This window comes from Dipodomys merriami, unplaced genomic scaffold (assembly GCF_024711535.1).
Source record: "Dipodomys merriami isolate MVZ:Mamm:240054 unplaced genomic scaffold, mDipMer1.0.p SCAF_970, whole genome shotgun sequence".
Taxonomy (NCBI): domain Eukaryota; kingdom Metazoa; phylum Chordata; class Mammalia; order Rodentia; family Heteromyidae; genus Dipodomys; species Dipodomys merriami.
The window spans coordinates 31,280-308,803 of NW_027206591.1; the positions used below are offsets into that span (position 1 = coordinate 31,280).

Here is a 277,524-nt window from a genome sequence, read left to right on the forward strand (position 1 = left end):
AAATTAATAATGGTGTTAAAAAAAATAAGTCTGTAGAAATGTTTCTGAACCTTTTTTTTTTTGGCAGTATTAGGGTGTAAATGGGGATTTTATGCCTGCTAAGCAGTAAAGGCTCTACCACTTGACCATGTTCCCAGCTCTACGCTGATAAGTTCTTTTAATATTAACATGTTGTCGCTTTGGAAGGATACCGGTTCTGTATGTTCTGATTGATAGGGTTTTTATTGTTGTATTTTTTCTTTTTAAGTTCAAGGCCCCATGCTCAAGTGGTTTGTTGGTCTAGTACTTTATCACATGAGCCTGTCAGGGTAAGAGGGTGTGTGCCCTCCTTGGATTTGAACTCAGGGCCTGGGCTCTGTCCCTGAGCTTATTTTGCTCTGCTACTGAGCCACAGCTCCACTCTTTTTGATGTCTAATTGGAGATGAGTCTCACAGACTTTCTTGCCCAGGCTGGCTTTGAACTGCAATTCTCAGATTTTAGCCTCCCGAGGAGCTTAGGGTTACAGGAGTGAGCCACTGGTGCTTGGTGGTAGCTTGTATTTCTAAAGCAAAATTTCATTGTAAACTTTATCACTAATATCTGAGAATGTATATCTGAACTACTTAAAGATCCGACTATGAACACATCTGCACCAAAGTTGTAATCTTTCTAGAGCTATTGTTGACACGCCCCTCTTTCCGAATTGGGACTTACACCTGTATTTGTAGATTCTCAGTCACAGTCTGCCACTCAAATTGGGATCCACAGGAATCTATGGATGATAGCAGTGAGTCCTCAGCGTGGCTCGGGACCTTGTGTTTCCAGTACATGAAGCCTCCTGTTAGGAGACAGGCCAGTCTAGCGCCTACCGCTTCCTTGACCTGACCTCTGCTGTGTGATTTGTGCCCTTGCAGGTGGGAACATTCTCGGTGGCCAGTGAAGAAGTACTGAAGAACCGAGCCATAAAGAAAGCCAGGCGTAGAAATGTTGGGTTTGAAGTGAGTGCTGCTTTATACTTTGCTCCTAAAAACTAATGTGGCTTCTGAGTTGCGGACTATTGTGTGCCTCTTAGAGCAGTCGGTACGCGACAGATGCTTTCCCCCCCAGATGTGTACTCCTGGCCAGGCACAAGTGGTTCATACCTGCAATTCTGGCTATTTAGGAGGCTGATACCTGAGGATCAAGGTTCAAAGCCAGCCCAGGCAAACTGTCCGTAAGATTTTTTTTTTTTTTTTGGTCAGTTGTGGGGCCTGAACTCTGGGCCTGGGCGCTGTCCCTCAGCTCTTCAGCTCAAGGCGAGCGCTCTACCACTTGAGCCACAGCGCCACTTCTGGCTTTTTCTGCTTATGTGGTGCTGAGGAATCGAACCCAGGGCCTCATGCGTGCAAGGCAAGCGCTCTACCACGGAGCCCCATCCATAAGATTTTTATCTCCAGTTAACCACTAAAAAGCTGGAAGTGGAGGAGCGGCTCAAGTGGTAGCGAGCTGGACTTGAACGAAAAGGCCAAGCAAGAGCCTGAGGCCCTGAGGTCAAGCCCCAGTCCCAGTGCCAAAACTAAAACACTCGTATAGATGGAGGAAATGGAAAAAAATGGTGGTGGGATCTGCCCCTTTAAGGGTCCCCCCAGTGCAGGGGAGGTGAATTTATGCTGGGGAACCGGTTTCAGAGGAAGAGGGAGGCTTGCAGAGCAGAGGGCAGGAAAACTGTGGGATGTGGTAAGAAGGCACGCAGAGCAGAGCTGTGTTGGCAGCAGTGGGTGTGGCAGTCTCAGCCGGCTTCTCTCTCGTGTGGTGGTACAGTATAGAAGATGCTTCCTTCCTGTGCTCAGGTGGATGGATTGGCACTCTAATTGCATCTGTGCTCAGTATTCAGAAGTCACACTCCCCCCAACACACACACGAACTCCTCTTGGTTTGTGCCTTCTCCCTCATTCTCTGGACCTAGAGTGGTTTTGTCCCTGGACCTCTGCTGAGGCCTGTTGCAGAATAAAGACTGCTTTCCTTTCCTTTGCAGTGTTCAGGTTCTTTTCTTTTTCTTTTTGGTGGAGCTGTGGTTTGAACCTGGCTTCACATTTCGCTGGGCGGGTGGCGGTTCTATCGCTGAGCCATGCCTCCAGCCCGCAGTGGCTGAATTTTGTCTGATTTAGTTGTGTTTTTGTGTGCCACTGAGTCTTGAACTCAGGGTCTTTCACTCTCAAGTTCTTTTGCTCACTGGGCTTTTTCATTCAAGGCTGGCATTCTACCATTTGAGCCACATCTCCAGTTTTGGCTTTTTGCTAGTTAATCTGGAAACAGGCGTCTCATGGTTTGGTCTCTCCAGGCGGCTTCGCACCACTGGCACCAGCACTGGTGGTTCACACCTGTGGTGCTCACTGTTGGCAGCTGGGATCTGAGGATCGCAGTTCACAGGCATGTTTAGTTCATCTGGCCGGTACTTTTGAAGGCTGCTTCAGGCGTTTGGGGAAAGTGCATGGCATTTAGTTGTTGAGAATGTTTTGAATTACTTTGAGGTTGTGTGATAGGTAGCTGAGTTTATCACAGTAATCCTTGTTTTTATGCATATATAGTGCTTTTGAGCGGTACTAGGGTTTGAACTTAGGACTTAAAACACTTGCCAGGCAAACCCTCTACCCTAACTCCCCCCAGCCCTCCTTACCACAGCTGTAGGGCGCATTTCAGCATAGAAGATCGCCTTGGCTATCTGAGTGAGGGTCTGGACCAGGCCTTCCTCGGGAGCGGGGCGTCGCCGCTGCTGTCTCTGCCCACGCAGTGTGCCAGGCTGGCAGTGCTGATCCGGTCTGGGGCCTGGGTGCTGTTGGGATGGGGCACAGTTGTCACTCGCCCTGCTTTATGCCAGCAGCGTGTCTGCCCGCCTAACATGTGCTCTTTCTTCCTTTCAGTCCGATAGTGGAGGGGCCTTTAAAGGTTTTAAAGGTTTGGTTGTGCCTTCAGGAGGAGGAGGGTTTTCTGCATTTGGCTGCGCTGGAGGGAAGCCTCTGGAAGGATTGTCCAATGGAAACAGCTCGCCCGGTGCCCCTTCCTTGGGCAGCGTCAGGGCGGCGGCAGAACCCAAGGCGGCCTTTGGTGAGTTGGCGTGCCCCAGGCTATAGGTGACTGGCTAGAGATGTGCTTAGCCCGGGCTATGGGAGCGAAGGGCTGGGTCCTGGGGAGCGAGGCCACATGCAGAGCGCAGACCCCGCTTGCTTCTGCTTCCTGCGTCTCGAAGGCAGCTCGGGGCAGGCGTGGAGGAAGTACCTGGTAGTCGCTCTGTCCATTCTCTCCACACACATCGGAGCTTTCTGTGTGCCTTGCTGCTGGCACCAGCGGGCGCTCCCACACGTGGGCCTGGCCAGAGCCCCCAGACCAGCCGGGAGCGCAGGCGTCCATCTGGGCCTTCGTTTTGAGTGAGATGGTCCTCGCGAGCTCCTGGGATTTTTTGTAGGCAACGATCCTGGGGGCGGGGCTAAGACAGGACCTGCCCCGGGTCGCCGCGGGCCTGCAGCGAAGGGGCCTGCAGCGGGGCCTGGTCTCCGCCGAGCCAGGGGTGCAGTGCGCTTGAGTTCGGGTCACTCCCAACTCCAGTGTGACTGAGCTTGGTGTGAAAAGCCACAGACAGCGCCAGGCCTGAGATAAAGCACCAGTGTGCCCTCCCCCCCAATAAAAGACGCGCTGTAAAGCAGCGTCTAAATAAATTGTCCAAACTTTAATTCCCTCCAGGTTCTTTTGCTGTAAATGGCCCTGTAAAAATGGATAAAAACGTTTCCGACCCCAAGGCTAATGGCAGAGGTGCGCAGCCCTCCTCCTCCTCCTCGTCCTTCTCCTCCTCCTCCTCCAGCTCCACCAAAGCTGGCACCGGGAGTGCCTACCGAGAGCAGCTGGCGTGCCTCAACCGCTCGGTGCGGGACTGGATCGTGAAGCACGTGGACACGAACCCCCTCTGCGATCTGACGCCCATCTTCAAGGACTACGAGAAGTACCTGGCGGCCATCGAGGAGCAGCGCGAGAGCAGCAGCAGCAGCAGCGGCTCGGGGAGCGACGCGGCGGGGGGGTCGCTGCACGCCCCGCCCCCTCCCTCGTTTGGGTCAGCGACACTACAGCAAGAGGGCACGTTTCTGCTGCGCAGCAGTCAGACTGAGCCCACGTCAGAAAAGAAGAGCGAGGCTGCGTCGGAAAAGAAAGTCGAGCTGGGACAAGGAGCAACAAGTGCCTCATTCAACTTCGGCAAGAAAGTCGATAGCTCGGTTCTGGGCTCCCTAAGCTCTGGGTCCCTCACTGGATTTTCATTTCCCCCTGGAAACTCCGGTTTTTTTAGTAAAGATACTACTCAGAGCAAATCGGTTTCTTCGCCATTTCCTGCTAAAACCTCCGAGAGCCCAGCGGAAGGCGTTAGCAATGAATGCAAAGGTAAACGAGCGAGGCTTGTCCTTGGAAGTTCCCCGTTGGTTTTGGCTGCTGTCGGGACTCCGTGGAGGGCCTCTCGCTCTCACGGGGCTTTTTCCTCTGGGTTGTGCTCTACTACTTGCACCACAGCTCCGCTGCCAGCTTTATTGTGATTAGTTGGAGAGCCTCATGGATTGGTGATTTGTCCGCCGCTATGGTCAGATCTCAGCCTCCTGAGTAGGATTACAGGTGTTTGCCACCATTGCCCAATCCTCATAGGTTTTACGTGTAAGTTTTGTTTGTTTGTTTGTTTGTTTTTGCCTGTCATGGGGCCTGAACTCTGGGTCTGGGCGCTGTCCCTCAGCTCAAGGCTAGCGCTCTACCACTGGAGCCACAGCGCCACTTCTGGCTTTTTCTGTTTATGTGGTGCTGAGGAATCGAACCCAGGGCCTCATGCATGCAAGGCAAGTGCTCTACCACTGAGCCACCTTCCCAACCCCACGTGTAAGTTTTGTAGTGGGGAAAGCACAGGCTTTGAGGGCAGATCTGGATTTACATTGTGTGTTCCACTGCTCAGAGTGGTAGAGGAAGCCTGTTCTCTAGGGTGGTTACAAGAATTAAGAATAGAAAATGAAGCTGGGCACTGGTGGTTGATGCCTGTAATCTGAACTACTCAGGAGGATTCATAGCCAGCTGGAGCCGAAAAGAAAAGCTTTAGAGACTCCTTCTCTAATTATCCAGCGAAAAGCTGGGCTGGAGGTGTGGCTGAAAAGCTAAGCAACACTGTATGAAGATAACTCGGCCAAACCCACTGAATGGTGTTTGTAAAGAGGGAGGAAGGGCTAAGAGTTTGCTGGAGGAGGTGAAGTTGTTCAGAGTACAGTGTGCGCGTCCATGGCTAGCTCTCACTGATGCCACTTGCGTGCAGGTACTGTAAACTAAGAAGAGCCAAGCACGTGAGCAGCCCACTGCAGTATCAGCACAGAACATGGGAAGTGAGGCTGGCGAGACCAGTCAGTGGCCAGCGCTCGGCTTACTGCGGGGCGGGCGGGGCTCAGGTCAGCCCCTTCCCCACATGCGCAGAAAAGCAGTCAGCTCATACTTTAGAGCTTTGATTTAAAAAGCTCGGCATCAGCATGAATTCCCCCAAGTTGGTTTATATTTTGGAGATCTGACTAGATAAATGACCGCGCTCTACTAGAAGACTAGCTTGTCCAGTGCTGCCACAGGTCTGCACGCAGCTTCCCTTGGGAAGGGTCTTGCTTCCATGCCCTGTTCTGTGTGATCAGTGCCTCAGGCCAGCAGAAGGCCAGGCCTTAACCCCCAGCCTCTGTTCCCTGTTCTTGGCTCTCAGGCGCCCGCTCGTGGGCCTGTGAGGCGCGGGCCAGGCTCAGCCGCTTGTCTCTGCGGTGCTGCTGTCTGTCCAGTGGCGCTCCTGCACGCTGGCTTGGCCTCTTCCCTACACGAGCCCCACGCAGGCTTGGCAGCGGCTGCAGGATCACAGCGATGCTTAATCCAACGGAGCCTGCCGTGCAGCCCGGCGCAGCTCCCCACAGCGCTCCGCTCCACTGTGGAGATTGTCATCAACGGTGGCTCTTGCCTGTAATCCTCACTACTCAGGAAACTGAGATGAGTGTCTCAGTTCAAAGTCGGCTTAGGCAGGAAAGCCCATGAGACTCTGATCTCCAGCGAACCACCAGAAAACCAGAAGTGGTGCTGTGGCTCAAGTGGTAGAGCACTTGCCTTGAGCAGCGCCCAGGCCCTGAGTTCAAGCAAAACAAAACTCCCAGGGGATGCTAGGCCTCCGCGCCCCATCCTCCAACAGTTTAGATCAGTGGCGGAAGCCCCTCGGGAGGACCCGGGGTATCCTCTGCCGCAGAGGCGAGCCTGCGCCTGGCAGCTTAGCTCACCGCCGGCCGGCCTACACCGCGAGCCCTGGCTTGAGCGGTTCCCATTGCCCCTGGCACTGCTGGCTCTGGGGTCCCTAGCGCTGTGGGATTGGGGGTCACGGAGCCTTCAGAGATGGAGGGCGAGAAGGCCTCGGAGGTGTCCGATGGATGGCGTTCCGCAGTCCGAAGCCCCAGGGCCGCCTCCCTCCCTGAGGAGACCGGATTCCGCGTCCGGCGTCTGTCCCGCTCTGGGCAGCGCGCGGGCCGGCTTCTGCTCTTGGCACGTGTCGGTGTGGCTCACCAGCTTGTCGTTCTGTACCAGGTGGGGACGAGGAGGAGAGTGACGAGCCCCCCAAGGTGGTGGTGATTGAGGTGAAGGAAGAAGATGCTTTCTACTCCAAAAAGTAAGTGGGCGCACTTTCTGTGACTTCAGCTGTCTCTCGGCTTTGAAAATGCTTCAGACATGGACGTTTCCAGAACCCCCTTCTCACCGTCTTCTCCGTGCCCCCCAACCCTTCTTCCCCCACAAAGAAAGTCACCGTGTTCCTGCTGGTGGGTTGTGTTCACGTCTGCTCCTACGGGACGCACCCGACCCTTGGCTGATGCGGCTCCTCCAGTGGCGGGAGCTGTTGGTTTTGGTTTGGGGGTCTTTTTTGAAAATCTTGGTGACTCTGCCCCTTGAGTCATGTCCCTGCTCTGTTTTGTTTGAAAGGGTCTCTCATTTTTGCCTGGGGCCGGCCTTGACCACAGTCCTCAGAATCCTCCTACCTATAGCCTCCCTTGTAGGCGGGATCCAAAGTATACCACCAGTCAGCTTGTTGGTTGAGATGGGGTCTCGCTAACTTTCTAAGCTGGCCCAAACGTAGCCCTTCAGATCTCCACCTCTAGAGGAGCTAGAGTTTATAGACATGTGTGTTGGCTAATTTAAAATATGAGAGTTGCCTCTTCAAGAAAACAGCTGGAAGGGAGATTAGATCTTCCTAACTAAATGAGATCACTTTGTATATACGGACTTAGTATGTATGCATACTTCCTGTTTGGAAGCTTTCCAGGCTATGTTTTCTAATAAAAACTTTGGAAGCACGGGTCAACAGTTTTTCCTTTAACAAGTCACATCCTGTAACATTTATTTTGAGAGCTTTGAAGAGACCAACAGTTACTTTAATTTCAGTTGCCTGGCTGACCAGGACTGTTTTGGTTTGTCTTGTTTTCTGTCCAGAGGGAGAGTGATGGTAGGGAGTGTTTTGACTGCTGGCGACTCCGGCACTCTATTCCTGGAGTCTCATTGCTTGGGCCCTGCCTGAGAGTATTTTCTCACTCATTGTTTTGGGAAGTCAGAGACGGAAGGGTCTGGGCTGGGAAGGTGGCTTAGTGGTAGAGTGCTTGCCTCACATGCCTGAAGCCCTGGGTTTGATTCCTCAGCACCACATAAATAGAAAAAGCTGTGGCTCAAGTGGTAGAGTGCTAGCCTTGAGCAAAAGAAGCTCAGGGACAGTGCCCATGCCCTGAATTCAAGCCCTAGGACTGGCAAAAAAGAGAAACGTTGGAGGATCCCTGAAGAGAACTTGCACAGTGGAACATGCGTGTGGCAGGGATTCACAAGGCAGCATGGGCCTGCTGCTGTCCTCAGGCCTGGCCTGGGCACTCACATGAGCGCTGTGTAGCTTTTATTACTCTATACCCATAAAGACTGGTTTTCTGCTCTGATTTAATACAGACTTGGCCACGCAAGTGGACATAACGGCTGTTAGAAGACTGACTTGTTCTTGAATTGGGGTCGTGCTTCTTTTTCCACACAGGTGTAAACTATTTTACAAGAAAGACAATGAATTTAAAGAGAAAGGTGTGGGCACCTTGCATCTAAAGCCTACAGCAAATCAAAAAACGCAGCTACTAGTGCGGGCCGACACCAATCTAGGTGGGTACCTTGGTTGTTCCATGGTTGACGTTGTTACTGAGCGGCCGTGGAGGGTTGCGGTAGGCAGTGCGCACGTGGGCGGCACCCCTTCCTTCGCTCCCCCGTGTGGATGGCTGCCTTTGTGTCAGGAGGTGCCGGACGGACGGAGCCTTTGCCTCCCTGGTGTCAGTCCTCGAGAGGGCGGAGGATGGCAGGGAGCACGCGCCGCAGGCGGAGGAGCAGGCGGTGCTGCCGGCCTCCACCAGGCCTTACAGGAAAACCCACAAAGGCATCATTTTTCTTTCCTGTGGCCCGACGGATTGGTAATAGACGCATTTGTAATAGCTGTTATTACAAATGTGGCTCTTACCCAGCAGCCCTTGCTGGGCTCATGCCAGGCGTGGGTTTATGGGGTGTCCTGGAGCTTGAAATCAGGGCCTGGGTTGCTGCTCCTTAGCTTTTTTGTTCTCACTAGTGCTCTGCCGCTTGGGCCACAGCTCTGCTTCCAGCTTTTTGGTGGTTCATTGGAGATAAGAGTCTCTTAGACTTTTCTGCCCGGGCTGGCTTTGAACTGCGATCCTCAGATCTCAGCTTCTTGAGTAGCTGGGGTGACAGGCGTGAGCCACCGGCGCCCCGCTGGCTTCCAGTTTTGCATGCAAGGTGCATCCAAGAGTAGAAGCCGCTCCAACCTGTCCTCACGCCTTTCTCCAGCTGTGCTTCGGGATTCGATGTGCATCTCTTGTGTTGTCTTACTGCAGGCAACATACTGCTCAACGTCCTGGTCCCACCCGGCATGCCATGCTCCCGGACAGGGAAGAACAACGTGCTGATCGTCTGCGTCCCCAACCCTCCGCTTGACGAGAAGAATGCCTCTGCCCCCGTCCCCATCTTGATTCGGGTAAAAACAAGCGAGGACGCCGACGAATTGCACAAAATCCTACTGGAGAAGAAGGACGCATGAGCACCAAGTGTGCCGAGAGCCGCGCCGCGCCGCACCGCTCCGCTCCGCTCCGCTGCCTCCCCGCCACCCTGCCACCCCAGCCTAGCTTTCCTTCCTACTTTGACATTCTAAGGACTTCTAGACAACTTCAAAACTTTTGTGAGGAAGATTAAGGCCAATAAAACCTTTCAAAGTTAAGTGTCAAACAACTATTCTCCCTTCTTAAGAACCAATTGCAAAATACTTTGGGAATTTTGGGGAGATTTTTTTTTAATGTTCACTTATTGATTAAACTAAGCATAAGTGATTTCTTAATGGACTGCGATCAGGGTACCAATTAACTCCTTCCGATAATCCGGTGAGGCCTCCGTGGCAGCCTTCTGCCCACATCCCTTGCCCCTCCAAACGGACCGTGCCAGGCGCTGTGTCCGTGCTGTCCGCTGCTTCGGTCTGCTGCTGTCCACTGCGCTGTGGTCTCTGCACTGCGGAGCTGGTCACCTGCCGCGGGCAGACGCTGCCCTTCACCCTGCGATCAACCCTGCTTTACCAGAATCCAGGCACGGCTGCTTCGTTGTAAAAAGGGTGGATAGTGAAGGAGGTCAGAGTGTTCTAGGGTGGTGGTTTTTTTGTTGTTGTTTTGTGAGGTGTTGTCACTTCAGCCCTGAGACAGTCTGGAAGGGAAGGACGCCAGGAATGGGTTTTTAAAAGCACAAATTTGGTATCTTATTATTTCTAGACCATGAAAAAAACCCTTCTGAAGGAGAGTCAGTGTGAAACCACGTTAAACAGGAAGTGGGGCGCACAGACATTGTACCAGGGGCCCCGTGGACGTACACAGGAGCCACTGAATTCACCAGCAGACCGAGGACGATGGGAAGGAAGATTGTGGGATTCTGCCTTTAGCTTAGCAGTCTGGTACGCATTTGCTATCTGACTGACACTTTACTTTAAAAGTGAGATACTCAGGAGCCCGTTTGGACAAAAGCCATGTGAAGCACAGTGGCTGGCTGGCAGCACTGCGTCTGCAGACGGTACAGAGCTGAGACTAGGTGTGTGTCCCCGTTGGTGGCCAGGCCAGGCCAGGCCGGCTCCAGATCTTTCAAGCCTGGCCGGGGCCCAGGGGTTCATAACCTGCCTGCACGCTTGCCTCTCTGCCATGTCACGTGATCTGACGGGAGAGCCAGCAGAGTGGCGGGAAGGGGTGGTGGCTTTTTGGAACTGCAGTCTCTTGATGTGGGCTGTGTGGAGTGTTAGGATGGCACCTGGTTACCTTCAGATGGAAGGTCATGGGACGTGGCCATCATGGGATTGTTAGGTTGCTTGTGCTGGTTCTGAGCCCAGTGTGAGAGTTGGGCAGTGTGTGGCTTTGGTCAGTAGGACGTGGTCCAGGTCTTAGCTCTGGTGTTTTGCATTTACATTGTAGAACTGAGAGTGCTTATGACTCGGTTAGTAGATTTACAGTAAGGAAGTGGTTGATAGGATAAAAATAGCACTGGCCCAGTCCTATTCACATTAGATTCATCTAACTTTTTTGTGTGTGCTAATACTGGGACTTGAACTCAGGACCTGAGCACTGACCTTTAGCATTTTTGCGCTCTACCATTTGAGCCTCGGCTCCATTTCCAGCAGGGTTTTGTTTTTTGTTTTTTTGTATTGTTTTTGGTCATTAGAGATAGATGTCTCTCAGATTTTCCTGCCCAGGCTGGCTTTGAACCATGATCCTCAGATCTCAGCCTCCTGTGCCTGGCCTGTAACTTTCTCAAAGAGGAAGGGAACACAGAACATTACAGCTCAGCCACATATGCGTGTGTCACGCTTGCTACCCTGCGTATGCAGTATTTACAGAAAATAAATGGGAAGGTTATGATTTGGATTTCTCCCCTTGCCTCCCCCCCCCCCCCCCCCAAGGTTGTTTTTAAATGGCTGGATATGTGGTTTCCCTTCTTCCTGACATTCCCTGCAAATGTTTGCTGCTAAGATTATCACTGTTGAGGTGAAAATTACAGGGGAAAATGTGATCTGTATACCATAATTGACAATGTGACATTTCCTTGATCTCTGATGCTTTAGGAACTTGTTGCTCTCTGCCCATATAAAAGAGTCTGACTGTGTGCATTTTGTTGTATCTCGTTACTTGGGGAAGGCGCCAGGGCACCGTCTGTGTTCCCCATCTTTGTGAGCAGTGAATTGACTCTCATAGTGATGCTAGTTTTAATACAATGGTAGAAATTTTTAAATGTCTAATGTGAAGTGAAGTTTTACTCTTGGTGTAAAGGTCTCGGAGTTGTAACACGGAGTTTTGTTCTGTTGGGTTGTGTTCTGAGTGGAGCTCCATCCTCACAATACTAAGTGTCCCTGTGGCCTTTCTTTCCAGAAGCAGGCATCAGCGTTTCTGTTTGCACATTCCCAGGAAGCAAAAAAAATGAGTTCTGCTGTCTTCCTTTTTAGCATCACACACTGGAAACATGTCCAGGGTTTTTAAAGGACTTTAGATTGTGTTTTACCTAGAGATGCTAGTCAGACCATCCATGGATTGCTTTTCTTCAGGACGGTTATTCTGTTCTACAATCTCAATTCTAAATCATATTTTTATATGCTGCATGCCAAAAAATAATTTAACAAACTACCTGTTGTAGGTGGAGAGAAACAATTCACCTACTGCTCTTAGAGCTGAGAGACATATTCACTGAGCGCCTTCTCCATGTGGTTAAAGGTAACAGGTTTGTTCTGAGCATGTCAGGCAAATAGTTCTGGAGTCAAACACTAGCCTGATGCCCTTAGAAACCCACTCTGGACCTTAATCTCCTCATTCTGAAAGTGGGAATTGTAACAACAGACCAGTGGCACAGAGCTTGTGTACGGTCAGAAGCTCCTCCAAAATGGGCAGGTTTCCGAGCCTGCGCGCTGAGCACAAGGCCCCTAGCGGCATGCTTTGGCCAGGTGCTGTGGTGGTCGGCACCAGGCACTGTCCATTCCATGCAGATGCAATTGTAAGGGAAGCATACAACTTCTCCACAAGCAAATGGATTAATTGTTGGCTTTTTAAATAGGAAATCGCTTTCTAAAACTAAAACAACTTGAATTGTCCACCAATAAAATCTCAGTTTGTGTTAGTTTTTGAACGATCCTATTGAGAAGTGTAACAATCCGTCAATGTGAATAAATGGGAAGTAAAGAAATCAGAGTCCGATGTTTCTCTGTGATTCACTGGGCATTGACACAAGCCTGGCAGTGTCCAGAAACTTCCTGAAATGACAGGTTGGCTTGGAGGCAAGCAAGCGAGAGGCTCCTAAGCGTCGTGGTGCCTGGAGTCAGGCTGAGGTTGAGATCAGATTGGCCACTGCACACAGCACGGTGTTGGGGCTTCAGGGAGTGGCTACGTCCTCCAGTAGACTTGGACCCATGAATGGGCTGCATGAGATTCCATTTCCCTTGCAGAAGCTGTGACTGGGGTTTGTGTTCAAGTGTCTATCTCTAGCTAAGAACATTTTAAAACAGCCTCAAAATGATGCTTTGGAATTACACAATTTAGAACATTTGCTTGAGTTTATAATTTTACATTTTTGATCCAGAAAACCTTCTCAGGCAATAACATTGTTCTAATACAATGAATAGAATTTTGGGTCTTTGTGTGTCACTGGGGTTGAACTTGGCTCTTCGCTTGGCCTGCTTTGCTTGGCTGGTGGTCTGCCACTTGAGCCACACCTCCAGTCTTGTTTTCCCAGTCATTCTGACGAAGTCTCATGGACTTTTCTACCTAGGCTGGCCTCAAACCATAACCCCCCGGAACTCGGCCTCCTGAGGGACCAGGATTACATGCGTGAGCCACTAGCCCGGAAATGCCCATTCTTTTTGAGGTTTCCTATTTCAGCATTTATCTAATATACATATTTTCTGGTTTTAAAAAAACTGCCACAAAGACCAGGTGCCGGTGGCTCGGGCCTGCAATCCTAGCTACACAGGAGGCTGAGTTCTGAGGATCGCGGCCAGCCTGGACAGGAAAGGCCATGAGACTTTCTCCAATTAACTGCCAAAAAGTCAGAAATGGTGGCTCAGAGTGCTAGAGTGCTAGTAGCCTTGAGCACAAAATCTTAGGGACAGTGCCAGGCCCTGAGTTCAAGCCCCAGGATGGTTAAAAAGACAAAAAATTAGGAAGATTAGGTCAGCCATCGGAATGTTTTCCGCTGTGCTGTGCTGAGCTGAGCAGGGGCTACCTGGAAAGCCCAGTGGCACCTGTGGTCCATCTTGGCGCAGCACAGTGAGCCCGGCCCTGCCCTGCTGCTCCCAAACTTGAGCCTCAGCTGCTTAGGTTGGGGTGAGAGTCACATAGCAGAGGCCATCCTTGGTTCAGTGGCTTTCAGTACCCCCACAGCCGCACCAGCATCACCCCTGGCTGCATCCCAAAAGACTGCCCCAGCCACCGGGCTGGCACGGGCCGTCCCACAGGGGCAGACCCAGTAAGCAGCCTCGGCTCCCAACCCCGTCTCGCTTCCTGGGGAGAAATCCAGCCTTGGGCCAGATGCCAAGCCTGTGCCTGGCTCCCGGGCACACCGCCTGGCTCTGCGGCGTCCTGGCGCTGTGTGGGCTCTCTCCATAATAGAACCACTCTGGTGTGGAACTGGCTAGTCCTTGGAGCAAAACTGCATTCAAACATAATCAACGTTCACTAAAAATCATGATTACTTCAAACTGAGCAACCTAATTGTTTTATTAAAGGAAGATTCCAAAGTGAAAGCCTTGCATCACACAGAGGAAAGAAACATCTGGCTAGGGCGGCTTCCGTGGAGGCTGCCGGGAGGCGGAGCCCCTCCTCCACCAGCCCGTTCCCGCGCTTCCACATCACGCAGTTACAGCGGGGCTCCAGGCAACATGGATGTATGCAATGGGCGGGGTCGGTCACATTTCCCTCCCATGAGCACCGGCTCTAGGCGGGTGACAAGAACTCTGAGAAGCCACATGGGTAAGAAGCCAAGACCTGAGAGTAACAGGAATGAGGCCTCCAAGGCAGGCTCCTCCCTGAACACACTGCAGGCCACAGTTTTAAAAGGTCTTAACAAGAGGTCAGGCGGGACACCAAGATGATCTTGAGACCTGGCTGCATCAGTTACCGCTCTCTCTAACTCCCTGCTGGTGGCCTTTCGTCCCCTGGTGGCATGAGGAGTCCGTGTGGCCACATGGTGGCCTTCTGGCTCTCCCCAGCCTGAGCAGACCGACAGCTCTGGCGCGCGCCTTCAGCAGCCTACAGAGCGGCAGGAGCGGCAGGAGCGGCAGGGCGGGCACTCGGGGCCCTCCGGCTACGCCAGACACAGCACAGGTCACATCATCAGCCGCCAACATTTTTTGGTGTCAAAACAGTACTTCGTGTAAACGTTTCAAAAGAAAACTTCATTAAAATTCAATCATTTTACTACTGTTTTGCTTTAATGTCTGCAATGAAGCTGAAATGGGTAGAATAGGAAAAAAAAAAAACTAGGTACAGACTAGGAGGAAACCAGAAGGGAAAATAAGCTGAGCATCCAGTATCAAAGCGAATTTCCAAAGCAGCGAAATCAAAACGCATCGAGAATAGCTGAGCACCAATGCGACCTCATGATGGTTTGTTGTAGACGTGGAAGATGGCATCCGTTGGTGGTACATCATTGTATGGGACTGCCACTGGCAATCAGCACACTAATATATTCAATGTACACCATCATGGTGTTTGTGCCAATGTATTTTCACAGAATTCCCAAGGTAGGCCTCAACGTTGTCTGTAGATCTTTACCTTCCACACAGGGTGTCTGGAAACCACAAGGGCTCACTACTTGTACTGAAACCTGTGGATTAGGAAGAGAGGCCCAGAGAAGGCAAGACTGAGGCAGCGGGAGGCGGCACTGGAGGACTTGGCCTGCGATCTGTCTGTTGGCTGACTCCCCCCGCTCCCCCCCCCATCCGAAACTGTAAACACAGAGCTGCACACCCAGGCTTCCTTCGCTCCTGGGGCTCTTCCTGCTGCAACTCTAAACCAGCCAGCCCCGGCCACAGGGCGCCCAGCGCCGGGGCTTCTCCAGCAGATGCTGCACACGGCGCGTGGTGGCTGTCAGGAGCCTTCTCCACAGAGGGCCAGGTCAGGTCGTGTCTGTACCAAACCAGGTAGTAGAAAGAAAGGAAGGGGTCTCCCAGTCCTCTCCCTGCAGGGCATGGAGCCACCTGGCCTATGAGCAGCTCTCCCTTTGAGATGAGCGGAGCCTCCAAAGGCTACTTTCATTCAAGATCAGGCCCTAGCTCGTCCTTATTGTGTTAGAAGGCCAGGTTTACCAGAAGCTATTTTGCCTTCTTACACAGAGGCAGCCTCAGCAAACAATTACAGCGGTGACAGCCGCTGAATTCCATTGCAGGCTGGCAGGCTTGCTCCGGTCCTGGGAGCCCCTAAAGATGTCTAGGGTGTGTGTGTGTGTGTGCGCACATGCATGCATGCACACCAGTCCTGGGGCTTAAATTGAAGTCCCTGAATATTTTTTTGCTCAAGGCTAACACTACCACTTAAGACACAGCTCCATTCCTAGCTTTTCTGGTGGTTAACTGGAGATGAGTCACAGAATTTTCTGTCTGGGTTAGCTTCAAACCGTAATCCTCAGATCTCAGCCTCCTGAGTAGCTAGGTTTACAGTCATAAGCCACCATTGCCAACACCCCTAAAGATTTTAACCAGCTTTTTTTTTTTTTAACTTTTTTTTTTTTTTTTTTTTTTGTCGAGCATGGGGCTTGAACTCTAGGTCTGAGCACTGTCCCTGAGTTCTTCAGCTTAAGGTTTGCGCTCTACCACTTGAGCCACAGCACCACTTCCAGTTTTTGGAGTGATTTATTGGAGATAAGAGTCTCACGGACTTTCGTGCCAGGGATGGCTCTGAACCACGATCCTCAGATCTCAGCCTCCTGCATAGCTACGATTATAGGCGCGAGCCACCGGTGCCTGGCTTTAACCAGCCATTTAAAACCACCAGGACACTGCCAAATACCTACATCTGGGTTTCAATCACTAGGGTGCACTGTCAGTAGAGGAACTGGAAGGTCTTTGAATGAGAACAAAGCTTTGCCTGCATTTACCTAAGTCTTCTAGCTAGTTGATGACTGGAACGTCTGAAACAGATGCTTGGCGCTGGCTGCAAGCACAGAAACGCACCTTCCTGTTCCCACCTCTGTTAACCAGAAGCTCCGTGAGCCCGTCAGTCCTCCAGGTGTCTACATGCCAGCCAGGGCAGGCCGGACAGGGCCATGGAGGCTCTGCTGCTTCCCATCCTCTGGGCTACTTCCCCATGACCCGGCTGACGGAGCCTCTGCGGGATGAGCCTTTCTGAGCCAACAAGTGTTGAAAGGTCTAAGCGGAAACACTGATAAACTGTGACTTTCTTCTAAAACAAACAAAACAAGAGGACATCAGAACGAACATGGTTTTCCTCTCTGTGTCCCATAAACTGATAGCGACATTTCCTGCTAGGGAATTCATTCCAGTTCTCACGGCAGGCGTGTCTGGGCATGCCTTCTTCGTCACCCTCACCTTGTACAGGAGACAGCTGTGTCCCCAGGAAAGCCAGAGCCGGCCTTCAGGGAGCAAATCTGTGTCAGCACCAGATCTCTGAGTCCTGCTTCAGAAAACCATTTTAGGACAAAGTCTCACTAGACAACCCAGGCTGGCCCCCCTCCCCCTCCCCCTCCCCCTCCCCGCCGCTGTGCTGGGCACACCATGCCCAGCTCTCTATCACTTTTTGGCTGATGTCAGTACTTTGAAAAGCAAACTTAAAAGTGACAGCTCACAGTCTAGTTATCGAGTGCCTGCGAGCAAATCTCACACTCAGGACCAGAAGTGCTACCTGGAGAAGAATTTAAAGACTGAGAAAGGTAGACGCAGCTGAGCGTCTGGCCACGTGTGCGGCAGCGCTGAGTGGTCTGGCCGTGGCAGGGCCTCACGTCCAGCTTGACTGGAGCCACTGCGCCTCGTAGCCCCACTGTTTCCTCAGCGGCAGCATCAGCGCTCCCTGGACGTCTGGGATAGGCCGCCCGTCACAGGCGCCACACATTGTGATCCAATCCCGAGGGATGTCCCTGGGTAGCACATCCTCACATTCCTGCACCTGACCCCACAATCACCCCCATCTTACAGAGAGCCAGCCCTTCCTGGGCCCAGCCAGGAGTGCCCGGCGGAGCCTCGGGGCTGGACCTGGCTCCACAGGCGCCCTGGAGGCTTCTCGTTCCGTGCATGCAGGGGCCACTGCATTGCTGCCAGGCCTGGACCACCCCGCCCTCCCAGGGAGACTGGTCAGGACTATGTTCCTCCTGAGCTCCCAGGCAGTCCAGGGAGGCAAGGTCCGGAAGCCGTTTGGCGCTGGCCACACATGGTGGCGGCACCGCAGAACCAGTGGTGCCCAGAGCGCTCTGCTCGGACACCCTGGGCAGGACCCAACTCTGCGGCCTGCAGTCACTGGCCACAGGACCCTGATGGAGCCGGGAGGTGGCGTGGCCTGAGCAGGACGGGCCCCACCCACCACAAGTGACGCAGCAGGCACACACAGCGGGCCGGGCCGGGAGTGGGGCCTCCGAGGGCCCAATCTAAGCTGGAGATGGCTGTGACCACTCCTTGGCGGTGGTGCACAAAGCCCTGGAGACTTCAGTGAGGTAGGTGGTATCAGCCCCATTTACAGGTGGGCAGACTGAGGCAGAACGAAATGCAATAGCTTGTTTTTAATAACAACATACAAAATCTCGAGAAAGGCCCAAAGCAGTCCCCATTTCTGGAGCAGGCAGAGTGGCCACGGGAGAGCAGGCTCCTGCTCCCTCCTCTGCCCACAAGGGATCTCTGCACACGCTGCCGGAGCCCAGCAATGTAAGGCCCAGCTTCCAGTGGATTCCGGTTGGTAAGAGGGGCCTCGGCTCCTGAGCGCACGCTGCTAGGCCCCGGCCGGGCCGGCGGCCGGCTCAGTGCTTCCGCGCGGCTCAGCGGCGCCTCTGTCTGTGCCTGGCCTGCGCCCCGGCCAGGGGACACAGGCTGGAGGAAGCGGGAGGGAGAGGAAATGCCTGGCCCAGAGCCCTCCAGGGCAGATCCAACCCCAGCACACATCAGCCCCCGCAGCACAGGTCCCATTCTGCCTGCTACCAGATCTCCACTTGCCCTTAGAATGCACACTCTGGCTCGGCCGCCAAGGCCGGAGCAGGGTGTCCTGGGACTGGAGGTGTGTGTTGGCGGTGTTCTTTGGCTGGAAGCAAAAGGCCATTCTGGAAGGATCGGGGCCTGTGTGCTCAGCTCGAGGCTGATCTGGCTGGACCTGCCGTGGGGAGAGGTATTCACAGCCCAGGGCAAAGCCACCAGACTCCCCATGGTGACAAACCATGACAAAAGTGGTAAGTAGGGCGGGAGGTGGGGCCGACTTGGACACACGTCATCAGTACCACGTTACAAACCCCCGACATGGACAGTCTGGCTCACTGAGGGCCCGAGTGGGGCACCGGCCTCTTGGTGTCTCCGACCCTCGTTGGGTGCAGAAGGCTCTTTGCAAATGGGCTGGGGTGCCGGGGGTGGGCACGGGGGGTGCAGAGCCAGCAGGGAGGAGGACGAGGCACTTCAGTTTGGGCTGGTGTTCATGGAGTTGGCCCAGGCCCCAGGAGTCGAGTGGCCCTGCCTGGCTGCGGCGCTGGCGCTGGCTCGTTACAGAAGACCTTGGTGGCGGTGGCAGGTAGGCACTTGGCAGCATTCCCAGGGCCAGGCGGGCCGGGGCTCCGCAGGCTCTGCGCACATTAGGTCATCAGGATGGGTTTCTGCCGTACTTCCAGGATGTCTAGGGCGGCGGGAAGGAGGCAGAACAAAGAAACTCAAGCCGCTGTGCTCGGGTGGCCACCGTACCTGAGCCACCACCGTGCCTGAGCCGCCATGCCAGACCACCATGCCCGAGCCACATGCCTGGGCTGACGCTTGGGGAGGGAGCTGCTGTGGCCTGGACACCTCTGCTAAGACCTCACAGAGCTGCAGACACACACCCCAAGCCGGTCCCCTGCAACCCTACATTCCAAACTTACCCTAACACAGACAGGCGATCGGCTGGGGTCCTGCAAAGCCCAGCTGAGGCCAAGCAGGAGAGACCCCCAGGGGAACAGGAATACACAGGACCCAGCCCTGAGGATGAAGGCCAGGGGCGGCGGCGGGGCCTGGGATGGTGCGGGAGGGAGCAGCGAGGGCCCCAGGCAGGGTCCAGAGCAGACTACTGGTTCGGAGAGCCAAGCCCACAAGGAACCCCACGGCAGCCCCAGCGCTGCCCCGAAGCCGGCCTCATTACCTGTTAAGATCCGATGCAGCGGCAAAGTGACGTAGGTCAAGTGTGCATAGAGAAGGAAATTCCCGTCAGCTCGGCTTAGCTTCAGCCAGGACCCGACCAGCGACCGCCCCGTGCCAGACAGGGACCGAGACCGCAGGTTGGTTGCATTGTGTAGATCGGCTGCAGGGAAGAAGGCCAAGTTGGGGGTGCAGCAGAGAAAAGCTCTCATTCTTGGCCAATACCCCTTTGGTTGTGGCCCAGAGCTCCCTAAGAATGCCCCCCCCACCTCCCCCTCCCCCCCCCCGCCCAGGAAACCAGTGCACCCAGGAACAGCAGCCCCCTTGCCTCCAACCGCTGCACCCCCTCCCCCTGCCACTGCACCCCTCCCCCTGCTCCCCCTGCAGCTGTACCCTCCCCCTGCCGCTGCACCCCTCCCCTGCCGCTGCACCCCTCCCCCTGCCGCTGCACCCCCTCCCCCTGCCACTGCACCCCTCCCCCTGCTGCTGCATCCCTCCCCCTGCCGCTGCACCCCCTCCCCCTGCCGCTGTACTCCTCCCCCTGCCGCTGCACCCCTCCCCCTGCCGCTGCACCCCTCCCCCTGCCGCCTCTGCAGGGCCTCTGCTCCCTGCTTCTCTGTCCAAAGTCAGAGTCTCTTGGTGGGTTTGTGATGCCTGGTACTGGAATTGGGCCCTGGCAGGTCAGAGCAGGGGTTCAGTAGGCCTGGAACCATAGCTGTCACGCAGTCCCATAGCCAGGGGGCCTCCCTGGGAAGGCAGACCCAGGTCAGAGCAGGGGTTCAGTAGGCCTGGAACCACAGCTGTCACGCAGTCCCATAGCCAGGGGGCCTCCCTGGGAAGGCAGACCCAGGTGGCTACCAGCACGTTGCTACCCATCTGGACATGCGGGGGGTGGTTTTATAACAGCCCTGTCTGCAGGGGGCAGCACTCAGACCACATGCCAGCGCTGTGGGGAGGGAGGCCGAGGCCATGCAGGGAGGGTCAGGGCTGCAGCCAGTGTCTCCAGGCCCCACGGCCCCAGCTTCTCCTCAGGACTCCTGGGTGAGGACGGTGACTGCCACCTCTCCCACCAGGGCCTCGCTCAGGGCCTGGCCTGGGCCATTAAGGGAGCCTTCTCTCACATTTGTTCAACACACACACACACACTCAGAGCCAGAGAGGCACCAGGCTGTTCCAAGGACAGCAAGGGTCCATCAGACTCAGCTGGTCCATCCTGGCCAGCCGAGTCCATCAGAGTCTCGAGCCTGTTCCCAAAGTCTACTTTCCACCCAGGTGTTTGAGTGGGCAGCGCTGCCCTGGCTCATGGGACTGAGGACTCCGAACCCATCTGCAGCGGCACTGACCACTGCCAGGACGCTGGGAAGGGCAGATGTGCAGAGGATTTCCGGACCTGTGGGCAGACACCTAGACCACAGGCTGAGGCCAGAGAGGACACGCGGCAGTAAAGCCCACAGAGAACAGGCAGCCCCGGGCCCAGAGATGGGCCAGGCAGCCTGAAGGATGCTCACAACAGAAAGTTCTTGAGAAAGAACTGGCCCAAGACAGTGGCGAAGGCACAGGAGCAGGAAGCCAAACCAGAGCTCCCTGCTGCGTACCAGCTGCAGCCTCAAAAGCAGCCTTTCTTGATGAGGCACCAGAAAACTCCAGAGACCTCTGAACCCTGGGGGCGGGGCAAGGGGCAGGTGCTGTGCCCATGGGAAAAGGGCTCCTCGAGGCAGGACTTCCCTGTCCCAGGTCCCAGATTGGCCTGTGCATGGACTGACTGTCTGAGTGCTGTTGAACGAGTGGCCAAACCAGAAATGAAAGCTGCCAGTCTAGACAGGGGAGAGGGGGCAGGCAAGGGAAAAGAGTCAGGAGAGAGGGGGTAGGGGGAGGAGGATAGGGGAAAAGGGAGCAGGGGAGGGGGGACGGGAGAAAGGGACAGGGGAGAGGGGGGACAGGGGAGGGGGGAAGGGGAGGGGGGCAGGGAAGAGGGGGAGGGGAGGGGACAGGGGAGGGGGCGGAGGGGAGGGGTACAGGGGAGAGGAGGGAAGGGAGAGGGAACAGAGGAGAGGAGGGCAGGGGAGAGGGGGGCAGGGCAGAGGGGACAGGGGAGAGGTGGGCAGGGGAGAGGGGGGCAGGAGAGAGGGTGGCAGGGGAGAGGAGGGCAGGGGAGGGGGGACAGGAGAGAGGGGGCAGGGGAGAGGGGGGCAGGGGAGGGGGCGGCAGGGGAAGGGGCAGGGGAGGGGGCAGGGGAAGGGGGCAGGGGAGAGGAGGCAGGGGAGGGGGGCAGGGGAGAGGAGGGCACGGGAGGGGGACAGGGGAGAGGAGGCAGGGGAGGGGGGCAGAGGGAGGGCAGGGGAGGGGGCAGGGGAGGGGCATAGGGGAGAGGAGGGCACGGGAGGGGGGCAGGGGAGGGGGGCAGGGGAGAGGAGGGCAGGGGAAGGGGGCGGGGGAGGGGGCAGGGGAGAGGGGACGGGGGAGGGGGGCAGAGGGAGGGCAGGGGAGGGGGCGGGGGCAGGCGTCCCTTGGCATCACCTCCACCGTCGTCCTCCCGAAAGAGCTCCTCGCTGTCGTTGGCGGAGTGGGACTTCTTCATCTCGGCCATGCGGCTCCGGGGCAGCTTCCTCTTGAGGGAGGGCGAGAAGAAGGTGGGCCGGCTGCCCCGCTCTGGGGTGGGGGGGGTGCTGAAGGAGGTCACCTGGAACAAGGAGTCCAAGTCAAGAGGCGCCAGAGCGGCTGAGTGTGCCCGCGCTGCCCGGCCAGCGGAGCTCTGGGGGAAGGGGCTCCGGGCACAGGCCGCTCTGGCCCACCTCAGCCCCGGGAACAAGCGGGATCCACAGCCGCAGCACGGCAGAGGCCCGCACGCCATCTTCCGCCTCCCAGGCCGCCCCCCAGGTCTGCACCGCCCGGCCCACAGGCCACTCCCTCCCCTTCCCAGGCCTTTGGTCTTAAGACTATTGGCTCTCGACCTTGGGCAGCTCTTTGGAGCGCCTTTTGCTCTGTTCACTAAACTTTCTCCATCCACTCAGGGTCGGGGGCACAGACAGACACGCAGGGGGCAGGTCCCTGCCCACAAGGAGCTCACAGTCTTCTGGGGCCAAGCGAATTAGCAAGGGACCACCACAGACAGCAGGCTGGCTGCTGAGACGAGACAGGCAAACAGAGCACAGAGGCAGGAAGCAACAGCAGCCTGGGAATAAGGGTGCGCTTCCTGGAGAAGGTGCGGCTTGAGCTGGGTCTTGAAGGACGAGGAGGAGTTCGCCAGGTGAAGAAGGGGGGGAAGGGCGTTCCAGGAAGAGGGAACTTGGCCCATCTCCTCCCTCCTCCCCACGCAAACAAGAATCAGAGCAGCGAGACGAGCTGGGACTGAGACAGCTCGACCTCCACCTCCACCGAGATCCCGCGGCTGCTGGGCTCCAGGCGTCCTCCCACCAGCCAGGGAAGGGTTTAAAAGATCAAAAACACCAAAAACCTCAATGCACAGTCTGCAGTGTCCTGCACTGGGCACCAGCACTTGCTCAGGACAGTGAGCAAGCGACTTCCTCCCCTGGCCCTGGGGCCTCCCTGCCCCCTGGGGCCCAGCCATCTCCCCCAGCCGCGGCCAGGCCAGGCCGAGGCCCCGCGCCTCCTCTCCTCACGAGGGCAGTGCGCGTCCTGAGGAGGTGGGGGCAGAATGGGCTCAGAAATGTGAGGCCTGGCCGGCCCTCGCAGCCAGCTCCCAAACGCTAGCAAGGCTTGCTTTCGTGTGGCTTACACAACAGCATTCACAGACGATGAAGAAATCAGAAAGACAGGCAGAAGAGAGAAGAACACAACAAAACGCTGTCCGGCCTCCTGGAGACTCCCAGGGTTGAAACCTTCCTGCGCACAGGGGACAGCAGCGGATCCCTTGTGCCCACGCCCTCTCCCGTCAGCTGGACGGCACACAGCAACCCCGCACCGTGCGTGACGCCCGCAGTTCACCACGAGAGAATGGAGGCTCAGGACCTGGCAGCTCCCTCGAACTGGGCCCTGGTCACCATGTCTCTCGTAGACAAGGCCTGGAAGGTCCGTTAGCTACTTTTCCAGTGCTTTCCAGGACCTGAGCAGCCCCTTTCTAAGGAGACAAAACAGCCAGCAGGCAGAGAACCTTCCCTTGCCTAGGTCCTGGGCCTGCAACCCAGCCCAGGCCAAGCTTCTGGGCTGGAGGTGGCCTGAGCTGGCTCCCCACGTGGGGTGGAGGGAACAGGGCGGAGCCCGTGCTGAGCTGGGGAGTCTCTGACCAGGGCCGTGTCTGGCTTTTCACATCAGGGGCAGGATGGTACATCCTCCTGTGGGGCTGCTGCCAGCAGATAAAACACCCTGTTTATGAAGCAAGGGGACAGTGCTGAGAATGAGCCTGGTGGCCCCAGGGCCTTTGTACGCTCTGGCCAACCCACGGGATGGCAGGGAAGCTAACGCGTCGTCCTCCCGCTGACTCACCAGGGGGCTTCACACAGCCACGCTGGGGAACGGGTCTGCCCTGCAGGCACCCAGGGCCTGGCTGCAGCCACAGCTCAGGGACGCACCTGCTCCTCTGAACCTCAGTGGCCCCATCCGAGGGGGAGGAGGAGTCCTGCCTCACCCGGAGGCTGTGGGATGAGGGAGACCGGACCCCTCCCCTTGCCCTGTCCTTACCCGCTCGTGCATGGGAGAAGCCGGGCTGGAGTCTTCAGTCCCGCAGGGGGACGTGTCGCCCGTGGAAACTCGGCTGACTGCCATCTCCGCGTGGCCCTTGCCCTGGGGGCCCTTCATGCGCACGAACTCCATGTTGTTGTACTTGTAGAAGCCAAACGACATCTTCTGGGCCATGCGAGCGGCCACACTCACCTGTGGTGGGCAGGACCCGGTCTGAGTGGGGGTGGGGGTGGGCCTTTCCCTTGGGACACAAGCAGCCAGAGCAAGCACCCAAGAGACCTGGGGACCGCGTGCGCCCCAGTGGACCGGGAGTGCTGCCAGTGCCAGGCAGCAGATGGCCGGGACTCACAGTGGGGAGACCACCCTGCCACCGGCGGCCGCCTCCCAGGGAAGCACAGCGCAAGGACCAGGTGCTCACTGGCGTCTCGGGGACAGCCTGGAACTGGGGCCAACACAGGATCAAAGGACATGGGGACGCGTGCCGAGGAGCCGCGGGGACCGGGAGTGGTGGCCGTCACCACGCAGACGCGGGAAGGAAAGAGGGGCTGGGGCTGCTGAGCGGAGCCCCCCACACTCACGCGGTTGTCATACACCTTCTTGAGGGCTTCATAGCGGATGGAGCCCTGGAAGATGACGCCCTGGAACGTGTTGGTTTTGTCACTGGCCACCAGCTCCACACAGACCATCTCTCCTTCCCCCACAGTCATGTCGCTGAACACCTGAGACAGGCACACACACAGGAGACAGGGCCGGCCGGTGTCAGCAGCTACATTAGCTGCAGCCTGGCCTGGCTGCTGGGAGCCACCACTTACAAAAACCCCATTATGAGAACAGAAGACTGACATGGCGATCACATCAAGGGAAGAGGCTTATGCACAGCGAAGCGAAGCGGAGAAGACGGCCTGCAGACGGGGAAAGATCCTCACCAGCCACGTATCTGACAAGGGACTAATAGGCAAACTATACAGGGAGCCTAAGAAGCTAAATCCCCAAAGAATCATTAACCCAATTAATAAATGGACAAAGAAGCAGCTACTGCTCAGGAGTAGTAGTAAAAAATGGCCAATAAAGACACAAAGAAATGCTTAACAACATCCCTGGCCGTAAGGGAAATGAAGATCAAAATAAAACTGGGATTTCATCTTATCTCAGTTACAATGACTATTATCAAGAATACAAACAAAGCTGGGAGCTGGTGGCTCAAGCCTGTAATCCTAGCTACTCAGGAGATCTGAGGATCGCGGTTCAAAGCCAGCCCGGGCAGGAGAGACCGTGAGACTCCTATCTCCAATAAATCACCAGAAAACCGGAAGTGGCGCTGTAGCTCAAGTGGTAGAGCGCTTGCCTTGAGCTGATGAGCTGATGAGCTGAGGGACAGCGCCCAGGCCCAGAGTTCAAGCCCCACTACCGACAAAAAAAAAAAAAGAATACAAACAATCCATACTGCTGGGAGGTGGGGCAAGCTGGGGGAGGGGTCGGGTGAGGAGGAGGGGGAGCCCTATTACACTGTTGGTAGAATGTAAATTAGTACAACCATTATGGGAGCCAATATGGAGATTCATCAAAACACTAAACAGTACTACCCAATGATCTGGCAATACCATTCTTGGCATTCACACAGATTACAAGTCAGGATACTGTAAAGACACCTGCACAACCATGTTGGTTGCTGCCAAGATATGGAAGCAAATCAGATGCTCTACAATCAATAAAATGTGGTGTGTGTGTGTGTGTGTGTGTATAAAATAATTTTTTTGTGTGTTTGTGTGCCCCTTCTGGGGCTTCAACTCAGGGCCTGGACACTGTCCCTGAGCTTCTTTGCTCAAGGCTAGCACTCTCCCAACTACTTGAGCACAGCTCCACTTCCAGCTTTTATGGAAGTTTAGTGGAGATAAGAATCTTCTGGGGCTGGGAAGGTGGCTGAGTGGTAGAGCGCTTGCCTTGCATGCCTGAGGCCCTGGGTTCGATTCCTCAGCACCACATAAACAAAAAGAAAAAAGCCGGAAGTGGCGCTGTGGCTCAAGTGGTAGAGTGCTAGCCTTGAGCTGAAGAGCTGAGGGACAGCGCCCAGGCCCAGAGTTCAGGCCCCATGACCGGACCCCAAAAAAAAAAAAAAAAAAAAAAGAATCTTCTGAACTTTCCTTCCCCACTTCAAACTGTGACCCTTAGATCTCGACCTCCTGAGTAGTCAAGGATTACAAGTGTGAGCCACCAGCACCCTGCGTACACAGTGGAATTTTATTATTCATCCATCAGGATAAATTGTATGATGTTATTTGCAAGAAAATGGATGGACCAAGAAAAAAAATGATGCTAAGTAAAGTAAGCTCAGAGAGACAGAGGGTGCATGCTTTCCCATATGTGGAAGTCAGACCTAAAATATACACAAAGGTGCAAACACATACACAATCATATATACATGTGTGTATAGACACACACACATATGACCAAGCTGAGGACAGTGTGAGGTATGCAGGGGCGGTTTCCACAGAGCAACCTCTGTCAATTAACAGTTGAACAAAATGAATATTAGGAAGCGGAAGCATGTCATGGTATTGGGGGGGAGTGGATGAGCAGAATGAGACACTGTGAACAAACACAGTCACAATGCTCGGTGTGAAAATGGAACTAGGACACAAGAAAGCGGGGGAATAAGGTAGGTGGGAAGGAGAATGGCGGAGGCGCACCATGATCAAGGTGCACTATACACAGAAATGACATTTTAGATTCAAACCCCCTTGTATTACTACTTAAAAAAATTTTTTTAAAGAAAACTCCACTTAGGGGCTAGAGACACAGTGTCAAGCATCTGCCTAGCAAGTCCTTCAGTTCAAACCCTGGTATGAATAAATCAATCAGAAAAAAACACTGGAGTGGGCGTAGTAGCATGTCCTGCCTGTACCTGTCAGGATCTCAAATTTGAGGGCCAGTGTGGGCTACATAATGAGATCTTGTCGCCAAAAGCAAAATACAAGCTAGGTAAATAAGTCAGTAGTGCTTCAAGGCACCATCAGATCTAGAGGAGACTCTAAAGTACATGCTGCTTCTGTATGGACCCTCCCAGGAGGCCTGATTGCCTAGAAGCAAGCTCAAAGACCACCTCCAGGGCCTCGGGAAGGCCATGCGGGGAAGGGGACCGCCAGCTTCTCCCCCTTGCATGAAGCACCATGTTTCCCAAGTCACAGTCCAAGTCTGGAGAACTGAAGCCCCACCCCTATCTGACACCTCAGATTCCATGTCAGCACAGGCCTGAGGCAGCATCTAGAGCAGCCGCAATGGTAAAGCTCCTCCTGCCCCGGGAGCATTTACTGTAGGAGTTTACGATGTGTTTTATCACTCAGGACTCCCTGGGCCATCGATCCTGACAGGAATGTAGGGCAGTCAGTCACCACACTCATTGTATAGGTATGAAATAAGGCTGCCCCAAGCCGAACACTGGGAAGAGGATAAGCCACACTGGCCTTCATCTAGACTCTTCCTTCTCAGCTTCCGGAAAGGGAAGCTAAGGGGAGAGCCGGGCACAAGCAGTTTACCTCCTCGAAGCTGTCAATCATGAAGAAGATGTTAGGGTAACTCATCTTGGACTCTTCCCCTTTGCTGTCCATGGGGTGTTTACTGGGGGATGCAAACACTTGCTGGAAGAAAACAGATTTTTAAGGGCTAAGAGAGGCACCGCCAAGGCAGGCCCAGAGCCCTCCTCAGAAGTCATAGGGCCACCGTGCCCTGAGCCAGCCAGAAGCGGGAGGAGCACTGGGCATCAGTGTGGGTAAGCTGGCTGTGTGCTCCCTGCAGGGGCCAGGGCCCCAGGAGATGAAAGGACCTCTGCAGCACACCCCCACCTGGGGGCGGGGAAGTGAGGAGGAGGAGGAAGACACGTCTCCCAGCACAGATTCAGGGGGCGGAAGGCTGGCAGGCAGGAGGCTGGTGCTCACCTGGGATTTCTTCCGGTGGATGTGGATGTCCCCGCCGTCGGCACGTGTGCACACTGCACAGGTCACCATGTAGTCCAGCTGGAAGAGAGCGCAGGTCAGTGTGCACAGGGGCTGCTGTCCTCTGAACAGGGCAGAGTGGGCCCCTCCCCCCTTGGTCTGTACCTTCTGCAGGATGAGATTCAGGCAGACGCTTTCTTCCCAGTCGATGTCAGGGTCTCCCAGGCCGGGGAGCTTCTTGGAGTCCCGTCGGTACACCTCTACCTCCACTTCCACCTCGGGTTCGGCCTCAGCCTGTGGCACAGGACAGGCACGAGCATGAATGAGGACTCCCTGACTCCCCAATTTGTGACCCAGACCTCCTCTCCTTTCCTCTTGAAACCTCACTTTTCCTGTCTGTACAATGGCTGAGAGCAACTGCCTTTCAAAGCGCTGTGATGATGAAAGGCCACAGACTTCCCAGGTGTGTTTTGGGACAGTGACAGCCGTAGTATCTACTGAGCTCCCAGGGGGGGCATCCAGGTCTGGGCTGTTCATCCTTCTGTCCTTCTGTACTGACAACAACCCTTCAAGCAAAGCCTCGTAAACCTTGCTCTAACAGATGCAAACCAAATTTACTGCAAATCAAAAAGACACCCACATCGAAGATAAACCAGAGCACCCAAGGCGATAACAAGTCAAAAGCAGACCTGGATACAAACCATCCTGGCCAGCAGCCCCCAGCCCTGGGTCACAGTAAGGCCCAACAGGGTCCCCCGCCAATTCCTGCTGGGCCATGCTGGGACCTCTTGTAGGTACAAGCCTATGCAGAGCTAAGCCCCATGAAGAGGCACAGGAGGCTGGATGTCACACGGGGGAGGCTGCCTCCCCACTGCCCACACCGCTGTGGACAGATGGCTGCTTGGCTTGGTTCCACTTTTGTGGTCCTGTCCTCCCCATACTTATCCCCCTGAGGTTCAGAGAATGCAGCCCCAACGAGGCCGTGCTGCTCGTGGCAGGTGCTCGGCAAGCCCCTGCTGGCTCAACGCCTGAAGAAAAGCACGCTGGACAGTGGAAAGAGAACCTCTCCATCAGGAAAGTGTGCCCCCAAAAGACAGATCCAAAAACGTGCCGGGAGCACGCGCATGAGGGAGGGACGTGCAGCAGCCAGATGACCAACCACAGCCCCTGCGTCCAAGACGACAGGGAGGTAAGCAGCAGAGGGACATGAATGACCTACGGCACCACCCACCCAGGGGAGGGAAGTCAGCCTGCCTGGAGGAGGGAGGAGGCCAAGGGCCTCGGGTATGTGGGTCATGCTGAGCTCTGGTGAGCCTGGTGCTCACACTGGAAAGACAAACTTTCAAGCTGGGGTCCTGTGCAGACATTTGTCTGCACATTCTTTTCTGCATGTCTTCTACTCAAGGCAATCTATCAAAAGATAAAACACCACCAGGAAGTTGCAATCTCTGAACTTTAGTGTCCAGTGAGTGGGTTCAGGATAATCTGTACCCAAAATTGCTGTTAGTGTCAACAGGAGTGTCAGTGGCCCCCTGCAGGGGCATTTGGATGTTCTTGTCCTTCCTGGCCAAAGGCAAAATAGGCTGCTGAGAATGGGGAGAAGTTTTGTCCAGAGGTGCATTGAGAAAGCAGCGAGGAGACACAACTGACCAAGGTGCAATGTGTGCCTATCGGGACATGTCAAAATGAAATCCCCTCATAAAAGTAACTAGTGCTGGGCTGGGAAGGTGGCTCAATGGTAGAGTGCTTGCCTCGCAGGCATGAGGCCCTGGGTTCGATTCCTCAGCACCACATAAGCAGAAAAAAGCCAAAGTGGCGCTGTAGTCAAGTGGTAGAGTGCTAACCTTGAGCTGAAGAGCTAAGGAACAGCACCCAGGCACAGAGTTCAGGCCCCACAACCGACAAAAAAAAAAAAAAAAAAAAAAAAAGAAAGAAAGAAATTGTTGCCAATAAGGAATGTCTTTTTAAAAAATGACAGCACAGCCGGGCGCTGGTGGCTCACGCCTGTAATCCTAGCTATTCAGGAGGCTGAGATCTGAGGATCGTGGTTCAAAGCCAGCCCGGGCAGGAGAGACCATGAGACTCCTATCTCCAATAAATCACCAGAAAACTGGAAGTGGCGCTGTAGCTCATGTGGTAGAGCGCTCGCCTTGAGCTGAAGAGCTGAGGGACAGAGCCAAGGCCCAGAGTTTAAGCCCCACGACCGACCAAAAAAAAAAAAAATGACAGCACAAGAATCCAGGGCATCCTTCCCTGGGAGGAGCCGGGCCAGGGTCCCCAGGATGCTGGAGCCAGGTGTGGGGATTCCAGCATCCTATGCCTACCCACACTGCAGGCCTCGGCTCTGCCCATCACCCTCCTCAGCTAGGCAGGAAGCCTAGCTCTGTTGCCATGGTAACTGGGTACCAGCAGGCAGCACTGCTGCTGAGGACTCTCAGCGCACAATCTGCGATCATGGTGGTCCGCACCTTGCCGCCCTGTGAGACTGCTCTGGGCAGGGAGTGCTTCTGGCTCATGCCTCCAGATGTCCCCTGCACGCCGCCCTCCACACTGCAGCCTGACAAACAGGGAAAGGTGTCAGCAAGCATGGGCAGGGCCCTGCTTGGCCCTGGCCTTTGCCATACACCAGCCTGCTGGTCCGCACTGGCAGGCACTACACTGGCACACTCGTCACACATATCAGCAGCCTCCCGCCCCTGGCGGAGCCCCAGTCCATGGCTGCTTTCCCTCTCCCTCTGGTCCCCCAGACACGTGTGATGTGTGTGACCCCTGGCCTCCCCATCATCACAGCCCTGCCGTCTCTAGGGATCAGCAAGCGTCTGCCTGTCCTGACAGGCCCAGGCCTGCGTCACCTCTGTGTCCCCAGTGCTTGGGTTGGACTTTGCACGTGGCTCACGGCGGGTACTCAGCACTCCCATGGGACTTGGGGGTCTCCTACTGACCCCAACACCCCCAAGTCTCCAGGTTGGGACCCTTGCAGTCTGGACCCAGGGCTGTTCCTTCCCCAAGCAGCTCCTATCTTTCACCTGCCCAGTCCTCTCTCCTCCCCGCCTGTCATCTGTGGGGTGCATACGGGCTGTGAGGGGAGAGCTCCCCCTCCACCTCAGGATCTGTCCCTGCCCCCACAGACCAGACATCGGGGCCCAGTCACAAAGCAAACTGGGGGCAGGGGCTGACCTCCCTACGGCATACCCAACAGGGAGGGCACAGTGGTGGGGCAGAGGGACCAAGAACTGGGCTCCCGAGAGCACCGGGAGCAGAGCTAATTCCCAGGAGGGCTGTGGGACCCACAGCAGACTCACAGCTATCTCTGAGCTTCCATTTTCTGTGGCAACTTCCCACACTTGCCCAAGGGCCCCAGTGATAGAGGCCTCTCCCCCCTTCCATGGGCACCTCCTGTACTGCCCACAGACGTGGCTCTGCCAGGCCTCCACACCCTTCTGGTCCCAAGTGCTATCCACTGACCTTCCCCTCCTGCGTCTCTTCCTTCTCTCTAGCCAGTGACTTGAGCTCTCCTGCTAGGCCCTCCTTCTCAGAGGCTTGGCCTGTCTACTTGCCACAGATTCATTCTGCACATGTTCAGGATCATGCCAGGAACTGGGCTCCAGGCTCACGGCATGAGACACAGCTGACAACTCGTGGGGCTGGAATCACAGAGCACTGGACTTAAAGCGAGGCAGGCTGCCAGTCCCAGACCTGCCTCCATGGTTCCACAGAGACTCTAGAACCCGCCGGAGCTTCCAAAACAGAGAAGGAAGCATATGCAGTTTGCTTTCTTCACACTTCCATATAGTGGCTCAAACACCTTCGGTAAGTCACTTCATCTGTTTCCTTACCTGTCTACACCAAGGAGTGTGGGGAATTTGGCACTGTCTGGTCTATGGTAAGCACTGGCTGAAGAAGGCATCATCATATCAAACCAGCTCACCCTGTCCACATCCAAGCCAGGCCCTGGGCTCAGGTCAAAAACATCTATGCCATCATCCATTACTGAGAGGCTGGTCACATGAGATGAATCCTAAGCCTCTCCTTTCTCAGAACTACACTGGTGTGAACAATCACTGCTCGTCAGGATTACAGGGACGCTGCAACGTGTGTGATTACACCTGGTCCCTAGAAGACGGCAAGTGCTCCGTCAGCATGGTAGATGCCTACAGACACGCACAGGAGTGTGGGCAGGAGCAGACCCTGTAGGATGCTGGGGCAGACTCGGGCTGGGGTTGGGGTCACCCACCTTCTTCCCTTCAATGCTGCTCTCGTTGCCGGTGTAGGCTAGCTTCCGGCGCACGTAGAAAAGCATGTCATCCTGCCGGGGAGCCCATTTCTCCATGAAGTAGGTGGAGAACATCCACGTCCAGAAGACGATGCGGTCATCCTTGAAGCACCCTGCAGAAGGGAGCCAGAGAACCCTGAGCAACCGAGGCCATCCTGGCCCCGGCCAGCCACCTTGACCAAGCCCTGCCCGCCCTGCAGCACTTCTGATCAGATATCCCACAGGGCTCGAGGTGCCCTGGCCCTCCTCCCTTAGCATTCCACTTGCACCCTTGAGGCATCCAGAAAGGTGCAGGGCTGCCACCCGGAAACCCAATTTCTCCACCCAGCCGCAGATGGGAGCTGGCCCCGCCCGGCTGCTGAGCCCAGCCCACTACAGCCTGTGAGTGAATCAGCAGCTTCAGAGCAAAAGGAAGATCTAACAGCTGAGAATGAAAATGTGGCTAGCTGGCTGGCAGGGAGCCGAAGGCTGTGCAGGGGTGATCTTCCAGGCAGACGCCACCACTGCAGACATCCTCCCTTTCCACTCCCCCTCCCCCCACACGCACCAAGGCTGCGGCAATTCCCAGGGAGAATCTGACTTAAAGGGACCGCCACCCTTCACCAGCAGGCCTCAAGAGCAGACAAGAACCTGTTGGAGAGACCCATAACCCTTATCTGGAATGCCATGGCTCTGAGAGCACACCAGAAGGATTCCCACTTGGTTCCTGCTTGTTCTGTTACGGTATTTCTACTGGTACTGTTGGTAGATTATATGACCTTTTCCCATGAGCGCATGCTTCAATGGCACAGGGTTCCCTGCAGAGGGAGGAAGGAAGAGGGAGACATACTCAGATGCCCTTCACATCCAGAAACAGCAGGAGCCAGGACTGGAGTGGAGTCTGAATCCTGGAGGGAAGGGCACCAGGAAGCTCTGAGGTCAGACCACAGAGTCCTCACTGCTCCTCTAACCTACCCTCCTCCTGGAATCAGTGGTGAGGACTGGGGAAGAGAAGCCAAGCCCAGAGTCCTTCAGAGCCATGATGGTCCAGACCCACAAGGCTCATTAGGGAGCCCTCCGCACTGCTGCTGTGTGGACGCTCTTCACTGGGCTTGGCCTGCTGGGAATTAGTCACCGGATCCTAGCCTCCCTAGTTCTTTTGCCTGTAGCACAATAACTAAATGAGTGAAGACATGAGAGGTAATGGGGCCAGGTGCCAGTGGCTCACACTTGTCAGCCTAGCTACTCAGAAGACCGAGATCTGAGGATTGTAGTTCAAAGCCAGCCCGGACAGGGGAGGCTATGAGACTTTTTATCTCTAATTAACCACCAAAAATATGGAAATGTAGCTGTGGCTTAAGCAGTAGAACACTAGCCTTCAGCACAAAAGCTCAGGTCCCAAATTCAAGCCCCAGGACCAGCGCGCACACACGTGTGCACACTCACATATGTGCACACACACACACACACTCACAAATAAGGTAACTGGACTCTTGCATGGCCTGAGAAATCACAAATAAACCCTTCTTCCTTCTTTTCCAAGGCTGCCCAGCAAGCACCACTCGGTCACAAGTCCTGGTAGCCAGCCACCTCTCCAGTAGAACTTTCCAGTCTCTGCACTCGCTCTGTTCCCAGGTGGGTTTCTCCAACCCCAGCCCAGTGGACTTCCCACTGGAGCAGCCGCTGAAGCTGAGCCCCTCCCCCACATAGCACCATGGACAGCTCCACGCCCCAGGAATAGGAATCCTCCCTCTAGTCCCGGGTTCCACGGGGCAGCAGAGGTGAGCCCCTTCTTAAATACCTACAATCTGTGAAGTACTGTAAAAGCACTGACCACTGTTCCCTGAGCAAATCCAAGGTTGGGCTCCTGAGGCCCTCTGGTCATATTTTCATCAAGCAGCAACAAGAGCAGGCAAAGTGCCAAAAGGAAAACAAAAGTGAGGGAAAATATTAATCCCACTAGTAACCAAAAATTCTTCCGTAGGACCAAATTTTCATTGTTAAGAGGGAAAATTTGTTCTTTAAAAATTACAGTTTAGCCAGGTGCTGGTGGCTCATGCCTATAATCCTACCTACTTAGGAGGGTAAGATCTGAGAATCATGTTTCAAAGCCAGCCTGAGTAGGAAAATCCATAAGACTCTTATCTCCAAATAACCCAGAAAACTCGAAGTGGAGCTGGGGTTCAAAGTGATGGAGGACTAGCCTTCAGCGAAAGAGCTCAGGGACAGTGCCAGGCCAACAAAATTACAGCTTAGCTGGGCACTGGTGGCTCGCACCTGTAATCCTAGCTACTGAAGAGGCTGAGATCTGAGGATGGCAGTTCAAAACCAGCCCAGGCTTATCTCCAATTGATCACAGAAAAAGCCGGAAGTGGAGCTGCGGCTCAAGTGGTGGAGCATTAGCTAGCACTGAGCAAAAGAAGCTCAGGGTCCATGCCAAGGCTTGAGGTCAAACCTTGGAACCGGATTTTTAAAAAAATACAACTTACCTAGGTGCCTGCGGTTCACACCTGTAATCCCATCTACTCAGTAGGCTGAGATACGTCAGGCTAGGAGGAAAGTCCGTGGGACTCTTATTTCCCATTAACCAGCAAAAGCTAATGCTGTAAAGTATTATCCTGAGCACAAAAGAACAAGGACAGTGTGCAGGCCCCATGTTCAAGCCCCAGGACTGGCAAATACAAACTGCAAAAATTTACAGTCTAAGAAACGTCAGATTCTTAGGAAGAGAAACATGTACTTGCCAGTGACTCCCAACTACTAACCTAAGAGAATAAGCATGTGTCCACACGAACACTAGTACCCATGTAGCACTAACAGACCACAGAAAGGAAGCAGTTACAGGCCGAGGACTAAGCGTCACCTTGAGGTGAGAAGTAGCTGAAAATGGTCATCATTAACCAGAAAAGTGCTGTGCAAGGCAGAAGGGTGAGTCTACAACAGGTGTCCATGAATAATGAGAGCTCAGCAACCAGGACAGAAGCTCTCAGTGGCCAATGAGCTGAAGTGCCAAGTGCTCAGTAGCACTTGGCTGGATGACAGCTCCGGTGCCCCACAGGATTTAAAGCCTTTACTTTTTTTTTTTCTTCTGGTCCTGGGGCTTGAACTCTGGGCCGAGGCGCTGTCACTGAGCTGTCTTCACTCAAGGTGAGTGCTCTATCTACCATTTGAGCCACAGTGCCACTTCTGGCTTTTTTGAGTAGTTTATTGGAGATAAGAATCTCGTGGGCCGGGCGCCGGTGGCTCACGCCTGTCATCCTAGCTACTTAGGAGGCTGAGATCTGACGATCGCAGTTCAAAGCCAGCCCTGGCAGGAAAGTCCGTGAGCCTCTTATCTCCAATAAAAACCACTAGAAAACCAGAAGTGACACATTGGCTTAAGCGGTAGAGTGCTCGCCTTGAGCTGAAGAGTGCAGGGACAGCGACCAGGCCCAGAGGTCAAGCCCCATGACCCAAAAAAAAAAAGTCGCGTGGAGTTTTCTACCTGGTTTGGCTTAGACCTGCAATCCTCAGATCTCAGCCTCCTGAGTAGCTAGAATTACAGGCGTGAGCCACCAGCACCCAACTTACCCTTTTCTTTTTTAAATCCTCAGCGAGGATGGTCTAGGCGGAGTGTGAAATGGTCTCAGTGTAAGGCAACCAAGCCTTGGGACTCATGGCTTCGTGGTAGCCACAGGAGCTGAGACTTGAACCTAGCTCCTCAAACAGCCATGTTCATCCCAAGGTCCATCAGGCATGCACAAGCACGGCCAGGATATTTTTTGTTTGTTTTTTGTCGGTGGTGGGGCTTGTTCTCTGGGTCTGGGCACTGTCCCTCAGCTCTTCAGCTCAAGGCTCTACCACTTGAGCCACAGCGCCACTTTCAGTTTTCTGAGTGGTTTATTGGAGATAAGAGTCTCACGGAGTTTCCTGCCGTTTCCTGCCGGGACTGGCTTTGAACCTTGATCCTCAGATCTCAGCCTCCTGAGTAGCTAGGATTACAGGCATGAGCCACCGATGTAGCTAACAGCTAGGATTCTTACAGCTGATTTTTAATGAGGAAATGGAGGGGATCTGAGGTCACCTGGTGAGTGCCCCCTCTTTCCTTCCGAGCCCCCAGGAATGGCTTTGCCCTTCTTGGTAGCCCAGGGGTGGTTCACAGTGGCCACCTGGGTCCTGAAGGGTCCTCAGGGCTTGTGGGTAACATGCTTTGTGTGGAGGGATGGGCACTCATAATGTGAAAGGCTTTCCACAGACGGGATTCCTCAGACACATACTGGAAAGGAACAAGGCACTAGATGACAAGGCTGGTCACATTCTCTATCATCTGGTCCCTCGGACCAGAGTCTAAGAGCAGACCTGACCCACATTCTGGACTCTTGGGTAAGTAAGATGAAGGCTCTTGGCCCTTTGGTTTCCTCATCACAAAATCAGAATAGCTCCTCCTACAGTTGTTATGGAGAGTCCAGGACCATGCATGAACTAGTAAGTGTTCTTCCATTAAGCTGTGCCCCTCCAGATGCCAACTCAAAAGTTGTAATGGTAAAGAAAAATCATAAGAAAACAAACCCCCAAAGCCAGTGGGCATGGCAGTGCATGCCTTGGAAGTCCCTATGCTGGGAGTTTAAGGCCACCTGGGTGATTAGAGACAGACGCACAGACAGACGGATATGCGTGGGATGTGCAAAGCAGACCCGGAAGGCTGAGAGAAGTGCTGGAGGGGCTGGACTGTTGGGGTCCCTCCAGCTCAGCAGGGCTGACCATGCCACGCAGACGCCTATCTCCTGAGTGGGGAATGATACTCATTTGTCAGCTGCCTCCCGAGGCTGAGAGTTTTAATTCAGTGTTAGTATCATTTGCTCATTGCTAGTGTTATCTTCGGAGACAGAGAAGGGAAGAGAAGGATCTCAGGTTTTCTATTATCAGTCTTCTCATAGCTACTGAATTTTGTACCCTGAGCACCATGTTTACTTATTCAGAAAAAAAACAAAATATTTTTAACAACAATGCAGTTAAAAATGCACTGATCAGGACTGGGGAGAGAGCCTTATTCAAAATTGTACATGGGGGCTGGGAAGGTGGCTCAGTGGTAGAGCACTTGCCTTGCATGCCTGAGGCCCTGGGTTCGATTCCTCAGCACCACATAAGCAAAAAGGAAAAAAAAGCCGGAAGTGGCGCTGTGGCTCAAGTGGTAGAGCTAGCCTTGAGCTGAAGAGCTGAGGGAATGGCGCCTAGGCCCAGAATTCAGGCCTCACGACCAGACCCCCCCCCCAAAAAAAATTGTACATGGATAAACACAAGACAGATTATTGGTGGGTTTTTGTTTGTTTTTTTTTTAATGCCTGGGAATAAAGACTGAAAGGAGGTACCCCAAATGTCCACAGTGGCTGTATCAAGAGCAATGGAGTTAACACAAAAGGCTTCTCATGTCCCAAGCACCACATTAAACTTCCTCCACTTTCTCTGCCTCTCACAGAGCACCGGCAGGCTTGTTGTATGGATGGAGACTGTGTCAGGGAGCAGCTGCAGGGATGTGCTGGCCAGGGCTGGACCATGCCGGGAGCCTGCTTAGTGCTGGCCAGAAGGCTGAGCAGAACCCATCTTGGTTTGGGCCTTCCCAGAGCTTCAGGGAAGCTGGGAGCCGGTGGCTCACACCTGTAATCCTAGCTGTTCAGGAAGCTGAGATCTAAGGATTGCCATTCAAAGCCAGCCAGAGCTTCAGGGAGGCAGGGCTCATTCATCAGTAACATAGAGGCTCAGAGGGCAGGCTGTGGGCCCCACCCAGCTGCTGATGAAGGGACTTTCACTGGGGCTCAGTGGAGACTACAAGTGAAGATGGCAAGGAGGGGGAGGCTAAGAGAAGCAAGACTCGAGTGGGACAGAGCCAGAAGACTCGGCCCAGAGGTGTCCCACCTGGCCCAGGGCTTGTGTGTCTCCTCACACGGCTCGGTCTCTGCTGTAGTCCTGCGGCGGCACTGCCCAGCCCGTGCCCTTCTCAGGGACGCCTGCACCAGGGCCTCCTGAGAGGACACCTGGTCAGCAGCAGGCTCTGCTCAGCTCTGACTACCTCCTCCCAAAGGCAGGCTGGCTCTGCTGGCCTCTTTGGTCCTTTGGAAGCTTCCCCACACGGGGCCAGGGCTGTCTGAATAGGCCTTTCACTACTCCAGGCCTCGGGCACAGCAGACAAAGGAGCGGCCCAGGCTGCCCTGAAGAGCCCCTGGGGGAAAGCAGGACTGGTCAGTTGGGTCCCCATGTGAACGATCTCGAGGGCTTGGCAAGCCAAGAGGGGCATGGGGTTTGGAGGACAGATGAGGCCAAAGTCCAGGCTCCTTTGCCACATGAGCCAGGCTCTCCAGAGAGCTCCCGTGTCTTCCCTATGGTCCTCCATGCTGCACTGGCCTTGTTTGCTCTCCCCTGATGAAATACTCCTTAGTAGCCCCCTCATCTGCTCCACCTTTGCCCACCGCCTCTCCCCAAACTGGCTCCTGCCCCACCGCCTGCCTGAGCCCTTTTGGGGTGCAGCAGGTGCTATCTGCGCCCTCCCGGGGATGTGCGCACAGTCAAAGCCACTTTGCCTTCTTTGGTCTTCATTTTCCTGGTGAGGAAACTGTCTCAGGTCACAGCGGCGCCTCCCTGCCCGTCTACAAGGGTCTTGTCCGTGGACAGGCAGTCCTGATCCCGCAGCCCGTGAACGTAGAACAGGTGAGCACAGGAGCGAGCACAGGACTGCACGCTCAGAAGCTCCACTGTGGCTTTCGGGTGGACCCCTCAGGGCCCGGTCATCTCCCTATTAGCCCACTGGAAGTCAGGGAAATGGAGGCCCTGAATCTATGTTGCCCCGTTCTTGATTGGCACTAGGATTCCCGTTTCCTGGCCTGCTCTGTGCCAGGCACAGAGGTTGTGTCAGGGAGCGACAGCTTCCACCTGGGCGGCCACTGGGTCACAGTGCCCACAACTCAGGACAGGTACCGCAGCCCCCAGGCCGTCTCCAAACTACAGCCGCCTCCCCAAGCCGGGCTTTCAAGCTGAAGCAGTAGCTCGAGGTTCAAGTTCCCCTGCATGAGTTCCTCAGAATTCCTGATTCCCCACTCCCTGCTTTTCCCAGAAAATGGCCTCCACGGTTGGAGGGGCTGCTGCTTGTTCTGACTCACTCTGCAGCCTCCACCGTCCCCGCCAGGAGTCATGAGCTAGCCACGCCAGTGCCCACCCCACCGCCCCACACCAGCCTCCACTCTCCTGCCCCATACAAGTCGCAGAACCCCAGAATCCACCCTCCTCTCCAGCCATGAACCCATGCCAAGGCCAGGAACCAGGCTCATGAGCGTATCCAATCACCTATTTCTCCCCACCTCTCCCCAGCCCTCCCAGCGCCGGGCTCTAGGCTAGGAGCCAGGCACAATGCCAGGCTGACCCGTGACAATGAGCCTATGTCTTGTCCCTGCAGCGCGCAATGCTAGCTCCCGGTGGGCCCCAGGGCTCATCCCATGTGAGCCTTTCCACGCACACACAAAGCCGCACAAAACAAGATTCGGGCACCATCTGCCTGGAAGACCCCCCAAAGGCAAAGAAAGCTGGAGTACATTCTTCCTCATGTATTAGCCCAGAGAAACGGGGCATTTGAGTGTGCAAGTCCTGGAGAATTCATTCCCAAGCCCACTGCTACTGTGGGACTGCAAACAAGAACCTTAGACCCTCTGAGCCTCCTGGCTCCACAGGCCATCCCAGCTGCACAGATGAGATGCAGGGCACAAGGCAGGGCCGTTCCACTCAGGGAAGGAGACAGCAACCTGAGCAACGATGAGAGACCTCCTAGAGCAAAGCCTCAATGCTGCAGCCCTCAGTGACCTCACTCAGCTGCAAGGCTGTGGGGAGGAAGGGGAGAGGAGTACAAGGGGGAAGAGGGGAGGAGGAGGGGAGGAGGAAAGGGAAGAAGAGGGGAAGGGGAGGGGGAGGAGGAAGAATAAGGGGAGGCGGAGGGGGAGGAAGGGGGGGGAGGAGGAGGAGGAGGAGGAGGAGGAGGAGGAGGAGGAGGAGGAGGAGGAGGAAGAGGAGGAGGGCGGCAGCTGCAGCAGCTCTGGCCCCAGCTGACTCACCCCACCAGGAATGCTGCAGGGAGGACTCCCAGAAGCGCAGCCAGAGGGACTCTGGAATGCAGGAGCCTCTCAGCAGGTGGGGCCCTCAAGTGCTCATCCAAGCAGGAATGCCCAAGGTGCCCTGTGGGATGATGGGCAGCCTGGTGAGGTGGGGCTGTGTGGATTGAGCCTCCTCCCTCTGCTTGTCCCGCCTGGCTGGTGTCCCTGGTCGCAGGCACTGCACAGCTGTGGGCCCTGGGCAGTCAGCCTGAGATAACAGGGCTCTTCACAGGGGTGCAGTCACCCACAGGCCAGCCATCTTCCTATGTGAAAAGAATACCAAGAGCCACGAGGAAAGAACCTTCTCCACAGGTTCCCAGGGACAGAGGACCTGAGGCTAGATCTGCCCCTCAACCTCTGCTGGACCAGACAGCAGTGACCTGCTCATTCTGCCCAGAGAGCTGCAGTGACTTCTTTGCAGCAGCACAGAAAAGGAATTTCAGGCCTTTCTCTGTTCTCTTCCTGCTCCGGCCCTGCTCAAGCAAGGGCTCTCTGTAGGAAGGCCCCACCAAAGGCCCCTCTTCCCCAAGACCTCACACGGCCCATTCCCAGGCCTGTCTCCAAAGCCCAGCACCCTCCGTGTCCCACAAACACCTCCCCAGGTCACTCCCGGGGGACTGGGCTCAGGTACCTTCCCCGCTGGGCTGGCTGGGCTGGCACAAAGAACACTAAACTCATTCAAACTCGGCCCAGGATGGGGGGGAGGGGGAGGAGGGGGAGGAGCTCTAGGGAATCACATGGGTGCCCTGGGGAACAAAGGTCAGACAGCAGGAAAAGCTCCAGGGCAGTCCTCTGAACTGTCCTGGCAGCCATACCAGGCCGAGGAACTGCAGGGTGAAGAGGCAGAGGGAGGCTCCAAAATCACATTACCACAACTCAGGCCGCCAGGGATCTGGGGCTGCCTAGAGGCATCAAGAGGTCACTAAAGGTGTGTCAGCAGGGATGGCAGAGTGATGTTTTGTGACCAGGACCTCAGCAGTGATCCTGTGGTGGGTTCTGCAGGCCCAGGGCGCTCTGGGCAGGTTTCATGGTGGTGTGCACAGGACACATACAAGGGCCCTGGAAGGAAGCCACCCGCATGTCTGACCACTCCCGCCCCCCCAGACCTGCGCCCCCTAGGAGCGCCGAGCTCTGAGCGGCAGGCCCGGCTCGGCTCAGCTCTGGTTACAGGACCTGTATCAACAGGCAACAGTGGCTGCACTGTGTAACAACACACACTTGGCACAGGTGGGACATGACTAGGCAGGCACAAAAGGTGTGCGTGGTTGCTGCAAAGGTGCCTAGGGAGCACTGCTCTGGAAAGAACTAGAAGACATTTGCTCCTGGCCTCCTGTCACTGAGTCTCCACCCCAACCTCCAAAGTGGAGATGCCCCGCACTCTGCAGACCAATGAGTGTGGAGGAGAGAGCACTTAGTAAGCGCGGGTGGTCGAGCTGTGCACTACTGGAATCCCAGCACGCCGGAGGCCCAGTCAGGAGGACTTGGAGCCTGAGGACCGGGCTGTCCCCAGAGAGCTGAGCCTTTTCTCTCCTTATATAGATAATCCAAAAACAATACAAAAAAAATATTTTGTATTCTGCTTTCCTCCCCTTCTCCGAAAACATGTCCAAATGCACAGGCCTCAGCCCTGAAAAACAAAACCTCCACCACAGAGCAGAGAATGCAAATGGCCCCTCCTCACCCACCCACATTCTGCAAGTGCACAATGGTCTTTAAGGGCAGCAAAAAAAAAAAGAACCTTAAGTGGGAGGCGTGGGTGCTTTTGTTGCTGTTGTTGCTAGTCATGGGTCTTGAACTCTGGGCCTGTCCCTGCGCTCTTCAGCTCAAAGCTAGCGCTCTACCACTTGAGTCACAGCACCACTTCCTTTTTTTCTGTTTATTGGAAATGAGTCTCATAGCCTTTCCTGCCCAGGCTGGCTTTGAACTGCAATTCTCAGATCTTAGTCTCCTGAGTAGCTAGGGATGACAAGTGTGAGCCACTGGCGCCCAGCAGATGTGGATCTTACTGTCAGGTAAAAGATGTTTAGAACTCCCTGAGAGTCCATTTAGTTTTATTTCTCCCCCAAAATGGGATGACATCTTTCCTCTCCAGGCCTGGACTATACAAAGGGCCCCTCACCAACTGGGTAACCCCCAACCCTCAGAAATCAAGACTCAGTGTCTGCAGTCCCCAGGAATGGTAAGGCTGGGAGCTAGCAAGAGGACTTAGGTGGGTCCAAAAATGAGCAGCAAAAGGGAGGCCCGAGCTCTCACGACAGTAAGGAAAGTGGCACTAGAGGTGGCGCTACCAGCTTCCTGCCCCTCCTGAGCCCTAGCAGCTGGTGACCTGTGGCCCCCAACTGCAAATTGCCCCCAATACACAGGGACATGTCAAGACTATGGATGAAGAATGGCCCATGAGGGTCTGATGCCCAGGTGGTAGGAATGAGTGGACATACTGCTTCTAAGGTTCCCGGTGAGGCTTAGGATGTAGCTCAGTGGAAGAACACTGTCAAGCATGTACTAAGCCAGGTCCCAGCTCACAACATGTCCTCTTCCCCTCCTGTCCCCCAGCCATGTGCTTAGCAAAAAGTTGGTAGGAATGGGGGGACAGACACTCCAGCTTGGGGGGGAGGGAGAGACACAGGCCCAGGGGCAAGCACATGGGGAGGTTTGGAGAGATCACTTTGTGTCAGAACATGCCTGAAGAGTGGCGTAAAACAGCCCTGGCGGCCCAGCCGCTGGGAGCACGAGCTTCTCCATCTCCATCGCACCAGGGCAGCTGACAGCCCCTGGGGAAAAGCAGGCACCACAGCCCCAACGAAGCTGACGCACCCACTTCTGAAACGACAAAAAAGAGGATGGCAAACCCACACAACTCCCCAAGAGTCCAGTCTGTTTTATTTCTCTGTAAAATCTGGGATCAGTTCCTACTTCCCGGAGAGTTTTGAGAATTAAATGAGACAAGGCTTATTTACATGAGACATGGTTGTAAGAGACAAAGCTGCCCGCTTACTCAGACAGGTGGGAGGGGTGGCCAGGAGCAGCTGGGAGTGGCAGCAGTGCTAGCTGTTTGTGGACAAGCAGGTACAGGAGGGAGGGCAGGTGGGTGCACGGGCACTGGTGTGTGTGTGTGTGTGTGTGTGCGTGTGTGTGTGTGTGTGTGTGTGCGTGTGTGTGTGTGTGTGTGCGTGTGTGTGTGTGTGTGTGTGCGTGTGTGTGTGTGTGTGTGTGCGTGTGTGTGCGTGTGTGTGTGTGTGTGTGTGAATACCGAGCTTGAACTCAGGGCATAGCGCACTGTCCCTTGGTTTTTTCACTCAAAGCTAATACCCTGCCACTGGAGCTAGAGCTCCAGGTACTGTTTTTCACTGATCAATTGGAGATAAGATTGTCACATATTTTCCTCCTCAGGCTGGTTTTGAAGCGCGATCCTCAGATCTCAGCCTCCTGAGTAGCTACGATGACAGGTGTGAGCCACCGGCGCCAGTGCGGGTCTCACTTTTTGCCCAACCATGATCCTCCTATTTAAGATTCCTGCCACTGCCTCATCTGTTGAGACAGCGTTTTTGTGTGGATTGGCCTCTAACCTTGATCCTCCTGATCTCTACCTCCTAAGTAGTTAGGATTCCAGAGTGAGCCCCATTAGAACTCAGTCTATTAGCTTTTTTATCTATATTTTTGTTGGTCAGGGGCTTGAACTCAGGACCTGGACACTGTCACTAGCTCTTTTTGCTCATTTTTTTTAAGACTTATTTGGTTTTGTTTTTTTATTGTATGTCATTTCTTTTTTAAATTTAATTTTATTGTCAAGGTGATATACAGAGAGGTTACAGTTACATACATAAGGTAGTAAATACATTTCTTGTGGGTTTTGTTACCCCCTCCCTCATTTTTCTTCCACTTTCCCTTCCCAGCACTCTACCACTTGAGCCACAGTGCCACTTCCGGTTTTCTGGTGGTTTATTGGAGATAAGAGTCTCATGGACTTTCCTGCCTGGGCTGGCTTTGAACCATGATCCTCAGATCTCAGCCTCCTGAGTAGCTAGGATTACAGGCACCTGGCTTATTAGCTTTTTTAATTGGAAAAAAAAAAATCTGCTTCAGATATTGAGGACTTAAAAAAAAAGAAAACAAGTGTTCTCACAAACAAAATGACTAAAGGAAGATATGCTTAGGGGAAGAATCCAAAAGTATAACTCCTCGAAAGTGCTGTTTATCAAAATGAATACCAAGATGTGGAAACATGTTTTGGGGGGAGGAAAAAGGGGTGGCACAGGAATGGAGAGAGGAAGGGTGAGCAAGTGTAGCCATTATATTCACTGTATATTACGTGGGAAATGAACTCTGTGACTTGAGGGTGGGCTGAGAAGGGGAAATGGGGAGATGAAGGTCGGGGTGATCGTGACTAAGGTGCGCTGTACTCATAACCTGACTTATGGAATTGCAACCTCTTTGTACGACGACTTAAGAGTAACAGTAAGTAAACAAATAAGCAAGTGTTCTGGTTGGGTTTTCTCAGTGGTCTCGTGGCATGGCTGACACTCATGAGCCTGACGGGCTGGGCAGTCACAGGCAGCCCCTGGGCAGGCTAAAAGCTGGAGGGGGAAATGACTCACACAAAGCCACAGCTGGGCAGTACATGCTCATCACTAGCTCCGTAGTGCCAAGACAACTGACTGCAGAGACAGCCCTTCAACTAGGACCCCTGCTTCTTTCCAGAGTCCCCAGATGCCCCTGTAAGGCACAGGGCTCTGGACCCCAGGACTGGAGGAGGCCAGAACTCACTACCTCAAAGCAGACTCAGGAACTGAAAGCAGCCCAGCTACCACTCCAAATGGCCCCACTTCCTCTTCTCCATGCTGGCTCCCAACAGCCCTGACTGCGGTGGGGTGGGGGAAACAGGAGTCACAGTGGCCAGTGACCCAAGGAACCCTGAGAGAATGTCCCCAAGGACCACAAAGCCACATGGAACAGCTCAGAATGGCCCTCTGAACTTCAGCCCGCACACACAGCTGTAACTGAGTGTGTAAACACTGGGACAGCTGTAAGAGCAGCAGCCAGGGCTACGCCACCTCTGCCAGAGCTTGTGCTGAGCGATGCCTGCCGTGGCTCATTCACAACCCTTCCCTTCTCAGTGCAATCCCCACAGCCCCAGAGAGGCTGCGTCTTCTCTACAGACAAGACACAGAGGTCTGAAGGCCGCAGCATCGGCCAGGCCCCGCAGCCTTCCTTTACAGACACAACTTGCACTGAATCCCCTGCCCAGTAAATCCACAGAGCTAGCCATGGGCACTCAGCGTTCATCCCAACCCAAAGGGTGGGCCTGACATGGTGGGGATTGGGGGGGGGGAACATGGGAGGCAAGGGTCACTGGCAGACAGCCCCCCTCCTGCCTCTGACAGGCCTGGAATCTCAGGTGTCTCAGCGTGGTGGCCCTAGGAGTGCCATGTTCCTCTGCCCTGTCAATGGCGGTGCTGGAGTCTCCCCACATGGCAGCAGGGCTACAGGAACACTGTAGGTATAGGCGGCTGGCCCGTGGCTGGGGTGCTAAAAGCAGCCAAAGCTGCACCTGCAATGTCAATCAATGACCCAGAGCCCTAAATACTGCCACTCCAGCCTCCACTCCACAGCCCCTCCATGCCCTGCCTCTGCTCCTCCATCCAGGCAGGTCCTGCCCATCCTCACCCCTGCTCAAAGACCAAGCGGCCCACAAACTCCTCCCCTGCGCAGCACTGGTGACTCGGTGACTGGTGACTCGGTGACTGGTGACTCGGTGACTGGTGACTCGGTGACACTGGTGACTGGCGGGCTGGGTGCTGAGCCACCTCTGTCAGGCAGCCACGCACCCGGAGCCGGCAAACTACTGGAATCCAGAGGCCATGTTGGCTGCAGAGCCCAGAAGCAAACAACGTGAGATTCGGAATCCACCCCTTCCACCCTTGCGGAACAATGGTACCCCTCCAAACCTCTGTACGGTTTCCTACACCACAAACGCCCAGGCGCGAACACCTCCGGCAGCACACAGCCAAGGCGGACACAGCAGCACGGCACAGAATGGCCCTTTTAGAACCTCTTCCCGCAAAAAGTCATCTACCAGGCTGAGGGCATAACTCAAATGGTAGAGCATCTGAAACCAAGGGCCTGATTTCAGTCCCTAGTACTACCCCCCCCAAAAAAAATCAGGGTCCCATCCCACGTGGCGTGTCTGGGGTGACACTAGCACTCCAGAGAAGCTGCCAGACACAGCAGGCTTGGCCACCTGCATCACACATGTGGGCACAGAACCACAGCCAGCAACATCAAAGCCCTGTTTGGGGTGGCTAACAGTCACCTGTGCACCTGGCTTCTCTCCTTAGAGACTATCTTCCTACAAAGCAGGGATCAAAGCCAGCCCCATCTGGCACAGAGCAAATGCTCAAAAAATGCTGCTGCTGCAGAGACCACTGGGGAAAGAATGCAAGTCAGGTTTGTATCCACAAGGTGCCTTTCATCACGAGCCACACAGCGAGCTGGTGTGGGAAGGCCAAGAGCTGTGTCCCAGCTCACAGACACTGACTCAAACATGTCCAAAGGCACCCCTGACACCTTCAAAACAACCTCAGAGAGGAGAATCACCCCAGAAAAGACCCAGCCAGCATGGTTCTGAGCAATCTAAGCTTTAATTAAATACCACCACCCAAATCAGGAAGACCTAACTTCACTCAAAATGGCCTGGAGGTGTTTCTTTGTGGTACGGTGAGGCTCTGGGCTCAATCTCTAACATTAAAAAAACAAAAACATTTGGGGCTGGGAAGGTGGCTCAGTGGTAGAGTGCTTGCCTAACATGCATGAAGCCCTGGGTTCGATTTCTCAGTACCACATAAACAGAAAAACCCAGAAGTGGCACTATGGCTCAAGTGGTATAGTGCTAGCCTTGAGCAAAAGAAGCTCAGGGATAGTGCCCAGGCCCTGAGTTCAAGCCCCAGGACTGGCAAAAAAAAAAAAAAAATCCATTCATTCATAAATCAAACAAGCTACAGATATTCAGTGGGGGATGACAAAGTACAATTGAAGGAGGAAAGACAGAACAAACCATAATCCTGACCCACAGGCTGCTTACACGAGCAGGAACAAAGTGCTCTGACAGTTCTGGATCCCGGCTTCCAGCACAAGCCCCTGTGAGCCTTGCCCCTATATGAACATCAGATTTCCCATGTAAAAACGTGGCATGGATGCATCTGCAATCCCAGCTACTCAGGAGGACTGCCATCCAAGGCCAGCTCTAGCACAGAGCGGTCGAGTCCCCATCTCACCAATAAGCTGGACATGGTGGTATGTGCCTGTCATTCCATACACATAGGAAGTCATAAGTCAGAGGATCACAATCTGAGGCCGAACCTGGACAAAAACTTGAGACCCTACCTGAAAAAGCACAAAAAAGGGGAAAAGGGCTAGGTGCCAGAGTACCTGCCTAGCAAGCGTAAGGCCCTAAGTTCAAACCCCATAACCACCACCAAGAAATGGGGTAGGAGTATTGGGGGCACAGCTCATAGTGTACTTGCCTAGCATGCTTGCTATAATGTCAGGTGCTGTTGCACTGCTTGTGGGGGATGGCTCTGCAATCTCTTTAGGAGCAGGGCTGTCTAATAGGAGAGAAGATGCCCACAGACAGGGCCATCAGAAGGCAGTGGGGAACAGAAGGGGCGTATGCTCAGGGAACTGTGGAGGGGCTGCTTGGAGCTGCTAAGCACGCACAGCTGAGGGATCTGTGGCAGATGGTCCCTAGACCCCTCCCCAGTTCAGACACTGCGTGCCAGGGGAGCTGCCAGAATGCACACAGTAGGTGCCCAACTCAAGTTTTCTGAATAAATGAATGAGGGTCCTCCAATTTCAGCTCAGACACCTTTGTAGAGACACCTTATAAAAACACCTTTGCAGAGACCAACAACTGAAACCTATGGGGTGCTCCACTCCCCTACATCTGCTAGCCAGGGAGCATTTAACTGTAGGCAGGCTAGACTGGGGACTGCTACAAAGAAGAGGATTCAGATTAATTTCCTCTCCTCAACCAGCCTTCATTCAGGGTGCGGCCTCCAGAGGGGTCTGTCCTGCCTGCTGCTGTGTGTGTGATCAATTTCTCCTTTGGGACTTGAATGAAGGGGCACTGGTAGAACCTGCCAAGTTGTCCCAGCCTAGGAAATCCCTGCTCACACCGGGAGGGTGACCACAGGGAATGAAGTCACTCACAGTGTTAAGAAGGGAGGGGTCTTTTCGTGGAGAACATGACAAATCAGTCTATGGGGGAGGGAGCACCCCCTGGCTAGAGTCCTTCACAGATTACCTCACACGAGCCAGGCTGGGAGACCCCACCCACCTGCAATCCCAACAATAAGAGTCCCCCCCCCAGACCCCACCGGGCAGAGCAGGCCTCGGACCTCACACCCAGACAGGCGGCACCCCCCGTCCTCGGTGCCAAGCAGGTGCCATCAGGGGGCCGGGAGGCCAACAGGTCCCGGCAGGGCGAGTGCAGAGAGACAAAGGATTCGTTCAGCGAGCGGAGACACGGACTCCACGTGAGCTGGGGTGCGGCCAGGGGTCCCCAGCCCTGCGTGCGGAGATGGGGGGATCTCCCCGAACCTCCCGCCCACACTCCAGGCGGTAGCACAGAGGCCCCAGATGTTCTTGGAGAAGGAAGGCGACTTGCAGAACCACGAAGAGGAAGAAGGGGGCCGGACAACATCCGGAGAGGCGGACACCCCGACTGGCCCGGGAAGCAGGCGCCGAGGGCGCCAACCATCCCACGAGAGACCCCAGACGCGCGGCCGGGGCGCACGGAGGACGGCGCGCCTGGCGAGACGCGGGGACAGCTGGGCACGCAGGGGCACGCACGGCAGGGGCGCGCGGAGGTGGACACGCACAGCGGCGGCTGCGCGGGGGTGGACTCCCGGGACACAGACACGCGGGGACGCGCGGAGGCCCGGCGGCTGGCGCCCGCCGCCGTGCTCGGGACCGGCCTCGCGCCCCGCCGGCCTCCGGACAGGCCTCGCGCCCCGCCGGCCTCGCGCCCCGCCGGCCTCCGGACAGGCCTCGCCCCCCGCCGGCCTCGCGCCCCGCCGGCCTCGCGCCCCGCCGGCCTCGCGCCCCGCCGGCCTCCGGACAGGCCTCGCCCCCCGCCGGCCTCCGGACAGGCCTCGCGCCCCGCCGCCGTGCTCGGGACCGGCCTCGCGCCCCGCCGGCCTCGCGCCCCGCCGGCCTCGCGCCCCGCCGGCCTCGCGCCCCGCCGGCCTCGCCCCCCGCCGGCCTCGCGCCCCGCCGGCCTCGCCCCCCGCCGGCCTCGCGCCCCGCCGGCCTCCGGACCGGCCTCGCCCCCCGCCGGGCCACTCACTCACCCAGGCCGCAGACCTCGCGGCGCAGGTGGACGCGGCTGCGCTCCTCGGCTATGGCGCGCAGCATGTGCTGCAGCGAGCGCTCCTCCGCCTCGGCGCCGCCCGCCGGCTCCGCGGAGGCCGCAGCGGCGGCGGGGAGGCCCGGCAGCGCAGCCCGGAGCCCCGCGGGCGCGGGCGCGGCCGCGGAGGCGCAGGCCCGGCCCGGCGGCCGCGCGGAGGCCATGCCGGGCCCCGGCTCATCGCCCGCGCCTCGCCCGCGGGGGCCCCCGGCGCGCCCCGCCGCCTCGGTCCCGCCGCCGCCCGCCGAGAGCACCAGTGAAGCCACAATCCACCCCGCTGTGCGCTGTCGCCGTCGTCGCCGTCCGCCGAGCCCGGCTGAGGAGAGCGCACTCCGCGCCGCCGCCGCCGCCGCCGCCGCCCGCGCGCTCCCGTCGCCGCCCAGGCCCCGCCCACCGCAGCCAGGCCCCGCCCCCACATCTAAGCCCCGCCCGTTCCTTCTAGGCCCCGCCTCCCGCCCGCCCTGACCCGCCCCTGGAACGCCAGGCCCCGCCCCACGCCCGGCTTCCTCCGCGGCAAGCCCCTGGCTCCGCCTCCTCCCTAACGACCCGCCCCGGCGCCCGCCCACTTCCGGGCGGCCCTTGGACGACCTCCGCGGCGCACCGCGCGAGCCCACGAGCTCCCTGCTGCGCGGGGCGTGGGGCGCCGGGCGGGGCGTGGGACGCCGGGCGGGGCGCGGGACGCCGGGCGGGGCGCGGGGCGCCGGGCGGGGCGCGGGGCGCCGGGCGGGGCGCGGGACGCCGGGCGGGGCGCGGGGCGCCCGGCTGCGGCTGCTCCCTCCAGCGCCCCGCCCCCCGCGGGGCCTCCCGAGCCGGCACCTCAGGCCCCCTCCCCGCCTCTGCCAGGGGCCCGGGGCCGCGAGCGGGGAGGCCGCGCCGCGGGGCTCCGCCGGGTCGGGAGCCGGGCCCGGTCCAGGGTCGGCCGCCCTCAGGCTGCCCCGATCCCCGAAGCCGCCTGCCCCGCCCGGGCGCCTCGCACCCCAGCCCGCGAGCGCCCAAGCTCTGCCCGCGCGAGGCTTGCCTTGTGCACAGGGCCTGTGGAGGCCGTGCACGCCCTCCTCGGGCAGCGTGAGCGTGTGCGGACGCCGTGTCTGCAGGGAGGGAGGTAACGCCAGGTGAGATCAGACAGCCATGTCCTTATTAAAAAAAAGAAGGAGGAGGGGGAGGAGGAAGTGGCCCTGCCCGGCTGGGGACGACAGTCAGAAGCTGCCCTCACCAGACGCCGCCTCTGGGACCTTGACCTCCACTTTCCCAGCTCCCAAAGGTATGAGAAGGACACCAGTCTGTGGCGGCCTTGCTGTGGCAGCCCGAACAGAATAGCAGCCCAAGTGTTCTGCAGAAGGCCTGTCTTCGGCACAGCTGTATTCCCAGAGTCTGCAACATCTAAGTCAGTGCACCTTGAATGGATGGAGAATGGAGGAGGAGAGAGTCCTGCCAGGGAACCTCTGGTAGTCAGCAGGCTGGGACCACAGGGTATTGGCACCTCCCTGGAACAGGAAATAGGCGACCTAGATCTTGCTTCAGACCTTGCCTAGAGTTTTGAGCCACCATCCCCTGCCTCTTAGTGACAGGGCCTGGGTCCACCTCTGTGTTGTCCCCAGGCCTCTGTAAAAAGTTATTCAAGGAGGGAATTGGCGACCATACCACCTCTTCTGGCTTTTTTGGTGGTTCATTAGAGATAAGAATCTCATGGACTTTTCCTGTCTGGGCTGCCTTAAAACTACGATCCTCAGATCTCAGCCTCCTGAGTAGCTAGGATTTCAGGCATGAGCCACGGGTAGGTTCCCAGTTCTCTCCCCATTTCTTTTGAATAGCCAGGGGATCCAGAAACCTGTTAGAAAAAAATTGCCAGTTCCACACAAGAATGCCGCCCCCACCCCATTCATCACCTAGCTCTAGGCCTCAGTCACTGCCTGTACAACGGGGTACAGGACTGGTTGCCCCCCTCCCATCATGTCCAGAGACTCTGATTAGGTCCCAGTTACTATTACTTGTCCTTGGGGGACCATGTATTTCCAGGGTGGGTCAGGTATAAACAGCAACCTGCAATGAGTGAGTGCATGTCACAGTGTCCCGTGGGGCCGGTCCAGGGCTCTCCCTGTCTCCTGGCATGCTGGGCTGCTTAGCCGTGGTAGCTGCTTTCGGCTCAGACTTCGTTCTCTGACGCACATTTCTCCTCCACTCACTTGGAATCACTGTTTCTCACCTCTTTTGCATCTGGAATGTTAAATGCACCAGCTCCAGGTCTAGCTTGCAAGAGCCCCTCCTTCCAACTCCAGGTTTTTGTCACCCAGTCAGAGGCAGAGATGCCACACGCCTCCCTCCAAACCTACTTCCTCCAAATGCGCCTTCCACCTGCCCCCCCCCCCAACACGCACACACAAGTCTTCCCATCCTGAGCTGGTGTCAGGATTGTTACCATTAACACTCTAGACTTTCATTTTTTAAATAGATCCTTGCTAAAATTGCCCAGAAAATGATTACCCTTAAAATTATTCTTAGACCCTGAAATCTTGGTGAGAATAAAGGTTTCACAGATCCTGAAAGAAGTGCCTGATGGGCGGGGGGGGGGGGGGGGGGTTGGTCTCAGGCCTTGAGAACCCCAGGCCCAGGCGCTGACCCTCAGCTCTTTTGCTCAAGGCCAGCTAGCACCCTACCACTTTGAGCCACAGCGCCACTTCCAGTTTTTCTGGTGGGTCATTGGAGAGAAGAGGCTCCCTAGGACCTTTCTGCCCTGTCTGGGTTTGAAATGTGATCCTCAGATCTCAGCTTCCTGAGTCACTAGGATTACAGGTGTGAGCCACCAGCATCTGGTTTTCTTCTTTTCTTTTTCTTTTTGGTGATACTGAGGTTCAAACTCTGGGCCTTATAGCACTGTCCTGGCTGGGCAGGGACACTACCAGCTAAGCCTCACCTCTAGCCCTTTCACTTTTAGTTAGTTTTCAAATAGGTTCTCCTGTGTTAGCCCAGGGCCAGCCTCAGACCTGATTCTCCAGTCTCCTGAATACCTGGGATCACAGCTGTACTCCACCACACGCAGCTTATTGGTTGAAATGAGTCTTGCTCACTTCTTCCCCGGCATGGCCTTGAACTGTGGTCCTCCTGATCTCTGGAATCACAGACATGAACAACCATGGGCCCAGACTAAAGTTTTTTGAGTTTTATGACACGTGTGATTCTCTGGGCTGAGAAGGCAACTTTGAGAGTCTGGAGAGGAAGAAGGCTCTGGCCTGCCCTGTACGCACAGGCTCTCCCTGAAGACAGACGGGGGGGGGGGGGGGGGAGAGGGGTGCTTACACAGCAAGCCCCCAAAATGTGATGCTTTGCCCTACAGATCTGGAGAGCAGGCTCAGAAATAAGGCTCTCTGAGGATTGCGCACTCGAGCACACACCATACTTTGTCCCTCTTTACCTGTGGCAGCCTCTTGGTTTACTCTCATAGACCCTCCTCTGCCTTAAAACCTGACCATGAAAGAAAATACCACTGTTTCCCATTCCCTTCCTGAAATCTGAGCCTTGCTGGAGCAAGAACACAGAGCCAGCACCCCTGTGGGGAATCTGTCACAGAGACTGTACTTCTGGCTCATACCACTGATTACAAAGGATTCTAAAAAATTGCTTCTGAGAGGACTTGTACCATCTGGGCCATTCATCTTCCCTACGCCACCTGCATCACTCCTCTAGCCTAGGAAGACAGCAGCAGGAGCATCCAGCCCTCACTGGCAGTGCGCCATCACCACGCCGGGTGGTGAACACACTGGCATGTTTAACCTGTCTACCCTCAGTCTCCCCACGAGGCCTCTTGATGCCATCCAGAGACTCAATAAACACTGTGAATAAAGAAAGTTTAAAAGCTGGGCGCTGGTGGCTCACACCTGTCATCCTAGCTACTCAGGAGGCTGAGATCTAAGGACCATGGTTCAAAGCCACACCTGGGCAGAAAAGTCTGTGAGGCTCTTATTTTCAGAAAGCCAGAAGTGGAGCTGTGGCCCAAGTGGTAAAGTGCTAGCCTTGAGCAGAACAGCTCAGGGAACATACCCAGGCCCTGAGTTCAAGCCTCAGGACTGGCACACACACACACACACACACACACACACACACACACACACACACACAGACACAGTCGCAAGATCTCAACCAATTAATACCTAGGAAGTATAAACAGGAGGATCACAATCCAGACTGGCCCCAGCAAAAATGCAATACTCTATCAAAAAAAAAAAAAAAAAAAAACAAAACTGAAGGTGGATACATGGATTGAGTGACCTGCCTCGCAAGCATAAGGCCCTGAATTTAACCCTAGTCCATAAATAGCCTTGGATCAACTGAGCGTCCATATCTTTTCCCCAGTGGTGCTGGGGTTTGATGTAGAGCTCTCCGTGTGCTCTACCACTTGAGCGATGCTTCTCGCCCTCTTTTAGATGTTTTTTTTTGTAAGAGTTTCAAGTTTTTGCCCAGGCCAGCCATAGACAAGATATCTAAACACTCCCCTACTTACGGATGTGTCCTGTGTATCCAGGATGCCAGGTGCATGCTACCACACCCAGCTTTTGATAGGTTGATACAGGGTCTCACTAAATTTGTGCCTTAAAGTATAACCTCAATCTCTGCTTCCTGACAAGCTGGGGTTACAGAAGTAAGCCACTGCACCCAGCCCTCAAATTTTTGTTTTTAGTGTGTAAAAGATTTAAGTAAACTGGGCACCAGGAAGGCAAAGGAATGGCAAACATATAGAAAGGAACTCAACATCCGCAGTCAGCAGAATGAGCTGGCATCGTGAGATGCCACTACACCCACGCCAGAATGGCCACACCTCAGAATGAGCACACCAAGTGTGGGTGTGTTAGTCAGCTTTCCTGGGGCTGTGACAAAACAAGAGAAGGAAAGGTTTGGGCAGGACACAGCTGGGCATGCCTGCAGTCCTGGCTACTCAGGAAGCAGAGATGAGGAAGTTGGCGGTCAGGCCAGCCCACGCTAAAGAGTTCACAAAACCCCAACTCCACAGAGAAGGCTGGGCGTGACTGCACATAGTTGTTGCTAGCCCAATGCGCTCCCTTCCATAGCTTCGCACGCTCCTTCCCCCTCCACAGCCTGGCACGCTCCCTTCCTAGGCAGCACCAGGCCCACGCAGTAATCACCAGCAGCAAATCACCAGCCTCCAGCCCCCTGACCTTGGGATGGCACTGCTGTGGGCAGCTGCCGCCCTAGAAGGCACAAGAGCCCCTGAGAGTGACCTTCAGGTCTGGGCAGCTGCAGGGCCCTTCTCTACTACTTGGACAGAGCCATCCATCCTAGTCCACCATGATGAAGCCCCTGGCCCACACCTCTACCCCGGGGTCTCCGCCTCCTAGCCCCTCCTAGACCTCAGACAATAGCCAGCGCCGCTTCTCACTTCTCCCTTGTGGAAGGGGTCTGGCTGCCCCTTTCCCAGCAATAAACCTCTCTTTGTTCTCTGTACCTGGATGTCTGCGTGTTTTCTGGCAAAGTCTAATCAACTCTCACACTTGTCATCCTAACTAGGGTGGGAAGCTGAAATAGGAGGACTGTGGTTCAGCCAGAGCAGCAAACCCAACCAGAAAGAACCAGAGCACGGTGCTCTGAGGGTCCCGGTTGGAAGCCTGCTGGATGAGGGAGTCTGTGATGCTAGTCTCTCCAGTGAACCCCCAAAAGCAGACCTCTTCCGAGCCCCCATCTAGCTTAGCTTTTCAGCCTTGATTCAGAGCCAGGCCCAGGCCTGCAGGGTGTCCTCACCTGAACCCCTGCTCCTTCTGGGTTCCCCGCCACCCTGCTCTCGCCCGTGTCTCTAGCACAGTGCCTCCATCACCCCGGCCAGGGGCGCTCCAGCCACCACCCTCCTCGCTCCCTGCCTCAGTTTCCCCGGCCCAGGCAGGCTTGGGGGCACAAGCTGCCTCCTGGCTGGTTCTCCGCTCTGCTCCCGGACCCGGCCGCCTTCCCCGCGCCGGCCGCCAGGGGGCGCGCGCAGCACCTGCGCTGGGGTCCCCGCCAGCCCGGCCTCTGCACCCCGCCACCCCGCGCCTCTGCCGGTCCCATCAGGCTCCTGTCTGGTCACTGTCCAGCCGCGGCTGGGAATGGGGCCAGGGGCTCCTCTCTCGGTGAACCTGCTGCTACCTCTGGCTCCAGGAACGAGAGATGCCTGCTCTCAGGACACAAACACCCCTTTCTTTTGTTATTTTATCTCATTTATTACTTTTTCTTTCTGTCTGGTACTGGGGCTTGAACTCAGGGCCTGGGCACTATCCTGGGCGTTATCTATCACTCAAGGCGGGCACGCCACCTCTTGAGCCACACCTCTACTTCCAGGTTTTTTGCTGGTTCATTGGAGATAAGAGCCTCAGGGACTTTCCTACCTGAGCTGGCTTAGAACTGTGATCCTCCGATCAGCCTCCTGAGTAGCTGGGATGACAGGGGGAGCCACCGCGCCCCGCAGTGTGTTCCCCTGAAGTGCGTTATGCAGTCTGTGGGGTAGATCTTGGAAGAACCAACCCCTGCGGAGGGGCAGGGGGCACGCCCACCCTGGGGGGGCTGCATCCAGCGGGCGGGTGTGGAGGACCAGAGCTGCTCATGTTACCAGGCAGGTGCGCTACCATTTGCACCACACCTCCAGCCCCCTTTGGGAGGTTTTTTTTTGAGGTCCCATGTGGCTGCCATGGCGGGGAATCCACTCTGGGAAGTTCCCAAGGGCTCAGCAGCCCTCGGGCAGAGGCCACAGGCAGGTTTGGGTGACATTGCAAAACCCTGTCCCAGGGAGGAAAGAGCCTGAGCGCTGACATCCAGCCTCCGTCCAGCAGGACAGCCCCGAGGGACAAGGCGGGGCAGAGAAGACGGGGCAGGAGACAGGCAAACCCTGGGTTTAGTGAAGAAAGGCCTTCAGTTCCTTTTCTTTAAGCCTTACACTCCTCATAAGCCACACTGTTTAGTAAAAATGAAAAAAATCATTTCATGAAAAACCTCTGTCTTTGTCTCTGTCTCTCCTCCCTCCCCCCTTCCCTCCCTCCCTCCCTCCCTCCCTCCCCCTCTATCTCCCTCTCCCTCTCTCTCCCTCTCTCTCCCCTCTCTCCACCCCTCTCTCTCTCCCTCTCTCCCTCTCTCTCCCTCTCTCCCTCTCCCTCTCTCTCTCCCTCTCCCTCTCTCTCTCCCTCTCCCTCTCTCTCCCTCTCTCCTTCCCTCCCTCCCTCCCTCCCCCTCTATCTCCCTCTCCCTCTCTCTCCCTCTCTCTCCCCTCTCTCCACCCCTCTCTCTTTCCCTCTCTCTCTCCCTCTCTCTCCCTCTTCCTCCCTCTCCCTCTCCCTCTCCCTCTCTCCCTCTCCCTCTCCCTCTCTCTCTCTCTCTCCCTCTCTCTCTCTCCCTCTCTTCCTCTCCCTCTTTCTCCCTCTCTCCCTCTCCCTCTCCCTCTCTCCCTCCCTCCCTCCCTCTCTCCTTTCTCTCTCTCTCTCTCTCTCTCTCTCTCTCTCTCTCTCTCTCTCTCTCTCTCTCTCTCTCTCACTCTCTCTGGCCTTGTCCACTTGCCCAAATAATTAGAGAACTCAGGAATGAGCAAAGATAACTTAAAGAATGACACTGATCTTGGGGAAACACACACAAAAGGCAGTGTTGGGAAGGGAGGTGTCTGTGGAGACGAGCGTCCCGAAGGCGTCTGGCAGCGTCCAAGCTTTGCGTGAAGCGCCGTCTAGACACCTGTGTCCTAAGGACCCAAATGTCGTCCGCAGGCCAACCTTGAAATCTGTGGGCCCGACTGATAAAACTGTGTGACAGCATAAGGGACTCAATGTTTAGATGTACCAGAATAAAGATGAACACCCACCCAAGGTCAATGTAAGCCAAACGCATGACCCACTTGTGTGTGTGTGTGTGTGTGTGTGTGTGTGTGTGTGTGACCACCAGGGCTTGAGCTCAAGACCTAGTGTGCTTTTGCTTGGCTTTTTGCACAAGTCTGGTACTCTGCTGCTTGAGCCACACCTCTCCAGGTTCGGGCTTTCGGGTGGTTAATCAGAGACAAGCTTCTCTCAGGCTTGTCTGTCTGGGCTGGCTTTGAACCTTGATCCTCAGATCCCAGCTTCCTGAGTGACTAGGATGACAGGCATGAGCCGTGGGTCCAGGCTCCTTGCACCTCACCTGTCACCCTGGGTGGGTAGCCGCAGGGGGACTGGACTCCGGCGCCTCCTCCTTCTGTGCACATCCCCAGGGACGGCCAGCTCCAGGAGTCCACGGAGTGGCCGGATTTGCGGATTTGCCTGAGTGATGTCCCATGGGAGCCAAGGTTAAATAAATGGCATGGGAGGGGTGGCGGGGGGGGGGGGGGGGGCGGCGGGGGCAGTGGGGGGGGTGGCGGGGGGCAGCAGGGGCGGTGGGAAGGGTGGCAGGGGGCGGCGGGTGCCATGGGGGGGGGGGGCAGGGGCGGTGGGGAGGTGGCGGGGGGGGAGGGCAGGGGGCAGGGGGGGCGGGGGGCGGCGGGGGGGGGGGGGCGGCAGATTAGTGTCCTGGTTTGAATTCTCTCTGGCTCCATCTCCACCTCATCCTTCCTCTTCCCCACGCAATGAGGGACAGGAGACATCTGTAAATCATAGAGTCCTCACCAGAAAACCAAGTAGGTCACAACCTGAACTTTCCATGAAGGTGTGGTAGCACAGGCCTATAATCCCAGACACTCAGCCCTGGGGGTGGGGGAGGGTAGAAGGATTGCAGCCCTGAGCAACATACTACCAAGACATAAAGAATGGAGGGAGAGAGGGAAAGAGGGAGGGAGGAAGGAGAGAGGGAGGGACGCATGTAGGGAGGGAAGGAGGGAGGAAGGAGGGAGGGAGGAATGCACGGAGGGAAGGAGGGAGGGAGGAGGGAGGGAGGCAGGCAGGCAGGATTTAAGCCAGCCCAGCTGGGTCTCACTGGGGGACCAGGTCGCCTCCCCTCTGGTCTGGATCTTTCCACTCAGACCCTGATGGGGCCCGCAGACCCCGTGTGTGGGACATCCCGTGCAGCCCGCTGGGCAGCGGCCTGGACGGAGGAGATTGGTGTCCAGCGTTGAAAGCAGCTGGAGGCTGGAAGCCAGACTCCCAGGACCTGCCACGCTGGCCTCAACACGCCCCCATCCGGTCCACCCACCCCAGAAACGGCCTTCCGTGGATCACAGCTCACAGAGCCAGGCTCAGGGTGACTTGGGGGGGGGCGTCACTGTGGCACCGTAACCCCATTTTTCTCCCTAAGGCAGGGGGTGGCTGTGGATCATCTTCTGCAGTTGCTGCAGGACAGAGGGAGGTAGGGGGGGCGGGGGGCTGGGCTGGTTCCAGGCCAGGCTGGTGGGAGTGACCGGACTCCCCCGTGCCCCCACGGGACGGCCGTGCTGGGCAGGCAGAGGCTGGAGGCGGGACCGGAGGCGCCCAGACTCCCAGACTCCCAGATAAGGACACACGAATGTCTACGCTGGACTTCATTCCAGACACGCACAAACCAGTTTTGTCTTGCTGCCCCTGCCCCTGGGCCCCGCCCCTCTCCCTTCCCAGGCCCCTTGGCCTGGCGTGCCCCTGATCTGGGAGCCCAGTGCCTGGCATGGAAGGTGGCGGCGGGCAGGGCCAGGAGGCATGGGTGAGGTTCAGGTTGTAAGCCCAGTCACCTGCAGCCGCGTCCACGCAAGCGTGAGTGCGAGCCACGGCTCCTGGAAGGCGGCTCTCGTTCAAGCTCAGCTCAGGAGCTGACTGACACTGTCAGGAGTGGGCACAGCACTGAAATCTGACCATGGGCACCGGCTCGCCTCCCTGGGCGCCAGCCCTTCGCAACACTAAGGGAATGAGGTCCTGCTCCTCTGCGGGCCCTCTACTCCACTGGAAGCCCCTGAGTTCCGACTTCCTGGAGCCTCTGGCCACATGGGGGACCCCGTACCTTGATCTCACACCCAACCCCTCAGCAAAGACCTGTTGGTTCAGCCTTCAAAATCCACCCAAAAGCCCAGCGCTGGAGGCTCACGTCTGTAATCCTAGCCACTCAGGAGGCTGAGATCTGAGGATCAGATGAGTGCTCAAAACCAACCCAGGCAGGAAAGGCCATGAGACTCTTTAACTACCAAAAAGCTGGAAGTGGAGCTGTGGCTCAAGTGGTAGAGCGCCAGCCTTGAGGCATAGAGCTCAGGGACAGCGCCCAGGACTTGAGTTCAAGGCTTAGTGCTGATACACACACACACACACACACACACACACACACACACACACACACACACACACACACACAATTCACCATGAGCCTTCATCCCTGCAGTCCGCCCAGGGATGGCCTGCTCCAGACCACGCCATGGCTCTGTCTACAGTGAACTTGACACCTTGGCAGAGACTTCTGTATTCCTTGTATGCCAATTAAAGTATTCCTTTATCCATTCATGACACAGATGAGCACATGCTCTTTGTGGTAGATGGGTGCCTTGGGGGCAGAAGCCGTCCCTGGCATGATGCCACCCCGGCCTGGCAAGAAGAAAGCCCACCCGCAGAGGGGGCCGGGCAGTGCCCCCGTGAGTCAGATCCGGGGCTCAGTGACTTACAGTCCTGTCAGGATGGCTCAACCCACGGCCCTCGGTCGCGGTGGGGACACTGCCCAGAGGGTGTGCTCTGCAGGAAATGTCAGTGTGGGGTGTGTGTGTGAGAGAGTTGGGGCTGTTTACAATGATGTGGGCATCATAGGCAAGGTGTGTGTACCTTGAAGCTGGAGTTGTGGGTTTCTTTTCTCCCCTGCCCTCCCCTCCCCTCTCCTCTGCCCTCCCCTGCCCTCCCCTCCCCTCTCCTCTGCCCTCCCCTGCCCTCCCCTCCCCTCCCCTCTCCCCTGCCCTCCCCTCCCCTCTCCCCTGCCCTCCCCTCCCCTCTCCCCTGCCCTCCCCTCCCCTCTCCTCTCCTGTTTGTTAGTTTCTTTCTTTCTTTCTTTCTTTCTTTCTTTCTTTCTTTCTTTCTTTCTTTCTTTCTTTCTTTCTTTCTCCTTTGTGTCTCTTTCTTTCCTTTTTTTGTGCGTGCTATCACTAAGGCATGAACTCAAGGTCTCTTGCTCTTGCTTAGTTGTTCTGCTCAAGCCTGGTGCCCTACCACTTGAGCCACAGCTCCAGTTCCAGTGTTTTTGCTATTACATGGAGGTAAGAATCTCTTGGATTTATCTGCCCAAGCTGTTTTGAAGCTCGATCCTCAGATCTCAGCCTCCTGAATAGCTAGGATCACAGGGAAGAGCCACGGCGCTGGCACAGGGGCTATGGGCTCCTTGCTTGGCTTTTGTTCTGCCTCTGAGTGTTTTCAGTGATGGGTCTCAAAGCTTCCAGGGCACCTGCGAGCAGCTCCACCGTGAGAGGATTCCTCACCACGTCGCTGACTTCTAAAGAAAGACTTTTTTTAAATAGAAACTTACGGGGTCAGGCCTCTGTGGTGCTTGAAGAAACATTCCAGGGTCAGGAATTTCCCCCAGTCAGAGGAGGCCCGAGAAGGGCTGAACGCAGCTTAACCTTCCAGCCTTTGACTTCCTGCTCTCCGGGCAGTGCAGGCTTGTTCCATGCAGGCCAGGGTTCAGACAGGAGATCTGATGTCTCCAGTCAGGTGGACGGCTCAAAACCTCGGAAGGTAGCCGGGCGCTGGTGGCTCACGCCTGTAATCCTAGCTACTCAGGAGGCTGAGATCTGAGGATCGCGGTTCAAAGCCAGCCCGGGCAGGAGAGACCGTGAGACTCCTATCTCCAATAAACCACCAGAAAACCGGAAGTGGCGCTGTAGCTCAAGTGGTAGAGCGCTCGCCTTGAGCTGAAGAGCTGAGGGACAGCGCCCAGGCCCAGAGTTCAAGCCCCACGGCCGACAAAAAAAAAACAAACCACCTCGGAAGGTGCCTAATCTAAGAGTGAAAACATGTTTTAAAAACCAAAGCCTGTGTGGGATTGATTACAAAGCAGCTTGGCTACGGCAGGAAGCGGCGACGGTAACGAGGGAGCATCCTTTGTTTGAGATGCTGGGGATGGAACCCAGGCCTCCATCTTGCTAGGCCAGTGTTCTGTCAGGAGCCACAGCCCAGCCTGAGGTCCTGACACCGGCCTGCCCCCCCATCCCCCCCCAGTCCTGACACCGGCCTGGCCCCCCCATCCCCCCCCAGTCCTGACACCGGCCTGGCCCGCCCATCCCCCCCCAGTCCTGACACCGGCCTGCCCCCCCATCCCCCCCAGTCCTGACACCGGCCTGGTCCCCCCATCCCCCCCCAGTCCTGACACCGGTGGCCTGGCCCCCAAATCCTCCTCCAGCCCTGACACCGGCCTGGCCCCCCCATCCTCCCCCAGCCCTGACACCAGCCTGGCCCCCCATGCCCCCCCCAGTCCTGACACCGGCCTGCCCCCCCATCCCCCCCAGTCCTGACACCGGCCTGGTCCCCCCATCCCCCCCCAGTCCTGACACCGGTGGCCTGGCCCCCAAATCCTCCTCCAGCCCTGACACCGGCCTGGCCCCCCCATCCTCCCCCAGCCCTGACACCAGCCTGGCCCCCCATGCCCCCCCCAGTCCTGACACCGGCCTGCCCCCCCATCCCCCCCCCAGTCCTGACACCGGCGGCCTGGCCCCCCCATCCTCCTCCAGCCCTGACACCGGCCTGGCCCGCCCATCCCCCCCCAGTCCTGACACCAGCCTGGCCCCCCCATCCCCCCCAGTCCTGACACCGGCCTGGCCCCCCCATCCCCCCCAGTCCTGACACCGGCCTGGCCCCCCCATCCCCCCAGTCCTGACACCGGCCTGCCCCCCCATCCCCCCAGTCCTGACACCGGCCTGGCCCCCCCATCCCCCCCAGTCCTGACACCGGCCTGCACCCCCCCCCCAGCACACCGGCCACATACAGTCATGTCTCCTAGATGTCTGTCTCTTGAGGACATGCCAAGCAGGTCCGCCGGCTTTGAAGGGAGTCCTGTTTAGGAAGCCAAGCTTTTGATTTTTTTGAGCTCTTAAAGTTAACACTTCTCCCCCAGCATTCTCTTCATATTTGGGCAAAAGGAGAGATGGGAGGACTTTTTGTTTGTTTTTCTCATAAGAAATAGCAAAAGCCAGCAGGTTTCTGGACCTAGTCTCTCTCACGAGTGATTCTAGTCTGAGGCTAGAGTCCTGATTGCCCGGCTCACCTCTGATAAGGCTCGGCTTTGCCAACAATCATAAAACCAGAAATGTAAGTTCATTAAAACTCTTGGAGGAAAACCCCACCTCTGCTCAGGAGCTCATATTTTGGGGGCATTTTCTGGGCCCAAGATTAACATCTCATCCTCTACTCTGTACATCAGAGCTGCCCAGGGATCAAACTGGGCCCTGTTTTACAGAGGGGAAACTGAGGACCAGAGAGCCCAGAATTCTCCTTCTGACTTTTTTTTTTTTTTGCTCCAGTCGTGGGGTCTGAACTCTGGGCCTGGGCACTGTCCCTCAGCTCTTCAGCTCAAGGCTAGCGCTCTACCACTTGAGCCACAGCACCACTTCCGGCTTTTTTCTTTTTGCTTATGTGGTGCTGAGGAATCGAACCCAGGGCCTCATACATGCAAGGCAAGTGCTGTACCACTGAGCCACCCTCCCAGCCCTCCTCCTGACTTTTTTTAAGTTTTGGGTTGTAGGGTTTGAACTCAGGCCTGGCACTATCCCTAAGCTTCTTTAGCTCAAGGCTAGCAACTCTACCACTCTGGGCCACAGCTCCACTTCTGGTTTTCTGCAGATAAGGGTCTCTCATTGACTTTTCTTCCAGGGCTGGCTTCGAACATGATCTTCAGAGTAGCTAGGATCCTCCTGAGTAGCTAGGATTACAGGCATGAGCCACTGGCGCCCAGCTCCCAACTTTTTTTTTTTTTTTAATAGTGCTGGCAGAGCCTCTTGAATGCTAACCAAGCGCTCTAGTCCTGAGTTTCACACTTAGCCCCAATAAGTCTTAGAAGTTACATGTGTGCCAGGTGTAGCCGCTTGTGCTACAGTTGTAGCTACTGATGGGGATGAACACTTCCTTTCATTCTGGCTCCTTTGGATTTGTCCTATCAGGTCCTCAGGGCCCTGGGGTCAAGTTTACCTGTGCTCTTTGCAACTGTGTGTGGATGTGGTGGAGAGGAGCAAATATTGGCCCTTTTTGTGGTGAAAGGTGTAAAAAAAGTTATTTTTTCCATATGAAATTAATTAAGTAAAAGCTCCAAATCTCCCTTGTTCTACAGTGAGAACCTGGGTCTCAACACCCCCCGGCCCACCGCACGCCAGTTACTCAGAACTGCTGCCATCCCCACTGCCGCCAGTCAGCTTTGGGGGGGGGTTGGGGTCTGCCCCTAGGGAGTCAGGCAAACACCATCTGTTCCCTGGGGTAGTTATTTTTATTATTATTTCCTGCAAGTGGCTATGTCAGCCATGGCAGATTTGTTGGGTTTCCCTTTTAGTTTTTGCCCATCTTCATTGACTTATTTCTGTCTTACATGTCAAAAGGATTTAAGGTGTGTCTGAAGATGTGCACAGATCCCGATGCTGGGAAGAGCTACTGAGGACCATCTAGGTCAGCGGAGCACTGCGTCACGTGTGTGTGTGTGTGTGTGTGTGTGTGTGTAACTCAGGGTCTCCTGCTGGATGAGCATGTGTGTGTGTAACTCAGGGTCTCCTTCCTGCTGGATGAGCATGTGTGTGTGTGCGTGTGTGCATGTGTGTGTGCATGCATGTGTGTATATAGAACTCAGGGTCTCCTTCCTACCGTATGAGCATGTGTGTGTGCATGTGTGTATGTGTGTGTGCATGTGTGTATAGAACTCAGGGTCTCCTTCCTACCGGATGAGCATGCGTGTGTGCATGTGTGTGCATGGCATGTGTGTGTGTAACTCAGGGTCTCCTTCCTGCTGGATGAGCATGTGTGTGTGTGCGTGTGTGCATGTGTGTGTGCATGCATGTGTGTATATAGAACTCAGGGTCTCCTTCCTACCGGATGAGCATGTGTGTGTGCATGTGTGTATGCGTGTGTGCATTTGTGTGCATGGCATGTGTGTATAGAACTCAGGGTCTCTTTCCTACCGAATGAGCATGTGTGTGCGTGTGTGCATATGTGTGTGTGTGTGTGCATGCATGTGTGTATAGAACTCAGGGTCTCCTTCCTGCTGGATGAGCATGTGTGTGTGTGCGTGTGTACATGTATGTGTGTGTGTGTGTGTGCATGTGTGCGTGTGGGTGGCTGGAACTCAGGGTCTCCATCCGCCCTGGGCCGCGCCCCTCCCCCCCTCCGCCTCCCTCCACTCCTCTCCTCCCCCCTCCGTCCCCCCCTCCGCCTCCCTCCACTCCTCTCCTCCCCCCCCTCCGCCCCCCCTCCGCCTCCCTCCACTCCTCTCCTCCCCCCTCCGTCCCCCCCTCCGCCCCCCCCCTCCGCCTCCCTCCACTCCTCTCCTCCCCCCCTCCGCCTCCCTCCACTCCTCTCCTCCCCCCTCCGCCTCCCTCCACTCCTCTCCTCCCCCCTCCGTCCCCCCCCCCCGCGCCTCCCTCCACTCCTCTCCTCCCCCCTCCGTCCCCCCCCCTCCGCCTCCCTCCACTCCTCTCCTCCCCCCTCCGTCCCCCCCTCCGCCTCCCTCCACTCCTCTCCTCCCCCCTCCGTCCCCCCCCTCCGCCTCCCTCCACTCCTCTCCTCCCCCCTCCGTCCCCCCCCCGCGCCTCCCTCCACTCCTCTCCTCCCCCCTCCGTCCCCCCCGCGCCTCCCTCCACTCCTCTCCTCCCCCCTCCGTCCCCCCCCCGCGCCTCCCTCCACTCCTCCCCTCCACTCCTCTCCTCCCCCCCTCCGCCCCCCCTCCACCTCCCTCCACTCCTCTCCTCCCCCCCCCGCCTCCCTCCACTCCTCTCCTCCCCCCTCCGTCCCCCCCTCCGCCTCCCTCCACTCCTCTCCTCCCCCCCTCCGCACCCCCTCCACCCCCCCTCCGCCCCCCCTCCGCCTCCCTCCACTCCTCTCCTCCCCCCTCCGCCTCCCTCCACTCCTCTCCTCCCCCCTCCGTCCCCCCCTCCGCCTCCCTCCACTCCTCTCCTCCCCCCTCCATCCCCCCCTCCGCCTCCCTCCACTCCTCTCCTCCCCCCTCCGTCCCCCCCTCCGCCTCCCTCCACTCCTCTCCTCCCCCCTCCGTCCCCCCCCTCCGCCTCCCTCCACTCCTCTCCTCCCCCCCTCCGTCCCCCCCCTCCGCCTCCCTCCACTCCTCTCCTCCCCCCTCCGTCCCCCCCCTCCGCCTCCCTCCACTCCTCTCCTCCCCCCCTCCGCCCCCCCCTCCGCCCCCCCTCCACCCCCCCTCCGCCCCCCCTCCGCCTCCCTCCACTCCTCTCCTCCCCCCTCCGTCCCCCCCCTCCGTCCCCCCCCTCCGCCTCCCTCCACTCCTCTCCTCCCCCCTCCGTACCCCCCCTCCGCCTCCCTCCATTCCTCTCCTCCCCCCTCCGTCCCCCCCTCCGCCTCCCTCCACTCCTCTCCTCCCCCCTCCGTCCCCCCCTCCGCCTCCCTCCACTCCTCTCCTCCCCCCCTCCGCCTCCCTCCACTCCTCTCCTCCCCCTCCGTCCCCCCCCTCCGCCTCCCTCCACTCCTCTCCTCCCCCCCTCCGCCTCCCTCCACTCCTCTCCTCCCCCCTCCGTCCCCCCCCTCCGCCTCCCTCCACTCCTCTCCTCCCCCCTCCGTCCCCCCCTCCGCCTCCCTCCACTCCTCTCCTCCCCCCCTCCGTCCCCCCCCTCCGCCTCCCTCCACTCCTCTCCTCCCCCCCTCCGCCTCCCTCCACTCCTCTCCTCCCCCCTCCGTCCCCCCCCTCCGCCTCCCTCCACTCCTCTCCTCCCCCCCTCCGCCTCCCTCCACTCCTCTCCTCCCCCCTCCGTCCCCCCCCTCCGCCTCCCTCCACTCCTCTCCTCCCCCCCTCCGTCCCCCCCCTCCGCCTCCCTCCACTCCTCTCCTCCCCCCTCCGTCCCCCCCCTCCGCCTCCCTCCACTCCTCTCCTCCCCCCTCCGTCCCCCCCCTCCGCCTACCTCCACTCCTCTCCTCCCCCCTCCGTCCCCCCCCTCCGCCCCCCCTCCGCCTCCCTCCACTCCTCTCCTCCCCCCTCCGTCCCCCCGCCTCCCTCCACTCCTCTCCTCCCCCCTCCGCCTCCCTCCACTCCTCTCCTCCCCCCTCCGTCCCCCCCCCCGCGCCTCCCTCCACTCCTCTCCTCCCCCCTCCGTCCCCCCCCTCCGCCTCCCTCCACTCCTCTCCTCCCCCCTCCGTCCCCCCCTCCGCCTCCCTCCACTCCTCTCCTCCCCCCCTCCGTCCCCCCCCTCCGCCTCCCTCCACTCCTCTCCTCCCCCCTCCGTCCCCCCCCTCCGCCTCCCTCCACTCCTCTCCTCCCCCCCTCCGCCCCCCCCTCCGCCCCCCCTCCGCCCCCCCTCCGCCCCCCCTCCGCCTCCCTCCACTCCTCTCCTCCCCCCTCCGTCCCCCCCCTCCGCCTCCCTCCACTCCTCTCCTCCCCCCTCCGTCCCCCCCCTCCGCCTCCCTCCACTCCTCTCCTCCCCCCTCCGTCCCCCCCCTCCGCCCCCCCTCCGCCTCCCTCCACTCCTCTCCTCCCCCCTCCGTCCCCCCGCCTCCCTCCACTCCTCTCCTCCCCCCTCCGCCTCCCTCCACTCCTCTCCTCCCCCCCTCCGCCCCCCCCTCCGCCCCCCCTCCACCCCCCCTCCGCCCCCCCTCCGCCTCCCTCCACTCCTCTCCTCCCCCCTCCGTCCCCCCCCTCCGCCTCCCTCCACTCCTCTCCTCCCCCCTCCGTCCCCCCCCTCCGCCTCCCTCCACTCCTCTCCTCCCCCCTCCGTCCCCCCCCTCCGCCTCCCTCCACTCCTCTCCTCCCCCCTCCGTCCCCCCCCTCCGCCTCCCTCCACTCCTCTCCTCCCCCCTCCGTCCCCCCCCTCCGCCTCCCTCCACTCCTCTCCTCCCCCCTCCGTCCCCCCCTCCGCCTCCCTCCACTCCTCTCCTCCCCCCTCCGTCCCCCCCTCCGCCTCCCTCCACTCCTCCCCCCTCCGTCCTCCCCCTCCGTCCCCCCCCTCCGCCTCCCTCCACTCCTCTCCTCCCCCCTCCGTCCCCCCCCTCCGCCTCCCTCCACTCCTCTCCTCCCCCCCCTGCCTCCCTCCACTCCTCTCCTCCCCCCCTCCGCCCCCCCCTCCGCCCCCCCTCCGCCCCCCCTCCGCCTCCCTCCACTCCTCTCCTCCCCCCTCCGCCTCCCTCCTCTCCTCTCCTCCCCCCCTCCGTCCCCCCCCTCCGCCTCCCTCCACTCCTCTCCTCCCCCCCTCCGTCCCCCCCCTCCGCCTCCCTCCACTCCTCTCCTCCCCCCCTCCGTCCCCCCCCTCTGCCTCCCTCCACTCCTCTCCTCCCCCCCTCCGCCCCCCCTCCGCCTCCCTCCACTCCTCTCCTCCCCCCCTCCGCCTCCCTCCACTCCTCTCCTCCCCCCCTCCGCCCCCCCCTCCGCCTCCCTCCACTCCTCTCCTCCCCCTCCGTCCCCCCCTCCGCCTCCCTCCACTCCTCTCCTCCCCCCTCCGTCCCCCCCTCCGCCTCCCTCCACTCCTCTCCTCCCCCCTCCGTCCCCCCCCTCCGTCCCCCCCCTCCGCCTCCCTCCACTCCTCTCCTCCCCCCTCCGTCCCCCCCTCCGCCTCCCTCCACTCCTCTCCTCCCCCCCCTGCCTCCCTCCACTCCTCTCCTCCCCCCCTCCGCCCCCCCCTCTGCCCCCCCTCCGCCCCCCCTCCGCCTCCCTCCACTCCTCTCCTCCCCCCTCCGCCTCCCTCCACTCCTCTCCTCCCCCCTCCGTCCCCCCCCTCCGCCTCCCTCCACTCCTCTCCTCCCCCCTCCGTCCCCCCCCTCCGCCTCCCTCCACTCCTCTCCTCCCCCCTCCGCCTCCCTCCACTCCTCTCCTCCCCCCTCCGTCCCCCCCCTCCGCCTCCCTCCACTCCTCTCCTCCCCCCCTCCGTCCCCCCCTCCGCCTCCCTCCACTCCTCTCCTCCCCCCCTCCGCCCCCCCCTCCGCCTCCCTCCACTCCTCTCCTCCCCCCCTCCGTCCCCCCCGCGCCTCCCTCCACTCCTCTCCTCCCCCCTCCGCCTCCCTCCACTCCTCTCCTCCCCCCCTCCGTCCCCCCCCTCCGCCTCCCTCCACTCCTCTCCTCCCCCCTCCGTCCCCCCCTCCGCCCCCCCTCCGCCTCCCTCCACTCCTCTCCTCCCCCCTCCGCCTCCCTCCACTCCTCTCCTCCCCCCCTCCGTCCCCCCCCTCCGCCTCCCTCCACTCCTCTCCTCCCCCCTCCGTCCCCCCCTCCGCCCCCCCTCCGCCTCCCTCCACTCCTCTCCTCCCCCCTCCATCCCCCCCTCCGCCTCCCTCCACTCCTCTCCTCCCCCCTCCGTCCCCCTCCGCCTCCCTCCACTCCTCTCCTCCCCCCTCCGTCCCCCCCTCCGCCTCCCTCCACTCCTCTCCTCCCCCCTCCGTCCCCCCCCTCCGCCTCCCTCCACTCCTCTCCTCCCCCCCTCCGCCCCCCCTCCGCCTCCCTCCACTCCTCTCCTCCCCCCTCCGTCCCCCCCTCCGCCCCCCCTCCGCCTCCCTCCACTCCTCTCCTCCCCCCTCCGTCCCCCCCCTCCGCCTCCCTCCACTCCTCTCCTCCCCCCTCCGTCCCCCCCCTCCGTCCCTCCCTCCGCCCCCCCCTCCGCGCTCTGAGGCCTCGTCCACCCCTGCGAGGCCGGCCAGGCCGGGTCACAGCCCCCGGGGCTCCCGGGGGCCCTGCGGCCGGGGGAGCGCCCCCTCCCCGCACCCCGGCCAGCCCGGGGTCGCCGGGCCCCGGCCCCGCCCGCGCTCAGTGGGCACGCCACCGCCCCCTGCTGTTCCGAGTGGGAACGGTCTCCTCAAGCCGCGCTCAGCCCAGAAGGCGCCTGCGCGGTGGGCGCCGAGGCGGGCGCGGGGAGCACGGGGCGGGACCTGCGGCCGGCCACACGGAGCAGGGGGCGGGGCCTGGGCCCGAGTGGCATGCAAATAGCCCGCGAGAAGGCCGACGATTGGCCGGCGCGGGTAAGGGGCGGGGCCCGCCGAGAGCCCCGGGTGGGCAGGTGCCGGGAGCTGGCTCGCCGGCCGGGCCAGACCGCGCTCCCGCCGATGGTCCCGGGAGATGCCGCTGCTCTGGGCCCTGCTGGCGCTCTGCTGCCTGCGGTGTAGTTCCAGTAAGAGGGGGCGGCGGCCAGGGTGCCCAGGCCGAGCCGCCTGGAGCAGGACCCTCCCGGGAGGCCGTGGCATCGCTGGCCACCCGCGCACCGACCCCTGGGGCCGGGGCCCGGAGGCTGTTGTTGCTATGATTATGATTACTTTTCACGTCCTGTGCCGGTCCTGGGGCTCGAACTCAAGGCCTGGGCGCTGCCCCTGAGCTCTTTTGCTCAAGGCTGGTGCTCTACCATTTGAGCCACAGCGCCACTTCCGACTTTTGGGGTGGTTCGTTGGAGCTCCGAGTCTCACGGACGCCCCTGCCCGGCCGGCTCTGCACGCGACCCTCAGCTCTCAGCCTCCCGAGTCGCTAGGATGACGGGCCTGAGCCCCTGCATCTGGCTCAGATGCTGTCATACCAGCCATAGCCAGCATTTATGAGCTTCCTCTGGTGGGAATGGGGTGGCGAGGAGAAGGCCTGTGTCTAACGATGTGTGTGGGGGTGGCCGTGGGCCTGTGTGCGCGTGTGCGTGATAACGTGTGTGTATCGGGGTGCCATGGGTCAGCTCCCCCCCTCCCCTCAGCTGTGAACCTCCAGCCTCAACTGGCCAGTGTGACCTTCGCCACCAACAACCCTACCCTCACCACCGTGGCCTTGGAGAAGCCTCTGTGTGTGTTTGACAGCTTGGAGCCACTCCCCGGGGACTATGAGGTCTACCTCTACGCCATGGCCGACTCAGGTAGGAATGCTTTCTTCTGGAATGGTCTGTGTCCACTGAGAGGAGGCAGGGGGCACGGCGGGTGTGCGCTCACCCTGTAGTGAGCGGAGCACTGCCAACGGGGTGTGTGTGTGTGTGTGTGAAGGGGTGCTGGGGTTCCAGACATCGGGCCTGGCATCTAGGCTAGAGTGGGAAGTAACTGGCAATTGCCAAGCGCTGAGTACTCCGGGGGCCAGGGGCTGGGCACCCAGCAGGAAGCACAGAGTAAGAATGCAAGCTGCGGGTGTGAGGGGCGGGCGTGTGGAGGAATTCTCTAGTGCTCCCAGAGCTGGAGAACAAATCCAGGGCTCTAGAGTCCTCAGGCTCAAGTCCTTCCAGAAGCTTCCAAGATGGTTCAGGATTGGCTGAGGTGAAGCCAAGCATGGGGACCTGCCCCCTCTGGTCCCTCAGCCCTTCACTCGGAGGAAGTGGGGGTTCCAAGGGAAGGAACCCAAGGGCACCCTCTTCTGCCCATTTCCAATCCTTTATTCTTTTGCCTACCTGCGCCCAAATCTGTCGCTTTTTCTGTCATTTCACAGAAAAGTAGTAGGATGAGTTGCCTGGTAGCACCCCACTAGTAAGGAAGAGACCTGGCATGGCTCCAGAGCCCAGAACAGGGCTGAGGCGGAGGGGAGGGCTTGGGGGTGTCTGCTGAGCGACTGTGTGGGCGCCCAGGATCCTGGTCCCCTGCTCTGCCTCCACAGCCAGCTCCGGCAACGCCTCTGTGCAGGACGACACCAAGGTGCCACTGAGCTCCACGTTTCGGCAAACGCGGGGCGGGAGGACAGGCCCCTACAAAGCTGCGGCCTTTGACCTGACCCCGTGCAGTGACCTGCCCAGTCTGGATGCCATCGGGGATGTGACCCAGGCCTCAGAGATCCTCAGTGCCTATCTGGTCAGGGTGGGCGACAATGGGACCTGTCTGTGGGACCCCAACTTCCGGGGTCTGTGCAACCCACCGCTGTCAGCAGCCACGGCCTACAGGTGGGTGCGGCGCGGGTGTGGAGGGGGCCTGGCCTCGGCCTGGGCCCTGGAAGAGCCGGGGGAGGAGACAGCCAGAGAAACTGTCTTCTCGCAGCTTCGGGGCTGGGACCATCCCAGGGCTCAGGCAGGGCTGGTTTCCTAGGCAACAGTGGTACCTGGAGCTTGAGCTCAAAGCAGCCCTGCAGTCAGCATCCTGAGATTCGTGATTTTTGGGTCACACTGCTCCTCATAAAGGATGCGCAACTGGAGAAGTCACACACCCGAACCCTCCAGATCTGTTCTTTCTTCAGAGATAAGGTCTCACTACACAGCCAAGGCTAGCCTAGAGCTCCCTATGTAGCCTACGCTGGCCTCAAAGTTCCTGTCCTAGCTGAGCAGGCTCACGCCTATAGTCCTGGCTATTCAGGAGGCTGAGATCTGAAGATCAAGGTTCAAAGCCAGCCTATCTCAAATTAACCACCAAAAAAGCTGGAGGTGGAGATGGGGCTCAAAATGGTAGAGCCCTAGTCTTGAGCAATAAAAGCTAAAGGACAGACCCTAGTCCTTGAGTTCAAGTCTCAGGACCGACACTCACACAGTACACACACACGCACACACACACACACACGCACACACACACACACGCACGCACACACACAGAGTTCCCATCCTCTTGCCTCAACCCCCTGAGTGCTGGGACCATACCATCATACCTGGTTTATATGTCAGTGTGTGTGTGTGTGTGTGTGTGTGTGTGTGTGTGTGTGTGTGTGGTGTGGAAACCCAAGACCAATGTATGCCCTTCCACTGAATTACTTCCCAACCCCCTAGGGTCTTTTAAAATTTTTAAGTCTTAGTAAACTACAAGTTATAGACATCTCAGTCTTCAAACTAACCTTTTTGTTTTTGTGCTAGTACTAGGTTTTATTAGCTATTACTTAGCATTTTCTTTTTTTTTTTAATTTAATTTTATTTTATTTGAGAACATACTGTACAGAGGGGTTACAATTACATTGGCAGGATAATGCATACATTTCTTACCAAGCATTGCAGCCTCCTCCTTTGTTTACCCTTCACCTCCCTTCCCAGCCTCCCCCCTCCCCCTTACTTAGCATTTTCATTCAAAGCTAGCACTCTACCACTTGAGAGCCAAACCTCCACTTCTGGCTTTTTGGCAGTTAACTAGAGATACGAGTCTCTTGGAGCCCGGTGCTAGTGACTCATGCCTGTAATCCTAGCTACTCAGGAGACTAAGATCTGAGGATTGTGGTTCAAAGTCAGCCTAGGCAAGAAAGTCTGTGAGACTCTGAAGAGCTGAGGGACAGTGTCCAGGCCTTGAGTTCAAGCCCACGACCAGGAAAAAAAAAAAAAAAACGAGTCTCTTGGATCTGTCTACTGAAGCTGGCTTCAAACCATGGTTCTCGTCTCAGCCTCCTAAGATGAGCCATTGGCCCATCCATCATTGCAATCTGTTCTTGCAGGAGGTTTTAGGAGCTGTGGCTGATTTTCCTGTCTCACCTACTGCTTTCCTGTTGAACAACACTTGTTTGTTTGTTTTTTTTTGGTCAGTCATGGGGCCTGAACTCTGGGCCTGGGCGCTGTCCCTCAGCTATTCAGCTCAAGGCTAGAGCTCTACCACTTGAACCACAGTGTTACTTCTGGCTTTTTCTGTTTATGTGGTGCTGAGGAATCGAACCCAGGGCCTCATGCATACAAGGCAAGCGCTCTACCACTGAGCCACCTTCCCAGCCCCTGAACAACACTTGTTTGTAGATTCTTGCCCCTAATTGTAGCTTTGACCCGAGGCCAGTGGGGCTGGTGATGGCTATGGCTCCCTCGCGACCCCAGGGACCAGGCGTGCGTGGAATAGCGGAAGGCAGAGCTGCCAGGACAGCCTGTGAGTCCACACCCAGAGGTGAGACACGTGTGTCCGTAAGATGAGCAGGGGTCTCCCAGAAGGACCACCTAGAACTGCTGCCCAACCGCGAGGGCTTCCCAGAGGAGGTCCAGCCACGCTGGAGAAGGAGCCAGAGGGTAGAATGTGGCCACATCCAGCGTCCTTCTGCTGTCTGGAGGCCACTTAACAGCTGCCTCCTGGAACTCCCCTTTCCTGACCTCTGTGGTCCTTCTGCCCCCTACTGCCTGAGTCAAGGTGGATAGATGGATGCATGAGTATGTGGATGGATGAATGAGTGGATGGGTGGAGGGATGGATGGATGAATGAATGGATGGATGGTTGGATGGATGGTTGGATGGATGAATGGTTGGATGGATGGATGGATGAGTGGATGGATGAATGAGTGGATGGATGAATGGATGGATGGATGAGTGGATGGGTGGATGGATGGATTGGTGGATGGATGAATGAGTAGATGGGTGGATGGATGGATGAATGAATGGATGGATGGTTGGATGGATGGATGGGTGGATGGGAGTCTTGTTCTGTCTTCTTCCAGGTTCAAGTATGTCCTGGTCAACATGTCCACAGGCTTGGTAGAGGACCAGACTCTGTGGTCGGATCCCATCTACACCAACAGGCGTAAGTGATAGCGGTGAGCTCACAGGAGCCCCAGGGGACCCAGGCGGGCCGGGCCAGGCATGGACTAGCTGTTCTTGAGGTTCGGCCACCGGCCCAGGGCGTGCAACGCCTTTTGGAATCGCTTCATTGCCCAGTGCTGGTGGCTCATGCTGCCGTCCCAGCCACTCCGCAGAGCAAGATCCGAGAACTCACAGGCCAAGCCAGCCTAGCAAAAAAGTCCCTCAGACCTTCTATCTAACCACCACAAACCTAGAAGTGGAGCTGTCACTCAAGTGGTAGAATACCAGCCTTGAGCAAATAAAGGCAAGCAAAAGCAAGTGGCCCTGAGTATGGGCATGTGTGTGCGCGCAAGCATACACACACACACACACACACACACACACAGATTCACTTGAATTCTCCGCTCCTGCCTTCCTTCACTGGCCCTGGCTTTGCTTAACTGTTTACAACTTGTAATCATCCATGTCGCAGAAGGCAGGAGCCGGTTTATACCTGAACACTGCCAAAAAGGAAAGAGGCCTGAACACACAGGAGACAGTCCGAGCAAACAAGCCTGAGGGAGAGGAGCTGCGGGTTCACTCCGCGTCTTAGGCAGCCATCTCGGGAGGCGGCGGCAGAGCTGGCTGCGGGGTAACCAGCCCGCCGCCCTCTGCAGCCAGCTCCTGTCTGGGCATCGACACGTGGCCAGGCCGGCGTAGCGGGGGCATGATCGTCATCACGTCCATCCTGGGCTCCCTGCCCTTCTTCCTGCTCGTGGGCTTTGCCGGCGCCATCATCCTCAGCTTCGTGTGAGTGCCGCCCAGCGGGCAGGGCCGGGTACAGGGCTGCGGGGACGGGCGAGCCTGTAGGACAGACTCAGTGTCTGGGTCACTAGGCAGAGCAGGGGTGGGGGCAGGAGCTGGCTCCCCTCGGGGGGTGGATCTGGAGAAAGGAAACTGAGTTGGGGGCCTCGGGCCGTGTCCTTTCCCCGGTTGGTTGGGGCTCAGCTCCCGCCCTGTGGGAAGATGGGCCTTTTGGACCTCGGCTCTTGGGGTGGGGATTCCTCAGTGGCAGAGCGCTTACATCCCACGCAGGAGGCTCTGGGTTTGACGTGACTTGGGACAGGGCGCCCAGCTGGTCCTCGGCTCCTGGTGCTGGAAAGCAGACAGTACACTCCAAACCTCACAGCGGCCACAGTCCCGGGGACAGTACACTCCAAACCTCACAGCGGCCACAGTCCCGGGGACAGTACACTCCAAACCTCACAGTGGCCACGGTCGCAGACAGTACACTCTAAACCTCACAGCAGCCACGGTCCCGGGGACAGTACACTCCAAACCTCACAGCGGCCACGGTCACGGACAGTACACTCTAAACCTCACAGCGGCCACGGTCACGGACAGTACACTCCAAACCTCACAGCGGCCACGGTCACGGACAGTACACTCTAAACCTCACAGCGGCCACGGTCCCGGACAGTACACTCCAAACCTCACAGCGGCCACGGTCCCGGGGACAGTATACTCCAAACCTCACAGCGGCCACGGTCACGGGGAGCTTTCTCCATAGAGCCCTCAGCTCCGTTTTCCAAGTCTTTTAATGCACCTAGTTGCAGTTCATGTAGGGAAACTGAGGCCGGGTGCCCCCAAAGTCACCGTCTAGAGTCGGAGCCCAGAGCTGGGGCCCAAACCTAGGTCTCCTGGCTCCATGGACCAGGAAAGATGGAGTGGAGCGTGGTGAGAAGGGGGATGGGGGGGAGCCCCAAGGGCTGTGAGGGCTGAGGGGGGCTGTGAGGGCTGAGGGGGGGCTGGGAGGGCTGAGGGGGGCTGTGAGGGCTGAGGGGGGGCTGGGAGGGCTGGGGGGGCTGTGAGGGCTGAGCGGGGGCTGTGAGGGCTGAGCGGGGCTGTGAGGGCTGAGGGGGGGCTGGGAGGGCTGGGGGGGCTGTGAGGGCTGAGGGGGGGCTGTGAGGGCTGAGGGGGGCTGTAAGGGCTGAGGGGGGGCTGAGGGGGGCTGAGGGGGGCTGGGAGGGCTGAGGGGGGATGGGAGGGCTGAGGGGGGCTGGGAGGGCTGAGGGGGGCTGGGAGGGCTGAGGGGGGGCTGTGAGGGCTGAGGGGGGCTGGGAGGGCTGAGCGGGGATGGGAGGGCTGAGGGGGGGCTGGGAGGGCTGAGTGGGGGCTGTGAGGGCTGAGGGGGGATGGGAGGGCTGAGCGGGGATGGGAGGGCTGAGGAGGGGCTGGGAGGGCTGAGGGGGGCTGTGAGGGCTGAGCGGGGGCTGAGCGGGGGCTGTGAGGGCTGAGGGGGGATGGGAGGGCTGAGCGGGGGCTGTGAGGGCTGAGGGGGGATGGGAGAGCTGAGCGGGGGCTGGGAGGGCTGAGGGGGGGCTGTGAGGGCTGAGGGGGGGCTGTGAGGGCTGAGGGGGGCTGGGAGGGCTGAGGGGGGCTGGGAGGGCTGAGGGGGGATGGGAGGGCTGAGCGGGGGCTGTGAGGGCTGAGGGGGGGCTGTGAGGGCTGAGGGGGGCTGTGAGGGCTGAGGGGGGATGGGAGGGCTGAGGGGGGCTGGGAGGGCTGAGGGGGGATGGGAGGGCTGAGCGGGGGCTGTGAGGGCTGAGGGGGGATGGGAGGGCTGAGCGGGGGCTGTGAGGGCTGAGGGGGGGCTGTGAGGGCTGAGGGGGGGCTGTGAGGGCTGAGGGGGGGCTGTGAGGGCTGAGGGGGGGCTGTGAGGGCTGAGCGGGGATGGGAGGGCTGAGGAGGGGCTGGGAGGGCTGAGGGGGGCTGTGAGGGCTGAGCGGGGGCTGAGCGGGGGCTGTGAGGGCTGAGGGGGGATGGGAGGGCTGAGCGGGGGCTGTGAGGGCTGAGGGGGGATGGGAGAGCTGAGCGGGGGCTGGGAGGGCTGAGGGGGGGCTGTGAGGGCTGAGGGGGGCCGTGAGGGCTGAGGGGGGCTGGGAGGGCTGAGGGGGGCTGTGAGGGCTGAGGGGGGCTGGGAGGGCTGAGGGGGGCTGTGAGGGCTGAGGGGGGATGGGAGGGCTGAGGGGGGCTGTGAGGGCTGAGGGGGGATGGGAGGGCTGAGCGGGGGCTGGGAGGGCTGAGGGGGGGCTGTGAGGGCTGAGGGGGGGCTGTGAGGGCTGAGGGGGGCTGTGAGGGCTGAGGGGGGCTGGGAGGGCTGAGGGGGGATGGGAGGGCTGAGGGGGGATGGGAGGGCTGAGGGGGGCTGTGAGGGCTGAGGGGGGATGGGAGGGCTGAGGGGGGCTGTGAGGGCTGAGCGGGGGCTGTGAGGGCTGAGCGGGGGCTGTGAGGGCTGAGGGGGGTGGGCGAGGGGGTACAGTTGCTTCTCCAAGCAGGTGAAATGGACTGCGGGGTAGGGAAAGGTGGGGTCAGCTGGGAGCTGGGGAGCGGGTCCTTTACAGGTGACATCATCGCCACGCCCACTGCCTGAGCCTGTGAGCCGTCAGATGGCCGGGACGTGTCCCCCCTCCCTTCCTGCTTGACCCCATCCTCCTAGGTCTCCCCTTCATCTCCCCACCTTCCCTTCCTGCTTGGCTGGACCCCGGCCCTCCCTCGGGACGGGGCTCGCCACCTCCTCCCCCAGGAAGCCCTCCTGGGACTCGGGACTCGGCTTGGCCTGGAGCAGCCTCAGTGGTGAACGCCGCTCCTGCTCTGTCTCCCAGACTGCCTTGGTGCTTTGGGGACCTGTGGCCACGAGCCGGCCACTCCGCTCACACTGAAAACAGAAGCAAGTGTTCACTCGCGTAGTCCCAGAGGTTGACGTGCTTCATTGCCAGGAATGAACGCTCGGTGCGCCCCTGTGATGCGGTGCTGTTGTACCCGCGCTTGCCCTGCTCTGCCCTAACTGTGGCTCTCTCTACCTTTGGCCAGGGACATGGGCGGTTCTGCTGGGGAGACCGCGCACGACTCTCAGATCACCCAGGAGGCCGTCCCCAAGTCCCTGGGGACCTCGGAGCCTTCCTACACATCTGTGAACCGGGGACCACCTCTGGACAGGGCGGAGGTGTACCCTAGCAAGCTCCCAGACTGAAGCCCGCCTGGCCTCGCCTGGCCTCGCCCCTCCCGGCTGGCCTGGCCCGGCAACCCGCCCGGAAGGCGCCGAGCAGGCCGGGTTGGTCCTACTGCAGGAAAACACTTCATAAAACCTTCCCAAGAAAACCAGTTCAGTTGTAATGTGCATCGTGGATGGTGAATAGGAACGAAGGAGCCGTTCGTGTTCTCGGGGAGGGGTGGACGATCTCTGTGGAGACTGTGGAGGTGAAGCCGGGCACCAGTGGCTCACACCTGTAATCCTAGCTACACAGGAGGCTGCTGGCTGAGGATCATAGTTCAAAGCCAACCAGGGCAGACAACTTCCAAAGTCTCATATGTCCAACTAAGTAGCAAGAAGCTAGAAGTGGAGGTAAGGCTGAAGCGGTAGAGCACCTGCCTTGAGTGGAAAAAGCTAAGGAGAACGCCTAGGCCCTAAGTCCTGGCAGGGGTCGGGCCTCGGGATGAGCCTGGGCCCTAAGTCCTGGCAGGGGTCGGGCCTTGGGATGAGCCTGGGCCTAAGTCCTGGCAGGGGTCGGGCCTCGGGATGAGCCTGGGCCTAAGTCCTGGCAGGGGTCGGGCCTCGGGATGAGCCTGGGCCCTAAGTCCTGGCAGGGATCGGGCCTCGGGATGAGCCTGGGCCCTAAGTCCTGGCAGGGGTCGGGCCTCGGGATGAGCCTGGGCCTAAGTCCTGGCAGGGATCGGGCCTCGGGATGAGCCTGGGCCCTCAGGGTGACATCATAGCGAATGGGATCCAGTCCTTACAGAAAAGACCGCAGAGGAAGGCAGAGCCCTCCTGGTCTCTCGTGACCTCTGTGACCTCTGCAGCCTCAGAGTGGCAGGGGTGGGGCGGGGTAGGAAGCGGGGGGGCCCTCATCAGAACCCCCCTGTGCTACACTTCCAGTTTCCAGACCCTGGGAGGTAAATCTGGTTTTCGTTTGTTTTGTATGGGGGTTTAAACTCAGGTCTGGCATTTACTGGGCAGGTCCTCTTCCCGTTGAGCCGTGCCTCTGACACGGTTTGCTTCTAGCCTGGGCCTGCTCTGCCTGTGTCAGACTTCCGGTGGTAGTTAGGAGAGTGGGTGTGCACCCTGGTGCCCAGCTCTCTGTTGAGATTAGGTCTTGGTGAGCTCTAATGCCCAGGCTGGCCTCAAATGACCATCCTCCCAACCTCGGCCTCTCAACTGCTAGGATTACAAGCATGAGCCACCAGTGGCTTTCTTTTCTCCGCGCTGGATGCCTGCAGCTCTTTGTTAGGGCATCCTGACGTGGGCAGAGGGTGCTTTGAAGGGAGGCAGAGCAGGAAAGGCACGAGTAAAGCCGTGGGAAGAGCGGCCTAAAGTCAGGCAGCAGGAGGGAGAGCAGGGGCAGCGCGGGCAGGGGCAGCACGTGTCAGCCAGAGGGGCAGCGTCCCTGGGTGGAGAAGAGGGCGCTGGCCCCCAAAGTCCCCTGGGCAGAGATTCCCCTGGCCTCTGTCTCTGTGTTACCACCCCCACCCCCACCCCGCCCCCGAGGGAGAGGACCGCCGCTCAGCTCCCAGCCTTCCCGGGCTGAGGCTCCAGCTGGGCCTGACCAGCTGCTTGGAGTCCTGTCCTTGGTACAGGCCTGTTTCATGACATGCCTGTGTTTACTTTGTATTTGTGGTGAAGTTCACCTCGCACATAATTGCCATTCTTTTCGTTTGATGGAGACAGAATCATGCCTCGTAGCCCACACTGCCCTGGAAGCTCCCACCTCCCAAGGGTTGGTATTAGGTGTATGCGCACCTGTACCCAGGCTTTTCTATGTCTTCTCCGATTCTAGGGCCTGGGCGTGCAGGACGCAGAGGTGGTGGCAAGGGGTCAGCCTGGGCTGCACGGTGAGATCAGATCTGAAAAAGCAAGCAAGCTGGGGACCAGTGGCTCATGCCTGTCACCCCAGCTACTCAGGAGACTGAGAGCTGAGGACCACTGATGAAAGTCAGCCCAGGCAGGAAAGCCTGTGGGACACTTATCTCTAGTGAACCACCAGAAAACTGGAAGTGGTGCTGTGGCTCAAAGTGGTAGAGCGCTAGCCTTGAGTGAAAAAGCTCAGGGACAGTGTCCAGACCCAGAGTTCAAGCCCCAGGACAATTAAAGAAAAGGACACACACAAAAAAAGACCCCAAACAAAAAACCAGCAAACAAAGAAGCAAATCAGTTATGCTGGGGATTAAGCCTAGGGCTCGAGGATAAGAGGCCAGCACCCTACCACTGGGCTATACACTTAGCCCCAGATTAACATTTTTGTGTGAGTGCGTGCAGATCCTGGGGCTTGAAGTCAGGGCCTGCATAGTCCCTGAGCTTTGGTGCTCCAGACTAGTGCTCTACTACTTTAGCCACACCTCCATTTCTAGCTTTTTGGTGGTTAACTGGAGTCTCATGGACTTCCCTGCCCGGGCTGGATTTGAACCATAATTCTCAGCTTGCTGAGTAGTAGGATTGCAGGTATGAGCCACCAGCTCCAGGATCCCAAATCAACCCTTTTTTTTTTTTTTTTTGTCGGTCGTGGGGCTTGAACTCTGGGCCTGGGCACTGTCCCTCAGCTCTTCAGCTCAAGGCGAGCGCTCTACCATTTGAGCTACAGCGCCACTTCCGGTTTTCTGGTGGTTTATTGGAGATAGGAGTCTCACAGTCTCTCCTGCCCGGGCTGGCTTTTGAACCGCGATCCTCAGATCTCAGCCTCCTGAGTAGCTAGGATTACAGGCGTGAGCCACCAGCGCCCGGCAACCCTTTTATATGGTACAGTTCGATGGCATTTAGTCCATGCAGCATACATGCAAACACCACTCTATCCAGTTCTGAAATGTTCCGACCACCTCATGCCAGTGAGTCCTTGCCCAGCTCTCCTCTCCTGCCCCTAACAACCACATAGATGTACCTGTCTGCAGTTGCGCATACAGGTCAGACAGCACCTGGTCCACTTAGCATCCTGTCCTCTATTCCCCTCACTTCCTTTGTCTTTTCCCTTCCCTCCCTCCCTCCCTCCCTCCCTCCCTCCCTCCCTCCCTCCCTCCCTCCTTACTTGTTTCCTTCCTTCTCCCAGCCAGCCCCAGCCTCATGTTTTCAAGTACAGTCACATTTTATATTGGGATCAGGGCTTCTTTCCTTTTCATAGTAGAGTAATGCCCCATTACATGGATGGACCACATTTTCTCATGTACACCTCCATGTTTTGGCTATTATGAACAGTGCTGCTGTAGACATTTGTGTACACATCTGTCTCTTTAGCTACCGGCCTTCGAGGTGGAGCTTCGAGGTCACAGGGAAATTCTGTTTAATTTCTGAGGGGCCGCCACGCTGCTTCCGCAGTAGCTGCCGCTTTCCGTTGAGCTGTGTTGAGCTCACTTATCCTAGAGCCCAGTGGTTGCTCTGGGGACACCCCAAGCCTGTTCCACGGATTTGTACCCGTGTGTGTGTGTGTGTGTGTGTGTGTGTGTGTGTGTGTGTATGCATCTTTCCAGACTGAAAAACAAGACCCTTAGCAGGGTTGGAAAAGTTCTGAGATACCGATGTTTCACACAGGAACAGGGACATCAGCTGGAAAGGATCGGGCAAGGCAAGGTTTGACTTCTGCAGAAGGGGGTGGTTCTGATAAAACTCTAAATAGCAAGCACAGGAAAACAGGTTACAGTCCTTTCTTTGGGCCGATCAGAACTTAGGTCCACAATCTCGTGTGACTGGCTAGCTTGCCAGGGGTTGAACAGTCCGGGTGACCGACCCAAACCAGGCACCAGGCCAAAGCAGCCGGCGTGACAGAGCAGATTCACGTCCCCACAGCTCACCATCATTTGGGTGCTTGCTGGGCTCCTTTCGGGCTGGCCTGGCTAGTCAAGGCTCCGGGGACCGGCAAGGGCTAGCCGCTCTCAGACCTCGCACACACCCCACAAAGGGACCCAGTTGCTGGAACACCGATGAGCAAACGTGTCAGCACCAGGAGTAAGTGAGCAAAAGCACCATTTCTCCAGCCGTGCACTCAACGGCCCTGGACTCAGGTGGCAAGGGAGTTGAGCCCCCTCTTCCACCCCAGCGAAGGCTGCTGGTCCTGCGACTAACGCGCGCCTCTCGAAAGCCAGGCAGGGCTGATGAAGACCCTGGAGTGAGCGCCTTCACCGACGGCAGCCTCAGTTTCATTTGTAACATGGGGGTCATGAATGGATCCCACCTGCCCTGCGATCAGGAAGGGAAGTGGACCTTTCCCTCCCTCATACCACTCTTTTTTTTTTTTTGTGGGTCGTGGGGCTTGAACTCTGGGCCTGGGCACTGTCCCCCAGCTCTTCAGCTCAAGGCTAGCGCTCTACCACTTGAGCCACAGCGCCACTTCCAGTTTGCTGGTGGTTTTGTGGAGATCAGAGTCTCCCAGACTTTCTTGCCTGGGCTGGCTTTGAACCATGAGCCTCAGACCTCAGCCCCCTGAGTAGCTAGGATGACAGGCGTGAGCCACCAGCGTCTTACCCTCATACCCTGTTGATTGGCCTGTCGGCGCTCAAAGCTGGCACTCTACCTCTTGAACCAGAGCTCCATGTCCAGCTTTGTGTTCATGAAATGTAGTCCCATGATCTTTTCTCCTGGGCTGGTTTTGAATTATGATTCTCAGATCTCAACTTCCCGAGTAGTTATGTTTACAGCAGTGAGCCACCAGCTACTGGCTGGGTCATTATTTCAATTCTGCTTCTGGAGAAGGGGAGCGATCTGATCTGACCCCAGATTCCTCCTGTTCTGGGGTGCAGCCTGGTCACTGTAAGTAATCATCCTTCCATCAGTGCAGGCAATCGACCCCAAGGTGACTCTTAGTTTGTTAGGGGTATTTTCTGCCCTTTGATATAAAGATGTGACTGATGAGCCCTGTCTTTCCTGGAACTCAGCGGGATTGCAAAGTGACTGTGGAGAGAATGGCTTAGAGCAAAGACAAATAGAAAAGGAGGCAGAGCGGTCGGGCTCTTCTCTCGGGCTCTTCTCTGGCTTTTAGATAAGTTGTGGCCCAGGAGGGAGTCTGGGCTTTCCCGCAGAAGCTGTTTATGGACCTGTTACAAACACATTTTCAATAGACTGGAAGTGGGGCGTTTTCAGGGCGAGCCTTTCGGGTTTGGGTCCTTACGAAGATTGCCTGTGAGAAATTGCGACCCGCGGTCCAGCCCCCAGGACTGAGGCCCGTCAGAAGGGAAGTGTTAATTACGGACCCTCTTTCCTCTCAGAGTCTTGTGCCTCCTCCCAGAAGGGTCACCGGCGCTGTCTATTTAACATTTTTCCTTGAAAGGCTGGAGGCCTGGAAGAATGCTCCACTTGAGGTTTGCTTTATGTATCCTCATTCCTTATGGCCGGCGGCTCCTATCACCCGTCAGCTTCTAAAAACAGGGTGTCTAGCTTATTATTCTTGACCTGTGAGAACTCTCTCCATATCTCTAGATTAGCTCTTTGGCAAGTCGTGCTTTGCATTTCTCTTAGGGTAAGCTTTGCTTTTTATCAGCACGGATACTGCCTGCTCCCTGCCCCCCCCCCCCCCGCCATTGGTCAGCTCCTCAGGGGCTGGGCTGGTTTCTTGTGGGGGTTCTCAGTGCCCACACAGAGGCCATTCTGCCCACTTGTTCAGTGCCCTACTGTCCTAGCCCCTCCCTCTTCCAGCCAGCAGTAGGGAGGCTGGATGGGCAGAGCTGACAGCAGAGAGATTTTCCCAAGGTGCTATTCACCCCTCCCCTCTACCTCTACCTCCCCTCTCCACCACTGCCCAGCGCTGGCTTCCCAGCCCTGCCAGCCTGCCAGCCTGCCTAGGGGCAGGGAGGAGTTTCTGCAGGAGCTGGACGCGTGTGGGTGTGCTGCTTTTTCGTGGATATTTACAGCCCTACATTAAATAAGCCGAAGTGCCAGGTTTTGGGGTGCTTTAAAGGCCTGCATTCCTCTGCTGTAGTTTTATGGTCTTTCTCCTCCTCCCCCAATTTACTGGATGGTGAAATTTCTAAAACCAGCCTTTTTGTTGTTGTTGTTGTTGGTTGTGGGGCCTGGGCGCTGTCCCTTAGCTCTTCAGTTCAAGGCTAGTGCTCTACAACTAGAGCCACAGTGTCATTTCTGGTTTTCAGGTGGTTAATAGGAGATAAAGAGTTTCAGGGACTTTCCTGCCCCAGGCTGGCTTTGAACTGTGATCCTCAGATCTCAGCCTCCTGAGTAGCTGGGATTACAGGCAAGAACCAGCACGCTGGGCTTAAAACCAGCTTAAGGTCCCAAAATGCAGAACTTTGAGTTGGGGAGGATGGGGAGGAGAGGGGACAGGTTTATTCAGGTGGACTGGGGGCGGGGGGGGGGGGTAGGTTTATTGGGAGGGCTGTGGGCAGGTTTATTGGGTAGGCTGGGGGGTGGAGGGGGCTGATTTATTGGGTGGGCTGGTGGGGAGGGGGGACAGGCTTATTGGGTGAGCTGGGGGAGGGCAGGGGGCAGGTATTGGGTGGCTGGGGGAGGGCAGGGGCAGGGTTATTGGGGGGCTGGGTTGCGGGGCAGGTGTATTGGGCGCTGAGGGTGCAGGGCAGGGTTACTGGGTGGCTGGGTGCGGGGCAGTTGTATTGGGGGGCTGGGGTGCGGGGCAGGGTTACTGGGGTGCGGGGCAGGGTTACTGGGGTGCGGGGCAGGGTTACTGGGGGGCTGGGTGCGGCAGGTCCCCTCTCCATCGGAGTCGCCCGCGGAAGGCCGGCCGGCCGAGCGAGGAATCAGCGCTGAGCGCGGCTCTGGCGGGGCCGGGCCGACGCGGGGGGGGGGGGGGGCGGCCTGGGGGCGGCGCGGCGGCTGGGGACCGGGCTCGGAGGGGGGGGAGCCGGCGGGGCGCGGCGGCTGGGACCCGGGCTCGGAGGGAGGGGAGCCGGCGGGGCGGGCTCGGAGGGAGGGGAGCCGGCGGGGCGGGGCGGGGCGGGGCGGGGCGGGCTCGGAGGGAGGGGAGCCGGCGGGGCGGGGCGGGCCCGGGCTCGGAGGGAGGGGAGCCGGCGGGGCGGGGCGGGCTCGGAGGGAGGGGAGCCGGCGGGGCGGGGCGGGGCGGGCTCGGAGGGAGGGGAGCCGGCGGGGCGGGGCGGGGCGGGGCGGGGCGGGCCCGGGCTCGGAGGGAGGGGAGCCGGCGGGGCGGGGCGGGGCGGGGCGGGGCGGGCCCGGGCTCGGAGGGAGGGGAGCCGGCGGGGCGGGGCGGGCTCGGAGGGAGGGGAGCCGGCGGGGCGGGGCGGGGCGGGGCGGGCCCGGGCTCGGAGGGAGGGGAGCCGGCGGGGCGGGGCGGGGCGGGCTCGGAGGGAGGGGAGCCGGCGGGGCGGGGCGGGCCCGGGCTCGGAGGGAGGGGAGCCGGCGGGGCGGGGCGGGCTCGGAGGGAGGGGAGCCGGCGGGGCGGGGCGGGCTCGGAGGGAGGGGAGCCGGCGGGGCGGGCTCGGAGGGAGGGGAGCCGGCGGGGCGGGGCGGGCCCGGGCTCGGAGGGAGGGGAGCCGGCGGGGCGGGGCGGGCCCGGGCTCGGAGGGAGGGGAGCCGGCGGGGCGGGGCGGGCCCGGGCTCGGAGGGAGGGGAGCCGGCGGGGCGGGGCGGGCCCGGGCTCGGAGGGAGGGGAGCCGGCGGGGCGGGGCGGGCTCGGAGGGAGGGGAGCCGGCGGGGCGGGCTCGGAGGGAGGGGAGCCGGCGGGGCGGGCTCGGAGGGAGGGGAGCCGGCGGGGCGGGGCGGGCCCGGGCTCGGAGGGAGGGGAGCCGGCGGGGCGGGGCGGGCCCGGGCTCGGAGGGAGGGGAGCCGGCGGGGCGGGGCGGGGCGGGGCGGGGCGGCTGCTTCGCGGTGCTCAGCCCGGGTCTGGACCCGCCCGAGGCCTGAGGCTGGAGGCTGCGCCTGAGTGCGGCCGCGGCGGCTCCCAGCGCCCGCCGCGGGGCCCGCGACTCCGCCAAGCCGCCCCGCACTTCGGCGACCAGAAAACTGGACGGCGAAGCCACTGGAACGCACCGGGTGCGGACCGGAAGTCCGCGCGTCCCACTGCGCACGCGCCCAGGCGCCGCGGGGGCGCGGCCTCAGCGAGGCGGAGCCTCTCCGGGGGCGGGGCCGACGGCGGGGCGGGGCCTTCCGCTGGCCCTCCCCCGGGGCGGGGCCTCGCGCTGCCCGCCCGGCCGTTGGTTCCCGGGCGGAACGTTGGCGCGGCGGTGCGCGCTCGCGGCGGAAGGCTTGGCGGAGGCGCGGCCGGCTGGCGTGGAGCGGCGGCCCGGCGGCCCGGCGGCCCCGCGACTCGGCGTCTTCCGCTCGGCCCGGCTCGTCCGGCCCGGCGCACGGTGCCCTCCCGCCGACGGCCCCGAGGCCCCTGGCCGACGCGCGGCGTTGGCGGCGGCGGGAGCGCGGGCTCCTCCCGCGTGTCGGCGGCGCGGCGGGTGAGGAGCGCGGCGGCCCCGGGCCCCGGGCGGGCCGACCCCGAGGCGCCCGGGGCCTCCTGCCTCCCAGCCCCGGGACCCCACCCTCTCCGGGCGCATCCGAGGCCGCTGACCCAGCCCGGGCCCTCGGACCCCGCGAGCGCATCCGGGTCCCCGGCCCGGCCCGGCCCGGCCCGGCCCGGCCCTCCGCCGCCGTCCCGGGTAGCGGCCCGCCGTGCCGGCGCCTGTTAGCGGCGACCCAGGCAGAGCCGCCCTGCACGGGTCGCCGGAGGACTGGGAGCGCCGGCCCGGGCTCCGGCCCCGCTGTGGGGAGCACCGGCCCGGGCTCCGGCCCCGCTGTGGGGAGCACCGGCCCGGGCTCCGGCCCCGCTGTGGGGAGCGCCAGGCCGGGCTCCGGCCCCGCTGTGGGGAGGGCCAGGCCGGCGGGCTCCGGCCCCGCTGTGGGGAGCGCCGGCCCCGCTGTGGGGAGCGCCGGCCCCGCTGTGGGGAGCGCCGGGCCGGCCCTTTGTATTTGAGCGTGGCCCGGCCTGGCGCCTGGGCGCTGCCCCTCGGCTCTGCCACTCCCCCACGCCTCCACCTTCAGCTTTGGGGCCTCACAGACTTGTCTGCCTGGGCTTGCTCCAGCTGCGCCGCGCTCCCCCGGTAGCCAGGTTCCGGTGTGAGCCACCGGCGCTCTGCGCCAATCCTGGTGAGACTGGTGTGTGATGCCTCCCTGGGCTCGGGCAGATGAGAGCCAAGGGCCGGCCCCCGGGCGGCCGCCTGGCAGGAGTCTCCTTGAAGGTGGAGATTTGTGGGTAAAAGGTGCTCATGTGATCCTGGTGCCCGGTTCAGTTCTGTAAACCTGAAGAACAGGTGTCATGGCTGTGGTTGGGAGGTCAGAAGGCGCCAAATTCAAATAATGACCATTATTTCCTCAGGCTGTTTTTATCCAGAGTCTGTCCACTTGTAAGTTCCCTTCTGCCCTTTTCCCCAGGCGCTCGTGCTGGTCAGCAAATCCACAGATGTGAATGAAAGAAGACATCCTTCGCCTGTGGAAGAGGCCAGGTCAGGCTCCGTAGGCAGCACGGGACGGGTCCAGTGCTTGGCTTTAGTTCTGGACCACAGCCTTTGATTTCAGGGCTGGGTTGGGTAGAGAATTAGCCAAACTGGAGGTCTTACAGGGTGCTAACTGCCTGGGCCTTGAATGCACCAGGGCTGGGTGGGGTCCTTGGGAAGGGGTGAGGAAGAGCTCTGGAGGGCTTCCTGATTCCAGGGTGATCACTCACGGGGAAGTTGAGAAGTTTGTCAAGGTGAGCAGATGGAAGGCAGACTATGGCTAGGCAGAGCAGGGCTGTGGTATCTTGGTATGATGATGGGGGGGGTATGGAAGTGAAAGTGGGGAGAATCAGCCCCTTCCCCCCACAATGTCCTTGGGCCTTTCTTGAAATACTGCTGCTCAGTGGAGGTGGAAGACCGGAGGAGGAAATGGGTTCCCACTTGAGACCAGGATGGCCTGAGGACAGAGCTTGAGGTGTGGGTGGCTCAGAAGAGGATGTGGTAGCCCAGTGGGGTCTCTGAGTGGAGAAGCGGACACCCTGGGGGATGGGAGGCCATGGAAGAGGCAGAGGGCCCCCAGGGGCTGCCAGCTGTAAGCAGGAGGGTCCTGGCCCAGACAGTACGGGTGTGAGGCTGGAAGGACGGCCCACGGGACCTCCACTTGGCTGGGGGTGCGAGGAGCCCATGCCGTTCTCCTGATGCAGGAGAACTTTGGAAGGCTGTTACAGCGCTGTGTGGTGCCATCCAGGACGCCAGCCACAAGTGGCCTGCGGGGCCCTGAGAACGTCACACTAGTGACGGGGACTGAGTGTTTCTGGTGTGCCTAGTGTGAATGAGTTGTTAGAAGTAAGAAGGCCCTACCTCCCCCCAGGAGGTGTACAGTAGCAGTCTTTTGTAAACTCTTCAGTTATATATTTGTTATATGTATAATTCATTTTTATTTACTTTTTAAAAAATTTTATTACTGGTGTTTGAATCAGGAAGTCATGCTTGTTTGGCAGGTGCTCCGCCGCTTGAACGCCCTCTTCGGCTGTAGTTAAGTTTTTTGGTTTTTTTTTTGGTCGGTAGTGGGACTTGAACGCTGTCCCTCAGCTCTTCAGCTCAAGGCGAGCGCTCTACCACTTGAGCTACAGCGCCACTTCCGGTTTTCTGGTGGTTTATTGGAGATAGGAGTCTCACGGTCTCTCCTGCCCGGGCTGGCTTTGAACCGAGATCCTCAGATCTCAGCCTCCTGAGTAGCTAGGATTACAGGCGTGAGCCACCAGCCCGGCTTGTAGTTAAGCTTTTTCTTGTTTTTTTTTTTTTTTTTTGGGTCCGGTCGTGGGGCTTGAACTCTGGGGCTTTTTGCTTATGTGGTGCTGAGGAATCGAACCCAGGGCCTCAGGCATGCAAGGCAAGCGCTCTACCACTGAGCCACCTTCCCAGCCCTGTAGTTAAGTTTTTTAAGTAAGGTCTCAAGGGTTTCTGCCCTAGGGCCAGCCTAGACCTTAGTGCTCTTCCCTGTTTTATTGTCAAGGTGATTAGTGGGTGGTTACGATCCTCCCAGTTTCTGAATAGCTGAGATTGTTGCTGTGAACTGTTGTGCCTGGTCATTTGTTTCTTTTCTTTTCTTTTTTTTTTTTTTACCTTGGGAGGGAACAGACTTAGTGAGTTGCCTGGTAGTAAATGGTGCAGCTAGTACCTGGCCTTGGCTGGGTGCTTTCTGCTGTGTACTACTTCCTTCCCCTGCAGAACCTGAAGCAAAGTCTTCCTGCCACAAGAGTGAAGTGGCTGCATTGTTTCTAGTTGAGTTCTCCTTATCTGTCCCCTGCTGAGGTGAACGCCAGTAGCTGTGTGGTGAGCCAGCACACGGAAGGGCTGTGTGCCGTGGGCTCTTGGCTGCATGCAGGCTTTCCTAATGGCCACATTTTTCTGGGAAGTGAGTGGCGAGTGATCGATGGGGTGAGGAGGCTGAACTCATCCAGCCCAGGCTTTGCCTTGTGTGCTGAGAGGAGGAAATGGGTGTCCCACACTTAAGTGTGGGGTCCCAGTGGGCCAAGCTGCTCCCAGGACAGCACAATCTGGGCCTTGAGCCAGGACAGAGTTTATAGCTTGTCCCTACCTCTTTGGGAGATGTTAGCCATGTCCCTGCCTTTTAGAGTATTGGGTTTGCCTCAGATGAGTGAGTCTTTGGTACTGCCAAAGGTCTTCCAGCTCTAAGTCCTGTCAGAGGTTTACTTCCTTGCATCCTCTGTGGGTCCTTTTGGGCCGGGTGAATGCTGGAGAAGCATTTGGACCATTTTGCTATTGACCAGGCAGTTGTCACTAGGTGACATGTGTGACATGTCACAACAGTGAATGCTCTAGGGAGAGGCCTCTTCCTGGTAAATAGCAAGCATATTTGTTTGCCATCCTGAGCCTCGCTGGTGTTAGAGCAGGTGTCAGACTGTATGTACTGTTGTCCTTGTCAGAGGGCCCAATGTCAGCCTTCCTTTTTCTGGATGTAAAAGCAGTAGCCACTGCATTGGCTTCTGAGGATTAAGTGAGATAATGCATGTAAAGTCCTCAGTTTTCCCTGACAGTGACGTCATGAATGCCACATCTTGAGTGCATCTGTGGCCTCAGCGTTTGTTACTAATGAGATTTGTGGTTTTCTTGCCTTTTTTTTTTTTTTTTTTTTTGCCAGTCTTGGGGCTTGAGCTCTAGGCCTGGGCACTGGTCCTCAGCCCCGTTTGCTTTAGCACTCTACCACTTGAGCTACAGTGCCACTTGCGGCTTTTTTTGGGTGATTTAATTGGGCTGGCTTTGAACTATGATCCTAAGATCTCAGCCTCCTGAGTAGCTAGGATGATGGGTGTGCACCACTGGCGCCCAGCTGCTGTTTTCTTTTCTTTTCTTTTTTTTTTTTTTTTTTTGGTCCGGTCATGGGTCCTGAACTCTGAGCCTGGGTGCTGTCCCTAAGCTCTTCAGCTCAAGGCTAGCGCTCTACCACTTGAGCCACAGCGCCACTTCCGGCTGTTTTTCTTTGCTTATGTGGTGCTGAGGAATCGAACCCAGGGCCTCAGCATGCAAGGCAAGCGCTCTACCACTGAGCCACCTTCCCAGCCCCCCAGCTGCTGTTTTCTTGCTTAGGGCCCATGTGTGCACACAATTCTGCTGGGGACATTAATTTCCAGAAACTGGTGAGCACATTTGATTGTTACAAGCTAGGCACCTTTTCTGTTGTAATTTATTTTAACAGAATAAAAAGGGATCGGACAAGTAGCATGTGTCAGGTGAAGAAAGCAACTTCATCTTGATAACTGGTGCTGGCTGAAATGACTTTTTCCCAGACCTGTGTTTAAGTTAACACAGTGTGGGGCTGTGCTGGGAAGCCTGTGGGACAGGGCCGTGGCTGCTGCGGCTGCTGAGGGTCAGGGAGGGGGTTAGTAGTTGATATTAGTTCTGGAGAGGGGCTTGCAGGCATTAACTAGTCCTGGCGGAAGCCTTATGAGTGTTAGCAATGACCACTAGTTCTAGAAGGTACCGTATTGCTGGCAACTAGTGAGGGAAGGGTCCTAACAGCTGAGAACTAGTCAAGGAGGGGTCTCAGTGGTAACTAGCTGTCCTGGGTACCTCTTACATTGGTAGGGAGTCAGGGGGAAGGGGTTTGCTCTCGGCTTATAAAAACAAGCTCACTTCCCATAATGTATCATTTCGAGTTGGTCTGTTCGGTGAACACTTACTTAGTGCTGAGTACTAAGGAAGCAGAGTGAGGAAATCTTAGTTATTGGCATAGCTACATTTTTTGTTTTTTTTTTGGTTAGTCATGGGGCTTGAACTGAGGGCCTGGGCGCTGTCCATGAGCTCTTTTGCTCAAGGCTGCCACTGGAGCCATAGTTCCATATCCAGTTTTCTGGTGGTTCACTGGAGAGAAGAGTCTCACGGACTTTCCTGCCCGGACTGGCTTTGAACTGCGATCCTCATATCTCAGCCTCCTGAGTAGCTAGGATTTCAGGCGTGTGGTTTCAGAGCTACGCAGAGGCATCTCGGCATGCCATTCACGTTGGGCATTGGATAAAAAGGCCAGGACTGCTTTCAAGGACAGGCGGTGCCTTGAGGTTTAGTTTTGCGTTGGGAACGGCCTGGCCTGCCAGCTGCTGACGCCACGGTCGCCACGGAGACCCATCAGGGCACGTCTGTTGTGTGGAGCCCGCTGGCTTGGAGGAGAGGAGTGTGAGATGGGAGCTGATGCGGAGGCTGGCTTGCCGAGAGTCCTGGAGCAGGCTGTGGAAATCCCCCAGTTGGATCTTGGTTTAAAAGCAAGGGGATACTTGGGGTGCTATCCAGGTTATTGTGAATGTTGGCTCTGCTCTGTGCACTGCTGGAAAGCAGGAAATGAGGTCACGTGGTGTTTAAAAAGAACCGTAGATGGCTAAATATGGGCTGCGGCTGGGCTGCTGCTGCTCTGCAGAGCCCGTCGGGCCATCTGAAGGCTGAGGGGTGTGGCTCCCCGCGGAGTGCGGCCCGCCCAGTTCTACTGTGAGTTGTCTCAGGAGTCTGCCCAGTCTTCCTGCCCTGCCAGCAGTGCACGCTCTGACCTATAAGTGCGATGAGTATAAATGTGTGTGTGTGTGTGTGTGTGTGTGTCCACGCTCACCTGCAGCCCCTTGAACTCATGGCCTGGGTGCTGTCCTTTAGCTTTTTCACTCTACCACTTGAGCAACATCTCTCCTTCCAGCTTTTTGGTGGCTTATTGGAGGTAACGGTCTTATGGACATTCCTACCTGGCCTGGCTTTGAACCATGATCCCATCTCCCTTTCTCCTGAATAGCTAGGATTGCAGGCGTGAGCCGCCAGTGCCCGGCTTCTTGTGGGAACTTCGGAATCATTTGATTTTGGAGTTAGTACATACAGTCCAGGAAAGTTTAATTTGTTCCAGCTTTCTTGTAGATGTGTAAATAAGTGTGGCATTTAGCTTTTGATGATCTATGCAGATATATGGAGAGCCAAAGCAGTTGACGAGAACAGAAAGAGCTGAGACTTGAAAGTCCTGAGCCAAGGTGACAGCACAGGGCATGTGGCTGAAGTCTGGGCTGTTGGATCTGTCGTGTGGACGAGGCAGGGGGTTATGCCTTTTCTGAAGCCATAGGTTTATGGCAGTGTGTGCGTGTGTGTGTGTGTGTGTGGGGGGGGGTTGCATCTTTGGAGAGGACAGCGGGGCTCGTCTTGCTCTTGCTCTGTCCTTGAGGGGCATTACTGAGGGAAGGCAGCCTCGGCCCAGGAAGCCCGGCAGGCTGGCAGGCCCAGGCTGTAGTTGGCAAGGCCGGCCGGTGGTTGGTGAAGTCGGGCATGGAAGGCTCATGGCTGGGGACCCACAGTGGCTCCTGAGATGCAGCCGAGAGGTATGGCGGCATACGGTGGAAAATCCCAGCATTTGTTCCGGCTCAGAAAGTTTCTAGATAAAAAATCCAGAGTGGGCTAGACCTTGTCTACTGGCCGTGGCTGTGGAGGGCGGGAGATGGCGTTGGGGTGACGGCGGCTCGCTCTGGCAGCCTTCCTCCTCGGGCGGGCTTCCTGCACGAGCCTCACTCTCCTGGCCTGAGGATGGGGTTTCTCAGCAGGGGGATGGCCGCTGCCCTGCCCACAGACCCCTCCCACGAGAGTGGCCGCTGCTTTCAGGCTATGGGGGTCCCATTCAGCTCTCTAACCTAGTACAGCCTGTGGCCATAGCCCAGAAAGCGGAGTGTGCCGGTCAGCCAGTGCGGGTTAGAAAGCAGAGTGTGCCGGTCAGCCAGTGCGGGTTAGAAAGCGGAGTGTGCCGGTCAGCCAGTGCGGGTTAGAAAGCGGAGTGTGCCGGTCAGCCAGTGCGGGTTAGAAAGCGGAGTGTGCCGGTCAGCCAGTGTGGTTAGGATGGGGCAGGCCCGAGCCAGCGTCCTGCTGCCACCCGCAGGGACGCACGGGGGCGGGGGGGGGTGCTGCGTGCTGACAGGTCTGCCATGCTCCAGGTCGTTTTGCTTTTCTTAGGAAAGAGCCTCTAGCCCAGGCTGGCCTCGCACTCAGGACCCCCTTCCCCAGCCTCCTGAGTGCTGCGATTACAGGTGTGCTTCTGCTGTTCAAAGTGCTTTAAAGTCTTAAAATACTGTGTGTACTGTGCCGCTTGTCCTGCGCCAGGGACACGGGTAAAAGATCTGTGCTAGAGTTCAACCGTGAGTGCAGCCTTGCACGTCGAGTTACGAGTCATTTTAGTAGCAGAAGGGACTGACTGCTGCATAGTAACACATGGGAACCCTGTGCACTAGACCTTATTTATTTATTTATTTATTTATTTATTTATTTATTTATTTATTTATTTATTTATGTTGGTCGTGGGGCTTGAACTCTGGGCCTGGGCGCTGCCCCTCAGCTCTTCAGCTCAAGGCTTGCATTCTACCACTTGAGCTACAGCGGCACTTCTGACTTTCTGCTTATGTGGTGCTGAGGAATCGAACCCAGAGCCTCATGCATGCAAGGCAAGCGTTCTACCACTGAGCCACCTTCCCAGCCTTACATTAGGTTTTAAATGATATGAAATTTTGGGGCTGGGAAGGTGGCTCAGTGGTAGAGCGCTTGCCTTGCATGCATGAGGCCCTGGGTTCGATTCCCCAGCACCACATAAGCAAAAAGAAAAAAGCCGGAAGTGGAGCTATGGCTCAAGTGGTAGAGCGCTAGCCTTGAGCTGAAGAGCTGAGGGACAGCGCCCAGGCCGAGTTCAGGCCCCATGACCGGACCCAAAAAAAAAAAAAAAAAAAGAATTTAAGTAAAAATTCTAGAGAGACTGTGCAGAAAACACTGCTCAGCAGAGGTAGGCTATAGGCTATGTAAACTTGGCTTTCTGGAAGCTTCTCATTTGCAGTAAGTGGTAGGTGTAGAGTTGGAGGTGGACTGGTGGGTTTGGCACGGACTGTGGAGATGCTTGGCCTGGCCGAACACTTGCTCTCTGAGACATGAGGTTGGATTCCAGCTGGCAGCTGAGGTCTGGCCCTTGCACGGTTGCTGTGGGTGCTGAGAGGTAGCAGGCCTCCTCAGGGAGCCCCCCTTCCTTGGAGCTCTGGCTGGGCGCTGGCTTTCCCTTGCGTGACTCTTGCTGTCCCTCCCTTCCTCCCTCCCTCCCTCCCTCCCTCCCTCCCTCCCTCCCTCCCTCTCTCCCTCCCTCCCTCCTGTGCTGTTGGTGTCTGTGTTTGTGGGCACTTCTCTGAGTGGTGTGTTGAGAGCCATTCCCAGAATGTGCCAGGTGCTGTAGCCAAGGCTGAGGAACATGGTTTGAAGCTGGCCTGGGCAAAAAGTTCTTGGGATCTCATCTCAATAAGTAAGCTGGGTGTGACGGTGGGTGTCTGTGATTCCAGGTATGTGTGAAGCCCTAGGTGGGAAGGTCTCGATCTGAGGCCAGCTTCAGACCCAGTCTGAAAAATAACCAAAGTGAAAAAGGGCTAAAGGCACGGCCGCCTGCGTCAAGCCTGAGGCCCTGAGTTCAAACCCAGTACCTCAAAAAAGGAAAGGAAGGAAGAGGACTTTGTGGAATGCTGTGGACACTGGAGCACCCGGCCGCAGCCACGCAAGTGAGCAGCGAGGTGTGCTCACGTGATGCTCACGTGACGCGCGCTCCTGCCGCTGGTGTCCTTCAGGTGTTGTAAAGTTCCTGGGCACGCAGGATCTTTGCTGCTCTTCCTTAGGGGCCCCGATAAAAGCGTACCCGAGCAATGGAGCTGCTTCTGATCATGCTTCTCTTCTTCAGATTCACAGATGGATTCACTGGAAAAGACGACACACAGAAGTGAGCAGAAGTCAAGGTAGGCAGCGCGTGGGCTCAGGAGGGTGCTGGCCGCCAGCGTGCCTCGGGGGGAAGGCCGCAGGACGGCTCACTGTGCTCCGCCGCAGCGCAGGCTCTGCCCTTCCGGAAAGCCGCGTGTGTGCAGCGACTGTCCTTGTCTCGTGTGCATGCAGGAACGGCGGGCTGGTGGCTGTGGGCCTGGCTTGGCTCGGGTGGGCAGGATTGACAGTGGCAGAAACGCCGCGCTGTCAGAGCCAACCGGCATCACTCGCCATCCCGGTTTGTGCTAGCAGCTGCTGGCAGCCTCGGCTGTGAGAGGGCTGTGTGCACGCACGTGCGTGGCCCTGGGGCCGCACGGTGGGCGAGGAGCGGCCTTCAGAGGACCTGGGTGGGCATGCGCGGCAAACGCCCCGAGGACAGTGCGTGGGCCTCACGTGTAAGCATGCCCCAAGGGCACACCCGGCCCCAGCGAGCACTGTCCTCGGCTCTGCTGTACACAGAAAGTTCTTGAAAAGCCTCATCCGGAAGCAGCCCCAGGAGCTGCTCCTGGTCATCGGGACGGGCGTCAGCGCCGCCGTGGCCCCCGGCATCCCCGCGCTCTGCTCCTGGAGGAGCTGCATTGAGGCCGTCATCGAGGCCGCTGAACAGCTGGAGGTGCTGCACCCTGGGGACGTGGCCGAGTTCCGCCGGAAGGTGATGAAGGACCGGGACCTGCTGGTCGTGGCCCACGACCTCATCCGGAAGATGTCGCCCGTGAGTGGCACACTGGGGCTTCTGGTTCGGGGCCGGCTTGGGGGAGCTGAGCTGAGCTGGGCTGGGCTGGGCTGGGCAGGCTGCGGACTCCTCAGCCGGGCCGCCAGGCGCAGTCCGCGCCTCCCCAGCTGGCTCTTGGTAAATGCAGCTGGCTCTGAAGAGTTGAGGGACTGCGCCCAGGCCCAGAGTTCAAGCCCCACGAGGGGCAAAAAAAATGAACTCTGTGGTCCATGGCTGCACCTTCTGTTGGCTCTTGATTGTGGTGGTCTCCTGCCCCCTACTGGTTGGGTAGTTGTAGTAGAGGCTGGGTGACCACAGGCGCCCCTCCTCCCCCCAGCACGGTAGATAGGAAGAGGGGCAAGCTCTCAGCCCCCGATGGCCCTGCTGGGGTGCTGGGTCACTCACCCAGGGCGGTGGGCGGCCCACGTGCTGGTGGGCACTGACTCTCGCGCTCTCTCCCCAGCGCACAGGAGACGCCAAGCCCAACTTCTTCCAAGACTGCCTGATGGAGGTGTTCGACAGCCTGGAGCAGCACATCCAGCACCCCGCGGTGCTGCACTCCATCCTCAGCCTGATGGACAGGGGCACCATGGTGCTGACCACCAACTACGACAACCTGCTGGAGATCTTCGGGCAGCAGCAGAACAAACCCATGGAGTCGCTGGACTTGAAGGACAAGTCAAAGGTAGAGCGGGGTGGTGGGCGCACCCGGAAGACTTTCCACGTGGGCCTGAGCCCACAGCACGAGGCTGAGCCACACTCAGGGCAAAACCGTGCTTGGTCCTATAAACCAGGTGCTGCTCTCGTTTTCCCATCTGTCCTGGACATGGACTCCTGTAGTCACCGTGGGATCGGCGGATATAAATAATACGCACAGCCTCCCACTCATCCTAGCTATTCAGGAGGCTGAGATCTGAGGATCACAGTTCAAAGCCAGCCTGGGCAGGAAAGTCCCTGAGACTCTTACCTCCAGTTAACAACCAGAAAACTGGAAGTGGTGCTGTGGCTCAAGGTGGTAGAGCGTTTGCCTTGAGAGAAAAAGTTCAGTGACAGGGCTGGGAAGGTAGCTCAGTGGTAGAGCGCTTGCCTTGCATGCCTGAGGCCCTGGGTTCAATTCCTCAGCACCACATAAGCAAAAAGAAAAAAGCCGGAAGTGGTGCTGTGGCTCAAGTGGTAGAGCGCTAGCCTTGAGCTGAAGAGCTGAGGGACAGTGCCCAGGCCCAGAGTTCAGGCCACACGACCAGACCCCCCCCAAAAAAAGTTCAGTGACAGTGCCCAGGCCCTGAGTTCAAGCCCTTTGACTGACAAACATAATAATAAATAATAAGGAAAAGCAAGGCGCCACAGTCTTAGTACTGGGTCTCACAGTGCAGCACAGGCTGGCCTCAAATTTGAGAACTTCCGGTCTTATCCTCCCAAGTGCTAGAATTACAGGCATGTACCACCATGTCTGGTTTTCCTTAAATCTGTAAACTGTTTTTCAGTGTGATGATGATTCTTTTCGTTGTACTACACTAGCGCTTGATCTTAGAGTCTGGGCGCTGTCTGTGAGCTTTTTCTTTTTGCTCAAGGTCTACCACTTGAGCCACAGCTCTACTTCCAGCTTTCTTCGGTAGTTTCTTCTGTAGTTTAGCGGAGATAAGAGTCTCACTGACTTCCCTGCCTGGGCTGACTTTGAACTGTATTCCTCAGATCTCAGCTTACTGTGTAGCTGGGATTACAGGCATGAGCCACTGACGCCTGCAAGTGTGATTCTAAGACTAAGTTATGATTTTTACCTGCTTGTCAGCCTATTTTTACTGTCTTAATGCTGCAGAGAAAACTTGTATGCTTGTCTCTCATTAAGTTCCTGGAGAAGTGTAGGACCTAGATGTGAATATTCCAAGATCCAGGATACATATTACCAGAGAATTACCTATTGCACACCCAGCCAGCTTCGTGGGAAGGCCCACGTCTCTTCTTTTGCTGCCATCGGTGTTATTAAAGAAGTAAAATGTCCATTGTGCACTGGATGGGTGACAATCTTACGCTGTATTTCCAAGGTGGAGCATAGTCTGGTTTTATTGGCTGCTTGTGCATTTGTTCCCATGTGCGTTAGGCGTCACTCCTGCCGCTGGGCAGCTTCTCCCAGTGGCTGTGTGGAGCGAGGCCCTGTGAGGCGTGCCCGCGGTGCCTGTCAGCGCCGCGCGCCTGCTCTGTGTGGAGCCATAGTGGTGAAAGTGTGACTGCTGCTGAGAGGGGCCCCCGGCCGCCGCGGGAACATGCCAGACAGCAGAGCCCGCGGCCACGCTGCACAGGAGCTTCCTTTCTCCAGGGCTGATGGAGATCAGGGCGCATTTCCTAACCCCGGCCGTTGGCCTCTTGGCGTGCTCTTGGCAGGTTCTTCAGTGGGCAAGAGGCCACATCAAGTATGGGGTTCTGCACATCCACGGCCTCTACACTGACCCCTGCGGCATGGTCCTGGATCCCTCGGGGTACAAAGACGTCACTCAGGACCCGGAAGTCATGGTAGGGCTGCTTTGGTTTCATCCTTTGGGGAGCTTGTGGTTGCAGCTGCGTGGCTGCCGTGTCTGTCCCACCCCTGAGCTTCAGCCCTGGCACCGGGCCGCGTGTGTCAGAACCATGTCTGGTTTTCCATGGTGCCGGGGTGGGTCCCAGGCCACAGTCCAGCCCTTCCTGCGTCCAGCGAGTGGGTGCTCCAGGAGAGAGCATCGAAATCCTGCCCTGCTCCCGCCCCTCCTCACCTCTCTACCATCTCCCCTCTGAGCCCCAGCCTTCCCCACTGAGCTGCTCTTCAGCCTGCCAAACTTGGTGATGCTTCCTGCTGCCCTGGCCGTGCGGGTCTCTGTCCTGGCACTGGGCCGCAGTGTCTGAGGCTCGCTCTCCAGATGCGGGGCAGCTGCGTGTTCCCAGTGACCTGGCACAGGCTGGCCTTCACTATGTCTGACCTTGGTCACTGTGCCTCTCCTCGGCTCCCCCCCGACTCCCCAGGCCCTGTCCACCTGGGTTCCACAGGAACAAGAGCCCAGCTGGGGTCCACTGAGACTGGCAGTGGCTTCGGGGCACTGGGCTGCCCCAGGCCGCAGACGCGTGCTCACCTCCGAGGCTGCTTCTAGGGGAAGTGTCCTTCAGGGAGCCTGGGAGGGGACAGGGCGCCACAGCCCCACCGCCGACCTCGCGTCTGTTCTCGGCTTCTCAGGAGGTCCTGCAGGACTTGTACCGCACCAAGTCCTTCCTCTTTGTGGGCTGCGGGGAGACGCTGCGTGACCAGATATTCCAGGCGCTCTTCCTCTACTCGGTGCCAAATAAGGTGGACCTGGAGCACTTCATGCTGGTGCTCAAGGAGCATGAGGACCACTTCTTCAAGCACCAGGCTGACATGCTTTTGCACGGGATTAAAGTAGTGTCGTATGGGGACCATTTTGACCACTTCCCAGGATACATGCAGGACCTGGCCGCCCAGCTCTGCAAACAGCGGAGTCCTGGTGAGGGGTTTGCTTCCCTTTCTACGAGCAGAACATACCATGATGTTCACCAATCTAGTTATTACCTTAAAAGTGTGTCTTCAGCTGGGTGCCAGTGGCTCACACCTGTAATCCTAGCTACTTAGGAGGCTGAGATCTGAGGATCAGTGTTTGAAGCCAGCCCAGGCTTTAGAAAACCCCGAGACTCTTATCTCCAATAACTATTCAGAAAAAGCTGCAAGTGGCACTGTAGCTCAAATGGCAGAATGCTAGCCTTGAGCACAAAAAGGCTCAGGAACAGCACCCAGGCCCCAGGGCTATTAAAAAAAAAAAAAAGCCTTCATAGGCTAGGCTTGGTGACTCAGGTCTATAATCCCAGCTACTAAGAGGTGGTTGTTGGGAGGATTGTGGTTGAAGCCAATCCAGGTTCAAAGTCCTTGGGACCTCATCTCAGTCAGTAGGTTATTGGTACACGCCTGTCTGTGAGTCTGTCCACTACCAAGCTGTAACTAGGAGGATTGCTTTCTGAGCCCAGCCCAAGACTACTGAAAAAGGAATAAAGCAAAACAGGGCTAAAGGTGTGACTCATGTGGGTGATTTCTTAGCAAGCACAGGCCAGTTCAGACCCTAAAACCAGGAAAAAAAAAAAAAAGAGAAAAAGCGTCTGTAATGAAAAAGCATACTATTGGGGTAAGTGGTTTGATAGTTGTACTTTATAACTATACACCTAAGTGTTAGATGCATTGTTCATGTTTCTGGTTATCTTAACCAGAAAACACTGCCAGGCCTTTATTTATTTATTTATTTTTTGGTCATGGAGCTTGAACTCTGGGCCTGGGCACTGTCCCTCAGCTCTTCGGCTCAAGGCTAGCGCTCGACCACTTGAGCCACAGTGCCACTTCTGGTTTTCTGGTGGTTCACTGGAGATAAGAGTCTCATGGACTCTTCTGCCCATGCTGGCTTCAAGCCATGATCCTCAGATCTCAGCCTCCTGAGCAGCTAGGATGACAGGCGTGAGCCGCTGATGCCTGGCCCTCACTGCTGTTGTTTTTTTCCAGATGCTGAGCGAGTGGACAGCACTACATTGCTAGGTGAGGCTGATCTGTTGTGTTTGATGGTTTTCCCTGCATCTTCTATTAACTTTATGTAGCTGTTTGTAAAATAGTGTGTATTAAACACTGCAGGAGAGAGCACCAACAGATCGCTTGAGATGACCCCTGCACAGGGAAGGGGGCAGCCCTCCCCTCCACTTCCGGCACTCATTTCTGTTCTAGAACCAAGATCTACAGGGCGTGGAGCAGGGCTCTGTGTGTCAGGCACCATGCCTGGTGCAGTCAGCTAGGGCTGCTGTCCCTTAATTGGAAGGGTCCAGCTTTCATACAGAGTTTTCTCTCTTTTTTTTTTTTAATACTGTTGTTGGGGCTTGAGCCTGGACCCTGGGTGCTGTCCAAGAGCTTTTCTGCTCTGTAGAGCCACAGTTCTACAGCTGGCTTTTATTTTGCTGCTGTGAAGTTCAAGTCTAAAGTCAGAGATTCAAGGCAACTTTTAGCTGTGAGCCTTTATTTAAAAAATAACCTGTTCTTAAGCCGGGCGCTGGTGGCTCACGCCTGTAATCCTAGCTACTCAGGAGGCTGAGATCTGAGGATCGCGGTTCAAAGCCAGCCTGGGCAGGAAAGACCGCCCGGGCAGGAAAGACTGTGAGACTCCTATCTCCAATAAACCACCAGAAAACTGGAAGTGGCGCTGTGGCTCAAGTGGTAGAGCACTCGCCTTGAGCTGAAGAGCTGAGGGACAGCGCCCAGGCCCAGAGTTCAAGCCCCACAACCGACAAAAAAAAAATAACCTGTTCTTGACACAGTGGTGGAGAGGAGAGGAGCTGGGGAGCGGGCCTGGCCTCCGGGAGCCCGATGGCCGCAGCCCTGCGCATTGCCTATGGCTTCCTGACGCCCCAAACTTCCGGGTTTCCATTGCTGGGTAGGCTGTGCCTTCACCCCGTCGGGAGCCGCCCTCGGGCGTCCTGAGCGCCCCACATTGCCTGCACTCCCAGGCCTCGTTGACTGTGCGTGTGAATGCCGGCAGGTCAGCCCTGACAAGCAGGGAGCACAGAGCCTTCCTGTGGCTGCTGCGAAGGCCGGCCCTGCCTGGCCGTCTTTCCCATTGAACAAAGCGGGGGTCTTCTTCCATGTGGTCCTGACTTTGTGATCCTTTTCTGGTGAAATGGCAAGTTCTCCAATTCCTGGGTTACTTTCCATTATAAATGGGCCTAAACCAGCGGCCACACAGCTCGTGTTCCAGATGAACTGGTGTCACCCTTCGGCTCAGCCTCCCGGAGGGTCTCAGGCCGGGGCCAGATCTGACGTTGTTGCTGAAATGTGCAGCGAACGGCGTCTCGTGGAATCCCCATCCTGGCTGCCTCTGCGCCCGGGGCAGTCCTCAGTCTGCGCGTGGTTACCCAGCAATCCCCGCTTCTCCGGACTCTTCCAGAGGCCTGCAGACCGCTTCAAAGGCTTCTGAGCCACACCACTCCCAGCTCTCTGTGTTAGTCTTCTTTTCAGTACTGTGATAAAATACTGAGAAAAGCAACATAAAGGAAGAAAGATGGATTCTGCCGGGTCCTGGTTCTGTGTCAGTTCTCGGTCACGGGGGGCTGGTGGACTGTCCGGCGCCGAGGCCCCACACAAGTAGGTGCAGAGGAATACAGAGAGAACAGGAGAATGGCGCAGGCCGGGACGGCAGAGCCCTGCGCTGCTGCCCCAGCCGCTCTGCTCCTCCTGTACCTCCTGCTGCTCGGCCTGTCCAGCCTCCACTGTGAGCACACCATAACAAACGCGTCTGTTAATGAGTTTTCACCTTTCAGGTAACGCGTGTCAGGACTGTGCAAAGAGGAAGATGGGAAAGAATGGAATGGAAGTTTCAAAAAAACCCAGATCATCAGATACTGGTACTATGTTGTCTCAGATTTGTCTTGTTGGGGTGTTCCTGACTTATCCCTGCTGCTGGAGGACCCACCCCCCACCCCCTTTTAGAATTTGAGCATGTCCTGGCAGAAAGCACACTCCATGTGCGCACGAGCGTTGTGGGTCAGCTCAGGCCAGCCACAGGGTTGGGGACATTGCCTCACACCAAGGGCGGCCCAGCTGAGGGGTTTCCACACTCTGAGAAGGTGCGCACTGCTGCCGGGCGCCGCCACCATTCACTTGGGCCCTGGCAGCCTCTGCCGCGCAGATCCAGGCAGCAGCCACTGCCGCCTCAGGGGGGGGGGGGGGGGGGGGGGAGGGAGGGGAGGGAGGGGAGGGAGAGGTGTGCGGTTGATGTTGAGCTCCTAAGAAACATTGTGATGCGGTTTCTCAGCATGTTTTCAGCTGAGCTTTGGTGTTTTGCTTCAACAGATGATGCTGGAGGGTCTTGAAATCTTTAGAACCATGAAGAGCCTGCAACGTGAAGCCGCCTTCTGCAGCCACAGTGCCGTGCCACGCGACAGGAACTCCCGCCCCAGCACTCACCTGGGGCCGCAGGGCTGCACGGCGGCTGTTTGCCACGTCAGGCACACCGCGGGGACCAACTCAGCAGGAGGGGACGCCCCTGCGGTCCCCGTTGCTACCCCGTGTGCTCCCCCGTTCTGGGGTGGCGTTTCCCTTGTATAGGGAGAGAGTGAGGACTGGCCAAGCCAAGACAGAGCTGGACCTTTAACCACCTGTCAAAGTGTGAAGTCCGGGCAGTCAGAGGCCTTTTCAAAGTGGATTTGGTGTGCCAGGCCATAATGACTGACGGTGAGGGGGGTACAAGTGGGGCACGAGACCAGGTAGAAGCTCCCCAAATCTCACTACTGGGTGGAAGGCCCGGCCTTTCTGTCCTCTTACAGCGCTGCCCCACCCCTCCGCTGGTGGCTCGCATGGAGAGGTCTGTAGGGACCTGGCACACCATAAACTAGCCCGGCCGGGCGCTCTGTGCCTGGGGCTGCTTTGATTGTGACAGTGGCATCCCGGTGGCAGAGCCGTCTCTGGACACAAGCCTTGCAGGTTGTAAGTTGTGGTTGCGGTCTTTGATGACATTTGCCTGTGACATGCTCATAGCTGGAGGAAAGTGAAGAACAGGAACGTGAGTTTGGGGCATACAGGGACTGGGAGAAGCCAGAGCCGTGTTGATCCTCCTGCTCCTACTACGCATGGAAAAAAAATCTTTTTTGTCACTCCGGTTATAAATAAAATTTTAACGTTAACCTTGTGTGCTCAAATTTCTTTAGATATGGCAAGATTTTGAATAAGCCTTAGGACTTAATGAGAATTTTTTAGCCAGAGTTGCCACCTACTTCTGAGATAAAGTACCACTTTAAAAAGCAAGCATTAATCCAGAGGCTCACACCTGTAATCCTAGCTACTTAGGAGACAGAGATTTGAAAATCAGGGCTCGAAGCCAGACCTAGCAGAAAAGTCCTAAGACTTATTTCCAGTTAGTCAAGTGCCAGACTAGAGCTGTGGCTCAAGTAATGGAGCCCATCAAAAATGTTGAGAGCAAAAGGCTGTGAGTTGGAGCCCCTGGTACTAGCACATGCATGTACACACACAGCAAGCATGAATTACTTTGTGTGTGAATACTGGGGTTTGGACTTGGGCCAAGAGCCTCTTTAGCTTCCACTTAGGCTGCAGTCCATCACTTGTGCCACAGCTCTACTTCCATCTTTTAGTGGTTAAGTGGAGGCAAATGTCTCAGACTTCCCTGCTAGGCTAGCTTCGAACCAGTCCTCTGATGGATGGATATTTGAATCTGAATGCTGTCCCAACAGTAACTGTAGCAGTTACTAGCACAGAAGGTGCCTAGAAATAGACAAGCTGGACACAAAACTGGGTGAGTAAATCAGCCCGGCAAAGAAAAGCTCCCAGTGTCCTGCTAAAGAATCTGTCATGCTATGATGACTGGCCTTTCCTGTTGTGTTTTGTTCTAATGGTCTGATAGTCCCATGATTAGTATAAATTAGAAGGAAACTGAGCACGAGGTCAGTGAAGAGTCTAGCCTTGTTAAGGCTAGATTGTAAGGTGGTTGCATTTTAAGTAGTTGCTAGAGGCATGAGAAGGTCCTTGCCAGGGTTATCTTGGTCCTTCTTCAAGGTGGGTGCTAACCTGTCCTAGGTGGACTCTGGACACTACCCAGCTGTCCCCACCGGCCTGGCTCCGTGATCGTGAGCCATCCTGCACCCAGTTCCCACCACCTCTCCGTTAGCTCCCTTGGTGGAGTATCATCTTGGGGTTTGTGTGGCTATTTTGAGGTGGGTGTGAATGATGCCCACAAACACACTGTCCTTTCCTACATGCATCAGGTCTGGCTGAGAAAGCCGCATTCTTAATAGAAATGAGATCTGGAGACATTTGAAATCAAGCCGGCTATTTTTATTGATATTTTCAGTATTAACATAGTTCCTCTGAAACAGTTTCCCATAAAAAATGGTTTCAACTTACTAACCTTTACCCTATCTAAAAACCACGTCTTTCGGCAGTTAAGCACTTTAATATTTGAGTGTGGGAGATGTGGATTTCATCAGCACCACAAAAATCAACCTTCAACAAGAGGCATTTTCTTTCAAAATACTTCAGTGTGCAAGGCAAGACCAGAGTGGAGATGGAAAAACTTCTGACAAACTTATCCAAAGTGGAACCGAACAGTGGCACAGCGGCAGCACTGTCTGTCACACAGCCTTCCCTGTGGCGAGCCCGGACACGCCTCGCCCACGGGCCACAGCTCTCTGGCTAGAATAGTGATGAAAGGCTTTGTTAGTCTCCACACAGACCTGGGCTTGTAACTGGGTACTAATCACTGACCCCACCTCCACTGGCCGGGGATGGCCACCTCTGGTTCCTAACGGGAATGGGAGTCTCTGGACTCTTGAGCATCCTGCTGTTTTTTGTCTTCTTGGCCTGGGAGGTCACATGGATACCGAGAAAGATCCAGAGTCAGAACTCGGCTGAACATGCAGTCATTGTGCTAAAACAGAAAGAACAGTTTAGGGCTGGGAAGGTGGCTCAGCGGTAGAACGCTTGCCTTGCATGCATGAGGCCCTGGGTTCAATTCCCTCAGCACCACATAAGCAGAAAAAGCCGGGAGTGGCGCTGTGGCTCAAGTGGTAGGGCGCTAACCTTGACCTGAAGAGCTGAGGAACAGCGCCCAGGCCCAGAGATGAGGCCCCATGACTGACAAATAAATTACATGAACTAGTTTTAAAAACGAAAACAGTTGCCAGGTGCCGGTGGCTCGCACCTGTAATCCTAGCTACTCAGGAGGCTGAGATCTGAGGATCTCGGTTCAAAGCCAGACCGGGCAGGACAGTCCGTGAGACTTATCTTCAATAAACCAATAAAACCGGATGTGGCGCTGTGGCTCAAGCGGTAGAGCACTGGCCTCGAGCTGAAGAGTGCAGGGATAGGGCCTAAACCCAGAGTTCAAGCCCCACGACCGACCAAAACAAAAAACAAAAAACAAAAAAAACAGCTGAAGTCCTCTGTAATTTAGGGGAAAGGATTAGTGCACACAAATAAGGCCTGAAATGAGGGAGTCTGGATTTTTGTTAATAAAAAGGACTCTCCTTTTACCTAAAAGGTCATGAAGAGATAGATGTTCCCTGTTTATACCAGGATTTTTCTTTTAAAGGAAAGTTGATTTAAAAGTATGGAACACGTCGGGAATTTGTGTGTCGTCCTTGCGCAGGGCCAGGCCAATCTTCTCTGTATTGTTCCAATGTTCGTGTATGTGCTGCGGAAGCGAGCGCTGCACCAGGATTTTTTAATCTGGTATGAGGACTTCTACCCCATGTAGCCTATTTCTGGATGGTCCTCTAACAGCAATGTAAGTTAAATTTGATCTTAGCTTCAAGGAACATTCAGGAAGTAGCACCTGCGCCTGAAAACCCAGTGTCTGGAAAGCTGCTCTACCTTGGCAGCTCAGGTAAGTATCTGAATAGCTTAAAAAGGTGTTGCATATTCTAAAAGCTACTGTGCCACCTGGAGCTTCTATGGTTTTTCCTGCTTATAATGCATTTGTTTTGCCTAAGACATTAGAAACATCAGATAATCATATTAAGTTTGTTCTGTATAAGTTAATGTATTATTTTATAAAAAGTCATGGTGCTGTAGAGTTAATTTGTCCTTAAAATACATCTTAAATATTTTTCAACTGCAGAAACCCAGCAATATCTGCAGCTCAGGCTGGCAGGTACAGGGCATGCTGGGATGGATGCCTATGGGGTCTGTGCGCGTACCTCAGGATAGATGCCGATGAGAGCGTCCGCTTTGGAATAGAACTCTTCTTTCAGGGAGATGATGATCATCTGAAACTGTTCTTGAGTCTGCTCTTTGATGTAACTTGACACCTGAGAGGAAATGAGCACAGTTCACCAGCAAGCCAAGGGCTCAGTTGGGGGAAAAGTATGGTCTGTAAGTAAACACTACTTCTACTTGAGCGCTCATTTTAGGCGAGAACATTTAACACTTGCTCTTCTGGCCATTTAGTAAACCCCATGAACTTCTAAAATATGAGGTCAGTCAAAATAAAACTACCATGCAAACATTTTATGAGGGTGAAGAAGGGCTTCTGCTTCCTCCTGAGCCTGAAGGTGGGGGACATGGCAACCGTACAGATATCAAGATACAAGGCGTGCTTTTTTTTTTGTCGGTTTGGGGCTTGAACTCTGGGCTTGTGCGTTGTCCCCGCGCTCTTCAGCTCAAGGCCAGTGCTCTACCGCTTGAGTCACAGCGCCACTTCCGGTTTTCTAGTGGTTTATCGGAGATAAGAGTCTCACGGACTTTCCTGCCTGGGCTGGCTTTGAACCGCAATCCTCAGATCTAAGGTGTGAGCCACCAGTGCCCGGCTTAAGGCGTGAAGTTTTGAAGCAGGAAAGGCAGCTTCAGGGGAGAAATGAGTCACCAGATTTCCTGAGGAGAGATTGTTCCAGGCAATCAGGCCGGAGTCCCGTCAGCTGCCTGCATCCATCAAGGTTTAGATGACAAGCATTTGAGGCAGAAAGGTGGGGAGTGGGTCACCACTGCAGAGAGCGACGAGGGAAGAGGAGAGCTACTCTGGAAGGATAGTGCTCTGCTCCAGACACATCAACACTTTCTTTTGTTTCATATTTTCTCTTCTCCACACTTACTACCACAAGGTCTTTGGCAGACTTTGGGTGGCGTTAGGACCTTCTTGGATCTCCTGTCATGCTGGGAGGGGCTGAGGTGCCATCTCAGGCCTTAGCTACCACGTGCGTTGGATGTGAGCCTCGCCGGAGCCGGTGATCTGGGAGGGTAGCTCCAGAGGTGTGCTCGCTGGGCAGCACCCACTAACCGAGCGCTCAAGATCAGGTCATAAGCCAGGTTGCCAATTTGTTCAAGTTCTGAGAAATGTGCCTCAGCAAAAACAGCAGCCATAAGACAGAATCCAGTCATCTCTGGAAGGAGATGGGTCTAGAATGGAACCCATCTCAAAGCGGGGGAAGCTCTTCCGGCTGGAACTCTCCCCTGGCCAGGAGAAGGGCTGCCCAGGGTGTGCGCCACCCTTTGGTCAGGTGTTATGGCTGACACTCATGTCCACGAATCACTCAAGAGCTGAGGAGCCGGTGCAAAGTGTGGGGGAGGTGGCTGTGTGGATCTGTGTCCTGGCCTTCAGTGCTGATACAACTCTCTAAGGTAAGCGGTGCCCCATGCCTGGCATAACTAATACAATAATAAGAGTTAAATGGTGACCTTGGTTCTGCCTTTATCTCGAATAATGAAGACAGGCTTATGCACAGCACAGCGAATGGATGATAAAACGGGGCCATAGAACTTTGAACTCTTAGGGCTGAGAAGGTAGCTCAGTGGTAGAGCGTTTGCCTTGCATGCATGAGGCCCTGGGTTCGATTCCTCAGCACCACATAAGCAGAAAAAAAAAGCCGGAAGTGGCGCTGTGGCGCAAGTGGTAGAGTGCTAGCCTTGAGCTGAAGAGCTGAGGGACAGCGCCCAGGCCCAGAGTTCAGGCCCCACGACCGGACCAAAAAAAAGAACTTTGAACTCTTAATTCCTTTGGAGCTTATTTGGAGAGGTTATCCTTGGACTTTAATAACTTATTTGGCCCATGGAACCACATCAACTGAAGGAAACAACTAAAACATCTTCTTTTTAGATACTTACACTTTTAAAGGTGCTGATTGTGTGTGTGTGTGCATGTGCTCACGCATGTGTACACACATGCACACACCAATCCTGGGATCTGAACTGGAGTTTCGGTGCTATCCTTGAGCTTTTTTGCTCAAGGCTAGGGCTTTACCACGTGAGCCACACCTCCACCTCTCGATTTTGGTGGTTAATTGGAAATTAAAGCATCTCATGAACTTTCCTGCCCAGACTGCCCAGATCCTCAGATCTCAGACTCCCGAAGAACTAAGATTACAGGTATGAGCCAGCCACTGGCACCTGGCCAAAGGTACTGATTTTAATGAGCTATTAGTGGTGTGCCTATGACCCCATATATTTGGGGTAAACTACTTTTTGACCAGGACATGAACCTAGACGTTCAGTCACGTTACTGAAAATTAAAGTGGAGAAAAACTCACTTTGCCAATGTTAGTATTGTCCAGGGCTGCATCCACTTCATCTAGAACAAAGAATGGGGCAGGCCGGTAACTAGAAAAAAATTAGAATCAAGTTAGCAATGTTCTTGTTTTACACAATACTTGTCATTGTCAGGAAGACGAGCAATAGAATAAGACATCTTTTTGGGAAGTGCAGCTGTGGCTTACGTGGTAGAGTGTCAACCTTGAAGGAAAAAGCTAAGGAAGAGTGCAAAGCCCGGAGAGTTCAAGCCCAGGCCTGGCATGGATACACACACAGAGACACGCTTTTGGAAAGCTGCTTAGGTAACTGGTTACCTCTCAGCTTCTAAATCCTGGACTCCTTCCTAGTCCACAGCGGCGCCCAGCCCCATGAGCCAGGGCTGGCCTTCCCGGGCCTGCACCTCTGCTCTGTTACTTGAAGGAAACCTGCTTAGTCTCAACCTTCTGAGTCTCTTCTGCCAACTTTTCATCGAACTCTGAAATGCCAGTATCTCGGGGCTCAAAGCCTCCTCCCCGCATCTAACTAGCTGCCTTGGTAAGGATGTAGTTCAGTGGGAGTGAGAGCAAGCATGTACCATCCCCAGCCCTGCAAAAGGAAAGAAGACCAGCCCTTTTATTTTTAGGGAGAACATGGCATGGTAGTGCCCGCATGTAACCCCAGGTAGAGGCAAAAGGATCACGAGGCTTGGCTCTGAGTTCTTGTCTCACACCCTGCCCGCCTCCACTGCTTCTGTCAGTCGTGCCAATCGCCTGCCAGTGTCCTACTGCTTTCCCAGCGATGCCCCACCTGCCTGCGCCTGCGCCTGCGGCCTCAAGCGCTCCCTGTGCGGAACCCTCAGCTGCCCCCTCCCCAGCCCTCTTCTTGTCATTCTAGTGTTGGGGCCACGCATGGGCTCATCCCCAGGTCTTCCAGCCCTACTCCCTGTCCGCCAGCTACCACAGTGGCCACCCTCACCGTATTACAATGGCCTCCCAAACCCGTGTGTGCCACCACCTCATCAGGCTCTCTAGGCCTTTGTACATGCTGTCCTCAGATCTAGAACATTCTTCCCTTAGCTGTCCACATGATTTGCTCCTTTAATTACTTCATTTCTTTGCTTAAATGTCACCTTCACAACAGACTCCCATGTTGACTTTTTTTTTTTTTTTGGCCAGGGCTTGAACTCAGGGCCTGGGCACAGTCTCTGAGCTGCTTTTGCTCAAGGCTAGCTCTCTACCATTTTGAGCCATAGCTCCACTTCTAGCTTCTTGGTGGTTAATTTGAGCTAAGAGCTCACAGACTTTCTTGCCTGGACTGGCTTTGAACCACAATGCTCAGATCTCAGCCTCCTGAAGCTAGGAGTACAAGCTTGAGTCATTGGTGCCCAGCTCCCCACCCCTGAGCTTCGGAAGCGCAAGGCTAGCACTCTACCACTTGAACCACAGAGCTACTTCTGGATTATGTGGTACTGAGAAATCGAAACCAGGGCTTCATGCATGCTAGGTAAGCGCTCTACCACTGAGCCACCTTCCCAGCCTCCTCCACCTTTCTTTTTTTTTTTTTTTTGTTGGTCATGGGGCTTGAACTCTGGGCCTGAGCGCTGTCCCTCAGCTCTTCAGCTCAAGGCCAGCGCTCTACCACTTGAGCTACAGCGCCACTTCCGGTTTTCTGGTGGTTTATTGGAGATAGGAGTCTCATGGTCTCTCCTGCCCGGGCTGGCTTTGAACCGCGATCCTCAGATCTCAGCCTCCTGAGTAGCTAGGATTACAGGCGTGAGCCACCAGCGCCCAGCTCCTCCACCTTTCTTAAATGCTGGTCCTGGGCTTGAACTCAGGGCTCATGTTATCACTTGTGTTTCTTGTTCACAGCTAGCCTCTACCACTTGAAGCATGTCTCCGGTCTGGCATCTTGCTGGTAATTTAGAGACAGAAGTTTTTTGGACTTTTGTGCCTGGGCTGGCTTTGAACCATGATCCTTAGATATCAACCTGTCACAGCACTGGTCCTCAGGAACTATCTGTTGCATACAGGCCTGGACTGCCACCTAGTGGCAGTCTTATTCTACGATGATCCTGGGTTCAGAGACCACCTGGGTTCAGAAACCACCAGATCTCTTGAGCCTCCTGACTATAAAGATCCTCTCTTTGTCTTTCCTGTGGTCAGCAGAATCCCGCTGCCAAACTCCCATGTTCTGATGTTCCTGCCACGGGATGATGTTGACAGACGTCACTCAACTAAAAACACCTGTCACCACTGTCACTGGAAATGAGGTTAAGTACACTTTTTTTTCTTTTTAAAAGAAATACTTAAAACAGGCACTGGTGGCTCACACTGTAATCCTGGCTACTCAGGAGGCTGAGATCTGAGGATTGCAGTTTTTTTTTTTTTTTTTTTGTCGGTCGTGGGGCTTGAACTCTGGGCCTGGGCGCTGTCCCTCAGCTCTTCAGCTCAAGGCGAGTGCTCTACCACTTGAGCTACAGCGCCACTTCCGGTTTTCTGGTGGTTTATTGGAGATAGGAGTCTCGCGGTCTTTCCTGCCCGGGCTGGCTTTGAACCGAGATCCTCAGATCTCAGCCTCCTGAGTAGCTAGGATTACAGGCGTGAGCCACCAGCGCCCGGCTTTTGAGGATTGCAGTTTTAAGCCCCAGACAGAAAAGTCCCTGTGAGACAGTTAACTCCAATTAACCACTCAAAACTGGAAGTGGAGCCTGTGGCTCAAAGTGGTAGAGCTCTAGCCTTGTGCAAAAGACCTAAGGGACATTGCCCAGGCCCTGAGTTGGAGACCCACAACCAGCATATATACAAAAAAAAAAAACTTTTGCATTTGGTATTCTCCTTTTTTTGGGGGGGGGTCCGGTTGTGGGGCGTGAACTCTGGGCCTGGGCACTGTCCCTCAGCTCTTCAGCTCAAGGCTAGCACTCTATCACTTGAGCCACAGTGCCACTTCTGGCTTTTTTTCTTTTTGCTTATGTGGTGCTGAGGAATCGAACCCAGGGCCTCAGGCATGCAAGGCAAGCGTTCTACCACTGAGCCAACTTCTCAGCCCTGCATTTGGTATTCTTTAGTGAATAGAAGATCTCCAAATATGAATGAGGAAAATAATACACAGTTGACTTCCTGGTTTTGTTCTTTGTGGCCATCCTGATGTCCTTTCTGGACAGCTCAAGCATTTCTTTGCGGGCTGGCCTGTAGCTCAGTGGTAGAATGCTTGCCTAGCATATATGAAGCTCTAGGTTCAGTCCCTGGGACAACAAAACCAAATATTTCTTCTTTTTGATTTTCTAGAAAGCATGAAAGTTCCAAGTTATTGCTTAAAAACATTTGTTGAAGTCTGAACTTTCTGATTTGCTGTCTAATTTGATGAGACCAGTTTGATATACACGTTCTATTGTCTGCAGACACAACCCCTGGTTCTCTGCTGGCATAAGGCCAGTCCCCTGTATAAACTGGTTCCCGGTGTAACATCAGTCTCTGGTAGAGAGCTGGTCCCTGACATAACTCTGGTCTCCAATATAAAGCAGGTCTCTGGGCTCACGCTGGTCTTACCTGTGCACAGCGAACAGGAGAGCCAGGGCTGCCACGCACTTCTCCCCGCCTGACAAGTTGTCCATCGGCATAAACCGTTTTCCCGGAGCCACACAGTTGTAGCTGACTCCCTCCAGGTATGGCTCTTCAGGATTCTCTGGGCTAAGAAATGCCTGGAACACAAATGACTTATTTAGCCATTATCAGAAAACTAGCTAACTAGTTAACTGATTGCAACTGCAGGGAGAAGAACATAAATCACAAATATTTGTTGATAAGGATTTCCTCCGTTTTGATGGAAAACTACCAGTACTTGTGAAAAATGTACTTAGTCTATAGGCTTACTCACAGGCTACAGGGCTGGGGCAGGGAGAGAAAGCATTCTGGCATGCTCACGATTTTGGCCTTTGTGCCAGGCTGCCGGCAAGATCTGAACACATGCCGTTACAAAACAGTTGTGGGATCACTGTCTGCTCACCGGACATTTACTCAGCACTTTCCTGGGCCACACACAGATAGACCCTATTTCAGGGAGTTAGGGGCATACTTTAGTCTTACTTGACTGAACATAAGCTAAGTTTTAGAACTTAGTTCTAGTTCCAAAACTATCCTAAAAACCCTATCCCAGGATCACTTCAGTCACAAAAGAACATGAACCAAGAGCAGAGCAGGAATGAAGTGCTGACCCACACCTTTACCCCACAATTATTTGCTGTGCACGTTAGTAACAGAATGGACTGGTGACAGCCAAGAGACCTGGACCCTGTACTTGGACGCTGCTTTAGTTCTTTCCCTCTCCTTTGCTTAAAACTCCAGAGGTGAGTCATCTTCCCAAGGCCCTTTACACAGACTATACCTTTACCACAAAAGAAAAAGTACTGTAGTACCAGACAGCAGAATTTCACCATGAAGAGAACCTGAAAACCAGCTACGCTGACCTACTCATTTATCAGGTGGGGAAACAGGCTCAGGGTGTTCTGCCTTGCTGAGTGCGGCTCCAGAATGGGGATGGGATCAAAGCGGGGCTATGCAACAGCAGCGCCCCTGAGCGAGGTACTCCAGCCTGCAGCGGCAGGCAGCATCCCCACTCCGGAATCCCCACTCCCGCCTGGGATGGGATGCGTTACCTGGGCACTGCTGTTTCTGCAGAGCTTCTTGTAGATCTGGTCAATTGAGATGGAGACGTGCTCAAAGCATTGGCTGAAAAGGTCGAATCTCTTCTTCTTCACCTGCTCAAACTCCTGCCTGCATATTCTGGCTTCCTTTCTGCTGGCCTCAAATGCTAAGACAGAATTTGAGAGGCCACTGAGATACTTAAAGTTTAAAAGAATACAATATTTTGAATTGAAATTTCAGTTACATTGTTTTAAATTTACCTTCAAAACACCTCAGCTGTTACTAATTCTAAGAGCAAATCTCTTATATATCTCTCTTTCTTTCCTTTCTCTCTTTCTCTCTTTCTTTCTTTCTTTCTTTCTTTCTTTCTTTCTTTCTTTCTTTCTTTCTTTCTTCCCTTTTCTTTTCTCTTGTCAGTTGTGGGACTTGAACTCTGGGCCTGGGCGCTGTCCCTCAGCTCTTCAGCTCAAGGCTAGCACTCTACCACTTGAGCCACAATGCCACTTCCGGTTTTCTGAGTGGTTTATTGGAGATAAGAGTCTCACGGACTTTCTTGCATGGGCTGGCTTTGAACTGGGACCCTCAGATCTCAGACTCCTGAGTAGCTAGGATTATAGGCACGAGCCACTAATGCCCAGTGGCAGGACTAATTTCTAAATGATGAACAAATTCTGAATATGCCTATTGCTGTTATTAAAAAATTAAATATCTATTCTAAAATAACCAATAAACCTATTTTTAAAATTCATTCAGAGTATTTTATAAAGGGACAAATTAATAATTCAACATTAAAAGTACACACTTATATAAGACAATAGAGGAAAATATACAATAAAAAAACCCCAGGTCAGGCTCTGGTGGCTCACACCTACAATCCTTGCTACTTGGGAGGTTGAAAATGGGAGAATCTTGGTTCAAGGCAAGTCTGGGCAGTGAAGGTAGTGAGACCCTCTCCTAAGCCTATAGCTGGGTGCACTAAAGAGCACTTGTTATCCCCAAGCTACATGAGAGGCCGAGATTGAGGCAATGGCAGTTCCAGACCAACCCAGGCAGTGAGGTCTGAGATTCCATCTCTACAGAAGAAGCTGGATGCATGTACCTGATCACAACACAGGTGTGTGTGTGACTGGTAGGAAGACCGACCCTGCTCTATACATACATAACTAACTAGACAGTGTGAAACAGGAGTGGAGGCATAGCTCGGGAGAATTATGCCAGCCTGATAAGCTGAGGCCCTGATTTCACATTCTCAGTACCAGACAAGCAAAAAGGAAAGTTACAATCCACTGAGATTGTTGGCACGTGGTACAGAAATCAAAGCCACCACGGATATGATCTTGTTAACAACCATAAATATAAATTCAATTTCACCATCTGTGGACTCTTGAAACTTGTCTCTGACATTCTTTAAGTTCTCCAGGGCTCGCAGGTTTGGGGTTGCTGTCTTCAACAGAATGTCTTCTTTGGCTGCTATTTGCTCCCGAAAGAGCGTCAAGTAGACCTGCACTTCTTTGTCTCTTTGCAGGGCCTATTATTAGCAAAGAACAAGAGTGACTTGCATGTGTGTTGTGTTGGGCTGCTAACCTAAGCTGTATACACAGGGCTGTGGCCATCCACCCCACCAGCTCTTCCTATAGGAGCCCTGGCCCTGGAACTGTAGGTACACTGCATGCCTGTAGCTTCCTACTCAGGTGGGCCTTTCAGGCTGTGGTGCTGTATGTACTGCCTTTGAGACATGGTTTACTTTCTTAGTTTTTAAACTGGCTTGTTCAACAAAAATACTGACCATTTATTATGCATCACTGATGAGTGATGACAAAACTACTCCATCTCTTCCTCTGACAAGCTCATAGCAAAGGCAGAGTTACAAACTGGCATTTGCAACAGGATGAGAAAAACCTCTTCTCTGGGGAAACAGGTACTAGACAGCGGGGGGGAGGGGGGGGGAGGGGGTAATAATTAGCCAGGAACTTGATGGAAGACTAGGACCAACTGAAATGAAATGAAGAGGGAAGGGGAAGTACAGCCATTCCCTCCTGGGAAAGCCTTGACTTGCAGAGAGGGGTCAATTAGTTCATAATAAAAGTGAGATTAGAAGACAATTTTTGGAACAAAGTAACTCTTATGAAGTAAGTGCTTATAGATCTAAAATACACTGGAGCATGATAAATTATATAGGACTCTAGGCATTCATACATAAACAGTGAGACTAAAGGAGGTTACTCTTAGGGAAGGAACCCAAATGCATACTGCCTCTGAACATTTAAAATACTATGTGTTGAAGCAAATCCCAGGAAATGGAAACATGGGTGTTTTTTTTGTTTGTTTGCTTGTTTTTTTTTTCTTTTGGGAGGGGCTAAAGGACTGGTAGAAATGGAGGAAGGAAGGATGAATAAATGCAGGCATGGTCCTCCGTAGACACTGGAAAACTATGTAACTTGTGGGCAGGGATGGGACGGGGAAAGGAAGAGGTGGCACTTCTAAACAAAATACACTCATTACCTGACTTCTGAAACAGTAACCCTACTGCACACACATTAGTAACAATACAATTATATTCTAAAAAACCCATTGTACTAATGTAAATTTCAGATGAATTAAAAAGACAGATGAAAACAAAAGAAAACCACCAACACAAAAATATAAATGTTTACTAGGTCATGGGTGGTGGTAGGCAAAGTACTCTCTAGACACAAACTCAAAGGGAAGGAGCACTGCATAGAAAACTACTGAGAGGATAAAGGCTGTTTTTGAGTACCAAAGAATGCCACAGATGCAGACAGCCCACACAAATCTCACAAAGTATATGAGCAACTGGAAGTGCAAGATGCCCTCCGTATCCACCTTCCTTTCTTCCAGCACAGTCCCTGCCTTGGCCGGTGGCCATTCCCACCTGTGAAGCCGTGCCCTGAGGGTGATCCTGCTCACTCGGAGGAAAGCTGTCTCCGCGTGCCCCTCCGACCAGTGGCTGGGGTTCAGGAACACACACGTGACTCCGCTCAGATCCCGGTGAAAACAGCTGGGATTTTGCAGGAAAACTTTCTGCTCTTATAACAGCAGCACCCCAAGTGCTCTAGTCACTGTCCCTTTAGAAGCAGCCTCAAGAGGAAGCTGAAGAAACATATGGCTATAGCTGACGGAACCAGAGCCGGTGGCTCCATGGAATCGAATGGCAGTCCAGGCCATGCCCTGCCTCTGTGGAGGGTTCGCCCTCTCCCCTTCCAGATTTAGTATCAATATTGCTCTGAGTGAGTCACAAGCAGAACTCTCTGGATTACCTTTAAGTCACTCCGTAGAGAGCTGTAGTCTATTTCCATGGCCGCCTCCCTTTCATAGATGTCAGTTGTCGCCTGGGTACTTTCTGTTCCAGTCCCCAACTGAAACACAGGAAAATCCTTCCTTGTTATCCCAGTGGGGACCTGTACTGGCTTGTCTCCCCTCGTCTTCAGTTTCTTGTCATCTCATTCAGACTGAGAGCTGGCCACGGCAGGGTCGCATGTGCCAGCGGCCCACGGCCACTCTGGGGCACCATGCGAGCCTTCCTACTCCAGCCGGCGTGCTACTCCAGCCGGCACACTGCCTCTCCATGTGTCTGCTCGCCTGTCTTTCCTCGGGCTACCTGGGCCTCACCATCCACAGCTGTGAGCACAAGCTACCAATACTCTGGGTTTGTCCTTTCTGTTTTCTTTAGCATCTTACTTATCCTTTGTTTGCTTGTCTCCTCCTACTAGACTGAGAAGACTTCTGGCTGCTGTTTTTGTTGCCTAGCACAAAGCCTGACATGGAAGGAACAGGATAAACGCAACAAATAAATGATCACTATTTAGTTAATGCTGATTCAAACTGAGACCTGTAAGGGAAAAAAAAAAAAAACCTCTTTTTAGATGTTCCCAACTAATACAAACTCAAGGGAAATCACTGTGAACTAATAAGTATACCTCTTACAAAATACTCATGATTAACTCAAATAGAAGGTTGAACCCGAATATAAATCTGTAACATAGAAGCTCTAAATCTCATGATTCTGTGTGATTTGTACCACACATCTATCTATGGCTGCGTTTGACATGGTGGTGCTTGCCTGACCCAACGCATGGAGGGCTGAGGCCGGATCTGAGTTCCAGCCAGCCTGGTTCACGTGGTGCGACACTGTCAGACGGCAGCAACAACAGCCACCATGGCTTCCACGCAAGGCAGCTGGGGCCTTGCGACTCCAAGGGTGGCTGCACCCCGGTGGGGTGCAGGCTCAGCATCCCCCAGCGCGCCTCTTCTACACGCTGCGGGTTGGTCAGCAGCGGTCTAGCAAAGGCTCCCCACAACGGAAGAGTCTTCTACAGAAATATAGTGGACACAGGTAACTGGCTTGGCCTCAACGTTTGCCAATGGAAGGGAAGTTTCTGGTGTACCTCACAAGTACAGACTGTTAGTCCTGTAGTAATTGTTGCAAGCCAATCATGTCTGCCCATTAGCACACGCTCAGTCCTCTGCGAAGCATGTCCCTGGGCCTCTCCTATTCTGGGCTTCCAGCGCCGCCAGTACCCAGGCACGATTAGATGTGCTCACACACCACAGAGACCTGCCATCTTCTGACAAGGAAGTGCCCCTGGTGAAAGTGCACAGACTCGGGCTGGGAAGGCGGCTCTGTGGTACAGCGCTTGCCTTGCATGCATGAGGCCCTGGGTTCGATTCGCCAGCACCACATAAGCACAAAAAGCCACAAGTGTCACTGTGGCTCAAGTGGTAGAGCGCTCGCCTTGAGCTGAAGAGCTGAGGGACAGCGCCCAGGCCCAGAGTTCAGACCCCATGACCGAACCCCCCCAAAAAAAGAAAAAGAAAAGAAAAAGAAAGTACGCAGACTCTGTGGCTTTCTGAACACAAGCTAGGATACTCCTGGGACCAGGAGGAGCAAGTGTGGCCCTCAGGACAGACTTGCTTCTGTCTGAAGAGAACCATCCTCCCGTTGACCCTTCCCTTATAGGCCGTGTTCTAGGCCTTCCTTGGGCTTTAAGAAGTACGGTGTAGCTGACGACTAGCACAAGCTGGGGCAGAAGCATCAGTGGAAAGCCTGCCAGCATCCCCCACCAGAGTGCCTCACGACTGCCTGAGTCCATCGAGTGCGTCAGAGCCCTGCTGTGTGCATTCTATGTGGGCTTATTACATCAGAGCCCTGCTGTGTGCATTCTATGTGGGCTTATTACGTCAGAGCCCTGCTGTGTGCATTCTATGTGGGCTTATTACATCAGAGCCCTGCTGTGTGCATTCTATGTGGGCTTATTACGTCAGAGCCCTGCTGTGTGCATTCTATGTGGGCTTATTACGTCAGAGCCCTGCTGTGTGCATTCTATGTGGGCTATACAAACGCATAAAGACAACATGGAACCACCACCTCACTGTTAGACAGACCCGAAAGCCGCTGCTCTAGGTAAAGACCTAGGCACAGGCAAATGCTATTTACTTCCCATTCCTCTTCAGTCCCTGGAAGTTGCACACTGCATGCTTCCCAGGTTCATGATTCCATATCAGCATGCAGCCGAAATCCTAATATGAGTATAAATCTCTTACATGTCTTTTCATGGCAAGATAGTCGATCACTTTCTAGCACATGGTCTCAATGCACCAACTGCTGTAAGTTATTTTGGTTGCTTCCAGTTTTAGCAATTATGAATAAAGCTGTTATAAACATTTAAGTGCAGGTTATATATGTGTGTATGTTGGTCCTGAGGCTTGAACTCTGGGCTACTGTGCTCTTCCCTTAGCTTTCTTGTTCAAGAATGTCATTCAGCCCTGGAGCCACACTCTATTTTTATTTATTTATTTTTTGGCTGGCTAATTAGACATAAGAGTCTTGCAAACTTTTCTGCCAGGCCTGGCTTTGAACATGATCCTCAGAGTTCAGTCTCCAGAGTAGATAGGATTATAGGTGTGAACCACCAACACCTAGCTCCCAGTGTAGATTTTTCTGTGGGCATGTTTCTGCGGACACTTTTTGGGACAAATACTAGCCATAAAGGGGCTCTAGAGCCAGAGGAAAGGTAGAAATTCAAATAACACTATATTCAGTTCTGCTCAACGTCATGTGTTTTAAAATCATCTGTTAGATGGGGAGAGAGGGAAGGAAGGGGTGACACTGTCCAAAAGGAAGTGTACTCGTGACCTGACTTAAAAACAATAGTCCTGCTAGGCGCCAGGTGGCTCAGGCCTGTAATCCTAGCACTCAGGAGGCTGAGATCTGAGGATAACACCTCAAAGCTGTGTGACTTTTATCTCCAAATAACCACCAGAAAACCAGAAGTGGTGCTGTGGCTCAAGTGGTAAGAGTGATCACCTTGAGCTGAAGAGCTGAGGGACAGCACCCAGGCCCCATGACCAACAAAAAACAACAACAATAACAATGACAAAAAACAATAATCCCTCTGTATGTTACCTCTATAACTTAATTTAAAAGAAGAAAACTATCGTCTGCTAGAATACCTCCACTTCAATGATGTCATCCAGGGATCCCAACAAGAGAATGATTTCAATGTCTTGAACTTTGCAATCAAGCAGCAAGTTATGCTTCTCTAGTCGTTTCTGTTCCAGAGACGTCTGAATGATTACAATTTCCTTTTGCAATTTGTCTAAATCCCTGTTAAGTACACAGACATGAGATGTGATTTTACATATTATGTATAGGTGCACCAAAGAAGAAATGTGTTAAATTATGAACTTTCATTAAAAAGATTATTTTCAAGTGAAGTATGGGGACATATCTTTAATTCTAGACATATTTTTAATCCTCATAGGTGAGACAGTAGGATTTCAAATTTGAGGCCAGCCTGAGCTACATAGTGAGACCCTATCTAAAAAATATAAGAAAGACTGATTTCCTTGTGCTAGTTTGGGACTTAAGAAATTAACACTCCTGAGAAAGGTATAAAGAATTAACCCAAGGAAATGTGTTTACTTTTTATTTTGTTCCAGTACTAAGTCTGGAACTTGGGAATTTTGCTCAAAGCTGGTACTCTACCACTTGAGCTACAGCTCCACTTCTAGCTTTCTGCTGGCCAATTATAAAAGTCTTCAGCTCTGTCTGCTTAGACTGGTTTCAAAATGAGATTCTTTGCTCTCAACCTTCGAGTCTCTGGGATCACAGATGTAGGCCTCTGGTACCCAGCTCAAGGGAGTATTTCAAAATAACGAGCAGGGCTGGGAAGGTGGCTCAGTAGTAGAGCGCTTGCCTTGCGTGCCTGAGGCCCTGGGTTCGATCCCTCAGCACCACATAAGCAAAAAAAGAAAAAAAAAAAGCCGGAAGTGGCGCTGTGGCTCAGGTGGTAGAACGCTAGCCTTGAGCTGAAGAGCTAAGGGATAGTGCCCAGGCCCAGAGTTCAGGCCCCACGACCGGGCCCAAAAACAAAATAACGAGCATTCTGGCTTCAATCAGGGATGGAAAAACACACTACTTTCAGGGTGTCTTTATTATTATCTTTGTAAATAGCCCCACTGGCTATTCAGAAGCTGCCTCGGCTTTCTTTCTTTCTTTTTTTTTTAAATTTAAATTTATTTTATTTGTGAACATACTGTACAGAGGAGTTACAATTACGTGGGCAGGATAATGCGTACATTTCTTACCAAGCATTGCAGCCTCCTCCTTTGTTTACCCTTCACATCCCTTCCCAGCCTCCCCCCTCCCCGCTGCCTCGGCTTTCTAAGTGATGGGGTCATACCCAGCACCCATTAATTCATTTAAAATCTAATTTTTCAACCTAAGCTTCTCCCTCATATAAGCTCTCTGTTTTAGAACTTCAAACCAAGAGTTTCTTAACCAAAAAAACAAAAAAACAAAACCATCAGGCAAGTCACGGCTTTCATGACAGCATGGAATTTCTTTGCGATCATTACTACTTACTGCTTTAGCTCCTGAGCTGAACATGAGGGGGTGAGTTTGCCAGCTGAGCCAACAGCACCTTTAAACAGGACCCCAAAGAGAGCAAAGAGAGACCAGGAATACAAAGTGAAAGGAGAGAAGGGAGCGAGGGCAAGAAGGAGGAGGTGGATTACAAGGTTTCAAGAATATGAAAAACAGAAGTGGTCCTATTTCAACTAAATATATAGGTTAAAAAAATCAGGAGTCGTGCCCATGGCTCATACTTGTAATCCTAGCTACTCAAGAGGTTGTGGTTTGAAGCCAGCCTCTTCAGGGAAAGGCTGTCTTACATCCAATTAACCACCAGAAACCAGAAGTGGAGCTGAGGTTCAAGTAGTAGAGTGCCAGCCTTGAGTAAAATAAGCCCAGGGACAGCTCCCAGAGTCCCTGAGTTCAAGGCACTCCTCCCCGCCCCCCCAAAAATCAGAAGTAAACATTTTAGTTCCACTTAAAGATCATATACGAAGAACTGAGTCTTTTAAAGCTCTCAAGGTCTTTGGTCAGTAAGGAAAACTATGATACACCAAGAAAAGAAAACCTTTGTTTCGATCACCGTGTTCATGTCAATCACAAGTAGGGGTATGTCATTTTGGTAATGTTAGCCAACTCAAAGCATCATCATTGTGACGGCAAATTCATATGCTCACCAGATGTCCTAAGTGCTGTTGAGTATTAACTCAATCTCCATAATTATTTGGAAATAGACTTTTTATTATCTTTGTTGGAAAGGAAAAGTAAGTTAAATTCCTTGCAATATGGAACTGAAGGCACAATACATAAGGAGCAGAGCTGCTCCCTGCTCCCAGGCTGTACATGCCTTACAGCACAGACCACAGGGACTCTGGACCTCTGGAAGACACCAGTATCAAGAGCATTTTAAGGTAAGAACACAATACGAGTTCATGTTTCCTCCCACCAAAGAAAACTAGGCACACTAAACAACTTGCTTCTCTTGGGTGTCCCCTAAATTAAGAACATTTGGAAGGATTTCTGTGTGACCAAGAGCAACAAAGGGTACCATACTCAACTTCAGATAATAAATTCCAGATCATAATAATAAATTTCAAACTGAGAGTATACATTTATTTAATTTAATTTTATTTTTTTGTCTGTAATGGGGCCTGAACTCTGGGCCCAGGTACTGTCCCTCAGCTCTTCAGCTCAAGGCGAGTGCTCTTATCACTTGAGTCACAGCCCCACTTCTGGCTTTTTCTGCTAATGTGGTGCTAAGGAATCATGCATGCAAGGCAAGCACTCTACCACTGAGGCACCTTCCCAGCCCGAGAGTACACATTTAAAGCATTACAAAGATCTTTCAAACTGTTGAACTTGTAGTTACCTATCAATGGCCAAAATCTTCTTCCGTTCCTCTTCAATCTGAGTTTGAGCTTTCTCAGTGTCAGAGTTCTGAGTGACAAACATGTCCATAAATTGCTGCCGTTTCGCCATAAGGTCATCCACCTCTTGGAGACAGTCATCTTCCATCTAAACACAGAGGATATACATTATAGACTACTCTCTTTTATATGAATGAGGTCAACAGTTCTGGTATTATTGACAAACAAGCCCAGCCATGCTGAGTGAACCCTGCCTTGACCCCTGTTATCATTCTATACTATCTGTGCATTGGCAACCGCTGTCTATCACTGCCTTCCTCTTTATTTTGGATCATGCCAGGCCTTGCTTCATTCCCACGTTCCAGTGAGAAGTACTGTTGACACTACGACCTTCCAGACCGCCTTTTTAACAGCTTTCTTCACTTCCTGGGCTTCTGTACTGCTCCCTCTCCGCCTTTCCCACCAGAATCCCACTGTTGCTCTTACTGTCTGCTTGAGTCTCAACCTTTCTCATACAGTTTCCATTTATTCTCATAAAGGAGCAACTTCTAAATCTGTGGGTCCAGCCTAGACTTCTGCAACAATCCTGAATCATCTGTGGCATCTTCTTGCCCACCCCTCCCTCACGTGACATCCACCACTAACATGCTCCTTTAGGAATTCCAACATGGCTGCTTGATGAGTGTCTAATTTCAACGAAGAGGCACTTTAAGCCACCCATTATGCATTACCTTCTTTAGCTTATCAGTTTCTTCTCTATCTTTCTGGAGTGTTTCTTTTAATGTGTTGATCTTGCTCAGTTTCTTCTTAAGTTGGTTTTGACTATATTCAATCTGAACATTAAGCCGAGTTTTCTGTTTTTCAAATTCCAATCTAGTATAATAAAGTCAAACATCTCAAGTGGTAACCAGAGTGCTTTTTACATACAAAAGTAGAAGGAATACTACCATAAGCCCTATGTGGCCCATTTCCAACTTTTGTAGTGATCACTTCACCAGACATGGGGGTGGAGGGGGGAAGGGGAGTGTCACATGTATAACCTTAGCTACTGAGGAAGCTAAAATCTGAGGATACTGGCTGAGGCAGGAAAGTCCATGACACTAGTCTCCAATAAACTACCAAAAAAGAGCGCGCGCGCGCGCGCGCGCGCACACACACACACACACACACACACACACACACACACACACACACACACACACACACACACACACACACACACACACACACACACACACACACACACACACACACACACACACACACACACACACACACACACACACACACACTAAGGGAATAGGAAATGTGTTCAAGTGGAGAGCAGCCACCTAGCAAGAGCAAGGCCCTTAGTTCAAACCCCAGTACCATCAAAAAAAATTGTGTCAAGCTGGGCACCAGTGGCTCATGCCTGTAATCCTAGCTACTCAGGAGTCTGAGATCTGAGGATCACTGTTCAAAGCCTGCCCGGGCGGGAACATCCATGAGATTCTTATCTCCAATAAACCACTAGAAAACTGGAAGTGGCACTGTGGCTCAAGTGGTAGACCACTAGTCTTGAGCTGAAGAGTTCAGGGACATTGCCCAGGCCCAGAGTTCAACCCCACAACCAACCAAAAAAAAAAAAAAATTTGGTCCATATATACAATTAGGTAGACTAATTGTATTTAGGCATTTAAATGACTACTTCTTTGTATAACACTGTGTTTTCCTTATAAGAGAACTAGAACTCATATTTGTTTTTTGTTACAAGTTTTTAGATTTTTTCTAAGAAAATGCATTTGTACTAGTTATTTCTTAATAAACTTAAGTAAAAATTACCCCTCAGGCACAATTCCTCTAAATTAAGAAATAACAGTTACTTCTATATATGTGCAAACTGTTCATTAATGTCTTCTAGTAAACATACCTTTTTTGGTCAACTTCTTGATGCTGTTTAACATGTATATTCTCAAATTCACGAATATTTGCTACGCCAATTTCTTCACAAAACTTTTGGAATATGTCATCTTCAACCTGTTAAATTATTTTTAAAACAACTGTCTCAATAAGGAATTAATAAATACCTAGATAGTGCCATAGATAGTGCTTAAATATAAGTTTTTTTTTACTCCAAGATTTTCCTGGATTAGGCCAAAAACTAATACAATTCAATATTACTGTATGCAACCACTGCTTTTTCTTCTATTATCTCTATAAACTATGCTAAACTATTTTCAAACTGCATGTTCAGATAAACTAAGTAAGAAAGCTCATTAACTGGGTTTATTAAATGTTTTGGCTCTGTGCAGTTTAACACAAAGCTGGCGGACTATTTACCACAGCTACCACAAAATGTTAATAATTTGCACAAATTCTTCTTTATATATGAGAAAAAAAAATCTCATAGATTAAAAAGGAAAGGTTAGCATAGAGTTAAGAATCAAGCCAGAAACCAAGTATGGTGGTTATCATCTATAATCCCGGCTTCTTGGGGAGATCAAGAGATTGAGGCCAACCTGAGCAAAGTTATCGAACGAAAGGGCTGAGACATAGGTCTACTAGCCTGAGCTAAATCCCTCCGCCCCCCAAAATTTAATTTCAACAAGTTTTACAAACATTATGTGCATTTGTAGGAGAGAGATAGGTATTGTTTAAAAAAAATCCATTTTAAGCCAGGTGCTGGTGGCTCACACCTGTAATCATAGCTACTCAGGAGGCTGATTAAGACTGGTTCAAAGCCAGCCTAAGTAGGAAAGTCCATGAGACTCCTATCTCCAATTAACTACCAAAAAAAAAAAAAAAGCCAAAAGTGAAGCTTCACTAGCCTTGAGCATAAAAGCTTGGGGATGACTTCCAGTTACAGAGCTCAAGCCCTAGGACCAGTACAAAAAATAAATTAAGATTTTAGTTGACTATGCATTAACTATAAGTGAGGCAGGGCAGAGGCAGGAACATGGCCATGAGCAGGGCAAAGCATAGTGTGTGATACCCAACAGTGTAAGGAACTAAATGAGAAAAGGTAAAAGGTTCCTGCTGTGTTTTAAGCAAAGGCCAGATGACCAATCTTTGTTGCCATAGAGCCAAACTGCCTTATAACAGATGTTTATAAAGTAAGTTAACATTGAAAAGTAACCTGAATGATAGGCTTTCCCGTCAAGGGGTGTCAAGGGCAAGAAAGGAAGGAAGAGACTCTAAGTTTTACACAAGCCAAGGATCTTGTTGAGCAGAAGACAGTACACTCTGGTGACCGTGTCTTGAGATGGCCAACGGTGTGTCCCACAAAGGAAATCGTTCTGATAAGGCACTTGAATATTAGGTGCCCTGGATCTGGTCTGGTCTAGAGCCATATATGTTGCTTAGTAATAAGTATGACATTCATCACCTTGTCTATCTTCTCTTGAAAATCTTTGATTTTCTGCTGCTGTTCTGTGATTCCTTGGCTCAGCATAGTGCACTGAGCCTCTATGTTTAGTAATTCGCTTTGTAGTTGAGATTGTTCCTAATAACCAAAGGAAAACACGGTCATATGGCAAGCTTAGTTTTATGCAGTGAGGTCAAAACATGATAGGTGTCTTTACAATCAAGGAGGAAGATGGGTGTCGTATGCAATAGCTGCTGCTCTGTAACTCTAACCTCCACATTTTTTAATTTTTAGGTCTGAGACTAGAACTCAAATTTGGTAACTCTGCTTTCACTCACTGGCTATCATATTACCAACTGAGCCACACCTCCAATCCCAAACCACATTTTATATATGCCGCATTACCCTGGAAAAATTAGCAAGCTGCTTCTTCTTAATCATCTCCAGTTCACTCTGTGAATATTTGAGTCGTGTCTGAGTTCCTTGTATTTGGGTCTGTATTTGTTTCAAATCTATTTCCTTGCGGAGTGCCTTCATCAAATCCTGAAAAAGAAAGAAATGTGAAACATTTACAACAGAAGAGTCCTTTCACTCTTCAAAGTGCTTTCCTACGTAATACATGATATAATATTGATTTTCCGACACAATCCCTCTTCCCATTCTTCTGGGAAGTCTGGGCATGAAAACACATTGAGCACCTGAGTGTGATGACATACAGCTTCCTCAAAAAGTAAACATACTTCCTAGCAGGAAGAAGGGCTCAGGAGACACTGCGTGAGGACATGCTCCCTGCATGTGCGTGCCCATCAGCACCTGGCTGGGGGTGGGGGGAAAGCAGGACACTGTCTTGCTCTGAGAGCCTCCTGTTCTTTTTGCTTCCCTCCTCCATTCCCTTCTCCCTTCACACACCTATTACTCAACCAAAACAAATCAAAACAAAATTTGATTTCACCACAGGTCTAGCCTGTAGTTCTGAGTACGATAGTCTATATCAAGCACAGTTTCATGTTTACTGGTAATCTGGGCCTCTTTCAGCAATTATACAGTCCTGTTCTTGGCCCTAATGTTTCATCTTAATGTCTTCTACATCATTTTGTAAAGAATGATTTAATAGATGGAACCCAGGTTCTTCATTTAAAATGAATAAAAATTGCTGGGTCACTGGTGGCTCAGGCCTGTAATGTTAGCTACTGAGGAGGCTGCGATTGGAGGATCATGGTTTGAAGCCAGCCCAGGCAGGAAAGTCCATGACTCGTCTCCAATTAACCTCCAGAAAATGGGAAGTGCAACTGTGGCTTCAAGTGGCAGAGCGCTAACCTTGAGCGAAAAAGCTCAGAGATAGCGCCCAGGTCTGAGTTCAATCCCATGACTGACAAAATAAAGAAATAATTATGGACAGGTTAGCCTGGACTAGAACCCATTATCTTCCTATCTCTGCATTCTGATTGCCTTTGGGGATTACAGGTGTGTACTACTATGTCCATCAAATATAGAAGCTCTTAAATACAGTTTTAGCTGCAAATTAGTTTTTCTCTTTTCAAATAATTATGCATACTATTTCATTTTTGTCCCTAATATACTTGTCATTTTAAGGCTATGTTGAATAGTAATGGTGATAGAAAACATCTAGTTCCTGATTTTAACAAAAATTATTTTAGTGTTTCATCATTTAAGTAATTATTCCTTTTTTTTTTTTTCTAGGGCTAGGGGTTAAACCCAGCACCTCATGCTAGGCTACAACTCCCAGACCTTTTGGTTTTGTTTTTGAGATAGTCTCACTTACCTTTGCCTAAGTTTGCCTCAGACTTGCAATCCTCCTGTCTCTACTTCCAAAGTAGCTGAGATTATAGATTTCTAATACCACTCCTGGTTAATTTTTCTTTTTTTCAATGCTGGAGACTGAACCCATGGACTTGGTTATGCTAGGCAAGCATTCTTACCACTTGAACTATGTGCTTAGTATGTGTTAGTGTTGAGTAAGAGCTGTTTATTGTATTTGAATAATTTCTATAAAACTATTCTTTTGTCGGTATATTAATTGGGATTATCTACTGCATCTTATGAAATGTCTCTTCTAGATAGTGATTTTTCTTCTGCCTTTAATTCATTAATGTCAAGGACTATACTAAGCAATCAGAATATCAAAACATCTACGCATTTACAGAACAAATTTTATCCAGTTGGATATATTCTTTGACCATGCTGATGAAAGCTCCACACTGACATTTTAAAATTTATTTGTGTACTTACTTTGTACTAGTTCTGGGACTTGAACTCAGTGCTTGAGTACAGTCCTTGAGATTTTCTTTTGCGCTTTTTTTCTCAAGGCTAGTGCCCTACATTTGAGGCACAGCTCCACTTCAGCTTTTTGGTAGTTAATTGGAGATAAAAGTCTCACAGACTTTACTGCCCCAGCTGGTTTCAAACCATTATCCTCAGATTTTAGTCTCCTGAGTAGCTAGGGTTACAGGTGTGAGCCACTGGTACCCTGGCTCTATTTGTTTATTAAGTAGTTGTACAAAAGGGGTTCAATTCCAGAAGTCAACTTTTGAGTACTCTGTGATAGTTTAATTTTGAAACTATGCATTATATTCCTTTGTTTTTGTTCGATCTATCTATCTATCTATCTATCTATCTATCTATCTATCTATCTATCTATCTATCTTTGCACTGTGATCCTCAGGTCTCAGCCCCCTGGATAGCTAGGAGTACAAGTGTGAGCTACTAGCACCTGGCTATAATTTTTTATTTTAAAGTTACATAAGCTTTATAAAAAAAACAAAAACTGGGCTGGGAAGGTGGCTCCCTGGTAGAGTGCTTGTCTTGCATGTATGAGGCCCTGTGTTCGGTTCCTCAGCACCACATAAACAAAAAGAAAAAAACCGGAAGTGGCGTTGTGTCTCAAGTGGTAGAGCGCTAGCCTTGAGCTGAAGAGCTGAGGGATAGTTCCCAGGCCCAGAGTTCAGGCCCCAGGACCGGACTCCCTGCCCCCCCCCCAAAAAAAAAAATCCCAAAAACTTTCCCCTCTTTTTCTATTATCTAAAGTAACTTAAATAACACTATATTATACAGAACTCAGCTGAAAATTCATTGATTTTTTTTAAGTTGTAGTAATCTACACATATCATAAAATATGCAATCAATTGCCACATTTTTTTTTCCTTTTGTAAAACTGAGACTCTAAATCCATTAAAGAACTCTTTATTTCCCTTTCCAAAGGCCCTGGTAGCACCATTTAACTTTCTATCTCTCTGAATTAATTGCACAATTCAATATTTGTCTTTCGTGACTGTTTTATTTCACTTAGCATAGTTTTCTCAAGGTCTAAACCCCAAAAACAAAAACATGAAGAAAACCCTAAACAATTTTAAACTACAACTGTTGTTCTTGCTACCTTGTAAATTTTATGGCACAAATGTACCTTGAGTTCCTGAACCAGCTGGTTCCTTTTATCTTTGAGATTCTTTATCTCTTTCTCATCCCAGCATCTAGCCTTCTGTCGTAAGTCACTTGATCCTCCAGAGATCACCCCAGACTTTAAAAACAGAGTTCCATCAAGGGCTACTGTCTGTAAAATTAAAAAGTGTTTTACCATTGAGAAATATACGTAAGGTATACAAAAATAAGAACCTAACATGACAATTTCTACAGCTGAGAATTTGTAGATGAGAAAAACACTTATTGAGTTTTACTAATGAAAGATCTAGCTTATGAAGAAACATAAATGACCAAACTACAGATACAAATCCCATTTTATTAACACCCAAAGAAACTCTAGGCAAAAAATTGGCATCAATAACAAAGGCTTCAAACAAGTTATATAACAGTTCCAAACAAATGGAATATTGAGAATTAAAAGTCAATGATACATTTGGTATCAAATAGTTGGTATTACAGAATCTCATAAAAAAATCTGACATAGCTGTCAGTGGGATATGATGGAAAGGGCCTTATTAACTGTAGGATACTCAAAATACCACATTCTCCAAATGAATGTTAACACTAATGAGATAAAGAAAAACATTTAAGTGGAGCTGAAGTATAAAACAGCCTAGGGCTTCAACTCATTTAAATATGTCTATGTTTTATACAATAAATGAAATCTATTCTCAACATTTTACAAATCTTTCTAGTTAATTAAAGCAAGGGATCACCTGTGACAGACTAAAATTCTATCAGTGATCTGACAAAAACAAATCCAACAAATATTCTCCTTTCTTCCTCCCTCTTTCCTTTTAATTTTTCTTTTTTTGGGGGGGTCCGGTCATGGGGCCTGAACTCTGGGCCTGGGCTCTGGCCCTCAGCTCTTCAGCTCAAGGCTAGCGCTCTACCACTTGAGCCACAGCACCACTTCCGGCTTTTTTCTTTTTGCTTATGTGGTGCTGAGGAATCGAACCCAGGGCCTCAGGCATGCAAGGCAAGCACTCTTCCACTGAGCCACCTTTCTAGGCCTCCTTTTTAAATTTTTCAACACTGGAGTTTGAATTCAAGGTCCTACACTTGCTAAGTGAGCTTTCTACCACTTGAGGCACTCTGTCAGTTCCTTTTTGTGTTTATTATTTTCAAGATAGGGTCTCCTTTCATGCTCAGAAAATATAAAGGGGCTGGGATCCTATTGTGCTCCCCTTTTTCTCAGGGATGACAGGTGTGAGGGAGTCACAAGAACTTTTATGCCAAGGCTGGCTTCTAACCGCAAGCTTCTAATCTCTGCCTCTCAATTAGCCAAGATTAAACTACTACGGCCTTTTATTTCTTTTATTTCTTCTTTGAAGACATTCTCTACATGCTTCTGTGTACTGAGACATCCTGCCCAAGGGACTGGAGCCAGTAAAATACAGTGCCGGCATACAGGGATGCATGACAAATAATAGATAAACTTGGTCTCACGCTGAGAAATCTGGAAGCAAGAAATTATTTTTAACTGAATACATTTTGGAAATTGCCATAGACTTTACATAATGTGGAGTTTTCTACTGTATGTGCTTTTTATTTTTATTTTGCTAGTCTTACACAAATGCCTAGGTTAGTTCTACTATACCCAATGGCTCAATCTCTAGGCCTTGCACACATATCATTTCATATGATTAAGTTTGCCTATATGCTAAGTCCCCATAGAGTATAACTAGTAAACATGCCCTTCACAGAGCCGGTGAGCATACAATGTCCACACTTTAGATGGTTGCTATTCTGACAAGGAAATATAATACCTAAGAATAGTGTTGACAAGCATTGCTCATATTATGATTAAGGTTGATTTTTTGTGTTTAAGAGCTATTATATTTCTTTGGATAAGAACAAGTTTGTTCATAATCTGTCCAGTTTCTCACCATATTATTATTCTACCTATTGGTTTACAGGAACATTTGCTCTTTACTGTGAGTTGCAAATACTTCCCCCGGTTTGCAATTTGTTTTTATAGGTTTTCGTTGTTTTGCTGTGCAGGACCTCATGCATCCTAGGTAAAACTAACTAAGTTCTAGGTTGGTTTTCCTTATAAAGAGAACATATGAAAACATATATAAATATGAGTGTGTGTATTTATTTAAACAAGAAAGCAGGGGAGGGAAGGGAAGAAGGGAACACCTTGCAAATACTGCTTGGATTTCTCTAAAAAGCCATCCAAATTCTTTCTTACTTTCCGTCTCTCAGGTCCGCCAAATGCAATGTGTCTTGCTTCCTCCACAGTTTCACAGACCAGGCCATTTCCACATACAAACTGAATCACTTTCTTCAGCTGAGGAATGTGAGTCTTTATAACATCAACCATCATTTTGCAGCCTTTAAGTTCTCTTAGTCTTTCATTAATTGGCTTGATCTAAAAGGTTTAAATACTTGGTATATTAGTTATGATAAAAACCAATTGCTGCCAGGTGCTGGTGGCTCACGCCTGTAATCCTAGTTACTCAGGAGGCTGAGATCTGAGGAGTTTCAAAGCCTGTGGGACAGGAAGATCCATGAGATTCTTATCTCCAATTAATTAACAGAAATCCAGAAGTGGAGCTTGGCTTAAAGTGGCAGAGCACTAGCCTTGAGCACAAAAGCCCAGGGACAGTGCCCAAGCCCTGAGGTTCAACCCCCACAACTGATAAAAAGAAAATCCCAAATGCTCAATTGTTTTTTAGTCACAGAACATAGGCATGACAGCCAAGATGAACAGTGTGCATCTATCTGCAACAAGTTTGACAAAAACATGATAAACTATACCCCAGGCTGTCTAAGACACAGAGTATTTTGTTGTTGTTGTTGTTGGTCATGGGGCTTGAACTCTGGGCTTAGGCACTGTCCCTCAGCTCTTCAGCTCAAGGCAAGCGCTCCACCGCGTAAGCCACAGTGCCACTTCCATTTTTCTGGTGGTTTATTGGAGATAAGAGTCTCACGGATGTTCCTGCCATGGCTGGCTTTGAACTGCAATCCTCAGATCTCAGCCTCCTCAGTAGATAGGATTACAGGCGTGAGCCACTGGCGCCTGGCTCAGAGTATTTTTTAAAATACAAAAACTTCATAAAAAAACCAGAGGATACAACCTCCAGATTCAACCCTGTTCCAAGTACATGGGACAGAACAATGCATAAATGCTCCTGTGTTCTCCTGATCATCTCCTATGGCAAAACACAATACCCACCCAGATGTATATATGAAGAACAGTATAACACTACAGAGCCTGAAAACCACTGAAGGCTCAAGTCCTCAGGAAAGCCTTCAGACCTTCAGGCTGACTTTCAGGCCTGGTCTGTTAAGAAAAACAAAAACAAACAAAAAAACCCCTGTGAATCTAGCACTATAGCACAAGCCTTTAATCCTAGCTACTTGGGAGGCAGAGATCAGATCACAGTTTAAGACCAGCCCAAGCACAGAAGTTCACAAGACTATCTCAACCAGTGTTATGTATTTCTTGACCCAGCAATAAGGAGAAACAAATAGGATGATTGTAGCCCAAGTAACCTGGGCATAAAGCAAGACCCTATCTTGAAAATAACCAATGGAAAAAGGGACTGGTAGAGTGGTTCAAATGCTACAGCACCTGCCTACTAAGGCAAGGCTCTGAATTCAAAACTCAGTACTACAAAAAATTATCTACAAGCTGGGCACCAGTGGCTCACACTTGTAATCCTAGCTACTCAGGAGGCTGAGATCTGAGGATGGTGGTTCAAAGCCAGCCCGGGCAGGAAAGTCCATGAGACTCTTAGCTCCAATAAACCACCAGAAAACCAGTAGTGGCGCTGTGGCTCAAGTGGTAGAGTGCTCACCTTGAGCTGAAGAGCTGAGGGACAGTGCCCAGGCCCACAGTTCAAGCCCCATGACCAACCAAAAAAAAATGATCTACAATAAAACTAGCAAAGATGATGTAATATTTGTTAAACCAAACAAAGCAAAAAAATCCCATAAAATGTGCACATACATGTGTACGTAAACTAAGTGCATAGAAAAGCAATCTGAAGTAATTACTATTAAAGAACTGGACACTGAGAAGGGGTACAAGTATTCCTTTTGTATTTAAACATACTGCTGTATAAGATTAAGAAGTGACTTTGAAGCTGGGTGCTGGTGGCCCACACCTGTAGTTCTAGCTACTCAGAAGGCTGAGATCTAAGGACGGAGGTTCAAAGCCAGCCTGGCCAGGAAAGTCTGTGAGACTCTTATCTCTAAGTAAGGCACCGAAAAAAGCTGAAGTGGAGCTGCAACTCAAGTGGTAGAGCTCAGCTGAAATGGAGCTGCAGCTTAAGTGGTAGAGCTCAGAGGCAGCACCCAGGACATGAATCCAAGTTCCAGGACTGCCATACACACACAAAGTAATTTTTAAGTAAGTTTGCCCTGAAAAATCTCATGTGAGGCGTAAGTAAAAGATTTTATAGTCAGGCCAGGCGCTGGTGGCTCACGCTTGTAAATCCTAGCTACTCAGGAGGCTGAGATCTGAGTATCACGGTTCAAAGCCAGCCCGGGCAGGAACATCCGTGAGACTCTTATCTCCAATAAACCACTAGAAAACTGGAAGTGGCGCTGTGGCTCAAGTGGTAGAGCGCCCACCCTGAGCTGAAGAATGAAGGGACAGTGCCCAGGCCCAGAGTTCAAGCCCCACGACCGACCAAAAAGCAACTCAAAAAAAGATTTCACAGTCAGCTAAAGTAAGGCAACAAGTCTTGGTGGGCCCTGCATGGCACAGTGTGGAAGCACAAAGGCAGGACTGGCTTGTGTTTGCCGAGCCGCTCCTCCAGATAGGTGCTGCGCCGTGCTTCTTCCAAACCATCCAATAAGGTGAGGACTTATTCCTTTACTTCACAAAGAACCTAAGGCTAAGATGAAACCCTGACAAATGAAGTGGCACAGCTACTTAGCAGTAGGGCTGATACTCAGTAGCCGAGAGTACCCTTCTTATCATGCCCCCTGCCTGCAGTTCAGAGGTGTGACTGATGAAGGAAAGAGAACATCTGCTTCAGGAGACAATGAAAAGTGTCTGGAGGTTATCATTCATATGACAAAGTTCTTGTGTCAAGAATTTAGGTTCTGGATATACTAAGGGATCTCAAAACAGACCTCAAGCCTTAAAATCTAACCTGTATCAATGAAATCAAAGACATCAGGTAGGATTATAGCAAAATTTGATTATCAAGAAAAGACCTGCTCCAGGAAAGAGCAGCCACTTGTTAATATTCTCCACATGCTAACACATTAACACTAGCCTTAGTTGTAACTTGGCTGTCATCCACACTACATTCCCCTCTCCCATAGCGACCATAGTTTTAAGCAATAAAGATGCACTTAAACAGACAAGAGTTGATCACTACTGAAGACCAAACATAAATTTCTTACATCAAGGTAATCTAGAGCGAGGAATGTCTCAGGTTCTGCTCTTTCCTCCTTCAGAAATCGAATACAATCCCTTGCTACCTTTTCAGAAGTGACAATTATGGCAACCATGTACCGGCCAAAAACCTTAGTCACTGCCAGCTGGTATTTCTTATGAATAGGATGACACAGGTCAAGCAGTCTTCCAAACTTAGCAGGTTTTTCAAAAAAGAGAGGAAAATCAATATATTAGTAAGGAACAAACAATTCACTGCTATGGTAACAAAGCAGCATAGGCAAAACTAATTTTTAAAAATTACATCTATCATTTAATACAAATTCACTCAAATCTACCTAAATTTCATTATTAAATACCCATTATTAAATACTCATTATAAAAAATAGTATTAGTGGTGGAGGATTGGTACAAGTGGTAGAATGTTTGCCTTGCATGTCCCAGGCCCTGAGTTCAAATCTCAGAAAGGTGAAAAAACCTAAAACGGAAAACATTATTAAATGAATTTTAGTAAAGTATTAAAATATGTTATAAAACTAAAGTAACTCATACTTATTATTTTGCTTATTAACTAGACAACATTTATGAATCCCCTGTTGTGTGCAGGAATTGAGTTAGATACTGCTGAAGTAACCTCCTGGAATCTCAGAGAAAGGGATGCAGAGACTCAATGTTCTTCTGCATATCAAAGCACAGCTGGACACTGGCAAAGTGCAGAGTGCTCTGCAGGGCCAGGCTGGTTAGGAAGCGGTTCCCACAAATGCCATTTGCACAGCTCTAAGAGTGGCCAAGAGATCACTGAAGACACCCATTTTCAGAAGATACCTGATTATCGGCATCCTGAATAAACAGCTCCTAGAATTTGTGATCATGAAATTTCCTATCTTTGGGCTCTTCCTTCCATTTGTTGGTTTTACTTCAGGCATATCAGTTTCATGACAGATTTTTAGTTTTTAATATCTATTCTCTTTACTCTCTGTTTAATTATTATTTCAGCCTCTTAAGCCAGTAATTTGTCTTTCAGCTGTTTGATCCTTTCCTTGATATTGCTAATTTATTTGCTATTTTTAATTAAATGTTAATTTTGTGTGTGTGTGAAGAGAGAGGAGGGAGAGAGGGGGGAGGAGGAGAGAGGGACAGAGAGAGAAGAGAGAAAGAAAAGAGAGAGAGAGCACCTCTGGGGGCTTAATTTGGGGTCCTGGGCACTGTCCCAGAGTTGGTTTTGCTCCAGTCTAGCACTCTAACACTTGAGCCACAACTCTACAACACCACTTTTTTGGTGCTTAATTGGAAATAGTCTCATGGCTTTCCTGCTTGGGATGGCAACTAGATTATGTTCTTTGACTCTGAAATCCCCCCTTGCTCTTTGTTATTGTATAATAGCTGCCATAGTGGTTTGCTCCCCCTGGCTTCTATTTGAGGGCTCAGCTCCTTGCAGATGCTTCACTGGTCTGAAATTCCTTCCTCCCACAGGTGATGGAATCTGCATCTCCTGTCCTACACACTGTCCTAACTTAAGCCAGGGGTATGTGAGGGTTAGGTGATGCTTTGCAAGAATATACTTTGCTTGAATATCTAGGCTTTTTTTTTTTTTTGCCAGTTATGGGGCTTAAACTCGGACCTGGGTATTGTCCCTGAGCTTCTTTCTCAAGGCTAGCATTCTGCCACCTGAGCCATAGTGCCACATTTGGCTTTTTCTGTTTATGTGGTACTTAGGAATTGAACCCAGGGCTTCATGCATGCTAGGCATGCGCTCTACCACTGAGCCATATTCCCAACCCTCTCCTGAGTTTTTAACTAGTACTTTATACCAACATTCTCTCTTGCACAGGATCAAATGGCATCTCAACACATTAGGCCTCCTGGAGTCGTCTCTTCCATCAGAGAACATTTGAAGTTTATAGTTCCTGGTTCACTAGTATTTAAATCTAAGACTCTACAATTAGAAAAAGAAAAGGAATGACTAAGTGAGGAAATACTAGATGAAAGGAAATGCTTGGGGCTGGGAAGGAGGCTCAGTGGTAGAGTGCTTGCCTTGCATGCATGAGGCCCTGGTTTCCATTCCTCAGCACCACATAAGCAAAAAGAAAAAAGCCGGAAGTGGTGCTGTGGCTCAAGTGGTAGAGCGCTAGCCTTGAGCTGAAGAGCTGAGGGCCAGCGACCAGGCCCAGAGTTCAGGCCCCATGACCGGACCAAAAAAAAAAAAAAGGAAATGCTAGGTAAGAACCCTCAGAAGCCGGGAGCCTGTGGCTCATGCTTGTAATCCTAGCTACTCAGGAGGCTGAGATCTGAGGATCACAGTTCAAAGCCAGCCCAGACAGGAAAGTCCGTGAAACTCTTATCTCCAATAAACCACTAGAAAACCGGAAGTGGCGCTGTGGCGCTGTGGCTTAAGCAGTAGAGTGCTCGCCTTGAGCTGAAGAGCTGAGGACAGCGCCCAAGCCTAGAGTTCAAACTCCACGACAAAAAAAAAAAAAAAAAAAAAAAAAAAAAGCCCTCAGCAATTGGTTAGGGTTCTGTAGAGTTTAGAACAAGCAATGCTATATTTCAACCTTTTTTCTTTTAATGGACTATTGTCATTTCTGAAGTGTATGGCATTTAGGTTGTTTAACTGTTCAACTAGTTTTCCACAAGTTTTTGTCATTTTGTTAGGAATTAAGGGAATAAGATTCTGTGACCCTGCCTCACCCTCCATCATTATCCAGAAATCAAAGTGACACTAAGAATCAGAAAGCTGGCCAGGAGCCAGAAGACTGCGTTCCAGAGAATCACGTACTTCACGCTGTCACTCTAGCTACTCAGAAGGCTGAGATCCAGAGGATCACAGATCGAAGCCTGGACAGAAAAAGTCTGCAAGACTAAAGCCAGGCTGGAGGTGTGGCTGAAGTGCTAGCTGTGAATAATCAAGGCAAGTTAGCCAAGGCTCTCAGTTCAAACCCTGTTGCAGGCAACAAAACAAAACAAAAACCATCCCAAAGAATCAGAGGTAAAAAAGAACTGTAAAGGAGCTGAAGGTAGGTGTTTGTGAGAGTGTGATACCACAGAGGACAAAGGCAGGTGCTTTCAAACAAGGCAGAGATGAAGAGCTATAAATACTGAAGACAAGCCTTTTGACAGGGAATGCAATGTTGTGAGAAAATACTGCTGTGTAGCAGACACTCCTAGCAACAGGGATGCCAATAACATATGTGTGCAAGGCCAAATTAAAAAACTGAAACCGTGAAAAGCTTGAGGTTTGGGCTGATCTTTCTTGGAGATCTAGATTCCATCACAGATCTTTTGGGGAAACTGGCTGGTATATGTTAACGAGACTGTATCATATCAATGCTTCTCCCTAATAATTACTTACCTACAGACACAAATGGGAGTTGTTTATATAATCCCATAATTACTTACTGTTCTAGTTTAAATATAAATATGAAAAACATAAAATGAAAGACATAAAAAATTCCTAAAATAAGTCTGTTTCCTAATAATGGTAATACTTCTAATTCCAAGTAAGACTGTTTTTCACCAAGGACTGAGCTTAGCCTTTTTTGTTTCAGTCGATTATTCATTGTAGTTACCACAGAATCTGGGTAAAGCCTTTTGAGGTGATCCAGAATTTCTGCTCTCTTCTGCTGACGTCTCCCTTCATGGTTATCAATTCCAGCATTCTCCAAGTCATTTCTAATAAGGTTCAATTCCTCATTAACTTCAGACATTCTTGATTTTGTTTTTTTTATTTCATCCATCAGGATGTCCTCTTGCTGTTTTTTCTCTTCCAAGCACTCCCTACATAATAATAACAACAATAGATCACATAGCAAAAGAGAATCCATAATTTAGAAATTGCTGGGAACAACATAACACATGTCTGGTCTTATAGGAGAATGGAACAGTGCTCAATCTATTTTAAAGGATTGAAAACACAGATATACCCAACACTAAACACAGAAAAAAAGCTTTTGATCATTCTTTGTTGATTCAAAATATACATGTTTCTGGGGATTGCAAGAATAAATCTAGATCAGGGCTGGGAAGGTGGCTCAGTGGTAGAGCACATGCCTTGCATGCTAGAGGCCCTGGGTTCAATTCCTCAGCACCACATAAGCAAAAAGAAAAAAGCCGGAAGTGGCGCTGTGGCTCAAGTGGTAGAGCGCTAGCCTTGAGCTGAAGAGCTGAGGGACAGAGCCCAGGCCCAGAGTTCAGGCCCCGCGACCGGACCCCCCCCCCAAAAAAAGAATAAGTCTAGATCATCTAATCAGAGCAATTAATCATAAGCTTAGTATTTGGGAAATGCCATGAAAAATTCTTAGGAGTAGAATATCTAGGTTATCAGTATCCCAAGGAAATTTAAGTTCCACTGTAGCAAATCTATGTACTCAAAACTTAACTATTCTATTATGTGGTTAAGAATAATGTTCAACAGTCTAAAGGGAAGTAATAAACAACAGAGTGGGCGCATGCATCGGCTGTACAGAAAGCTGCAGGATTCTACCTACATGCATGACTTTGTATACTCCTCCAATTTCTCTATTCGTTTTTTATGATCTTCTATTTGTTCTTTTATTTGCTTCAGATTTCCCTAAAATAAATAATAAAACCTAAAATCAGTCACATCAATTCTAAACCATAAAATTACATGCTTAGAACTTCTTATATCATAAGCTTTTACAAATTTGAAGTATATATTTTTGAGAACAAACTTGAAAAGATAAACTGGCTAAAATCCTCACTCCTCCAATTGTTAAATATGTGACCTCCAGGGTGTGAATATGGGATCTCTGGTAAATTCAAACTCAAAGTAGATTATTTCCAAATACCTATAACAGTTCTTATCTGTATTCCAAGTTAATTTACTTAATCGATATTCATTCAGTGGCTAGCATATGGCAGGAAGGAGAGACATAATAGAGATTCTAGTCCTTAAGCCTGAGTGCTCCTCTGGACATATTAACTGGGATAATCAGACAACTCAGGCGCCAGGAATTCCAGATTTGAGATACAGGCTGATTATGCTACATGTCTGGGAAAATCAACTGTGGACCATCTCTAGAGGTCACAGGACTGTGAGACAGTCATAAGACTGAGTTTGGACATGACTGTCTTCACCCCTCTTTACCCTGTCTTGTTATTGCTTGTCATATTCAAAAGACAAAAGCAATTCAACAACACTTTTGACTTCTAATAGGTGCAATTATGAATTCTGCCCGGTAGAGCAATATCAATTTATGGCAGTTTTTGTGCAATTTGTTAAGAGCCCTTGGATAGATGCAGATTAAGAACATGGAATAATTTAACAAGTTTTTTTTTTTTGTAAGAACATGGAATAATTGTAAATGGAAGTAAGTACTGTTTTCTGGAGGTTGGGGAGGGAGAAAAGGGAAGGCTTGATGGTATAGAAACTATAGAATTTAATGTATAAAGATAAGTGAACTATTTAAAAAAGGAAACTAGCATTCACAAAGACAAAAACGTAGTATGTATTTTCAGAAATCAATGTATGTTTTGATAATGTGGTACAAATTGCACAATTAAATGCTTTTCATCTCTGCTGTCACACCTTTCTTTATTTTCCCTTTTTATAAGATGCCATTGTCTTCTCAGACAACTCTCATATATTATACCTTTTATATTTATTTGGTTTAACCTGACAGAGCAAAAAGAACAAAATGAAATAGAATATGTTGAAGATTCATTTTGCAAACCAAGTTTGAAAGCAAATCCTAGTTTCTCCGCTTAACAGCTTATTCAAATAACACAATCTTCTCATGCTTTGCTTAGATCAGTAAAATATGTTAATTCAACATTATGCACTGAGATCCATAAGTGAACAAAGACAAACAATGCTGGTTTTGTGGCATTTACTCTCTAGAAGGTAAGTAAGCTCCGTGTGATGTGAGATGGTAGATAAGCAAGGAAGGAGAACAGAGAGCAGTGGGGGCAGCTTTAAATCACGGGGGCAGGGCAGCTTCACTGAGAAGAAGGTAACGCTTGAGTGCAACTTGCAGGAAGCAAGGGAGTTAAAAATGAAGAAATACAGCAGAGGAACAGCAGTGCAAAGTCCTTCAGACAGAAACATTTCTGCTGTTCCAAAGATCAGTACAATCAGATCACAGAAAAAAGGAGTTCAGGGGTACATGGGGATTGGAGGGGTGAGCAGGTGAAGTAGCTCATGACAGCCATTTTATAGGCCTTGGCCTAAAGCTTTATGTATACTTTAAAAAGTATGTTAGGGGCTGGGAAGGTGGCTTAGCGGTAGAGTGCTTGCCTAGCAGGCATGAAGCCCTAGGTATGATTCCTCAGTACCACACACACAGAAAAAGCCAGAAGTGATGCTGTGGATCAGGGACAGAGCCCAGGCTCTGAGTTCAAGCCCTAGGATCAGCAAAACAATAAATAAATAATAACTAAAAAGTATCTTAGATAGTGAAGGCATCACTGTGGATACTACATTCAGACTACTAAAAGTCAAGTGTGGAAATAAAGAAACCTGGTAGGCAGCTTGGCACTAATGCCTCACATCTGTAATCCCAGCTACTCAGGAGGCTGAAATCTAAGGACTGTGGTTCAAAGACAGCCTGGCAGACAAACCTGAGAGACTCTTATCTCTAACTAACAATATTAGCACAAAAAGAAAAGAAAAAGAAAAGAGTCACAACGCATTAACAGGGAGTGATTAAGTGGGCTCTAATGGCTCACACCTCTATTTTTAGTTACTCAGGAGGCTGAGATCCAGAGGACTGCAGTTCAAAGCCAGACAAGGTGGAAAAGTACTCAAAACCTCATCTCCAAAATAACCAGCAAAAAGTAAGATTGGACGCTTGGGCATCTGCTCAGAACATTACAAGTCAGGATATGGTAAAAACACTCGAATATCCATGTTAATTGCTGTGCTATTCACAATAGCCAAGCCATAGGATCAGCCTAGATGCCGCAAAACAAATGAGTGGCTCAAGAAAATGTGGTATGTACACACGACGGAATTTGACTCATCCATTAGAAAGAATATCATGTCACTTGCAGGGAAATGGTGGACCTAGAACAAATCATGTTAAGTGAGGTAGTTATAAGACAAAAGTTTTCTCTCATAGGAAGCTAGATCTAAAATACAACTGAACATGGTAGCTTTTTTTGTTTTTTGTTTTTTTTTGGTTGGTCGTGGGGCTTGAACTCTGGGCTTGGGCGCTGTCCTTGTGCTCTTCAGCTCAAGGCGAGCGCTCTACTACTTGAGCCACAAGCACCACTTCCTGAACATGACAACTTACACATGACTCTAGGCATTCGTACACAGTGAGACTAAATAAAGGAGGACACTCTTAGGGGAAGAGCCTGAAGTCATAACTCCTCTAAAAAAAATTTTTTTTTTTGGGTCCGGTCGTGGGGCCTGAACTCTGGGCCTGGGCGCTGTCCTTCAGCTCTTCAGCTCAAGGCTAGCACTCTACCACTTGAGCCACAGCGCCACTTCCGGCTTTTTTCTTTTTGCTTATGTGGTACTGAGGAATCGAACCTAGGGCCTCAGGCATGCAAGGCAAGCACTCTACCACTGAGCCACCTTCCCAGCCCCTCCTCTGAACATTTTAAATATCACTTATCAAAATGAGTTCCAGGAAAATGGAAACATGGCTTTTAGTCATTTTTGCTTTTTTAAAAATCTTTTTATGGGGGTGCAGAAATGGAAGGAGGAAGAATGAACTAATGCAGTCATGGTATTCAGTATACAGCATGTTGAAAATAAGCTATGCAACTTGTGGGCAAGTACAGGAGGAGGAAACTGAAAGAAAGTAAAGTAGTAACAATGTCCAAAAGAACTGCATTCATTACCTGACTTATGAAATGGTAACCTCTGTGTACAACATCTTAACAATAATAGTAAAATTATATTTTTAAAAAGTAGGGCTGGAGGCATGCTAAAGTGGTAGAATGCCTGCCTAGCAAACTTTGTGATCTTCTTCCTTTTTTTCTCTTCCAACTATACAGAAACATCTAAGTGAAAACACTAAACAGCTCAAGAGAGATCCAGAATTTTTTCTAGTGCTGGGATCAAACCCAGGGTCTTAGAACTTTACCACTAAGCTATGTCCCTAAACCCTCAGATTTTGAAAAATTACTTATGCTCAATGTAAATCCTTTTATATTGAAAAATAAAAGGAAATAAAATGTCATTGAGAATAATTCTAAATCAATGCAGCCCATATTACCTCAACTTCTCCATGCCGTCTCTTTTCGAATGCCAGTCTTTCTTTTTCTGTCTTCTGTTCCCACTGTAGTTTTTCCAACTGTTGTGTCATGATAGCTACTTTCTTTCTTACTTGCTCCTTTAGTTCTTTGTAACAATCCAGCTGTATAAACAGCATTGAAACATTGCTAACTTACTTAAGCAGGATAAAATATTCTTTGAATGATATTCTGTACTAACAGATACTTATCAAAATCTTATTTTATACAAATGAGATCATAAGTGCCATCTTCTCCAGGTGAAATACAAGAACATACTATGAAAGTCTTCATATTTTATATTTGTGTCAGTACTAGGGCTTGAACTCAGAGCCCAAGCACTGTCCTTTTTCTTTTTTTTTGCTCAAGAATGGTGCTCCACCACTTGAGCCACAGCTCCACTTCTGAAAGCCTTCCTATTAAAACTCCTTAGATAAAATATGAGATATTCAAAACAGACTCTATAACAGGGCCTCCATTAGAAAATCTTAAGAGGGAAAGGGGAAGCTCCAAGTGGTGGCCCACACCGGTAAAGCCCAGTCCTTGGATGCTGAAGTAAAAGGACTGCCGGTCTGAGGCCAGTCTGGATTCCAGTGAGTTCAGTCAGCCAGGGTACACAGCTAGACCCTAACTCAGAAAAACAAAAAACAACTCAAACTTTAATGAGAGATATTTGAAAACTCTCAGTTATCTATTTTTGGATATCTACTATTGATTATAACTAAAATTTGCACATGTTCTAAGCTGTATATTGACTCCTGTTTCTTCAATACTGTGTTTGAACTCAGGGCCTCACGCCTGCTGGAAAGTACTTCACCACTTCCATCAACACCTCTAACCCTTTATGCTTGGAGCTCCTTTTCAGATAAGGTCTCTCAGGACAGCCTCAGATCACCATCCTTCTACCTGTGCCTCTCACCTAAACTGGGATTACAGAGATGAATCAAATCACCACATCCACATTGAAATTTTGACAGGGCTGGCCTGGAATGGTGATCTTGCTCGCTCCCTCCCAAGCTCTGAGATTACAGATGTTCACTACTATGCTCAAACCCCATCACTCAACATGTTAAATCACTTTAAATAATCAGTTTCTCTACCAATTAAATGACTTTAAAGCCATATATATATGACTTTTAAGTTTTTATAGTATCATGAGAAAAGTTTCACCTTAAAAAATTACTTAAATACCTAAGTTATATTATAATGTTATACCAGGTAATATTGCTTTTAGAACTTGAACTCATAAATTTTAATATGTCACTTACTTATATAAAAATGGTTTAATCTAAACATTAAAGTTAGATTCTGTGTGCACATCAAAACAATCTTAATACCCATAATTTACATTCTGAGGATAATCTCTTAAAGTATCAGAGATACTTCATTTTTTTTTCTAATTAAAAGCTACAAACAGTAGAAAATATTCCCTATCTTCTGCATTTTCACCTGACTAGCTTCCAGCTCAATGTCTTCTTTATGTAAGATTTTTTCTTCAACCTGCTTCTCAAAAAGTTTCCATGTGTTATCTAAATCAATCAGTTCTTTCTCCAGGACTCTTATGTCATCTTCTTGTTTAGAACATTGTTTGTCACCATCCTTTATTGTTTTCTTATATTCTTCCAATTTCTTGAGGTGGTGAGACGTGTTTTCTTTAGCTTTAATAAACTGAGGCCTCTTCACATTTAAAAGTGCGTCAAGAGACCTAGAAAGGAAATAAAGCTTGCTTTAAAGAAAATTATTATTATTATTGTTTTGTTGGTCGTGGGGCTTGAGCTCTAGGTCTGGGCGCTGTCTCTCAGCTCTTCAGCTCAGAGTTAGCACTCTACTTGAGCCACAGCTCCACTTCCCGTTCTCTTGTTGGTTTATTGGAGATGAGAGTTTCACGGACTTTCCTGCCCTGGCTGGCTTTGAACTGCAATCCTCAGATCTCAGCCTCCTGAGTAGCTAGGATTACAGGCATGAGCCACCAGCACTTGGCTTGGGCCTGGCTGAAAATTAATTTCTTTATAAGGGAAGATCTTTTAATCAAATCACATCTCATACTAATTTCTATCTTTTTTCATACTAATTTCTAAAAACTAGCTTTCAGAGGTGGTTAGGCAAGAGTTGGATAGCTGAAGCTTAGGGACATCTTTTTTTCCTGCAACTAAACTTACAAATTTGTCAAAATGGATGATTGTTTAAAGCAAGAAAAATGAATGTAAGCAAATTTAAAAAATTGCAATGGAGGGTAAGGGACAGTAAAGGGACAGTAAACAGAAAGTGAAATATGCTGAAAGACTATTAAAAATATGTGAAAAAACCTCATTAAAGGAGTAGAAGGAAAAAGTGCTGGCTAAGTAATTTTGAAATCCATGACTTTTAAAACAAGAATTATACATAAGCACTGTACTCTGGTTATAAAACTGCTCCCTACAGGGGTGTGGCTTAATGCCCCATATGGTTTCTGGAACTGTTCTCACTGCTGGAACACTTCCCTAAGTAACAGGAGATAAGTAAGAAAGGATAGAGTGCTCCCTGTGGGATGGGTAGCAGTGAGGAGATTTCAGTATAAATTCACGATTATCTGAATACAGTCACAGATCGACATATATAGAAACATAAGAATGCGTACAGTAAAAAGTCTATGTACATATGTTTTCTAATTCTGTCAGCTGAGACAATCTAATGGTGACAACCGAGGATCAGTGAGTAAACCTAGCATGCAGGTGTTGGTTCCTAATGTTCATTCCAATAGAAGGAGCCAATATTCCTTGGAGAGATCCTAGACCTTGGGCAAATTCATAAAACTGGACAGGCTAATGTTAAAACTTGCTCTTATAAGAGCATCTTTTAGTGTCAGAAATTAAGTAGAGGAAAAAAAAAACTTCCACAGTAATGGTGATGTGACAAGGAATATACTAAGCAAAGAACTCATTGGCCCCTGACCCAACCCGTCTAAGCAATAAAAATAAAAAGCGTATAGTAGAGTATAACCCAAATATAAAATACCTCTAATACAGACAACTGAATGAATACAAAACAGAAGACACAAATCCCCTACACAGAATTATAAACACATTATATAGATATTCTGCCCTAATGCCCACTCCTTGTGGCGTTGGTACAATGACTTCCTTCCAAAGGTTATACATTGAAAATGGGCAGGAAACCTGAACAACACTACCTTGATTAAGTGATAAAGGTTATGACAACAATAATATCATTGTTGACACAATGGGACGAGAACGGCATTTTACTTCTGTGGTCTCTTTCCCCAAAACCTGTACCACCAGTGTGATGATGAGTACACCATTAGACAAAACCCAAATGAGACACATTCTACAAAAAAAACCTGGACCAATAGTTCTCAAAGATGCCCAGCTCATCAAACCAAGTCTGAGAAACTGTCTCAGTCCAGAAGGGCCCCACAGAGACAGATCAATGTCATGTGGCATTCTGGGTCAGAAAAGGACAGTAGCAAACACTAAGAAAATATGGACTGAGTGTGGGCTTTGATTAAAAGTGTATCCCTGGGCCCTGGTGACTCATGCCACCTAGCTGCTCAGAAGGCTGAGATCTGAGGAACATGGGTTGAAGCCAGCCTGGGCAGGGAAGTCTATGAGACTCTTATCTCCACTTAAACACCCTAAAAGCTAGAAGCAGAGCTGTGGTTCAAGTGGTAGAGTGGGTGCTAGCCTTGAACAAAGTAAGCTCAGGGATATGCCTTGAGTTTAAGCTCCAGGACCTGGTCACATATATAAGAAGAGATCAATACTCGTTTTTTAATTCTGAGAAATGTAGCAGGAGAAAAGGCATAAGGAATTTCAGAACACTGCACTAGTTTTATAATTTTTCTTTATATCTAAAAAGTATTCCAAAATACAAAGCTTATTTTTAAAAAGTCAATTTTCAGTGTCTCGTGTCAATGCACGTAAGGCCCAGTGTTAACGCTATCTTCACAACTCAGTCCTTCACGTAAGGCCCAGTGTTAACACTATCTTCACAACTCACTTCAGTCCTTCTCGTAAGGCCCTCCGTTAATGCTATCCTCACAACTCACTTCAGTCCTTCAGAGTAAGGCCCAGTGTTAATGCTATCTTCACAACTCACTTCAGTCCTGTCATGTAAGGCCCAGTGTTAATGCTATCTTCACAACTCACTTCAGTCCTTCTCGTAAGGCCCAGTGTTAACACTATCCTCACAACTCACTTCAGTCCTTCAGAGTAAGGCCCAGTGTTAATGCTATCTTCACAACTCACTTCAGTCCTTCTCGTAAGGCCCAGTGTTAACGCTATCTTCACAACTCACTTCAGTCCTTCAGAGTAAGGCCCAGTGTTAACACTATCTTCACAACTCACTTCAGTCCTTCAGAGTAAGGCCCAGTGTTAATGCTATCTTCACAACTCACTTCAGTCCTTCTCGTAAGGCCCAGTGTTAACACTATCCTCACAACTCACTTCAGTCCTTTCTCTGTTTGTTGCAGTTGTCTCGACAGCACTCCATGCTCCTTTTTCTTGGCTTTCATTATGTTTTCATGATGACAAAAGGACTCTTTTGTAACACTCAAGTCCCTATTCACACGCTCTAACTCGGTGCTCAGATAATCAATTTTTTTCCCATTGTAGTACAGTTGGAAAAGCTGCAGCTCTATCTTGTGTGCTTTCAGTTCTTCAAGGAGACTCTGGTAGCGTTCTGCCTATGAAATAGTACAATTCAACACAAGTTAACAAGGTATCCATTTCAGCTGACCTTTACCACATATTGATTACTAATGAGTTTTTGTGTATGTTATTAAAAATGATATTTTCCCCAAAATAGCATTTGGAGGTTTCCAGATAGACCAAAATAAGACAGTAACTAGTAAATGACTTGTACTCACTCAGTGACATAGTGGTTAAAAGGGTGTCACCTGGGGCCTCATCCATTTCTGTCCTGACCAGCGAATTTGGCAATCCACTGACATTGTACAAGCTTTGTCATTTGTAAATTTAAAGAAGACTCTTTTATAAGTATAACACCCCCAACAACTTTAAATTCAATGACTACAGATAAAATACTGGCTATAGCTAATCATTTTATTTGTGCTATGAATAAAGAAATAGCAGGCCAGGTACCAGTGGCTCACACCTATAATCCTAGCTACTCAGGAGACTGAGATCTGAGGATCATGGTTCAAAGCCAGCCCAGGCAGGAAAGTCCGTGAAATTCTAGAAAACGGGAAGTGGCACTGAGGCTCAAGTGGTAGAGCACTAGCCTTGAGCTGAAGAGTTCAGGGACAGCTCCCAGGCCCAGAGTTCAAGCACCACAACTGCCCCCACCCCCCCAAAAAAAAGCTGAAGTAAAGCTATGGCTCAAGTGGCAGAATGCCAGCCCTTGAGCAAAAGAAGCTCAGGGACAGTGCCTGGGCCATGAGTTCAAGCCCCAGGACCATCACAGAAAAAGAAAAAAGAAAAGGCAGAAAGAGCAGAAAGGGCCACACAGGAAGAGGTATTTCAGGTAACCTGCAAGCAGCCATCTGCCAAGGGTGCTCTAAAAAGTCCTGAGGAAGCTGGATTACACTAATTACAGGTTTAAAGTTCTACAACCCCATATGATGTTCTCAGTACTCTGGAAATATTACAGTCTGATCCCCACTGCCCCCACTTCCAATAACAAAACCAGGAACATAGATACAAAGCAACAGTACTATTACCAATAACACATTCTTTTTTTTTCTTCAAATATTTACTGAGTGTCTACTACATGTCAGGCCATGTTCTATGTACTGGAATATGGTAAAGAGTAAGACAGACCCATCCCAACTCTTTTATATTTTCTTTCTTTGTTGGTTGTGGGGCTTGATCTCTAGGCTTGGGTGCTGTCCCTGCGCTCTTCAGCTCAAGGCAAGCGCTCTACTGCTTGAGCCACAGTGCCACTTCTGGTTTTCTAGTGGTTTATTGGAGATAAAGAGTTTCATGGACTTTCCTGCCTGGGCTGGCTTTGAACCCCGATCCCCAGCTCTCAGCCTCCTGAGTAGCTAGGATGACAGGCGTGAGCCACCGCTGCCTGGCTCATCCAAACTCTTTATAAAGTTTATATTCCAGTTACTGGATCAAAGAGAAACCAGTGAATAATAAACATCAAACACCCTTAAATGGAATACAGTATGTGGTAGTACAAGGCAGAAGGTGTTCATTTAGATGGGAGTGTGGATAGCAAATGCCTACCAAGGAAACAGTTGTGAAAACTCAAATGAGTATCAGCTGTGTGAAAATAGAAGTGTTTATGAGAATATAGCAATCTTCTCTAAGTCAGACTTTAGAAGATTATTAAAAATACAAAGCAAAGCAGGATGCTGGTGGTTCACACCTGTAATTCTAAATATATGTGAATATCTTTCTCATTAATTTTAAAGAATGAAAATAAATTAGCATGTTCATATGTAATAGTTTGTTATTTTCACATGGTCCATTAAAACATTTATTCAGGGGAGGGGCTGTGAGGGAATATGGAGGATGAAAGGGGTGATATTGATCAAGATGCACTGTATTCACAGACTGCTTTGCTGAATGACAACTACTTTCCTCAACCACTTAAAGATAATAAATAAAATTAATACAAATATAATTATTTGGTGCTGGTACTGGGGCTTGAACTCAGGGCCTCCCCCTTGCCCTTGGTTTCTTATAGCACTCTACCACTTGAGCCACACCTCCACTTCTGGCTTTTTGCTGGTTAACTCCCAGGCTGTCTTTGAACCATGACCCTCAGGACCTTAGCCTTCTGAGTAGCTAGGATTATAGGCATGAGCCATCAGAATCCAGCTAAAGCACATATATATAGATATCTCTCTCTCGGGCTGGGAAGTTGGCTCAGTGGTAGAGCGCTTGCCTTGCATGCCCGAGGCCCTGGGTTCAATTCCTTAGCATCACATAAGCAAAAAGAAAAAAGCCGGAAGTGGTGCTGTGGCTCAAGTGGTAGAGCGCTAGCCTTGAGCTGAAGAGCTGAGGGACAGCGCCCAGGCCCTGAGTTCAGGCCCCATGACTGGACCCCCCCTCAAAAAAAAATAAATAAAAAAGATCTCTCTCTCTCTCTCTATTTTTTTATTTTTTATTTTTTATTTTTTTTTGCCAGTCCTGGGGCTTGAATTCAGGGCCTGGGTACTGTCCCTGAGCTTCTTTTTGCTCAAGGCTGGCACTCTTACCACTTGAGCCCCAGTGCCACTTCCAGTATTTTCTATTATGTGGTACTGAGGAATTGAACCCAGAGCTTCATGGCAAGCACTCTACCATTAAGCCACATTCCTAGACTACATGTATTTTTTAAAATGTGAATTAAAACTCTAACACAACAAGTATTGGTAATCGCAATCCACATGAACAAAACCTCTCTGGGGTATTTGATAATTTGTATGTATGCCAGTGTTGGGACTTGAACTCCTGCTTAGCTTCCCCTGTCACCCCCTCAAGGATGGCACTCTACCATTTGAGCCACATCTTCACTATGACTTTTTTTGTTGGTTTAATTGGAGATAAAAATATCACATACTAAGCCAGGAGCCAGTGTCACACCTGTAATCCTAGCTACTCAGGAGGCTGAGATCTGAGGATCGAGGTTCAAAGCCAGCCCGGGCAGGAAAGTCTGTGAAACTGTTATCTTCAATAAACCAGTAGAAAACCGGAAGTGGTGCTGTAGCTAAAGTGGCAGAGCGCTCTCCTTGAGCTGAGGGACAGCGCTCAGGCCCAGAGTTCAAGCCTCATGACTGACAAAAAAAAAAATTCACCTACTTTTCTACCCAGGTTGGCTTCACACTGTGCTCCTCAGATCTCAGTTTCCTGAGGAATTTGGATTACAGCTGTGCACCATGCCAGCCCCTGCAACCCTGATTTTTAAATGAATTCAGGATACAAATGCTTGAGTGTATTTGATGTGTAATGCTAGTCATCTGATCTGGGAAGAAAAGCTCAAATGGTAGGAGATAAATCAACAGGCTTATTGTTGTCAGGTGCTGGTAGCCTGGTGTAAGCCTAGCTTACAGGAGACTGAGAGCTGGAGGATCATGGCCCAAAGCAGCAGCGCAGGTAGAACCGTCTGACAGATTACATCTCCAAAGTAACCAGCACAAAAAGCAGGCCTGGAAGTACGGTTTAAGTTGTAATGTGCTAGCTTAGCAATGGCTAGATCTTGAGTTCAAACCCAATTAGCATCCTACCTAAATAAAAGATTATCTTTAAGGAATATCATTTTATTTGTCTTGTTTTTTTTAAAGTGAATCTTTGGTAGCTTGAAGGAAGTATCTAGTAAGTTTAAGAGATGGCTTTTGTGTCTAATACTTACTGGCTACCTCTTTGGGATACTTTACCTCATCTTTCTCTAATTTTGCCTGCTTACGCTCTGCAGCCACACTTTTTTTCTTATTAAAATTAAACTGTGCATCTTCTTCAGCTTTTAGTAACTTCTTTTTCTTTTCTTCATATTCGCCTATAAGTTCTCCTGAAGTGCTGATTTCCTCAAAAAACTGAGTTCTTTCTTTGGGTTTTTTCATGGAAATCAACTCTACAGTTCCCTATTAAAAACAGTAAAGCACAGTAACATGTAAAACACAGTGTGTTGCTCAAAACCATGAATTAAACTGCTACAGTGACTTACCTGAAAAACTAAACAGTTCTGTGCTTTGACTATTATACCTATCTTTTCCAGCTCTGCGACGTAAGCAGAACGACTCACAAGATTATCATTAAAATAAAATTCTGAGCATCCTCCTGAAATTAAAAAATAAAGACTGTTATAGAATATTTTCTTATTGCAATAGCCAGCTATGCAATGATGTGCTTATTAATAAATCTTTAATCAATCAACAAAAGCACCAAGAGCATATTGTATGCCAAAGACTATTTTTGTGGTAGTTTAACAAATGAAAAGTCTCTCATCTCAAAGAGCTTATAAATGAACATGACATATACAAGTAAAATTAAGCATGGGAGAAAGCAATGTGCTAAAGAGTAAACAAACAAGCTGAAGTCAGGTGCTGGTGGCTCACGCCTGTAATCCTAGCTACTCAGGAGGCTGAGATTTAAGGATCTAGGATCAAAGCCAGTCCAGGCAGGGAAGTCCATGAGACTCTTATCTCCAGTTAACTAACAAAAATCCAGAGGTAAAGGTATGGCTTAAGTGGTAGAGCACCAGCCTTGAGTGAAAAAGCCAAGTGCACAAGGCCCCCAGTTTAAGCCTCAGTACTGGCGAGTGTATGCACATGTGCACACACATACACACACAGTTGGAAAGGAGAATGAGAGTGTCTACATGATAAAGGGGAGGCACGATGATTTTAAATAGGGTACTCAAGAGAATTCTTACTGAGATGGATTCTTCTGAGTTAAAAATCTACAGGCTGGGTGCTGTGGTCCAGTGTAGGCCCAACTCCTTGTGAGGCTGAGACAAGTGGGTCACTGGAGCTCAGGGGCTGGAGGGCCAGCCTGAGCCATGCAGGGGACTGCTTCTCAAAACACAAACAAGAACTTCCCCAAAGAAAGAAAATTACCAGTGAATATGTATGGATGGTAACATGGTAAAGTACTTAAGTTACAGATTATGATACAAGTAAGTATATAGTATTTTTCTTTTCTTTCTTTTGGCAGTACTGGGATTTAAACTTAGGGTCTCACATTTGCTTAGCTGGAACTCTACCACCTGACCATGCCTCCAGCCTGGCTCTTTGCTGTTTTTTTTTTTTTTTTGCCGGTCATGGGGCCTGAGCTCTGGGCCTGGGCGCTGTCCCTCAGCTCTTCAGCTCAAGGCTAGCACTCTACCACTTGAGCCACAGCGCCACTTGCAGCTTTTTCTGCTTTTGTGGTGCTGAGGAATCGAACCCAGGGCCTCATGCATGCAAGGCAAGCACTCTACCACTGAGCCAACTTTCCAGCCCTTTGCTGGTTATTTTGAAGATGGTATTTTGTCTGTTCATACCAGCTTCAAGCCACAATCCTCTAGGTCTCATCCTCCTAGGTAGGATTACAAGCATGAGCCTCCAGCATCCCACTAATAAGAAGTATTTCTAAAACTACCCAGGACTGATTTTGGGGAAGTTAATTCAACAGCATTTGTACATTAGAAATGTTCTCTCAGAGCAGAGTGAAAATAAAAACTAAAAACAATAAAGCACACATCTATTTTTAGAAGTCCTATAAAATCTTAGCATAGAATACAAATGTTATTCTCAATTTTGTTTATTCTGGAAACATTGGAAATTCATGAATAAAAATACAATTTAAAGGCTGGGCACTGATAGCTCATGCCTGTAATCCTAGCTACTCAGGAGGCTGAGATCTGAGCATCATGGTTCAAAGCCAGCCCAGGCAGGAAAGTCTGTGAGACTCTTATCTCCAATAAACCACTAGAAAACTGGAAGTGGCACTGTGGTTCAAGCAGTAGAGTGCTCGCCTTGAGATGAAGAGCGCAAGGACAGCGCCCAAGCCCAGAGTTCAAGCTCCACGACCGACAAAAAAAAGAAAGAAAGGAAGAAAGGAAGAAAGAAAGAAAGAAGTACAATTTAAAACATTTCACTCAAATTGTTTCTTGATGGTAGAGAAAAAAACATGTAAACCAGAAATATGTACACAATTAGTTCAACACTGAAAAAAAAAAAGATAACCTCAGGAAGAACTTTCATGACTTCTCTTACAGATGGACTTCCTTTTTCATTCTAACTGAATAACCAGGTACAAAAATGCTATCTGAGCCAGGTGCTGATAGCTCATGCCTCTGTAATCCTAGCTACTCAGGAGGCTGGGATCAGAGGATCATGGTTCAAAGCCAGCTGGTCAGGAAAGTCTGTGATTCTCTCTCCAGCCCAGGAACTGGTGGCTCACATCTATAATTCTAGCCATTTAGAGGAGACTGAGATCTGAGGATCAAAGTTCAAAGCCAGGTCAAGCAGTTAAGTCTGTGAGACTCTTATCTCCAATTAACCCCCAGAAAATGGAAAGTGGAGCTGTGGCTTAAAGTGATAGAGTGCTAGCCCAAGCCCCATGACCAATCAAAAGAGAAAAGAAAAACACTGGCAAGTGGAGCTGTGGTCAAGTAGTAGAATGCTAGCCTTGAGCAAAAAAGCTCAGGGACAGTGCCCCTGCTCTGAGTTCAAGCCACAAGACTGACACACACACAAAAAAAACAACCAAACAAAAAACTTCCTGAACAAACGAGTGTTTTAGTCTTAGTGAATAGACTGGCATTTGCTTCTAAGAATAAACATATCCTCTCACTATGCTGATAAAACAGTAAGTTATCTTCCCCACCCCACAAAAAGTAGGCAATTAAATGACTCATGATAGTAATTACCTTGAATAATCCTTGAGAATTTCTTCTCTTCTCCATCTTCCTCTACATATACAATTTGTACACTTGCAAAGGAAGAAACAGGTTTTCCAATGTGTGCTCCATGAATAAGTTCCTGAATACTTTTCACTCTTAAATTAACTATTTTCTCTCCCATTACAAAACTAAGTGCATCCATTACATTTGATTTTCCTGGTGAGGAAAGGAGAAAAACATTCATAAAAAGCCATGCCTAGGGCCCAAATTCAGGCCACCAGTCATCTAATCATCCTGTTGGTCAGTGTTCAAAATGTGTAGCTAACAAATTCTGGTGGACCACTGGTCTCTTCTCTGCAGTTCTGGCTTGATGCAATAAAGAGGTCTAAATTTAAGAATCAGACACAGGGATCTAACTTCAAGCTCTTCCATTATTCTAGAGCAAATTATATATGAGGACAAATCACTTCTCTACATTTCAGTGATTCCCATTTCCAAGTATGGGATTTGCAAGTATTACCTAGGGAGTTAATGTGGCACCAGACCTTCACATACCAAAAGATACAAGATTAGGCGAAGATTGCCAGAATCTTCATAGTTGGAGTGGGATGGTGTTAGGAAACTCATACAGCAGACCTGGACTGTGTGCAAGCTCAGCTGGCTTTGGGCATTTAGATTTGGAGTTACGTGTCTAGTTTCCTGGTAAGAAGGGTCCAAAAAATAACTTAGGCTGAACATCTAGTTTCATTCCAGGCATGTGGAATCTTGGCATAGGCAAGGCAGTGGGTGTGCTCATCTCCCAGTACAAATCCCAGGCACTGAATCTTTAGTGAGGGTTCTTTAGTAGACAACAGTTGCATATATTACGCTTGGTTTTCTCAGAGTTGGCCCCAAGTACTCTTTCCCTTTGTACCTTGTCATTGTTAATTACCCTGTTTACAATTATGTGCTGAGACCTGCAAATCCTCCCAGCCAATCTCTAAACCAAAGGGTAGCCTCAGGGATTCTCCACTCCCATGGCAGACCTGTTGTTCAATCATGACCCTGTGATTTGCTCTATCAATACAGATATTCTACAAGCAAATTTGAATTTTTAGCATCTGGGAGAAGCAACACAAAGAGAAAGGAAGGCTGTCAGCCACTAGAAATATGGCCTAAAGAGTTAGGATCGTTTTTTAAAGAACCAGAACTGTTTAAAATGGTGCTAATTCATTTGGCTGAGCTGCAGTTAGATATAAGAAATACATTTTGGGTTGTATACTGATAGTCTACACATTGAGAGTCACTATAAGTATATATAGGATAAACACTCATGGAATTAAAGTATTACATTTGATAATGACAAAGCAAAAACAGAAACTTTTTTGTTCAACCTTTATTTAAAATCTACTTAAAAACCACTACTTTCCCAACAAACTCAATTAATGTTGCCCTTCACTAAAAATTTATGTTTTATTAAGACAGACAATAAGCAAAAAAAGGGGCTGGGAAGGTGGCTCAGTGGTAGAGCGCTTGCCTTGCATGCATGAGGCCCTGGGTTTGATTCCTCAGCACCACATAAGCAAAAAGAAAAAAGTCGGAAGTGGCGCGGTGGCTCAAGTGGTAGAGCGCTCGCCTTGAGCTGAAGAGCTGAGGGACAGCGCCCAGGCCCAGAGTTCAGGACCCACGACCAGACACCCCTCTCCCCCCAAAAAAGCAAAAAAAAGGCAACTGCATATGGTAATGAACGTCAAGAAGAGATCAAGTGGGTGATAAAAAGGAGGGTAATTTGGGAAGGAACTTCAGACAGGACTAGAGAACACTGAGTGCTGACTGCGAGGTAGTTAGCGTAACTATCAACTGTTGAAAAAAAAGAGTGAAACAAATCAAGTTCTATGGCCTCTGCTGAAATTAAACAGCAACATCAGAGAAACAATTCTAAGGAGTTATGGGTGTGTGTGTGTGTGTGTGTGTGTGTGTGTGTGTGTGTGTGTGTGTGTGTGTGTGTGTGTGTGTGTGTGTGTGTGTGTGTGTGTGTGTGTGTGTGTGTGTGTGTGTGTGTGTGTGTGTGTGTGTGTGTGTGTGTGTGTGTGTGTGTGTGTGTGTGTGTGTCTCCTGGGGCTTGAATTCAGGGCATAGATGCTGTACCTGAGCTTTTTTGCTCAAGCCATTCTTGAGCCACATCTTCAATTTCATCTCTTTAGTGGCTGATTGGAGGAAAGAGTCTCCTAAAACTTTCCTGTCTAGGCTGGATATGAACCATGATTCTCAGATCTCAGACGCCTGAGTAGCTAGGATTACAGGCACTGAGCCACCAGCACCTGGCAAGTTATATTTTAGGTCACTATCACTTGATAAAGATGGACTAAGTAGTCAAAGATGTAAAAATTGGGTGTGGCTCAAGTGGTAGAGTACCTGACTAGTAAGCATGACACTGAGTTGAAAACCCATTACTGCAAAAAAATAAAAATGATGAAAATTACATTTGTTTTCTAAGTGCCTTTTGATTTCTATACCACAAACTGTACTTCCTTCCTCTACTCTAGGGGTGAAGAACATTCAGCCCCTTGTAACCATTTGGTCTGGCCAGGCCATGGCAATCACAGGTACGACTCAAAATTTATAAGACTTAGAGAATTTTTCATAGCAACCAACAAAATTTTAAGTGAATCATAATATAAAATTTGAGGGACAAACAAGGAAATCCATTAGGGCATGAAGAACACACATATGAGTACATATAAGAACAGACACATATGCTTTTATTGCTTTTATTAGCTGGCTGTAGCCCATCTGCCTATACTGACTCAGAAGACAGTAAGTGCCAGGCAGGCTGGGAGTCTAGATGTTGGGAAGTATAAACACATTGTGGCCAAACTACGACGGTCTGGTGATGAGATGAAGGTGCGTCGGATTCCTCACACGATGACTTTGCTTCCGATGGCTGACCACAATGCTGTCGACTCCTCTGTTGGGACAGAGAACTCCAATTCAACCTCTATCCACAGGTCATGATCAATAATCCTTGAAAAATGAATCCCAGATGAGGAGCAAGGAAATTATAGCACACTGAAAAGAGTTCAGGGGGGCTGGGAAGGTGGTTCAATGGTAGAGCGCTTGCCTTGCATGCATGAGGCCCTGGGTTCGATTCCTCAGCACCACATAAGCAAAAAGAAAAAAGCAAGAAGTGGTGCTGTGGCTCAAGTGGTAGAGCGCTAGCCTTGACTGAAGAGCTGAGGGACAGTGCCCAGGCACAGAGTTCAGGCCCCACAACCGGCCCCCCCCCCAAAAAAAGAAAAGATTTCAGGCTGGGAAGGTAGCTTAGCAGTAAACTGCTTGCCTAGCATGCATGAAGCCCTGGGTTCAATTCTTCAGTAGCACATACACAGAAAACGCTGGAAGTGGCACTGTGGCTCAAGTGATAGAGTTCTATCCTTGAGCAAAAGAGGCTCAGGGATAGTGGAGAGGCCCTGAATTTAAGCCTCAGGACTGGCAAAAAAATTCAGAAGTCGATGATAAACATTCGATATGTTCTAAATCCAAGAAACAATATTTGAAACATAATCAAAGCAAAATAATTGTGATGCTGGTGACACACACTGGATAGTTGCTCAGAATTAAGTGGTATGACATCCTACAAATGACTACAAAGGAAAGCTGATTCAGAGTATTCATCTTTCCAAGAAAAATGGACAAATGGTCTTTTCTCTGAGGAAGTTAAAGGCAAACCTGTGTGACTCACTTGTAGTAGTGTTTGCAGCAGCAAAAAAAGCCCAACTCAAGTATTATAGTTCAAAACAGCCCAAACTCAATGCACTGGGAGGTCAAGTGCATTTGGATAAAATCAGTGTTCTTCTATGAAGTCTGAATCATGGGATAAGTTCTCTAGGCTTGTGAAAAAACAGTATTACTCAGATGAATCATGTAGTAAGTGAGCTGGGCCTCGAGTAGAGTGAGAGTTTGTAAGAGTACCTGCTGCAGAATTGTTAGCACCAAAGTAAAATGGTTTCAGTTAGAGAACCATCTTAGATCAGATTACTGACCTACTACATGATACTGAAACACTGCAGGATGATGCAGATCTCCAATTTTTCTGACTTGTGATGAGATGGCAGATATCACAAATACCATCCAACTGGCCATTTTCATCCACGGGATAACTGCAGAGTTTGAGATGCGTAAACCATGCATGGCACTACAAGGTGAGGCCTTGGAGAGACTTTTTTTTATCAAAAAAAAAAAAAAAACTTGAGCTGTCATTTGAAAAATTAAGTGGTGTTACTACAGATGGAACTTCAATCATTGCTGGCTGGGCACTAGGGGCTCATACTTGTAATCCTAGCTACTCAGGAATCTGAGAGCTGAGGATTGTTTGAAGCCAGTATGCATATACAAATCCAAGAGATTATCTCCAATTTACCAGTAAAAAGCTGGAAGTGGAGGTATGAATCAAATGGTAGAGTGCCAGTTAACAACAAAAAAGGCAAATGAATGTAGGGCTTCTTTTCCAGCATTGCCAACAAAAAGGGGTTTATTCATCTGTGAGGAGACAACTGAATTGTCTGTCTTGATACAAGTGATTTAATGATATGCCACCACTGCACCATACTCCAAGAAGGTCCTGTGCATAGTCACTGTTGCTCAACAATGTGATATCAATGACGGTAACATATGCAAGCATTGTCAAGAGTAGAGTTTAACAGCTGCCAGACTGCCAGTTTAAGGAGTTACTGATCTGGGCTGAGTATGGTGATCTTGTTCATCATTCTAAAATGTTATGGCTGAGAGGCAGGAACATGTTCATGAGGTTTCCCAAACTCCAGGATGAAATCAAGCAGTTCATGAGGATGAAGGGAAAACCTGTCAAATAACAATTGGCTGTGTGATCTAGCGTTTACAGTGGACAAAACCGTAATGTCAAGTAGCAGGGTCCCAACCAGCTTCTCAGCTCCCTGCTTTCAAACATGAAATCATCTGAAGCTATATTAAGGCTCGGAAAGTGCAACTGGAAAGGAATAACACAGAACATTCCCCCACATTTGAATATGTCGGTGAATGTGTGAAACTAATGTGACCTTTAAAAGTTATGTTATCAAACAAGCTCTACCATAAGTTGTGGAACTAGTTGATGTGGCTGATAACCCACAATATGACAGCACTTAGCTGACAACTGATGATGAGCTGAATGCCAAGTGCAACAACCCTCACCATGCTGCTTGAGTTCTTATGTTATAAAGCAATGATGCATTTCCTACTTTGAGGAAGTAGGAATATACATCCATGTTTGGAACAATTTACTATCCCAAAGTTTCCAAAACCTAGCATTGCAAAGATTTGACTGACCAACACAAACCTGGGAAAGCAGTGTGAGGGTCAAAATCACCAACATTAGCTAACATTATACACCTCACCAAAGAGAGTCTGGTCTAGCCATCACATGAGAGGTTAAATGTTTTACCAAATATAGAAGACTATTTTTTTTTTTTTTGCCAGTCATGGGACTTGAACTCTGGGTCTGGGCGCTGTCCCTCAGCTCTTCAGCTCAAGGCGAGTGCTCTACCACTGGAGCCACAGCGCTACTTCCGGCCTTTTCTGTTTATGTGGTGCTGAGGAATCGAACCCAGGGCCTCATGCTTGCAAGGCATGCACTCTACTGCTGAGCTACCTTCCCAGCCCCTAGAAGACTAATTTTAAGTGAATAATTTGAGATAACCTACAAATGATGTTATAAACATCCAAACAGCCCCTGGCAGAATAAAAAAGTTCCCTAATCCTGTTTCAGAAGTTCAGTTTCTTACTTAAGAGCCTCTTTTCCTGGGCTCAAATTCATTTATACATCCTACAAACATTTTCTGAACACCTACTTATCAGGCACTGGGTTAGAAAACAAGTATAAATTTTTTTTACTCTTAAAATTAATGGGAGCCACAGCTCTGGACTAGCTTCCTATACTCTATGCACAGCAGATGAGACCAAACTCAAATACAGACACATGCTAAGTGCTACATAATCACACGGAAACTTTAAAGGACCAAGTAAATCTCTACATCAGACCATCTCTTCCTGACAACAGGAGGCTCAGTGAGTAATCAGGAAGAGCCCAGTCTATATCTACATGTAACCCTTACCAGAAATGGCCTGATGTTAGTCAACCCATTTTGTTTTCATTATTCTTTTCCCTGTTCCTACCTTACAACTATTAATTCTATCTTGTAGAATGAGGGGTTTTACCTGAGTTTAGAATCACAAATAAACACCAATTAGAAGCCAGGGGCCTATGGCTCATAACTGTAATCCTAGCTACTCAGGAGGCTGAGATCTGAGATTGCAGTTCAAATGCCACCCCAAGAAGGGAAGTGGAAGTCTGTGAGACTCTATCTCCAAATAACCACCAAAAAAGCTGGAAATGGAGCTGTGGCTCGAGTGTTACAATACTAGTCTTGAGCAAAAAATCTCAGGGACAGCATCCAGGCCCTGAATTCAAGCCTCAGGACCAGAATGAAGAAAAAAAAGCCAACAGTATATACTTTAAATGTAAATTTATATAGCTGTGCAACTTATTGCCACAATCTAATATTAGAAAAGCATTTTCATCACCTCAAGATTCTCACTCCCAGCTGCAATCAATTCCTATTACCATCCCTAGTCACAGGTAACCACAGATCTGCTATACATCTCTATAGATTTGTCTTTCCTGGACATTTCATATGAATGAAATAATATGGTATGTAGTCTTTTGCATCTGGCTTTTTATATGTAGGAAACTATAAGCAGTATGTTCATGCATACAACAAATTATAGTACTAAACACATTATAATTTTGTCTTTTGACTTCCCCAGGTGCTTGCAGTGGGTTGTGACCTATTTCTATTGAATCTCATTTTTTGCCAGACACCCTTCCTCTATTATTTGCCTTTGCAAACTATCTGTGAAATAAGTATTTAATTTGCATTTGACAAATAAAGAAGAGGTCCAAAATGATCTATTTTCTTTCAATAAATATAGAAAATTATACTATAATAAATTAAAAGTGAAGACTAAATACAAAGTGCCACAGGAACACTTTTAGAAGAAGCCTAGATGGCTGGATGCTCTGAGTAATTTTTGCAGGAGATAATTCTGGGCTGTTTTAAAGAATGAATATAAAGGTTTAGAGACAAAGGTTGAGATGAAAAATGTACCATCCCAGGAAAAGAGAATAAATTGGTCATAGGCACAAATGAGTTGGAGAGCAAGGTCATTAAGAAAGCAAGTAAGAGTTGGTGCCAGTAACTCACACCTGTAATCCTAGCTACTAAGAAGACTGAGATATGAGTTCAAAGCCATCTGCAGGAAAATCTGTGAGACTCTTATCTCCACACACAAAACTGGAAGTAGAGCTGTGGCTCAAGTGTAAGAGCACCAGGCAATGAATGAAAGTGTCAGATACTAAGTTCTAGTCCCAATCCTGGACCACCTCCACCCTCCAAAAAAGACTATGTGTAAAAAGAGGCTCAAGCTGGGCACTAGTGGCTCACGCCTATAATCCTAGCTACTCAGGAGGCCGAGATCTGAGGATCAAGGTTCAAAGCCAGCCGGAGAAGGAAAGTCCTTGAGACACTTATCTCCAATAAACCACTGGAAAACCGGAAGTGGCGCTGTGGCTCAAGCGGTAGAGAGCTTGCCTTGAGCTGAAGAGCGCAGGGACAGCGCCCAGGCCCAGAGTTCAAGCCCCACGACTGACCAAAAAAAAAAAAAAAAAGAGGCTCAAGGTGAGGCTCATCAGTACCACACCTGGCTTAACAAACGAGCCTTTGACATCAGAATCCTAGTATAAAAAAAAAAGTAAAACTGTACTTCTGTACTTCACATTATTTTCTAGTCTTGTCCACTGAATGCACCAAGTATCTCTTGTTATTAGAAATGAGTCTCTAACGACTTTCCTACTAAAAGAAGCAGAAGTCATTGGAGAAGTAGCTAATTTCAAGTCTGAGGCAGGACAGAATGAAGATGAACCAGGACATCTTAAGTGAGAAACCAAGAAGTTTTCCAATAGGAGAAAGCCAAGGGGAGTGCCCAATGACTAAGGTTGTAACTTTAGCTGAGCATCAAAAATAATGATTTTGGTGGATCAAGATGCACTGCATCAATAAAAATCCATGGGTCCATATAAATACAAAAGTCAGCTATTAAAAATATCCTTTCGGACCCCCCCCCAAAAATAAATAAATAAAAATATCCTTTCTTTGAAAATACTAATGCTTACTTAAGGAGGGATTATTCACTGTCAATCAGGCAGCTGACATGGTTATACCAACCTGCAATCCCAACTACTTGGGAGGCAGAGACAGGAGGATTGTGGCTTCAGGCCAGCCTCAGACCCTATCTCGAAAAAAGCCAGGCATGGTGGTTCATGCTTATAAATTCAGCTACTCAGGGGACAGAGGTAAGAGAACCTCACTCCAAACCAAGGCAAAAGCATGAGACCTTATCTAAAGAACAAACTAAAAATAATAAGGACTAGAGACACAGCTTGGGTAGAGTGTACAAAGCACACAAGATCCTGAGTTCAATCTCCAATACTGTCAACAAAACAAAAACAAACTACCTGGAAACTGATTAATAGAGAAATTTGTATAATGCCAAAGTAATAAGGGACTTTATAGTTATAAGTTTATATATGTAGGGGATTAACAGATGAAGAAATTGCTATCATTACCCTAATTTAGGGGTCACTCTTACCAACAGGAAAAATAAAATCAGACCAGGCACTGGCGGGTCATTTCTGTAGTCCTAGCTACTTAGGAGGCTAGTATCTGAGCTTTGTGGTTTGGCAAAGTCCACAAGACTCTTATTTCCAATTAACCAGTAAAAAGCCAGAAGTGGGGCTGGGGCACAAGTGGTAGAGTGCAAGCCTTGTGCACAAAAGGATAGCACCCTTGCCATGAGTTCAAGTGCTAAGTCTCTCTCTTACACACACAAAAGAATGGATGAAAGAAATTATATGATATGGTACAACACAAAGTTTATAGTAACACGATACTTTATCCTAATTTTTACTTCACCAACACTTTAGATATATTTTCCACTTTACAAAAATAAAGGGAGAGAAGAACAAACTAAATGACACCATAAGAAAGCAACTGGATAAATCTAAACTTCCTTTTTTTTTTTTTTTTTTTTGGTCGGCCATGGGGCTTGAACTCTGGGCCTGGGCACTGACCCTCAGCTCTTCAGCTCAAGGCTAGCACTCTACCACTTGAGGCATAGTGCCACTTCTGGTTTTCTGGTGGTTTATTGGAGGTAAGAGTCTCAGGGACTTTGCTGCCTGGCTTTGAACCATGATCCTCAGATCTCAGCCTCCTGAGTAGCTAGGATTATAGGTGTTAGCCACAATAGCCACAAGCTAAATCTAAACTTTCTAAGATAACTTTTCTAATCTCTTCAATATGTCAAAATTACAAATAAAAGCTTTGGGGTAGAGAAACTGAAGATGGAACAATCCGATGCAATATGTGGTTCTGAGTAAAGAACACTGGAGTCACTGAGGAAATGTGAGCTATGTATCAAATGAAACTAACATTTACTGAAAAAGTAAGATAATCTTTTGAATACAAATAAGATAGAAAATAATACACACTATGAGGTCTAATTTTCACTTTTTAAAGGTCTGCATAGAAAAAAAATTATATAGATATGCCCCAAGAAAATAGGGCATATTAAATTGTGGTAATGTATTTAAATTTTTTATTTTCCAATTTTTTTTTTTTTTTGTCGGCCGTGGGGCTTGAACTCTGGGCCTGGGCACTGTCCCTCAGCTCTTCAGCTCAAGGCGAGTGCTCTACCACTTGAGCTATAGCGCCACTTCCGGTTTTCTGGTGGTTTATTGGAGATAGGAGTCTCAGGGTCTCTCCTGCCCGGGCTGGCTTTGAACCGTGATCCTCAGATCTCAGCCTCCTGAGTAGCTAGGATTACAGGCGTGAGCCACCAGCGCCCGGCTTTATTTTCCAATTTTTATAATATACCTGTACTGCTTTTATTACAATGAAAGATTTTAGAATTCAGCATTAGTATGGACTATCTAAAATGGAGAGATAACCAGGTGATGAACAAGAAGGAAATTAGTGGAGGCAACTTGGAACTTTAAATAGGATGGCAAGGAAATGTTAGATGTTGGCCTGCTGGCTAGTGTTAGCTTAATAACTATTTGTTGCAGAAAGAAAAAATTAGCAGGGGCTGGGAAGGTGGCTCAGTGGTAGAGCACTTGCCTTGCATGCTCAAGGCCCTGGGTTCGATTCCTCAGCACCACATAAGAAAAAAGCCGGAAGTGGCGCTGTGGCGCAAGTGGTAGAGTGCTCGCCTTGAGCTGAAGAGCTGAGGGACAGCGCCCAGGCCCAGAGTTCAGGCCCCACGACCGGACCCCCCCCCAAAAAAAGAAAAAATTAGCAAATCAAGTATGTAAATTCTGTAAAGGTCAGATTAAGGACCTGTGCTATGAATGACATAAAGGCAACATGAGGGAAATGATGGTTCTAGAAGGGTTACTTTTAGTTCTAACATTCTCTTCCCCTCTATTCATTATGTTTGGGTCAAGATTTTTTGGGGCATGGAATAGTGGAGTGGGATGTAAGGGTTTACAAAGGCCACATTCATTTCCATTTCAGAGTCTTAGCATCTGTTAGTCTTTTGACTTAAGAATGCCTTTTCTCGCCGGGCGCTGGTGGCTCACGCCTGTAATCCTAGCTACTCAGGAGGCTGAGATCTGAGGATCGCGGTTCAAAGCCAGCCCGGGCAGGAGAGACCATGAGACTCCTATCTCCAATAAAACCACCAGAAAACCGGAAGTGACGCTGTAGCTCAAGTGGTAGAGCGCTCGCCTTGAGCTGAAGAGCTAAGGGACAACGCCCAGGCCCAGAGTTCAAGCCCCACGACCGACAAAAAAAAAAAAAAAAAAAAAAGAATGCCTTTTCTCTAGGACTTCATGGAGGCCACCTTAATTCCCCCTATCATAGCACTCATGGTAACTGAACCTTCCTAATCCCTGTCCTCTTCTCTCTGTTCCCACTGCTAACTATATTTCACACTCTGACCATTTCTGAGTTCCCCATTTCTCATCTTAATTTTAAACCCTTTTCACACTACCGGAACCTCTATTTGTTACTATAAGAAAGATGACTTTCATTTTCTTGATAGTTTGAGAGAATCAACATTCATTCCCAACAAGTGCAATAGTGGGGATTTTCAATGACTTCTTTTCTACATTTTCTCAGTTCTCTGTATTGAATAGTTTACTTTTTTAGTCAGGAACAACGACAACACTTCTTTTTTTTTTTGGTCGTGGAGCTTGACCTATGGGCCTGGGTGCTGTCCCTCACTCTTCAGCTCAAGGCTAGCGCTCTACCACTTGAGCCACAGCACCACTTCCGGTTTTCTAATGGTTTATTGGAGATAAGAGTCCCATGGACTTTCCTGCCTGGGCTGGTTTTGAACCATGAACCTCAGATCTCAGCCTTCTGATAGCTAGGATTACAGGCGTGAGCCACTGGCGCCCCGCCAACTTCTCTCATTTTAAAAGCCTGTTTTAGGTAAATTAAGCAAAAATGGAGTGCCAAAAGCTTAGGAAAATATGCATAAAGGAAGTCACTATCACCATCCCCTCTGGGTCAAAGGTCGGTCACACACCCTAGAACCAATAGCCTCTGTGAGCCCCCCACCTGTGTTCATGAAAAGGGGTGACTACTGCGAGGGCACACGTGTGTAGATCTGGGGGAAAACAGCAGTAACGGACAAGAGGAGCTACTCGTGGGGACAGAAGTCCCTGGGGTTGGAGGGTGTGGGGGGCCAGAATATGTGAGTGTGGAAGGCCTGCAAAGGAGGATGAGGGTGGAAGCAAGGATGGGCCAGAAGGGAGGAAGGACCAAGAGGGGAGAAGTGAGCAGCAGGGAGAGGAGAGCTGCGGGAGGGTCACCACTAGAGCAGGGAAGAGGGGAGCTGAGGAAGGAGAGGAGAGCCACAGGGGAAGGGAGCTGAGGAAGAGTGGGGTCAGCCATAAGAAGGGTGGACCACGAGCAGTGGGGGAGCCAAGGGGGAGGGGAGCCAAGGAGGGTCAGCCCTGGAGGGGGAGAGGAGGGGGGGCAGACCATGAGAAGGAGGAAGGAAACAGAGCAGAGGGAGGTTAGGTGACAAGAGGGGTTTTGTGAGCTGGGGGCAGGCCACGAGAGGGGGAGGGGGGCTGGGGCAGGCCAGGAGAGGGGGAGTGGACTGGGGGGGCAGGCCAGGAGAGGGGGAGGGGAGCTGAGGACAGACCACGAGAGGGGGAGTGGACTGGGGGGGCAGGCCACGAGGGGGGGAGGGGGCTGGGGTGGGCCATGAGGGGGGGAGGGGGCTGGGGTGGGCCACGAGGGGGAGGGGGCTGAGGGGGCCACGAGGGGGAGGGGGCCACGAGGGGGGGCAGGCCACGAGGGGGAGGGGGCTGAGGGAGCCACGAGGAGGAGGGGGCTGAGGGGGCCACGAGGGGGAGGGGGCTGAGGGAGCCACAAGGGGGGAGGGGGCCACGAGGGGGAGGGGGCTGATGGGGCCACGAGGAGGAGGGGGCTGAGGGGGCCACGAGGAGGGGGCTGAGGGGGCCACGAGGAGGAGGGGGCTGAGGGGGGACAGGCCCGAGGGGGAGGGGGCAGGCCACGAGGGGGGAGAGGCCCGAGGGGGCTAAGGGGGCTGGCCATGAGGGGGAGGGGGCCACGAGGGGGGAGGGGGCTGAGGGAGCCACGAGGAGGAGGGGGCTGAGGGGGCCACGAGGGGGAGGGGGCTGAGGGGGCCACAAGGGGGGGAGGGGGCTGAGGGGGCCACGAGGGGGAGGGGGCTGATGGGGCCACGAGGAGGAGGGGGCTGAGGGGGCCACGAGGAGGGGGCTGAGGGGGCCACGAGGAGGAGGGGGCTGAGGGGGCACAGGCCCGAGGGGGAGGGGGCAGGCCACGAGGGGGGGAGGGGCTGAGGGGGCTGGGGGGGGCAGGGAGCCGACGGCCGGCCCGAGGGGAGAAGGTTAGTCAGGAGGAGGGTCAGCCTGGAGAGGAGGGGACGGACGGACACGGAGCCCAGGAGGGCCCTGGCGGGTGGCGCGGGCCGGCGGCGCCCGCCGTCCGTCCGTCCGTCCGTCCGTCCGTCCGTCCGTCCCGCGGCCCGGGGCGGAGGCCCGGCCTCCCTGCGGGGTTACCGGAGCCGTTGGGGCCGATGATGCAGGAGAACCTCTTGAAGGGGCCGATGACGTGGCGGCCCCGCCAGGACTTGAAGTTCTCCATGAGCAGCAGCCGCAGGTGTCCCATGGCGGCGCGCCGCACCTCCGCCGCCGCTCCGCGCTCGCCTTCGAGGAAAGCGCGGGAAGCGCTTCGCCAAGTCTCGCGAGACGAGAGCGCGCCGCGCGCCGCCGTTCCTTAGCGACCGGGCGCGCGGCGCGTCGGGCCGGCGGAGAGCAGCCGCGGGGTTGGCCGGCTTTGACCCCTCGGCTCGCGTCCGTCATGAGCGTGGCGCTGCCCAGGGACCTGCAGCGGGAGGCCGCGCTGGCCAGGAGGAGGCACACGGAGCAGCTCCGCCAGAAACGCGTCTTCAACGCCCGGGACAGGATCACCGGGGTGAGGGCGAGGGGGGACGGGGGACGGGGGAGAGGGAGAGGGGGGACGGGGACGAGGGAGAGGGGGGACGAGGGAGGGGGGGACAGGGACGAGGGAGGGGGACGAGGGAGAAGGGGGGACGGGGACGAGGGACGGGGGGACGGGGACGAGGGAGAGGGGGGACGGGGACGAGGGAGAGGGGGGACGGGGACGAGGGAGAGGGGGGACGGGGACGAGGGAGAGGGGGACGGGGACGGGGGAGAGGGGGACGGGGGAGAGGGAGAGGAGGGACGGGGACGAGGGAGGGGGGGACGGGGACGAGGGAGGGGGGGACGGGGACGAGGGGAGAGGGGGGACGGGGGAGAGGGAGGACGGGGACGGGGGAGAGGGGGGACGGGGACGAGGGAGAGGGGGGACGAGGGAGGGGGGGACAGGGACGAGGGAGGGGGACGAGGGAGAAGGGGGGACGGGGACGAGGGACGGGGGGACGGGGACGAGGGAGAGGGGGGACGGGGACGAGGGAGAGGGGGGACGGGGACGAGGGAGAGGGGGGACGGGGACGAGGGAGAGGGGGGACGAGGGAGAGGGGGGACGGGGACGAGGGAGAGGGGGGACGGGGACGAGGGAGAGGGGGGACAGGGACAAGGGAGAGGGGGGACGAGGACGAGGGAGAGGGGGGACGGGGACGAGGGAGAGGGGGGACGGGGACGAGTGAGAGGGGGGGCAGGGACGAGGGAGAGGGGGGACGAGGACGAGGGAGAGGGGGGACGAGGGAGGGGGGATGGGGACGAGGGAGAGGGGGGACGAGGATGAGGGAGAAGGGGGGACGAGGGAGGGGGGATGAGGACGAGGGAGGGGGGGATGGGGACAAGGGAGAGGGGGGACAAGGGAGGGGGGGTCGGGGACGGGATCACCGGGGTGAGGGCCGGAGGGGGGGGACGGGGATAAGGGAGGGGGGGGACAGGGACGAGGGAGGGGGGGACGAGGGAGAGGGGGGACGGGGACGGCGTCACTCAGTTTAGGTGCAGCTGAAAGGCTGCTGGAGGAATGGTCTGGCACCAGCAGGGTTCCCTGGCAGCCGGGAGGGAGGCCCAGCTGGTGGGATCTGCGCCTAGCCTCAGTGAAGGGAGGCTAGGACCTGACTCGCTTTCCCTCTGAGCCACGTTTTCTGCCCTGGGTGGGCTCCTTCCCACCCACTTATTACACAAACGCCGGTGGAGTAGCCATTGGTGGCCAGCCTGGACAGGGTCCAGCAGGTGAGGACAGTGTAGTCCCTGGCCTTCTTTGCGGGAAGTCTGCCCTGAAGGAGACAGATTTTCAAAAGGCGTTGACCACAGGGTAGAGTGAGGGAGGGCAGGGCCTAGCTGGCTGCCTGCATACCCTGGAGTCTGGGGGGAAATCAGAAAGACTTCCCGGAGGAGGTGATGCTAAGCAGTGCTCTGAGGAGGAATGCCTGTTAGTTAAGAAAGGGAAACAGGAAGCTCTAGGGAAAGTTGAGTGCACAGGCCCAAGACCCAAAGACAGGCTTCCAACCGTGGGAAGGGCCAGTGGGCACCCAAGCTGACAACTGGTTGGCACTAGCAGTAGAGATGATTATGTGGCTTTCATGCTGTTCCCGGTTTTCCATGTCCAGGGAGACACACAGGCCTGGAATGCTCAGGTGCAAGAGCAGATGATGAGAGAAGCAGCTGAAAAAACACGAGAGGAAGCGTTTGGTGAGCGTTCCCCATGCCTAACAGGGCCGTGTGCCTTTGTGTCCTCATGATGTGTAGGAAGTTGTTGGGCTTGGGGGTTTCGCTCAGGAGTAGATTACCTGCTTAGCTTGTGCACTCCCATACATGGGAGTGCCCACCTGCGCTCGCTCTCTCACACACACACAATCATTTCACATTTTCACCATTTCACATTTACCCTCCTTTTAAAATTTCACACTCGAACCTGGGGATTTAGCCAGTGCAAGCGGGCTTGCCTAGTCAGTGTCAGGCCCTAAGTCTGCTCCTCAGCACTGGCAAAAGCAAAACCAAACAAAAAACCCAGCTGCTTGTGCTCAGTGAATGAGCTAGTTCTCCTTCCTTGAAATCAACGCACTCCAGGCACTCATGGCTCTTGCCTACAATCCTAGCCACTCACAAGGCTGAGATTTAGGATTGTGATTCAAAGCCAACTCCAGCTGGGCGCCGGTGGCTCACGACTGTAATCCCAGCTACTCAGGAGTGCCTGTAATCCCAGCTACTCAGGAATGCCGCGCTGACCGGGACGACGGAGGACACCTAAGGGAGGAACCTGGAATAGGATGGGGAGATGGCAGACAGACAACTCACACACATTAGGAGTGGATGCTGAGTGCTGAGTGCAGAGGATAACAAACTTTTATAACAGAAGTCTTCATAAGAAAGGTCAAAAGGTTACACAATTTTGCTGCAGGGCTTCATTCTTGGGTGGTCACCAGATGGTCGCCTGATAGGCACTTGTTTCTGGCTTATCTCTAAGAAATATAATGGGTTTCGACGTTTGTCACCATCTAACCATTACCTTATTTCTATAGAGGCCTTAATTGTCCCATAAGATCTTTCCTGTTCCTTCCTTTCCTGTTCCTAGGTCATGGAGGCCTAGATCTAGCAAGTCTCTTAGGAAGTGAAAGAGAGTAACAGGAAGTTCTTTCTCCTAAGTAGTTATCTCCGCAATTGCCATACATTCCTTCTGTTCTAGCCGCACCTATAGCTTCTTGCAACTCTTTTACAAACAATTCCTTCTGCTGAAATGACTTCATGAAACCCCCAATACTTTTATATTTACTTATGGCTTGTCTACTAGCCTCCATAAGAGGGGCTTCCAGGGTAGCACTTAACTCTGGTGAGTTAGTCATATTTTTAAGACACTCATCAGATATTGGAGTCGTCAACACTCTTAAGAAAGAGCTTTGAATAAGGGAACGTTGACAATGAGTAAGTACATTGAACAGCAGAAACAGTAAAAGATTAATAGGCACTCTTATGAGGAGAAGAAAGACAGAAACACATCTTTCCCAGGGGTTTGCCAGCCTTTTTCCAGGAGTAGGCCTCTTAGAAGCCCTATTCTCCGAGGTAGACTTCGGTGAAGTCCCAAAACTTGGAGATAGGTTTCTGTAAAGCCCCATTCTCTGAGGTAGACTTCGGTGAAGTCCCAAAACTCAGAGATAGGTCTCTGAAGCCCCTATCTTGGTCTGATAGATGGTTTCCCATGCTAAGCAGACTCCACTGGAGTCGGTGTGGCACAGGAGACTGAGATCTGGATCACAATTCAAAGCCAGCCGGGGCAGGAAAGTCCGTGAGACTCATCTCCAAAATCACTAGAAAACCGGAAGTGGCGTGGTGGCTCAAGTGGTAGAGCTTCGGCCTTGAACTGAAGAGTGCAGGGACAGGGCCTAAGCCCAGAGTTCAAGCCCCACAAAAAAAAAAAAAAAAAAAGCCAACTCCACAGAAAAAGCACAAGAGATGCTTCTGTTAACCAGCAAAAAGTTGAAATTGAGCTACAGCTCAATTTCACACACACTCAAATGGTGTGCCCTGGCCCTGAGTTCAAGCCCCAGTACCAGCACTAAATAAATAAATATTTTAGTTTTAACATAGATCAGAGGAAATAAATTTTAAGGATGAATGTATGTTCTTCTGTATGTTCTTTAAAAAAACCTAGAAAAGCCTTAAACACACATATGTATACATTCTCACCCCAAAAAAGTCCAAGATCTTAATCTGTGGGGGTGCTGTTTACCCTAAGTAACACCAATGCACAGAACTCACTTCCTGAGATAGGAGTCACATAAAGTGCCATCGGAGTCTTAGATAAAATTTCAGTTAAGGGTTCATTCAGTTATAGCCAACAAACTCAACAGTGATTGAAACTTCAGGTTTTTAAAGTCTCATAAGGATTTTTAAAATAGAAAAAAAAAAGTTTTAAAAATAGTTTAGACTCTAAACAAGATGGAAAATGTTGCAGCAAGACTTATGTTGGAGTAAAGAACTATGAATAAAGTTTATTTTCTTCTTTGTAAATGTTTATATTATCCAAACCTTACTGTTTTTTTGTTTTGTTTTGTTTTTTTGGGTCCGGTCGTGGGGCCTGAACTCTGGGCCTGGGCGCTGTCCCTCAGCTCTTCAGCTCATGGCTAGCACTCTACCACTGGAGCCACAGCTCCACTTCCGGCTTTTTTTTTCTTTTTGCTTATGTGGTGCTGAGGAATCGAACCCAGGGCCTGAGGCATGCAAGGCAAGCACTCTACCACTGAGCCACCTTCCCAGCCCCTGTTTTTATTTTTAGATATAAACTAATTCGAACTTGTAAAGCAAGTGTGACAGAGATTTGTGTGTCCACCCATTCCCCCCACCCAAACTAGGTATTAACATTTTCCCAACTTGGCTTCATATAGTTGTAGTAGTATTAATTATTTTGTTCAGATTCTGGGGCGTGAACTCAGATCCTGAATGCTGTCCCTTAGCTTTTTTTTTTTTCTCCCTGTTTATGTTCATCCTGGGGTTTAGACTCAGGGCCTGGGTGCTATCCCTGAGCTGCTTTTTGCTCAAGGCTAGAGCTCTACCTCCACTTCTGTCTATTTGTTTGGGTGTGTAATTAGAGATAAGACAAGCTCTCAGCATCCTGAGTAGCTAGAATGACAGGTGTGAGCCACCACCACCTGGCTTATGGGTGCTTATGCTGTGTGTCCCTAGGTAGATCTGATCTGGTATTGATGGATGTTCATAGTGCCAAACTTCTTGGTTAGCAGTGAACCAAGATCTCCTTCTGCAAGCGAAGCAGTGTGGGAGAGATCTTGTATCCTATAGCCTTACTAACCTTTCATGCAGCTGGTAGCATTTTGAGTGCTTTACCTCCAATTCATTGGGGCTTCCATCTTGCAAAATTAACCATCCTTTTGCAAGTTTATTAACCACTCAGGTTTCTTTTCTCTTTCTTTTTTTAAAAGCAATTTTGTTGTTGTGCCAGGGGTCTTGAACCGCAGGATCTTACATTCTCCATTAACTTTTTTACCTAATGCTGGCACTCTACCTCGTGAGCCACAGCTCCACTTTTGGCCTTTTGGTGTTTCATTAAAGATAAGAATCTCACAGATTCTTTTCCTGCCCAGGCTGGCTTCCAATCCCAATCCTCAGACCTCTGCCTCTTGAGTAGCAAGCATGACAGGTGAACCTCCAGTGCCCGGCCAGCTCAGGTTTCTTGATAGAGATTTGCCTGTTCCTAGCCTTTGCCCATTTTATTGGTTGGGTTATTTTTCTAAAATCAATTTGTTAGGTGCTCTTTATATATTCAAGATACTAATCCTTTAATGGTCAGGTTGAAGGATGTATTTAACAAATGCTGAAGGTTTCATTTTGATGTGGGTTTTTGTTTTTTTATTTCCTAGCTGCTGAAATTAAGCAGAATGACAAAATCACATGCATATTAGAAGGCCGGGAAAGGAGAGACAGGAAAAGTCTCTGCAGAGCTATCAATGACTTCCAGCAGACCTTTCAAAAGCCAGAAACTCGCCGTGAATTTGACCTGTCTGACCCCCAAGCCCTTAAGAAAGCGCTTCCGGCTGGGATTTCAGATGATGGTGAGAATGCAGTCATAGGAATGCATAAGTTCATGGGAGAGGATTTAAAGTTCCGGGAGAGGAAGAAGTTCCAACAGGAACAGAACAGGGAGTGGTCCTTACAGCAGCAGCAGGAATGGGAGAAAGCCCGGGCTGACCACAAAATGGCAGGTAAGGACAGGCCAGAGGTGACTTGGCAAATCAAACCCCTAGGTTTTGTGGGTGATTTTTTTGGGGGGGATGGTACTGAAGTTTTGAACTCAGAACCTGTTCTTTGCTAGGCAGATGCTCTACCACTTGAGCCATGCCTCCAGCCATGTAGGACGGCTTTTTTAAGTCTTAGGGTCGCACACCTGCAGACGCGGTTCAGTAGCACAGGCAATGTCCTCCCAGAATGACTCTGGATCAGGCCCGGAACTGGTTCCTGGCCTGCGTGTGGTCTCAGTCTGCTTGGAAAAGGAATGGTGTTAGTGTGTGGGAGCCCGCCACATCTTCCAGGAACACTGTGGGGCCCACTCGTGGGCCTGATACCCACAATGCCCACCAGGGCTTTCCAGGCCAGCTAAGCCCTCGGCCGAGGCTCTGAGACCCAGGGGAGCCTCTCTGCCTCCCTAGAGAGACCGTCCTGCCGTCCTTGAGGACAACAGTGCCCTTCTGCCACCTCTGCACGGTTCCTGGGGGTGGGGTCAGGCTCAGATTGAGGATCAGTTCTGCCTCAGGGCCTTGGTACCTGCTGCTTCTGCGGCTTGGAAATGCCTCTTCCTGGCTATCTATTTGGCTTACCACTTTCTTCCAGGTCTTTGCTGCAGTGTCATCGGGGGCCTTCCCACCCAGGCCCTTCTGTTTTAAATCCTATATCTTCACCCCCACATTCTCACCCCTTTCCTTTACGCTTCTCCATGACCTTGAACACTGACGTCACATCTGGCTTTTGTCGTTGCCGCCCCTCTTCCCAATGTCACAGGTCTAAGCTCAGTGAAGGCAGAGGACTTTTGTGTTCACTACTACATCCTGTTTCTAGCATTTGGATAAATATTAGCTGAAATAATCCACCTTTAGGACTTTTATGTTTGTGCCAATACTGGGATGTGAACTCGGTGCCTATTCTCGCTTGGGAGTTTTGCTCAAGGCTGGTGCTCTGCCACTTGAGCCGCACCTCCACTTTTGGCTTTTTACTAGTTAATTTGAGATGAGTCTCATAGACTTTCCTGCCTGGGCTGGCTTTTGAACCTTGATCTTCAGGTTTCAGCCTTCTGAGTAGCTGGAATTACAGGCATGAGCTACCGGTGCCCATTTTGCCTACCTTTTTGGAGTGTAATCCATCTCCTTGGTGCTCTGAATTTCCATGTTGGGCGAGAGCCTTTGTGTAGTCTTTATCCTGGCTTCTGCCCGGTTTTCGTATCTCCCCGGGCTTCTCACTCCACATCTGCCTGCTCTCACATCTCTCCTGCTTCTTTTTTTTTTTTTTTTGGGTCCGGTCGTGGGGCCTGAACTCTGGGCCTGGGCGCTGTCCCTCAGCTCTTCAGCTCAAGGCTCCCGCTCTACCACTTGAGACACAGCGCCACTTCTGGCTTTTTTCTTTTTGCTTATGTGGTGCTGAGGAATCGAACCCAGGGCCTCAGGCATGCAAGGCAAGCGCTCTACCACTGAGCTACCTTCCCAGCCCCTTTCCTGCTTCTTTTCATCAAATACGGTCCCTTCCTTCTCTTCTCTTTTGTTGATGCTGTGATAGAAGCCATTGCCTCTTGCACCTCGGTGGGCCAATGTCTTTCTTCCTGCTTCCTTTCCCCTCTCTGGTACATCTTAACATACTGAGCAGGGTGACGCTAGTTAAATGGTGTCAGGCTGAACAGTGCTGCGCCCACATCCCCCATCCCAATCCAAACTCTAAAGGCTTCGTGGTGTGCAGACTCCAATCTAAAGCCCTCCCTCAGCCCATGCGGCTCTGCTGGCTGGGCCCCTCACATCCTCCATGGCCTCCATGCCTCTCCCGCAGTGCTCCAGACTTTTGGCTCTTCCACTGAGCATCCTGTCCAACGTTCACACCTGTCCTGACCCATCTTGTTGAGTCCTTGTCTCGCCTTCCCGCCCTGCTCCCAGCTACCTAAGTCAGGCTCGCTCAGCCTCTTGTGCTTTTCCCCTATGGACTGTCTGTCTGGGGTTTGTGTGATCTACACAGCAAGTTCAGGAAGGACAGGAAGGGACTTTGTTTCACCACTATATCTGTGCGCCCAGCAAAGCAGGGCCCAAGCCGGGCTTTTGATGGCCCCTGTCACGTAGATGAATGAACCAGGAAAGGTGAGATGAGGCTGAATGGGATCCAGGGCCAGAAAGTCAAGGTTGAAGTCAGTGGTAGATCACTGAAGCAGTGTGTGCAAAAGCCTGGTTCCATCTCCAGCACCATACAGAAAAAGAGAGTCTGCTCTTTCGGTTCTCATCTTTTAGCAACAAGAAAGAGACCCATAAGACACAAATTCAGAATCAGAAACTGCTAGTTAATGAAGCAAGTTGGGTGCTGGTGGCTCATTCCTGTAATCCTAGCTGCTCAGGAGGCTGAGATCTGAGAATCGCTTTGTGGTTCAGAGCCATCCCAGGTAGGAAAGCCAGCGAGACTCTTGTCTCCAATTAACCACCAGAAAACTGGAAGTGGAACTGTTGCTCAAGTGGTAGGATGCTAGCCTTGAGCAAAAGAGCTCAGGGACAGCACCCAGGCTCTGAGTTCAAGTCCCACAACCGACAAAAAATCTGAACCATGGTGTTGCCCTGTCTCACAGACTGTGACCCAGAGGCATAGAGAGGCAAAGATAAGAGCTAACAGAGCTAGGGAATATCTGCGCTCTGACTCCAGATCCTACATTTTGCTGTTTGGTCCCTTCACTTTGACCTGGCCAAGAGTCCTAGTGCCACATCATCATACCTGTCACCTGGGATCCTTTCCTCTCCACATTCTGATTCCAACACCCCATAATGACCAAGGATAGCTAGATGCACACATTTAGTCTGCCCCTGCAGACATCACTAATCCATAGCAGACTCTACATAGCAATGATTGTTAGCACTCCCTGAGTGCTAAGAACCTCCACCTTGAATTAAATGGTCTAATTCTGCCAGAGCCTTCGGAGGCAGGTCCTATCGTTATTGTCCTCTCTCCCCACCCCCGTGGACGAGGAGGACGTGAAGGACGCGAGGGGTGACTGACCGTGCCACAGGTGCCCTGCACACCCGAGGAGGCGCTCTCGGGAAGCCGCTCCCGGGGGCATGCGCAGTCTGATTGCATCTTGCCTCCTCACAGAGGACTTGTATACGCAGGCAAGGCTGCAGGCTGATGAGGTGGCCCTGCACCTGCAGAAGCTGCAGCTCGCCACCCAGAAGGCAGTCAATGCAGCTGTGAAAGAATTCAACAAGAACCAGGTACGTGAACCCTGGGCTCATGTCTGGAGGGAAGGGCGAGCGCAAGGGAGCTTCCTGGGCCCTCCCCATCTCTCTCGCAAGGCCTGGAGAAGGGCTGCCCTGTGACTCGCAGGAGCTGCTCCCCAAGCCAGAATCTGGGAACAGAGGGCTGCACAATTCACTTCGTAAACTGGAGGGGCCCGCTGACCTTCCCAAACCTCAGGTTTTCTTCCTGAACATGAAGATGGCAGCACAGAGTGCCTGTCTTGAGTGAAAAAGCCAACTGAGAGCACAAGGTCCTGAGTTCAGAGTGTGCATGTACGTGAGAGTGAATATACACATACACACAGACAGACGTCTACACTAAAGGTCATTCATAGCGCATCTGCCTGGACCATAGCACCAGCCTTGGTCTGCTGCCCAGTCTGGACTCACTTAACAAGAACAGGTGGATGGACACCTCCCCTCCAGCTCTGTGCTGAGGGTGCTTTGGATTCATTAATCCCATTGGCAGTCAGACTTCTTCCAGGCTTTCTTCTCACACACAGTTGGTTGCCTGGCATCTGGATTAGTTCATCAGCTTAGATCATTGACTAGACCTGTGGTTACCAAAGAACCCCACCCCCCCATCCCTTGGGAAGCAGGAAGACAACATGACACCTACTCATCTGTTTTTAATTCTCAGGTGTCTGTGTTTTGCGTAGCACGTGCTATGTTTATGCACTTCCTGCTTTGTGGGCCAAATACATTGGAGAGCAGGCTCAAAGATGTCTCACAAGGCAGTGGATAGTCAAAAATCCCCAAGGAGTGGTGGGTTTCTGTGGTGGGGAGGATGGAGGAGGGCACACTGCTGGCCGCGAGCAGCCAGGGAAGAAGCGGTCCAGAGGCGCGGCTGGCCGCAAAGGTGCCCTCGCCCGGCCTTTCCAAAGAGCATCCTGCGGGAGGAGCCAGCCCGGCCCCACCGCAAGCTGATGGCCTGGGGCTTGAACTCAGCATAAGCACTGTCCCTTAGCTTTTTTTTTTTTTTTTTTTTTTTTGTCATGGGGCTTGAACTTAGGGCCTGGGTGCTGTCTCTTAAGCTTTTTCACTCAAGGCGAGTGCTCTAATACTTTGAGCCACAGCAACACTTCCGGTTTTCTGCGGGTTCATTGGAGATTAGAGTCTCACAGACTTTCCTGCCCAGGCTGGCTTTGAACCCTCCTTAGATCTCAACCTGCTGAGTAGCTAGGATTACAGGTGTAAACTACCTGCACCTGGCTCTCTTAGTGTTTTCACTCAAGACTGGAACTCTACTACTTGAGCCACAATTCCACTTCCAGCTTTTTGGTGGTTATTTGGAGATGAGAGTCTCATAGAATTTCCATCCTGGTCTGACTTTGAATTGCGATCCTTAGATCTCCACCTCCCTAGTAGCTAGGATTTCAGGCCTGAGCTACTGGAATGGGGCTTTTTGATAGTGAATTCACTATTCCATCCATCCACCCATTCATCTATCAATCAAATCAACAGCTGCTTTTGAGGTCTTCCTACCAGGCACTAATAGGGCTCTTGCTAAACCATGTCACCACACTCATAGCTTTGTTCATTCCTTCCTGTTCTCAGTGAGCACCCATTGGTGGTCGATACTTTGAGTTACTCCCGTGGCAGCACCATCACAAACCGCTCTGCTCTAGCGAGACCTGTGCTTTGGCTTTTATCCTTCTGTCCTTGACTAGAATTAGACTTAGTCTGGGATGCTGATAGAAGGTTCGAGAAAACCATCCTCAAAAGAAAATTCCAGGCCAGGCAAACTTTGATCCTCAGATCACAGCCTTCCTGAGTAACTTGGATGCAGGTGCGAGCACCAGCGGCCAGCTGATAGCTATGGCTGTGGCCGTAGCCGCAATTAGCTTCTGTGTGAGCGGTGGTGCCAGGCGGCCGTGGCATAGAAATGCAACCAGGGCAGTCCAGTTGATAAGAGACAGGCTCGGGGAGAGCCAAACACTAAATGGTGGGCATCTGGTCCTGTCTGGAGGCAAAGCACGTGCTATGTGAAGTGATGCCGCCTGGCGCTGTCGCCCCACCCTCACCACCAGAGGCGCTGTGAGCAGTGTTCATCATCCCTTGATTTTACCAAGAAGTGACTGCAGCCCAGAGAGGGCAGGTAACTCACCACAGGTCACGCCCCACGCTCCCCTCTCCGCCCTCTCCCCACAGCCCTGTGGGGAGTGGAGAGCAGCGTGACTGCGAATTTGTTTTGGGGCACTGAAGCTGTCAGGACCGCTAGGTGGCGGCACATCTTCCACCTTTTCGGAGCCACCACTAGTAGGAGGCAATAGAGAATACTCCATTGAGGGGTCTTTGTAGCCCAGTGAGGTCCAAATGGCCTGGGGCCAAAGACCCTAGACCTGTGGCTCCTGGCACAGCTGCAGGGCGTGAGCGCTCAGGAGGCCAGGGCTCCAGCCTTCCACATGGCCATGCCGGCAGGTCTGGCCCCTGCACTGCCTTCCTGGCCCCTTCTCCATCCAGGGCCCTGGTGGGCTTGGCAGACCTGGATCAGAGGCCCGCTGGGCCCTCAGAGCGTCCTCTCCAATGTCCTCTGCGTTAGGCTATGGAGTCAGCCAAGAGGAAAAGGCAGGAGAAGAAACAAGAGCAAGAGGACAACTTGTATGAGATCTCCACCCTGCTGCACAGGGACCCGTTCTCCGAGAGCCCGGAGCAGATGTCCGGCTCCTTGGGGCCCTGCCACGTCATCCCCAGCTGCTGGAGGGGCATGACCCAGGAGCAGCTGCAGGAGGCCCGCCTCACTCAGAAACAGCAGATCCAGGAGAAGCAGGTGCCCGTCCGTCCTCTGCCCCCTGTCCCCCCCCCCCCCCCCCCCGTGCCCAGCTCCTTTGCTTAGTCTCAGCCAGCGTCACACCAGTCCTGGGGCGCGTCCATCCATTCTGGAACAGAGTCACATGACGTGGATAGGGCACGTGAAAGAAAGGGGGAGGGGGGAAGGGGGTTCCAGGCCTTTTGGCCTGAGCCCCTGGGAAAGCTGGTGGTAAGATGGGCGGAGGAGCAGGCTGGTGGAAATCACGAGCAGTCTTGAGCACATCAGTTGTGCAGTAGATAGCTGATCTCTTGGGATTTAATATGGCAAAGAAGGAAAAAAAAAAACCCACAAAGAGAACTTTCGGCTAAAAACCTTAGCAAAATCGGGGTTTGTGTGGCAGTCCTGTGAGCACTAACTGTCTGGACACCTGGCTGCACCTCCTGGCACAAACTGGCTGCTTGAATACCAGTCCTTTCTAATGCATCTTCAGGCTGTGGAGGAAGAGGAATTTTTAAAAAAATCTGAGGAGATTGAGTAGACAGTGCATAAGCATAAGATTGCTGCTAACTGCAAAGAACCAGGGGCATGGAATGCTTGTAGGCTGGTGGTGGTTTATTAAGGAAGAAGCAGTGGAGGACAAGAAGCATTCTGCCCACACCTCCAAGTAGAGCCTGGGGGAGAGCAGCCTGGTAGGCGGCTGGAAAGCATCTGTGGTTTAGCTAAAGATCTGGGCTGGGGATGTAAATGTTGGAGTCAACACTGATAGAGTAGTAGTGATTCTGATAAACAGTGTTGTAGATGGACTCCGAGGCCTGGTGTCTGGGACCCCCACCTACCAGCAGGAAGGGCTTGTGGTGAGGAGTTTGAGGTGAACCGGTGGGGTGCTCCCTGGCCTCAGTACAGTGGGAGGAAGGGGGTTCAGCCTGGCAGTGTGACCATGTGAGGCTGGGGTGCTGCGTGTTGAGAACCGCTGAGTTTGGCAGGGAGGGAGGAGGAAGAGGAGACGGAAGAAAAGCAGGAGTAGATAGAGGAAAAACTGAGGTGAGCTGTCTCGGGTGTGTGTGACCGCTGGGCTCAGGTCAGGGTCCTAGAGAAGCGGTGGCCCTTGGAGGTGACACCAGGGACAAGGCATTGTGGGTAATGCTGAGATGAGCCCCGAGGATCCCAAAGTGGAGGTCCGGAGTGGCCTGGGGTCACGGCCCTGTGATCCGGCGACATGGGCAGCTGGAGCAACCGTGGGGAGCTGAGGGCTCTGGAAAGGAGGTGGGGGCAGAGGATGGGGCCCTCCCTGCAAGGCTGGCCCCCAGTGCCAGGAGTCCTGACCGCAGCAGGCGCGGTTTACAGATAACAAGGCGCTGCCAGGCCCAGGGCGGCCGCAGGCTGGCGGCTCTCGGGGCTCTGTCCTCACAGCCCCGACTCCCCTCTGTGCATGGAGGCAGTTGGGACCGGTGAACTTGAGCTGAGCGCCTCGGGCCTTTGTGCTCACGCTTGGCCCTGGGCGTGGCCTGGGTGCCTGTGAACTGCCCTGGACAGCCGGGGCCTCGGGTGGGTGCGTGGCAGCCAGCCAGCACCCCCGTGGGGCGGAGCCAGACCCGGAGGGCCCCGGCACGCCTGTACCTGCTCACTGGCAGGGCTGTGCAGGGTGCCAGGGCCTCAGAGGCGGGGAAGCAGCAGGGCCACACAGGGGGAGGCTGCCCCTTCTCCCAGCCTCAGTTTCCCCATCTGTGAGATGAGAGGCCAAGCCCCCCGGGGTGTGGGGCTTGGAGCGCCTGGGCTGTGGTGGTGAGTCACCGCAGTTCCCTGCAGAGGCTCCAGGAGGAAGAACACCAGCGCAACATGGACTGGGACCAGCGGAGGGTCCAGAGGGCCCGCGCCACCCTGCTGCAGGAGCGGCAGCAGCAGCGCCTGCAGCGGGACCTGCGCCGGGCGCTGGACAGCAGCAACCTCGGCCTCGCCAAGGAGCAGAGCTCGCAGTGAGTGCCGGGGACACGGCCCTCCCCGCCCCGGCAGTCCTCCCGGGACACTACTGCCTACACTGGCTGCCTGGAGCCCAGGGGCCCGGGGTTAGTCTGGGAGGTCAGGAGGGCTTCCTGGAGGAGGCTCATTGCTGAGCCCTGGGAAGGCAGTGGTGGCTTTGACTGCGAGGGAGACTGGAGGGAGGAGCTCCAGGTGGTCCTGAGCAGGGAGGATCCCCGATTCAGCAGTCCATAGACCTAGCTCCTTGACCTCTGCACCAGTCAGCTGAGTGCATAACTGCAGTGGGTTTATTTACTTCCCTGCGTAGCTCGGGGGGGTCGAACTGAATTCTGTATCATGAATAACACACTAATCACAAGCAAGTACAGGATTTTTTTCCCTGAAAAAACTATTTAGGAAAAATATATGTTTACTAACTTTTTTTTTTTGCCAGTCCTTGGGTTTGAACTCAGGGCCTGGGCGCTGTCCCTGAGCTTCTTTTTGCTCAAGGCTAGCGCTCTCCCACTTGAACCACAGCACCACTTCTAGCTTTTTCTGTGTATGTGTTACTGAGGAATCGAACCCAGGGCTTCATGCGTGCTAGCCAAGCACTCTACCACTGTGCCATATTCCCAGCCTACTAACCTTTTTTCCCCTTTTCTTTCATCATTAGGAAAAAACACAATGAAGAAGTCTATAAAAATCAACCCACAGGAGACTATTTTGCACAGTTTAATACAAGAAGCCGATAATGGAAAAAAAAAGCCCCCCTCACCCCACTTGTTTATGAATAAAGTGCAGCCTCCACTCAGTCTCGTTCACTGAAAGCAGGCCCAGAGTTCCCTCGGTACCCTGCTTGTGATGGACAAGTGTGTTCCTCACGCTCTGGGATTTGCATCCTTCGGCCCAGATCTCCTGCCCGAGGTCCCCGCTGAGGCTGCAGTGCTGCGGACGCCTGGGCGGCAGCTGTGGACGGAGGCAGTGCTCAGGTGCCACGGGGACAGGGGTCTGGCCTGTGGGCAGGAGTGCTGCTGCTGCGTCCAGCAGCCTTCCACCCCACCAGGAAGCAAGGTAGGGTAAGTGGGTTCTCACCACAGCTGCTGGCTAGCGTTTTGTTTCGCTTTGTTTTATTTTTCTATTTTTTGTCGGTCGTGGGTCTTGAACTCTGGGCCTGGGCACTGTCCCTGTGCTCTTCAGCTCAAGGCGAGCACTCTACCACGAGCCACAGCGCCACTTCGTTTTCCTAGTGGTTTATTGGAATAAGAGTCTCACGGACTTTCCTGCCGGGCTGGCTTTGAACCTCGATCCTCAGATCTCAGCCTCCCGAGTACCTAGGATTACAGGCGTGAGCCACCAGCGCCCGGCTTTTGTTTTTATTTTTGAAAGAGTGCTCTGTATGACTATTCATGAAAACCCTCACATTGCTAAAAAGCCTATTCTGCATAGCTTTTTTCTTTTTGTGCTGTCGTGGGGTTTGGATGCAGAACCGTCCAGTGACCTCTCACTCATGGCAGCTCTAACACTTGAACCACAGCTCCACTTCTGGCTTTTTGCTGGTTAATTGGAGGTAAGTCTCACAGAATTTTCTTCCTGGGCTAGTTTCAAATGGATCCTGAGAACTCAGCCTCCGGAGTAGCTAGGGTTACAGGGGTGAGCCACTGGCACCTGGCTCACCTCCTAATCTTTTTTAGACAACAGTTTGAATGGGTAAGATGAGGCCCACCCAAAACACAGGCAACTTACAGGACTTTCTTCTGTGAAACACATTCTCCCTGTATTATTAAGAGTTCCAAGAATTTCACAATTCCAAAGGGATAAGGCAGGTTTAGCCCTTTCTAAGTCTCTTGATCTTAAAACTTAACATTAAGAAGGAAGTATGTGTGCTGTTTCCGCGGCGGGGGATCTGGTACAGGCAGGAGGGGACCACGCCCTGCGGGTATAGACAGTTTATTGAAACACCACGTGCTTATATACAGCACACAAGCAGAAGTGAATCTTCAGTCAGGGGCAGAGTTAATTTTAAACAGTTTTATGAGAGCGCAGACAATTAGAGTTAAAGTCAGCAGGAAAAACTAATCTTTGTCCACAAAGGTGGAGCAGTTCCAGTAATCAAGGTTGTAAAAGGAGGTAAAGCACAGGTGTATACAAAGCGGGTCTGGAGGCATTGTTCTACAGGGTTAACTAGGAGAAGCGGGAATGGCACTTTAAACCATCACCTGAGTCTGGCGCCGGGCGCAGAACCTTTGCCCCGCATGGAGGAAAGGGCGTCCCTTCCTCCCCCAGAGGAATGCATGCCTGCACGCACCCGCCCATCCCCTCCCCCCCAGGAGCTCAGACGGGGTTACGCAGGTTACGGGGTTACGCCTCCAACAGGATGATGGAAGGGAAGCTTTTCTGTTTGTCCGTTTACTTCCTGATTTTAACTTCTGGGTCTGGCTCTTTTGGTAAAATCATAATAAAAATGATGATAAAATAATAATAATATAATTTCCCTGTCTCCTCCTGACTCAGCAACCACTTGCTACCAGCTATGAGGAGACCAGGCAGGCCAGGCCGTTCTGGACACTGAGGTCACAGTGACCAGAAAATCAGCGTAGTTAATCAACCTCAGTCCTTGCGGCGAGCAAGACAAGACTTTGGGCATGATGTAAATGTAGAGAAAGTGATTGGAAAGGAATGCGGTAGAGGAGGTGACGTGCACGATGCCACAGAAGATGACACCCAATTGTCTTCAGCCGCCTTCTGGGTGTTAGGTGGGAACAATTGGGAGCAGGGGATAAAGGTGTCCGGGGTTTGAGTCCTGTTCACAGGTGTGTGCTGGCTGGCCACGGTCTCAGGCAAGTTGTTTTTTTTTTTTTTTTTTTTTTTTTTTGTCGGCCGTGGGGCTTGAACTCTGGGCCTGGGCGCTGTTCCTCAGCTCTTCAGCTCAAGGCGAGCACTCTACCACTTGAGCTACAGCACCACTTCCGGTTTTCTGGTGGTTTATTGGAGATCAGAGTCTCACGGTCTCTCCTGCCCGGGCTGGCTTTGAACCGCGATCCTCAGATCTCAGCCTCCTGAGTAGCTAGGATTACAGGCGTGAGCCACCAGCGCCCGGCTTCAGGCAAGTTGTTAAAGCCGTTATCACTTGAAAGTTTCTCCTGCTCCAGGTGCAGCCTGATCTTAAGATAGTTGTCTTCATTTGGGAGCGATCTGTCCTCTGTGAGGCTTTGCTGATACTCAGGTGGTCTCAACTTGTTACAAAGACGTCATGCAGCAGGCCTGTCTTTCCTGGAACCCAGGGTGATTGCCAAGTTGAAACCCGAAGTCTACGTGTTGGCTCTCACACTAGCCCCTCTGTGCCTGACGGGACAGGTAGCTAGTCAGACTTTCTCACCTAACTTCTGGGGCTTTGGACCTTTCATCTCCCAGGGAGTGTTTATGATTCAGCTGGTTCAGCATATCCTCGCAAACAAGTTATGTACACATGCACTACCATAGGTAGCCTTGAGCCACATTTCGTCGAGAAGCCTCTTTCATCTGGTGGGATAGGAAACAGGACACCACTGCTGGACAGTGTGCTGCTAGTGATCGGAAGGCGAGCCTATGGGCAGCGTGCCGTTATGCCTGCCGGCTGCCGTTGCTAATGGTGAATATCGACAGAATCGGAATAAAGCATAAACACCATTCCCACTGTCTGTCTGCCCAATCTCACCTCAGTCTACCTCGAGCTGAGAACCTGTACAACAATGCCAAATGAAGAGATGTGGCGAAGGGCAGAAAAAGATGGATTTCATGGCAGCCACAGGAGGAGACGAGGGGAGAATTAATGGGTCTGAGTGAAGAGATAAGCATAGTTTTCATCGCTTCCTGGGTTCATGCCTACCTATTTTTGAGATGATTGTGAATGGAATTTTCTTGGTTCTGTTCTTGGCCTAGCCGTTGTTCATATATAGAAAAGTTGCTGATTTTTTAGTTGATTTTATAACCTGCTACATTCCTGAAAGTATGAGCTCTAGAACTTTCTACTCTAACTTTTACTATTTCTTTGTGTCTGCTAATCTGGGGTTTGGCTTGTTCCTATCTTTATAGAAGTTTGAGGTGGAACATTAGGATGTTATTTGAGAGCTCACTGTTCTTTTTCTTGTCAGTCGTGGGGCCTGAACTCTGGGCCTGGGCGCTGTCCCTCAGCTCCTCAGCTCAAGGCTAGCGCTCTACCACTTGAGCTATAGCACCACTTCCGGCTTCTTCTGCTTATGTGGTGCTGAGGAGTCAAACCCAGGGCCTCATGCATGCAGGGCGAGGCTCTACCACTGAGCCCCCTTCCCAGCCCCACACTGTTCCTTTGATGTAGGCACTCATCAAAGATTCTAGATTGTGTTTTCATTTTCATGAGATCCTAGGAACTTCCACATTTCTCCTTTCCTTCACATGTTTAGTAATGTGTGGTTCAGCATTTTCTGTAGTATCGTTTGCTGTTGAATTCTAGTGTAATCCCATTATGATCTGATAGATACAGGTAATTATTTCAATCTTCTTGAATTTGGTAAGACTTGCTGTATGTCCTGGGATATGATCTATTTTGAAGAAAGTCTAATGAGCTGTACTGAGCAGCTACTGGATGACACACTCTGTAGGTGTCTATTTCGTCAATTTGCTGCGATATTTAATTGTGAGGTGTCTTTGTTGATTTCTTTTTGTTTGGATGCTCTAGCTATTGCTAATAGTGGGATATTGAAGTCTATTACTATTATTGTGCTGGAGCCTTGTAAATCCAGAAATGTGTAACAAACCTCGGAGTACTGCCATTTAGTTGAATCTTGCTTTTTAACCTAAATTGCCATCCTATGTCGTTTATTTGCAGAGTTCAGACCAAGAATACTCAACGTGCATATTGAGTGATATCTTATTTTTTAAACAATTTGTTGATTTTATGAGAGTGGCTTCTCTCCTATTCCTGCTTTTCTAATTGGGTCTCATCAATAGTTTCTTTTGTCTTGGATTTTCCTGGTTTTGATTTTCTTCTTTTGTGGTAGCATCCCCTTAAGTATCTTTTTCAGTGCTGGCTTACTAGTCATGAATTTGTTCAGTTTTTAGAAAGGCTTCTATTTCTCGCTCGTAAGTTATCTTAAGAAAGTTAGCTTTGCTGGTTGTAGGAATCTATGATGGGAGGTTATTCTCTCAGGGCTTCAGTTATGTCCTTCCACACCCTCCTTGGTTTTAGAGTTTGTGTTGAGAAGTGTCCTTTTGATGGTCTTGCCACTGTAAATTTCCTGTGTCCTCTTTTGCCGCTTTCAGTAGTCCTCATTCTATATATTTAGTGTATTAACTATAGTTATGTGTCTAAGAGATGTTTCTTCTTGGATATTGCCTGCTTGGAGTTCTGTAAGCCTCTGCCACACAGATAACCCTCTCTTTCTTTGGGGAAGTTTTCTGCTATTTTATTGAGTAGGCTCTTGATGATTTAGTTTATCTTTTTTCTCCCTTGTCTATGCCCATGACTCATAAATTGGATCTTTTGACAGAATCCAGGAGGGTCTGTGTTTCATTTATATCTTAAGTGATTTTTAATGTCTTCAACTTTTTAAAAATTGAATTCCTATGCTTTATCCTTAATCCCTGTTTGCAACTTCTCTCAAAACAAATACGCCCCACCCACAAAACACACCATCCATTTCCCTACAGGGAATGTTCTTGCCCTGCTAGTCGTTCTGGAAACAGGCAGCTGAGTTCCGGAGACTGTGCGTGAGGTCACCCAAGGAGGTGTGCAGCTACTACCGCACTTGGGCAGGCAGCTCCTGCATACCATCTACAAGTGTCTCCCCACAATGCCCTGGCTCCTCATGGTCACGGGTCCCTGCTATGTTTGCTCTGGTCTCCTGCAGTGCTTTAGTGTTGGATCCATATCAAATGCCGTGTGTTAGCACGTTCAGGATTCTCCTGTGGTATCAGGTCACTTCTGGCCTCCCCACTGTTCAAGTTGGGTAGCGTTTCTAACTCATGGTTCTTTAGCTTGTGTACATTCACAGTGCTGAGTGATGAGCCTGCAGAATCAGGTGAGTTCAGTGATTTAGGAGGAACATCCTGGAGCTGATTGTCCCTGTCTCTACCCTCTTTCCGCTAAGTTCTACCCTGCACAAGGTCTGGCGTTCACCTGCTGTGTTGTTACAAAGACCTCTCACAGGGCATCATTGGGTCCTTGCAGTAATCTAGTGGGGTGAGCAGGTGCTTATTTATTGGCTTCTTTTAGGAAGACTAAGGTTTGGAGGGACAACATGGTGTTACAGACTATAGAAGGCTGAGCAAGGTGTCAGGCGCAGATCATTCTGACTTGCATTTCAGTGATCAGGCCACCTGCTCACTATGAGGGGTCAGCTCAAGACATAGACTTTCCCCTCCAAGACCAGGGTGAGGCCCTTGCCCTGGGCACGTGGCCTAATGTCGCCAGATGTGCTTGTCAGAGGGACAGCATGTTCACTGCAATCCGTGCTTCTGTATTGCGTTCTACATCATGAAGGACATCGTCATGCTGGTGGTGCTGGTGATGCTGATGATGCTGGTGGTGATGATGATAATGGTGGTGGCGTGATGATGATAGTAAAGACAGTGGTGGTGATGGGGATGATGATGATGATGGTGGTGTGGTTATGAATGATTATTGTGTTAGTGATGATCATTGCGGTGATGATGATAGTAAGGACAGCGGTGGTGATGCTGATGACAATGCTGGTGGTGGAGGTGTGGTGGTGGTTATCATGTTAGTGATAATTGCAGTGATTAGTGATGATGACGATGATAAACGGTGGTGTGGTATGATTATGTTGGTGATGATGATAGTAAGGACAGTGGTGGTGGTAATGGTCATCATGGCGATGGTGGCGGTGGTGGTGGTGGTAGTAATGGTAGACATGATGACAACACCATGTTGATGGTAGTGATGGTGTTGGTGGTCTTTGAGACTCATATCCAAATGCCCACTTTCTATTGTTCAAATTTACTCAAAGACATGAAGAAAGACCCCAGCAGGAAAAAGAATGAACTTAATTGTTCTCACATTCTGTAGGGTCTTCGTCCGTCCCAAGAAAGACGGACGGGGTCAAGGCAAGGTAAGTGCGCCTCTGGCTCGCCCGTTCCCCAGCCTGCCTCAGCCCGGAGACAGTCTGAGTCAAGTCAAGCAGGAACTCGTTTATTACCACACAGCAAGCACTTTTTAAAGCAAAAGACCTGGGGCATGGGGAGGAAGAGGAACCAACCAATCACTGTCAAGGTCACACCCTATCATGCGCCTAAGCTTCCACGAGCGTTCACGCACTGAACGTAAACAAATTGGGCTCTGCCCACTCAACTCCCTCTCAGCGCCATCTTTGCTGCCCACGTGCTCTGCAAGATTCATTTTGTCAAAGCAATAAGAGACCAGCTGCAGCGGGGCATGACAGTATGGAATAGAAGCCAACATGGATCATCTCTGGAAGAAACAGGCTCAGCTCAGGCCTCTCGGGATTCTCCAGGTTAAATCCAACCCCAAACAGGCACATAAACACACTGAACCTGCAGGGAAGCAAGCCACTCTGAGTAAAGATCCGTGGAAACAGCCATCCAGATGTGGATCCTCCAGCAGCTTCGATACAGCTGTTCAAAGTGCAAGGGCCTTCTGCATTTAGAATCAACAAAGTGACCGCTCTGGACTCTCTCCTGCTTTCAAAAACATAAAACTGGGTGGGATAAGCAGAGCTACTGTTGTGGGCACTGCGCGACAGCTCAGAATTGATCTCAGAGAAGGGGGGGGGGGCTGTGCCGGGTCCTGAGACACCGTATTCACCAATGGGAGGGGCCAGGCAAAATGCACTGGTCTCATCAAGTTGAGAAGGGGCTGCTCCATGGGGGCAGAGTCATTGACCCAGCAATCCTACCCCTGTGTAAATACCCAAGAGAACTGAAAACGTATGCGCACACGGACACCGGTACAAGAAGGTTCAGAGAGGGTCACCCAAACAAAGCCCAAGAAGACAAATGTCCATCAGCTGATGAGTGGAGAAGCCTGGTGTGGGCCGTGTACAGCGTGAAATACTGATCTGTACTGGGAGAATGAGGACACAAGCCACAGCACAAAGACCCTTGGGAGTTTACCACACAGGACAGGACTCCATTTCCTGAAATGTCCATAATTGGCAAATCTGCAGAGGTAGGGAGCAGACTGGCATTATGGAGGAGCAGGGAGGTAAGGATATCAGCTAAAGTGTACAGGTTTCAGGTGATGCAAACATTCCGAAATCAGATACCAGGAAAGGCTTACAACTATGGGAATATACTAGAACGCTCAGAAACACACACTTAAAACTGTGGATTTAGCTGGAGGCACACCTGTAACCCTAGCTAATCAGGAGGCTGATCAGGCAGGTTCTAAGCCAGCACAGGAAGGAAAGGCTGTGAGACTTATCTACAATGAACTGCCAGAAAACCAAAAGTGGAGCAGGGCCTGGGCACTGTCCCTGAGCTTTTTTGCTCAAGGCTAGCTCTCTCCCACTTGAACCATAGCCTTACTTCTGGCTTCTCAGTGGTTAATTGGAAACAGCCTCATGGAGTTTCCTGCCCAGGCTAGCTTTGAAACACGATCCTCAGATCTCAGCCGCCTGAGTAGCTAGGATCCCAGGTATGAACTACCAGTGCCCAGCAAATCGTATTTTTTAAGTCCATGAGAAATCATTACACAGGGACTAACGTGCCAAAATGAGAAAGACTGTCCCTATCAAATAACGACCAAGCTACAACAAAATGAAGTATACGTTTTATCCTGTGACTTAATTATGCCGCGAGAAATGAGAATATAGGCCAACAGGAATGTTCCTAGCATGTTTGTTCATAATAGTCCAACCTGGGTCATACACAAGAAAGAGTACACAACATAAAACACTATACAAAGCTCCGGAATCGGCAAAGCTCTCCTATCTGGGTGAGCGACGGGGCTGACTGTAAAGGGGTGTGAAGATACTCGTTGGGTGATGGAAATGTACTGAAAAGAACAATCACACACGTGCCTTACCAGTACTGCAAAGAGAGGTCCCTGGCAGGCAAACCTGGTACCAGCCATGTTCGGAACCAGCTCCTCCCTGCCTGCTGTCAGTCACACTGCCGGCCAGCAGGGGGCGTGTGTGCCTCACTTGCTCTCAGCCTCCACAGAGGTGGGTAGAGGCTCGGGCCATCTTGTTTTCCCACGTGCTTCTGCTCATTCTCTGCAGAGAGGAGGCAGCTGCTGTGGCCTCATGACAGCCTGTGCGAACACCTCTTTGGAAGGTGTTGCACTGAGACAAGGTCCCAAGCTGCTCAGCCACGCGCAGCCCCTGGGCCTGGACACAGGCAGGGAGCGTGGGGCGGGGCCGGTGTGTGCACCGCGTCCACAGGATGTTAAGACAACAATGAAAACAAGCTAGAGAAAGGTCAGAGGCGGCCCAGAGGGCCGCTGCGGGGCGGGGCCTTGCTCTTCCCCTCCCCCGCCCCAGGAGAGCACCGCCCGCCACGCCACGAGCCCTCTGTCCAGCCGAGCAAAGTCCATTTTGCCATGCAGGGGTCTGTAGAACTGCCGTCTTTCCCTTCGTGCACGAAGGCAGAAGCTAACGCTTTTAGAGCCGCCCTCAGCATGGCCTCGGAGCAGAGGCTGGGCGGGTGGGATTGACGAGCAACAGACCGCCGCGGCTGGTGAGGTCTTTGTTTTTTCAAACAGGCATTCTAGAAAGCTTTTCAAAAGCACTTGTTCTACAGTACTGACTCTATTGTCCATGGTTTTTGAGGACAACGTAGCCAAGCTGTTGAAGAAAGAGCATACCAAGCCAGGGCCGTTTCCTTCACACCAGGCCCGGCTCCGGCTCCGGGAATCACCCGAAAGGTCCCCGTGGAGCACTTGCGCCCACCGTGTGGCTTTGTTGACCCCAGTGACCAATAGGACTTGGCAGAGCTAGAGGACAAGACTCACAGCCCTCCGGGGCTGCTGGGTGAAAACAAGCTAAGTGTCTTGTCCAAGGTCATTCTGTGTCCTTGGCTTTCTCATCTGGTAAGTGGTCTAGAGGGGCCTTTAACTTCAGGTCCACCAGCAACTGGCCCAGACTCCTCATTGTCAGTCCAAGTGTGTGACTGAGGGACTAGAGGCCTGGGTCCTGTAGTGGAGCTTGCCTAGTAAATTCAGGACTCAGTTCTGAAAGAAAAAATTAGTGGCCACTATCTGTGTAGTGGGTTATCTGTTTAGATGGACAGTGCATAAGTCTAGTGTCCACCCCCAGCCCTATCCTTTAGCCCTGGATGTAATCACAGGGGAAAAGGGCACAGGCTTGGAATAATAACAGCTGTGTCTTACAGACACACTGCAAGGGTTGCTAGCTGCTGATTGGTAAGCCCATGGAAGCATGGCTTATCTTATGCATTGCTACTGGCCTCATGTTCCGGAAGAGGAGCTGGGGGTTAGAAAGACCAACAAACTTTTTAGGTTCCCAGGACCAGTTGAAAGCAGAGCCAAGCTTGCATCCAGCTCTGATTCCGAAGTCCTGCCTACTTCTGACAGGGCGCTCAGCAGAACCCACACAGTGTTACAGAAAGTGTTAAAGACAAATCCAGGGTGAGTTCAATTGAGGTAGGTTTATTTGAGCAAGGAAAGGACTCTCACTTGGGTAGCATTATGGGTTGGTTCATTCTATAAATGTGCCGGTTCCATTTGCAGCCAAAGGAAAGGCATGGCGTGTGAAAACAACCTGATTGGTTGCAGCTGACATTTCCAATCAGTTACTGGATTATGATTGGCTGAAGTACAAGTAATGTGATTGATTGGGTTGCTTAGTGACAGGAGTAAACTCATACGATATGTTCACAAGTCAAGATGCAACTCACTATCTTCGCACTACATTTTATCACCCAGGCAGGGAGAGAAGCTCAGGCCAAACTTCATTTGAACCGAAGAAAAAACTTCATCTGCAGGTGGTGCTAGGTGCCAGAGGATGACGCCTCTCCCTAGCAGTTGTCAGGGAGACTAGTCCTCTCTCCTGCAGAGAGGTCTGGGTCATGTGTCCACTATCCAAAGCCGGACGCTTCTGCAGAAAGGAGGCATTTCAATCGCGATGCTGACGGTGTGACAGCAAACTCCTTTCCAGGCCGAGACATGCAGCCCTGGGCGCGGGAAGAAGACTCCTGTGGCTGGAGGGGTGCTGGTGCAGGGAGGTGGGGGGAGGGAGGTATCTGGGCGGTTTAAGGACTTGGGCTTTGCCTGGAGTCACCCCTGGATGTCTTTGAGCAAGGAACCATTTGTCTCTCATACTGAAATAACCCTGCGGCCTACGTGTAGTGGGGAAGGGTAAGACAGAGCGGAAAGGTGCGGCCGCAGCCGTTATCCCGGGAGGAGGGAAGGGTGGCCTGGGCCCAGAGGACGCGGCAACAGTGGCGAGAAGGGAGCCATGGCCAGACTGCACTACAAATGGAGCGCGCACACGTGGCGTCTGGGGGGGGGGGTCAGGGATTGGGGACTGAGGTGGGCGCCAGCGACTCACACCTGGAATCCCAGCTACTCAGGAGGCTGAGATCTGAGGATCGCGATTCCAAGCCAGCTTGAGCAGGGAAGTCCATGAGACTCTTTATCTCTGATGAATGATCAAAAAGCCAGAAGTAGCGTTAGGGTTCAAGTGGTAGAGCGCCAGCCTTGAGTGCAAAGGCTAAGAGAGAGTGCCCAGGCTCTGAGTTCCAGCCCCAGTACTGGAAGGAAAAACACCAACACAAGACACCAACAAAGTGGACTCGTTCAGCGTCGACTGGGCGTGGCGGTGCACGTCTCACCCCAGCGCTCGAGTGGAGACAGAGCAACCTGAACTCCAGAGCAGCAAGGCCACGCCTCACAACCGCCACAGCTGCGGAGCATGCCTTCGGAGGGATGATGCATGCGGGAGGAGCTCTGCAGAGGTCTTCCTTCTCCAGTCCCGGTGGCCGCCATCCTGTGGGCAGCCAGCCAGCCAGGTGGGCAGGGTGAAGGATGGAGGGGAAGCCCAAGTTCTCCCAGGATGTCCTTTAGGATGGGCGATGGCACTGTACTGCCCGGGAGACCCAGGGTCAGGCTGGTAACATCCCCCACTTAAAGTAGATCTGGCCAGTACTGATGGGTGGGAGGACCCCAGGGACCCCAGATGCTCCCCTGAGAGCATCTGTCACATTTGCAGTGAGAGGAGATCCCGTGCTCCAGATACAGGCTGCATAAAGAACCCCCAGCCCATTCTACATCATGGGCCGGCTTGGGGCATGAGACCCAGGTTAAGAAGTTCGTATTGCCGCCATGCAGCAAGACTCGCTGGGAGAACAGGAACTGTGCAGTACGGAGGCCATGTGGTTCGAAACCCATCGGGCTCGAGCCTCCCCCCGGGTGTTACAGCTGACTGCACACCTGGCAAGGCCCAGATGCAGAGGCCTGGCCCCCAGACAGCTCCGCTTCCCGCGGTCCCTGGGATCTGTGATGGCCAGACGACGGACACAGGCGGTGAGAGCGACCCTGAGCCAGCCCGCTGCCCTGCCAGCACCCTGGCATTGGGGGTGAAGGGGGGCGAAGTTTCCTTCCCCAGGCCTGGAGCTCAGGGCCTTCAGGCTGGTGAGGCGAGCCCTGGGCCTGGTAGGGAGGGGCAGGGAGCTGGCTGCTCACCGAGGCTCCCAGAACGGCCAAGGGAGAGGTGCGTCCAACCTCGCCTCCAACCAGCCCGCCGAGCCCCCGAGGGGGGGAGTTGACTCAGAACCCCAGGCTTTCATGTGGCCGTGTGCAGCAGCAAGACGGCAGAAGGGCGTGTGGCTCAGGGTAGAGAGCTCACCAGCCCGCAGGATGCTTCACGCAGGGGTTGGTCTCTGGCTGTGGGTTTTGGTTCCATGGAGCAGCTGTGACTGCACCGAAACCTAGAGGGCCCGGGGTCCCCAGGGAACCCCAGAATCTGAGGAGTCCTGCCACTGGCCACCACTGCAGAGAGAGGTGTAGATCCTGGGGTGACTGGGGGACAGAGGGGCTCCAGCCTCCCTGAATCCCCTTCAGTCAGGTTCAGTGCTTCAGAGTGGCCTTACCTCAGTTTCCCTGGCTGAAAGGTAGAAATCATTACAGGCAGGAGAGAGTGCATGATGGGAGGGTAGGGAAGAGGCCCTGCACAGCCCTGGCACCGTGGCCCTCGGGTGGGCAGGAAGCAGTGGACAGGGACACGGTTCTTGGGCCCACGTGTCTGCGTGCCGTGCACTGTGTACTTTTGAGGAAACGACCTTCATTTCTCAAGGTCAAGCTTCCCCATCTTAAAATGGGGTGATTACATGATCACCCCAGTATTCTGTGTTAAGTGTAATTTATTAAAGTGTTTGGCATCCAGGATGAGCTCCTTTAGTTCATGCAGTTTGGAAACTGCAGGTGGTTCACGCCTGTAATCCTAGCTAAGCAGAAGGCTGAGTTCTGAGGCTTCTGGTTCAAAGCCAGCCTGGACAGACAGATTCTCGAGACTCAGCTCCAATTAGCCAGTGAAAGTCTGAAAGTGGAGGTGTGGCCCACACAGCCACCAGCCTTGAGTGAAAAAATTTTGTTTCGTGTTTTGAGTTTGAGGCCCTGAGTTCCAACCCAGTGCTGGACATCACCTATACACGCGCACACGTGCCCGCGACCCAGGGTACTCTGCAGAGCTACCCGGGCGCCAGGCTGTGTGTACGAAGCCAAGAGCATCAATAGAGAATCTGACGGGGAAGATAAGGTTTCGTATGAAGGTTCAAAACAAAAGAGTTCCATACCAACATTTTTCATTTGTCTTAGAAAAGTTCCTCTCTCCCATAAAAGCCATCAGAACCTCCAGTTAAGAAAAGAAATCAAATGAAAACACTTAGCCTGACATGTGGCATTTGTCTGTTTTGTTTTTTTCCCCCCTCAGAAACAGATCCTCATTAGCTCCATCTGGGTACCCCATGTTTGAGTCTAGGGAACCCCGGAGAGAAGCCCCCGCCCCCCCCCCCCCCCCGCTTGCCCCAGGACCCATCATCCAGGCCTTCCTGGATGCCAGTTCCGATGACAGCCACAATCAACCAGGCCCTGGCTTCCAGCTGGAAACACATTGGAAGGCGCTCTTCTAGAGGACTTACCCAAAACACATTTCTTGGAATTGTAAACGTCGGAGGGTTGTTGCAATATTTTAGATTATCTTGTTTTCTTTATCCAGGGAAGCCAAGAGAGTTTAATGCTACATCTGTGTGAGTATCTTTTGATAATAAGAACCAAATGTTGTCGGCGGAGATGACTGGAAATTACACTTTGGATCAGAATATGGGGTTTTAGATTTCCCCTTGGAAGGCAGCACAGAGAAACACAGCAGACGCTTTCCCATAAATCTCCTCGCGATGTTGCAATCCTGGCGCTGGGCCGCGGCCTCCACTCCCCAGGCATCCGGAGGCTGGGACGCTGCCCCCTAGGCCACGGCTTTCCCCAGCCCGCATAAACCCAGCCCCCACCTCTCTTCTGAGAGCCTTCCCTGGCTGCTTCTAGAAACTTCCACCAGGATGTCTTGAAGGTATGTTAGAACCGTATTTTTCCCAAAACTACCTCCTCCTCCTCCTCTTTCTCTTCCTTCCCCTCCTTCTCTTCCCTCGTATTTTGAGGCACTGGGGTTTGAACTTAGGACCTTGTACTTGATAGGTAAATGCCCTACCACGGGCACTAACTGTTTTTTATTTTTGGCTAGGGTCTCATGTCTTTTGCCCACGGTCAACCTTGGACCGAGATCCTCTTACCTATGCCTCTTAAGTGGCTGGGATTACAGGTGTGTACCACCATGCCTGGTGTTTGCATTTTTTGGAGATAGGATCTTCTTGTCTACTTTTTTGCCCAGGTGGACCTCAAATTTGGATCCTCCCAATCTCTGCCTCCAAAGTATCCGGGCTTCCATGTGTGAGCCACCATCCCTGCCTCTAAATCTGCTCCCTACCCGTGGACTCTGAACTGATGGAAGACACCCCTGGTCCCGGAGAGAAGCCCGCTGCTGCTGCCCTCCACCAGGCCCCGCTCTTGCCCACGGCACTGCTCCTCCACCTGCGGGCCTCCTGCAGACCCCGGACCAGCAGCGGCCTGCTCTGGCCAGCTCCCCACACCAGACCGTCCTCTTCTCTGACCCCACGGCCAGCCAGGGAGACCTTCGGAAAAACTCAAATCTTACTTGGGAGCGATGTATTCTAAGTAGAGGCTGACTCAGTTTCCTCCTCTTGACTCCACCTTTGGAGAAAAAGCTAAACTGCTGTGTGGGACTTGCTGAGGGGCCACGCAGGGGCTGCCCAAAGCCGGGACGCCCGGCGCCACCCGCTTCTCCACTCACCATGTCCAGGACAATGGAGCTGTGGCAGGGCCCGCAGCTGGGCCTCCCCTGGGCAGGACTGAGATGGCAGCCCCTGCCGTGGGGGGTTCTGGATGGGCAGATGAGGTTGGCTGACAGGAGGGATGGCAGCAGCTGCCAGAGCCTCGCGCCTGTATTCCCAGCTACTCAGGAGGCTGAGGTCTGAGGATCGCTCTGAAGCCAGCTTGGGCAGGAAAGTCTGTGAGACTCTTTATTTCCAGTGAACCACGAAAAAGCCAGGAGTGGAGCTGTGGCTGAAGTGGTAGCGTGCCAGCCTTGAGTGAAAAAGCCCAGGGGCAGTGCTCAGCCCTGGCACTGGCACAAGAAAGAAGAGAGGAAGGACTGGAAGGAAAAGAGGAGAAAAAAAGAGTGAAGGAATGAAAAGAATGAAGGGGGAGAGGGGGGGACGGAGGGGGAGGGAGGGAGGGAGGGAGGGGGGATGGAGGGAGGGAGAGGGAGGGAGGGAGAGACAGAGGGAGGAAGGGAGGGAGGGAGAGGGAGAGGGAGGGAGGGGGGATGGAGGGAGGGAGAGGGAGGCAGGGGGGACGGAGGGGGAGGGAGGGAGGGAGGGGGGATGGAGGGAGGGGGAGGGAGGGAGGGGGGACAAAGGGAGGAAGGGAGGGAGGGAGAGGGGAGAGGGAGGGGGAGGGAGGGAGGGAGGGGGAGGCAGGGACAGAGGGGGAGGGAGGGAGGGAGGGGGGACAGAGGAAGGGAGGGAGGGAGAGGGGAGAGGGAGGGAGGGGGGAGGGAGGGAGGGAGAGGGAGGCGGGGGGGACGGAGGGGGAGGGAGGGAGGGGGGATGGAGGGAGGGAGAGGGAGGGGGAGGGAGGGAGGGAGGGGGATGGAGGGAGGGAGAGGGAGGCAGGGGGGACGGAGGGGGAGGGAGGGACAAAGGGAGGAAGGGAGGGAGGGAGAGGGGAGAGGGAGGGGGAGGGAGGGAGGGAGGGGGGAAGGGAGGGAGGGGGGAGGGTCTGGCAAAAGGCAGAGCCTGGGAAGGAGGAAGCCGAGGGATCCAGATCCTGGAAGGACAACGCGGTGGTGACGGTGGCCGGAGCCAGCAGCGCTGTGGCGAGTGGTCAGGGTCAGGCTGCCAGGCCAGGCTGCCCACTGTCCCTTTCCAAAGGTGAGCCGTGTTCTCTGGGCTTTGCACTTGGGAGTCAGGGTGAGGGACAGAGGCCGCCCCGGCCCCCACGCGTCTCCTGGATGGGCCCTGTGAGTTGGGCCTCTCCGGAGGCCTCGCGCAGCCTGCCGCAGCCCCGCCGCCATGAAGAACAGATTCGTGTGCGCTTCCTTCACCTCGCCCGGCCTTTGAGGCGGTCAGGAAATGAACACACGCTGGGTGGGTGAAGGGTCCCCGCTGCTCTGGCCTAGCCCCCCTCCCCCATACCCATCGGACACGGACACGGGAAGGGCGAAGCTCCCAGCAGCTCCAGCACAAGGCGAAAGCGGCTCGGCTTCCGTCGAAGTCCCGAGCGCGTGGTCATTTCATGTTCTGCCCACAACCATTGCGAGCCCCAGCCATTGGTGGCTTTCTTCTGCAAATGGGAACGTGCAGTCACCGCCCCAAAGCACCCGGGCACCAGGTGCGAGGTCCAGGCCGTGCAGCACGCGATGTGGCCATCCTGGGGCATGGTTGAGGCCCTGGGCTCACCAGCACCTTCCCCTCCAACATCCTGGCACTCTCCTTGATGAGACGCGCCGCCTCTGAGCCTGTGAGCCACCTCGGCCCAGACCCTCAGGGAGCCTCGTGCAAAGCTGGCACTCCACCAGTGTTGGAGAGTGCCCGGGTTTCTGGCTTCGTGGCTGCCAGGGGCCTCCCAGGCTGCGGGCCCGTGGGGGTGGCCGAGCGGGGCGGGGGAGCCCAGGACTGGGGCCATAGCAGTCTCAACATCTGGCAAGTTCATGATCCATCGGTCAACGTGCTGTTTTCTTCTGGAAAGGCAGGCCTGGCTCTGGCCAGCCGCATCAGGCCCTCCTCCGAGGGGCACCGCGTAATTGGTTGTGCATGCTGTTGGTTCTGTTTATGTTGAAAACAAAAATCAGAAAGAAGCTGCTATGGGGAGGTCAGGGCCATATGGTAAACCTCCCTGTGGCAGCGGAGTTGGGGGGGGAGGGCGGGGGGGAGGGGGGAGGGGTGGCATCTCCACTAACCTGGTCCCTATTAGGGGGTTGCAGAGCTCTCTGATGGGATTCGGACTCCTCAGAGTCAAGTTTCCTTCAAGAAGGCACGTGTTCAGAAGCCCTTGGGGGTGTGACAGAGAAAGGTCTGGCAGTAGGGTCAGAATATCTCGGGTAGGGTTAGAATATCACTCTTGCCAGGCACTGGTAGCTCACACCTGTAATCCTAGCTACTCAGGGTAGTTGAGATCTGAGGATCCTGGTTTGAAGCCAACCTGGGCAAGAAAGGTTGGGAGACACTTATCTCCAATAATTGTCAAAAAGCCAGAATGGATCAGTGGCTCATGTGGTAGAGCACCAGCCTTGACTGAAAAAGCTAAGGGACAGCAGCCAGGCTCTGAGTACTAGTCCCAGTCCACACACACACACACACAGACACACACACACGCACACGCACGCACGCACACACACACACACACACAATATGGCTTGCCCTTGTCCTGCATACACACACACACGCACACGCACGCACGCACGCACACACACGCACACACACGCGCACGCATGCACGCACGCACACACACACACACAATATGGCTTGCCCTTGTCCTGCATACACACACGCACGCACACACACACACACGCACGCACACACACACACACAATATGGCTTGCCCTTGTCCTGCATACCAATCAGTGCCCAGGACCAGGCTCATGCTTCTAGACATTGCTGCCACCTTGTACAGCCGAGCTGGAGGAAGCCGTGTTTCCCTCCAGACCTTGGGCACCACTTTTACCATCCACAAAAACCCCATGGCTGTATTATCGTGTGCTCCTCACGGCTCCCCCAAGTGCCTGCGCCCCCCAAGAATGCTTCTCACTTTGTTTTTGTCAACTAATGTTTCTTTTCCCTGGCCTCCTGGAGAATCCCCAAGCAGGCCTGCCTCTGCTCTCCTCGCCGAGTGCTCATTAAAACAAACCTCTGGCCAAATTACAATCGTCCAACGGAATGCGGGCGTCAGTGGAAAGTATCGGAGCGTCGTCCACGCCACGGCGCACCGATGGTATGTGCGGGGCACTGGTGCCAGGCCAGGCCCTGCTCCTGGCAGTGGTCTGCACACATTTGCTCCTTGCAGGCTCCTGGGCACCGCGAGCTGTGGGAACCATGAGTCACCATGCATCACCATCGCACCAAGTCAGAGGTGAGGAAGTGCGAGTTTCGGCCCAGCCGCTGGCTCCGGACGCCAGGCAGCCAGGCAGGGCCTGGTCTGGGGATGTTTCACTCTGTTCTGTGTGTCACAACTGGCACTAAACGGCCTTGCTGTGTGAGGTGCTCCAGAGAGAGCTGGGGGAGAGATGCTTTGGGGCTTCGGCTTGTTTGGATGCCTGTGGATATTATGTTCTCTTAGAATTTCGTGAACATCTGTTTGCTCCTGCCAATGGGTTGGGTCTGTCTAGCAGACAGGGATAAATAATGGAATCATAGGATTATGATCAAAAAGGTGTAGATTCAACAGGACTCACAATGCAGAATCCCTGTGGCTCATAATAATGCTTGGAGCAGGGCCTGTCCCCAGTCAGTGGGCTGAGTCAACCCTGAAGGTCAAATGGCTGGTTCAGAGGTCGCGCCAAGGAGGGACTAGCAGCCTGGGCACGGCCCCCCGGAGCGCTGGTGGGCGTGCCCCGGGAGGGGCCGGACCCTCCGCAGAGGCTTTATGTGGGTTCTGGGCCCCTGGAGCAGACTTTGATGTGCCCTCCATTGTGAGTGGGGCGGGGAGGGAGGGACTGTGTGGGGAGACAGGTGTCCCAGCTCCCCCAAGTCAGGATGGTGCTCTGCCTTGCTTCAGACTCAAATAACAGATGCACTTGTCTGTGGGCTGATACCTCAGAAACAGGAGCACAACGAATCTCTCCCTCTTTTAAGGTATTTTGTTGCAGCAACAAAAGACTAAGCTGAAAGCCTGTAACTCGTGCCCGCCCGTAGTCTTAGCTATTTGCGAGGTGGGAGTGGAAGGATAGTAGGGAGACTCTCAAAAATATCTCAAAAAGGGGGCTGGGAAGGTGGCTCAGTGGTACAGCGCTTGCCTTGCGTGCATGAGGCCCTGGGTTCGATTCCTCAGCACCACATAAGAAAAAAGAAAAAAGCAAGAAGTGGTGCTGTGGCTCAAGTGGTAGAGCACTAGCCTTGAGCTGAAGAGCTGAGGGACAGCGCCCAGGCCCAGAGTTCAGGCCTCACAACCGGACCCCCCCCAAAAAAAATCTCAAAAATAATAACACAAAACACAACTAGGGATGTGACTCAAGAGGTCGAATAACAGCTTAGCAAGCACCAGTGTCCTGAGTTCAAACTCCAGTAGTATAAAAGCAAAGCCAATACCAAAGCTGGGCAAAGCCAGTGGCTTACCCCTGTAGTATTTGGAGGCTGCGATCTGAGGATTACAGTTCAAAGCCAACCTGGGAATCAGGTCCTCAAGATGCCTATCTCCAAAAGCTGGCAGTAGTACTAGATGTGGCTCAAGTGGCAGAGCGCTAGCCTTGAGCAAAAAAGCCAAGCAAGAGCACAAGGCCACCAGTTCAAGCTCTAGTGCCGCCTCTCCCACCAAAATTAGGAGAGAGTACACAGATCTGGTGGTTGTCTGTTCCTGGTTGGAGGCGTGGCTCACGGAGTAGAGCGTCTGCCTAGCCGTCTCCCAGATCCCCAAGGGCAACACTCTGGGTTCCGTTAGTTCTGGCTGAGGCGTCTAGCCAAGAGAGCCTGGGCACAGCCCCGTGGCATCGGCACAGGTCCCTGCGAGCCTGGAGTAGCATTGCCTCCAGCCCAGCACAAGTCCCTTCAGCAAGCAATGTCCCCAGGGGCCAATGCCACGTTCCTGGGGCAATTTCTCAATGCCATAGCACCGCCCCCCTCGGAGCAGGGCCCTCAGCTGTAGTGGGCAGCATCCCCGGGCAGCGGCACCCACGGGCAGTGTCCACGGGCAGCGGCACCCACGGGCAGCGGCACCCACGGGCAGCAGCACCCACGGGCAGCAGCACCCACAGGCAGCAGCATCCCCGGGCAGCGGCACCCACGGGCAGCGGCACCCACGGGCAGTGTCCACAGGCAGCATCCCCGGGCAGCAGCACCCACGGGCAGCAGCACCCATGGGCAGCAGCACCCACGGGCAGCGGCACCCACGGGCAGCAGCACCCACGGGCAGTGTCCACGGGCAGCAGCACCCACGGGCAGCGGCACCCACGGGCAGCGGCACCCACGGGCAGCGGCACCCACGGGCAGCAGCACCCACGGGCAGCGGCACCCACGGGCAGCAGCACCCACGGGCAGCGGCACCCACGGGCAGCATCCCCGGGCAGCGGCACCCACGGGCAGCGGCACCCACGGGCAGCATCCCCGGGCAGCGGCACCCACGGGCAGCAGCACCCACGGGCAGCAGCACCCACGGGCAGCGTCCACGGGCAGCGGCACCCACGGGCAGCAGCACCCACGGGCAGCGTCCACGGGCAGTGGCACCCACGGGCAGCAGCACCCACGGGCAGCGGCACCCACGGGCAGCGGCACCCACGGGCAGTGTCCACGGGCAGCGGCACCCACGGGCAGCGGCACCCACGGGCAGCATCCCCGGGCAGCGGCACCCACGGGCAGCGGCACCCACGGGCAGCAGCACCCACGGGCAGCGTCCACGGGCAGCGGCACCCACGGGCAGCAGCACCCACGGGCAGCGTCCACGGGCAGCGGCACCCACGGGCAGCGGCACCCACGGGCAGCAGCACCCACGGGCAGCAGCATCCACGGGCAGTGGCACCCCCGGGCAACGGTGTCCATGGGCAGCCCCACGGTCTCCAAGACAGGATGACCCTCTCGTGCCGGGGCAAGCTGCGTGCACGCCAGGGCGGGAACGCTGTGCGAGCGGCTCTGACTCTTGGGTGCTCAGCCGCCTTTGGGGTTGAGAAGGGAAGGAAGTGAGTGGGTCACAGAGCTGTTTCCGAGGCCGCAGAGTGTGGATGCAGCGGTGGCGGCTAGGGGCGGTAATACACACAAGGCGGGCACAATCCCAACAGTTCGCTGGCTTGGGCAGTGGCCAGATGTCATTCACAGAGGTAGGAAACGCAGATGAAGCCAGATCTGGGGTGAGCGCATGTGTGTTGTTTTACAAGGACTGCCATGAGAGCCCAGACTGAGGGACTGAAACAACAGAAGCCTATTTTCTCACAGGCCTGGACGCCAGATGTCGGAGATCGAGAAGGAACTGGCTTCCTCGGACCTCACTCCGTGGCAGCACGGCCCTGTGCGTCAACGTGTCCTGATATCCTCTTCTTGTAAGCACAAGGAAGACTCCATGGATTAGGGCCCACCAAGACTTATCTTACTTTAGTGACTCTGTCTCTATCTAAAATCACATTCTGACATCATCCAGATTAAGACCTCAACCTATGAATCCGGAGGAGACATCATTTAGCCATTGCAGCATGCATAAAGATTTGGTAGTGCTGGGATTTGAACTCAGGGTCCTATGCTTGTTAGAGGCAGGCACTTTACCACTTGAACCACACCTCTAGCATAATTTGTGTGTGTGTGTGTGTGTGTGTGTGTGTGTGTGTGTGTTTGGTACTGGCCATGAACTCAGGGCTTTTTCACTCAAGGCTGGCACTCTACCACTTGAGCCACACTTCCACTCTCTGCTTTTTGGTAGTTCATTGGAAATAAGAGTCTCAAAAATCTGTCTGCTTATTTGGCTTGGAACCATGATCCTCAGATCTCAGTAGCTAGGATTATAGCTGTAAGCCCCTGGTACCTGGCTATTTTCTTCCTTCCTTCCTTCCTTCCTTCCTTCCTTCCTTCCTTCTTCCTTGCCAGTACTGGGGCTTGAACTCAGGACCACTTGCTCTCAGCTTTTTTGCTCGAGACTGGCATTGTGCCACTTTGAGCCTCAGCTCTACTTTCCCTCCTCCTCCTTCCTGGTCTTCCCCCTGCAAGCAGACCGTGGGGGCAGGAGCTGGGGTTCACCCCTCCCTAGGTCAGAGTCGGAAACAGAGGAATATGAAAATACTGATGTCTAGCTTTCCTCAAGGAAACTGTGGTTTTCTGTTTTTGTGAGCTCAGGCTGCTTTCTGGGAGCAAAAGATAAATGCAAGTGTCCTTTGATGGTGAGAGGCTCCCTCCCCACAAATGCTCTGGGATAAAAGGAACCATCTAGATGGATTGTTCTACTTGGAAGTTTAAAAAAGAAAACAAACCCCTCAGCCCAGCCTGTGCTCACGGGGCGCTAGCCTTTCATCGTGAATAGAATGATGGTTTCCAGATGCCTCCATCTCCTCCAGCCTGGAATCTGGCCGGCTGGCGGGCTGGGCCCCGCCACAGGCCTCCACTCTGTCTGGTGGCCCACAGCCCGGCCGTCCCCCCCCCCCCCGCCCCCAGCTCCACTGACCTCCAGCTGCGGCCCCCCCCTCCCGCTTCTCAAGGTGGAGAGGGCAGGGCAGACATCTCATGGACTGTGCCACTAGAACATTCTACAGCAATGGCCCTCCTGGGCTTCTGGGGGCCTCAGGTCTATGCAGCCTGCCCACCTCTGCATACTGTGGGATCCTCAAGGCCCCGCCCCTGATGACCCCAGCCCACACTTGCTTGGCATCTGACCTGTGGCCCTGGGATCCTGCACATCGGGGCTTTGTCACGCACAGCTGGACAGCTCTCTTCTTAAAATAAAACACCTTTCTTGTATTCTGAGTGAAGAAGCCTTAATATTAGAATCGGAATGTCACATATTTTGAAATGATAGAGCCACAGAAGGTTGCAAGCCGGATCCTGATGCTCATGCCTGTGATCCAAGGAGCAGGCGCCGTGAGCGCTGGGGATGTGAAGCCAGCCTGCACAGAGCCCAGGAGGCTGAACTGGAGAGATGTGGCTCAAATGGTAGAGCACCATTGCAAGGGAAAAGACCTAGTGAAAGTGTGCGGCCTTGAACTCAACTCTGTCGGAAGAAAGTTGCAGGATGAAGTAGCACAGAGAAGCTTCTGTGTCTGGCAGACGGATTCATCATACGTTCCCCATACCACCGCCAAGTACAGCTGAGAATGCTGATGGCAAGAAGAAGGCTCTGAAAGGGCAGAGCAAGGTGACCCTCTGGTCCAGTGAGCCAAGGAACCTGGCAACGAGACTCCCAACAGACACAGAGCAAAGACGTCCAGAAGAAACCCCTGCTCTCCCTGCCCAAGGGCCGAAGGGCCAGGGAGGAGATGTGCAAGGTTGACAACTTGAGATAGAAACCTCTCTTTTCAATAAACATCACAGCAAACACACACACACACACACACGCACGCACGCACACACGCACGCACACACACATGCACGCACGCGCGCACACGTACGCACGCACACAAATGCACACGCACGCACGCGCGCACACACACACGCACACACACGCACATGCGCCAGACCTTAAGGATGCGTTCAAACTCTGCCCTATGCTGGCACCAAAGAAGGCCGAGCTGGGGAGCAGGAGGGTCATTCCTGCTGGTGAAGACACACAGGGTGTCTGGACTGTGCCCCACTTTCCCTAACACCGTCCCTCCTCTTCTGCACTGGTGGAATCCTGGAAGGCGAATAGAGTGGGTCCCAGTGAGGAGGTGGTGGAGGGGGGAGGAGGGGGAGTGGGTCCCGGTGAGGAGGCGGTGGAGGGGGGAGGAGGGGGGGTGGGTCCCGGTGAGGAGGCGGTGGAGGGGGGAGGAGGGGGAGCGTGGGGGGGGCCCTCCACCTCCCTCTGCAGGGATGAGAGGTTGGGGGGAAACTTGGGCCTCTGCTTCCATCTGGCAGTAATGAGGCAGGGTCCCCACCCTGCCAGAGCAGGGCCAGAAATAAACCAGAGAGAACAGGATTCCAGACTCTCATATACAGCATGAGAGCGTCTGGGTTTCAGTGACACACACACTCATCAGCGATGGAGAGGTGGCTCAGTGGTAGAGCACTTGCCTAGCACGTGCAGGGCCGTGGGTTCAATCCCCAGCATCACAAGAAAAAAATCAAAACAAAAAAAACCTCTGAAAATTATTCAGCATACCAGTTTGATCTCAGACTGGATTCACAAAGACAGTAGATAAAATCATAAGAGGAGAGAGAGAGGGATGTTAGATTATCTGACACAGATCTTGAAACATCCAAGATGAAAAAAACAAACCACAGCAAGCGAGAAATAACTCTCAAAACAAATGAGAAACATATAAAACTGGATAAATAGCTATCAGGTATCAGAAGGAAACAGTGGGTCTCCCTCCCTCCCCCCCTCCCTCTCTCTCTCTCTCTCTCTCTCTCTCTCTCTCTCTCTCTCTCTCTCTCTCTCTCTCTCTCGCCTTGGCTCTCGCTCTCTTTCCCCTCTGTCAGTGTGCCCCTCACACTCTATTTGTCTGTCTGCTTGCTTGCTTACTTACTCAATAAAGCTCTACCAAGTTTTCTTTAAAAAAAAAAAAAAGGCAAGTGTGAACTGGAAGACAGACAGAAATGGATCTACGTTAACAAGAGAAAGAGAGAGCTCTGAACACCAAAAGTTAGCAGAGTTAGCTTTAAAAAAAAAAAAGTTAACTCAGGGCTTGAGCTTGAGGTAGGAGAATCACTTGAACCCTCGAGTTTAAGATCAGCCTGGTCAACATAGCAAGACCCCTGTTAAATAGACAGATAAACAGACAGACAGACAGACAGAGCTACGGGCATTTGGGGGCTGGGGGTGTATGTAACTTCGTGGCAGAGTGCTTGCCTAACTTGCGTAGGCTCTGACTTTGGTCTCCAGCCAACCTCCTCCAAACGCATCTGTTTTAGAGTCTAGATCCACCTCTGCTGTGTGGCAGGACGGTGATGTGGATGGCATTCGAGTGTGAGTGTGCGTGCACAGACGCCACTGCAGGCCTGGAGCCTCGGGTCCCCGCGGGGGCTGCCTGCAGGCCTGGAGCCTCCACACCCCACAGACCCCGGGCCTGCCTGACTGCTGCTCCCCCTCTGCAGGCCTGGAGCCCCCACACCCCACAGACGCCGGGCCTGCCTGACTCCTGCTCCCCCTCTGCAGGCCCGGAGCCTCGGGTCCCCGCGGGGGGCCCGGAGCCCCCACACCCCACAGACGCCGGGCCTGCCTGACTCCTGCTCCCCCTCTGCAGGCCCGGAGCCTCGGGTCCCCGCGGGGGCTGCCTGCAGGCCCGGAGCCTCCACACCCCACAGACTCCGGGCCTGCCTGACTCCTGCTCCCCCTCTGCAGGCCCGGAGCCTGGGGTCCCCGCGGGGGGCCCGGAGTCCCCACACCCCCACAGACTCCGGCCCTGCCTGACTGCTGCTCCCCCTCTGCAGGCCCAGAGCCTCCGGTCCCCACTCCTCACGGGCCGCCTGTGAGTGAATTCTTTCTCTTTTGTCATTTCATGACTTTCTAGCCCCCACCCCCTCCCGGCCTCCTCCCCCCCACCCCCCACCCCAACCCCGGCCAACAGCCCACACAGCAAGAAACAGCTACGTAAACCACTGGCCTTCCGCACCCCTTTTACAACTAGAAGTCATCTGGAGGGAAGTGAGCAGAATGGATGAGGAGACAGGACAAGTATATTATTTTTAACAAATATCAAAAGGATCAGACTGAGAAGTTAAAACCCGAAGTAACCATAAAGAGTTCATCTTCTCTGTCTGTAAGGGGGAGCGGCAAGGATTCGGCGACGTCCAGGGGCCATTTAAATCTACTTTCTTCTCTGAAATGATAAAAAGCCTGGCCACGCTGCTGTATCCGGAAGCAGCAAGCAGAGGTGTTCAGCCGGCACAAGCACACCCCACAGCTCCCCAAATACCCAGCTGGCTCCAAGACGTGTCCGCATTTTAGAAGAAGCAACACTGACCTTGGCCACACAGAACCATCGTCTAATGGTTGGAGGCTGCTGGACAGCTTCCAATCTGAGTCTTTAACCCCATTTCCTAAGAGGGAAGCAGAGATCGTTACCTTTCATCGTTTCTCTCTAACCCTATTGTGTTAAAATAAATCCTTATAGAAATTTAAAACACACACAACCCAGCGAGATATCTGTGGCATTCGTCTGTAATTCTAGATACTGAGGAGGCTGAGGTCTGAGGATCGGGGTTTGAAGCTAGCCTGGGCAGGAAAGTCCATGAGGTTCTTAACTCTAATTAAATCAGCAAAAAGCTGGAAGTGGAGCGGTGGCTCAAGTGGTAGAGCTAGCATTGAGCTGGCGTAGAGACAGGCTCAGACCCTGACTTCAAGCCCCAGAACAAGCATTAAAAAGAGAGCGAGAAAGCCGGGCGCTGGTGGCTCACGCCTGTAATCCTAGCTACTCAGGAGGCTGAGATCTGAGGATCACGGTTCAAAGCCAACCCGGGCAGGAGAGACCGTGAGACTCCTATCTCCAATAAACCACCAGAAAACCGGAAGTGGCGCTGTAGCTCAAGTGGTAGAGCGCTCACCTTGAGCTGAAGAGCTGAGGGACAGCGCCCAGGCCCAGAGTTCAAGCCCCACGACCGACAAAAAAAAAAAAGAGCGAGAGAGCTGGGGGTGTTGTAGCATCGCGCAGCGCTCTCCCAGCCCCTGTGGGGAACCTGGTGCTCTGTCCCGAGGAGCTGGCGGCTGCGGGGTTGGGGCAGGAGCACGCACATGCCGAATCCTCACTCTGAGTTGCTCTCAAGGCCTCACTGTTCCTCCTAATGCTTGGTTTGGGGTGTGGATTCACTGAAAAGTTCCCCACGCCAGAAGAAAACATCCTGAGTTAGCAGCTGGGTTCATTCTCCATCACTCACCTCTGAGTCTCACTCACAGACAGAGGCCCTCCGTAAACCTCCCTGTGTGTCTGTCCTGGGCGGGCCGTGTGCTGAGGGGTGAGCCCTACAGGCTCGCCTGCATCTGACAACATTGTAGCCAGAAACTATCAAGGACAAAGAACTGATACACATGCCCCATGTTCTCTCCTCTAGAGGAGTGTGACCAGGGCTTGAACTCGAGGCCTCTCACGGTCCCCCAGCCTTTTGCACTCAAGTCTGACACTACCACCTTGAGCTACCGCTCTGTGTCCAGCTTTTTTGGTAGTTATAGAAGAGTCTCAGACTTTCCTGCTTGGGCTGGCTTTGAGCTGTGATCCTCAGATCTCAGCCTCCTGAGTGGCTAAGATATTAGGAGTGAGCCATCAAGGCCCTGCTTATTGTACATTTTTGAAATCTTTCTTTTGAAAATGAAAAAGCAAAGGTTTGGGATACGCTCCAGGACCTAGGGGAGCCGGGCCCTGGGATCCTGGCTCTTTTCCAGACATGTGATCCGTAAATCGTGGCTGTGCAGAGCTGGGCGGGGGTGGGGGGAGGGGGCCCCCCCGTGGGCCCCAAAGCCCTCGCCATGAGTCCCAGCCAAGACGTCAGTGTGTAAGAAGGATGATTTCTGGCTGGGTTGGTTCTAAAGCATGATGAATGCTGCATAACTGTGAAGCAACTCTTTCTTATTTCTCCAAAGAAGACGTCCAGTCTTTATGATCTGTTTCATTTTCCATTAAGCTTTGGAAAGTATAGTTTGAGTTTCCCATGGCATTAGAATGAAGTCATAAGACCTTCGAATCGTCCACAGATGGTCTCCTTCTAGAACATGAGCATGGGGGAGTTTTATTAGAGAATGTTTCCCGGGAAGGGAGATTAGGCGGGAATGGAGCAGGCCATAAACAGCGTACGCGTTCTGGGAAGGCCTGCCTGGGCCTGCAGGGCGGGGCTGGGCCGCTGCTGACTGCCTTCAGTATAGATGCTTTGCTTTTCCTTTTTGGTTTTGGTTTACGGTTTGTTTGTTTGGCCTAAATCCCAGTTGTGATTCCTTAACTTGCCAAAATTTGAACCTGGGAAACTGGCACCTGAGACTAGGCAGAAAATGAGGAGATGATTTATTCTTGTAAATTTTCACACCCGTTTTTGGATTCCAATGTTCTTTGAGGCCAATAGTGAGCATGTGTTGAGATGTAACGTGGGTTTTAAATGGGCTGTGACACATACAATTAAATCGAATGCATTAGGGGGGCAAAGAAGGAAGGAAGGAAGGAAGGAAGGAAGGAAGGAAGGAAGGAAGGAAGGAAGGAAAGAGGAAGAGAGGAGGGAAGAAAGGAAGGAGGGAAGGAAGGAGGGAAGGGGGAAGGAAGGAGGGAGGGAGGGAGGAAAGGAGGGAAGGAAAAGAGGGAAGAAGCTAGGGAGGAAGGGAGGGAGGGAGGGAGGGAGGGGGGGGGGAGGGAAGGAGGGAGGGCATTGCAGTTTATTGGCTCACAAGCCATTACTCGGCGGCCATCCCGGGTTTCTCATTAAGACATTTTCTTCCTCAGGGGCAGCCTGGATTTGCTTCCTCCTTAATTGCCATCGGCAGCCCTGGGCCGCAGAGTGCGGCGCCACACGGCTGACTAGCGAGGAGATTCCCCCGGTGTGTTTCACGGACATGTCCCCGGAGGAGAATGCTGCTCTGGCTCTTATTCTCCACGTGAACGTTGGAAATTCTGAGCCAAGATACAGCTTTCCAATCCAAAACGCTGCCGGGACTAGAGGAAGAGGCTTCTGAGAGGCTCCAATGCTGGCTTCCGGCCCGGCCTCCGTGTGCTCACCCAGCCCACACCCGGAGGCTTGAAAGGAGATCTTGTTACCTTTTTACCTAGGCCTGCCTTTAACTTCCATCCTGCTGCTCTCTGCTTCCTTCGTCCCTGGGATTATAGGCGTGTGCCACCCTGCTGGCCAACATAGATGTTTTCTATTCCTTTCAGTTCACTTCCTTTGTGTTCTGCTATGTCAAACCTGTGGTTAAGCCTACCATTGTGTTCTAAACATTTGAGTTCTAGATTGTGAATTTGACTTTTCCTCTTTAACGATCCCAACCTCCGAATTTAAAAAGCTGGTATTATTTTGTATGTTTTTGCTTCTTTTGACGTGTGGGCCATTATTATTTAAAAGTTCTTGTTGGGCTGGGGTGTGGCTCAGTGGCAAAGTGCTTGCCTGGCAAGTGCGACATCCTGGGTTCGACCCCCAGGACCAGAACAGAAAAGACGAAATAAGTAAAAAAAAGTTAGAACAAAAGCGCTCGTCCTCTGCCTTTGGCATCCGTCAGCAGCTCTGGCTCCGCGTCTTTCCTCTGTCCTCACCAGTGGCCATGTCTTCTGAACTCTTTTCACGGAATGTTAGCCATCGTGTGAAAAGCACGGAGGGCTCTGGGTGGCGTGGCTCTCTCCAGGGCTGCCTCTTCCTCACCTCCTAAAAATACCCATGCTTTAGTGGAAAAATCTAGAGGCAAAACTACCCTTATTAGAGGCATGGTGTCGTTGCCGCGGGGAATCCTCGTCCCGGGCAACGCGCTGTTGAAGCCCCAGAATCCACTGGGTCGTCAGCCTCCTGTGAGCGCAGAATCCCGTCCCCCCACCCCACCCCCAGTGGCCCCTGGTCGCTGAGGAAACTCCGAGCCAGCCCTCCAGGCTCACCAGATCTTAGCTGACTTAAAAATCACGAATCTCGAGCCTGGCCCCAGTGGCTCACGCCTGTCATCCTAGCTACTCAGGAGGCTGAGATCTGAGGATTGTGGTTCGAAGCCAGCCTGGGCAGGAAAGTCCCCATGAGACTCTTATCTCCAATAAACCACTCAAAAACTGGAAGTGGCGCTGTGGCCCAAGTGTAGAGAGCTCACCTTGAGCACAAAGAGACTTAGAGACAGCACCCAGGCCCTGAGTTCACGTCCCCAAATAACAGACAAACTCACACATTCTGGACTTACTGCTGGTCACACACCCCTGGTCTGCCAGCAGCTCAGCAGCGCCCCCTGCCTTGGGGTGATAGCGGCGCCTGGGTCGCAGGACACCCGCAGGGGTGCCGACTCCAGCACCGACTCCCCCAGGAGCACCGACTCCCCCAGGGGCACCGACTCCCGCAGGGGCACCGACTCCAGCACCGACCACCGACTCCAGCACCGACTCCAGCACCGACTCCAGCACCGACTCCCCCAGGGGCACCGACTCCAGCACCGACTCCCCCAGGGGCACCGACTCCAGCACCGACTCCAGCACCGACTCCAGCACCGACTCCCCCAGGGGCACCGACTCCAGCACCGACTCCAGCACCGACTCCAGCACCGACTCCCCCAGGGGCACCGACTCCAGCACCGACTCCAGCACCGACTCCAGCACCGACTCCCCCACGAGCACCGACTCCCCCAGGGGCACCGACTCCCCCAGGGGCACCGACTCCCCCAGGGGCACCGACTCCCCCAGGGGCACCCTCCAGCACCGACTCCCTCAGGGGCACCGACTCCAGCACCGACTCCAGCACCGACTCCAGCACCGACTCCAGCACCGACTCCAGCACCGACTCCCGCAGGGGGCTGCAGCTGCTGTCCGCCAGCTTCCGTTGCCTTTGCTCATCTGTCCTCAGTGTCTGTCTCCTTCGCTGCCTTCAGCCATGGCTCCAACTCCACTCAGCTCTGCCTGTGGAGCAGTGGATCGTTGAGAGATGTTTTGTCCAGAATTGTAATACAAGGTTAAGTTGACCCAGACTCCCCGTCTCTCTCTCTCTCTCTCTCTCTCTCTCTCTCTCTCTCTCTCTCTCTCTCTCTCTCTCTCTCTCTCTCTCTCTCTCTCTCTCTCTCTCTCTCTCTCTCTCTCTCTCCCCCCCCCTCTTCGAGGCTGTCACCCACCTCCTGCCCGCTTCCAGGGCTGGAAACACCGGATCATAAAAGGAGTGAACAGAGGTGACACCCAAGTTCCTACAAGGCGCTCACTGCTTTTTCTCTTCCGTGCAAGAGGCTCTGCTAGGACGACTAAGGCCTTGGAAAAACGGGAAAACCAACCAACCAAAAAACAAGGGAGTGGAGAAGTGGAGACCGTCGGCTCTTGCTTAGGTCCTCCAGGGCTAAAGTTTAATCTAATTAAACCCATGCTACCGTCACTGTTTGGTGCATTTGAACGTCTGATTTTCAGCAGGGCACCAGTGACTCAAACCTGTAATACTAGCTACTCAGAAGGTTGAGGTCTGAGGATCGTGGTTCAAAGCCAGCCCAGGAAAGGAAGTCCATGAGACTCTTATCTCCAATAAATTACTCAGAAAAAGCCAGAAGTGGTGCTGTGACTCAAGTGGTAGAGTGCTTGCCTTGAGCTAAAAGAAACTCAGGAACAGCACCTGGGTCCAGAGTTTAAGCCCCAGGACTGGTTTAAAAAAAAAAAAGTCTGATTTTTATAATTTGCCCATCTTTTTCAAATTGTTACTGTGGGAACATTGGCCGGTGGCAATCTACCGCTCTCTCCAAATTTTTTTAAATAGGAAAAAAATGTCTGCTACATAGTTGATCCACATATTTGCTTTTAAAAGACAATCCTGCTTAAGTGAAAACACCACACGCATAATTGTTTCTACCCCATGGTTTCTTAATGAAACAAACTGAGAACTACAGAAGAACATGGAAAAATTAAGCCTGGTGGGTTGGGGTGGTGGAATTGTGGGTCTGTATTTTAATAGAATTTACGTGCGGTTTCTAGAATTTTCCAAAATATTTTAGAAACCCAGGCTTGGCTTGAGGTCTCCTGGCAAAATGGAGTCCCCGGGTCCCGCCAGCGAGCCCCTGCCCTGCTGCTCTGTGCACCCCCAACACCCTGAGGGAGTCTGGGCCGCCCGGAAGACTCAGCCCCTTCCCCGCCCTCACTGGACCCCGAACGAGATGACCCACGCTGGTCCATTCTCTGGCGTCTTGTGGGCAGAGCGTGTGTGGTCTGGCCTCTCGTCGGCCGAGGGCGCCCTGCTGAGCGCGTTTGTCCATCTGTAAAACAGACGAGGTCCACACACCTTGGGGGCCATGTTGAGCGTGTCTGGGGTGGATCTTGGCAGAGTCTGTGCTTGAACCTGGCTGTCCAGCTCATGGCAGCTTCCTGTTGTCCAAGGTGACTGTGCAGCCCTGGGCGTCCGCGGAGGGCCATGCGTCCAGCCTAAGGCACATTCGCGGTCAGGCCCTCCACACACTCCGAGCACTGAACGTGGGTACCAGACAGCTAGGCAAGGGATGAGCCAAGGGCAGCCCTGCTTGGTGGACAGAGATGGCAGATCCCAATGCCAGCCCAGCTTCCACGTGCCCAGACCCAAGGGGGGCGGTGGGCAGACCCAGGGGGAGCCCGGGAGGGCCACGAGGAAGGAAGCGCCCGCCCACATGCCCACGGCCACCCGCCTTCAGGTACCGATCACACACCCAGCCCTGCTCCGGAGGCCCTGGGAAGGGCGCTTGACCGCCTGAAACATGACACCTACACTTGGTTGTGAATGAAGTCAGCCTGGTAAATTATGAGCCTGAGGCGCAGGCTGAGCCGTTTCCGCGATGGAGTAGCGCTGAGCTGGAGACTGGTGCGGGCCCTGTTCTGGGTGGATCCACCCCGGTCAGGCTGAGCTTGGGGCAGGGTGCACCTCTGGGCTTCCTGCCCCCTCCGTCTGGGCTGCCTGCCCCCTCCGTCTGGGCTGCCTGCCCCCTCCGTCTGGGCTGCCTGCCCCCTCCGTCTGGGCTGCCCTGCTCCGTCTGGCCTGCCCCCTCCGTCTGGGCTTCCTGCCCCCTCCGTCTGGCCTGCCCCCTCCGTCTGGGCTTCCTGCCCCCTCCGTCTGGGCTTCCTGCCCCCTCCGTCTGGCCTGCCCCCTCCGTCTGGGCTACCCCCTCCGTCTGGGCTGCCCCCTCCGTCTGGGCTACCTGCCCCCTCCGTCTGGGCTACCTGCCCCCTCCGTCTGGGCTGCCCCCTCCGTCTGGGCTACCTGCCCCCTCCGTCTGGGCTGCCCCCTCCGTCTGGGCTTCCTGCCCCCTCCATCTGGCCTGCCCCCTCCGTCTGGGCTTCCTGCCCCCTCCGTCTGGCCTGCCCCCTCCGTCTGGGCTTCCTGCCCCCTCCGTCTGGGCTTCCTGCCCCCTCCGTCTGGCCTGCCCCCTCCGTCTGGGCTTCCTGCCCCCTCCGTCTGGGCTTCCTGCCCCCTCCGTCTGGGCTACCCCCTCCGTCTGGGCTGCCCCCTCCGTCTGGGCTACCTGCCCCCTCCGTCTGGGCTACCTGCCCCCTCCGTCTGGCCTGCCCCCTCCGTCTGGGCTTCCTGCCCCCTCCATCTGGCCTGCCCCCTCCGTCTGGGCTTCCTGCCCCCTCCGTCTGGCCTGCCCCCTCCGTCTGGGCTTCCTGCCCCCTCCGTCTGGGCTTCCTGCCCCCTCCGTCTGGGCTTCCTGCCCCCTCCGTCTGGCCTGCCCCCTCCGTCTGGGCTTCCTGCCCCCTCCGTCTGGCCTGCCCCCTCCGTCTGGGCTTCCTGCCCCCTCCGTCTGGCCTGCCCCCTCCGTCTGGCCTGCCCCCTCCGTCTGGGCTTCCTGCCCCCTCCGTCTGGCCTGCCCCCTCCGTCTGGGCTGAGGGAATCGTCACAACTCAGGTAAGTGATGTGAGCCAGGCACCAGCGGCGCACGCCCGTCATCCTAGCCACCCAGGAGACTGAGACACCTGAGGACTGAGGTTCAAAGCCAGCCCCGGCAGGGGAGCCTGGGAGACTCTTTTTTTTTAAATATATTTTAGTTTATTTTATTTGAGAACATACTGTACAGAGGGGTTACAATTACATGGGCAGGATAATGCATACATTTCTTACCAAGCATTGCAGCCTCCTCCTTTGTTTACCCTTCACCTCCCTTCCCAGCCTCCCCCCCCCCCCCACCCAATCAAAATGTCATGTCAAAACCAGCTTTACAATGTCGGTGTGGGGGGGGGAGGGGGGTTAGAGTCAAGCAGGGCGGCTCTCGCCTATAATCCTAGCTACTCAGGAGGCTGAGATCTGAGGATCTTGGTTTGAAATCAATCAAGACAAGAAAGTCTAAGAGTCTTGTCTCCAGTTAACCAGCAAAATGCTGGCAGTGGAGTTGTAATTAAAGTGGAAAAGAGCTAGTCTTGAACAAAGAAGCTCAGGGACAGTGCCCAGAGTTCAAGCCCCAGACTGGCACCAAGAAAAGAGAGAGAAAGAGAGAAAAAAAAAGAAAAAGAAAGAGAGAAAGAAAGAAGGAAAGAAAGAGGAAGGGAGGAAGAGAGGAAGGGAGAGAGGGAGGGAAGGAGGGAAGGAGGGAGGAAGGAAGGAAATGAGAAAAACAATGATGGGCTGGGAAGGTGGCTCAGTGGTAGAGCGCTTGCCTTGCATGCCTGAGGCCCTGGGTTCGATTCCTCAGCACCACATAAGCAAAAAGGAAAAAAAAAGCCGGAAATGGTGCTGTGGCTCAAGTGGTAGAGCGTTAGCCTTGAGCTGAAGAGCTGAGGGGCAGCGCCCAGGCCCAGAGTTCAGGCCCCACGAGCGGATCTAAAAAATAAAAAATAAAAAAAAAATAAAAAAGAGAAAAACAATGAAAATATAACATGCTTAGGACTAAAGAAGTAAAGCTGGGACTGAGTGCAGCTTGGTGGTAGAGCACATGCCCAGTGCTGGATATAACACTCAGCACTGATGATGATGGTGAGGAGGAGGAGGAGGAGGAGGACAGTGATTTCTGGGATGCTGGGATTTGAACCCGGGGCCTTGTGTTTGCTGGGCAGGTCCTGCCACTGAAGCCACACCTCTAGCCCTTTTTGCTTTTGTCCTTTTCAAACAGGCCTCATCTTTCCCCTGGGTCTGCCTGAACTGCGGTTCTGCTTGTGCGTTCCCTGCAGCTGGGATTATAAACTCACACTGCGATGTGAACTTGGTTAAGATGGGGAGGTCTTTTTTATTGTCCTGGCTAGCCTCAAACTTTGAGCCTCCTGTTCTTTGTGCCTTCCTCTGATAACTCAGTGTACCTGGGCAGAAATTCTTTTTAAGCACTCAAGTCCAACTGACAGCCAGGGTTCTAGACTGTTCTGTAGGATGCTCAGGAATGGGGTCCTCCCCTCCTCCTTCCTTCCATGTTCACATCTTGACACCTGAGCTTCTCAGCCCTGCCTCCGCCTCCCAGCCATATGCAGCCATATGCGTGTGCCTCAGAGCACCTCAGATCGTCTTCAACCGTGACAAGTTCTTTTCTCGAGGCTCCAGATCACTTTCCAGGCTCCAGATCACTTTCCTCACATCCTCGCGGTGAGCTCGCGGAACTTCTGCATCTTGCCAGGGCCCTCCCTCGGGGGGGTGTCTGACCCGACAGCTTCTTATCCCAAGGACACTAGTCCCGAAGAGTCAGGGCCCGCCCTAACATAAAGTCCCCAACTCCAAGAACAGCCCCACGGAGCGGTCTCAGAGCTGCACCTGGCACGTGGATTAGGGGAGATTGTTCGGCTGCTGTCACCGAGCCGTCCCCCGGGTGTGGAGGGCGCTGAGGGCCCAGATTCACCCGGGCCGCACCCTGGCTGGACCGCTCCTGCGCGGACCTGCCTCCCCGCTGTGGAATGGAAATCCTCCTTCCTCTAAATCCTGAAGGAGCTGGGGGTACAGCTGCCCCCCTGAATTCTCACACCGTCGCCAAGGCCCGCAGTCCGCAGTCCACAAACCTGGGTTGGCCTTGTCATTGCTCGTCCCCTCCTCCTGCCAGCTGGGAGAAGGCTCTGCACGCTGAGCAGCCCCTGTACTTACCCCGACCCCCCTCCAGACACCTGGGCCGGCTGCCCCCCTCCTTGAGGTCCTGTCCCCTGCCTGAATCTTGCTTTCACCCTGGTTCATCTCTAGGGCCGTGTCAGTGGCAGTCAGGTCACCTCCTCCAGGAAGCCGCCTTTGGCTACTTCGTGCTCGCTCAGTGCACAGGCCTTGGGCCGTGAAGGCCGGCGTGTCTCTGAGGGTGCCAGGCAGAAGCAGGGGTCCTTCGAAGCTTCCCAGGCCTGAGCGCAGCCCAGCGTAGCTGAACACTAGAAGGAAGAGGTGACTCAGGTAAGTGGTAAAGTGCCAGTCTTGAGCAAAAAAGTCAAACAAGAGCCCAAGCCCAGTACCCACACGGAAAAGAAGAGAAGAGAGGAAAAGAAGAGAAGAGAGGAAAAGAAGAGAAGAGAGGAAAAGAAGAGAGGAGAGGAAAAGAAGAGAAGAGAGGAAAAGAAGAGAAGAGAGGAAAAGAAGAGAGGAGAGGAAAAGAAGAGAGGAGAGGAAAAGAAGAGAGGAGAGGAAAAGAAGAGAAGAGAGGAAAAGAAGAGAAGAGAGGAAAAGAAGAGAAGAGAGGAAAAGAAGAGAGGAGAGGAAAAGGAGAGAGGAGAGGAAAAGGAGAGAAGAGAGGAAAAGAAGAGAGGAGAGGAAAAGAAGAGAAGAGAGGAAAAGAAGAGAGGAGAGGAAAAGGAGAGAGGAGAGGAAAAGGAGAGAAGAGAGGAAAAGGAGAGAGGAGAGGAAAAGAAGAGAGGAGAGGAAAAGGAACATCCTGGCAGAGACTCAGGCTTGAGCGGGCCTGCCTGCCCGCATGGGGCGTCCCACGTGTCTCCCTGAGTGAAGCGCAGGGAGGGGTGCCTGGGTCTCTAGGGTCCTGTGAGGTCAGAGGGTGCCTGGGGTGAGATGCGTGGTGGGCAGGGCTCCAGGGTGGGGGGCTGGGCAGAGCCAGAACCAAATGCAGAAACCCCAACTCCAGGAGGCTTGGGTGGCCCTGTCTCCTAACTTGGTGGGGGGTCGGGGTGGGGGTGGAGTAGGGGTGGGGGGTGGGGTGGGGAGTGGGGAATGGGGGTGGGGGTGGGGGGCTGGGGGTGGGGGTGGGGAATGGGGGTAGGGGTGGGGAATGGGGGTGGGGGATGGGGGTGGGGGTAGGGTGGGGGTGGGGGTGGGGTGAGGGTGGGGAATGGGGGTGGGGGTGGGAGATGGGGGTAGGGGTGGGAGATGGGGGTGGGGGTGGGGGTAGGGTAGGGGTGGGGGTGGAGTAGGGGTGGGGGGTGGGGTGGGGAGTGGGGAATGGGGGTGGGGGTGGGGGGGATGGGGGTGGGGAATGGGCGTGGGGGTGGGGGTGGGGGGTGGGGAATGGGGGTGGGGCTGGGGAATGGGGGTGGGGGTGGGGAATGGGGAGGGGGAGGGGGGTGGGGGTAGGGTGGGGGTGGGGGTGGGGTGAGGGTGGGGAATGGGGGTGGGGGTGGGAGATGGGGGTGGGGGTGGGGGTGGGGGTGGGGGGTGGGGGTGGAGGTGGGGGTGAGGGGTGGGGAATGGGGGTGGGGGAGGGGGGTGGGGGTAGGGTGGGGGTGGGGGTGGGGTGAGGGTGGGGAATGGGGGTGGGGGTGGGAGATGGGGGTGGGGGTGGGGGTGGGGTAGGGGTTGGGGGTGGGGGTGGGGGTGGGGGTGGAGGTGGGGGTGGGGGTGGGGAATGGGGATGGGGGTGGGGGTGAGGGGTGGGGAATGGGGGTGGGGGTGGGGAATGGGGGTGAGGGTGGGGAATGGGGGTGGGGGTGGGAGATGGGGGTGGGGGTGGGAGATGGGGGTGGGGGTGGGGTAGGGGTTGTGGGGTGGGGGTGGAGGTGGGGGGTGGGGGTGGGGGTGGGGAATGGGGGTGGGGGTGAGGGGTGGGGAATGGGGGTGGGGTGGGGAATGGGGGTGGGGGTGGGGGGTGGGGGTGGAGGTGCGGGGAGAGCCAGTGAGCACCAGCCTGTCTTTCCACACTCCGGCTGGTTGTCAGGAAGAGCGATCTGTCTGTCCATCTGGTCCTGGAAATGAGGACAGTCTGATGGTCACAGAGGGACGTTATGAAGGACTTTCTGATTGGAGCAGGTTCCAGAGCGTGTGTCCTGTTGCCGTGGACCTCGGGGTCAGAGGATGGGGTCGCGCGCCGGGTTCCCCACGCGGAGCTTCTCTCAGTGGCTCTCCCTCTCCCCCTTTGTCTCTCCTCTCTGCAAACTACAGGACAACGTGCAACTTATCAAGTATCTGGACTCTTACTAAAAGAATTGGAAAGAAAACACGGGAATCCAGTGCCAGAAACACCCTATCTCTCCTGATAACAGGGCCTGATTGTTATTTTGTGTGTGGAGCTGGAGGTCAGCAAAGGGGAGCCCAGGAATGATCACAATAGCATTCTTTTGCCTTTTCTTGCCAAGAACCCCAGAATCCAGTTTCCATGTCGTAATTATATCACTCTGGGTTTCTGGCACAATTCTTCCAGTCTCCATTTGTTCTCTAAACAAGTTAAGTTGCATATTAAAAAAATTAAACATAAAAATTTCACTTGTCAAATACAACATTCATTTTCTTAAAAAGAAAGAAAGAAAGAAATCAGCTGGGCATCTGGTGCTGTCACTTAGCTTTCTCCCCAAGGCGTGGCGATCTACCATCTGGGCCCTGGCTCTACTTCTGATGTTCTCCGGGTAAATTCACCTCACCCTGTGATCCCCACATCTCAGCCTCCTGAGTACTAGGATTATAGAGGTGAGCCAGCAGTGCCCTGGGGTTTATGGGGATTTTTTTTTTTTTGCCAGTCCTGGGGCTTGAACTTAGGTCTGGGCGCTGTCCCTGAGCTTTTTAATTTTTCTCTCAAGGCTACTACTTGAGCCACAGCTCTACTTGCAATTTAATTTTTTTTTTTTTTGGGTCCGGTCGTGGGGCCTGAACTCTGGGCCTGGGCGCTGTCCCTCAGCTCTTCAGCTCAAGGCTAGCGTTCTACCACTTGAGCCATAGCGCCACTTCCGGCTTTTTTCATTTTGCTTATGTGGTGCTGAGGAATCGAACCCAGGGCCTCAGGCATGCAAGGCAAGCATTCTACCACTGAGCCACCTTCCCAGCCCTGCAATTTAATTTTTTTGTGCTTAATTGGAGACAAGAGTCTCACAGACATTACTGTCCTAGCTGGCTTTGAACCACAATCCTGAGATCTCAGCCTTTTTGAGTAGCTCGAATGAAGGCATCAGCTGTTGGCACCTGGCCAATGGAGAAGTTTTGAAAGGCAAAATGAGGAAGATTCCACGAATTAGTTTGAATCACAGTTCTTGGCCACAAGGGCCAATAGCAAGGTGATGTCTGTCCAAGGTTTGACAGACCGTAGCTGCAGACATCCTCGCGGAAGTATGATCTGCATCAGCCAGGGTGGCCCCTGTACAAGGCTGAGGACCCCGCCCCCAATTGGATTGGTTCTTTTTTCCCTGCATGGATTCTGACACCTTCCCCAGGGAACTTGCTGCTTTTAGGGGCAGCTTGTCTGCAGGGAGATGTGACCTCTACCTGGACACACGCTGAGGGACAGCACTCATTGGCCAGGCTGTACAGTTTGGGCACATTTAGCAAGACAGTAGAAGAAGGGGAATGTGGTGGCTCACGCCTGTCATCCTAGCTACTCAGGAGGCTGAGATCTCAGAGTCACCAATTGAAGCCAGTCTGGGCAGGAAAGTCTCTGAGACTCTTGTTTCCAATGAACCACCAAAAGCCAGAAGTGGAGCTATGGCTAAAGTGGTAGAGTGCCAGCCTTGAGTGAAAAAGTCCAAAGACAGTGCCCAGGCCCTGAGTTCAAGCCCTACCTAGTGCAGGCACAAACCAAACCAAACTGGGGTATGAATTTGATTTTACCAGGTCAACATATAATACGAGGAGCACCAGGTCCTTCCTACCCTGGCTGCTCCACGCCCTGCCTCTGTGAGCTGAATGCCACTTACCCTCTCGGTGTGTGTCCCTATGTGTCCTCTGGGGCCAGAGACAGACATGGGGGCCAGCAGATGCCTGTGGCAGAGTCCTCAACCAGAGAGCCCAGCAGGACAGAGTACAGAGATTCCCCCTGTAGCCCCAGCCATTCAGGTGGCTGAGTCAGGAAGATCACTTGAACCCAGAATTTCAAGATCACACTGGTCGACACAGCAAGACTCTGTCTCCAAATAAAAGTTTTATTTTTTTTCAAGGGCATACTTCATTAGTGAGCCTGATATATATCATTTATATATTTAATTTTTTTCTGGTCCTGGGGCTTGGACTCAGGGCCTGGGCACTGTCCCTGAGCTTCTTTTGCTCAAGGCTGGCACTCTACCACTTGAGCCACGGTGCCACTTCTGGCTTTGTTTTGGAGTATATTGTACTGAGGAATCAAACCCAGGGCTTCATGCATGCTAGGCCTCTACCACTAAGCCATATTCCCAGCCCCTTTCTGACTTTTCCTCCAGATCTCAGCCTCCTGCTAGGCGGATGACAGGCTGATCGCTGCTGCCCGGCTGCCCTCAGCTGTGGGCTGTGTGAGTCCAGTGGGGACTCTTCTGCAGTACTGGCGGCTGCGATGGGCAGTCCGGCAGCTCTGGCCTAGGTGTGTGTGTGTGTGCGAGGTGGGCCTGCCTTCACTACTGCGGGTGTGGGACTGCGGCTCCCTGGGCCAGGCATCCCTTAACTGAGCCCTGGCTCTTCTGCCTGAGCTCTTGATCTTCATGGAAATCTATCCTGGGTCCAGGGCCCAGGCCCAGTCCCAGCCCGGAGCTGCGGGCCTGGCCTGCAGTGTGGAGGCCCAGAGCCAGGTGCCCACGGCGGCCTTCTGGGACTTCTCTCTGGACTTTGGGGGTCCCTGTGAGCCCATCTCATCCCACCAGAGTCGGGAGGGAGGGAGGGATCAGACTAACTGATGAGCTGCATCTGGCCAGGCACCTGTGCTCCGGAAGGAATCAGTGGGGGGGAAGTATCTTGGGGGGGGTCTCCGGGAAGGGTGGCCTCCTGCCAAATGCCAGCTCCTCCCTCTGAGGCTGTGGTACTGACTGGCAGAAATGGGCAGGCCCCGGCCCTCGCCCCCGCCGTGGCCCTCACGCTGGCCGCTTCCCCGGCCCTTGCCCCGGTGGTGGCCCTGCGCTGGCCCTGGCCCCAATCCTCGCCCCTGCCCCGGCCCTTGCCCCGGCCCTGGCCCTCATGCAGGCCCCTGCCCCGGCCCTCGCCCTGGCCGTGGCCCTCGCGCTGGCCCCTGCCCTGGCCCTTGCGCTGGCCCTCGCCCTGGCCCTGGCCCTTGCCCCGGCCCTCGCCCCGGCCCTTGCGCTGGCCCCTGCCCCAGCCCTCGCCCCGGCCGTGGCCCTCATGCTGGCCCCGGCCGTGGCCCTCGCCCCTGCCCCAGCCCTAGTCCCGGCCGTGGCCCTCGCCCCTGCCCCAGCCCTAGTCCCGGCTGTGGCCCTCGTCCCGGCCCTGGCCCCGGCCCCGGCCCTCGTCCAGGCCCCGGCCCCGGCCCTCGCCCCTGCCCTGGCCCCGGCCCCGGCCCCGGCCCTCGTCCCGGCCCTCGCCCCGGCCCTCGCCCCTGCCCCGGCCCTGGCCCCGGCCCCGGCCCTCGCCCCGGCCCCGTTCTGTGCGGAGCTGACCTCGGGTCCGCAGCGCGGCGGGTGGGGCTTTGGGGCTCCGCGGGGTGCCCGCGCCCTCCCCCAGGCCCCGGCCGCCCCCTGGGCCGGGCGCCGCGCGGTGGGAGGCCGAGGCCCCGCCCCGGCCCGCCCCGCCCCCCGGGCGGGATAATTGAACCGCGCGGCGCGGCCCGGCCCCGCGTCTGCCCGGCCCGGCCGAGAGCGGAGCCCGCCGCGCCTTTGTCCGCCGCCCGCCGCCCGCCGCCCGCCGCCCGCCGCCCGCCGCCCATGGAGCGCGCCGCGCCCCGCAGCCCCGTCCCGCCGCTGCCGCTGCTGCTGCTCGGCGGCCTCTCGCTGCTGGCGGCCCGAGGTAGGGGCGCCCCGACCCCGCCCCGCCCCGCCCGCGGCCCGCGCGCTCGCTCCCGGGAAGTTCTCGCCGCGGAGCCGAGCGCTGCGGCCCGCGCCCGTCGCCGGGACCCGGCCCCCGTCGCTGCGCCCCGGCCCCCGTCGCTGCGCCCCGGCCCCCGCCGCTGCGCCCCGGCCCCCGCCGCTGCGCCCCGGCCCCCGCCGCTGCGCCCCGGCCCCCGCCGCTGCGCCCCGGCCCCCGCCGCTGCGCCCCGGCCCCCGCCGCTGCGCCCCGGCCCCCGTCGCTGCGCCCCGGCCCCCGTCGCTGCGCCCCGCGCCCGTCGCGTCCCCGGGCTGCGCCCCGACCTCCGGCCCCGCGCCGGCCCGCCCCCCGCCTCGCCGCTCCCGCCGCCGGCTCCGAGGCCGGGCCCGGGTGGCCGCCGTCGGGGTGTCGGTGCTCTCGCCCCGCCCGCCTCCGAGGGGCCGCGCGCCCCGCTGCGGGGGGCGAACGGGGTCGGGAGGACTCGCCCGGGACAGCGGCCCGGGACGCGCGCAGGAAGTCAGGGGCAGCCTGGAGGCTTGCGGGGTGATGGGGGGCTCGCCACCCCCGCGGGAAGCGAGGGTCCGGGCCGGCCTTGGCGAGCCGGGCGGAGGACGGGGGACCGGGGACGGGGGACGGGGGACGGGGGACGGGGGACCGGGGACGGGGGACGGGGGACCGGGGACGGGGGACGGGGGACGGAGGACGGGGGACCGGGGACGGGGGACCGGGGACGGGGGACCGGGGACCGGGGACCGGGGACGGGGGACGGGGGACGGGGGACGGGGGACCGGGGACGGGGGACGGGGGACCGGGGACGGGGACGGGGGACGGGGGACCGGGGACGGGGGACCGGGGACGGGGGACGGGCGACGGGGGACCGGGGACGGGGGACGGGGGACGGGGGACCGGGGACGGGAGACCGAGGACCGGGGACGGGGGACGGGGGACGGGGGACGGGGGACCGGGGACGGGAGACCGGGGACGGGGGACGGGGGACGGGGGACGGGGGACGGGGGACCGGGGACGGGGGACCGGGGACCGGGGACGGGGGACGGGAGACCGGGGACGGAGGACGGAGGACGGGGGACCGGGGACGGGGGACCGGGGCCGGGGGGCCGGGGACGGGGGACGGAAGACGGGGGACGGGGGACCGGGGACCGGGGCCGGGGGGCCGGGGACGGGGGACGGAAGACGGGGGACCGGGGACGGGGGACGGGGGACCGGGGCCGGGGGACGGGGGACCGGGGCCGGGGGGCCGGGGCCGGGGGGCCGGGAACCGGGGCCCGGCCTCTCCGCCCACCCCGCTGCGGGCCGCCTGAGTGCGCCGCGCTGCTCGGTGCAGACGGCGGGCCGCGCGCCCCGACCCCCTCCCCGTCCTCGGTGGGGTGCGGGCGGCCTTTGTTCCCGCGCACGCAGGTCCGCCCCCTCCCAGGCCCTGGCGCCGTCCCTGGCCATCGGCTTGCCTCCCGTCTCCTCCTCGGTCAAAGGTCCCCGGTCCCGGATAACATCCCGCGGGATTCGGGAGGGGGAGGGGGAGGGGAGGAGCGGCCGCCGGACCTGCCCTCCTCTCCCTCCCCCTCCCTCCCCCTCCCTCCCGGGGTCCCCCACCCCTGGGCAGCTGCCGAGTGCTCTGCTGGGGGGGATGGGGTGTCACTTCTCAGGGCTGGAGACAGTGCAGGGTGGCCAGGACTCAGTGCTGGCCCTGGGTGGCCCCAGCATTCTGGGGCTCATGGGGGGTCTCACCTGGGTGAGGCCAGGCAGGAAGGAGGGTCTTTGGGGCAAGGGGACTCTGGACCTGGGCGTGGGGGATGGAGTCTCCTGGTGGAGGTGCAGGGGACCCCAGAGACCCCACATGGTGGCCATGAGGGAACAAGTCCAGGAAGCAGGCTCAGTTCAACCCTAGCCCAGCAGCCCAGGGCCGTCCTCCGGTCCTTCCCACCGTGGCCGGCTGGGGTGACGGCTCCTCAGCAGTCCTTCTTAGAAAGACTCGACACTTTTGTGGCAAGAGCCGGATGGATCCTTTTTGATTCTGGGGTTTCAGGAGTTCAGTTTGGTGTGGCCTGGGAGGCAGAGCCAGCCAGAGGGCATCCTTGCTGCAGGGTGTGTGTGTGTGTCGGTCTCGTGGATGGGGCAGCCCTCCAGCCCTGTTGCGAACCCACTGAAGTGCATTTGGCCACTGACATCAGGCCCTGGGTTCTCCAGCCCAGGAGCAGAGCGAATGGCTGGCCTGTCTGCCTGGTGTCGCGTCTCTGCCGGCCCTGTTGGGCTTTACGGAGCCCTGGGGCAGGGAAGGGCAGTTGTGTTTTCTCCAAGGCTTTCTTGGCCACTCCTCTGGCTCCAGACAGTTTCCAACTGATTATAAAAAAAAGTCATGGGAGGGAGAACAAAGAGAGACTTGGCGCAGAAACCTGTGGCCTGGGTCTCTGCGCCTGGAAGGTTCCGTCTGGAGGAGGTGGGGGCCTGTGGATGAGGACGAGCCTGCCATGGCCTCTCCTGCCGCCACACAGCCCCCCCCCTGCTCCCCGGTCCCCCGGCCCCCCTGGCCTGTCCAGGGCCTCGCATCTTGAGGTTGCGTGTGTCCCCATCAGCTGTCTTTGTGTGGTTTTGGTCCCAGTACTGGTCTTGAACACAGGGCCTTGCACACTCTCACTTGACTTTTATGGTCAAAGCTGGTGCTCTGCCGCTTGAACCACACTTCCACGTCCAGTGTTTTGGTGGTTAATTGGAGATGAGTCTCATGGACTGGTCTTTTTGGGCTAGCTCGGAACCGGGATCTTGATTAGCTAGGATCACTGGCACGGGCCACTAGTGTCCCGTTCTCTGGCAATTACCTTTAAGTGCCTGCACAGTGCCAGGTGCTGGTGGCACTGGAAACATTGCCCATCCTCAGAGAAAGCCCACGAGGGATGGGTTTGCTGGATTTCCTATTCGTAGACTGGAGATGACGAAGCCGTGTGGGAGCTGCTACGACGGTTAGCCGTTCTATGTCATCCATCCTGGGCAGGACAGAATCTTTGTCCCCAGGACCGCTCTGGAAGTTTTGCTGATGCCCTGGTCTGGGGAGCAGGCAGCTGCTGCGTGCCCAGGGCCCAGCCCTGTGGTGAAGGTCACACAGCTCAGACGCTGCAGCTGGCTGGGAAGGAGAATCATTCTTTAGGAGCTCCAGAAAAACAAACCCAAGCCCTCACTGTGGCAGTCTGGACGGATGTCCCGGAGGAGCAGTGTGTACTTGGAGGCTGCAGCCATCTTGGCCGAGTTGGTGGGCCGGGCTGCGCGTGGTGGGTGGAAGTGTTCCTGGCAGGGGCAAGGACCAGAGGAAAGGCCAAGTTGGCCGGAGAAAATCAGGGCATTTTAGGGAGCTTGCTGGCATCCTACCCTGTCCTCATGCAGGGCACAGGCCCTCCCCATCCCTTCCTCCCCCCCCCCCAGCTGCTACCCCCTGAAGAGCCAGGGCCATGCTGGACAAGCCAGCTTTGCAGGTGACTTTGAGGGAAATACTCCTCACCGAGCACAGGACAGTTTCGTCGTTGCATTTTATGCCACAAAAGATTTTTTTTTTTCCTCTTGCAAAAGAATCCAGTCACAATTTAATTCATAAACACTCTGGCAGGCCCTGGGTGGTTCCGGTCTCCACCATGACCTCAGCCGTGGCCACAGAACAAAACAGCAGTGCGGGGAGGGGAAGCCTGCCAGCTTCCTGAAATGAGAGCCCCTTGGGGCCCGGGCGGCTGAGGGAGGGCCTGGGGATGGGTCGGGCGTCTGCCTGTGCGCTGCTGAGGCTGGCAGGGCTGGTTCTGACCAAGGCCAAGGCTGAGTGCCTGTTGCTGCGGTGTGTGTGTGTGTGTGTGTGTGTGTGTGTGTGTGTCTGTCTGTCTGTCTGTGTGTCTGGGGGCACAAGGGGGGACCTGCGCTGGAAGGAGTTAGGAGAAGGCGCTGCTTCGGTCTGAGTGGCGTGAGAGCTGGTGAGCGATGGTGGTGGCAGTCTGCTTTGCCGGGGCGGAGGGCGAGGCCTGCTCTGGGTATTGTTATTGCTGGCTTCGTTCATCTGGGTATTGTTATTGCTGGCTTCGTTCATGTTCATGGGACCCAGCATTTCTTTCCTGAACCCCTTTTTTGTCTGCATCCTGTCACCTGCGTCTTGCTTGGGCTTGACAGTTCTCTTGGGGCCCATTCTTGGCCAAACTGCCAACTGTCTGTGGTTCGAGGGGGGTAGAACCAGATGCCTGTCCTTGCAGCTCCCAGACTAGTGCCTTTCGCCCTGCCCGCGGGGCCCTGCGTGGTGTGTGACTCCCCACGGCGCCCGCATACTCCTGCTCACGGACGGGACCCTGCCGTGGTCCCCAGCGTGCCCAAAGGACGCCGAGGCCAGGTGGCGTGACCCAGGTGCACAGCTGCTAAGGATTTCAGCTCTGGCATCGCATCCTAACCAGGACTGAAGAAATCTCAGGCCAGTTAGGTGCCAGTGACTCATGGCTGTAGTCCTAGCTACCCAAGAGGCTGAGATCTGAGGATCGTGGTTCCAAGCCAGCCTGGGCAGGAAAGTCCTTGAGAAGGAAGACGCTTATCTCCAATTCACCACCAAAGAGCTGGCAGTGCAACGCTAGCCTTGAGCAAAATATGCAGAGGGATGGTGCCCAGGCTCCAAGTTCAAGTCCCAGGAAAGGCACACACAGACTCTCAGGCTGCTAAAGTCCAGCTTCAGATGGTAGGGGTGGAGGCACTGGGTTTCCAACAGGAAGGGCGGGGGGGGGGGGGGGAGGGCAGCTTTAGAGGCAGAGATGCAGCTGCTGCGGCTGCAGCTGGCCAGAGTGGCCTGGGGCCACTTCCTCAATCTCTGCTGTCCTCACAGCTCCACCACCCAAGAGTCCGAGCGACTGCCTGAGGCAGCCCCAGGGCGGAGTGTGCACTGAAATGCAGCCTCTCCTCATCTTCCCGCTGCTAAGTAGAGGGTGGACCATGAGTGCAAAGGCAGAGAAAGGACCCAGATGTGGAGATGTGGCTCATGGTAGAGTGCATAGCCCAGAGTTCACACCCCAGCACTGGCAAACACAAAGCAAAGAGAAAGGACATAGAGCAATCGTGTGTGTGTGCACGTGTGTGTGTCTGTGCGCGCGTGTGTGCGCGCACGTGTGTGCGTGCGTGTGCGCGTGTGTGCGTGTGCACGCGTGCGTGTGTACGTGTGCATGTGAGTGTGCGCGCGTGCGTGCGTGCGCGTGTGCGCGTGTGCGTGCGCGTGCGTGCGTGCGTGTGCGTGCGTGTGTGCGTGTGCGTGCGTGTGTGTGTGCGCGCACGCGCGCTCCTGTAGGGGAAGGGCTGGGGGCCTCCCCAGGCGCAGGGCCGTTAGCAGGCATGCCAGGCCAAGGCGGCAGGGTGAATGGCACCCAGGAGATGCCAGCAGCTTAGGCTCCCCTTGGAGCCAGGTGGGGCACTGTGCAAATGTGTGAGTGTAGGAACATGGATGTGTGTGTAGGAATGTGAGTGCGTGTGTGAGTGTACATGGGTGTGCGTAGGAATGTGAGTGCGTGTGTGAGTGTACACGGGTGTGCGTAGGAATGTGAGTGCGTGGATGTGTGTGTAGGAATGTGAGTGCGTGTGTGAGTGTACACGGGTGTGTGTGAATGTGTATTTCACATGTGGCTGCCCACGTCTGAGCTGCAGAAGGACAAGTCTCACCCTCTGGGCTGAGCCCTCCGCCCCCCTCCCTGCCCTCCGCCCCCCTCCCTGCCCTCCGCCCCCCTCCCTGCCCTCCGCCCCCCTCCCTGCCCTCCGCCCCCCTCCCTGCCCTCTGCCCCCCCTCCCTGCCCTCTGCCCCCCTCCCTGCCCTCTGCCCCCCTCCCTGCCCTCTGCCCCCCTCCCTGCCCTCCGCCCCCCTCCCTGCCCTCCACCCCCCTCCCTGCCCTCTGCCCCCCTCCCTGCCCTCTGCCCCCCTCTCTGCCCTCTGCTGCCCCCCCTGCCCTCTGCTGCCCCCCCTGCCCTCTGCCCCCCTCCCTGCCCTCTGCCCCCCTCCCTGCCCTCTGCTGCCCCCCCTGCCCTCTGCCCCCCTCCCTGCCCTCTGCCCCCCCTGCCCCCCTCCCTGCCCTCTGCCCCCCTCCCTGCCCTCTGCCCCCTCCCTGCCCTCTGCCCCCCCTGCCCTCTGCCCCCCTCCCTGCCCTCTGCCCCCCTCCCTGCCCTCTGCCCCCCTCTCTGCCCTCTGCCCCCCTCCCTGCCCTCTGCCCCCCTCCCTGCCCTCTGCTGCCCCCCCTGCCCTCTGCCCCCCTCCCTGCCCTCTGCCCCCCCTGCCCTCTGCCCCCCTCCCTGCCCTCTGCCCCCCTCCCTGCCCTCTGCCCCCCTCTCTGCCCTCTGCCCCCCTCCCTGCCCTCTGCCCCCCCACCCTCTGTCCCCCCTCCCTGCCCTCTGCCCCCCCTGCCCTCCGCCCCCCTCCCTGCCCTCTGCCCCCCTCCCTGCCCTCTGCCCCCCTCTCTGCCCTCTGCCCCCCTCCCTGCCCTCTGCTGCCCCCCCTGCCCTCTGCCCCCCTCCCTGCCCTCTGCTCCCCCTGCCCCCCTCCCTGCCCTCTGCCCCCCCTGCCCCCCTCCCTGCCCTCTGCCCCCCTCCCTGCCCTCTGCCCCCCTCCCTGCCCTCTGCCCCCCTCCCTGCCCTCTGCTGCCCCCCCTGCCCTCTGCCCCCCTCCCTGCCCTCTGCTCCCCCTGCCCCCCTCCCTGCCCTCTGCCCCCCCTGCCCTCTGCCCCCCTCCCTGCCCTCTGCCCCCCTCCCTGCCCTCTGCCCCCCTCTCTGCCCTCTGCCCCCCTCCCTGCCCTCTGCCCCCCTCCCTGCCCTCTGCCCCCCTCCCTGCCCTCTGCCCCCCCTCCCTGCCCTCTGCCCCCCCTGCCCTCCGCCCCCCTCCCTGCCCTCCGGCCCCCTCCCTGCCCTCTGCCCCCCTCCCTGCCCTCTGCCCCCCTCCCTGCCCTCTGCCCCCCTCTCTGCCCTCCGTGCCCCCTCCCTGCCCTCTGCCCCCCCTCCCTGCCCTCTGCCCCCCCTCCCTGCCCTCTGCCCCCCTCCCTCCCGCTTCCTCCTGGCTGATTCCCTTTTCTCAGCCCCTCTGCACCCAGGCAGCGCAGGGCCGCAGCTCAGGGCTGCCCTGTGACAGCTGCTGGGATCTGGGTGGGAACCCCCCCCCCCCCGCGCTCCGGTGAGGAAGGCTTGCTCCCCAGGCAGCAGGGATCGGGAAGTCATTGCACCCACGAAGACTCTGACCTCATAGGATGAGGACCTGGGTGAAGGGAGTGGGGTCCTGGGGACAGGGGACCACATCAGTCTCTGTCTGTCTTCCTCCCTTTCCCCTTACACTCGGTATCTGATGCGTTTGATCCTTGGCTGATGCTCTGCCACCTGAGCCACACCTCCAACACCTCCCTTGGGCATTTTGGCACGGCAATGGTAAGCTGACTAGTCCAGGTCCAGGAGCACATTCGCTCACTTTGCCTCCCCCTGGGGAGGCCAAATTGCCTGGAAGAGATGGGCCTGGGCTCTGTCGGCGTTAGTCCTGAGATTTCCCCGAGCCCTGCTTCGGCCGCTGCCCCAGGCCAGGGCCCTGGAAGAGAGTGGGCTCAGTTTTTCCTGGTGCTGTTTGGTTGGGGTTTTGCCCAATAGAGCCACACTGATTGGCATCTTGGCCTTTTCGGCTAGACTCCCTGGGGCCCTTCCAGCTCTGCTGTGGCCTAGGAGAAGGATGCGGACCCTGGGGAGATATGGGCCCGGCAGAGACTGGCAAGTAGAGTCAGGATCCCATTCAGAGTCTGGAACATTCATCCACCCGGGAGGGTTTGAGCCTGAGCTGAGGAAATCCAAAGGACTGGTGCTGGCATTGTGTTTCAGTCCCCCCACCCCCGCCCCGCCCCTGCTCATGGGACTTTGCCACTTGATTTTGCTAAATGAGGAGATTAAAATAAAGAACAAGCCATGCTGGTCACTCCTAATCCTAATTAGGAAGTTAAGACCTGGAGGATTGCTGTCCAAAGCCAGCCTGGGCAGAAAGGTCAATCTCCAAAATAACCAGCAAAAAGAAGGGCAGGAGATTTGGCTCAAGTGGTACAGCATGCCAGCTCCGCAAGCAAGCGCGAGTCCCTGAGTTCAAACCCTAGTACTGGAAATAAGTAAATAAACAACCCTGCCCCCTAATTTGGAGGGGAGACTCTGTCTCAGAAGCAAAGGCGCACCCTTGGCCTGCTGACCTGCCCTTAAACTCATTTGCTTCCCTTTTATTTTTCGGCAGCTTTTTTGGTGAATTTCGTCAGCGCAGTTCCCGGCCTAGGGTTGGCCAAATCTTCTATCTAGCTTATAGGTGGGGAAACTGAGGCCGGGGCTTGCTCCAGTGGGGCGATGCATGGCGTGGCAGAGCTGGTGTGCAGGCCTCTGGGTGCAGGCCGGTGGCGCTGAGCTGTCTGGGGCGTTGGGCGCTAGCAGAGCCCAGGCCGCTCAGGGCATCCCCAGAGCTCCTGCGGTGTAAGAGGATCTTTTTTTTTTTTTTTTTGTCGGTTGTGGGCTTGAACTCTGGGCCTGGGCGCTGTCCCTTAGCTCTTCAGCTCAAGGGGAGCGCTCTACCACTTGAGCTACAGCGCCACTTCCGGTTTTCTGGTGGTTTATTGGAGATAGGAGTCTCAAGGTCTCTCCTGCCCGGGCTGGCTTTGAACCGCGATCCTCAGATCTCAGCCTCCTGAGTAGCTAGGATTACAGGCGTGAGCCACCAGCGCCCGGCTGTAAGAGGATCTTTAACCTCCACAGTCGTGCCGATCCCTTCCAGCGGCAGAAAGGCCATGTGGAGCTGGGTGCTGGTGGTGCACACCTGCCGTCCAGCTGAGGAGGCTCAGATCTGAAGATCCTGGTTCAAAGCCATCCTGAGCAGCACAGGGCATGAGCCTCTTCTCTCTAGCCAGCCAACAGGCTGGGAGGGCAGGTATAGCCGAAGGCCCCCTCCTGACCCCCCCTCAGCCCACGCAAAGCCCCAGCTGCGCGTGGACGTGCTGCACGGCTGGGCAGGGCAGCCCACTCCAGCCTGGCCGTCCACACTCCATCGTGGGCCCAACGGAACGTCCCCGCCTCTCCAGCCCCAATGCTAACCTCCGTCTCCTTGCTCAGACCCCACAAAAGCCCGGCTCCAACCCCACCTCCCTGCACAACCTCCACTCCCATGGCAAGGTTTGTTGCCCATTGCCTGTCGAGATGGAGAGTCGGGCCCGTTCCTTCCTTTCCTCCTCCATTCCCTAACCCTGGCCGGCTTGTGCAAAAGAGCCAAACAAGAGGGCAAGGCCCCGAGTTCAAGCCCTAGGACTGGCACACAAAAAAAGAAAAGCAGACACGCGTCCATGTTCTCCATTACTTCAAGGGCGGGGTCTGTTTGCTGTCCGAGAGCATGCCCACACTCCGGCCCCACCCGCAGGTCAGCCCCGCCCCTTTGCAAAGGTTGAATTCACCTGGAGAAATGGGAGTTTGAGCTGCTGTCTCAGGTTATACATGGTGTCTGAGGCCCTGGAGCTACGCTGTCTATTCGCGTACACAGCAGAGCTCTGTGTGTGTGTGTACACCCCACCCCTGGGGTGGGGTGCGGGCCGTCTGTTCATCCTGGGGACGGGGTCCTCTGGGGAATACCTTCTGTTCTTTCTTTGGGGACACTGTCTCCCTTTTGCCCAGCTTTGGGAGGTGTTGCTGTTGATGTAGATGGTTCGAGCTCAGCTAGTGTCGGAGCGTTTTTGTTTGTTTTGAGATGGAATCTCACTAGTTAGCTTTCCCAAGCCGGGCCTCTGGTCTCAAATCCTGGGCCAGCGCAGCTAATGGTGCTTGTGCCTGGCTAAGGCAGGAATCCTCGCCAGCTGCAAACATCGTGGTTGGAAAGTCGATTAGATCTATGGTAGTGTGCCCAGAGCCTCATGAAGATGGCATTTGCATTCATCTTTAGCTGTCTTCCAGGTCCAGACGAGAGGTTCGGTGTATTTAGAGGACTGGGAGGGGGAGGGATGAGGTGAGGCCTGTTATCTCTTGAAGGGAGGGATCTGGTTCCCACGAGAGGGCTTCAGGATTTCTCCAGCCGCCAGGTGCAGCCCAGTCATTACAGCTAATTATCCTCATTTGGGGCCGTCTGCCGACGTTTCAGTCTTCCCATAAAGATGTTATCATCTGTCAGCTCTGTCTTTCTTGGAACCCAGGCTGATGGCAAAGTGGCCCAGAGAGAATGGCGTAGAGCAAAGGCAATTCGAAAATGAAGGCAGAGATGGCAGGCTTTCCTGCTGCTTCGGGCTGATTTGTGCAGTAATAGTTGCGTGGACTGAAGGTGGGGTCTCTCTACGGGTGAGGAAACATTAGCCGTTGGTGTTTGAGGACTTGCTGAGCGACATTGCTGCCCCGAGGCCCCGCCTGCAGGGGCTGAGGGAGTCTTAATGACAGCGTCTCTCCTTGAACAGCTCAGGATCCTGTCCTCCATCTTAGGCTCCCCTTTGACCTCCCTGTGGCTCAGGGCTAGCCGCTCCCCAGCAGATGAGCCTCTTGCCTCAGCATTCGAAGTAGCCGAGACTACAGGTGTGTACTATAGCACCTGTTAAGACTGTCTTGCATGGAAACGTGTGGTTGAAGGCTAGCCGCGTTTTACAGGAGCATAGACCACATTTTATGTCTCTTAGATTCCCCACTGGATGACAAGAACCAGAGGCAATATCATGATGGATGGCAGGGGCTTGTTTTGTTTCGTTTGTGCCGGTCCTGGGCCTTGAACTCAGGGCCTGGACGCTGTCCCTGAGCTTTTTGGCTCAAGGGAAGCACTCTACCATTTGAGCCACAGCTCCACTTCTGGCTTTTTCTGGTGGTTAATTGATAAGGGTCTCATGAACTTTTCTGCTGGAGCTGCCTTTGAACTGTGATCCTCACATCTCAGCCTCCTGAGTAGCTAGGATGACAGGCCAGCAGAGGGCGCTGCTTTTGCTCATCAGACCAAAAGGGGAAAGGAGTGGGACTGGGTCCCGAGGGCCTGGGCAGCACGGGGCAGCAAAGGGCAGGGAGTGTGGCATGGCCTTGGGTGGGCTCTGGAGGGGATTTACCTGGACGAATGCACGGATCTTGATGCGGCTCGCAGTGTTGGAGAATGGGGGTCGGAAGCAGCTGTGGAGGCCTTGGGATCCGCGTCACTCTCCTGACGCTGTGTGGGGCTGGGTGCTGCGTGCAGGCCTTGGGACCCGCGTCACTCTCCTGACGCTGTGTGGGGCTGGGGGCTGGGGGCTGGGGGCAGGCCTTGGGACCCGCGTCACTCTCCTGACGCTGTGTGGGGCTGGGGGCTGGGGGCAGGCCTCGGGACCCGCGTCACTCTCCTGACGCTGTGTGGGGCTGGGGGCTGGGGGCAGGCCTTGGGACCCGCGTCACTCTCCTGACGCTGTGTGGGGCTGGGGGCAGGTTGCCTGGTTTTATACCTTCTGCAGGTGTGTTGTGGGCCACACTTCCACGGGGGACGCGTGTCGTCCGGCCCTGGGCGTGCGGCTCTCCGCCGGCACTCTGCCTGAAGCAGTGCAGTTTGTGCATCCGCTGCCTTCCGCCCAGGGCTGCTTGCTCTTCCTATTGGTAGAAGTGGACGCGATCTGTGGCCCAGGCTGGGGACGTGGGGGAGGAAGTGGTCCGTTCCTCCTCCACGCGCACATGCGCGAGGTTTCCAAGGCTCTGGAGAGCTGGGTGGACTTCAGAGGCTGGGGGCTGGGAGCTGGCGCGTGGACCGGGCCTCCCGTGCAGGGGCTGGTGAAGGTCAGGGCTTCGCGGGTTAGGGTTGGTCAGGGATGTCCTCCCTGGGTCCTCACAGTCCAACCTGGCCACAGCCCCTTGCCAGCTCTTCCTGGGTTCCGAGTAAAGTACCGGAACAGCCGAGGAGCCCCGGGAAGGTGGGCACAGACCCCAAGCTCACAGACTTGGATCTTGCTGCTCAGAACATTTGCGCCACATTCCAGGCTCATTCCAAGTTAACATCTGATTGTCCTGCTGAGAATAAAGTTCAAAGTCCCCTGACCCCCAGCAAGGCTCCCTTCCCAGTGCTCTGCAGCTCTGGGCACTGAGCCCCAGGTCCGGCGGCGTCCGCTTGCAGGAGCTGGGGCTCCTCTGGGGGGGCCTGGACTCCAGGACTGGCCACAGCTCCCCCTGCTCCTGGGGGCGGCGGGAGCTGCAGTGTGGGTTGAAGTTGGCATGGAGAAAGCGGCCAAGGTGTCACAGGACCACGCCGCCGTCACCGGGGACGGAACCACAGGCGTCCTGTGCGGAACAGACACGGACAAGTGTCCCGTGAGCACTCACTCAGGAGATAAACGGGAACGGGGGAGGTGTTTGTCTTCTCGGGTCGTTTCCGGCATCTGTCCAGCTTCCCTGTACCTCAGAGGGGTTCAGCGGCCGTCCTCACCGTCAGATCCGCTCCCTGGCCCGCTGTGCCCGGGACTGCCCTCGTGCTCTTCTGGAACGAGCGAGTGAATGGACACATGGGTGAATGAATGCACCAATGACTGAGTGAATGGAAAATTCAATGTTAGCCCATAATGACGTGCCGTCCGCCCGTGACGATGACACGCAGGCTTGGAAGCCCGTGGATAAGACGGTTCCATCTGAGCTCCGTCTTGCTCAGCAGACAGCACCCCCTGGCTGTGGTGTGCGGGAAGACGGTGAGGCGGGCGGGCTGAGGGCCCGGGTCCAGGCCTCCTGGGGGACACCTGGGCCTGGAAGAACCGGGTAGGCCCACCTTTCACCGCAGAAGGTAGCTTGGGGTCCCCCGGGGAAAAGGGAAGGTCTGAACTAGTCATTAAGGAGAGGGCCTGCCACATGAGGCTCCCCTCTCCTCCTGGCCATCAGCACTGGCCCTCCCCATCCTGAATGATTCTGGAAGTTTCTTCTCCCCTTCTGGAGGTGCTTGAGGAGGCCTCGAGCTTACGAAGAGCACTCTCCCCCTGTGCCCCTCCCCGAGGGCCAGCCCGGGGAGAGTCACGGCCCAGACACACGGTGCTGCGGGTGCCAGGAGACGCTCCACCCCTGCAGGGACCCCCTCCCCCGCCCCCGCTGGGCGCTGCAGAGCCTTCCGGGAGAGCCCCGGAAAGCCCCGCTCCCTGCCCTCCTGACAGGCAGGGCGGCCGGGCTGTCGGGTCCAGCCGCCACCGTGCAAGCCCCGGGGAAGGGCTGTGCCCCCGGGGCACCGTGGGTCTTCCTCCCCTGCGCCAGCACCATGCAAGCCCCGGGGAAGGGCTGTGTCCCCGGGGCACCGTGGGTCTTCCTCCCCGAGCCACAGAGCGGCCTCCTGAGCAGGCCCTGACCGAGGTGACCCCACCAATGACACAGTGCGCCCCTGCCTGGCAGCATCCCCCCCCCCTGCGGCCGAGGTCCACGGTGCCTGAGATGGAGGCCCGGGTCTGAACCATCGACGGGGTTCTAGGGAAGCTGCGGGTCTGTCTCCCTCCTGGCTTGGCCTCCATTTTTGAGCGTCTCCAGTGGACAGGAGTCTGTGGGCTGGCCGGGGTGGCGTCTGGCCATGGTTGTCAGCACAGCCCGCCTTTCTTCTTACCTGGATCATGAAGCGCGCACCCCATCTTCAGCGACAGTGTGTCCAGAGACAGTGTGTCCAGAGGAGATAGGCACTCCTCTGGTACCGAGCCGGCCCTGTTGGAGCGGCTCAGGCCTTCCTGGGAGGAGCAGCGAGGGCGTCTCAGTGCCACTTTGCTGAGGGACAGAAGGCAGTGCTGAGTGTCTGCTGGCCTGTCGGCTGGGTCGGGCTTACAGGGCGATGGACGCTCATCGGCGGGTTCTTTCCCCTTCGCAGTGGGTGCTGACGTCCCCTTGGAAACCTGCTGCGCAGATGGACAGCGAATGGCCACCCAGCACAGGGACTGCTCGCTGCCGTACTCCTCGGATTCGAAGGAGTGCAGGTACGTTGCTCACCGCCACCCTCCGGTGGACCCGGCCCCTCCATCTGCTGCTCCGGCCTCTGTGCTCCCAGGAACCCCACAGGATGGGACTCTGCCCTGGGCCTCTGTCCCCTTCACTGGGCTGGAAATAAGATCTGGTTTGCAACCCAGTCTGTCCCAGCTCTGCCACTGTGGACAAGTCAGCTTCCCCCGAAGAAAGCAGGCTGGCTGGGTGCTGGTGATCATGCTTGTAATCCTAGCTACTCGAGAGGCTGAGATCTCAGGATCATTGTGTGAAGGCAGCCTGGGCAGGAAAGCCCATGAGACTCTATTTCCAATTAACCAGCAAAAGACAGAAGTGGGGCTGGGGTTCAAGTGGTAGATTGCTAGCATTGAGTGAAAAAGCTGAGGGGCAGCTCAGCCCCCAGGCCCTGCTGAGTTCAAGCTCCAGGGGCAGCGTGCACGCGCGTGTGCACACACACACACAATGATCCTTTATGAGGCACCTACGCTGCACTCTGCGTTGGTCACACATGATCACATTTCACCTTGTTTTGGGTCCTGTTTTCAGATGAGGAAATGGGGCTTTCCTCGTGTACACAGCTGGCGAGCAGGGACGTCAGGATTTGAATCCCTTCCTGCCAGCCAGGAGCAAAGCGTCCCGCGTACAACGCGTGCTGTTCCTTGGTGCTGCGGCTGCTGGGTAGAGAGAGGGTAGAACAGCCAGTAGGAAGGCTCAGAGGCTGTGCGGATTGGCCAGGAGCAACGCGGGGCCAGGGAGGCGGGACGGGGTGGAGGGGGCTGGTGGGGGCCGCTTGTCCAGCCCTGCGCCCTGGTGGAGGCTGACCTGGGGTGGGCTGAGGGGCTGCGGCGGGGTGAGGGGCTGTGCAGGGCTGTGTGTGAGGGAGGGAGTCATTGGCAGTTGAGGAGCCAAGGGGAGCCGCGGGAGCCTGTGGAGGCGGGTGCCAGGCTGTCACTGCTGGAGCGGAGCGGGTCCCCAGCAAGATCAGGGCCTGCTCCACAGCTGTGCTCTGGGCAGCCAAAGAGATGGCGCGTCTGCGTGAGAAATGGGTGCTACCGAGAGGAGTCTGGGTCCCAGGGGGCTGGGGGCTGCTACATTGCGCCCCTGGAGACCCAGATGGGTAGGGTAGCAGTGTTAGGGAGGGTCTGGGCCGGGCGGGGCGGTCAGAGGTCTGGGGCCAAGGCTGCATTCGGAGCCCAGGGACTGTGGGGCAGCGGGCCAGCCTGGCACCCTGGGGTGCCCCGTGTGGCCAGTGCCCCCTCTCCCCTGGGACTTCCAACCCAAGAGAGCATGGGGGACAGGTGAGTCATGCTTTCAGCCTCATCATGCCCAGACGGTTCCTGAAGACTGACTGGTGTGTATGTGTGTGCGCGCACACGTGTGTGCATGTGTGTACATGTGTGCACACTGGTCCTTTGCCTTGAACTCAGGGCCTGGGCTCAGTCAGTTAACTTTTTTGCTCAAGGCTAGTGCTCTACCACTTGAACCACAGCTTTACTTCTGGCTTTTTGGTGGTTAATTAAGAGTTTAAGCAGCAGGGCGCCGGTGGCTCACACCTGTCATCCCAGCTACTCACGAGGCTGAAATCTGAGGATTGTGGTTCAAAGCCAGCCCAGGAGGAAAGTCCCTGAGACTCTTATTTCCAATAAACCACCAGAAAACCAGAAGTGGTGCTGTGGCTCAAGTGGTAGAGTGCTAACCTTGAGCCGAAGAGCTGAGAGACAGCGCCCAGGCCCAGAGTTCAAGCCCCACGACCGACAAAACAAAAACAAAGACCCAGGCGGGCAGTGGTGGCTCACACCTGTAATCCTAGCCACTCCAAAGGCTGAGATGTGAGGATCATGGTTCAAAGCCAGCCGGGGCTTAGACTTTTTTTTTTTTTTCCTGTCAGTCATGGGGCTTGAACTCTGGGCCTGGGCACTGTCCCTGTGCTCTTCAGCTCAAGGCGAGCACTCTACCACTTGAGCCACAGCGCCACTTCTGGTTTTCTGGTGGTTTATTGGAGATAAGAGTCTCAGGGACTTTCCTGCCTAGGCTGGCTTTGAACTGCGATCCTCAGATCTCAGCCTCCTGAGTAGCTGGGATGACAGGCGTGAGCCACCGGCACTGGCCGGTTCTTTGATTTTTAAATGGGGTTGCATGGAGCCTTCGCGATTCTTGGGAACCAGTGACCAGTGAAGAGGCGGTGCCACTGCCTTGCCGCTCTGCGCTCTCTTCCCTCCCAGAGCCTCCAGGACTATTCACATGTTTGGGGGAGACCACCAGTAGTCCCCTGGAGCTGCTCAAGGCCCCTCACACAGGGAGCAACGGAGAGGGGGATGGGCCACTAGAGCTGGGCAGCGTCCTTCTGGCCACGGCTCACGCGATGCCCTGCCTCTGCCGCATCCTGTTCAAACCACTGGCTCCCCTGGGCCAGCTGCACCTAGGCGAGAAGGAGCTGTGTGTGTGTGTGTGTGTGTGTGTAAGATGGGTGGAGCTATGTGTGTGTGTGTGTGTGTGAGATGGGTGGAGGGGTATGTGTGTGTGTGAGAGATGGGTGGAGGTGTGTGTGTGTGTGTGTGTGTGTGAGATGGGTGGAGGTGTGTGTGTGTGTGAGATGGGTGGAGGTGTGTGTGTGTGTGTGATGGGTGGAGGTGTGTGTGTGTGTGTGTGTGTGATGGGTGGAGGTGTGTGTGTGAGCTGTGTGTGTGTGTGAGATGGGTGGAGCTGTGTGTGTGTGTGAGATGGGTGGAGCTCTGTGTGTGTGTGTGTGTGAGATGGGTGGAGCTGTGTGTGTGTGTGTGTGTGAGATGGGTGGAGGTGTGTGTGTGTGTGTGAGATGGGTGGAGGTGTGTGTGTGTGTGTGTGTGAGATGGGTGGAGGTCTGTGTGTGTGATGGGTGGAGGTGTGTGTGTGAGATGGGTGGAGGGGTGTGTGTGTGTGATGGGTGGAGGTGTGTGTGTGTGTGTGTGATGGGTGGAGGTGTGTGTGTGTGTGTGATGGGTGGAGGTGTGTGTGTGTGTGTGATGGGTGGAGGTGTGTGTGTGTGTGTGTGTGATGGGTGGAGGTCTGTGTGTGTGTGTGTGTGTGTGATGGGTGGAGGTCTGTGTGTGTGTGTGTGTGTGTGTGATGGGTGGAGGTGTGTGTGTGTGTGAGATGGGTGGAGGTCTGTGTGTGTGATGGGTGGAGGTGTGTGTGTGTGTGTGTGAGATGGGTGGAGGGGTGTGTGTGTGTGATGGGTGGAGGTGTGTGTGTGTGTGTGTGATGGGTGGAGGTGTGTGTGTGTGTGTGTGTGATGGGTGGAGGTGTGTGTGTGTGTGTGTGTGATGGGTGGAGGTGTGTGTGTGTGTGTGATGGGTGGAGGTGTGTGTGTGTGTGTGTGATGGGTGGAGGTCTGTGTGTGTGTGTGTGTGTGATGGGTGGAGGTCTGTGTGTGTGTGTGTGTGTGATGGGTGGAGGTGTGTGTGTGTGTGAGATGGGTGGAGGTCTGTGTGTGTGTGTGATGGGTGGAGGTGTGTGTGTGTGTGAGATGGGTGGAGGTCTGTGTGTGTGATGGGTGGAGGTGTGTGTGTGTGTGTGTGAGATGGGTGGAGGGGTGTGTGTGTGTGATGGGTGGAGGTGTGTGTGTGTGTGTGATGGGTGGAGGTGTGTGTGTGTGTGTGATGGGTGGAGGTGTGTGTGTGTGTGTGTGATGGGTGGAGGTGTGTGTGTGTGTGTGTGATGGGTGGAGGTGTGTGTGTGTGTGTGTGATGGGTGGAGGTCTGTGTGTGTGTGTGTGTGTGATGGGTGGAGGTCTGTGTGTGTGTGTGTGTGTGTGATGGGTGGAGGTGTGTATGTGTGTGTGAGATGGGTGGAGGTCTGTGTGTGTGTGTGTGAGATGGGTGGAGGTCTGTGTGTGTGTGTGATGGGTGGAGGTGTGTGTGTGTGTGTGTGATGGGTGGAGGTGTGTGTGTGTGTGATGGGTGGAGGTGTGTATGTGTGTGTGATGGGTGGAGGTGTGTGTGTGTGATGGGTGGAGGTGTGTGTGTGTGTGATGGGTGGAGGTGTGTGTGTGTGTGTGTGTGAGATGGGTGGAGGTGTGTGTGTGTGAGATGGGTGGAGGTGTGTGTGTGTGTGTGTGATGGGTGGAGGTGTGTGTGTGTGTGAGATGGGTGGAGGTGTGTGTGTGTGTGTGATGGGTGGAGGCGTGTGTGTGTGTGTGTGTGTGATGGGTGGAGGTCTGTGTGTGTGTGTGTGTGATGGGTGGAGGTGTGTGTGTGTGTGTGATGGGTGGAGGTCTGTGTGTGTGTGTGTGTGATGGGTGGAGGCGTGTGTGTGTGTGTGTGTGTGTGTGTGAGATGGGTGGAGGTGTGTGTGTGTGTGTGTGATGGGTGGAGGTGTGTGTGTGTGTGAGATGGGTGGAGGTGTGTGTGTGTGTGTGATGGGTGGAGGTGTGTGTGTGTGTGTGTGTGTGTGATGGGTGGAGGTGTGTGTGTGTGTGTGTGTGTGATGGGTGGAGGTGTGTGTGTGTGTGTGAGATGGGTGGAGGTGTGTGTGTGTGTGTGAGATGGGTGGAGGTGTGTGTGTGTGTGTGAGATGGGTGGAGGTGTGTGTGTGTGTGTGTGTGAGATGGGTGGAGGTCTGTGTGTGTGATGGGTGGAGGTGTGTGTGTGTGTGTGTGAGATGGGTGGAGGGGTGTGTGTGTGTGATGGGTGGAGGTGTGTGTGTGTGTGTGTGTGATGGGTGGAGGTGTGTGTGTGTGTGTGTGATGGGTGGAGGTGTGTGTGTGTGTGTGTGATGGGTGGAGGTGTGTGTGTGTGTGTGATGGGTGGAGGTGTGTGTGTGTGTGTGTGATGGGTGGAGGTCTGTGTGTGTGTGTGTGTGATGGGTGGAGGTCTGTGTGTGTGTGTGTGTGTGATGGGTGGAGGTGTGTGTGTGTGTGAGATGGGTGGAGGTCTGTGTGTGTGTGTGTGAGATGGGTGGAGGTCTGTGTGTGTGTGTGATGGGTGGAGGTGTGTGTGTGTGTGTGTGATGGGTGGAGGTGTGTGTGTGTGATGGGTGGAGGTGTGTGTGTGTGTGTGATGGGTGGAGGTGTGTGTGTGTGTGTGTGTGTGTGATGGGTGGAGGTGTGTGTGTGTGTGTGTGAGATGGGTGGAGGTGTGTGTGTGTGTGTGTGATGGGTGGAGGTGTGTGTGTGTGTGTGTGTGATGGGTGGAGGTGTGTGTGTGTGTGATGGGTGGAGGTGTGTGTGTGTGTGTGTGTGATGGGTGGAGGTGTGTGTGTGTGTGTGTGATGGGTGGAGGCGTGTGTGTGTGTGTGTGTGTGAGATGGGTGGAGGTGTGTGTGTGTGTGTGAGATGGGTGGAGGTCTGTGTGTGTGTGTGTGAGATGGGTGGAGGTCTGTGTGTGTGTGTGATGGGTGGAGGTGTGTGTGTGTGTGTGTGATGGGTGGAGGTGTGTGTGTGTGTGATGGGTGGAGGTGTGTATGTGTGTGTGATGGGTGGAGGTGTGTGTGTGTGATGGGTGGAGGTGTGTGTGTGTGTGTGTGATGGGTGGAGGTGTGTGTGTGTGTGTGTGTGTGAGATGGGTGGAGGTGTGTGTGTGTGTGAGATGGGTGGAGGTGTGTGTGTGTGTGTGTGATGGGTGGAGGTGTGTGTGTGTGTGAGATGGGTGGAGGTGTGTGTGTGTGTGTGATGGGTGGAGGTGTGTGTGTGTGTGTGTGTGTGTGATGGGTGGAGGTGTGTGTGTGTGTGTGTGTGATGGGTGGAGGTGTGTGTGTGTGTGTGTGATGGGTGGAGGTCTGTGTGTGTGTGTGTTGGGTGGATGCTATCACAATGAGGGCCGGCTCCTGGCCCTGACACCGAGTGGGACTTCACTGCCTCCAGGGCACTGCTGTCCCCGTGGCCTCAGGACCCGTGTGGCATTTGGGCAGTGTGCCTGTCTGTGTGGTTTTGCCCAGTCCTGCAGGGGAGGACCCTGGTAGCAAAGCTGGAGTGCCATCCCTGTCGGTAGGGCAATGAGTGTGTGTGTGTGGGGGGCTGTGGAGCAGGGATTGGAGAGCTCTCCTGTCACTCAGCCCCAGGCTCCTCCCCCTCAGGGCAGGGCCTCTCCTGTTCCCCTCCAGGAGGACCCAAGGGGAGGAGAGCTCCCCCTGGGTGTTTGCCTGTTCCCCGAGGGCCTCCACACCCAGCCAGCACACCGTAGGGTGGCAGCAAGTGCTTTGTAATGATTTCTTTTTTATTTTAAGTAGTTGTGCAAAGGGGTTATAATTTCACGAGTCTGATTAGGAGTATGATGCATCTTGGTTAATGTCACTCCTTCCATCCTTCCCACCAATCTTTCCCCATCCCCTTCCTACCCTCAAGTTCTGTAGCTCAACTTTCACACAGTGAACTTTCTCAGCTATGATATGCATCAGATGCGCGTGGAACATGAACTTTATCAGCTGTGATATGCATCTGATGCGCGTGGATCATGAACTTTATCAGCTACGATATGCATCCGATGCGCGTGGAATACGAACTTGTGTGCGGCCTGAGTGGTGGAGTGCCGGCCTTGAACGCTCAGGCCTCGGCGCCAGCACACAACGTAAAATAAAATAAAAAACAGAATCGCTGTGGCCAGATCCGCACGGCACGTTGGTGGCATTACCTCACATCCATGCCAGAACCCCAACCCTCAGTTCCCCCCCCCGCTCCCCCTCCCCTCAGCACCCACGAGTCTGACCCCTCCAGGGACCTCCCGTTAGTGAACCCCCAGGACTCATCCTGCTGCGACTGGTTTGTTCCGATGAGCCCCGTGCTCCTGGTGCCCCTGTGCGGTAGCCCCAAACCCAGGGCCCTGGCTTGCCTGGCTCGCGGCCCCGCCCCCGCCCCCTCCGCCCACCCGGCTCACCCCTGCCCTGCCCACAGGATAACCCAGGAGCAGTGCTGCCACAGCCAGCTGGAGGAGCTGCACTGTGCCACGGGCATCAACCTGGCCAACGAGCAGGACGGCTGCTCCCAGCCGCGGGGGGGCAACACCAGCCTGGAGGCCATCTTCATCAAGGTGGGTGAGGACGCAGGGCCGCCCCCGTGCTCTGGGGGAGCAGGGAGGCCCTGAGCTCCACCTGCCCAGACCGCAGAGGTCAGGGCCGGGGCCAGGCTGGCACCGCGTCCCGCCGGAGACCCTCAGCTCCCGGCGGGCCGGTCCCTGCCCCCGGTGGCCCTCACTAAGCCTTACACTGCGTGACGTCCAGCGAGGCCCACGCACCCCAGTGGCCTCTCTGTCCCTGCTAGGGTCCAGAGAGATATTCCTGCCCTGAGTACAAACGGAGTAAGTGGCAGACCCCCGTCCCGGGGCCCAGGCGGGGGGGGGCATGGCCAGGCGCCCGGGGCCTCTCCCGGCCGGAGGTGCCAGGCTCCCGTGCCGCCCGCCAGAGCAAAGCTGCCGTCACTGGGCTCTGCCGGTGCCACGCGCAGAGCGGGCAGGGAGGGTCCGTTGCTGTCAGGTTTGGGGGGAGCGGGGGTCCAGAGCCCCTGCCCACCACCGCCGGCGTGGGGCCTTCACGGAGGCAGCCCTGGGGTGGGCGCGGTGTGGGGCCCGAGGGCCGCCTGGCCGCCAGGCCCTCCGGGGTCCAGGGGCAAGGCCGGGACTCGGCCAGCGCCCTGTGCGTGGCAGCCAGCCAGCCCGTGCCCCAGACCTGAGGGAAGCGAGCGTGGAACAGCATAGAACAGCCGCTGGGAACAGAGCGACTGTGCTCTACCCCAGGTGGGGGGCCCTCGCCCAGAACCAAGGCACCCTTCACCTCCACACACACCGGCAAAGCCAGGCCGCCCCGGCTCCTGCTTCGGGCTTTCTGGAAAGTTCTGTGCCTTTCTTGGCACCACCACTTCGGATGTCCTAAGCTTCTTAGGGTAACCGGACCGAGACTCGTCATGTGTCAGGTCCCAGGTCACAGGTGTGGGAGGACTTTGGTGGGGGGACGGCTCTGCCCTCTGAGCTGCCCAGAACATAGGTCCCTGCACCCCCCCACCCCCTACATCACCCCAAACCTGAGGCCACACGAAAGGCCCTCCTCCTCCATCTGCCATGTGTCCCCGCTGTCCGGGGTGCATGGATATGAATGGGGCACCGGAGAGGGGTCCCCGGGGCCCCCATCCGCCCTCACCCGACTCCCCCCGGTTCGCAGAAGTGCTGCCACTGCTGCCTGCTGGGAAGAGCAGCCCAGGCGCCGGGCCAGGGCTGCGAGCCCAGCCTCATGCTGGGCTACCAGTGCGGGCTGGTGTTCCGCGCCTGCTGCGTGAAGGGCCAGGAGAGCGCCGACCTCGCCCCCGGGGACAGCGGTGAGCAGCCAGGGCTCTCGGGTGTGAGTGTGAGTGTGAGTGTGTGTGTGCACACATAACATACTCTGCGCTCCACAGATAGAGCCAACGCTTCAGGCTTGGCTAGGGACCTTTCCTGATGGTCCCATTCACCTCCCAAAGGTTCTTGTGTCACAATGGAAAACTCTGGAAAGATTCAGGAGATTTGGCCTCTTTCCTCCCCTCTGAGCTTTGTCTCCCTCTTTTCAAGGGAGAAGGACCCTAAGGGAGGCCATCTGTCTTGGGGTCGCGTGGCCCATGGCTGTGAGGACCTGGGTCACATGAATTCATCTTCCATGTTTTCATTTGATTTTTTTTTTGGTGCTCATACTAGGGCTTGAACTCAGGGCCTCTCACCCTAGCTTGGCATTTGTGCTCAAGGTTGGCACTCTACCACTTGAGCCACATCTGCAGTGCTGGCTCTCTGATGTTTACTTGGAGATAAGAGTCTCACGGAACTTCTTCCTTCCTCCCTCTCCCTCCTTCCTTCCATCCTTCCTTCCTTCCTTCCTTCCTTCCTTCCTTCCTTCCTTCCTTCCTTCCTCTTTCTCTTTCTTTCTTTCTTTCTTTCTTTCTTTCTTTCTTTCTTTCTTTCTTTCTTTCTTTCTTTCTTTCTTTCTTTCTTTCTTTCTTTCTTTCTTTTTTGTTGGTCGTGGAGCTTGAACTCTGGGCCTGGGTGCTGTCCCTCAGCTCTTCCGCTCAAGGCTAGCGCTCTACCACTTGAGCTACAGCGCCACTTCCGGTTTTCTGGTGGTTAATTGGAGATAAGAGTCTCATGGACTTTCCTGCCCGGGCTGGCTTTGAACCTTGAACCTCAGATCTCAGCCTCCTGAGTAGCTAGGATGACAGGCGTGACCCATACCCGTCTCTTACAGACTTTCCTTGAACTACAGTCCTCAGATCTCAGCCTTCTACAGCTCTAGGATTACAGGTGTGAGTGCCAGCTTCCACGCCTTGCACCTGAGAGGCCAGAGCTCCACTGCCGAGTGGCACCAGACCCCTCTTTGGCTCCTGAAATCAGTGATGACACGTACACTGCCACAAACCCAAGCCTTCATCCCTATCCGGGGAGGATTTTCCGTGATTTATGTCTCCTGGTGTGACCCCTCCAGGCTTTTCTCCAGGTGTTCGGCGTCCCCTCTGTGGTCTGCTTTGATTCCGGCCTTGGCCTTGGCCAGCGGCAGTGCTGTAGCTCCCTTGGGAGGACTTCCGGCGGCCTCCTCCCTCCGCTGGCATCTGTGGTGGGCCTGCCGTGTGCCGCGTAGGGTCACAGATCATACCCAGACCAGTGATGCCTGGTGAAATGAGTGTGGAAGCTGAGAGCAAGCCCCAAGGGAGGGAAGCGGGGCCTGCTTAGGGCCCATCGCAGGCCCTGCTGTGAGCACCGCTGCATCTGGGCAGGTGGGACTGGACTGCGGTGAGGCTCCCATGGCATTCTCTGACGCTGCCAGCACTTGGCTGGGAGTTGATGACGTGGGCCAGGCACTGTGTCTACACCCTGTCACAGACTCTGCTCCCCACCATTTTTTTTTTAAACAAGGTCAAAGTGCATATGGAGTTGGTGCCTATGTCTCACGCTGCAATCTTCACTACTCAGGAGGCTGAGATCAGAGGATTGAGATTCAAAGCCAGCCGGGCAGGGAGGTCTTTATGACTTCAGTCTCCAGGTAGCACCACAAAGCCAGAAGTGGGGCTGTAGCTCAAGTGCTAGAACACCAGCTTTGAGAGAAAAAGATAAAGGAGAGTGCGTAAGGCTCTGAGTTCAAGCCCCAGGTTATACACGCGCGTGCGCGTGCACACACACATACATATACACACACAGACACACACACACACACATACACAGACACACACAGACACACACACACACAGACACACACACACACGAATGTGGAGCTGCTTTTCAACTTTACATCTAGGCATTCCTGCAGATCTCTTTCATAGAGTGATTTTTTTTTTCAGTCCTGGGGCTTGAACTCAGGGCCTGGCACTGTCCCTGAGCTGCTTTTTGCTCCAGGCTTCTTTTGCTAAAGACTAGCACTCTACCACCCGAGCCACAGCGCCACTTCCAGCTTTTTCTATGTATGTGGTACTGAGGAATTGAACCCTGGGCTTCATGCATGCTAGGCAAGCACTCTACCTCTAAGCCACCTTCCCAGACCCTCTCTTCCATATACACATATATAAATAAAATATGATATATGATATATATATATATATGATAAATTGAAGTTGCTGTACAAAGGAGTTTCAGTTCATCAAGTCAGCATGCGTGTTGATCAGTGTCACTTAGGAGTTTCTTATAAGCTGCAAGAGGACACACATGGAATCATCCTGACTTGTTCTCTGCTCTCCCTTAGCTAAGGTTTCTGATGCTGATGAGGAACAAGAAGACCCCTATCTGAATGACCGCTGCCGAGGTGAGACCCTCCGGGGAGCCCTCTGGTGGTTAACGAAGTCCAAGGGCCAGTCAGGGCTTGGCCAGCCGGGGGAGGCCCCCCTCCACCCACCACCCGGGCCTGGAGCTCTGTGGCGGTGGCCAGCCCCCCACGCCCCAGCGGAGGGTCTGAGTGGGTCATCCCTTCGCCTCTCTAGGGCCCACACCTCCTGCCCCCAGTAAGACCCACTTCTTCTCCCAGAGACATTTGCAGCTCTATCCGTCCCACAGTAAAACCTTTTTTCTCTTTTATGGACATTTCCAGACATCTATCTAGCTGGGTAGATCTGTTTGCCATTCGCCCTACAGCTTGCCCTGTGGCTTGCCCTGTGGCTAGGGTGTTAAGTAGGCAGCCCGTTTTGTCTCAGAATGACCTGGTTGGTGGACAGTGAGCGTGGCACCAAGGCTGGGAGAGTCAGGATATAAAACAGGTGGAGGCGGGGGCGGGGAGCTGCAGGGCCCGGAAGAGGCCGGGGAGCTGCGGGGGCCTCGTGGGCTCCTGGCAGCGGCCTGGCCCAGCTTCTGCATTCAGAGTGTCCGTCTTGTTGCCACATGCAGAGTGGGTGTCTGGGGTGGTAGGTGCCGGGGGTGCCCGGGGAACCCAGGCTGAAGGAGACCGTGGCCGCAGCCTGAGGGGCCAGAGCCAGTGCCAGAGCCCGAGCCCGGGGTCTCCGAGGGTGGGTGGCCCTCGGGCTGAGCCCTGACACCGCCCTTGTGCTTGGGTTCTAGGTGGCGGACCCTGCAAGCAACAATGCCGGGACACGGGAGACGAGGTGGTCTGCTCCTGCTTCGTGGGTTACCAGCTGCTGGCTGACGGCGTCTCCTGCGAAGGTAACCACGAGGCCAGCGGCCCCGCCCGGCACCACCCAGATGCCAGCCCAGCCGGGTGGAGGCCAGCCCGACTGCCTGCCAGCACCCCGTGTAGTTTGCAGTGGGCAGAGCTCTTACCTAGGGGCCAATTTCAGGGGTCCAATCCCAGGGCGGGTCCCCCCCCACCTCCCCCCCACCCCCGTCCCTCCCTTAGTCCAGGAGATGGGGGGGGGAATGCTGCCTCCTCCGTGGGATTCTTGAGATCGCATGACTGTAGAACCAGCGCCTACTCAAGAAGCAATAGGTGGAAATTCAGGGCGTGGTCCTGATCCACCATCCCCAGAGCACCTGTCTGCCTGTCTGCGCTGAGGACCTGATGGATGTGGGAAGTCAGCCCCATCTGGCTTCTAGAAGGTTCCTGCTGATAACGCTAAGGCGCTGTTGTTCTTGCCCGTGTTGCCCTCACCTCTAGACACCAATGAATGCATCGCGGGCAGCCACAGCTGCCGGCTGGGAGAGACCTGCATCAATACGATGGGCTCCTTCCGCTGCCAGCGGGAGAGCAGCTGCGGGACGGGCTACGAGCTCACCGACGACAACAACTGCAAAGGTGGGCCGGGCCTCCTTCCCCGGCGCTGCCCCCGTGTGGCTGCCTGTGGCACTGCCTTGCTGTAGGAGGTGGTGGCGTACCTACTGTCCCCGCCCAGGCAGCATGGGGGTGGGGGGGGTTGGATTTCTGATTAGCAGATTCCCTTTCTCATGGTGCCAAGCGAAGGATGCTGGTACGTTTGGCTTTAGAGACTCAGTGCCTGATCCTTTAAAAATAAGACTAGGGACAGGTGCTGGTGGCTCACATCTGTAATTCTAGCTACTCAGGAGGCTGAGATCCAGATGATCATGGTTTGAAGCCAACCACAGCAAAAAGCCCATGAGACTTCATCTCTAAAATAACCAGCAAAACGCTGGATTGGAGGCATGACTCGCATAGTACAGTGCCAGATGAGTAAACTTAAGGGGCTGGGAAGGTGGCTCAGTGGTAGAGCGCTTGCCTTGCATGCATGAGGCCCTAGGTTCAATTCCTCAGCACCACATAAACAGAAAAAGCCGGAAGTGGTGCTGTGGCTCAAGTGGTAGAGTGCTAGCCTTGAGCTGAAGAGCTCAGGGACAGGGCCCAGGCCCAGAGTTCAAGACCCACGACCAACAAAAAAAAAAAAAAGAAAAAAAAAGAAAGAAAGAAAAGAGAGAGAGAGAAAAGAAGAAAAAGACCAAAGATAAATTTTGGGTGCTTCCATATGTTTTCTACAAAAACCCAACCAATAAAAGGAAAATTTCCACACAACCATTTTTGTACCACAGTTGCTGTGTATCTGATTTCAGGCTTCCTTGAAGTTCAAAGCCAAGCCCCTTCCACTTCATAAAAGCAAACATTTCTGGATTCCAGCCTTTCTTTGTCAAACCATAAATGTTATCGGGCAGATAAAACTCCGATGAGGAGCTTTTGGAGCGTGGTTTTCTACCCAGAGCTTTGAGCCTCTCAAAAGGACAGAACCCACTTGTATAAGAAATATTAATCATTGAATTATGCAAGGGACTGAAAGCCCGGCACACCCTCCGGACAGAGGGGGCGTCCTTAGCTCCCTGCCCTGTTCTGTTTGGACTCCAGAGCCCAGGGCCAGGCCAGCTGAGTATACATGTCTGAGCCTTTGATGGCTGTGAACTTCAAGGCTGGGCAGCCGATTGCATCCTGTCCTGAGAGACCATTGGACTGTCAGGAAGACTCAGGATGGAAACGATTAGAGAGACCGATTTGGTTTTGTTTGATTCGTTTTTATTTTTCTTTAGTGTGTGTGCGCGCACGCGTGTGTGCGCAGGCGTGAGCTCGGAGGCTTGAACTCAGAAACCTGCTGCCGTCACTTAGCTTTTTCCACTCAGGGCTGGTGTTCAACCACTTGAGCCACAGCTCCACTTCTGCCCTTTCACTGGTTAATTGGAGATGAGAATCTCAGACTTTTTCTTCTCGGGCTGGCTTCAGACTTCCATCTTGAGATCTCGTCCTCTGGAGTAACTAGGGTTTCACTGACATTGAGCTGTAGAGAGGAGTGCTCCTTGTCACTAAGATAATGAAAACGCTGGAAGCCAGGAAAATGCCAGGGTTGCCTATTACGCAGCAGAGCGATTGCTTCATGAAAGTCTCCGTGTGGGTGGGCTTCAGAGAGAGTGCTTTAAGTCTTTAGCAAGTTGGCACAGTTTGGTTCACTATTTGAATTTTGGGTTGTAGTCTAAGTCCTGAGTTGAAGTGATAATAATAATGTTAAGAAGTATGTCTTGTGATGTTAAAGTGTTGTAAAATGCTCGCGCCGGGACCCTTGCTAACAATCTCCTTTTTTTATGATGCACCAGATATTGACGAGTGTGAGAGTGGTATTCATAACTGCCCCCCCGATTTTATCTGTCAGAATACTCTGGGATCCTTCCGTTGCAGACCCAAGCTGCAGTGCAAGGGCGGCTTTATTCAGGACGCTCTAGGCAGCTGCATCGGTAAGAAGGCGCTCAGCCAGCCTGGGTCCCGGGGCCGATCCCGGGGCCCGGCCTATGGGATCTGAGGGGCTGTGAAGAGTTCACAGCAGGGATTGCAGACTCTGTAAAGGGAAAGACAGCAAGGATTTTAGACACGCTAGGCCCTGTGTTCTGCGTCACCGCTCAGACGCCACAGCCTCTGTGTAAACAAATGGATGAGACCGTGTTTCAATAAAACTTTATTTATAAACACCAGTGGCAGGCTGGGTTTGGTCCAAGAACAGTAGTTTGTTGTTCTCTGTCTAGATGGTAGAGCTTGGGTCTTGGATTCAGAGATCATCTGGTTTTGAAGCAGGTGGCCTAAGAAAGGTGACTTCCTCCATGTTTCAGTTTCCTTCCTGCAAGGTGCCAGGGCACCGGCCTCGGGCCGGAGGCGGGGACCCCGCCAGGCCTTGTGAACCGGCAGACACACCAGAGACACCCGGCCAACGCTGCCTCCCTGTCACAACGCCTAGGGTGTTCACAGTCCTGGGGTGTTTGTGGTTGTGGGGTGTTCATGGTCCTGGGGTGTTTGTGGTTGTGGGGTGTTCACGGTCTTGGGGTGTTTGTGGTTGTGGGGTGTTCACGGTCCTGGGGTGTTTGTGGTTGTGGGGTGTTCACGGTCCTGGGGTGTTTGTGGTTGTGGGGTGTTCACGGTCCTGGGGTATTTGTGGTTGTGGGGTGTTCATGGTCCTGGGGTGTTTGTAGTTGTGGGGTGTTCATGGTCATGGGGTGTTTATGGTTGTGGGGTGTTCATGGTCCTGGGGTGTTTGTGGTTGTGGGGTGTTCACGGTCCTGGGGTGTTTGTGGTTGTGGGGTGTTCACGGTCCTGGGGTGTTTGTGGTTGTGGGGTGTTCACGGTCCTGGGGTGTTTGTGGTTGTGGGGTGTTCACAGTCCTGGGGTGTTTGTGGTTGTGGGGTGTTCATGGTCTTGGGGTGTTTGTGGTTGTGGGGTGTTCATGGTCTGGGGTGTTTGTGGTTGTGGGTAGTCACAGTTGTGGGGTGTTTGTGGTACTGATGCACTGAAGGGTTTCATGTTTTGTCAGCGCGCCTGGTCAAACCAAGTGGACAGGGACCTGGACAGCTGGGCGTCCAATACCTGAGAGGGGAAATTATACAGTGACCGTCCTTTGTGTCTCCCTCTCCAGTCCACCCACTCACTCATTCATCTGTTCACTCATCCATTCATTTTCTACTCATTCACTCATTCATCCTTTCATTCATCTGTTCATTCATTCACTGCTCACTCATTCATTATCTGCTCACTCAGAATGTTCTCATCCGTCCACTCACTCATCCACTCACTTCCCACTTATTTATCCATCCATGTATTCATTTTCTCACTCATTTACTCACTTATCCATCCACTCGTTCAGTCAGTCAGTCTTTATTGCCTGAGGTATGTGGCGTTCAGGACGTGGAGGCGCGGTGACCGCTGCGTTTATTCTCCGCTGAGGAAGCGACCCTCGCTCTACCTATGAAAGGCTAGATGGTGGATGTCAATGTTCTCGGCCATCTGATCTCAGTTGTGACCCCTCAGCTCTAGTAGCGAGCGGCCTGGCTCTGTGTCAGGGGCCTGGCTCTGTGTCAGTGGCCTTGCTCTGTCAGCGGCCTGGCTCTGTCAGCGGCCTGGCTCTGTGTCAGTGGCCTGGCTCTGTCAGCAGCCTGGCTCTGTGTCAGTGGCCTTCCTTGCTCTGTGTCAGTGGCCTGGCTCTGTCAGTGGCCTGGCTCTGTGTCAGTGGCCTGGCTCTGTCAGTGGCCTGGCTCTGTGTCAGTGGCCTGGCTCTGTGTCAGTGGCCTGGCTCTGTCAGTGGCCTGGCTCTGTGTCAGCGGCCTGGCTCTGTGTCAGCGGCCTGGCTCTGTGTCAGTGGCCTGGCTCTGTGTCAGTGGCCTGGCTCTGTCAGTGGCCTGGCTCTGTGTCAGGGGCCTGGCTCTGTGTCAGGGGCCTGGCTCTGTGTCAGGGGCCTGGCTCTGTCAGTGGCCTGGCTCTGTGTCAGCGGCCTGGCTCTGTGTCAGCGGCCTGGCTCTGTGTCAGTGGCCTGGCTCTGTGTCAGTGGCCTGGCTCTGTGTCAGTGGCCTTCCTTGCTCTGTGTCAGTGGCCTGGCTCTGTGTCAGTGGCCTGGCTCTGTGTCAGTGGCCTTCCTTGCTCTGTGTCAGTGGTCTTGCTCTGTGTCAGTGGCCTGGCTCTGTGTCAGTGGCCTTCCTTGCTCTGTGTCAGTGGCCTGGCTCTGTGTCAGTGGCCTGGCTCTGTGTCAGTGGCCTGGCTCTGTGTCAGCGGCCTGGCTCTGTGTCAGTGAGGCTTTATTTGTGAGAGCGGGCGTGGGCTGGGTTTGGCCAAGGCTTGTGACCTCGACGCGAGGGCCTCCCTCGCAGTGACGGGAGGCAAGACCCCTAGACGCAGACCTGAGCTCTGCTGCCTTCCCGGCTCCTGCTGTCTCTGAGGAGTCAGTTTCTCTGGTTCTGGTTCCCTAGAAGAAGGCCCCGGAGGCCAGGCACTGGCTCCCCCCAGCCCCTGGGAAGCTGAGCTCAGAGCATGGCCACTCGGGGCCACTCCGGCAGAAAAACCCTGAGAGACGCCATCTCCACCGCAGGAGCTGGGTGCGAGGCGGGGGGGGGGGGGGGGCTGACGTCCCAGTTAGGGCAGAAAGATAAAATGAGCGAATGAGCGAATGAGCGGTGCTGTGCTCTGGGGCACAGCACAAAAAAGGGAGGAGGCGCGGCTCAGCTTGAGGCCTAAGCTTCAACCCCAGCACTACCAAAAAGGAGGCCTCGCCATGAGTTCAAAGGCGACGCCATACACGAAAGTTTGAGGACCGCCGCACTGCGTGCCCATGTGAGCGCCGTGGGGAGGGGGGACTGGGGTTGGGGTGAGCGCGCCGTGGGGACTGGGGTTGGGGCGTGAGTGCCGTGGGGAGGGGGGACTGGGGTTGGGGCGTGAGTGCCGTGGGGAGGGGGGACTGGGGTTGGGGTGAGAGCGCCGTGGGGAGGGGGCATTGGGGTTGGGGCGTGAGTGCTGTGGGGACGGGGGGACTGGGGTTGGGGCGTGAGTGCTGTGGGGAGGGGGCATTGGGGTTGGGGCGTGAGTGCTGTGGGGACGGGGGACTGGGGTTGGGGCGTGAGTGCTGTGGGGACGACGGGGGACTGGGGTTGGGGCGTGAGTGCCGTGGGGAGGGGGCACTGGGGTTGGACCCTCCCAGGAGGTGGCCCGTAGCTGGCAGGGCGCTCTCTGGACGGAAGCTCCAGGAAGGCCAGCCCTTCCTTCCTGGCCTGGGACCAGATGGGTGGCAGGAAGGTGTCTTTCTGAGAGTGCTCACGGAGGTGTGGCCCCGGGCCTGGGGGGCTGGGGGGAGGGGCGGGCCCTGGAGGCGGGGCCAGAGTGTCTGGTCCGCCATGAGCGAGGGAGGGTGCTAGCCCCTTGTTAGGACTCAGGACTGCGGACTGCGGCTGAGGCTGAGGCTGGGGCAGGCAGGACTTGGCAGTCACCAGAGGAGGCTGGAGCTTCTCTGGGTCTGGAGTGTTGTCACGTGCCCTGTCCACTGGGGTGGACACGCGTGCAGGATAGCCAGGCTGGTGGCTGTGGGTGGGTTCTGGCTCAGTGATGGTTGGCAGTGTTGGAGGTCTCTGGCGGAGAGTGAGTAGAGATGGGTATTGGAGGCTCTGTGTGCGTAGGGCTGGTTAGAGGCTGCCTCGCAGTCCGGGGGAGAGGGTGTCGCTGCGGTTGTACCGAGCCAAGGGGATGCTGGGAGCCTGGGCTGCCTGCCGCGGCTAAGCACGCGGTCTCTGCTTCCTCCCGCTGCAGATATAAATGAGTGTTTAAGCATCAGTGCCCCGTGCCCCGTGGGGCAGACGTGTATCAACACGGAGGGCTCGTACACATGCCGGAAGAGCGCGCCCAACTGCGGCCGCGGCTACCATCTCAACGAAGAGGGCACGCGCTGCGTCGGTAGGTATTTCTCTCTAAATAAACAAGCCTGGCATGCGCTTTTCTGTCTGCTTCGCAGCCCCGCCCAGTCCCTTCTGCCCTGCATCGTCTCCCAGCCCGGCCCTGGACTTTCTCGTCTGGCCTGGGCGTGGCAGTGGCTGGCACAGCAGCCCACGCGCTGCCGCCGGCCTGGCCCCCTCGGCATGTAGCTCACGCCAAACCCAGCTCTCCTGAGCCGGCCCGCTTCATGCGCCTTATAATCCGGAGGACAAAGGTCCTGCTACTTCCCGCAAGGCATAGGGAGCCCCCCTGCTTGCGCCTGTGCTCCATGACCGGCCCTCCCCGGCCTCCCGGGGTTCGCAGGCTCCTTGTTCACAGCTCCCTCTTTCTCTTTGCCAAGATGTGGATGAGTGCGCGGCCCCAGCCGAGCCCTGCGGGGCGGGGCACCGCTGCGTGAACACCCCTGGCAGCTTCCGGTGCGAGTGCAAGGCCGGGTTCTATTTCGATGGCATCAGCAGGACGTGCGTGGGTACGTGGAGGTCCGGCGGGCAGCTCGGGGCCTGTAGCACTGGAAAGATGTCCGCTCAGCCATCGGCTCAGGACACCAAAGACCCCCACATCAGGACCCCCCCCCCCCCGCAGCTCTGCTGCTGGCCCCACACCCTGGCCTGGCTTTTGGGATGTCACCTCTCTCTCAGCAGCTGTCTGCTTGGCCTCAGACCCAGAGTCTCTGAGACTCCGGCCTGGGTCCACAAACAGCAACTGTTAGTGATTTTTCTCAACGCTGGCCTCCAGCCTGCCCTGCCAGGGGCGGGGGGCAGGCTGGGGAGGTGCCGAGCTGTGCCATGACCCACGGTGCCCGGGAAGGTGCTCGGGAAGGCGGGCGGCTCCCTCCCCCTCGGGCCCGCACAGGGCGGAGGGCCGTGCCACGGTAGGGGGGGCGTGGCACGGGCATTGGGAGTGGGCAGGGCCCACCGTGTGCTGGGGACCAGTCCCCGGCCCCTCTCCGGGGAATGAGCCTGCAGGATGGGGGGGAAGGGACTGAGACACCCTGTGTTTCAGACATCAACGAGTGTCAGCGCTTCCCCGGGCGCCTGTGTGGCCACAAGTGCGAGAACACGCCGGGCTCCTACCACTGCAGCTGCTCCGAGGGCTTCCGGCTCTCCCCGGACGGCCGGTCCTGTGAAGGTGAGGGGCCCGGCCGCGCCCGAGGCCCGCAGCCTCGTCCCACTCAAAGAGGCAGCAGGAGGAAACTTGTGGGGGGCTGATGGGCATCCCTCCCGCCCTGCTCAGAAGTAGCCGGAAACAGCTGGTGCCGGTGGCTCACGCCTGTCATCTGAGATCTGAGGATCATGGCTTGAAGCTAGACTAAGCAGGAAAGGCCGAGACTTATCTCCAATTAATCACAGAAAAGGCCAGAAGTAGAGCTGTGGCTCAAGTGGAGAGCACTAGTGTCGAGCAAAAGAAGCTCAGGGACAGTACCTAAGCCCCGAGTTCAAGCCCCAGGACAAAAAGCATGTGTGCACACACACACACATTAGAAGCAGCAGGTTACAAATCTGTAGGGCCTTGAGGCCAAAGTTGGAAGCCTTTTCTCTATAAGCCTCTGTGATAGCTGTTTTAAGACTTCTAGCCACGATTGGTTGTTACTCTACTGTAACATATTTTTGTGTATGGCTGTGTCCCAATAAAACTTTACTAACAAAAGCAAGTGGTGGGCCAGCTTTGACCTGTCATTTGCGAACATCTGCTCCAGGCAACGGGAGCAGACAGTGACAGCCGGGGTTACTGAGTGGCGTCTGCGCCCAGAGCTTTGCAGTCTGGGGATGTCTGTTGTCTAGGCTGGGCCCCTGTGCTGTTACCTACACAGGACCCCCCTGGAAGGGAAAGCCAGGGGACAGGCTCAGATTTCCACTGGAGAGCTAGCCAGACAGGTGAGGGCAGTGTGGGGGCCTGGCAGCTGTGGTCCAGTGGAGGGCGTGGCCCTGGGCAGGCTGTGGTCCAGTGGAGGGCGTGGCCCTGGGCAGGCTGTGGTCCAGTGGAGGGCGTGGCCCTGGGCAGGCTGTGGTCCAGTGGAGGGCGTGGCCCTGGGCAGGCTGTGGTCCAGTGGAGGGCGTGGCCCTGGGCAGGCTGTGGTCCAGTGGAGGGCGTGGCCCTGGGCAGGCTGTGGTCCAGTGGAGGGCGTGGCCCTGGTGGAAGGTGTGGCCCTGGGCAGGCTGTGGTCCAGTGGAGGGCTGCCCAGGGGCAATCTGTGGCAGGGTGGGGTCTTGCATCCAGAGTACAGCCCAGCTGTACTGCAGTGTATTATCCTGGAGCAAGGGGACAGGTGACCTGCCCGCTGTCCCCACGGCAGGGGTGAGGACCTCTGGGGGGGCCCGGACCGCTGGCCTGGCTCTGTGAGCCCGGACCCCCCAAGGCCCAGCTCAGGTGGTGACTGGGACTCCCTCCCTCTCAGACGTGAATGAATGCCACAGCAGCCCCTGCAGCCAGGAGTGCGCCAACGTCTACGGCTCCTTCCAGTGCTACTGCCGGCGAGGTTACCAGCTCAGCGACGTGGACGGGGTCACCTGCGAAGGTGAGGCTGTCCCCGTGCCGGCCGCCCCGCGCTGCGCTTTCAACCCACGGCGCAGAGCTCCGGAGCTGGGGTGTGGCCTGGGTGGAGGGGCGGGGAGAAGGAAACCACCCACCCCCACGCTGTCCTTCTTCGGGTTCTGAGGACTGAACTCAGGCTCTCCCACATGTGGGCAGGTGCACAACCACTCCTGCTATACCCGTGCTCCCTTCCCCCGCTTTTTTGTGCTAGTACTAGGATTTGAACTCAGGGCCTTACACTCTCACTTGGCTTTTTGCTCAAGTCTAGTGCTCTGCCACTTGAACCACAGCTCTACTTCTGGCCTTTCACTGGCTGTTGGAGATACAAGTCTCACAGATCTGTCTGCCCAGGCTAGGACTGCAGGAGTGAGCCAACCATGACCAGATAGCCCTCTTGTTTTCAAAATGGGGTCTTGCTGGGATTACGGTTTTGTGATAACACACCCAGTTTAATCCTCTTTTAGTCTGTGTGCAGTGGTAGAGACTTTGAGGCACGGGCCCCGGGCTTGGCAGTAGCACGTGGCTGAGGTGAGGAGGGCCTCAGAGGTCACCACATCCCTTTGACCCGGCCCTGGCTCTGGGCCCGGCCTCGGGGTCTGGCCAGGTCTCCTCCTGAGGCATGGGCTATCCCCTCCCCAGGCTGTTGGAAAAGCAAGCAGGGGCAACTGAAGAGCACTGAGGAGCTAGCTACAGTGCCTTCCCTACCTCCAAATCCAGAATGCTCCAACATCTGGAACTTACTGGACGCTTGCCCAGTGGAAAATTCTATACCTCATCAGTACGGATCCTGGTGCTCACGTTCAGAGCCTAAGCGCTATCCTTGAGCGTTATTATACTCAAGGCTGGTGCTCTACCACTTGAGCCACAGCTCCACTTCTGGCTTTTTGGTGGTTAATTGGAGATAAGTCTCATGGACTTTCCTACCTGGGTTGGCTGTGGACGATGATCCTCAGATCTCAGCCTCCTGAGTAGCTAGGATGACAGGCATAAGCCACAGTCAAAACCAGGGGGCCCTAAAATTACTGTATAGGGGCACCTCCAGTGTGGTGTATACGGAATGCATATAACAAAGACATTTTGTGGTGTGACTTGCCTGTATATCCAAAATTATGTCATAATGTAAATGGAGAGATTCCGGAATTTAAAACACCTGAGATACTTCTGGTGCCAACCATTTTGTCTGACAGATACCCAACCTGTGTCTTCATGGGAGGAGCTTATTATTATCATTGTTTTCAACTTGTTCTCTATTCTCTATCTTCTTCCTACCACACACACTTCCCACTGTAAATTTTCCATATGACTGTCTGGTTTCACCCCAGGCCTCAGTTTCCCCTTCTAACATGATGGTGTCTGAAGTTACCAACACCTGAGGCTTTTGTTCAGTCTACCTGTGCTGCGGCCTCCCGGCCCAGCCTGACAACCCAGGGCCAGGGAGCCCAGCTCTAGCCTGGGCAGTGTCCAGGGAGCCTGGGTCCAGCCCGGGCAGTGGCCAGGGAGCCTGCTCTGGCCTGGGCAGTGTCCAGGGAGCTGGCTCCGGCCTGGGCAGTGCCCGGATGCTGAGGGCTGGGCTCTGCCGTTGCAGACATTGATGAGTGTGCCCTGCCCACTGGGGGCCACATCTGTTCCTACCGCTGCATCAACGTCCCTGGGAGCTTCCAGTGCAGCTGCCCCGCGTCCGGCTACCGCCTGGCCCCCAACGGCCGCAACTGCCAAGGTGAGCTGCGCGGGGCCGACACCACCCCCACCTCGCCTTCCGGGGGCTTCCGCCGTGGTGCTTTCAGAGCAGGGGGTGAGGGGGGACCTCGCCTGGAGCTGCCTGGCTGGTCTCACACACCCAGGGCCCTGTCTGCTGGAGGCTTCCCCCACAGCGCCCCCTCTGTGCCCCCTCTGCCCTGCAGCCCTGAGCCAGGCTGACAGCTCAGGGCCGGCTGTCTTGGCCCTGCCCCCAGCTAGGCATGGGATAAAGGCAGCTGTGGGCCGGGCCCTGCGTGGAAACCGCGCGGGTCACGGGGCTTCTGGGGAGGGCTGGGGCTCAGCACGCGGGTCACGGGGCCTCTGTGGAGGGCTGGGGCTGGGTGCGGGTCACGGGGCCTCTGTGGAGGGCTGGGGCTGGGCGTGGCCTGGGGTGCGGGACCCTGGGTTTCCTTAGTTGTGGCTGTTAGGAGGGTGAACAGAGCCAAGGTCTCCATTTCAGGCGCAATGCCAGGGCCAGCATCCATTGTGTTTTCACAGTCCCCATTTCTGAGAACACCCTGGGGTCCCTGCAAGCTGGTCGCCATCTGATGACTAGGGAGCGCTAATTACGTATCTGAGCGAATGACTGTGGCGGTGCGCGGGTCCACACCAGGCGCAGAGTGACACGTAGACGCAGAGTGCTGCGGCTGGCCACCCCGCCCCTTCCACGGAAGCCTCCCTCCTCCCATGAGGCTGCTGGGGCCCCGAGGACCGAATCATGCCATTTCCGGTCGTGAAGAGGGTGACTTAGCAGAGGCAGGCCGTGCCACGGTGTCCCCGCAGGGACCGCTCAGCGCCTCCCATGTTGGGTGGGGTCCTTGCCTTTCCTGCTCCTGGCCCGGCTCCCTCACCACAGCCTGGGGTCCTGCCCAGAAGCAGCAGAAACACATTCTTGCGCCGTGGCGGGTGTTGTTTTTGCCACCGACAGACTTTTGGTATGACTTTACAGATACCTCCAGGGCAGTCACACCCCTGATGCCTCATCGTTCGGCTGACCTGGGGTGGCTGTGAGGGAGGTCCCTCCTCCCAGGCCCCCCATTATGGCGCCCCAGGCCCCATGGCAGGAGTCGCTACGTGGCTCTCGCCCAGCCCCAGCTGTCACAACACCAGCAGCCAGGCCCAGATGGATCCCTATGAGGCCTGGTTTCCTGTCTGCAACATGGGGCTGGTGGCTTGGCCCCAACCTCCTGACTGTTAGTGGATATCTCTGCCTCTCTGGGCAGTTAGTCCATGGGCTCTGATGCCTTCTTGCCTGCCTGGGACTGCCTGGCTCCAAGCATGGCCGTGACACACATGTGTGACCTTGGCTGGTCCCTGAGCCCTGTGAGCTTTCTTTAAATGACACACCTAACAGGACTTAGGTCCTCACACCAAGCATTATGAATAAGTGGTTGTTCTATAAATCCCCAACGTCCTGAGTTTAAAAGAGTTGGCAAGGGTGCTGCTCCAGTGGAGGGCAAGGATGGCATGATCCCCGTCCCATCGCCTCGTCGCGTGAAGCCTGGGTGGGTGGAGATGTGTCCTCTGTGCTCACTGCTCTGCCTCTGGGTCTTCCGCAGACATTGATGAGTGTGTGACAGGTGTCCACAACTGCTCTGTCAACGAGACGTGCTTCAACATCCAGGGCGGCTTCCGCTGCCTAGCCTTCCAGTGCCCGGAGAACTACCGCCGTTCTGCAGACACGTAAGTCCTGCAGGCCACTGTTTTCTGTCTGCCAGCCTTCCAGGAGGCCCAACCCCAGGTCTGGGCGCCTGTGACCTGAGGTCTCCCATGAGACCAGCAGGTCTCTGGGTCTCAGGCCCTAAAGGCTGGTGAGCCTGGTCTCAGGAGGGCGTAGGAGTGACTGCAGAAAAACCTGAGACCGGCAGACTTGGTGTCAGGTTGAGCCCGACTGAGTGTGCAGCCCTGCGATAAGCACTCCGGGCCTCAGTTTCCTAGTTCATGACATGCAGGTGGCAGAACACGCTCTGGTTCAGACAAGCCATTATCGGCATCTGTGTGGGCCAAAAGCCAGGGGTTAACACGCCTTGCTGGGCTTCCCTGCTAGATGACCTCGCCACAGGCAGACTGTCCGCTGGGGCAACAGCAGAGAGGATTCCGTGTCCTCGGGCTGTGTGGCCCACGCGCCATTGTGAGGTTGCTCTCCCAGCCACCGGGGCCTCCACTGTGATGTCCAGAAAGTCGCTCCTCAGAGCCGGAAGGACCCCCAGGACACAATCTCCCTGCAGCCCTAATTCTACTCAGTCCCGTTTAATGTCACTAGGGGCGTGGCCGGGGCTGGGGCTCAGTGGTAGAGCCCTCGCCTGGCATGTGTCCTGTCCTGGGTGGGATCCTCAGCACCCCAAAAGCCAGTGAACAAATTCCATCATCACGGACTGCACGGAGGCCCTCTGCCAGCGGGAGCGGAGCTCAGTGGACTGCGGCAGGCCTGGTTTGTCCAGCTGCGGCCTCTTGCCCCTGTGCCTGCCGTGGGCTCTGGGGCAGCTGCCCCTCCCGCTGGAGGACGGGCATCTTCCCCTGCCCTGCCCTGGGCCGCAGTGTCCGTGAGGCTGCCCTGGTCTGGGCTCTGCCGGCCTCCAGGCTGCACAGCTCAGGTTCCCCGGCTTTGCCTCCATTCTTCCTGCCTCTGGCTTCCTTGCTTGCTAGCCTGGCTGTACTCTCTGATCTGCTGTTTCCCAGCACATTTTCTTTTTTAATTTATTATTTTTAAATCTACAAAGGATGGTTCAAGGGGTTACAATTTAATATGTCCATCTACATACATGATGCATTTTAAACATTTTTTTTTGTTTTTTGTTTTTTGTTTTGCTTGAACTCTGGGTCTGGGCACTGTCCCTCAGCTCTTCAGCTCAAGGCGAACACTCTACCACTTGAGCCACAGCACCACTTCCAGTTTTCTGGTGGTTCATTGGAGATAAGAGTCTCACGGACTTTCCTTCCCTGGCTAGCTTTGAACCTCAACCCTCTGATCTCAGCCTCCTGAGTAGCTGGGATTTCAGGTGTGAGCCACCGGTGCCCGACTACATAGAGTGTATCTTGACCAGAGTCCCCCTTGTGTCCTTCTCCCCCTTCCTGCTTGTCCCTTTGACACCAGTCACATCATTTCCACTTCCTTTCTCCTATGTATACAGCAAGTATGATGACCGTATTGGCCCACGGGTCCCTTTTCCATTCATCCGCCCTCCCACCCACCGTCCATTCAAATCATGTTTCCATGTTCTGGTATTTGTGTTGCTACACCATTGTTCAAAGGGTTTGTGCCACAGTTCTGTGCTTGTATATTCAGCTTGGTCATGAATGCCATGTGCTTCTGTCCCTTAAACACTTGGCTGGGCATGGTGGGATGTGTCTGCAATCTCAGCAATCGGGAGGCAAAGACAGGACGATTGCATGTTTCAGGCTAAGCTGGGCTGCATAGCAAGACCTTATCTGGGGTGTGTGTGTGGGGGGGAATGATTGTGCTGTTTCCTGTCTGTGCCGGGGTCAGAGGGCTGCCTGACGGAGCTGGGCTTGGCGTGTAACACCTCACAGGGAGCTGTGGGCATGCAGCAGCCTGGCAGGCCACCGCAGAGCCTCTGAGCCATAGAGAAAGCCCCAGGCCCCGTTGGTGGCCGTGGACTCCCTGTCCCCCGGGCCTGTCCAGTCAGGCTGGAGTCTGAGGATTCCAGAAGCCCAGTGGCAGTTGTAATAGTGACTTCAGCCACCAAGCTCGGGTGATAGCACCCCTATGCCTGAGGCCGGGCTGGCGGTGGCGCCGGGCTCGTACCAGAGCGCTCAGCGGCCCACACCGGCCCCTCGGCTGCCCCAGCCTCTGAGAACAAGGGCCAGACCAGGACGGGAGCAGGCGGGGTGCAGAGGGACGAGCCTCCCCGGAGCCTCGTGGGGACCCTGTGGCAGTTGAAGGAGGGATTGGGCGTTTCCCGCCTCTGAGCTTCTGAGCCTCTGGCCTGTTACAAGATGGGTGCTGGGGCGTCTCCCTGATGTGTTGGGGGTCCACGGAGGTGAGGGCACAGCCTCCCTCTGCTGGCTCTCCAGGCTCCGCCCCGGTTCACCCGTGGAGCCACGTCACCCCGGGAGCTGGTGTGGCCTCCCCGCCACATGGGGGCGCTGTGGTCCAGGCCGGCCCCGGCTTCAACCTCACCCGAAAAATAACTGGAGCAGTAAGGGCTGTGAGCACGGTTCAAATGCCAGCGCGTCTGCCTAGAAAGCACGAGTCCCTGAGTTCAAATCTCCATGCCGTTCCCCCCCCCACACACACCTTAAATGACCATCTGCCCTTTAGAAAGTATGGAGTCTTTAGCGTTTGAGTCTGAAAGTGGTGCTTAGAAGGCGGCCGCCCCGCGGCTGCCACCGCCCCGTCTCACTTGGGGGCCTCGCTGGGCCAGATGTGGGACTCACGTGCCTCTCTGGGCCTTGGCCCTCCCCACCCCCCACCAGGCTCCCTTCTCCCAGCTGATGTCCCTGGCGGCAAAAGGGATCGGCTTGGCACGCTGGCCCGCAGGCCGCAGGACCTCAACCCCATGGGCCTGCCCGGGGTGCGAGGTCCCGACCACGCCTCGCCCGCTGCCTGTGCAAAGATCCTTCCGAGAGTCTGGGCATCTGTATCCCTTCCCACGCTCGCGGCGTGGGGCACAAGGCTGGGCGGCCGTGGCTGCTGCGTCCCCGGGAAAGGCACGAATGAATGAACGGCTCTGGACTGTTCTGGACAAGCAGAGTCGCCGATGGGCTGGGCTGGCGGGTCTCCTGTTCATCCGCTGAGGGACAGGTGTTCACACTGGAGAAATGCCAGTCCCGCCGCACAGCGCTCGCTGGCAGCCGGGGCAGCTGGGCGGCGGGCTATGACGCTTGTGGATGACTCAGAATTGGGGTGCTAAGGTGACGTGTGTTAAGGTGGAGATTTGGGGCACTGTCTTTCAATGTGTGGGGTGACGGGAAAATACACCCCTGGAATCTGGGAGCTTGGTCCCTCCCCATTGCTGGCCAGCGCACAGGGCCAGGTCGCCCGTGCCCTGCTCCGTAGATTTGGCATTGACAGCCTGGCCCCCAGCTGGGCACACTGACCCAGATTCCATCCTGAGCCTAACAGGCAGCCTGCCAGGCACATTCGCTATGGGTTCAGGATGTTTCGATAGGTTTGGGGCAGAGCAGGACAGGATCCTGAGCAGGAAAACCAAGGCCATTTACTAAGCACCCAGTGAGGTGCCTGGTACAGGTGACAGAGCCGCGAGCTGGGCCCCCCCCCGGGTGCTGAGTGGGCTGCGCACGACCCGGGCAAGAGCACGTCATGAGGCAAGACTGGGGAGGGAGCAGCATCCAGATCTCTGTCTAGCGTGCGATGGACCAGGACATCACGTGCACATTACTCTCCTTAATCTGAAACCTATGAGAGGGACTCTCGCGCCACCTGCTGGCCAGGAACGGCCTGGTCGTTCCTGAGGCCTAGAGATGGAGACATTTCGTGTGTGTGTGTGTGTGTGTGTGTGTGTGTGTGTGTGTGTGTGTGTGTTCATGGTATAAAGGCTTTCAAAGGAGAAAGGTTGAACCTCAGTTCTTTTGCTTACCACCGACTGTGGAGTCATGGAGGACTCACATCTCAAAGTTTCTGTCTTCCCATGATTCACTGAGAAGAACGCAGGGCAGTGCCGTGTACAGGGCCTAGCTGGCACCTGGCACTGTGAGCAGCGTAGTTGATGGACCCCAGCCACCTGCCTGCGCTCCACTCCCCCAGCCCCTTGGAGGCCCCATCTCGGACTTAGTGCCGTGAGGGACAGCTGGCCCCAGCAGTACTGGCTGTAGACGCCTTGTCATGCAGTGTCCCTGGTTCTCAGGGCTCAGCGCCATGCGGCAAGCTCCCACCCAGGGCTGCGCGATCTCATGCCAGAATGTAAATAACCAAAGGCTTCCTCTCAGCCCCATACACTTAAAATAAGCACACAGTGCAAAGTGAATCCATCGGACTCAGCACTAGATGAGGAAGCTTAAAAGCCACAAGGAGGATTGGTGGAAAACCAGGTGAAGATGTCCGAGTGGAGAACCCGAACTCGGACCGGGAAGAGCTTCCTGGCACGGCTTGGCCCGTCCTGTGGGGCTCCACGGCGTAGCCGCCACCGGAGTTCCGGTCACATTGTCTTTAGGGTGTGAAAAGCTTGGGGGTCAGGACACAGAGATAGTTTCTGTTTCCATCTTGTCACAGAAAGATAACATCCATCTTTGCCCTCTCACAGGAATTAGAGCCTGGCTCTGTCCTGTCACAGGAAGTTAGAACGTGTCTGTGTTCTGTAACAGGAAGTTAGAGCCTGTCACAGGAAGTTAGAACCTGACTCCTTCCTGTCACAGGAGGTTAGAGCCTGTCTGCATTCTATTTCAGGAAGTTTTCATCTGTCTCCATCCTGTCACAGGAAGTTAGGGCCTGTTTCCATCCTGTCACAGGAAGTTAGAACCTGACTCCTTCCTGTCACAGGAAGTTAGGGCCTGTCTCTGTCCTGTCACAGGAAGTTAGGGCCTGTCTCCATTCTGTCACAGGACATTAGAACTTGTCTCCTCACCGCCCCTGTCCTGCCACTGGAAGTTAGAAGCCTCATCTCCATTCTAGCTCTGAGCTGTGGACGGAGGCAGCCTTGGGCCTGGAACGAGAGCGGATACAATCTCCTTTCTCCGTCCCTCCCCTCGCCCTCTCTCCTCCTCTCCTCCATCCACGGCCTTGTGCAGGTTTTCTCTGAACCTGTTTCCTCATCTGAGAAGGTGGCGCTTGTGATGTCAGCCAGGGGCAGCCGGGCGGCAGCTCTGCGGCGTCCGTGCCCGTAGCCCGGCCCTGGCCGCTGTCCGGTCATGGGGGGCCTGGGGGGCCTCTTGGAGTCCAGGCGTACCCTCTGGGTGTGCCCAGGGCGGGAATCCACCACGAGAAGAGGGTGCCCCTGTCCCTGAGCATGACCCTTGACCCCGGCCACCGGTGCCCCGCCCCCAGCACCTGCTCCGGGTGGGGGAGGGGTGCCCTCTGCATGGCCCGCTCGGGCTGGAGGGGCGCTGGGAGCCCCGGCCCGCCCCCCCGCTTGCCTCTGCTTGCTGAGCCGGCCCTAACCCTCGTCTTGTCTCTGTGCACTTGTCTTGCAGCCGCTGCGAGCGCTTGCCTTGCCATGAGAGCCCGGAGTGCCCCCAGCTGCCTCTGAGAATAACCTACCACCACCTCTCTTTCCCCACCAACATCCACGTGCCCGCCGTGGTTTTCCGCATGGGCCCGTCCAGCGCGGTCCCCGGGGACAGCGCGCAGCTGGCCATCACCGGGGGCAATGAGGAGGGCTTTTTCACCACCCGGAAGTTGAACCACCACAGTGGGGTCGTGGCCCTCACCCGGCCCATCCCAGAGCCCAGGGACTTGCTCTTGACGGTCAACATGGATCTCCGCCGGCACGGCACCACCAGCTCCTTTGTGGCCAAGCTCTTTATCTTTGTGACTGCTGAGCTCTGAGCACAGTCCCCCCGCCCGCCCGCCGGCCTCCCTCCCTTCCCTCCCGTCCCTGCTCCCCAGGATTCCAATAAAGTCTCACCAGCCACCCCACACTGCATGCCGCGCCCCGGTTTCATTTGGCAAGGTCAGGAGTGGTGCCTGCCCTCTCCTGGTGGGCCCCCTGGGGTCTCCAGGGCTGGAGGAAGGGGGCTTTCCATAAGGGGGGCCTGTGGAGGCCTGAGCAGAGCCTGCTGCGGGGCCCACCCGAGAGAGCCAGGCTAGGGGCGACGAGGCTGGAGCGGGCCCCCTTTGTTCTCCATTGACCCCCAGAAAGTCGAGGGCATGGTTGAGGGGTCCGCACCCCCGCGGCTTCCAGTGGTGGGAGTGGAGCTCCCGAGCAGAGGCGGGGCCTGAGAGGCGGGCCGGGCCGAGGAAACAGGTCCTTGGGCTCTCTTTCTTTTTTTTTTTTTTTTTTTTTTACTGTACCACCCCAGCTGTTTAACTGAGACAGAATGTTCTAGACTTCTTGGTCTGGAAAGACACTGTGTGCATTTGCTGTGTCTTGAATGAATGAAGTTCCTGCCTGAGTGAGTTCGGGGCTCTGCTGAGCATCCTTGAGCTGTGAGTTCGGGGCTCTGCTGAGCATCCTCGAGCTGTGAGTTCGGGGCCCTGCTGAGCATCCTTGAGGTGGACCTGCTGGAGGTCCAGGGTAATATGAGAAATTCTGTGCTCAATCCATCCTGCCAGGCAGGTGCACTCATTTCCTCACAGATACTCAGAGAGGGCGTGTGATGGGCCCCAGGCCACACAGCTGGTGTCTGACACCCCCTGCCCCCCTCCCGCTCTGCAGCTCTGTTTCAGGCACAGCACCTTCTACCTTGGACCTCGCTTTACCCAGCTCTCCTCATCTCTCCCACTGTGATTCCATCCACCTGTCTTCATCTGGTCCTCCAATGTCTGCTCAGCACTCTTTGTTTTTTATTTTTGGTCTGTCGTGGGGCTTGAACTCTGGGCCTGGGCGCTGTCCCTCAGCTCTTCAGCTCAAGGCTAGCGCTCTACCTCGAGCCACAGTGACACTTCCAGTTTCTTGTGATTCATTGGAGATCAGAGTCTCACAGACTCTCCTGCCTGGGCTGGCTTTGAACCACGATCTTCAGATCTCAGCCTCCTGAGTAGCTGGGATGGCAGGCGTGAGCCACGGGCGCCCTCTGGATGGTGCATTCTCCTCTCAGCAGCTGGGTGACCTTTGCCTCAAGCCCCTTGTGGTTTCCTCTGTGGCACCCCACAAATCCTTGATGCACATTTCAAGGCCACGCACCTGGCCTCTGTTCTCTCTCCTCAGCCATTCCCTCAAGCCGCACCGCCAAGCACTTGGTGGCCCCAGACCCTTTGCAGTGCTTTCTGTCCACGGCCTGAAGTTGCTCAGACCTCACCGACGTGAGCCTTTCTCACAAAGACAGCATCCGCCTGTCTCATGTTAGGAGGACAAAATGCTTGGAAGTTGGGTAATGAGGAGGTTATCTTGGCGTATGGTCCTGGAGGTGCGAGGTCAGGGGACCGCTCTGGTGGTGGCTGAGTCTCGGGAGGCAGAGAGCAGGTGGGAAAGGTGTGTGTGTGTGTGTGTGAGTGTGTGTGTGAGTGTGTGTGTGTGTGGTGTGTGTGTCTGTCTGTGTGTGTGTGTGGTGTGTCTGTCTGTGTGTGTGTCTGTGTGTGTGTGTGTGTCTGTGTGTGTGTCTGTCTGTGTGTGTGTCTGTCTGTGTGTGTGTCTGTGTGTGTGGTGTGTGTGTCTGTCTGTGTGTAGTGTGTGTGTGTGTCTGTCTGTGTGTGTGTGTCTGTGTGTGTGTCTGTCTGTGTGTGTGGTGTGTGTGTCTGTGTGTGTGTGTCTGTGTGTGTGTGTGTGTGTCTGTCTGTGTGTGTGTGTGCGCGCGCGCTGCCGTCTCTTCTGCGCTGTGTCTTCATTTCATCAGGACCTGCCCCTAGCTTCTGTGTGTGTGTGGTGTCTGTCTGTGTGTGTGTCTGTGTGTGTGTGTGTGTGTCTGTCTGTCTGTCTGTGTGTGAGTGTATGCGCGCGCGCTGCCGTCTCTTCTGCGCTGTGTCTTCATTTCATCGGGACCTGCCCCTAGCTTCTGTGTGTGTGTGTGTCTGTCTGTGTGTGTGTGTGTGTCTGTCTGTGTGTCTGTCTGTGTGTCTGTGTGTGTGAGTGTGTGTGCGCGCGCTGCCGTCTCTTCTGCGCTGTGTCTTCATTTCATCGGGACCTGCCCCTAGCTTCTGTGTGTGTGTGTCTGTCTGTGTGTGTCTGTGTGTGTGTCTGTCTGTCTGTCTGTGTGTCTGTGTGTGTGTGTGTGTGCGCGCGCTGCCGTCTCTTCTGCGCTGTGTCTTCATTTCATCGGGACCTGCCCCTAGCTTCTGTGTGTGTGGTGTCTGTGTGTGTGTGTGTGTGTCTGTCTGTGTGTCTGTCTGTGTGTGTCTGTGTGTGAGTGTGCGCGCGCGCTGCCGTCTCTTCTGCGCTGTGTCTTCATTTCATCAGGACCTGCCCCTAGCTTCTGTGTGTGTGTGTCTGTCTGTGTGTCTGTCTGTGTCTGTCTGTCTGTCTGTGTGTCTGTGTGTGAGTGTGCGCGCGCGCTGCCGTCTCTTCTGCGCTGTGTCTTCATTTCATCGGGACCTGCCCCTAGCTTCTGTGTGTGTGGTGTCTGTCTGTGTGTCTGTCTGTGTCTGTCTGTCTGTCTGTGTGTCTGTGTGTGAGTGTGTGCGCGCGCGCTGCCGTCTCTTCTGCGCTGTGTCTTCATTTCATCAGGACCTGTCCCTAGCTTCTGTGTGTGTGTGTGTGTGTCTGTGTGTGTCTGTCTGTGTGTCTGTCTGTCTGTGTGTGAGTGTGCACGCGCGCTGCCGTCTCTTCTGCGCTGTGTCTTCATTTCATCGGGACCTGCCCCTAGCTTCTGTGTGTGTGTGTCTGTCTGTGTGTGTCTGTGTGTGTGTCTGTCTGTCTGTCTGTGTGTCTGTGTGTGTGAGTGTGTGTGCGCGCGCTGCCGTCTCTTCTGCGCTGTGTCTTCATTTCATCAGGACCTGCCCCTAGCTTCTGTGTGTGTGGTGTCTGTGTGTGTGTGTGTGTGTGTGTGTCTGTCTGTGTGTCTGTCTGTGTGTCTGTGTGTGAGTGTGCGCGCGCGCTGCCGTCTCTTCTGCGCTGTGTCTTCATTTCATCAGGACCTGCCCCTAGCTTCTGTGTGTGTGTGTGTGTGTCTGTGTGTGTCTGTCTGTGTGTCTGTCTGTCTGTCTGTGTGTGAGTGTGTGCGCGCGCTGCCGTCTCTTCTGCGCTGTGTCTTCATTTCATCAGGACCTGCCCCTAGCTTCTGTGTGTGTGTGGTGTCTGTCTGTGTGTGTCTGTCTGTGTGTCTGTCTGTGTCTGTCTGTCTGTCTGTCTGTGTGTGAGTGTGTGCGCGCGCGCTGCCGTCTCTTCTGCGCTGTGTCTTCATTTCATCAGGACCTGTCCCTAGCTTCTGTGTGTGTGTGTGTGTGTCTGTGTGTGTCTGTCTGTGTGTCTGTCTGTCTGTGTGTGAGTGTGCGCGCGCGCTGCCGTCTCTTCTGCGCTGTGTCTTCATTTCATCAGGACCTGTCCCTAGCTTCTGTGTGTGTGTGTCTGTGTGTGTCTGTCTGTGTGTCTGTCTGTCTGTCTGTGTGTGAGTGTGTGCGCGCGCTGCCGTCTCTTCTGCGCTGTGTCTTCATTTCATCAGGACCTGCCCCTAGCTTCTGTGTGTGTGTGTGTGTGTCTGTGTGTGTCTGTCTGTGTGTCTGTCTGTCTGTCTGTGTGTGAGTGTGTGCGCGCGCTGCCGTCTCTTCTGCGCTGTGTCTTCATTTCATCAGGACCTGCCCCTAGCTTCTGTGTGTGTGGTGTCTGTCTGTGTGTCTGTCTGTGTCTGTCTGTCTGTCTGTGTGTCTGTGTGTGAGTGTGTGCGCGCGCGCTGCCGTCTCTTCTGTGCTGTGTCTTCATTTCATCAGGACCTGTCCCTAGCTTCTGTGTGTGTGTGTGTGTCTGTGTGTGTCTGTCTGTGTGTCTGTCTGTGTGTCTGTGTGTGAGTGTGCGCGCGCGCTGCCATCTCTTCTGCGCTGTGTCTTCATTTCATCAGGACCTGCCCCTAGCTTCTGTGTGTGTGTGTGTGTGTCTGTGTGTGTCTGTCTGTGTGTCTGTCTGTCTGTCTGTGTGTGAGTGTGTGCGCGCGCGCTGCCGTCTCTTCTGCGCTGTGTCTTCATTTCATCAGGACCTGTCCCTAGCTTCTGTGTGTGTGTGTGTGTCTGTGTGTGTCTGTCTGTGTGTCTGTCTGTCTGTCTGTGTGTGAGTGTGTGCGCGCGCTGCCGTCTCTTCTGCGCTGTGTCTTCATTTCATCAGGACCTGCCCCTAGCTTCTGTGTGTGTGTGTGTGTGTCTGTGTGTGTCTGTCTGTGTGTCTGTCTGTCTGTGTGTGAGTGTGTGCGCGCGCTGCCGTCTCTTCTGCGCTGTGTCTTCATTTCATCAGGACCTGTCCCTAGCTTCTGTGTGTGTGTGTGTGTGTCTGTGTGTGTCTGTCTGTGTGTCTGTCTGTCTGTCTGTGTGTGAGTGTGTGCGCGCGCTGCCGTCTCTTCTGCGCTGTGTCTTCATTTCATCAGGACCTGCCCCTAGCTTTCCCGCCCAGGGCCGGTGCTCCACCACTTGAGCCAAGCTCCACGTGTGGCTTCTTTTTTCTTTCTGGTAGTTTATTGGAGATGAGTCTTTTTTCCTTTTGGCTAGCCTGGGCCGTGATCCTCCCATTTATGATCTGCCGTGGAACCAGGCGCGGAGACGCGCGCAACCCGGCGGCTTTCTGTGTAGCCGGGTCTCCGGCCTTGCCGCCGGCGTCCTGGCTGTCGCGTCCCGGCGGGTGAAGGCCCGGGCGGCGGCTCGGCCCGGGCGGCGGGGTCCCGTCCGGGGCCGTGGCCAAGCCGGCCGCGTTCGGGGCTCCTCGGAGGCCGGGGAGCCGGGGCTCCGCCGGCGGAGGCTCCTGGAGCCGGGGCTGGTCTCGGCTCCGTCTCGGCGCCGTCCGCCTCCCGCCGGGGCGTCCTGCGCATGTCTGCTGGTGACGTCCTGCCCACCCCGGCGTGCGTGCGTGCGTGCGTGCGTGCGTGCGTGCGTCCCCAGTGTTTTCAGGGAGAGCGAAGAGGCGACGCAAGGCCGGGGTGCGGGGGGCGGGGATGGGAGGGGTCCCCCGGGGTGCAGGGCGGGGGGGATGATGGGGACGGGAGGGGTCCCCCGGGGTGCAGGGCGGGGGTCATGGTGGGGACGGGAGGGGTCCCCCGGGGTGCAGGGCGGGGGTCAAGGTGGGGACGGGAGGGGTCCCCCGGGGTGCAGGGGGGGGAGATGGGGACGGGAGGGGTCCCCCGGGGTGCAGAGCAGGGGGGGCGGGGGTCATGGTGGGGACGGGAGGGGTGCCCCGGGGTGCAGAGCAGGGGGGGCGGGGGTCATGGTGGGGATGGGAGGGGTCCCCTGGGGTGCAGGGTGGGGGTCACAGTGGGGACGGGAGGGGTCCCCGCAGCCACGTGTCAGGGCCACGGCGGGTGTCGTGTCCAGCCCTGGCCACACACACAGCTGGCTGGTGCGCCCAGCCACCTGCCCCGCTCCCGCGCCTCTGCTGTGTGGCCTCTGCTGTGTGGTCTCTGCCGTGTGGTCTCTGCTCTGTGGTCTCTGCTCTGTGGTCTCTGCTGTGTGGTCTCTGCTCTGTGGTCTCTGCTGTGTGGTCTCTGCTCTGTGGTCTCTGCTGTGTGGTCTCTGCTCTGTGGTCTCTGCCGTGTGGTCTCTGCTCTGTGGTCTCTGCCGTGTGGTCTCTGCTCTGTGGTCTCTGCTCTGTGGTCTCTGCCGTGTGGTCTCTGCTCTGTGGTCTCTGCTCTGTGGTCTCTGCTGTGTGGTCTCTGCTCTGTGGTCTCTGCTGTGTGGTCTCTGCTCTGTGGTCTCTGCTGTGTGGTCTCTGCTGTGTGGTCTCTGCTCTGTGGTCTCTGCCGTGTGGTCTCTGTTCTGTGGTCTCTGCCGTGTGGTCTCTGCCGTGTGGTCTCTGCTCTGTGGTCTCTGCTGTGTGGTCTCTGCCGTGTGGTCTCTGCTCTGTGGTCTTTGCTGGGTGGTCTCTGCCGTGTGGTCTCTGCTCTGTGGTCTCTGCTGTGTGGTCTCTGCCGTGTGGTCTCTGCCGTGTGGTCTCTGCTCTGTGGTCTCTGCTCTGTGGTCTCTGCCGTGTGGTCTCTGCCGTGTGGTCTCTGCTCTGTGGTCTCTGCTGTGTGGTCTCTGCCGTGTGGTCTCTGCTCTGTGGTCTCTGCTGTGTGGTCTCTGCTGTGTGGTCTCTGCTGTGTGGTCTCTGCTCTGTGGTCTCTGCTCTGTGGTCTCTGCTGTGTGGTCTCTGCTGTGTGGTCTCTGCTCTGTGGTCTCTGCTGTGTGGTCTCTGCTCTGTGGTCTCTGCCGTGTGGTCTCTGCTGTGTGGTCTCTGCTCTGTGGTCTCTGCTGTGTGGTCTCTGCCGTGTGGTCTCTGCTCTGTGGTCTCTGCTGTGTGGTCTCTGCTGTGTGGTCTCTGCTCTGTGGTCTCTGCTGTGTGGTCTCTGCTCTGTGGTCTCTGCTGTGTGGTCTCTGCTCTGTGGTCTCTGCTGTGTGGTCTCTGCTCTGTGGTCTCTGCTCTGTGGTCTCTGCCGTGTGGTCTCTGCCGTGTGGTCTCTGCCGTGTGGTCTCTGCCGTGTGGTCTCTGCTCTGTGGTCTCTGCTCTGTGGTCTCTGCTCTGTGGTCTCTGCCGTGTGGTCTCTGCCGTGTGGTCTCTGCTCTGTGGTCTCTGCTCTGTGGTCTCTGCTGTGTGGTCTCTGCCGTGTGGTCTCTGCCGTGTGGTCTCTGCCGTGTGGTCTCTGCCGTGTGGTCTCTGCCCTGTGGTCTCTGCCGTGTGGTCTCTGCTGTGTGGTCTCTGCTCTGTGGTCTCTGCCGTGTGGTCTCTGCCGTGTGGTCTCTGCTCTGTGGTCTCTGCTGTGTGGTCTCTGCTGTGTGGTCTCTGCTGTGTGGTCTCTGCTCTGTGGTCTCTGCTGTGTGGTCTCTGCTCTGTGGTCTCTGCTGCGTGGTCTCTGCTCTGTGGTCTCTGCTGTGTGGTCTCTGCTGTGTGGCCTCTGCTCTGTGGTCTCTGCTCTGTGGTCTCTGCTGTGTCAGCCTCTGCTGTGTGGTCTCTGCCGTGTGGTCTCTGCTCTGTGGTCTCTGCTCTGTGGTCTCTGCTGTGTGGTCTCTGCTGTGTGGTCTCTGCTGTTTGGTCTCTGCTCTGTGGTCTCTGCTGTGTGGTCTCTGCTCTGTGGTCTCTGCTCTGTGGTCTCTGCTGTGTGGTCTCTGCTGTGTGGTGTCTGCTCTTTGGTCTCTGCTCTGTGGTCTCTGCCGTGTGGCCTCTGCCGTGTGGTCTCTGCTCTGTGGTCTCTGCTGTGTGGTCTCTGCTCTGTGGTCTCTGCTGTGTGGTCTCTGCTGTGTGGTCTCTGCCGTGTGGTCTCTGCCGTGTGGTCTCTGCTGTGTGGTCTCTGCTGTGTGGCCTCTGCCGTGTGGTCTCTGCTCTGTGGTCTCTGCTGTGTGGTCTCTGCTGTGTGGTCTCTGCTCTGTGGTCTCTGCTGTGTGGTCTCTGCTGTGTGGTCTCTGCTCTGTGGTCTCTGCCGTGTGGTCTCTGCCGTGTGGTCTCTGCCGTGTGGTCTCTGCTGTGTGGTCTCTGCTGTGTGGTCTCTGCTCTGTGGTCTCTGCTGTGTGGTCTCTGCTGTGTGGTCTCTGCTGTGTGGTCTCTGCTCTGTGGTCTCTGCTCTGTGGTCTCTGCTGTGTGGTCTCTGCTGTGTGGTCTCTGCTCTGTGGTCTCTGCTGTGTGGTCTCTGCTGTGTGGTCTCTGCTGTGTGGTGTCTGCTCTTTGGTCTCTGCTCTGTGGTCTCTGCCGTGTGGCCTCTGCCGTGTGGTCTCTGCTCTGTGGTCTCTGCTGTGTGGTCTCTGCTCTGTGGTCTCTGCTGTGTGGTCTCTGCTCTGTGGTCTCTGCTGTGTGGTCTCTGCTGTGTGGTCTCTGCTCTGTGGTCTCTGCTGTGTGGTCTCTGCTCTGTGGTCTCTGCTGTGTGGTGTCTGCTCTTTGGTCTCTGCTCTGTGGTCTCTGCCGTGTGGCCTCTGCCGTGTGGTCTCTGCTCTGTGGTCTCTGCCGTGTGGTCTCTGCTCTGTGGTCTCTGCTGTGTGGTCTCTGCTCTGTGGTCTCTGCTGTGTGGTCTCTGCTGTGTGGTCTCTGCCGTGTGGTCTCTGCCGTGTGGTCTCTGCTGTGTGGTCTCTGCTGTGTGGCCTCTGCCGTGTGGTCTCTGCTCTGTGGTCTCTGCTGTGTGGTCTCTGCTCTGTGGTCTCTGCCGTGTGGTCTCTGCCGTGTGGCCTCTGCCGTGTGGTCTCTGCTGTGTGGTCTCTGCTCTGTGGTCTCTGCTCTGTGGTCTCTGCTGTGTGGTCTCTGCTGTGTGGTCTCTGCTGTGTGGTCTCTGCTCTGTGGTCTCTGCTCTTTGGTCTCTGCTCTGTGGTCTCTGCCGTGTGGCCTCTGCCGTGTGGCCTCTGCTCTGTGGTCTCTGCTCTGTGGTCTCTGCCGTGTGGTCTCTGCCGTGTGGTCTCTGCTCTGTGGTCTCTGCCGTGTGGTCTCTGCCGTGTGGTCTCTGCCGTGTGGTCTCTGCCGTGTGGCCTCTGCCGTGTGGTCTCTGCTCTGTGGTCTCTGCTCTGTGGTCTCTGCTCTGTGGTCTCTGCTGTGTGGTCTCTGCTGTGTGGTCTCTGCTGTGTGGTCTCTGCTCTGTGGTCTCTGCCGTGTGGCCTCTGCCGTGTGGCCTCTGCTCTGTGGTCTCTGCTGTGTGGTCTCTGCTCTGTGGTCTCTGCTGTGTGGTCTCTGCTGTGTGGTCTCTGCTGTGTGGCTTCTGCTGTGTGGCTTCTGCTGTGTGGCCGGGCTCACCTCCAGATGGCCGAGGACTGTGAGAACTGGCCTGTGGGCCGGCCAGACCCTCGGGACCGTCTGCGGTTCCTTCTCCAGCCCAGCGAGCCCGACTACCTTGACTGGCCTTCCGGGCCTCGCCCACCTGCGCGGCTGCCCGCCTCCTGCGCCCCGGCTGCTGCCCCTGTGGGGGGGGGGTCTGGGCCTCGGATCTCGGATGGCCCCAGCAAGACCAGCTGCTGCCCTGCCGGGGGAGGGGGGAGGGGAGGGGAGGGGGGGCGCCCCTGCTGGGGGAGGGGGGGTCTTGGCCTCGGATCTCGGATCACGGATGGCCCCAGCAAGCTTGGCCGGCTGCTGCCCCTGCCAGGGGAGGGGGGGAGGGGGTGTCTCTGCCAGGGGAGGGGGGAGGGAAGGGGGGAGTCCCTGCCCGGGGGGGGAGGGAGAGGGGGCCTCGGATCTCAGATGGCCCCCTTTGGCCATGTTGCCTGTGCTCGCGTCCCGCCAGCCTCCACCATGCTCGCGTGGCTGCTCTTGCTCCAGCCTTCTCACGCCGTCTTCTCCTGAGGATGTCACCCCGCCGCTCAGCAGCCCCCCCCCCCGTGACATCACGGAGGCCGGAGTGGCTTCAACTTGGACGTGTCGTGTTTTTTTTTTTGGAGGGACAGGGTTCAACCTAGAGCACTTTAAGCTGGGCCTTGCTGGTTGAATTGCTTTCCTGTTCACACCCAGAGGTCTGAACTGTCAGGGCTGGGGCCTTTGAGCAGGCTGCCCGGAGCGGTGTGTGAGGAGGGCTGGCAGGGAGGCCCCGGGACGGAGCACCGGGGAGGAGGCACCCCCTAGCCAAAAGGAGAGGCCGCACAGGAAACCCACCAGCACCCCAGAACTGAGGCAGTGCCTGGCTGCTGTTTGAACCCGATCTGGCTTAGTCCCTTACGCTGCTCTAGCAAGCGATTACACTCAATGGTTACTAGAAAAGAAAAGGCGTCCCTCTGGGTAAGGACAGCCCATCGGAAGGAGCCGGGTCAAAGTTCTAATACTGCGTCTTGGAATAAGTAAAAAATACTAAGACAACATGATCAACACATGGGAAGAAAAGGTGCCTTTGAAGTG

At 54.3% G+C, this 277,524-nt stretch overlaps 7 protein-coding genes and 1 non-coding gene across 15 annotated transcripts in view; 5 read left to right on the plus strand and 3 right to left on the minus strand.

Moving 5' to 3' along the window:
* The window catches only part of LOC138821998 (nuclear pore complex protein Nup50-like), a 14,637-nt gene extending 5,342 nt beyond the window's left edge, over positions 1 to 9,295 (plus strand). For both annotated transcript variants that reach the window (XM_070014500.1, XM_070014501.1), the window contains exons 3-8: positions 895 to 978; positions 2,881 to 3,064; positions 3,698 to 4,384; positions 6,572 to 6,653; positions 8,049 to 8,167; positions 8,905 to 9,295. In XM_070014500.1, coding sequence (XP_069870601.1) covers positions 895 to 978; positions 2,881 to 3,064; positions 3,698 to 4,384; positions 6,572 to 6,653; positions 8,049 to 8,167; positions 8,905 to 9,107 — 1,359 coding nt within the window. In that variant the 3' untranslated portion in view covers positions 9,108 to 9,295. The remainder of the gene's footprint in view (positions 1 to 894; positions 979 to 2,880; positions 3,065 to 3,697; positions 4,385 to 6,571; positions 6,654 to 8,048; positions 8,168 to 8,904) is intronic.
* Positions 9,296 to 17,784: 8,489 nt separating this feature from the next.
* LOC138821996 (uncharacterized protein KIAA0930 homolog) lies at positions 17,785 to 49,740 on the minus strand. The gene is made up of 10 exons (XM_070014497.1): positions 49,663 to 49,740; positions 32,187 to 32,338; positions 28,118 to 28,246; positions 27,956 to 28,033; positions 27,557 to 27,658; positions 24,602 to 24,742; positions 24,024 to 24,215; positions 21,903 to 22,065; positions 19,390 to 19,548; positions 17,785 to 18,894 (listed from the first exon to the last, which is right to left on the minus strand). Exons 1-10 carry the CDS (start codon positions 49,724 to 49,726, stop codon positions 18,854 to 18,856), a joined length of 1,221 nt encoding a protein of 406 aa, XP_069870598.1. The 5' UTR covers positions 49,727 to 49,740; the 3' UTR covers positions 17,785 to 18,853.
* A 20,015-nt stretch (positions 49,741 to 69,755) lies between these two features.
* LOC138822001 (uroplakin-3a-like) lies at positions 69,756 to 78,239 on the plus strand. Its single transcript, XM_070014511.1, has 6 exons — positions 69,756 to 69,873; positions 70,435 to 70,590; positions 71,313 to 71,592; positions 74,028 to 74,110; positions 74,766 to 74,898; positions 77,962 to 78,239. The coding sequence occupies exons 1-6, from the start codon at positions 69,822 to 69,824 to the stop codon at positions 78,119 to 78,121; spliced, it is 864 nt and encodes a 287-aa protein (XP_069870612.1). The 5' UTR covers positions 69,756 to 69,821; the 3' UTR covers positions 78,122 to 78,239.
* Positions 78,240 to 85,971: 7,732 nt separating this feature from the next.
* LOC138822000 (protein FAM118A) lies at positions 85,972 to 103,732 on the plus strand. Of its 5 annotated transcripts, none has more exons than XM_070014508.1 (10): positions 85,972 to 86,080; positions 87,467 to 87,537; positions 95,261 to 95,315; positions 95,797 to 96,049; positions 96,513 to 96,734; positions 98,429 to 98,557; positions 99,249 to 99,534; positions 100,572 to 100,604; positions 102,371 to 102,454; positions 102,903 to 103,020. In XM_070014508.1, the coding sequence occupies exons 2-10, from the start codon at positions 87,501 to 87,503 to the stop codon at positions 102,920 to 102,922; spliced, it is 1,119 nt and encodes a 372-aa protein (XP_069870609.1). In that variant the 5' UTR covers positions 85,972 to 86,080; positions 87,467 to 87,500; the 3' UTR covers positions 102,923 to 103,020. The 5 variants fall into 5 exon arrangements, with proteins under 5 accessions (XP_069870609.1, XP_069870606.1, XP_069870611.1 ...); XM_070014505.1 differs by lacking the exon at positions 85,972 to 86,080 and adding an exon at positions 86,310 to 86,493; XM_070014506.1 differs by lacking the exon at positions 85,972 to 86,080 and adding an exon at positions 86,963 to 87,181.
* A 1,143-nt stretch (positions 103,733 to 104,875) lies between these two features.
* LOC138821997 (structural maintenance of chromosomes protein 1B-like) lies at positions 104,876 to 167,878 on the minus strand. Its single transcript, XM_070014499.1, has 25 exons — positions 167,726 to 167,878; positions 154,585 to 154,773; positions 151,897 to 152,009; positions 151,610 to 151,813; positions 147,726 to 147,964; positions 144,733 to 144,988; positions 143,268 to 143,408; positions 139,569 to 139,651; positions 138,651 to 138,858; positions 135,093 to 135,278; positions 131,920 to 132,099; positions 129,706 to 129,852; positions 126,690 to 126,827; positions 126,306 to 126,422; positions 124,851 to 124,957; positions 123,673 to 123,814; positions 122,944 to 123,089; positions 120,173 to 120,326; positions 116,980 to 117,078; positions 115,073 to 115,229; positions 113,713 to 113,867; positions 112,607 to 112,758; positions 109,082 to 109,151; positions 106,760 to 106,870; positions 104,876 to 105,489 (listed from the first exon to the last, which is right to left on the minus strand). Exons 1-25 carry the CDS (start codon positions 167,832 to 167,834, stop codon positions 105,364 to 105,366), a joined length of 3,729 nt encoding a protein of 1,242 aa, XP_069870600.1. The 5' UTR covers positions 167,835 to 167,878; the 3' UTR covers positions 104,876 to 105,363.
* Positions 106,165 to 106,270, minus strand: LOC138822002 (U6 spliceosomal RNA). The gene has a single exon (XR_011370287.1). It is a non-coding gene; the product is annotated as a U6 spliceosomal RNA (small nuclear RNA).
* A 95-nt stretch (positions 167,879 to 167,973) lies between the features above and the next one.
* Positions 167,974 to 182,635, plus strand: LOC138821999 (RIB43A-like with coiled-coils protein 2). 3 transcript variants are annotated; one of them, XM_070014502.1, is made up of 7 exons: positions 167,974 to 168,140; positions 169,753 to 169,834; positions 173,515 to 173,856; positions 176,978 to 177,096; positions 179,663 to 179,890; positions 181,679 to 181,845; positions 182,502 to 182,635. In XM_070014502.1, the coding sequence occupies exons 1-7, from the start codon at positions 168,027 to 168,029 to the stop codon at positions 182,578 to 182,580; spliced, it is 1,131 nt and encodes a 376-aa protein (XP_069870603.1). In that variant the 5' UTR covers positions 167,974 to 168,026; the 3' UTR covers positions 182,581 to 182,635. The 3 variants fall into 3 exon arrangements, with proteins under 3 accessions (XP_069870603.1, XP_069870604.1, XP_069870605.1); XM_070014503.1 differs by having other exon boundaries at positions 173,515 to 173,706; XM_070014504.1 differs by lacking the exon at positions 167,974 to 168,140 and adding an exon at positions 169,033 to 169,037.
* A 41,001-nt stretch (positions 182,636 to 223,636) lies between these two features.
* On the plus strand, positions 223,637 to 267,602 carry LOC138821995 (fibulin-1-like). Its single transcript, XM_070014496.1, has 15 exons — positions 223,637 to 223,774; positions 237,588 to 237,693; positions 244,563 to 244,698; positions 245,822 to 245,975; positions 248,354 to 248,413; positions 249,160 to 249,261; positions 249,713 to 249,850; positions 251,641 to 251,778; positions 255,596 to 255,739; positions 256,119 to 256,247; positions 256,781 to 256,906; positions 258,174 to 258,293; positions 259,896 to 260,027; positions 261,607 to 261,730; positions 267,158 to 267,602. The coding sequence occupies exons 1-15, from the start codon at positions 223,693 to 223,695 to the stop codon at positions 267,510 to 267,512; spliced, it is 2,046 nt and encodes a 681-aa protein (XP_069870597.1). The 5' UTR covers positions 223,637 to 223,692; the 3' UTR covers positions 267,513 to 267,602.
* The last annotated feature ends 9,922 nt before the right edge of the window (positions 267,603 to 277,524 follow it).

Bases quoted from the DNA above. Each gene is read 5' to 3' on its own strand.
- LOC138821996 (XM_070014497.1), bottom strand. From the start codon at position 49,726: ATGCTGCGCGCCATAGCCGAGGAGCGCAGCCGCGTCCACCTGCGCCGC. The intron at 27,659-27,955 runs GTGAGCACCAGC...GTTTTCTTCCAG, and splicing joins TCCACCGGAAGAAATCCCAG to CAAGTGTTTGCATCCCCCAG. The intron at 19,549-21,902 runs GTGATGCCAAGG...TCTTCCCTGCAG, and splicing joins TCGGGAGGACGACGGTGGAG to CCGATCTACACAATGCAACC.
- LOC138822001 (XM_070014511.1), top strand. From the start codon at position 69,822: ATGCCGCTGCTCTGGGCCCTGCTGGCGCTCTGCTGCCTGCGGTGTAGT. The intron at 69,874-70,434 runs GTAAGAGGGGGC...CCCTCCCCTCAG, and splicing joins CTGCCTGCGGTGTAGTTCCA to CTGTGAACCTCCAGCCTCAA. The intron at 71,593-74,027 runs GTGGGTGCGGCG...GTCTTCTTCCAG, and splicing joins TCAGCAGCCACGGCCTACAG to GTTCAAGTATGTCCTGGTCA.
- LOC138821995 (XM_070014496.1), top strand. From the start codon at position 223,693: ATGGAGCGCGCCGCGCCCCGCAGCCCCGTCCCGCCGCTGCCGCTGCTG. The intron at 244,699-245,821 runs GTGGGTGAGGAC...CCCGGTTCGCAG, and splicing joins TGGAGGCCATCTTCATCAAG to AAGTGCTGCCACTGCTGCCT. The intron at 256,907-258,173 runs GTGAGGGGCCCG...CCTCCCTCTCAG, and splicing joins GGACGGCCGGTCCTGTGAAG to ACGTGAATGAATGCCACAGC.
- LOC138821999 (XM_070014502.1), top strand. From the start codon at position 168,027: ATGAGCGTGGCGCTGCCCAGGGACCTGCAGCGGGAGGCCGCGCTGGCC. The intron at 168,141-169,752 runs GTGAGGGCGAGG...TTCCATGTCCAG, and splicing joins CCCGGGACAGGATCACCGGG to GGAGACACACAGGCCTGGAA. The intron at 179,891-181,678 runs GTGCCCGTCCGT...AGTTCCCTGCAG, and splicing joins AGCAGATCCAGGAGAAGCAG to AGGCTCCAGGAGGAAGAACA.
- LOC138822000 (XM_070014508.1), top strand. From the start codon at position 87,501: ATGAAAGAAGACATCCTTCGCCTGTGGAAGAGGCCAG. The intron at 98,558-99,248 runs GTAGGGCTGCTT...TCGGCTTCTCAG, and splicing joins CTCAGGACCCGGAAGTCATG to GAGGTCCTGCAGGACTTGTA. The intron at 102,455-102,902 runs GTACTATGTTGT...TTGCTTCAACAG, and splicing joins ACCCAGATCATCAGATACTG to ATGATGCTGGAGGGTCTTGA.
- LOC138821997 (XM_070014499.1), bottom strand. From the start codon at position 167,834: ATGGGACACCTGCGGCTGCTGCTCATGGAGAACTTCAAGTCCTGGCGG. The intron at 129,853-131,919 runs GTAAGAAAGAAT...TTAATTTTACAG, and splicing joins GCGGACCTGAGAGACGGAAA to ACAGTAGCCCTTGATGGAAC. The intron at 105,490-106,759 runs GTACGCGCACAG...TTTCTGTTTTAG, and splicing joins TCATCGGCATCTATCCTGAG to CACAATGACTGCATGTTCAG.